This window comes from Bos indicus x Bos taurus, chromosome 7, assembly GCF_003369695.1.
Source record: "Bos indicus x Bos taurus breed Angus x Brahman F1 hybrid chromosome 7, Bos_hybrid_MaternalHap_v2.0, whole genome shotgun sequence".
NCBI lineage: Eukaryota > Metazoa > Chordata > Mammalia > Artiodactyla > Bovidae > Bos > Bos indicus x Bos taurus.
The window spans coordinates 11,842,425-12,130,782 of NC_040082.1; the positions used below are offsets into that span (position 1 = coordinate 11,842,425).

The window sequence follows — 288,358 nt, forward strand, 5'->3', positions numbered from 1 at the left end:
GCCAGAATACTGGAGTGGGTAGCCTTTCCTTTTCTCCAGGGGATCTTCCCAACCCAGGGATCGAACCCAGATCTCCAGCATTGCAGATGGATTCTTTACCAACTGAGCTATCAGGGAAGCCCCAGCCCTAGCTGTTGGCCAAAAGGTTGATCCCAGAGGCACTGGGGGCAAAGAATAACACCTTGGATAATATATGCCTGGTCTTTAGCAGAGAACAACAGAGAAAAAAAATTCTTTAAACCAAATGAAGTTTTTTTAACCCCCCCCCCAAACTGGGGGATAGGAAATGATTTTCTGAAGGAAGAACTTAAGTTTGAGAAAAATATGAAAAATAAAAAGTTATAGATCATCATCATCATAAGAGCAGCTACCACTCACTATTAAGCTACATGGTGGGTGTTCCAAATAGTGTACTTTATACATGTGACTCCGTTTTGTGTAGACAACATCCCTCTACAAAGTATTATTCATACCATTAAACATAAAAAGAAATGATGTCTCAAAAAGTGATAGTAATGTAAAGAAGAAAGCTTGGCAAGCATCACAGTCCACACACAGCCAAGGGCAGGGAGCCCTGCTTCCAAATTTGACGATCTTTTCACCCAGTGTGGTCACTACCTATAAGATATTATCAGCAGAATTTAGATAAATGTAGACAAATGATACCAAAATCAAACTAGACTAACACAAATTGCCACGGATTAGGAGGCGATGAATTTTCACTGGTGTATATTAAGGAGGAATTAAGAATTTATATCAGAATGCCAACACAATATTTACATGTTTTATGGAATTACCATATGTTAATTTTATAAAATTCTCTACATAAAATTCTGTGCATTTTTTTTTCTGTATTCATATGTTTTCTTTCTTAAGCCAAAAGTAGAACACTTGGTGTACTTTTAAGTTCTTAGAACTATATGGTAAATGTCTTTACATGACTATTAATGACAAAATTTCTAAATTAGATTTATATAAACTGGCTCTCTATTCTAGGTCTGTGACTTATCAAGGCTTATGCCTTTTTGAGAGGGCTGCTGCTGCTGCTAAGTTGCTTCAGTTGTGTCTGACTCTGTGCAATCCCATAGACGGCAGCCCACTAAGCTCTTCTGTCCATGGGATTCTCCAGGCAAGAAATATTGGAGTGGGTTGCCATTTCCTCCTCATTTGAGAGGGTTACATATTACCAATGGAGTAGGAAATGGCAACTCACTCCAGTGTTCTTGCTTGGAAAATTACATGGATGGAGGAGCCTGGTGGGTCACAGTCCATGAGGTCACAGAGAATCCGACACAACAGAGTGACTGAGCACATACCTGTATTACCAAAGCAGATATGACGGCATTTAAGCCAGGCAGAGGAGAAGGGGACAGCAGAAGATGAGATGGTTGGATGGTGTCACTGACTCGATGGACATGAGTTTGAGCAAGCTCCAGGAGTTGGTGACGGACTGGGAGGCCTGGCATGCTGCAGTCCATGGGGTTGCAAAGAGTCGGCCATGACTGAGAGACTGAACTGAAGCAAAGGCAACACTGTCAGTAATAACTGTAGAGTCACCAGTTGATTCTCCTCCCTAAAGATTTTTACAAAGGAATGTGATTATTTAGAACTACATAGAAATTAAATTTTCCTCCTAAAAATAAAATCATGAATGCTCATTACATGTAGTAAAAGGACAAAATCCTCAATGGAAAACTTGGCTTAAAATCTCTTAAATCCTGATAAGCATTTGCTTAAGCTACCATTCTCTGACCACAGGAGATGGGAAAAGTTAAGGAAGTTGAAACAGAAAGTTGTGGGAGTCGGTGGTGTAGCATTGTTGCCAAGCAAGGGGTAGTGCATTGCAGAGAAGAGGGTGAGACAACTAGCTCCTTTGTTAAGTAGGAAAGGAGGAGAAGGCATGTAAATAAGGGAAAAAAAGTTTCTATAAACTATGTTCAAAATTTAAAAAGCGTGCCCCTCCTCGAGCATTATCTTCCTGCTGAAACAACGCTGAATTTCTGCATAGCTTGTCATCCCTGTTCAATACTAAGAACAAATTATTTCTGAAGTTCCTATTTGTTGCACATCACATTCCTGTCGCAAGTGTCTCTGATAACACTTTTGCAAAGACAGTTTTGAATCTACAAAACAGTATAGCAGGACTAACAGTCAATTTCACTTCAGAATTATAAAAAAGATAAAAACAAAGCCCAATATCGCAAGTGACTCAGGATTCTCACAGCATAGATAAAGCAGGAAATTTGAAAGCCTCATATTTTAACAAAAATTCCAGTGAAAAGGTAAAATAATATAGAATATGAGTTTCCTTTCTAAAAAAAATAGTAACGTAAATTAATGAGAAATAGGGATAACAATTCTAGCTTCATGGAATCTTTTTTTCACAGACATATAACGGATAAATCAATCTGCTGACATGGGCTAATATAATTTTAAAAATTAAACTTTCAGAAAGCATAGTAAGAAGCTGTCTTAGTCTACTGGAGTTACCAGAATGAAATACCATAGGCTAGGTGGCTTAAATGACAGATATTTATTTTTTCACAATCTGGAAGCTGGAAAACTCAAGATCAAGGTTCTGAAGGTTTCAATCCTATTCCTCCAAAATAAATAAATAAGCAATCTTTCTTTTTAATACAGTATCATCACATTTATTTATGACCTCTTCTCAATATATAGTTTGAGTATCTCATTATCATACTCTTTATTTCAATTATAACTGGTAGCTAACAGAGGAAGTCAAAATTAAATGCTAATTGGACATACAGTATGTTTTATTATATTTTCAGAAAAGTTTAAACAGTCTCTTCTTTCAAAGAGATAGCATAGACATGGAAAACTATAAGATAAATAGACTGGAATAAATTGCTACACAAGAACTGAATTAAATAAAAGATATTCTAGGTAACATAATTTGATGTGAGTACTCTCCATTATTACGGGAGAGATTATGTCATGATAAAAGGAAATCTCATTATCTTGATTGGTCAGGATAATTATAATCTACTAATAATTTGAATAATTTGACAGTCTATGAAGGTTTAGCGGACTTTCAGAAGCTATTTAAATTACCTAAATAATGCTTTGTGTGCTAGAATAGGAGGGTATGCCAAGATAAACTTTGCAAAGGGATGAAACAGGGTGACCATTTAAATGAAAAATAAGCAAGAAGGGGAATTCAAAGCCGACAAAAGCAACTGGGGGAGGTGAAGATAGAAAAAAGGAAAGCATTTTGATCTTTCTGGTGAAAGGCTTTAGGAATAATGAGAATATTGCAGACTTGGTGTTCAATGCAATGGAAAACTGATGAAGGGCTTCAGATAGGGAAAGATGGGTCAGTGTGACAGATGAAGAAGCCAGCTTTGACAATAATAGCCAGACAGATGAAAAGTACTCGATCCTGAAAATGGGAAATCAAGCGAAAATGAGGGACTAGCTGGCAAGCTGAAGATAATCATGTCTATTTTACAGTGAGAAAATAATATGAAGAGGAACAGGGACTAGAACGCAGAAAGCAATTGTGATGCTTCCTTGAGGAACTGGCAAAATGTAAGCTATCAAAAGATAATTCTTGAATGAAACAATTAGTGATTCACTGAATGATAGTATGTTCAGTTCAACAAACATACTTAGTACACACTCTGTATCCGGTGAGTTTGTTGCTAGGGATGGATAGCAAAAGTGGTGTCTGAGCTTCCTTGTTTGCTGCACTAAAGAGATGACGACATTTCCAACAACAAATAGAAATCTATGTTTAATCTTCATGGATGCATTCTGGTTTTGCTGGGACTTAATCCTAATGTCATCGACTACTTGGAAAATATTTATTGTTGACTGGCAAAAAGAAGGCATTTTCAAGTGTAACTTCTAAGCTTTCAAGCTTACTAGCAAATTGAATATTAAAGTCAATATAATTTGCATTTATGAAGATTTATATGCATAGAAGTGAATTTTTCAGAATGTTTCTATCTATCTCAGCCCTTGGAAAATGAGAAAAATGAAACATTAAACTGAGTCTTGCAGCTTACCTCCTCTGTCATTTATGACACCTAATTCTGCATCTTGCAAAATAAGAGTATAATTTCAGAAAGCATTTGGTTGATGGTTGAAGAAAATATTAAATGATGCTGTTATTCACCTACAAATGTCAGCACCAAATAATACAGCAGCGCTTTGCTCCTGGGTTTGTATATTCTCTACCCACAGGTTTAAGAACCAGTGGAAAAGAACAAGGAAAGATTTTCTGCCTTGAGCTTCAGGTATTGTTTAAGGCCTATTTGCAATAATGATGTCTTCTTCATTGGAATATTATAAAGTATTTTTAGATCTAAAATGCCTTTGAAATATTAAAAAGTGTTTTCAAATCTAAAATGAGTTATTCAAGAGAAAGTAAATCCCTTGGAAGCGATTTGAATTATCTACGTAGAAAATAGCTATTTCTAGCCCATAGTATTAGAAAAACAATCATCTTCTCTGACACTGTTTCTTCCACTTTCCTTGCTGAAATAAGCAACTTACAGTGGTGCTTCATATTGAACCCTGCCAAAACTAAAAGATAACAGCTTTCTTTATAATATAAATACACACAATCTTAGCATAGGTTTGGGGCAATAGATACTGAACTTTTAAAAATAACCATATTGCATTGCTCCTTAGATGCTTTGAAATCTCTCAAATCTTGACTGGAAAGATTTTTACTTTCTTGGTCATTCATAGAATTCAGAGTTGTCTTAGGTTTGATGAAATAGAGCAAGATAAATTGTTATGTCCAGAAATAAATTCCCAACGTATCTTTGAATTTGTGGCCTGAAGAAAAATTTTAAAAAGGGTGTGAAAAGATAAAGACCTTCTTGCAAGACCTGTGAAGTTATTATTTGGGATGTGTTAGCCATACGATCCGGAGAAGGCAATGGCACCCCGCTCCAGTACTCTTGCCTGGAAAATCCATGGATGGAGGAGCCTGGTGGGCTGCCGTCCATGGGGTTGCGAGGAGTCAGACACGACAGAGCGACTTCACTTTCACTTTTCACTTTAATGCATTGGAGAAGGAAATGGCAACCCACTCCAGTGTTCTTGCCTGGAGAATCCCAGGGATGGGGGAGCCTGGTGGGATGCCATCTATGGGGTCGAACAGAGTCGGACACAACTGAAGTGACTTAGCAGCAGCAGCAGCAGCCATACAATCAGCAGCACAATTTTTACCCAGCGAACTTTTTGCTTGACCAGGAACTTGTTTAAAATGGCTACTTTCACCTTCACTTGGAGGCAAACTTTAATGCCCAAGAGACAAGTATAGCTGTTTAGGTAATTAAATAGTTTACTTTATTTAGTGTTTGGGGGCAAAAAATAAATGCCTGACAGTGTGAAGGTAGCAAGCTTAATTACCACTTCTGGAGCCGCTGCAAATCACTTGTGTGACCATTCTGTCTTGATTATATAGCAGGATGAAAATGGTACCATTGCCCAAGACAGAATGCTTGCTATAAAACCTGCCACATGGGAAGATGAAATAGTGAAGTTAGAATCACCTTAATGGCTAAAACACGAGCTTGGGAATCCAGAAACTACTTCTGTTTAATCTCTCTCCATCTTTCCCTCACAAGGCCGACACTCCCTTGGTTATATTAATTAAATGGAAATGATTATATTTCCAGTTTCTGTGAGATGATACACAAGTAACACAATCAAGACATGTAGCAATTTTTGCTCCTTGGAAGAAAAAGATCACTTCAATTCAAATAAAAGGAGAAAAAATTATGACAAATAAATCAGAATTACCATTTTTCAGGGTGGATAGAAATTTGATTTGTGATAAAGTTGCAAGGTACACTAAGTGAATTTTTGTTAAACAAGAAATATTTGGAGTTCTCAAGGCTCAATTTCCCACCAATTTGGTGTGACTATGGTTTTTATTGTGTTCCTACTAGAAAAAAAAAAAAAAATCCTATCGTCACTACCTAATGCACTTGGCAAGCTGCTCACGATGCACCACACCTCTAGGAAAAAGAACTGGTGCCTAACACGTTTCTTTAAGCAGGTGATCTGCAAATCCAGATGGTTTCCTAAGCAAGTTTCATTGTATTTCCAATATCAGAAGACAGAGGCAGAAAAATACAGGCAAGATATTCAATATAGCTATATTTCAGAGGAGGTAAAGTAGCATTCTAGAATAAACAACTTAAAATTTCATGAGGAGTGAGAACGTAGCCTGTGTGAGGCTCATTTGAACAGGGATGCAGAGACAGGCATGAGTCCTGGCTTCATGACCCCAGCTTAATTACAGACTCCCTAAGTAAAGGTCCATCTAGTCGAAGCTATGGTTTTTCCAATAGTCTTGTATAGATGTGAGAGTTGGACTATAAAGAAAGCTGAGCACCTGATGCTTTTGAACTGTGGTGTTGGAGAAGACTCTTGGGGGTCCCTTGGTCTGCATAGAGATCAAACCAGTCAGTCCTAAATGAAATCAGTCCTGAATATTCATTGGAAGGACAGGTGCTGAAGCTGAAACTCCAATACTTTAGCCACCTGATGCGAAGAACTGACTCACTGGAAAAGATCCTGATACTGGGAAAGATTGAAGGTGGGAGAAGGGGATGACAGAGGATGAGATGGTTGGATGGCATTGCCAACTCAACGGACCTGGGTTTGAGTAAACTCTGGGAGTTGGTGATGGACAGGGAGGCCTGTCGTGCTGCAGTCCATGGGGTTGCCGAGTCAGACCAGACTGAGCAACTGAACTGAAGCATCTGCTCTCCATTATCTCAGAACTGGGAAGAACCCCAGCAGTTTCTTCATTCACATTTCCATTTTTAAGATGAAGAAACTGATACTCCAAGGGAGTGAGGGACTTGCCAATAGTCCCAAAACCAGAACAGGGGCATACACAGATGAAAACTCAGTCCAGCGTTTTTGCCATTGCAAACATGCCACCCTTCCTCAATGGAAAAAGAAATGAATATGCCGAATTACTATAGACTACTGTATGCTCTCTAGCATTCCCTCCAACTCTAAACTTGCATATTTTTACATCAACATAGTAAAAGCTTGGAAAGTGTTAAATATTTACATAGAAAGCAATTTTAAGCTGGCTAAACCAACAAAACAGAGAAGCTAAATGCAGAACAAAAATGGAAGAGACAGCACCATGTGCTCTTCTCCTCAAACCTCACTGTCAATCTTTAACATTTACTCTCAAGCATTTATATTCAAGATGATGTTTTTCTTTATTTACTATTTCCATTTGCAAAAGCCACTCCGTTTCAAACTTCCAGGAATCTGCAATAAAATCACATTAAGCTAAGTAATAAAATGCCATTATTGGAGTGACAAGAAGCTTCACTACCTGAAGCTTATAATGCTTGCTCCCCGACCAACAGGGATGTTGTGAGGATTAATGAGATATTTAAAAAGCGTTTTATGCATACAGAGAAAAGAGCCTCATAAATGCAAGGGAGAAATAACACTAGTTTATCTCCCCCATCAACGGAGGGAATCTTGTCTAAACAGATGGACCTGGAATGATGTCTTGAAATTGAAAAAACACTACCTGTGTTAGAGGAGGCTTCCTAAGAAAGGGATTCTTGAGAATAAAAATGCCTCTGAAACCAGATAGGTTTTATTCTTTAAGCATTTATCCAGGGTGACCCACCATCTTGGTGTGCCCCTGACTGTGGTGTTTCTTGGGTTGTGGATTTCCAGTACACAAAGCCATACCATTCTAGAACTGTCTGGTTACTCTCTTTGTAGGAGTTTTCTCTTAAATGGTTTTCATTTTTCCTAGCTCATTGACAACCTCACTTTCTAATATTCAGATTCAAACTGTGAACTACTTAATCAGCTGTGATGGTGACATGTTTGGGGAAAACCTTCAAATTATTTAATATGAGACTTCCCTGGTGGTCCAGTGGTTAAGACCCTGTGCTTTCAACATAGGAGGCCTGAGTTTGATACTCACTCAGGGAACTAGGTCCTACATACCTCAGCTAAGAGTTCACAAGTCACAGTGAAGATCCAGTGTGCTGTAACTAAGACTTAGCACAGCCACATCAAAAATAATAATGAAAACGTAATGCATAAAATAACCTTAGTTCCTGTTCACAAAGGCAGCACTAGCTTTGGGGACAGCCAAGCAAAACAAGGGAAATCGCCGTAACAGTTCAGTCCAAACTTCATCGTCTAATTTAACTACTGATACTTCACCATCCCAGCCACTTCTGATCTGTCTCCCACTAATCTATCTTTTCTAATCATTTACTCTTAGTTGAACGAGGTCTTTGCTGCTGTACGTGGGCTGTCTCTAGTTGCAGTGAACTGGGGCTACTCTTTGTTGTGGTGCCTGGACTTCTTATTGTGGTGGCTTCTCTTGTTGAGGAACACAGGCTCTAGGTGCACGGGCTTCGGCAGTTGCAGCAGGCTGGCTCAGTAGTTTGTGGCATGTTGCTCTACAGCCTGTGGGTCTTCCCAGACCAGGGACCAACCTGTGTCCCCTGCACTGGCAGGTGAACCCTTATTCACCACCAGGGATGCCTGCTCACACTAACCTTAACCACAATCTCCTACAGTAGTGCTGTGTGCTTCCTTGGGGTTGACAACAGAGGGGAATTTCCAAAGGGTTATAACTCCTGAAGTCCACTGTGGATTGCCTGATCACTGAAGGAGCTCCACTGTTTGAAGATGTGGCTGCATAGAGCATTTGCCCAGAATGCATCCTGTCTGTTGAGCACCATTCTCAACACGTTTTGGAAATGCTAAGATGCCTTTGCTTCTATTTTGGACCTCTCTTTGAACTCTATTTATCTTCCCTTTCACATCTCACTATTCCTTCTATTTCTTCCAATAAAATTTTAATGTCAAAAATAACAAAAATCTATGAAATGTTAGAAGCAAGTTAAATACTTCATTTAAAAACTTAGTTTAAAATATAGAATATCCCTTCCATTACAGTTTCTAACCCTGGAGGAGTTAGGGAGAACTTTGGGGCAGATAAAATATGGACTTTGCAAAAGCAAATGTTATACAATTTTAAAACTGTTGTTTTAGCCTTTATTAGCAATTTCTTTTTCTTTCTTTTTTTCAATATACTGAAACATCGAAAAATGAAATGGTCCACAGCATTCTTACCCTCTGGCAGATGCTGGGACTGTGATGAGACCAAATAATAGAAGCAATATGTATCTATCTTTTACTCTGTTGTCAACGGTCTTCTTACTATAACTCTATAAAGAAAATGCACTGTATTTTGTCTGTTTTATGCATCTTTACATGGCAGGCCCATTTGATAAACCACATATTATCAGGAAAAGGGGACCTTAACTTCTAACTGTACTCCATGATGACCTCCTTCTGTATCAAATGATTATACACAGAGAAAAGAAGAAAAGGCATTATTCCCCAGCAACCTAATGCTCATTCTAGCTTACTAGTTGTCTAAACAGAGTTACAGCTGCCTTGACTGCTTTCCTGCCTCTAGCTCCTTGTAGATTAATGTATATTTGCCTGGATTGCTACTTTTCATTCTGTAGTACAGCTTGAAAAAACAAGCAGCATCTGAAACCAACAAGCCCGGTCACGTTTGGAAGGTTTTTCCATATACCTGGGCTTCCCTAGTGGCTCAGCTGGTAAAGAATCCGCCTGCAGTGTGGGAGACCTGGGTTCAATCCCTGGATTGGGAAGGTGCCCTGGAGAAGGGAAAGGCTCCCCACTCCAGTATTCTGCCCTGGAGAATTCCATTGACTGTATTAGTCCATGGGGTCACAAAGAGTCGGACACCACTGAGCAACTTTCACTTTTCATATACGTGCTGTGCGCACATGCTCAGTTGCTCCCCCTCCCAATTTTACGTGAGTGTTCTCAGCCCCCCACAAGGTATAATTCTGCATTCTTCCTGATACTACGATTATATGGAAAATGGTTAACATCTTTCTGTAGCTCATAATGGAAGCAAAATATGACAGTTGTAGCTGGATGCCTAAAAATAAGAGCCCTCCCTGAAAACTTACATAGAAACCCCATATTTTAACTGTTAAAGTTGAAGAAAACCATGGAGAATTCTCATTTTCTGTGGAAAACATTCAAATATACTTCTATCCTGTGGACCTCCCCGGTGGTCCAATGGTAGAGAACCTACTTGCCAATGCAGGGTCCCATCCCTGGTCCAGGAAGACCCCACGTGTGGCAGAGCAACAAAGTCTGATTCGCAACAACCAAGCACGTGTTTCGAAACAAGAGAAGTCACTGCAATGAGAAGCCTGAACGCTGCAACGAAGAGTAGCCCCCACACTCACTGAAATCAGAAAAAGCCCATTTACAGCAAAGAAGACCCAGTGGAGCCAAAAAATTACATATAAATAAATACATTATATATATATATATATATATATATATATATATATATATATACTTCCATCCTGTAAAATTGTCTTACAAATAGCAAGTCTTCAATTTTTAGACATCAGATGTAGGTCTGATAAGATAAGCTTAGCTATGACTGTAATTCTGGGTCCATAAAAACTTGAAACCAGCAACAAATATTTTTGAGCTCCTACTTCTTTCAGGGAGCAAAAGGATGCGGAAGACATGAGCTTCAGAAGCTGACACACCAGTAGAAACATAATGCAAGCATATGAGCCACTAGAAGGATCCAAATGCACACCAAGGTAGAGTAGAGTGGATAGGGAAGTAAGAAAAAGGAATTATGGCAGTTTGAAAAGTGTAGGGAGGTGGATTTCCTTTAGGAAGATGGCAGACAAAAATATCTTCCTGGAAGGAGTCCTATTTGATGTGGAAGCTTGAGGGACGAGGAAAATTCTGAAATACAACAGAGGGGAGTTATTTCTTTCTTTTCTGTGTTATCATCAATCAGGTGACACTTTACTATCCATCTTGAATGGTAACCATGATGAAGCAGAGACTATTTTTTCCTTAAATATCTTTATTTAACTAACATACATTTATTCATTAAGTGATGTTCCTGGTGAAGGCTCTCTGGGATTCATTCCTGTCTTTTCACTAGCTCTATAGCCCTGGACATATTACTTACATATTTTGTGTCTCAGTTCCTGTAACTGTAAAATGAATGTGATTTCAGTTTCTACTTCACAGAGCTGCCATGAAGATTATGTGAGAAAAAAGCACATAAAAATCTTAGAGAGATTGCAACACAGTAAGTAACATTTACATGTTAGATGTTGTGAACACTGCCAGAGGTATCAGTATGAACAAAAATTATAGAAGTTGGCAGTGGGGGGTGGGGGGTGGGGAATGATATTTAACCATGTAGGCCGGTCTCAATATAGGAAAGGAAAGTCATAGGAGCTACTGAGGATCATCTCCTGGAAACATAATGGGGGTCTTTCATATTGTGAAAGACGATGCACACCACAACTGGGAGGTCCTTCTCAGGGACCGGAAGTGATAAAGTATCAGTGTTGCATGGAATGAAGTGGGAAAACCAAGTGGTAGTTATCAGATCAGCTCAGCCACTCAGTTGTTTCTGACTCTTTGTGACCCCATGGACTGCAGCCTGCCACATCTCCCTGTCCATCACCAACTCCTGGAGTCGACCCAAACCCATGTCCATTGAGTCAGTGATGCCATCCAGCCATCTTATCCTCTGTCGTCCCCTTCTCCTCCTGCTCTCAATCTTTCCCAGCATAAGGATCTTTTCCTCAGCTCTTCTCATGAGGTGGCCAAAGTATTGGAGTTTCAGCTTCAGCATCAGTCCTTCCAATGAATACCCAGAAATGGTCTCCTTTAGGATGGACTGGTTGGATCTCCTTGCAGTCCAAGGGACTCTCAAGAGTCTTCTCCAACACCACAGTTCAAAAGCATCAATTCTTCAGTGCTCAGCTTTCTTTATAGTCCAACTCTCACATCCATACATGACTACTGGAAAAACCATAGCTTTGACTAGACAGACCTTTGATGGCAAAGTAATGTTTCTGCTTTTTAATATGCTGTCTAGGTTGGTCATAGTTTTTCTTCCAATGAGCAAGTCTCTAATTTCATGACTGCAGTCACCATCTGCAGTGATTTTGGAGCCCAAGAAAACAAAGTCTGTCACTCTTTGCATTGTTTTCCCATCTATTTGCCATGAAACGATAGACCAGATGACATGATCTTAGTTTTCTGAATGTTGAGTTTTAAGCCAGCATTTTCACTTTCCTCTTTCACTTTCCTCAAGAGACTCCTTAGTTCCTCTTCACTTTTTCCCATAGTGTGGTATCATCTGCATATCTGAGGTTACTGCTATTTCTCCCTGCAATCTTAATTCCAGCTTGTGCTTCATCCATCCCTGCACAAGGCCAAAGAATGTTCAAACTAGTGCATAACTGCAATTATCTCACATGCTAGCAAAGTAATGCTCAAAATTCTCCAAGCCAGGCTTCAACAGTACATAAACTGAGAACTTCAAGATGTTCAAGCTGGATTTAGAAAAGGCAGAGGAACTTGAGATCAAATTACCAACATCCATTGGATCATCGAAAAAGAAAGAGAGTTCCAGAAAAATATCTACTTCTGCTTTATTGACTACGTCAAAGCCTTTGACTGTGTGTATCACAACAAAATGTGGAAAATCCTTAAAGAGAGAGGAATACCAGAACACCTTACTGGCCTCCTAAGAAATCTGTGTGCAGGTGAAGAAGCAACAGTTAGAACTGGACATGGAAAAACAGACTGGTTCCAAATCCAGAAAGGAGTATGTCAAGGCTGTATATTGTCACTCTGCTTATTTAACTAAATTGCAGAGTACATCATGAGAATGCTGGACTGGATGAAGCACAAGCTGGAATCAAGATTGTTGGGAGATATATCAATAACTTCAGATATGCAGATGACACCAACCTTATGGCAGAAAGCAAAGAACTAAAAAGCCTCTTGATGAAAGTGAAAGAGGAGAGTGACACAGTTGGCTTAAAACTCAACATTCAGAAAACTAAGTCCATGGCATCTGGTCCCATCACTTCAGGGCAAATAGATGGGGAAATAATGGAAACAGTGAGAGATTTGTTTTTTGGGCTCCAAAATCACTGCAGATGGTGACTGCAGCCATGAAATTAAAAGATGCTTGCTCCTTGGAAGTAAAGCTTTGACCAAGATAGATAGCATGTTAAAAAGCAGAGACATTAATTTGCCAACAAAGGTCTGTGTAGTCAAAGCTATGATTTTTCCAGTAGTCATGTATGGATGTGAGAGTTGGGCTATAAAGAAAGCTGAGCACCGAAGAATTGATGCTTTTGAACTGTGGTGTTGGAGAAGTCCCTTGGACTGCAAGGAGGTCCAACCAGTCAGTCCTAAAGGAAACAGTCCAGAATGTTCATTGGAAGGAATGATGCTAAAGTTAAGACTCCAGTACTTCGGCCACCAGATGCAAAGAACTGATACATTTGAAAAGACCCTAAAGTTGCGAAAGATTGAAGGTGGGAGGAGAAGGGGATGATAAAGGAAGAGATGGTTAGATGCCATCACCGATTTGATGGACATGAGTTTGAGCAAGTTCCAGGAGTTGGCGATGGACAGGCAAGCTTGGCATGCTGCAGTCTATGGGGTTGCAAAGAGTCAGACATGACTGAACAACTGAAGTGAACTGAACTGAACCGAAGCAGGGTAATAATATACAGCCTTGACATACTCCTTTCCCAATTTTTCCCATGGGTAGTGGCAAAGAGTCTCAACCCACTAGGTTATAGCATTGCAAGAATGTTGAAGGTACTAGTGAGGATGGCATTAACAAAGCTAGAGAAATACATTTTCCAGCACAAAGAGATTATGGTATAAAAACGGGAAGATACTGATATAGACAAAATTGCCCTGGCTTCTTTAGAGTAAAAGATTTTATAGTCTTTAACATGGTCATATAAATTATAGACATCCTAAAATAAGATAAAATATCCCATAGTTTCCAAACTTAAGTGAACAATCCTGATGTTCTATTGAACCAACTTTGCAAAAATGTTGCTCTGTACTTTGAAGCTGGAAGTTTGGCAAGTTGCAGTTTCCGAACTCTAACCAATTAGCATGTAAACCTTGATATAAGACATTTCATATTTCAAAATGAGCCATATCAGGATTAAATGAAGATATGAAAAAGAAATGGTGCAAATGTAGATTTAAATACAAGTCTCCATATGATCCATACAGGAGGACAGACACTGCTTTTATGAAGTCCTCTAGGAAAGAAGAACCAAAAGACAGCCCAGAAATAGACCAAACAAGATCCATGTAGAAAATATAGATGACCTCCGTGTGTCTTTGTATGTTAGTGTTTTTTTCCATTTGGTAAACAAAAGTGGATGGTTCTATAGTATGTGTTCAGAGTTTGTTTGTTTGTTTTTTTAATTGAGTTTGACCCACTGCCTTTGACTGACTAGACTATAACTAGATGTATCAACTAAAATTAAAACGTCCATGAAGTTTTGTGTCAGAGAAGAAAAGCCTGATAACGACACCAATTACAGAAGGATGTGTAGACCAACCCTTTCTGTTTAGATAAACGACATGTTATGGCATTATTTAAATGAAAAAAAAAAATCCAAATGAATTTAAGGTAATCATAATGAGAAAACAAAGGTTTGGGGCAAAATTTTTCACATTTTAACAATAGGAAGAGTATTTTTAAACAGAATGTTATTGCTAATTGAACTAAAAATAGTGAAATGTGAAGATGTCTTTTTGTCTGCCATTTTAACACAAAATAGAAATGTTATGGTAGATATGTGTTTGAGCACACTTGGTTGACAGAATAATCCATGAAATACAGAAATACATCTGAATTTCTCTGCTGCATACAGGATATATTTGAATCAAGAAAGTTCAATTAATAAATATTTAAAGATTACAAAAATTGCTCCACCATTAAAAAGTAAAACCACCTTCTTTGATATTTATTTCCTATATAGTTATTCCATGATAAGGGAAGAAAAATTAGTATAGCATTGAAGTTGGGAAAACAAATTTCAAAGAGAAGCAATGTAAAAGGCTTTGCTCAAGAAAGTTCAGTTTAAAATAGTCTAAAGAATTTCACCATAGCAAGAATAAGAAAATGGGGAAAATGCAGCATAGAGAATTATTTTATCAATATTTATTTTAAAAGTTCAATCAGTGACTGAGCCCAAAGGGCTTTTATCTGTAGGAAAGCATGATTTCAAATACAGTCATTTATATCAGCACAGAGGAGGAAAGATGTGAAAGGGAAATTAAATTTTCAATGAAGCAATTGCCAATCACTTTGCCATTTAAAACAGAATGAATTAGCAGGTGCACAAAGTATTTTATTCCATTTTTGACCTTCAGGAGTCACACTATTTGTTGATAAGACACCACGTAGGAAACTGAAAAGCACTGGTAATAACTGCTATGAATCAAACTTTATGAATATACAATGTGGTCAGTCCTTCTGGTTTTGCTGACTGTATCATTAAAATTTTTATTTGTTCTTTGAATGATTCACAATATACATTTTTAAAGAGATAATAAAATTGGAAATATTTATAATAATCTAAGGCATAAAATTAATAAATAATAAAATAACATCAAAATTCCAATTTCATTGTTTTATTGCCCCCCCATCTTAGAAAGTTGAAGGAAATTACTTTGCTCTTAGATGGACCGTCTCTAATCATTAATGTGTACCACACTGTCCCGGCAGAGCATTTTCTAGTTATGTAACACATGCACATAGACATCATTTTCTCTGTGTCAGTGGTTTGATTTGCAATTCATTTGATGTTTACAACCCAATAAAAATATTTTAATTACACCTAATTTATAGGTCAAGAAAATCTGACACAGAAAGTTCAGATAACTTGCCTACAGTCACAGAGCTAGCAGATGGCAATCCCCAAAATTTATCTAGATAACTAAATGCTAGGTTGTTTTTAATAATTAAGGCTGTTGCCTTACAATGCTCAGAGTAAATTCACAAGTTATTCATAATCTTAGGGTTTTGAACTATATTTAATTTTATTTCTAACAATAACTCACTTCCACAAAATGTATCAGTTTTAAATGAAGAAAAAATTTTACTAAATCTTAAAATATGTTTGACAGTAAATATTATATATGTCTGAAGTATCATGATAAAATACGATATGTGAATTGGAAAACTGAATTTACATCAAGTGATTCCTTGGAGGCAGAAAGGAGACTGAACCATATAAATGCTAAGTAACATTAATTAAGTTGTGTGTTACCTTATGACTTATCTACAAATCGGGATTTTAAAAATGCAAGCTATACAGGTAAGATTATACCAATAAAATGATAAAAGCATGTTTGAAATTTTTTCCAAATTAATATATGGATCAGCTAATATCAATACCAGACAAATCATTCAATTTTGGCTCATTCAAGTCAAATACAATTGAATCTATGACTATAAAAAATAGGTATTTGTATTTTACCAGGTTTTATTTTCCTTTAGACAATGATCGGCATCTGTATGGATTACTTTGTAAAGCCCATCCTTTTAAGTAAAAGACCTTCACCCTTCTTCACTCCCATGATGCTCTTGTCCTAAGTTGTCCTCCAGGGTAAGTGCAGAAATGCAGACTAGCCTGAGAGAATGAGAGCTAATCCATAGAGGACTAAGGTGAAGCCAGAGAAATCAGAAGAAGGGCTTACTGTTCAGACCATAACTAAGGAGGATGGAGAAGACCAGCTCTAAACCAGAAAACAAAACCTTGGAGGAAGCCAAATCAATAAGATACAAATATAACAACAGGCTCTTTGAGGAAGACGCGGTCCCGGCTGCAGCGGACTTGTGTGCCGCCCGCTCCTGCTCATGACTCACCGCTGTTCGCTCTCGCCGAGGAACAAGTCGGTCAGGAAAAAAATATATATATAACAACAGAACAGCTATAATATAAGCCATAAAAAACCTGGAAACATTTCATGGAAATGGGAAATGCATGCAAACTGAGATAAATCTAATAATTCATTTTCATAGGGCTTCTTTGGAAGATGTCTGCTGAATTCACAGAAACATAATGGAAGATTTCCTGAAAAATCTGCATTGGATCCTCCTGCCATCCAAGGCAGGTCCTGTGTTCCATCAGGTTTTCCTTATGTTAATTTACCTTTTTCTGAGTCATGGCTGGGAACACAGGAGCAGGGGAGACTTATTGGGTATATGTGTTCCCAAGCTCTGTGACCCTTACTTTTACATACTGTTAAAAAGTTATAACTGGATTGACACATCAGACCAAACCTGAACACATGACTTGCTTTCTCTTCCCCAGGAGTCCAAAGAGGTTATAGGTTGTAGGCATAGATTGAAGTCCTGCAGTTACATTCAGATAAGACCAATAGAACACATGGTGAATGTCCGTGGGTTTAAGGGAAAGTGAAAAAGAGATAGAGAGGGACAAGGGAGAGGGCAGAATACTGTATATGAAGCTGTAATATTTAAATGTTGTGGTTTAGTTGCTAAGTCCTGTCTGACTCTTTGCAACCCCATGGACAGTAACCTGCCAGGCTCCTCTGTCCATGGAATTTTTCAAGGAAGAACACTGGAGTGGGTTGCCATTTCCTTCTCCAGGGAATCTTCCCCATCCAGGGATCAAACCTGGGTCTCCTGCATTGTAGGCAGATTCTTTACCAAATGAGCCACCAAAGAAACCCTAGTATTCATATGAAAATCCATAAACCAGAAAATGTAAACATTTTAATGCAGATAACAGAGAACATAACATTTATATTTTGGGGGCAGAATATTATGAATTACCCAGTCAGATATTAGAAATGCAAGCTTTATATCTTAAATTTATTTTCAGAATCATTAAATCAGTAACAATAATAAAAGTTTTTATTCACTTGAAACCTGTTCCAGGTCGCCTGCCACCTGATCATCTGGCCTTGTTACCACTCTATGTATTTGCGTGAAAGTTTTCTTCACTGCAACTCTCATTGTTTGTTTGTTTGTTTTAATTTTATTTTATTTTTAAACTTCTGTTGCCAAGATGGACACCCATGCAAATCTCTAGCCTAACCTTCATTTTATTCACTGACTCACTTACTTAAAAAATGTTTTTGTCAAGTGCTGACTTTGATGGATATTATGATTGGCACTGGAAATTCATCTTCCCTCCACCCCTATTTCCACAGCTTTAAATTCATTACCTCATAATTTTTCAACTAAATCTTAGCAGGAGCAGCTGTGCTCTGTCTGATTCTGATTATGCCCTTTTCAATCTTGTCTCTTTATTATTCCTAGAATGATCTTTATAATACACAAACCTGATTATGTCAAGTCCCTGACATAACTCAAACTCTTTAGTATAACACAGAAAACCCATCATGATATGTTCTGTGCTTACCTTTGCAGTCTCATCTCTTGCTACTCTTCAATTACCGCCAACTTCATTTTCCTGAATTAATTGTATCCCAAGAACATGAATTTTTCTTTCTCATCACTGAACCTCAGCTTCTAGTGCCTTCTCTCTTTCCTAGATCCCTGTCCATCTCTCTTTGTTTTTTAGGACTCATTTCAGGTGACACCTCCTCTAAGAAGCCTTCCCTAACCAATCACTCCAGGAATGCTGCTTTTGAAAGTTCTTCAGTAACTTTTCATAAACACCTGTGCACATCTTTATCCTCAAGGGTCTGTCACACAGAATAATCAGCATCTGTTTATTGTCTGTCTCCCCTCATACAAATTAGGCTGGAAACTTTTTGTGGCAGGGAATGTATCTTATTTGCACTTACCATATATAAATCTTTCAAAAAATTGGATGAAATAAAACATGGAAGAATATCTCATTTGTATATATATCAAACATCTCAAAAATTTGACAGGATGAAAATTATATCTGACAGAAAATAAATAGAGAAAACAACAAAGAAGATCTTAAATGTTCTCACCACAAAAAAGATATGATAATTATGTAACATGATAGAGGTGTTAGCTAACTCCACACTGGTAATCATACTCCAATATATACATAATTGTATGAAGGCAATACTTTTTATGTCTTGAGCTTACACAAAGTTACATGCCAATTATATCTCAATTAAAAAAAAATAAAACTGCTTCCCTGGGTGTCAGATGAATGTAAATCAAGTTCTAGTTGATAATTACAGGCAACTTGAATAAGAGACTACTTGTTTTCTTAGAGAAAAATTACAGAAAAATGGCTAATGGGGCAAAGTCAGTATTTGGAAGTGGAAGAATGGAAAAACAGCATTAGGAAAGTTTCCAAAACAAAGTCGTTAATGGAAATCATGAGTAATTGCACTTAATAAAACAAGAGAAATGTGTTTAAAGAAATAGATGAGGTGGCACAATAAACTCGATGGAAAAGTCATGTACAAAAAAGACAAGTTCAAAAGACTTTTAACAAAGTATTATGATATCTATAATTTACTGCTCTTTGTGACCCCATGAACTATACAGTCTGTGGAATTCTCCAGGCCAGAATACTGGAGCGGGTAGCCTTTCCCTTCTCCAGGGGATGGTCCCAACCCGGGATCAAACTCAGGTATACCACATTGCAGGCAAATTCTTTACCAGCTGAGCCAGCAGGGAAGCCCAAGAACATTGGAGTGGGTAGCTTATACCTTCTCTAGTGGATCTTCCTGACCCTGGAATAGAACCGAGGTCTCCTGCATTGCAGGCAGATTCTTTACCAACTGAGCTACCAGGGAAGTCCATATAATTTACTGCAGGGATCAACAATCTCTGAGACATAATGTCTGGCGATCTGAGGTAGAGTTGATGTAATAATAAAAGAAATAAACTGCAAGATAAGTGTAGTTGCTTGAATCATTCGGAAACCCTCCCCTACCCTGATTTGCGGAAATATTTTCTTCCACAAAACTGACCCCTGGTGCCAAAATGATTGAGGACTGCTGATTTACTGCAACACTCTTCAGCATGGACAGTGAATACAAATGTGTGTGTGTATGTGTATGTGTGTCTGTCTATCTGGAAATTCTTCCATTTGGCTCCAAAAATCTCTGTGATATTTCCCACTGTTTTATTTTGGGGTATTTTTTAGCTTTAAAAGATGTTCCAGCCTCATCTTGTCTATCTCCTGCCCCAGTCCTAGAAATAGTCATTTCTCTAAGAAGTACTGGTTCTTTTATTGAAAAAGTCACCAAAAACTAAGATATGATCACTGAGTGTGTGTTCATTGGTACTAGACTGCCATTGCTTCTCAACTCCCTAAGCAGACAGGGCTAAGAAATATATGTATATATACCAACCGGTATAGATATGTCTAGAATTACCCGTGTACGTATATATTGATGTTGCTAACATTAGTTGGTGTTGATGTCTTTAATCCTAATCCAGCACCACGTGGGTCATTCTACCCTTCTGCCTTGTTTATTTGAACCTCCACTTCAACACTGAGAAACACAGTTCCCACCATCCATGTACTTCACCCTTGATTTTCAACTGCACTTGTATCTTTTTATTGATTCAGAGGACTGTTTGTTATCTGAGTCTGTACAGAAAATTCCTGCTGCTAAAATAATGTTACATTTATCTTAGGTCTGCAAGCCATATGCTATTTGAACACTAAAAGGATAGAGTACAGAAGCCATCCAGCTCAAAAAGTTCATTCCATTGTTTGTGTCTACTTGCCTGTGAACAGAGAACTGTGTATCAGAGTCTCATTTGGATTATAGGGATGCCAGCAATAGACTCTTCCACTTCTAATTATTAGGTTTTAGCTATATTTTCCCAAAGAGAGAATTGGATAGCTCTGCATGTTTCAACTGTCTTAATCAGTTTATAATAAGATGCATAACCAAGAAGAAATTTTAAAGTTGGCCTAGATTTTTAAGTATATCACTAGTTACAAGGATGGGTTCTAATAAACTGAGACTTGTGGTTAATAATAGTGAAAAGTGAAAGTTGCTCATTCGTATCTGACTCTGTGCGACCCCCTGGACTATACAGCCCATGGAATTCTTCAGGCCAGGATACTGGAGTAGGTAGCCTTTCCCTTCTCCAGGGCATCTTCACAACCCAGGGATCTAACCCAGATCTTCCACATTGCAGGTGGATTCTTTACCAGCTGAGCCACCAGGGAAGTCTGTGGTTAAAAATAAGAAGAGCATAAAGAGAGATTTTAGTTTTACCAGCCACAGAATAAGAACAGTAGCACAGATCTACTTCCTGAGAATGCTGCTGCCTGTCAGACTGGACTTGTTCCTGCATTCCTTTGTCCCAGAGAATAGCCCAGCACTACAGTAGTAAGCAATGATCCTGAGCCGTCTCTTCTCTCTTTCCATTTTATTCCTATCTTCTCTATCAAAGAGAATCATCTCTAGACATGAAAGATGTGGCAAACCCAGACAAAAGCAAACTCAAGTCCAAGATGGTAAAGAGAACATGAAGAGTAAACCTAAGCTTTACCAATGGGAACAAGCTTCTTGATTTGAATTAACTAGATTCTAGAGCACTAAGCCCAACTTCAAAGGAGATCCGTGAGCTACCAACAGCAGCCCTGGGGCAACAGTAAAGATATGCTTTCCGAATGGACAGTGAAGACTCACCAGGTCATCCTCTGTGTGTATCCAAAACAAAAGGTAGGTATGTGTGGAAGTTATACGAAAACTCTCTGGTAGTATTGGATGCCCTAAAATATAAGAACGTACTTGAAAAGGCAGTAAAATATTTCTGAAATATTCAAGTACTTATGAGAGATTACTGTGGAGTGAGTAGTGATCAGACTGGGACAAGACGGCCTCTGAACAGACTTCCAGTCCTAAGATCCTGCAGTCCCTCTGTACCCATTCTCTGAATGTGGATATTATAGTACTATGTTTCTAGTGCTGACTATCGTCTCTTTTGTACTTTTCAAATTAACTCTTCTGACTGCAGCATTGTAAATAATGAATCTGAAAAGTCCTTTATATATAGCTAGAAGATAAAAATGAGCTCAGAATAAGTGTTAACTCATCTTGGTTGAGGTTAAAAAAGCTTTTTAAAAAACATTGCTTGGAATGTTTTAATTTAGATGTCAAGGTATATATCAGTGTTGATAAGTTTTTAAAAAGGTGTAAAAAAGCAAAAACACTAAAAATTGGAAACATGACCATCTTTATTTCACTAAAGTGTCACTAACTTTAATCATTAAAATTGAATATAAATACTTTAACTCAAGTAAAATTGTAGGTAGACAATTGGAATAAATCTTGCATGACCAATATTAGCCTGATATTCAGAATGAAAAACTGAAAGAAGCAGGCAATTTCTAATTTAAGCTTTTAAAAAAGGAGAATACATAAGTGAATCTATAAATTAGAAATGAATTGTTAGGGCCCTATAAGATACTTCAATTAAAAAAAAAAACTTATATATTAAAACTTTAAGATACAATTTTGTTTCATTTTTCCCCTGAAATGAGACTCACTTCCTAAATTCCAACACATGGGCTTATAATTACTTTTCCAATAAGATAAGGAATTAAACTTCATTGTGCTCTTTCAGTCAGAAAATATTTATCAAATGTCTATTAGATGCAAGATGCTGCCACTGTATTAGACGCAGTGAGTTGAGAGAGAAACGAGACAGATTCTCTGCCGGTTTTAGAATTTACAGCCTAGCAGAGAAAATAGACATTAAACAACGGATTACTTGATTGGTCACATTTCACAGTTGAAAGAGATGTATCCAGGATAATGTTGACATTGTGTAGAGGGAAACCTCTTTAGACAAAGGAGAGGGTAGTGTAGGAGAGGTCAGAATAAATTGTTTTTGGTGGAAATGTTGACAGAGGAAAGTTTTAAAGCAGAAGAAAGAATTGGGAGAGTGAAATGTGAAGAGAAGATGATGACCCAAAGAAGAGGGCAAAGCAAGGGGAAAGCCTCTGAAGCAGGAAGCACCACAGTATTTAAGAGACTTGAAACAGTTCCTGCCCCAGGCCGTACAAGTGGTGAGGCATGGGGAGAGGCCAACATAATGGTCCTGCAACCAGGCAGGGACCGCAGACCCAGACCTGAGCTGATGGCTCCTTCCACTCCAGGTTCACCCAGCAGGTTACTCTTCCCCAAAGACTGCTGTGTTATGTTTGGGTAAAAGAGATACAGTTGTGGTTTCTTTACTCCTCTTTTGTCAGGTTTATTATCTGTCTACATTACTGATGGTACGCCCTGTTATGTCTTAAGTAAAGAGTGTGAGTTATTTTCAAAGTAATATACATGAAATCTGAAATAGGAAATGAGGTCTGAAGTGAAAGCCACTCCATCCTGTCCAACTCTGTGATCCCACGGACTACAGGGTCAATGGAATTCTCCAGGCCAGAATACTGGAGTGGGTAGCCTTACCCTTCTCCAGGGGATCTTCTCAATCCAGCAATTCGAATCCAGATCTCCAGCACTGCAGGTGGATTCTTTACCAGCTGAGCCACAAAGGAAATAGAAAATAAATGTAAATAAACTTCTGCTGTATTCTTGTCCATTTCCATTACAATATGGGATTTGCAAATAAATGTAAAACAATCCATTCTTCTTCTAAAACAATGTTAAAAGTTTAAAAATAAAAACTAGCATATACCACCAAATGCAGTTTGAGTGAATACCCTTCAAATATCAAGCTACATCTTGGAAAAGGGAGAAAATGCAGTGCATAGCATGGAGACAAAATGTATTTCTCTATTTTCAAAATCTCATGATTATCTTCCAAGTATAAAAATAAAATGTCTTCCTTTAAAACAGGTATCATACATGAATTTTACACTATTTCAGAATGAAATCACCAGCTGAGTCCAAAAACAGAATGATTTTCTTACAATAAAATCACATTTTCCAATTTAAGATTTATTCATTTTCATTCTTCTCTGTTCTTCCTGCTGTTTACCCATTGGGAAATAAACTATTTATTTATGCCACTATAAAAGAGTAAGTAGGGAAAACAAAACAAACACCTAAAACTAAATGCCATTTGTTTTGTTTCCAATTTCAAGGAAAGTATTGGTTGAAGAGACTTGGAAATGAATAATAAAATAATTAATTTCCACTTGGAAGAATCAAGAGGCCATCAAATAAATTTCTTCCTCTGATAAAGAAGAAAACTAAAACCCAAGGAGATTAAATGATTTATACAAGTTTTACTAACTAGTAAGGCTGGTTTCTGGTTTCCAGCTCTTCCCAATACACCCTACCCATAATTTTACTTTGCCATATTTTGCTTTTTCCACATAACAAAAAAGTGGCTACATCCTGCTGTTCAAACTGCTGTGTGTTCCATGCTTAGTAGCTCAGTCACGTTCAACTCTTTGAAACCCCATGCATTGTAGCCCACCAGGCTCCTCAGTCCATGGAATTCTCCAGGCAAGAATACTGGGTGGGTTGCCAGGCCCTGCTCCAGGGGATCAACCCAACACAGGGATCAAACCCAGGTCTCCCGCACTGCAGGCAGATTCTTTACCCTCTGAGGCACCAAGAAAGCCCAGGAATACTGTTTAAATTGCAATAATGTTAAAAACAAAATTTATCCAAGATCCTGTTTTTAAAGTATCAACTTCAAAAGAATCTATGTTACAAAGTAATAAGATTGTCTCAAAAAAAAAAAAAAAAAAGGCCAGCAAAGCAATAGACCAAGATGCAAAAGAAGGGCTCTAAGCCTGCTGTCATTTAATCTTTATGTACCCCTTCAAAGGGATAACCTTGATGTTGAAAGTAAAGGAATCAATTTTGTTACATTTTATGCCCATCGGTGACAGTAAATTTGTGAAGTGCTTACCAGAAAGAGAGAGCTTGGCTGGTTGTCTAGCAACAAAGTAAATACACATGTTGGTATAAACTAACTACTCTTTAGAAGAAACCACTTTCATTATTCATTTATTTAATCTATCTCTTAACAAAGAGAAAAAAAAATACAAGACCTGGCAGGGGAGAGGGTGGGCATGATAAGAGGAAAAGTGAGTTCCAGAAGTTTAAAAATTAACTTCTAATAATTTATGAGGATGGACTCTTCCACCTCCCCCCGCCCATAAGTCAAATAGACCTGTGAAGAGGTCGACTAGATACTGATGAAATGAAGGACAAAATACTCTAGAATCACAAATTCATAAAATCATCTCTGCATCAGCACTGAGCACCTAACTCCTATAATTCACCTAGATGAGACTGACTGTGGCTAATCAGAAAAAATTCGTTAATGATGTTTATCAAAATCGTTAATATTACAGAGGCCATTTTCAAGAAAAACTTTGGTTTAGCTATACACTGAAAATGAGTGCTGGAAGGAAAAAGAAAATATGACTCACTTACAGTTTATCATATGAAGTATGCCTACTGTTACTGCCAGGCACTTATCCCACCACAAACTGCCCCTCTTATTGTTGTTATTGTTGTGTTACTTTAATCTCTGATAACGGAGCCAAGACCAAGAGTATTTAGCTTTATTCCTGCAGTAATCAATTAAGACGCTTCTGTCTATCTATTTCTTTCTGTTACCCAGGAGCAGCTTTGACTCTTAAATTCCTGTCTGGCTTCTGAATTGATGGCATGGCAACTGACTTCTGTATGTTTTTTTTTTTAATTCCTGACTACTACAACTTGCTTTGGAGTGACCTCTGATATCTGTGTACTTCTTGGATTTGCAGTTTGCTTACCTGACTCCTATCTAGTATTTCAGTTTGTTTCATTTACCCTGGTTTTGTATTCTGCTTCTGCCCCAACACCTATCTCACTCACAGCCCCTGTGCCCATAAATTTCTATTAACACTTTCTATTCTAGAATGTAACATATTAGACAAATTTCAACATTTGGTCACATTTCTTTTCAGACAAAATACTCAACACTGATGTTTCCACACAGTGGTTTTCAAGATCTCTTGGGCTGCTAGTTTAAATGTAATAAATTCTTTATGAGTCAACTCAAACAAAATACACTTTTATATGAACAGCATGAATAATTTAGAAACAAGCAAAGCTCATTTTAAATCTCATTGGTTTCAGAGACTATACTATACTTAAATATTGCAATTGTAGGGTTAAAAAGGAAAGACTACAATAATAATATGATGACAAGAGTGATGACAAGGACTGGCATCATCTTTTGAGTTATACATGTGCCTACTGTGGTACCTGAGTTTTCACTGGAACTTAAAAAACACTATTCAGTGGATATGCTCTTGAGTATTAGCTAACTAATTTATTACAGATGTGAAGAAAAGCAACATAATTCAAATAAGGTACTTATGTTACTTAAGATCACACACAAAGTAGGCCAAAGAGCTCTGATTAGAAATTGTCTTGTATGATTTCAAAACTGAGACTTTCAGCCATTTTCTAAGTTTCTCCTAAGAAACCCAACCTTAACATCCCTGAAATTCTATTAAAAAGAAAACAAATTAAATAGATGACTCTGACTAAAAGCTTCAAAGGCATTATTTTTTTACCTTTAAAGCAGTACTCCCAAAGGGAAGAAAAAGCAGTTATTCTTCTCCACTATTGTAAAATAGTGTGTGTGTGTGTAAACGGGTACAAATACCATGGGAAAGTATTTGGCAGTTTTTCCTAAAGCTAAAGATAGAGGGACACGGTCACCAGTGATTCTATGCTGGGTACAGTATGGACTGTAAAGAAATAAGTGTGTATGTCTACTAAAAGCCATGCATGTGAATGTTCATATAAAAATTATTAATAAGTCTAAAACTCTAAACTGCCTAAAACTCCATAAATAAATTCCTAAAATTTACTAATACAATTAATTCTACAGATTGTGATATATTCATACAGTGGAATAGCAATCAGAAAAGGACAACTATGTACCTCATAGACAGAAAATGGATCTACAGAACCCTGATGCAAAATAGTAAGCTGCTTGGGCTCATGAAGTCCTAAAACATGGAAAACTGAACTCTGGTGACTGGTGAGAAGAGTGTTTTCTTTGAGAGGCCAGTATTGCCTGGAAGAGGCAAGGAGCTCTTCCAGAGCGCTGGAAGTACTCTGCATTGATTTGAAAGTCAGGTGTCTCTCATATTCATGAACGTTCACTGGACAAGTAAGATGTGTGCATGTCTAACTTATGCTTTCGTTTAAAAAAAGAAATGTTCTAGGATGAGATAAAAATAAATTATTATTTATTAAAAGCTTATAACAATTCTAAAAAAAATACATAATTTGAAACACTGAGTTTCAGTTTAACTTTTCTATAAGCCATGTCCAGGGGATCTTCCTGACCCAGGAACCGAACCCGGGTCTCCCGCATTGCAGGCAGACACTTTACTGTCTGAGCCACCAGGGAAGCCCTAACTATAAATTATAACTATGACTTTCCCCAAAAATATAGGCTTAAAAAGAAGAGTTAATAATCAATGCTGAGAAATGGTATCACCTTTTGGAGTAAGAAAAGGTCATATTAGATCATTTTCTCACAGTGTATTAGAAAATATATTCTATATGGAATTAAAAGTTAAATAAGCAAAGATATCTAAAAAGACACCCAAAAAGATTATTTTTCTATTACTCAGTTGCATAAGTCTATCTGTAAAACTCTATTTAAAACGTGAAGGAAAATATTGAAGTATTTTCTTCCATATTTTAAAATGTCATTGAAAACTCAAAAGCAGAATTTGAGAAGCAAACAATAGGATAGGAAATATATTTTCACAGCCTCTGACAAGAAATGGCAACATTATCTGTAGTACATAAAAAATGCTCATAAGCTATAAATGTATTTTTCTAAGAAAAGCAGCACAGCAGAAATAGAGAGAAGATACAGACAACATAAAAAATAAATAAAATATATAGTCTATCCACATGAATACTGTTTGACTTTGTATGTCAAGGACATGCAACTAAAATTACAAATAAAAAAATGTTTTTTTTCTAGCAAATTGATAAAAAGTAAAAATATAATATATAGAGGAGTAAGAAGACTCTTGAGAGTCTCTTGGATTGCAAGATCAAACCAGTCAATCCGAAAGGAAATCAACCCTGAATATTCATTGGAAGGACTAATCCTGAAGCTTCGCCCACCTGATATGAAGAGCCGACTCATTGGAAAAGACCCTGATGCTGGGAAAGAATGATGGCTGGAGGAGAAGGGGAGGAGAAGGAGGATGAGATGATTGGATGGTATCACCAAATCAAAGGACATGGGTTTGAGCAAACTCTGGGATATAGCGAAAGACAGAGAAGCCTGGCGTGCTGCAGTCCATGGGGTCCCAAAGTCAGACATGACTAAGCGACTGAACAACAGCAATTAAGAAGTACAGTATGTCTCCTGCATACAAATAACTTCCATTTCAGGAGCATGTTCGTAAACCCAACAAAGTTAGCCTAAGTGACTAACTATTGACACAATCATTTATATGCTGTATGTACTGTAATAAGTTTCTAATATTTTTCACACAAATGATACACAAAAAACAAAAACAAAGATACCATTTTTAATCTTACAGTACAGTCCCTTGAAAAGTCCAGTAGTACAGTACAAGAGCTGGCATACCAGGGCTGGCATCGAGTGAACAGGCAAGAAGAGTTACTGACTGGAGGAGTGAGAGGAGGTAGGAGATGGCAGAGCTGGAGGAGAAATAGGAGATGGAAGACAAGCTGCAACTTCACAGATGCCTGATGCTGATGGCATAGGTTTTGACTCCTTGCTGGACTCAATTCTATCTGTCCTCTTGAAAAAGATGATCTAGTGACGTCTGCGTAGTATCTCTCTCTTTTTTTTTCCCATCACATCACTGATGATGCCGCAACACTGGGCTGCTTTCTGAACCGCTGCTGCAACCTTCCTGTACAATTCTAGGTTCACGTCCTATGCTTCAAAAACTAACAGTGCCTCTTCAAACAAAGAATGTCAGCTTTCCTGTACTGGGAATCCCTTCAGTTCTTCATTTACTTCTTCTTCCTCTTGTCACTCTTTGCCCTTTCTCTGGGCCTCAATTCCATTCATTAGTAATTTCCTTGTGTTGCCCAGCAAGTTCAATGAAGTCATCCTCTTGCAAATTTAGCTCCAGCTTCTCACTGAGGGTCACTGAGTTGCTGAAGGCCTCTTTGGATTCCTCATCCACCTTCTCAGAGCCACAAAAACTGCAAACAAAATTCAGGCAAAGGTTCTTCCAAACTCCATTCATGGTGATGGCTGTAACCTCACATCAAACAAAGTCAATGTTTTTTATGGCCTTGTAGATGTTATTCAGTTCAGTGCAGTTCAGTTGCTCAGTTGTATACAGCTCTTTGCGACCCCATAGACTGCAGCATGCCAGGCCTCACTGTCCATCACCAACTCCCGGAGTTTACTCAAACTCATGTCCATTGAGTTGGTGATGCCATCCAGCCATCTCATCCTCCGTAATTCCCTTCTCCTCCTGCTTCAATCTTTCCCAGCATCAGGGTCTTTTCCAATGAGTCAGCTCTTTGTATCAGGTGTCTAAAGTATTGGAGTTTCAGTTTCAGCATCAGTCCTTCCAATGAATATTCAGGACTGATTTCCTTTAGGATGTTATAGTCCTTTGAAAATTGTTGTGTGATTATTCCTGACTTGTGACTTGTCTTTACTGCCGGACAAAAAGTGTGGTGTAAATGGCATTTCTTGAAAGTCACTACAACTCTGTGGTCCACAGGTGCATAGTGGGTATTTGGTGGCAGATGCACTATTTTGATGTTGGGATGAAAGACACCCATGAATGGAGGTGGCCTGGAGCATTGTTGAGCAGAAAAAGAATGCTGAAAAGAATGTTTTTCTCTAAGCAATATTTCTCTACTTCTGTGATAAAATGATGGAAAAACCAGTCCTGGAAAATGGCCTGTGTAACCCAGGCTTTGGGGTCACTCTTCCACACAACAGCAAACAGCCCTTGGCTATGTTTTCAAGGGCTCTTGGAGTCTCTGAATGACCTAAGAGAGGCTTCAGCTTCACAGTGCCAGAAGCATTGCCACCAAACAACAGGGTTAGCCTATTTGCTGCTTAGCAGCCTGGCATCAGCTTTTCTTCCTTACTGATGTAACTTCAGTCTGACATCCTATTCCAGTACAGTCCTGTCTCAACCACATTCAAAACTAGCTCAGGTAAATGCTTGCCTTCATCAATAATTTCTTTGAAGCATTTCAGGAAATCCTCAGGCAGCTATGGTATCAGCACTTGTGGCCTCATCACTTACTTTTATGTTGGCTCTAGTCATGACCCAATGAAACTAGCCATGGCTGGCATGAAAAGATACACCCTCTGATTCTTTGCCACGTTTCTTCTGGAAGTCTTCATAAAGGCTTTTAGGCTTCCCTGGTGACTCAGATGGTAATGAATCTGCCTGCAATGTGGGAGACCCGGGTTCGATTCCTGGGTCAGGAAGATCCCCTGGAGAAGGGAATGGCAACCCACTCCAAAACTTCTGCCTGGAAAATTCCATGGACAGAGGAGCCTGGTGGAACTCCATGGGGTCCATGGGGTCAGAAAGAGTTGAACACGACTAAGCGACTAACACTTCACTTTCATTGAATCAACATTAAGCTGAGCAGGACTTGAAGCTGATGCCGATGCTGCATCCACACACACTGAGAAGTTTCTCCATGCTTCTTCGATATTACTATTGACATTTTTTGACATCACAGTTCACATTTCCATGATCCTGAGTATTGTGCTGATGGTTGCATGATTTGTGTTACAAGTGTGAGAGAGATCTACCATCTTTTCACCTCATTCCAACTCAATTATTTTCACTTTTGTATCCACTGTTATCTCTTGGCACTTCTTAGCAGCCCCAGCTACATCTCTGCAGCTTCCAGACATCCTGGGCTTAAAATAAAGATACTGTGCTACTGTACTCTATGCAGTACTGAACAGTAAAGCACACAAAGGCACAACCACCTGCAGAGGATGCATGTGTGGGACAATGCATGCCGGACACGTGAACTTCGTGACTGGACACAGGAAAGCAAGGCCACATTTTTGAAAGTTCAAAACTTGAAGGTTCATATGTAGGGGACTTCCTATACAGTAAAATACACACTACTACGAATGCTTATGGAGAGGGCAATGGCACCCCACTCCAGTACGCTTGCCTGGAAAATCCCATGGACGGAGGAGCCTGGTAGGCTGCAGTCCAAGGGGTCACTAGAGTCGGACACAACTGAGCGACTTCACTTTCACTTTTCACTTTCATGCACTGGAGAAGGAAATGGCAACCCACTCCAGTGTTCTTGCCTGAAGAACCCCAGGGACAAGGGAGCCTGGTGGGCTGCCGTCTATGGGGTCACACAGACTCAGACACGACTGAAGTGACTTAGCAGCAGCAGCAGCATGAATGCTTATTACATGTAAATTGGCTCAAACTTTGAGTGAAATCTAGCAATAGAGCAAGCAGAAACATTTAAATGCCTGTGCCTTCTGACTCAGTAATTCCAATTAGTAGAATCCATTAAAAAAAATAAAACAGCAATGAGAAATGTAAATTAGTAGTTTTATACAAGAAATAAGCATCATTTTCTTCTAGAGAAACTCAGCAGATACTGAGAACCTACATATTCCAGGCAATATAGTGCTAAAGGCACTGTAATAAACAAGATATGAAGTCTGTGTAATAACCGCCAATATAAACTTTAAACAGATAATTATTAGCACAATTGTTACCCTGAACAGGGAATATTACTGGGCTGTGAAAGTATGTAAAATATGCGAGCTATTGGGACAATTATAAAAGCCTCTGAGTAAATGATATTTAAACCAAAACATGATGGTTGATAGGTAGCACTGCCCTTAGACTCAGGCATGAAGGATCCTTGTCTGGGCTTTATTCTTCGAGGAGGTTACATATACTCTATCAAGAACACATGGCTTCAGCTACCACTCAGGGTCTGGCACACAACATCCACACTCATGACCAACATCATTCAAGCCCCAGGAACATATTTATTTTTCTGTCTTTGAAGCAAACAATACCTGTCTCCAAATGCCTTGAATGTTTGTGGATTACACCCTTGTCAATATCAGAAATGGGCATTTTCATAGTATGAGGGTGAACTGATTGACAGAAGTGCTTAAATATGAGAAAAAAATAAACTAAATTACTTAAAAATTCTCTTAGTGGAAATTCCAATCAGATTACTTGAATGCAATCAAATCATGCATAACAAAGAAGCTTTAACTACTCTTGTCAAACATCTGTTTTTATTCTTCTTTGGGGGATATAATTCATGGTCCTGAGGTACACAGAAAAGTACAGTATTTGAAAGATTTGCACTTGGCAACTAAGAAATATTTTTAAAATAAAAAAATTCATATTATTCCTGTTTGTGTATATGTAGTCCTATATTTCAAACGCATGAAACATGAAACTGACTAAATGCAAATGGAAAGCCAGAATTATAAAGTAGTTTTACTCTATTAAAAATGTTTTAAGATTCTACTAAATGCTCTACTTACTAAAGTAGTAAAGTAAGTAAGAATCTACTTACTAGAGAATTAAGTACAAAATTATTCATAAAAAATAACTTTGTTCATATATTGACTTACATGAGTCAATTAATAAATTAAATATTAGTATATTATTAATTCATATATTAATTGAAAGTTATCTTACCATTACATTTAAGTAGATATTAAGATTTTATAGGAAAAATGATTTTTCAAAACATGAAAAATAACTATATTCATGGTTTATATTTATATTAATTTCCATTTGTGAAAATATAAATTTATATGCTCTATAATAATTTTACTTTTTCATATTTTTAAAAAGCGAGTGAGAGTAGAAATCAAAATAAAACTAAATAAAATTATTTATTGATCTTAACACCACATTAACAAAAAGAAGAATAAAAGTCATATGAACATCTCAACAGACACAGAAAAAGCATCTGGTGAAATTCAAAATCCATTCCTGATAAACATTCTCAAAGTTGATACAGAGGAAACATACCTCAACATAATGAAGACTATTTATAACCAATCTACAGTGTTGGAGAAGACTCTTGAGAATCCAAAGGACTCTTAAGAGTTATACAAAGTGAAGTAAGCCAGAAAGAAAAACACCAATACAGTATACTAACACATATATATGGAATTTAGAAAGATGGTAACAATAACCCTGTGTACGAGAAAGCAAAAGAGACACTGATGTATAGATCAGTCTTATGGACTCTGTGGGAGAGGGAGAGGGTGGGGAGATTTGGGAGAATGGCATTGAATCATGTATAATATCATGTATGAAATGAGTCGCCAGTCCAGGTTCGATGCACGATACTGGATGCTTAGGGCTGGTGCACTGGGACGACCCAGAGGGAGGGTATGGGGAGGGAGGAGGGAGGAGGGTTCAGGATGGGGAACACAGGTATACCTGTGGCGGATTCATTTCGATATTTGGCAAAACTAATACAATATTGTAAAGTTTAAAAATAAAATAAAATTTTAAAAAAATAATTAAAAAAAAAAAATAAAGTGGAGATTCTCCTCTGCCCAAGTAAATGTTTAGAGCAACTTGGAAGTTTAGAAAGAATTAAGTTTTTTTTAAAAAGATGAAAACTGTACACGAAGATGTAAATTTTTTAAAATATTAATGTCTTTGTGTTTTGTAAACTAAAAGTTTTCATAAATAAAATGGAAATCATAAAAAAATAAAAAATAAAAGACATGATTAAGTGTAAAAAAAAAAAAAAAAAAGAGTACCGTCCCTTTGACTGCAAGGACAGCAAACCAGTCAATCCTAAGGGAAATCAATCCTGAATATTCATTGGAAGGACTGATCTTGAAGCTGAAACTCCAATAATTTGGCCACCTGATGCGAGGAGCTGACTCATTAGAAAAGACCCTGATCCTGGGAAAGATTGAAGGTGGAAGGAGAAGGGGACAACAGAGGGTGAGATGGTTAGATGGCATCACCAACTCTATGGACATGAGTTTGAGCAAGCTCTGGGAGATGGTGAAGGACAGGGAAGCCTGGTGTGCTGCAGTCCATGGGGTTGCAAAGAGTCAGACACAACTGAGCTACTGAACAGCAACAGCAGCAGCTAACATCAAACTTAAAAGTGAAAAGCTGAAAGACTTTCCTCTAAAATCAGGAACAAAATAAGGATGCCCACACTCACTAGTTTTGTTGAACATATTATTTGAACTCCTAGCCACAACAATCAGAGAAGAAAAGTAAGTGAAAGTAATTCAAACTGGAAAGGAAGATGTAAAACTGTCACTGCAGATGACAAGGTACTACATAGAGAAAATCCTCATGATGCTACAAAAAAAGTTCTAGAGCTCATCAATGAAATCAGTAAAGTTGCAGGATATAAAATTAATATGCAGAAATCTGTTTCTTTTCTATACACTAAGAACAAACTTCTCATACTGTTCATGGGATTATGTGTAAATGCTAGCTTAAAGTTCAAGATTCAAAAAGCTAAAATCATGGCATCCAGTCCCATCACTTCATGGCATATAGATGGAGAAAGCCTGGAAAAAGTGACAGACTTTACTTTCTTGGGGTCCAAAATCACTGCAGATAGTGACTGCAGTCATAAAATGAAAAGATGCTTGCTCCTTGGAAGAAAAGCTATAACCAACCCAGACAGTATATTAAAAAGCAGAGACATTACTTTGCCAACAAAGGTCCACCTAGTCAAAGCTATGGTTTTTCCAGTAGTCATATATGGAAGTGAGAGTTGGACTATAAAGAAAGTTTAGCTCTGAAGAATTGATGTTTTTGAACTGTGATGTTGGAGAAGACTCTTGAGAATCCCCTGGACAGCAAGGAGATCCAACCAGTCAATCCTAAAGGAATTCAGTCCTTACTATTCATTGAAGGGACTGATGCTGAAGCTGAAGCTCCAATACTTTGGCCACCTGATGTGAAGCACTAACTCATTGGAAGAGACACTGATGTTGGGAAATATTGAAGGCAGGAGAAGAAGGGGATGACAGAGGATGAGATGGTTGGATGGCATCACCAACTCGATAGACATGAGTTTGAGCAGGCTCTGGGAGTTGGTGATGGACAGGGAAGTATGGCATGCTGTAGTCCATGGGGTCACAGAGAGTCGGACATGCCTGAGCTACTGAACTGAACTGAAGAACAAATTATCAAAAAGAAGAAAAAACTTCATTTAGTGTATCAAAAAGAATAAAATATCTAGGTATAAGATGAACCAAGGAGGTAAATAACCTATACTCTGAGAACTATAAAACATTCATGAAGGAAATTGAAGATGATTCAAACAAATGGGAAGATATTATATGCTCATTGTTTGCAACAATTAATATTACTAAAGTGCCCATGTTATCCAAAGCAAATCTACAGATTCATTGCAATCCCAACCAAAATACCCATGACATTTATCAGTGTGTGAATGTTCAGCTGCTCAGTCATGTCCAACTCTTTGTGACCCCAGGGATCCTCTGCCCGTGGGGATTTTTCTGGCAAATATATTTGAGAGGGATGCCCTGCCTTCCTCCAGAGGATCTTCCTGACCCAGGGATCAAATCTGTGTCTCCTGCATCGCAGGTGGATTCTTTACTACTGAGCCACCAGAGAAGCCCATTTATCCCAGAACTAAAACAACCCATGTAATAGAAATGTACCCATTATTTTGTACTAGCTTTAATCATGGTAAAATCTAGAAAATTACTGAATCACTATGTTGTACATCTGAAACTAACATAATATTGTAAATCTATTATACTAAAATAAAACTTACTTTAAATAAAGATAACAAGTTTCTGATAATATTGCCAATACAGATGGTGAAAGAAATGTGAATGAACCAGAAATTTAGCTGAAAAATCCCAAGAATTCTTTTTGCCAGTTATTTTATATGTTATTGATAGAAATGGTCTCAAGTGAAGCAAGACTGATCATAGTATTTGGAACAGTTAGATATTATAAATGACATTTTCTTGATCTGTCCAATATCTGAAGAGCATATTAAATATTTTACCCAGCAACCTCTCTCAAACATATTGTAGGAATATAATCTGCTTTAAAGCAACTGGATCTTGTTCAACAAAGTTACAGTATACCATAAGAATTAAAGGAAACAATCAAATATTCTCAGATGAAGAATGAAGTGTGATATAGCAAAATAAAAATTAATTTTGAATTTCAGCACATCTATAGCTCTTTGATAGTAACTTTTTTCTATTACTAATAATGTTAACAAACCTTTAAAAAGCTAAACAAATTTTGAAGTGTTAGTTTTTTTTTAAAGATGAAAATTTTTTCCATTCAAACAAACTACATGTGAAACTGGCAAAAAGTTGGCAATCCGATGAAATACAACACAGAAATAAAAATGTTTCCCTGAAGGAAAAGATTCACATGCAAATATTACAAGCTACTTAATATAGAGTTTATTTTCTATCTCTACAGACCAAGACACAGCTTTGATTAAATAGAGGGATAAACAGATTGAGGAAAACAGTACTATTTTTTAAAGTTGCTGTTTTTATAAACATTCTACCATTAAAATATTTGAAAATAGAAACCCTGTGTAGATCCACATATTGCTATGAGACTATGAGTATTGTAACTATAAATAAAACTGGTTTATATGATGTTAAAATATGTTGAACTACTTTCTCATTATGATAATTTATCATATGCAACCCTCATGATATTTTAACATGATGTATAAAATATTTTTTCCAATCTAGATACTGCTTTAAGAAATGTTCTTCTACTTTGCCAAAGTAACTGTATTCAATTTTAAATCCATAAGATTCAAAAGAAGTTGCTCAGTATGGAATACAAATCATGTGAAAATATTCTTTAGAACATGAGCAGTGACTTTGTTGAAATGAAAACAAATTTATGGATCAGTAATTTGTAAATGATGTGCTTTATACAAATATCTTCAGTATATCAAAACACATCAGATAAGGGAAGTATCAATTAGATGGAGTCATCTTTGATCCTGATATTTTTGCCACTCTTCAATAGTGGAAAAATCATGCTTTGAAAAAGTTTTTATTTATGATGGTATATTTGTGTGGGTAAGTAAAACTAACACGTTTTATACATCATCTGCTAGCTTAATTTATACCTTTAAAATATTTAGACATTATATGTGGCCTCCAATAGCACCTATGTTTCTGGTTGAACAAATGTAAGATATTGGACAAGAGTTCAATCAGTACAAGTTAACTCAGTAATGAGAGGGTGGTACATGGAGGAAGAGAAATATTTAAGAAACTAAAAACAGCATATATAATGGTCTAGAATTATTTTTTAGTCATTATTTTATTATAGAAACTAAAAGCATTTCAATATGCTAGAACATCAGATATGGGATAAAAATGCAGCAGTGGATATTAACAATAGGTGATATTGTTACCTATTGTTATTGTGTCACAATTGTGACTATTGTTATTCAACAATAGTCAAATATTTTATGTTATATCCAAAAAATAAAATGCCCTATAGTCACTGAAAATCAAAATTTTGAAGCCTATGAAATTTATAGGTAAATGTTTACAATCTAAGCTTAAGCACACAATAAGATATAAGCAAGATTTACACTGTGATGTGGATTATCTCTGTTTTTGCTTTCTCTCTCAATCTGATAACAGGTCTGAGTCTGTCTCTCTTCTGTGCACTCTGTGGATTTATTTACACACATAAAAAGTCTAAGTAAATAATCTAAAATAGAGTTGATTTTTAAAACAGTTCCTTTATTCTAAGAGGCTTAAAATACCAACTCCTCCCACACATCTCAGCCAAAATGGGATATATGAAGCATCTTATTAACTGGAGTCTAATTTTGTATCAGTGAAAGATAATCTGTTACATATTTTTGTATCTCCCATAGGGCCTACCCTATCATTTTGATATAATCATGCATCCAAAAAATGCTATTTTAAACATGAGTTCAGTATTTATTCACTGTAAGAACTGAACTTCTCAGTATTAGAATGAAATTAAAACAACAGGCACAGCAAATAAGCTAATGACAAAAAGAGACAAATGGACTGCCTTTACTTAACTGCAGTTACTTTAGCTATGAAAATGACAAACTACACTGTGAAAGGAACTGCAGGTTAATTGAAATTTTCTGTTCAGCTCTTGCTTGGGAATGTCAGAAGAACACCATTAGTATTTTCAAAGCAAGAGTAGACAGGCGGCAGGGGGGCGGTATGGACCTATTTAATATACATGCCTAATGACTTGTCCTTCTCCTCAAGTCATAATAATCAGAAAGAATCCCTGCCACTCATTCCCAGATCATGATACAGGAGGAGAGCAGAAGCATCAATAAATCGGCACTATCACGTCCAGAGCCAATGCAGACTGTTGCACTTCCTGCTTTAAGAATGCTAACAGGAAATTGAGTCCACAACACTTCATAAGCAGTCAGACATAAGGGGTTCTTTGAATGAACACGTGAAGGGTTCAGGCACCCTTTGCTTTCCACCATGTCTTTCTGTATTGCCCTCTGCAATATTTCAGTAAGGAAGCATAGACTTTTCCAAAAGTGAAAGTCTGTAGTGATTGGAGGTTGCACTTAGATGGGTGGACAGCGGTGCTACAGAAAGATGTTAAAAGTTGTTTCAGTTACAAATTGCCATACAACTAACTGCCTCAGAATGTATTGGCTTGGAACCACTACCATTTCTTTGCCATTGGTGCTGGCCATTTTGACATGCTCATCTGGGAGCATGAATCTCAGTTCCATGTGTTGGTTCAGAGACAGCAAGTCCCAGAGGGCTTCCCTTGTTTATGAACTCAACTAGGACTCCTGGCCAGGGTGTTTCCACTCTCCCCATCTAACTTTTCCAACAGAGGATTACTGGACTTCTTGATTTGGTGGCTGACTTTCAAGAGAACAAGCCCCAGTGTGCAAGGACTTATCAAGTCTGGTTGAGTCATGTTTTCTGTGTTCATTTGACCAAGTCAGTCAGTTCAGTTCAGTCACTCAGTCGTGTCCAGCTCTTCTCGACCCCATGGACTGCAGCACGCCAGGCTTCCCTGTCCATTACCAACTCCCAGAGCTTACTCAAACTGAAGTCCATCGAGTCAGTGATGCCATCCAGCCATCTCATCCTCTGTCGCCCCCTTCTCCTCCAGCCTTCAATCTTTCCCAGCATCAGGGTCTTTTATTTGGTCAAAGCAAGCAAGGAAAACAAGGCCAGAGTCAATGTGCAAAGAGTTTAGATCAGGGTATGGGCTTCCCTGGTGGCTCAGAGGATAAAGCATCTGCCTGCAATGCAGGAGACCTGGGTTCGATCCCTGGGTTGGGAAGATCCCCTGGAGAAGGAAATGGCAACCCATTCCAGTATTCTTGCCTGAAGAATCCCATGGATAGAGGAGCCTGGCGGGCTACAGTCCACGGGGTCGCAAAGAGTCAGACAGGACTGAATGACTTCACACACATGGGTACCATTACTACATCAGCAGAAAGGTACATAGAGGGGCTTTTAGCAGTGCAGTCAAATGGCCTCAAAAAAACATGACACAGCTTTTGGAACTAGATAAAGGTTACAGTTGCAAAACATCGAGAATGTACTACTTGCCAGTAATTACACACTTTAAAATGGTTAGTTTTAGAAGAATTTTACCTTAATAAAAAGAAAGGGAGAGATTCTAAAATGTTTCTTCAATTAAGAGAATACATAGCCTACATAGTATACATAAATATGGACTCTTCTCACTATCAATAAATAATCATTTAAATATTAAAATTTACACCTCACAGACTTTGAAGAAACTTTTTTATCAGTGTAAATCCCATAATAGCTTTATGGAAAAATAACAAACTGCATGTTATATGGGACTCTTTTATAACATTTACTTATGGATATTTTTAAACTATCCCTCTTTCATTTGTTGTTTGGCAGAAAAATAAACTCCTCAGAAGAGATAAAATGAGAAATTTACAGAATAAGAAACAGTGTTCTCATTTATTTTACTTCAAATAAATATTTCTACTTCACTTTTTTTTGCAGGAATAATTTCTCTTTCTGTACAATGTAAGTGCTAGGTTCTTAATGAAGTCTTATCAGCCTGATTCTTGTGTGTGCTACATGTTTGGTTGCTCAGTCCTGTCCATCTCTTTTCAGCCCCATGGACTGTAGCCCACCAGCTTCCATTGTCCATGGGATTCTGCAGGCAAGAATACTGGAGTGGGTTGCCATTTCCTTCTCCAGTGGATCTTCCCAAGCCAGGGATCGAACCCAGGTCTCCTACATTGCAGGCAGATTCTTCACCGTCTGAGCTACCTGTAAGTAGGGGCTTCCCAGGTGGCACAATGGTAAAGAATTTGCCTGCCAATGCAGGATACGCAAGAGATATGGATTCAGTCCCTGAGGTGGGAGGATCCCCTGGAGGAGGGCATGGCAATAGTCCATGAAAAGTGAAAGGGAAGTCGCTCAGTTGTGTCCAACTCTTAGCAACCCCATGGATTGCAGCCTACCAGGCTCCTCCATCCATGGGATTTTCCAAGCAAGAGTACTGGAGTGGTGTGCCATTGCCTTCTCTGGAACAGATCCCTAATGTTAAATAATTTGAAAGCAGAATAATATATTGATTGAAAGGAGAAAATATTAAATTAAAATTGTCATTCTCTCTTTAAATTTGAAAATATTTCTAATTAAAGGGAAACCATGCAACTGTCTCTTTGTACTAAAAAGCCATTTGTTGTATTATAAAAATGTCTCAGCTTACACAGAAGAGGAAACAAAAATGACAGGCATTTCGACTAAACAAAGAGCTGATTAATTTTCAATTGATTAATCAAAGTTAAATGAAGTTTCCTAGGAAGATTCTTTTCGACTGTCTTCTGTTCTCTAGTAAAAATGATAGATTTTTATATTATGTGATTTACTACACAATGTAAATAATTAAGGACCCTTGTCAAATTTTGTTTTACATAGTCTATGTCTACACATCTAAATCTTAGACCTTTATATTTGAATGGGAGTTCATGTAACATGTTTCAAATAGCATGCAAAATATTGAAACATGTCTTTGGAAGGAAATACATTTATTTTCCAAGTAATTGTTATGTAAACTTTGAGTTTTTCAAAGTTTATCTGGGTTTACAGTTTCTAAGAATGATATAAGAATAGATTAACTCATAGTTCATGGGATATACATTAAATTTGAAATCTCAAGTCTGAAGACATAACAAGCTTTCATTAAAAAACTCCTTTTTATAATGCTTAAACCTGAAGACACTGTGGAACTCAGTTCATGCATTATTTCAGTATCTGGCCCGTGACATAAGAGAATCATCTACTTCCTTTGGAGTTGTGAAATCTTCCTGTAAATTCTTTATAAACATTCAAACTTTCAAAAAGAATAAGAGTACCCCCAGATCCATCTCATCTTGAATTATGTGCTATGTAGAGGAAACACTTTTCATTTTCATGCATTGGAGAAGGAAATGGCAACCCACTCCAGTGTTCTTACCTGGAGAATCCCAGGGATGGGGGAGCCTGGTGGGCTATCGTCCATGGGGTCGCACAGAGTCAGACACGACTGAAGTGACTCAGCATAGCATAGCATAGGGATCTGTTCAATTATATGGCAATTGTTCCTCATGCCTGAAACTCTATCCTACTCCTTTAAGGCTTTAGAAATGTCATTAGGACTATATAGAACTCTAGAAGATTTGTTACCCCTATGTTCTTGCCTGGAGAATCCCAGGGACGGGGGAGCCTGGTGGGCTGCCATCTATGGGGTTGCACAGAGTTGGACACGACTGAAGTGACTTGGCAGAAGCAATGGGCTTCCTGATAGCTCAGTTGGTGAAGAATCCTCCTGCAATGATGGAGACCCTGGTTTGATCCCTGGGTAGGGAAGATCCACTGGAGAAGGGATAGGCTATCCATTCTAGTATTCTTGGGCTTCCCTTGTGGCTCAGCTGGTAAAGAATCCGCCTGCAATGCGAGAGACCTGGGTTCAATCTCTGGGTTGGGAAGACACCTGGAGAATGGAAAGGCTTCCCACTCCAGTATTCTGGCCTGGAGAATTCCATGGACTGTGTAGTCCATGGGGTTGCAAAGAGTCGGAGATGAATGAGTGACTTTCACTTTCAATAACATCACAATTCAAGAAAATTTCAGAGTATCAAATTCAGCTACTATTTATGAACAGTTTATTTTCTAACAAACTTTTCAACAAATATCTTAAAATACTCGTTGAAAGATACTTTTTCATCAATATAAGTAACGTTCTCCTACATTTAAATTATTAGTGAAAACTGAACTTAAATACAACCTCATACATGCTCTAAAAATTCATATAATTCCAGAATCCTAATTACAACACCTCATCATTTGAGGTTGAAGGCGGATGGAATAATACAACGTTAAAAATTAAATGTAGCTTCAACTAAGAGAAGATTTTAACAAATTATATTTCTCTTTTATAGCCTAACTAGAAAAAAAATAATATAAACAGACTTGGAAAATCAATGCTGATGTAGATTTGTATTTATTTACATAAAATATACCTATAGCATTCTATTGAGTGGAAAAGCAGATGCCATCCATTCATTGGAAAGTCACAATATGAACTAGATTCATTTGTCAGGATCCAGTTAGGAAATCAGAATCCTGTCTATGAGAGGAAGCAGGAAGTGAAGGTTGTTGCAAAGGTGATGGAATGCAGGAGGGAGCACAAAGGAGAAGATGATATCACCTGGAGATGAGGAGTACTACCTAGGCGGGATTCTAGGAGCTCAGATCCACTGTTGATGCTTGTTGAGGTGTCTGTTCAACTAAGCAGCTGCTTTCCTGTTTCCATCACTGGAACCACCAATGCTGCTGACAGGGGCCCACAGTCACCTGTAATTACTACCAATGCTGATATTAGAGCCAGAGATAGAAAGGCACGCCCTCCTATCAGGCATCTTATCTCTCTAAGAACATCTATTGGCAGAACCTGTGAAACATTCAACTGCAAGAGACTGCAAAATGTCATGTTCAACGTCTAGACCCTTGCAGTAATGGCAACACAGAAGCATGGGGCTAGGGGTGGTACTAACAGGTATTCTTCAAATGGCAAGGAAAGGTTTTAAGCCATGCCCTCATGGAAGGCTTACTCTTTGGGGTGGGGGTACAGAGCTGGGTGGAATATAATGATCAGCTTATCTGGAAAAAAATGTAATATTACATCTGTTACAGTGTAGATGTAGAAGTATCAATGCAAGTGTTATAAGACCATATAGTATTGGGAATTGGTCTAGCAAGGGAGAATTGTAAATGTTTCTCTGACAAAATAATGGTTTAGCTGAATTTGCAAATGTCATATGTGTTAACTAGGGGAAGACTAGAAGGGAAAACATCTCAGGCAAAGATATTCTCATAAGATAACAGAGACATACAAGGTACCATTAGAAAATCACTGAGGCCATGGTGACTGCAGCCATGATATTAAAAGATGCTTGCTCCTTGGAAGAAAAGCTATGACCAACCTAGACAGCATATTAAAAAGCAGAGACATTACTTTGCCAACAAAGGTCTGTCTAGTCAAAGCTATGGTCTTTCCAGTAGTTATGTATGGATGTGAGAGTTGGACCATAAAGAAAGCTGAGCACTGAAGATTTGATGCTTTTGAACTGTGGTGTTGGAGAAGACTCTTGAGAGTCTCTTGGACTGCAAGGAGATCCAACCAGTCCATCCTAAAGGAGATCAGTCCTGGGTGTTCATTGGAGGGACTGAGGCTGAAGCTCCAACACTCCAAAGTGTTTACTCCAACACTTTGTCCACCTGACGCAAAGAACCGACTCGTTGGAAAAGACCCTGATGCTGGGAAAGATTGAAGGCAGGAGGAGAGGGGGACGACAGAGACTGAGGTGGTTGGATGGCATCACCGATGTGATGGACATGAGTTTGAGTAAGCTCCAGGAGTTGGTGATGGACAGGGAGGCCTGGCGTGCTGCAGTCCATGGGGTCGCAGAGTCGGACACAAATGAGTGACTGAACTGTGGCCAGATGAGAGAGCTAAGGGAGAGGGGTGGATGAATGGAAGTTGCTGAGGTAGACAGGATCTGAAATAATACGTGGAATAAAATACCCACATATGGGAATTAGTGCAACTGTAATATATGCATTTATATACTACAGATATTTTAAAGCTGTTCACCAAAATTTTAGTAGGAATTATTTCGAGAAAGTATAATTCTAGACAGTTTATAATATCTTCTGAGCTCCTTTTTTTTTTTTTAACCAATGAATGTACATACTTTTTATAACAATACTATTGAAGCACAAGCAAAATCATTGGTCTGAATATATACTCCTAGAAAACTTGCAAAGAGGATCTAATGTAAGTAGTACCATAAATGAGAGAAATTCAGTGAATTAATTTTGAAAAAAATCTTTATTTTTTTTAAACAAGACTAAACTCTTAAGTTCCTTTATTTCTTGCCTCAGATGCTGTTTAAACATAGGTTTATTATCCAGGAACATAAACTGTGTAATTATAAACTGTTTATAAATTATATATACCCCTGAAATTCAAATAAGGAACTATGGTCAGAATTCATGCCTGAATTACTGAACACTTGACCAGGAAAGACATTCCTGTGTAATCAACCTATGCTCTAAAATTAAAAGAGAAATTATATCATGGTAAGCATCTTGAATGGCACAATTACCTATGGTATCATTAACCAAAAAGTGTTTTATAGGTTCCAGAGTACACTGGTTACACAGGATGTTAACAGTTACTTCTTACAATGAGTTTATGGCCAAACAATGAAATACAATTCTTTTAACCATAAGACTTCTTCCTTGAAATATTAATAATGAGCATTTAAATCTGTATGAGGGAGATGTAATATGTAGAATTTCCAAAATTGTTTTATAATAGGGCCTGCTGTTAAATTATCATCTTGCATTGTTGATCTTCTACAGGACACACTGAAAATGTTGTTTTGGAGAGGTATAATTTAAAAAATCCTTCTGGAATAGGTAGTTCATCTCTGTATATGTACATGCACGTAGACTTCAATAAACCTATAGCTTCGGACTTGACACAAATAGGAAGCAGCTTTAAAACAATTCGTATGTCCTAGACATTTCACTCATTCATTCAATCATTCAGCAACTATTTTCTGAGAGCCCACTCTATGCAAGTCCTATTCTACATTCCAGAGACACAGTATTGAATGAATCAAATCCCTAATCTTGGGGAGCTTACACTCAAATTGGAGAGTCAGACTTTAAGTCAATGCTAAGGCTCAAGGCAATGCTTGACAGTTTGTCTAAAATTTGCACCTATAATTCTACCAGGATGGCCATTGTACACCTATTAATTTATATTTTCATTCATGTATGTGTGTGTATTGTTGTTTACTTGCTAAGTTGTGTCCAACTCTTTTGTGACTCCATGGACTGTAGTCCGCCAGGCAACTCTGTCCATGGGATTTTCCAGGTGAGAATACTGGAGTGGGTTGCCATTTCTTTCTCCAAGTGATCATTCCAACCCAGGCATCTAACCCATGTCTCCTTTGTGTGGAAAAGACCTGCATATTTTATACTCCACTTTAAAAATTAATAACAGGTTAACAAAAGTATAGGATCTAACAGTCAAATTATACTGGCTTAAATTCTGTCACCTTCTAAGGCTGTAAGTTCAAGTAGTTCATGCAACATCTTTCTGTCTCAGTGTTACCCACTGTAAAACAGGAATGACAACATTATTCATATTCTGTTAATATGAAAATAAGAAAATTATAAACATAAATTTGGAACAATGTTTTATACACAGTATATGTTTAATATATGCTAATAAATACCAAGATATATTCATTTGATCACAATATTAAAGCTTTTGGTGAATGTTTTAAGTGACCAGTTGCATTATATTACTGTTATATCAGTGGATGATTAGATTATTCCTATGCATTTATTATTATGAAAAGCACCAGAATAAAACTTTTCTCTGTATAAATAGTTATTTTCTTTTTAATTATTGTTAAAGATATACTATTAGAAAGAAAGCTGTGGTTCAAAAATAATGAAGGTTTTTACATATTAAAAAGTATTTATTAATTTTTTTATTTTATTAATTTATTAAAAGTAATTATTAATACTTTTAGGGAAGTATTAATAAAATTGCCTTCTATTAAGGTTGTACAAATTTCTCTTTCCCCAAAACTTCAAGAGCAGATTCTTTTCACAATACTATATTTTAATCTTCAAACTCTTGCTAGATAAAAAATTTTGTTGCTTTCAGTTCAGTTCAGTCGCTCAGTCGTGTCCAACTCTTTGCAACCCCAAGAAACACAGCATGCCAGGCCTCCCTGTCCATCACCAACTCCCTGAGTTTACCCAAACTCATGTCCATTGAGTCGGTGATGCCATCCAACCATCTCATCTTCTGTCGTCCCCTTTTCCTCCTGCCCTCAATGTTTCCCAGCATCAGAGTCTTTTCCAATGAGTCAGCTCTTCACATCAGGTGGCCAAAATATTGGAGTTTCAGCTTCAACATCAGTCCTTCCAATGAACACCCGGGACAGACCTCCTTTAGAATGGACTGGTTGGATCTCCTTGCAGTCAAGGGACTCTCAAGAGTCTTCTCCAACATCACAGCTTAAAAGCATCAATTCTTCAGCACTCAGCATTCTTTATAGTTCAACTCTCACATCCATACATGACTACTGGAAACTACTGTTGTTTTTGCTTGCATTTTTTATTTCAAGCAATATTGAACATTTGTCTGTCATCAGTCACTTGGGTTTCTCTGTTAAACAGCTAATCTATGTCAGGCCTTGGGCAAAAATTGGAACATGAAGCAGACCAAAGATCTAGCATCCCTGGCTCTTAATCTTTTCTTTATTGACTTTTGTGAGCTCTTCACACAGTCTTCAGCATCTAACACATTTGACTTAGAGTTGTGTTCAGTAAACAGTTGCTGAGTGATCATATAAAATATTTTCTGTCATGTTTGCTATAAATTTTTTAATTTGTCTTTTTTCTTTTAAATTTTTGAAAATGATTCTTTGATCACTTTGAAATCCTCTTGTTTAAAAATCATTATTTTATAATATTTGTTATCTTAAGGTAATACTTAATACTGTATAGAATCCTTGAAATTTAGGCAGAAAGGCATAAAAAGACCATTATATGTGAATATACATATTTGTTTAGATACATATGCTCCTGTGTATACATATCTACAGTAAAAAAAAGTAAAGATACTATAATTCAATGGTTTGTGGAAATTAAAATATTAAAAAGAATACTAATAAAAGTAGCAAACTGTTAAAAAGACATTTATTTGTATGAATTTACCCCATTTTCTAGGTTTTTGGTGTAACAAGATGGTTCATTTTTCTCAGGTTTCACCAGGTACTTAAAATCTTTAATCCTGTGTTTATTAATATTTAATGCCAATAACTGATGAGCATGTTAATGTAGGAAAAATATTGAGCTGTCACAGATACACTGGAACAGTTGCGTTTTAATACAGCACTTGTTTTCATATGTTTAAATGATCTAAATTTAGTGGCTTTTTCTATTTCTTTAATTTATTCCACTTTTGAGAAGCTTTTTTTCCTTTAAACTGAGAAACTAAACTTTTGTATTATAATTAGAAAAAATATTAATCTTTATTAACTATTTTGTACATATTTATAGTATTCCAATAAAAAAATGGAAGAAATTTAAAATGATCTGTCATATTAAAATACTTATTAGCTAAGTAGAATAGAATATTCTTTAAAATAACAAGATGATTTTGTTGAAGATGCAGAGAAAGCCTTTGACAAAATTCAACACCCATTTATGATAAAAACTCTCCAGAAAGCAGGAATAGAAGGAACATACCTCAACATAATAAAAGCTATATATGACAAACCCACAGCAAACATTATCCTCAATGGGGAAAAATTGAAAGCATTTCCTCTAAAGTCAGGAACAAGACAAGGGTGCCCACTTTCACCATTACTATTCAACATAGTTTTGGAAGTTTTGGCCACAGCAATCAGAGCAGAAAAAGAAATAAAAGGAATCCAAATTGGAAAAGAAGAAGTAAAACTCTCACTATTTGCAGATGACATGATCCTCTACATAGAAAACCCTAAAGACTCCACCAGAAAATTACTAGAGCTAATCAATGACTATAGTAAAGTTGCAGGATATAAAATCAACACACAGAAATCCCTTGCATTCCTATACACTAATAATGAGAAAACAGAAAGAGAAATTAAGGAAACAATTCCATTCACCATTGCAACGGAAAGAATAAAATACTTAGGAATATATCTACCTAAAGAAACTAAAGACCTATATATAGAAAACTATAAAACACTGGTGAAAGAAATCAAACAGGACACTAATAGATGGAGAAATATACCATGTTCATGGATTGGAAGAATCAATATAGTGAAAATGAGTATACTACTCAAAGCAATTTATAGATTCAATGCAATCCCTATCAAGCTACCAACGGTATTCTTCACAGAGCTAGAACAAATAATTTCACAATTTGTATGGAAATACAAAAAACCTCGAATAGCCAAAGCGATCTTGAGAAAGAAGAATGGAACTGGAGGAATCAACCTACCTGACTTCAGGCTCTACTACAAAGCCACAGTTATCAAGACAGTATGGTACTGGCACAAAGACAGAAATATTGATCAATGGAATAAAATAGAAAGCCCAGAGATAAATCCACACACATATGGACACCTTATCTTTGACAAAGGAGGCAAGAATATACAATGGATTAAAGACAATCTCTTTAACAAGTGGTGCTGGGAAATCTGGTCAACCACTTGTAAAAGAATGAAACTGGACCAGTTTCTAACACCATACACAAAAATAAACTCAAAATGGATTAAAGATCTAAACGTAAGACCAGAAACTATAAAACTCCTAGAGGAGAACATAGGCAAAACACTCTCCGACATACATCACAGCAGGATCCTCTATGACCCACCTCCTAGAATATTGGAAATACAAGCAAAAATAAACAAATGGGACCTAATTAAACTTAAAAGCTTCTGCACATCAAAGGAAACTATTAGCAAAGTGAAAAGACAGCCTTCAGAATGGGAGAAAATAATAGCAAATGAAGCAACTGACAAACAACTAATCTCAAAAATATACAAGCAACTCCTACAGCTCAACTCCAGAAAAATAAATGACCCAATCAAAAAATGGGCCAAAGATCTAAATAGACATTTCTCCAAAGAAGACATACAGATGGCTAACAAACACATGAAAAGATGCTCAACATCACTCATTATCAGAGAAATGCAAATCAAAACCACTATGAGGTACCATTTCACACCAGTCAGAATGGCTGCGATCCAAAAGTCTACAAATAATAAATGCTGGAGAGGGTGTGGTGAAAAGGGAACCCTCTTACACTGTTGGTGGGAATGCAAACTAGTACAGCCACTATGGAGAACAGTGTGGAGATTCCTTAAAAAACTGGAAATAGAACTGCCTTATGACCCAGCAATCCCACTGCTGGGCATACACACTGAGGAAACCAGAAGGGAAACAGACACGTGTACCCCAATGTTCATCGCAGCACTGTTTATAATAGCCAAGACATGGAAGCAACCTAGATGTCCATCAGCAGATGAATGGATAAGAAAGCAGTGGTACATATACACAATGGAGTATTACTCAGCCATTAAAAAGAATACATTTGAATCAGTTCTAATGAGGTGGATGAAACTGGAGCCTATTATACAGACTGAAGTAAGCCAGAAGGACAAACACCAATACAGTATACTAACGCATATATATGGAATTTAGGAAGACAGTAACAATAACCCAGTGTACGAGACAGCAAAAGAGACACTGATGTATAGAGCAGTCTTTTGGACTCTGTGGGAGAGGGAGAGGGTGGGAGGATTTGGGAGAATGGCAATGAAACATGTAAAATATCATGTAGGAAACGAGTTGCCAGTCCAGGTTCGATGCACGATACTGGATGCTTGGGGCTGGTGCACCGGGACGACCCAGAGGGATGGTATGGGGAGGGAGGAGGGAGGAGGGTTCGGGATGGGGAACACATGTATACCTGTGGCGGATTCATTTCGATATTTGGCAAAACTAATACAATTATGTAAAGTTTAAAAATAAAATAAAATTAGAAAAAAAAAAACAAAAAAAAAAGAAAAAGAAAAGGTTTTCTTTCTACATTGTTCCTTCCTTTCTTCCTCCTTCCCTCTCTCTCTCCTTCCCATTTTTTTGTGCTGGTTTATTTCAAATATGTTTTTATGTTGCCTTGATATATGTATTTGAGCAAATAACTCCACTGGATATAACTCTTTTAAAAAAAAGGAAGGAGACTTCATCTCAACAAAAATCAGGCTTTTTATACACTTACACTGCTTCTTACTTGGCTCACTCATTTTCAAAAGAAGAAAATGGTAATAGGATAAGATAACTTAGGGAATTAAATTGGATATAATTCATGCAAAGTAGCCTTTAATCAGGGAAAAATTTATAAGCACTAGAATTAGGTTTCCATAAACAGTCAGGCATATATATTTACTATGAATACTTCATATTTATGTTTATAAAAAACATTAAAAATTATCTAAGAATCATACATAAATGATAAGAAAACCTATCATTACTTTACTACTATCATCACTGTTATTATTCTACTGAGCACCTGACTTTTTACTACGACTTGAAACGATTAACCTGTGAATATATTCATAAATCCTTTATCTTTTTATTTTAGGAAGATGAAGGTTCTATCATCTGTTACCACAAATGGACAAATATCAGAAACAAACTGATGTTTGTGATATCAGCCTTAGGAAGCATTACTATGAACAAAGCTAGTATAAGTAATGGAATTCCAGATGAGCTATTTCAAATCCTAGAAGATGATGATTCTATAGTCGTGCACTCAATATGCCTGCAAATATAGACAACTCAGCAGTGGCCACAGGACCAGAAAAGATCAGTTTTCATTCCAATCCCAAAGAGGGGCAATGACAAAGAATGCTCAAACTACCACACAATTGAACTCATTTCACATGCTAGAAAGGTAATGCTCAAAATCCTTTAAGCTAGGCATCAACAGTATGTGAACAGAGAACTTCCAGATGTACAAACTGGATTTAGAAAAGACAGAACTGAATATCAAATTGCCAACATCTGTTGAATCATAGAAAAAGCAAGGAAATTCCAGAAAAACATCCACTTCTGTTTCACCGACTATGCTAAAGCCTTTGACTGTGTAAGTCAAAGAGATGGGAATACCAGACCATCTAATCCACCTCCTGAGAAACCTTTATGCAGGTCAATAAGCAAGAGAACCAGACATGGAATAATGGAGTGGTTAAAAATTGGGAAAGGAATATGTCAAAGCTGTATACTGTCACTTTGCTTATTTAACTTATATGCAGAGCACAATGTGAAATGCCAGCCTGGATGAAGCACAAAATGGAATTAAGATTGCCGGGAAAAATATAAATAACCTGACATGCAGAAAATACCACTCTAATGGCAGAAAGCGAAGAGGAACTGAAGAGCTTTTTGATGAAGGTGAAAGAGGAGAGAGAAATAGCTGGCCTAAAATTCATTAAAAAAACTAAGATCATGGCATCTGGTCCCATCATTTCATGGCAAAAAGAAGGGGAAAATGTAGAAACAGTGACAGACTTTACATTCTTGGGCTCCAAAATCAATGTGGACAGTGACTGCAGTCACAAAATTAAAAGACGCTTACACCTTCTAAGAAAAGCTATGACAAACCTAGACAGCATATTTAAATCAAAGACATCACTTTGCCAACAAAGGTCTGTATATTAAAAGCTATGGTTTTTCCAGTAGTTATGTACAGATATGAGAGTTAGACCAAGAAGAAGGCTGAGCACCAAAGAACTGATGCTTTCAAACTGTGGTGTTGGAGAAGAATCTTGAGACTCCCTTGGACTGCAAGGAGATCAAACCAATCAAACCTAAAAAAAAAAAAAAAAAAAAAAAAAATCAACCCTGAATATTCTTTGGAAGGACTGATGCTGAAGCTCCAATACTTTAGCCACCTGATGCAAAGAGCTGACTCTTTGGAAAAGACCCTAATACTGGAAAAGAGGCTAAAGACAGGAGGCGAAGGGGTCGACAGAGGATGAGATGGTTACATGACATCACCACTCGATAGGTGTAGTTTGAACTAACTTGGGAAGATACTGAAGGACAGGGGAGCCTAGCATACTGCAGTCCATGGGGTCACAAAGAGTTGAACATGACTTAGCAACTCAGCAACAACATCTTAATTCATATGATGGATGCTTCAGACATCACTATTTGTAAGCTGTGTTCATTTTTTAAGACATATTTTGAGGAAATATATGAAAGTTTCTCCATGCCTATAAAATTTTCAAAAAGGATGGAAAATGTAATTTCATCTTTTACTGTCTTTTTTTATATCCTCCAGTAAAAGTTCATTAAATTTCAGAAGGTAGTAAGTTTGATATTGGTATTCCAAGCCACACATATTCTCCTTTTTTCTCAAAACTTCTAAAAGTATAGCTGAAATTTCCTAAATGAATTCTGATACATCCTCCTTTAAACGTGTATAAATTGACAGCATATAAGAAAGTTTAGAAGAATCCTTGCATCCCTGGGATAAAGCCCACTTGGTCATGGTGTATGATCTTTTTAATATGTTGTTGGATTCTGATTGCTAGAATTTTGTTTAGGATTTTTGCATCTATGTTCATCAGTGATATTGGCCTGTAGTTTTCTTTTTTTGTGGGATCTTTGCAAATCAATCAATGTAATACACCACATTAACAAATTGAAAAACAAAAACCATATGATTATCTCAATAGATGCAGAGAAAGCCTTTGACAAAATTCAACACCCATTTATGATAAAAACTCTCCAGAAAGCAGGAATAGAAGGAACATACCTCAACATAATAAAAGCTATATATGACAAACCCACAGCAAACATTATCCTCAATGGGGAAAAATTGAAAGCATTTCCTCTAAAGTCAGGAACAAGACAAGGGTGCCCACTTTCACCATTACTATTCAACATAGTTTTGGAAGTTTTGGCCACAGCAATCAGAGCAGAAAAAGAAATAAAAGGAATCCAAATTGGAAAAGAAGAAGTAAAACTCTCACTATTTGCAGATGACATGATCCTCTACATAGAAAACCCTAAAGACTCCACCAGAAAATTACTAGAGCTAATCAATGACTATAGTAAAGTTGCAGGATATAAAATCAACACACAGAAATCCCTTGCATTCCTATACACTAATAATGAGAAAACAGAAAGAGAAATTAAGGAAACAATTCCATTCACCATTGCAACGGAAAGAATAAAATACTTAGGAATATATCTACCTAAAGAAACTAAAGACCTATATATAGAAAACTATAAAACACTGGTGAAAGAAATCAAAGAGGATACTAATAGATGGAGAAATATACCATGTTCATGGATTGGAAGAATCAATATAGTGAAAATGAGTATACTACTCAAAGCAATTTATAGATTCAATGCAATCCCTATCAAGCTACCAACGGTATTCTTCACAGAGCTAGAACAAATAATTTCACAATTTGTATGGAAATACAAAAAACCTCGAATAGCCAAAGCGATCTTGAGAAAGAAGAATGGAACTGGAGGAATCAACCTACCTGACTTCAGGCTCTACTACAAAGCCACAGTTATCAAGACAGTATGGTACTGGCACAAAGACAGAAATATAGATCAATGGAACAAAATAGAAAGCCCAGAGATAAATCCACGCACATATGGACACCTTATCTTTGACAAAGGAGGCAAGAATATACAATGGATTAAAGACAATCTCTTTAACAAGTGGTGCTGGGAAATCTGGTCAACCACTTGTAAAAGAATGAAACTAGAACACTTTCTAACACCATATACAAAAATAAACTCAAAATGGATTAAAGATCTAAACGTAAGACCAGAAACTATAAAACTCCTAGAGGAGAATATAGGCAAAACACTCTCTGACATACATCACAGCAGGATCCTTTATGACCCACCTCCTAGAATATTGGAAATAAAAGCAAAAATAAACAAATGGGACCTAATTAAACTTAAAAGCTTCTGCACATCAAAGGAAACTATTAGCAAGGTGAAAAGACAGCCTTCAGAATGGGAGAAAATAATAGCAAATGAAGCAACCGACAAACAACTAATCTCAAAAATATACAAGCAACTCCTACAGCTCAACTCCAGAAAAATAAATGACCCAATCAAAAAATGGGCCAAAGATCTAAATAGACATTTCTCCAAAGAAGACATACAGATGGCTAACAAACACATGAAAAGATGCTCAACATCACTCATTATCAGAGAAATGCAAATCAAAACCACTATGAGGTACCATTTCACGCCAGTCAGAATGGCTGCGATCCAAAAGTCTACAAATAATAAATGCTGGAGAGGGTGTGGAGAAAAGGGAACCCTCTTACACTGTTGGTGAGAATGCAAACTAGTACAGCCACTATGGAGAACAGTGTGGAGATTCCTTAAAAAACTGGAAATAGAACTGCCTTATGATCCAGCAATCCCACTGCTGGGCATACACACTGAGGAAACCAGAAGGGAAACAGACACGTGTACCCCAATGTTCATCGCAGCACTGTTTATAATAGCCAGGACATGGAAGCAACCTAGATGTCCATCAGCAGATGAATGGATAAGAAAGCAGTGGTACATATACACAATGGAGTATTACTCAGCCATTAAAAAGAATACATTTGAATCAGTTCTAATGAGGTGGATGAAACTGGAGCCTATTATACAGACTGAAGTAAGCCAGAAGGACAAACACCAATACAGTATACTAACGCATATATATGGAATTTAGAAAGATGGTAATGATAACCCTCTATACGGGACAGCAAAAGAGACACTGATGTACAGAACAGGCTTATGGACTCTGTGGGAGAGGGAGAGGGTGGCAAGATTTGGGAGAATGGCATTGAAACATGTGAAATGTCATGTATGAAACGAGATGCCAGTCCAGGTTCAATGCACGATGCTGGATGCTTGGGACTGGTGCACTGGGACGATCCAGAGGGATGATATGGGGAGGGAGGAAATAAATTAAAAAAAAAAAAAAGAAAGTTTAGGTTGGAGAATAAATTCTAACAGTGCAATAACAACAAAAAAACACTGGTTAAGAAGTGCAGGGAACTTGTTTTGGAGGAGGTCATCAAGAAGACATGACTCCTGGATGACCCACGAGCTAGACATGGGCCACCGAGGTTCCTCACCCCACTCCTGACCTTGAACTTTGCATTCTGCTCACTGTCTCTGTGCTAGGACACAGCCTAAGATAGTCGTGCATTGTTGAGACCATCGGGATGATGTAAGTGACTGAACCCAGGGAGGCCTCCACATAAACTTTCTTAAGATTCTGGAAAGAAAGGTGCAGGGATCTACTCATCTTGTGATCACCCAAGACAAGTGTCATGTCTAAGTTCCTTGGTTTACCATCCCTGGCACCTCGAGGGATTTGCCTCTCTGTTCGGTTTCTCCTTGCCTGCCAGTGTGTGGGGGCTGGTTTATAATTTCACCCAGGAAGTTCCTGAGGTTGCAAACAAACAGCTTAACATCAGATCTTAATGAGAACTATAGCAAATGCTTCATATCTGATGGGAAAAGAAAATAGGCTGCATAATACAACCTTACCTAGTTCCCGTAAAGACTGTTATTCCCTGAATATGTATGGATCGTAATTCATGGAAGGTATCTCTAAACATAGAAATAAAAACCTAATGATGAGACATAGATAAGAGGAAGATTATTTTTAAATCACTGCTCGTATATTTATGTTATATTTTAAAAGTTAAGAGATATTTAGTTCAAAATGGCACACTTTGAACGTACATTTAATTCTGCTACCTCCCCAAATCTCATCTATATGCCACTGCATCTAAACATCAGAACATCAAAACATAAGCATTCTGGTTGAAAAATGGGCAGAAGACCTGAACACACATTTTTCCAAAGAGGAAATGCAGATGGCCAACAGGCACATGGAAAGATACTCAGCAGCACAAGTTATCTGGGAAATGCAAACCAAAACCACAATGAGACATCACTTCACATGTCAGAATGGCTATCATCAAAAAGGCCACAAATAGAAATGCAAAGGGAACACTTGTATGCGGTTGATGCAGCCACTGTGTAATACAGTATGGAGGTTTCTCAGAAAACTAAAAATAGAACTATCATACGACCCAGCAATTCCACTCCTGCATATATATCTGAAAGAAACTAAAACACTAATTTGGAAATACATATGTATTGCATTGTTCATAGCAGCATTATTTATAATTGCCAAAATATGGATGCAACCTGTCTCTCAACACGTGAAAAACAGATTAAGAAGATGAATGTGTGGGATATATATATATATATATATATGCATACACACACACACTGGAATACTATTCAGTCATAAAATGAATGAAATTTTGTCATTTGCAACAATGTGGATGGATTTCAAGAGCATTATGGTAAATAAGACAGAGAAAAAAGACCACATGAGATCATGTATGTGTGATACCTAAAAAATACCACAAACTAGTTAATAACAACAAGAAACAGACTTACAGATATAGAAAACAAATTACTGGTAACCAGAGGAGAGAGAGAAATGGGGAGGAGCAATATAAAGGTAAACCATTAATATTAAGTATAAAATATGTTGGGGCTTCTCTGGTAGCTCAGCTGGTAAAGAATCCGCCTGCAATGCAGGAGACCCCAGTTCAATTCCTGGGTCGGGACGATCCCCTGGAGAAGGGATAGGCTACCCACTCCAATATTCTTGGGCTTCCCTTGTGGTTCAGACAGTAAAGAATCCATCTGTACTGCTGGAGACATGGGTTCGATCCCTGGATTGGGAAGATCTCCTGAAGGAGGGCATAGCAACCTGCTGCTGTATACTTGCCTAGAGAATATTCATGGACAGAGGAGCCTGGAGTCCTTGGGGTCACAAAGAGCTGGACACAACTGAGAAACTAAGCATAGCACAGCACATAAAATATGCTACGAGGATACATTGTACAACACAGGGAATGTAGCCATTATTTTATAGTAACTGTAAAATGATTATGTCCTTCAAAAATTGTGAATCACTATATTACACACCTGTAACTTATATAATATGCTATAATACATCAACAATACTTCAATAAAAATAAGTAAAAATCAAAACTACCTTGACACACGTTTTCCCTTAACTCAGAGCCCACAGGCAGTTCTGTTCAAATAAGAGACTATTTGACAAATTGCAAAGGTCACAACAATAGTTCATACTCATCACTCTTCAGTTCAGTTCAGTTCAGTCGGTCAGTCGTGTCCAACTCTTTGCAACCCCATGAATTGCAGCATGCCAGGCCTCCCTGTCCATCACCAACTCCCGGAAGTCACTCAAACTCATGTCCATTGAGTCGGTGGTGCCATCCAGCCATCTCATCCTCTGTCGTCCCCTTCTCCTCTTGCCCGCAATCCCCCCCAGCATCAGAGTCTTTTCCAATGAGTCAACTCTTCGCATGAAGTGGCCAAAGTACTGGAGTTTCAGCTTTAGCATCATTCCTTCAAAAGAACACCCAGGACTGATCTCCTTTAGAATGGACTAGTTGGATCTCCTTGCTGTCCAAGGGACTCTCAAGAGTCTTCTCCAGCATCACAGTTCAAAAGCATCAATTCTTCAGCGTTCAGCTTTCTTCACAGTCCAACTCTCACATCCATACATGACCACTGGAAAAACCATAGCCTTGACTAGATGGACCTTTTTTGACAAAGTAATGTCTCTGCTTTTGAATATGCTATCTAGGTTGGTCATAACTTTCCTTCCAAGGAGTAAGCGTCTTTTAATTTCATGGCTGCAGTCACCATCTGCCGTGATTTTGGAGCCCAGAAAAATAAAGTCTGACACTGTTTCATCACTCTTAGTCCTTGTTTAAAAATATAAACAAATAATCAAGAATTATCAAATATTTGGAGTAAAGCTCTAACAGAAAAAAAAAGGAGGGGGAGGACTAAGATAGATTTAAAAGAGATAATGCAAATAAGAGAATTTTAAAATGCAAATCTTTATTCTCAAAAATGCAATCTCCAAAAAGAAATAATTATGTAATTAAATTAGAGATATTAGGCATTTTAAATTTGACTGCTAAAGGAAAAAAAAAAAAAAAACACTAAACTGGGCACAAGTGGAGAGTAAATTAGTAATCTGGAAGTTTAATCAAAAACAAAGCATTGGACAAATGCATGATAGTAATTATATGTTTTATTTGACTTTTTCTCAGAATAACTTATGAAATTGATATTTTCAATACACTTTACTAAATAAGAAACTCGGGTACAGACAGTTTTTTTAGCTTGCCTAAAGTCACCCAGTTAACCAAATGTTAAAATGAGAATTTGAAACTTAATGTTGTTCCTCCGAAGATTACCTTCTTAACTACCTCACTATTCTGCTTTTTCTTAATGAAGCAAAAAATAGATTCAGAGAAATCAAAAATCTATTGTATTATAAGCTCCATAGAATAGAAGGAATGAACTACTTAAACACAACAAAATAAAATTTGTCATTGCTAAAGAGAAATCCCAAAATATCTCATGTATTGAGCCTTTCAAGAACCAATCAAGACTGGGTTTTTTTTTCCCCTGAAAAAGACACATCTAAATCTTACTGATGAAATTTCAAACCTCCAAGAAAATGAGAGAATTTTAAATCACAAAGAGAAGTGAAAAAAATTTGCTGCATTGGAAGTAAAAGTCGTTTAAAACACTAGAAACTGATACCACTTGAATATTATTAGCAAGGGTTACTAATCTAGGATGACTGGGAGGTTGAGCAGAACTCCTGAAAATCTCATAGGACTGCAAGACCAAATCAGTGCACATCCCCCAGGGAGGTGGAGACCATGTCACGTGTCTTGTCTGTTTGCATTTTTGAGGTAGTAGGAATACCAAAGGACTAAACTTTAAGAATAACAGTGAACCAGAAACAGTTAAACTCTATGAAGAATGAAACTTCAATCCTCAGTGAATTCAAGGTGATCTCTTAATCCTAACTACCTGACAGAATCAAAAGTAAATTATTTTCAATGAATAACTTCATTATGAGCTTCAAAATTAACTCTACAATTTTCACCTATAATGTCCAATATTCAATAAAAGAAATAATCGGTAATAAAAAAGCACAAGGATCACTAAAACTGCAAGAGAAAAATGATAATAAAAACATACTCACAGGAGAGCTGGAGATTAGATTTGTTAGACACATAATGAAACCTCCTAACTATAATTAATTTCTTCAGGAATGCAAATAAGGTGTAGAATTAAGATAAATGACTAAAAGCTATATTAAAAAAAATAAGTGGAGATGGAGATATACTTAAGATATACTTAAGGATATCTATACTTAAGATATACTTAAGGATATCTATACTTAAGATATACTTAAGGATATCTATACTTAAGATATACTTAAGGAATCTCCACACTGTTTTCCATAGTGGCTGTACTAGTTTGCATTCTCACCAACAGTGTAAGAGGGTTCCCTTTTCTCCACACCCTCTCCAGCATTTATTATTTGTAGACTTTTGGATCGCAGCCATTCTGACTGGTGTGAAATGGTACCTCATAGTGGTTTTGATTTGCATTTCTCTGATAATGAGTGATGTTGAGCATCTTTTCATGTGTTTGTTAGCCATCTGTATGTCTTCTTTGGAGAAATGTCTATTTAGTTCTTTGGCCCATTTTTTGATTGGGTCATTTATTTTTCTGGAGTTGAGCTGTAGGAGTTGCTTGTATATTTTTGAGATTAGTTGTTTGTCAGTTGCTTCATTTGCTATTATTTTCTCCCATTCTGATGGCTGCCTTTTGACCTTGCTAATAGTTTCCTTTGATGTGCAGAAGCTTTTAAGTTTAATTAGGTCCCATTTGTTTATTTTTGCTTTTATTTCCAATATTCTGGGAGGTGGGTCATAGAGGATCCTGCTGTGATGTATGTCAGAGAGTGTTTTGCCTATATTCTCCTCTAGGAGTTTTATGATTTCTGGTCTTACATTTAGATCTTTAATCCATTTTGAGTTTATTTTTGTGTATGGTGTTAGAAAGTGTTCTAGTTTCATTCTTTTACAAGTGGTTGACCAGATTTCCCAGCACCACTTGTTAAAGAGATTGTCTTTAATCCATTGTATATTCTTGCCTCCTTTGTCAAAGATAAGGTGTCCATATGTGCGTGGATTTATCTCTGGGCTTTCTATTTTGTTCCATTCATCTATATTTCTGTCTTTGTGCCAATACCATACTCTCTTGATAACTGTGGCTTTGTAGTAGAGCCTGAAGTCAGGTAGGTTGATTCCTCCAGTTCCATTCTTCTTTCTCAAGATAGTTTTGGCTATTCGAGGTTTTTTGTATTTCCATACAAATTGTGAAATTATTTGTTCTAGCTCTGTGAAGAATACCGTTGGTAGCTTGATAGGGATTGCATTGAATCTATAAATTGCTTTGGGTAGTATACTCATTTTCACTATATTGATTCTTCCAATCCATGAACATGGTATATTTCTCCATCTATTAGTGTCCTCTTTGATTTCTTTCACCAGTGTTTTATAGTTTTCTATGTATAGGTCTCTAGTTTCTCTAGGTAAATATATTCCTAAGTATTTTATTCTTTGCGTTGCAATGGTGAATGGAATTGTTTCCTTGATCCAGCAATCCCACTGCTGGGCATACACACTGAGGAAACCAGAAGGGAAATAGACACGTGTACCCCAATGTTCATCACAGCACTGTTTATAATAGCCAGGACATGGAAGCAACCTAGATGTCCATCAGCAGATGAATGGATAAGAAAGCTGTGGTACATATACACAATGGAGTATTACTCAGCCATTAAAAAGAATACATTTGATTCAGTTCTAATGAGGTAGATGAAACTGGAGCCTATTATACAGAGTGAAGTAAGCCAGAAAGAAAAACACCAATACAGTATACTAACGCATATATATGGAATTTAGAAAGATGGTAACAATAACCCTGTGTACACCCTGTGTACAAGAGACACTGATGTATAGAACAGTCTTATGGACTCTGTTGGAGGGAGAGGGTGGGAAGATTTGGGAGCATGGCATTGAAACATGTATAATATCATGTATGAAACGAGTCGCCAGTCCAGGTTGGATGCACGATACTGGATGCTTGGGGCTAGTGCACAGGGACGACCCAGAGGGATGGTATGGGGAGGGAGGAGGGAGGAGGGTTCAGGATGGGGAACACATCTATACCTGTGGCGGATTCATTTTGATATTTGGCAAAACTAATACAATTTGTAAAGTTTAAAAATAAAATAAAAAATTTTTTAAATGATATACTTATAGATATACTTAAGTATATCTATACTTATACTTAAGATATACTTAAGTATATCTATACATATCTATACTTAAGATATACTTAAGAACTTAGTTCAGTTCAGTTGCTCAGTCATGTCCGACTCTTTGTGACCCCATGGACTGCAGCATGCCAGGACTCCCTGTCCATCACCAACTCCCAGAGTTTACTCAAACTCATGCCAATTGAGTCAGTGATGCCATCCAACCATCTCATCCTCTGCTGTCCCCTTGTCCTCCTGCCCTCAATCCTTCCCAGCATGAGGGTCTTTTCAAATGAGTCAGCTCTTCTCATCAGGTGGCCAAAGTATTGGAATTTCAGCTTCAACATCAGTCCTTCCAATGAACACCCAGGACTGATCTCCTTTAGGATGGACTGGTTGGATCTCCTTGCAGTCCAAGGGACTCTCAAGAGTCTTCTCCAACACCACAGCTCAAAAGCATCAGTTCTTCAGCGCTCAGCTTTTTTTATGGTCCAACTCTCATATCCATACATGACTATCAAAAAAACACTTGGCTTTGACTAGACAGACTTTTTTGGCAAAGTAATGTCTCTGCTTTTTAATATGCTGTCTAGGTTTGTCATAGCTTTTCTTCCAAGGAGCATGTCTTTTATTTTCATGGCTGCAGTCACCATCTGCAGTGATTTTGGAGTGCAAGAAAATAAAGTTTCCACTGTTTCCCCTTCTATTTGCCATGAAGTGATGGGACCGGATGCCATAATCTTACATTTTTAAATGTTGAGTTCTAAGCCAACTTTTTCACTTTCCTTTTTCAAGTTTCATCAAGAGGCTCTTTAGTTCTTCTTCACTTTCTGCCATAAGGGTGGTGTCATCTGCATATCTGAGGTTATCTGTATTTCTCCCAGGAATCTTGTTTCCAGCTTGTGCTTCATCCAGCCCAACATTTCCCATGATGTATTCTGCATATAAGGTAAATAAGCAGGGTGACAATATACAGCCTTGACATACTCCTTTCCCAATTTGGAACCAGTCCATTGTTCCATGTCCAGCGCTAATTGTTGCTTCCTGACCTGTGTACAGATTTCTCAGGAGGCAGATCAGGTGGTCTGGTGTTCCCATCTCTTTAAGAATTGTCCATAGTTAGAGGCTTATAAGTAACTATATATTAATATTTTCAAAAAATCTCAACCTTAATCTTGCACTCATTAAAGCTTTTTAAGTTATATTATTAAAATTTATCTTCCTTTTTCCTTTCTTTATATTCTTTAAATAGTATTTTCTATTATTTTCATTATTTTCTATTACATTATTTTTCTATATCACTTTCAAATAGTCTATGGCCAGACACTCTTTCTGTACTTTTTTAAACCTTATTTGTATTTATCGTTTGGACTAACAAAAACTTCATTTTGTTTATTTCTATGATAATTTTTCTATGATTATTTTTTGTTTGGTTATTTATTATGATTATTTTTGTTTCTATGATTATTTTTGTTTGGTTGTTTACTTTTCTGTTGAGATGTTTTCAAGGTCACTAAGCACTTTTGTTTATCACATCACATTTTTGGCAGCAGAAACCCTATCCTGACCTTAATTTGAACATGTATGTTATAGATAGAATTTCACTGGTTCTTTTTCTAACTTATTTGGAGCCTATTTGAAAATTTTCTTCAGAGCTACAGTCATAAGGCTTAATTTTGTAGGTCTAGATAGCATTTTTCCTGTTTCGCCTAGGGGTTTAAGCAGTCATGGTTATGGATTTGGTCTGAAACTTGTTTGTGCTTCTCTTATTTTGTTAAGGGAACTGGCCAGAGTGGACTCACGTGGATGCCCTCAGGTTCTGCTTTGTTTCTCGATCAAGGGTTAGCTATTGAGACTTCATTTCAAATAGAAATGATCAATCCAAGGGACTTTGAGAAATTTTCTCTGTCTTTCCTACCATCCAGGGGAGGGAAAATGAATAGGCAAAGCTTATTGGTTTTGACCAATACTGTTATTTTTTTTTAATTAAAAAAAAAAAGACCAATACTGTTATAAATCATCAGAAAAAGAGGCGAATATCATATCAGATTACCTATTACCGCCATAGTTTACATATCTACCCCTGTTCCTTTCTATTTTTATATTTTGTTCTGAATGATCATTATCTAGATCATCTCGTAGGTTCTCACTAGTCAGGTAAAGCAAATGGCTAGTTTTTCTCCCCAGTGTTTGATGAAAGATGATTTCCCTACAGTAGTGATAAAGAGCTCTTAATCTAGAGTGACCGTCTGCACTTCTTCACCCCTGCCAGTTAACACCAAACTCTCTCATTAAGTTCCCCTTCAGTCCCTGTAGTTATAAGGACCCTCTTTTGATGGTGTTAATGGAATCTTATCTGAGATAGCTTGTTCTCCTTCAGGTCAGCTTCTCTCTACAGTGTGTACTCTTCACTCTTTCCCATGGTTAAGTGCTTTACCCTAGCTATATGCCTATAGTTTTTTGTCTACCCTTGATTTTCTTCCCTAATTTGAGGAGCTGGAGGGGGACTGCACAGAACTTTAAAAATGTGGTCAGAATCCCTTATGGTTAAGCCCAGGCACACTTATCAGTGGGATTGGGGAGCTGACTAAGCTACAGTGTCATCACCAGGATGCTGGTGAAGGTAAATAGCAGAGGAAGAGGTGGTCCTTTTGGGAGGAGACCTGGGATAGTAATAGGGAGGCAGTCAGCAGTGGTGGTATTTTTCATGATGGTTGTCATGAGAGCCGTGTTGATATTATGAGCAATAGTAAGTGGCTATAATTGCAATGATGAGGGCAATTATGGTAGCTTGGGGGGTGTTGGTAATGGCAGAGGTGGTAGGTGTGGGGTGATAATGATGGAATGAAACTCCTGAAAAATCTTTCCCTTCACCAGTGAATTTATACCTACCCTGCCTGAAACCTTTTCCCTATTTCTGCCACCACAAGTTATTAGGATTAAGAGACACATCAACTTCTCTTTAAAAGATAAACCTTTACCATCTAACTTGGCTGTTACAACTACAGAGGAAAAGATGTACTCCTGGATTTTATGTGGAACCTGGAAGGTATTCGTTTATGAAAACAAGGATATACATGAGATAAACATATGAAATAATAAATCCATTTTCTCAGCTATAGTATTGGAGTATAAGGAGTCTAATAATGCCTCTCCTCTGAATGTGAGGGCTGCATGAGAAATATCACCTGTCAAACATACAGTAGCACTGCCATGTAACTTTTAACATTTTTTTCCCTCGTTTTCTCTCTTTTCCTTTAACTTTGTGAGCCAACCTGGTACGCAAACTGTTATTTCAGTTTGAAAATCTTACTTCTACAGAAAAATCAGTTCCAGGTTTTAAGGTTTACAAATTAACTTACAAAACACAACATGATCACAGAAAGGAAAGTGAGATGTGGCTTCAACAACTGGGTAGGAGATCTGTCCAAATGTCAAGGGAGTGACTCGAGGACAACTTCCCTCTCCACTCATATTTTGTGGTTTTACAATTGCTCAAGAAGAAGCAGAAGAAAGATCTGTTTTATTTTGTTTTGACCATAGTAGGGAGCATGCTGCTTACTACAACAGTCAACACAGATGCGACTAAGAATGCTCAGGTTAGAAGTCACAGCATCACAAAAACACAAGTTTCCTCTAATGAGTAGCTAGGATCACACATATAGCAGAGAATACTGAGAGAGACAGACATCTTCAAAACAATCTGCAACAACAAAATGTACTAAAGGGGCACTTGTAAGAGTTGCAAATCTAAAAGCTAAGGTATTTCTTGAAATAGAAAAAGACAAGTTTGGTCTCCACTTCCAATCAGTTCTCCACCCTAATACTAGAGAAATTATCCCCAAAGAAACATTTGATCATTTCACCTTTCTGCTTTTGAATTCTTCTGATGGACACTCAATACCCTTAGAATAAAGGTAATATCCTTTAAGGTCCAGAATCATTTTGTCCCAACCTACCATCATGATTCCCACCCTCATTTCACACCATGTTTCCCTGTGCTGACTCCACTTCAACCATCTCAAGTTTATTTCATTCCTTCTCAAACCATTTCCTCACTGCTTGGAATATTATTCTCCTCCAATGATCCTCTTCCATACCCCAGTGAACCAGATCATTTCTTCAGGGAAGCCTTCCCCTAACTTCCTAACCTTGGCCAAATTAGCCTTTTTCATGACTTTTTTTCACATTTATTCACAATGGTAATTTTATATTTGTTTAGAAGATGAGTTGAATGATGTATCATCTTGCAAATTAAAATTTAAGCTCTAAGAGCACAGGGACTGTGGCTCTTTTGTTCCCTTCATTTATGCTTCCAGTACTTTGCCCAGTGCCAATACCTACTAGGTTGATAAACTCTATCATCTGTTAAAACTGATCCTTCCCTATCAAATCAGGTGAGATGAAACCAAAAGTCACATCAGAAGTTATTAAAAGCTAGAGAAAAGAGCAAACAAAATACCTTAGTCATAAGAGCTAAAGTTTCTCACCATGTCCTTATTGAGGAAAGAATTAGTACATTAGTACATTAGTTCATGCTATAAACTTTGAGAGTTCTTCTGGGATAAAGCTTCCATTTGTTTAAAATTTGGAGGACTTGTTGCTAGACCCACTCTATCCAAGTATTTCCATTAAAGTACCTGAAATTGGTAGATCCTGCATATTTCAGTATTACTGTTGAGTTTCTTTTCTAAAAAAGAGAAAAATAAGGTGCATAATACGCCTTTCTCAAGCAATAGTTCTTAACAGATGGTCTATATCTGTGTTTGATTGACAGCATGGCTTTTCTTGGTGCAATACCATGACAGAATTGCTGCTGCATATACCCACTCACAGTGTTGTGTGCTTTTTTCCAAGAGAAACTGTGGTTTGCATTCTCATGGCCTGCTTTCACACCAGCTTGCCCACCCATCTCACCCGACACTATGACCAATACTCTAAAAATCAGAAATAGACCACACAGAATGACTTCACAGCCTATTCCTGGGAAGAATGAAGATCCGAATACATATTGAATCCAGGCTGATAATATATGAATGAGAGACACTTTATAACACCCCGTCTGATATCCATGCATCACTCACTCTAGCTGGTGGAAATCATCAGTCTGATCAGTTTGCATTTCTAATTGTCATTATTCATGTGACTCCACACGGATGTTCATATCTTATTCCTTTCCACTATGCCCAGGCCACTGAGAACTCAACTTCTGCTCTGTTTCTGAGAGGCCTACCCTAGTGTTCTGCATTGGAAGTGGGTTATGGTGCAAGGAAGGTTCAGAACATATAGTATCACTGCTTATATGTCAGGATCAGATGCAGTAGCTGGTTCACTAGGAAGGGTTTGGCAGGAGGAATCAATGGTAATGGGAATCTAACTGCTGGCACTAGAAATATATATTGTGATCTAATAGTTAAAACTATGAAGCCCTAAACTTTTAGGACATGACTGTGGAAACTGGTCCTTATCAGCTCCATCTTCAACCAAAGGCAGATGCACCACTCCCTGTGAAAATCACCTATATCTCAGCTCCTAGGCTTCAGGGGAATCCACCCATTCTCTGCCTCTGGTATCCTATCAATTTGTTGAGTCATTGTGTCTCCAATTTCAGTACCTCATCTTGGAATTTATACCAGTGTCTGTGAATGCGGAAAGATCCATCAGTTGCACTATTCACTGGGATTTCAATCTGAACTCAGCTTCTGATGCTGCCTTCTGAACTACCCTAGATGCCCTGTCCTAGATTTCACTGGCCAGGTTCACAGCCCCCATGTGGCTCTTAGTTGTCTGCCTTGCTGGGTTCCAGGTCTTGAGCTTCACCTTTTTGGAAAGGGGATTTGAAAAAATATTAAGGACAGGTTTACAGTTCTCTTGGCCTGGTAGATGTCAGTGGAGAGAGAAAGCAGTGGGCATCCAAAGGGTTCATGTATCTTGGCTAAGGATGCCAAATTTAAGAATCATGCTGTGTAGCTGCCTTTTTAAGTTTCCTCTGTCAGTACTCAGCTCACAGGAATCAGGTCATATCTAGACCAGTCAAACCTGAGATTATAGTCCCCAGCAGCAGATTATACACAGTTTCACTTCTCTTTCCAATTTATTCCCAATACTCACAGAAGCAACATCTAAAAAGATGCTTACCTTATTATTTACATATATAAGAAAACACCTAAAATTATAATACATTGAGCTAGTAAAAGTGAAAAAGGAGAGTGGTAAGATCACAGTCTTGTGTTTTTTTTCTTTTTAATTTGATCTCAAATGTTTGCTCTCAGAAAGCAATTTCTGACTATTTCAATTCTAGTGCAAGTGTTTTAACAAAAGCTCTGAAAAAGCTTTAAGAAGTTGGGATCAATATTGAGATTATACAGCATGACCTATAAGCAATCCCTGCCTTTTGCAATCAAAAGCTGATGGTAAAAGCCACAGAAAGAGTTTACACTTAACTGATTTTTCTACAAGAGAAAAAACAGAGTGTCTACGATAGAGGTGAACCATAAAAGAGTTGGGAAACATTAGACTAGTTTTTCTTCTTCAAGATGTTGATTTCCAAATTCTCACTTGAAATATATTGGCCACAAAGTCAGCAAGGATTTAGATGGTACCTGGTGAACTGTAAAGTTTTTTACCTAGGAGTTGTTGCTGTTTAGTTGCTAAGTCATGTCTGACTCTTTTGCAACCCCATGGACTGTAGCCCGCCAGGTTTCTATGTCCATGGGATTTCCCAGGCAAGAATACAGTAGTGGGTTGCCATTTCCTTATCCAGGGGATCTTCTCCACCCAGGGATCAAACCTGTGTCTTCTGAAGCCTTTATCTTGGAATAGTTTTCTTTATTCAATATTTATATTAAACTCATGATGGCTATAGATATTGGGTAGAAATGTCCTCTCAATGTGACAACTCATCTTTTGTAATAATATAGAAAGTCTATTGCTATTGCTAAGTCAACTTCAGTCGTGTCCGACTCTGTGTGACCCCATAGACGGCAGCCCACCAGGCTCCCCCATCCCTGGGATTCTCCAGGCAAGAGCACTGGAGTGGGTTGCCATTTCCTTCTCCAATGCATGAAAGTGAAAAGTGAAAGTGAAGTCGCTCAGTCATGTTCGACCCTCAGTGATCCCATGGACTGCAGCCTTCCGGGCTCCTCCATCCATGGGATTTTCCAGGCTAGAGTACTGGAGTAGGGTGCCATTGCCTTCTCCGATAGAAAGTCTAGTTCCTCATAAAGAAAAAAGTATTCCTGTGTACACTTCTAAGAAGCATGTAAGCAAAGATATCATAATGGTTACATGTATTAGGCTCCAGCAGCCAGACATCAAGTCCCACAGCGGCTTGGAACAGCCTTCAGCAAACTTCCACATAAGCTTCTATGTCCTGGACAACCGCTCCTCTGTTCCCATGCATGGCCTCCTCACGTCCCGCACCAGCAAGCTTTCTTCAAATGTCCAGGCCACCATTTATTTTCCAGGGGTAGGAACATTTAAAAACAAGAGGAACTGAAGGAATATGTGTTTAAGAATACAGACTAATTCATGGCATCACAGAAGAGCTGAACTACCAGGCCACAGGAAACAGGAACCAGAGCAAATGCAGTGGCAGACATTCATATCATCCCATTAGCTTGCTGCCTTGGGATGGCTTAGCTGGGGCTACAGCCTCTCCTTGTATCCTTAGAGGGTGTAAAAACTGTGTTTGATAGATGAAAAAACCACCCTGGAGTAGGAAATAAAGAGGGTCTCCCAGTGGAAGAGATGTTGGTGTGGCACACATCGTCTAATACACTGCTCTATGATGCAAAGAGTATTTTTCAAAGGTAAAAACTGGCCAGTACTTACCCTATACATGCTCAGTGTGATACCTGTAACTCCAGTCTGTAAAAGCAAACTTTCTCCTCCAAAGTTGATTCCCAGAAAACGAGATAATTGCAAATATTACCCTACTACATGTAGCACTGTTGTTTAAAAGTGTTTATTCTAGTATTCTGATGATGCTATAGTAAAATTTATAAATAAAAATAGAATATACTTCAATATGTAGTCAAATAAAATACTTAACAAGATGACACACATCCAATTTATCACCTATCAGGGACACTATATTTGGAGGAAAAATATACTTAACCATGGTCTTAAAGTTCTGTTTCTCTACTCTTCTTGTCTTGTGCTTCTTTTACTCTCCATTTAAATTTTTGTTCATTCTTATAAAGTGAATTGAGTACCTAAATCATCCATTTTGATAAATAAAAAATGGGATATATTTGTGATCTTATCTTTTTTATTGTTGCTAGTCATTCTCATAATCTAACAGTTATGTAAATAAAATTATTTTTAGCAAATTATAAATACCAGTGCTTCTCTATGTATTGAAGTTAAAAATGTAAGTTAGTTTAAAACATAAGGATTTTTCTTGTTTCATAAAAATTGTCTTTGTTTTCTTTGCTTTTATGCACATCTGCCAGCAGTCTTTTTCTGACATATTTAAGAGACACAGTCATAATTTAGCAGGCATTCTGGAAATACATTTTTATCATTTCAATTCTATTTAACATAAAAAATACAAATTAAATATAAACTAAATACATTCAAAGCAGCTCCTTCATAAGACATTTTCATTTTCATCAATCTATACTATAACTTGCTAATTACTTAAAAAAAATTTTAAAGATGTACCCTAATGATAATGTCTTTTTCTAGATGTCTAGTTTATTAAGCAACTTTTTTGCTATTACCTTGGTGCAACAATAATTGTGGTTTTGCATTGTTTTAATTTGCTCTTTGATATTGGAATACATTCTTAAATAAATGCAGTTATGTTATACATCACTTTAATACACAATCCTTGCTTTATGTTCTTTTGCTAATGATATTATTTGATGTTTATCTTATATTTATTACAGACTAGGGAAATGATATTAGACAGAAAGCAAATTTGAGCAATTTTTTATTCAAGTTCAAAATGAGTTGCAAAGCAGCAGAGACAACTCAACATCAACAATGCATTTGGTCCAGGAACTTCTAACAAACATATGGTGTGGTGGTGGTTCAAGAAGTTTAGTAAAGGAGACAAGAGCCTTGAAGACGAGAGTGCAGTGGCCAGCCATTGGAAGTTGGACAGCAACCAACTGACAGGATCATCAAAGCTGATCCTCTTACAACTCTAAGAGAAGTTGCCGAAGAATCCATCATCAACCAACCATTCTATGGTCACTCAGCATTTAAAGCAAATTGGAAAGGTGAAAAAGCTTGATAAGTGGGTGCCTGAAGAGTTGACCACAAATCAAGGGAAGTGTCGTTTTGAAGTGCCCTCTTCTCTTTTTCTATACAACAATAACAAAACGTTTCTCAATCTGATTGTGATGTGTGACAAAATGGATTTTATACCATAACTGGTGATGACCAGCTCAGTAGCTGGACTGAGAAGAAGCTCCAAAGCACTTCCAAAAGCCAAATTGGCACCAAAAAAAAAAAAAGGTCATAGTCACTGTTTGGTAGTCTGCTGCCATTCTGATCCATTACAACTTTCTGAATCCTGAAAAAGCCATTACATCTGAGAAGTATGCTCAGCAACTCAATGAGATGCACCAAGACTGCAAGGCTTGCAGCTGGCATTGTCCACAAAAAGGGCCCAATTCTTCTCCACGACAATGCCTGACCACATGTCACACAACAAACACTTCAAAAGTTTAACAAACTGGGCTACAAAGTTTTGCCTCACCACATTCACCTGATCTCCTGCCAACTGACTACTACTTTTCCAAGAATCTTGACAACTTTTTGCAGGGAAAATACTTCCACAAGCAGCAGGAGGCAGAAAATGCTTTCCAAGAGTTCCTCAAATCCTGAAGCAAGGATTTTTACACTACAGGAATAAGCAAACTTATTTCTCAGTGGCAAAACTGTGTTAATTGTAGTGGTTCCTATTTTGATTAATAAAGATATGTTTGAGCCTAGTTATAATGATTTAAAATTCGTGGTCGAAAACCACAAGTATGTTTGCACCAACCTAATAAATACTAAACAGTTCCAAGTAGTTTGTTATTATTATGCCTTGTCCTGGATCAAATTTTTACTTCCATTCTTTGAAACTGGTATGTTCCAATGAGATTTTTTTTTTTTTTTTTTTTTTTAGCACCAGAGTTTTGGAGATAACTTTGGTTGACAAAAAAATAAGCAAAGACAGAAAGATAAAAGACATTTTGTGCATTTTGTGGCAATGGCTTATATTTACATATCATTTCATTGTATTAAAAAAAAATGTCCAAAATGCTATTGAAATGGCAACCCACTCCAGTGTTCTTCCCTGGAGAATCCCAGGGATGGCAGAGCCTGGTGGGCTGCCGTCTATGGGGTCGCAGAGTCGGACACGACTGAAGCGACTTAGAAGCAGCAGCAGCAGACAGCATGAGTTCTAACATGCTGTTCCTAACAACAGCAAACTTAAAGTTGGATATCTATTGTCTCTGTGCATGTTAAGTCGCTTCAGTCTTGTCCAGCTCTTTTCGATCCTATGGACTGTGGCCTGCCAGGCTCCTCTGTCCTTGGAATTCTCCAGGCAAGAATACTGGAATGGGTTGCCATGCCATTTTCCAGGGGATCTTTCTGATTCAGGGATTGAATCCACATCTCTTACATCTCCTGCATTGGCAGGCGGTTTCTTTACCATTATTGCCACCTGTCTGTTGTTTAAATAAGAAACAGTTTGATTTTTAGGGTCTATTTCTATAAAATGACTTGCCAAATAAATGTTGGTTGTAAGATGATCTCATTAGATTTTTTTTTTTTTCAGATAAATAATGGCTCAGCTGAAATAATGGCAAAAGTCTTGACTGTCATTTCAGTGCATCAGTACTATACACACATGTCATATAAAGATTTCAACTGGACACTAGGTCAATGCAGAGAAAGATCTGGAAGAAATTATAGGTTTTTGACAAAAGAAAACGGTTCCAGAAATTGGAAGTGGCAGGGTCCATGCAAACAAGAATAGAAAAAGAGAGAAGAGACCCAGAAAATTTATAGCAGGGAAGGGTTAAAATAAGACTTAGGAATATAAGTAACACCAGATCCATAACAGAGGAGCATAGAGGCCAAGGTGGGAACCATTTAGGCCCTATATGTATATGAAACTGAGGGAGAGGAATACTGAGTGCTCCCTGAAGGACACATTTCTGTGTAGGTTACTACTCTTACTGCCGTGTATATTTCAATGTAGATCTGATTCTCTCTGCCCTAGGGTAGTGGAAGCTAGGACTCCGAAGAAAAACTACTTTGAGAGAATATTCTGCCCAAAGAAAAGAACAGACTACAGAGTGGATTTTCTTTACAGTGGAAACGCTTACCAGTCTCAGACGGACCACCACCATAGCCTTAGTTGGTTGCTTCCTACTCCACTCTTTTACATTCATCTCAAATGATTATTTCATGGGTTCATCTCTGTCCTCATATTTCTGATACCTCCTCTCTCTGGCTTTGCTCCCTTGTCCACACTGAGAAAATAAAAACAATCAGGAAAGAACTCCTAAAAGTTGCCACCACCACACCTCTTCCCCTGTATCTTCCTTTCCTTTTATGGACATCGTCTGTCCTAACTAGAGCCAACAGAAACACCACATTTCTTGTTTTACAGCAAACTCCTTGAAAAAGTCTATTTTCACTGTTGACTTGTTTCACTTCCATTTTTTTTTTTTTTTTCCTGAACCCATTCCAGTCAGATTTTTTAAGTCACCAGTGACCTTTGAGTCATTTTGAGTCAGACTTCAAAGATCATTTACTTGATCTTTCAGCAGCCTTTCACACAGATGTTTAATTTCCACTAAGCAGGGTCTTTAGTTTGCTAGGTTTTTAGCAGACACATTTGCCTGGTTCTTCCTACTTCTCTGGCCCTTTCTCAGTCTCTTCTGCTATTTCTTTGACTCATTAGAGTTTCCCAAGAGGGCTGGGGTGGGGGGTAGGGGGGGCGTCCCTTGATGGTCTTGTTGCTTTCAACACCAACTATGTATTAAATGGGCTTCCCTAGTGGCTAAGTCAGTAAAGAAACAACCAGCAATGAGGGAAACCTGGTTTCGATCCCTGGGCTGAGAAGATTTCCCTCCAGGAGGGAATGGCAACCCACTCCAGTATTCTTGCCTGGAGAATCCCCACGGACACAGGAGCCTGGCAGGCTACAGTCCATGGGGTCGCAAAGAGATGGACATGACTGAGTGATTAAGCACAGCACTGCATTCCTAGAAATCTAATTGTCTCTGGGTCAAACTTAAATTAAAAAATTTACCGTTAACAATTCCTGTTAACTGAAAAAGGTTATTAATTTAGGCACTCATTTATTCACTCATTTATTCAGCAAAGAGATATTTATTGAAGGCATATTATGTGTCAACACTAAAATTCACCGAAAATCACTGTCTTAGAGGGGAAGAAGACAAAATTTGACAATATGATAAATAAAATAAATAAGAAATAAAAGTGGAGCAGAGGGAGGAAATATTAATTCTGCATAAAGTAAAGCATTTAAAGCAGACCATTATTATTGGCATCTAAAATGGCTTGGGTGAAACCGTAGGTGATTACACTGAAAAAGAAGATAAAGGCCACGTCAAGTTCTTTGAAACACAAAGAATTAAAAACTGTTCTAAAAGTTATTAAAGGAGTCAATGTGGTTGATGGTATATCATAGATGCATTTTAGAAAGGTAAAATGCTCTGGGGTATGACGGACACATTGGGGCAAGAGAAAGTGTTAAGGCAGGGGGAACCATTACAGTTAAAAAGAGAATAATGTGGAAGGTATAAATTAAGGCAATGCACTAATTGGCTTAGATATGATCACCAACCCCCATTCATACAGATTTAGGCACTGACTTATTGTCATCCACTCTGTCACTATTTTTTAGGAAATTCAGCATCAGTTAAGTGATTCATATGACACCCAGCACCTCTTGGACTTTTGAACTCTTCATCTCCAAAATTTTATATCCTCAGCTATGCAAGTCCAAGGTCTGTATTTACCTGCTAACTGGGCTTCCTCTGATTTATTTTTTCACTTTTGGAACACCACCACTGGGCTCCTTGATTTCCTCCATGAGCAGTATTTCCATAGTCAATGCTTTAATCTCCTCAAAGCCATCAATCCAATGACTTCATACAGAGAGTTCTGTTCCTATAAACCTCTTTAAAACATCCTTCACTCTTTCATACACAAATTCCAAACTCGCACGAGATCAATTTTCTTACTCTTCCAAGGCTGGTTCTGAGCACTTCCTGAATAAAACATGCATATACACTGATTATTTACCACTTAAATACATCAGTCCATTTAGCAAATATGTTTTGGATGCCTCCTATATGCTGGATTCTGCTCTAGGCTTGGGGGATTCAGAGATGAGCAAGACAAAAGCCTTGTCTCACTAGCTTTTCCATTCTAATGAATGAAATCCATAAACAAAAGAGAGAAAGGAAACATTTACATCAAGCAACTTCAGTTGGCAGTAAACATCAAAAATCCACATCAAGGTAAATGGATAGAGATCAGGTTGGAAAGTCAATTGCATTGGATGTTGGGGGAAGTCTTTCTCAGGTGATGAAATCAGAGCTAACAATTGAAAGGTGGAAAGAAAGAGCAAGCATGATGTAAAACCAAGAAAAGAGTCAGCCTGCACTTGGCTCCTGCTTCGTTCAGGGTTGAGGGTCACAGGCTTCAAGGCCTTCCAATGGCCTTCGAGGCCCTAGAGCAAGGAAGGTCCCTGTCACCTCTCTGGCCTCAGCTTCTTTTACTCACCTGTTGGCTCACTCTGTTCCAGCCACGCAGGCCTGCTGGACGGACAGAGAGCAGGCAGGCTGCCTGGTGAAGGTGTCCACAGGCTCTGAAATGGCTCTTGTCTCTCCCTAGAGCACGGTTCTTCCTGGCTAACACCCTCAGTGAGCCTACACACAACCAGAATCGTGCTGGGCACGTAGTCTCTGTTGACTATTGATTTTTTTTTTTTTTAACTAGCTGAATTTTTATTTTGGTTTCCATCTAGTTTCATGGGGAAGTTTACATAGGCCTTTTAAGGAGTCCCCAGCCCTATTTCCGTGACAACAGAGGCAGGCACAGGGGACTTGCTTTGCCCACATACTTTCTAATTAAAAACTAAAATCAGCAAACACTTTACCAGAAAATATAAAACACACCTCTGGTGTGCTTTTAGTCTGCAGACCTAATTTTGAGGTTTCTGATTTAAGGACTCAGCCTTTGGAAAACCACGGTCAGTCCCAACAATTTCTGCTTTTGTGTTGTATCACATTGCTCTCTTATAGCAGTGAATATAGGATCTATGTACTGTTGGAAGGGAAGTGATGGAAAAGAAGAAAATACAGGAAGAAAAGAGTGGGAAAAAAAAACAAATTGAAATGGTTTTCTCTCTCAAAATATGAGTGTAGATTTTACAAACTGTTTCAAGCACCGAAAGATTTCTCTGAAAGTTGTTTGAAATGTTTGTGTATCAGCAAAAGACTGGTAAAGGGACTTTGTATTTCATCAGGAAAATTTAAACTCTCTGATTCATATTCTTTTTTCTCTAAGAGAAGTGTAGTTAGAGCAGTGCTTCTCCAACTTTATGTACAGTGAATTACCCGGGGATCTTGTTAAAAAGCAGAATTTAAGCAGTTAAGGTGTGGTGCCTGTGGTTTCACATTTCTAACACACTCTCAGGAAATGCTGATGCTGCTGGTGCTAGGACTATAATTCAAATTTGGCTCAGACTATGTTTCACTTAAAAGAGTCTATACAGTTGTTCTATATAACGTATTTTGATGTGTGCAGGTTAAAGCATTTCGCAGAGGTTAAAACTTATTTCACAGAGTAATAAGAAAATTAAAAAGTTCAATAATTTTATTTGGTTTATTGCTTTATTCAGGGAATGAGTTATCAGTACAGCACATCTAGAATCTTAGTTAATGGTCCTTAGTATTACACACTAGATTATTCACTTCTAAATTTTTAACAATACCTAGAATTTGAATTTTTGCTGTATATTTTTAAAAAAAAAATTTCATGTGTATTTTTAAGAGAAAGTGTTTAAATCTTGTATTAATAAAAATTGATTAGTAACATTTCCTCTCTCATACATACAGAGACACAATTTTTAATGGAAGAAAGAACATAAATCGTCTTTAAGTAACTTGAAATCATCTATAGTATTTTAACTTTATACATTTAAATGTTAGTAAAGTATCTGGACTCATCACTTTATGGCAAATAGATGGGGAAACAGTGGAAACAGTGTCAGACTTTATTTTGGGGGGCTCCAAAATCACTGCAGATGGTGACTGCAGCCATGAAATTAAAAGACACTTACTCCTTGGAAGAAAAGCTATGACCAACCTAGACAGCATATTAAAAAGCAAAGATAATACTTTGCCAACAAAAGTCCATCTAGTCAAAGCTATGGTTTTTCCAGTAGTCATGTATGGATGTGAGAGTTGGACTATAAAGAAAGCTGAGTGCTGAAGAATTGATGCTTTTGAACTGTGGTGTTGGAGAAGACTCTTGAGAGTCCCTTGGACTGCAAGGAGGTCCAACCAGTCCATTATGAAGGAGATCAGCCCTGGGTGTTCTTTGGAAGGAATGATGCTGAAGCTGAAACTCCGGTACTTTGGCCACCTCATGCGAAGAGTTGACTCATTGGAAAAGACTCTGATGCTGGGAGGGATTGGGGGCAGGAGGAGAAGGGGACGACAGAGGATGAGATGGCTGGATGGCATCACTGACTCGATGGACGTGAGTTTGAGTGAACTCTGGGAGTTGGTGATAGACAGGGAAGCCTGGCATGCTGCAGTTCATGGGGTTGCAGAGAGTTGGACATGACTGAGCAACTGAACTGAACTGAAAGTAGAATATGAAAATTGAAATGAAAGAAATAGGCCTCTTAAATGAGTTTTTTAAAATTACATTTGTTTCAACATATTGACAAAGTTATCAAAGAGATATTGAAATAAAATTTACCTCAAAGAAATTTCATGAATATGTGATTATATTATATAAACTCATTAATGCAGAAACTTCAGAACACAAATATCTGGTTTAAAGAAAAGTGTTTCAATCAGCCCTTTATTCTGTTTAATTAATTCCATAAGAGAGACTATTTTTTCCCCTTTACTCTCCCCTTCTTACATGACCCTGGAGATACAGAATTTACTTCCATAAGGACTGACCTCCAAGTATACTTGGGGAAAAAAAAAAAACCATTATCACTATGCAAGAAAATATTTTAAAATTAAATGCAACTTGAACAAATCTTTACCATCAAAACACTATGTATCATTAGTAAGTTGCTAGAACAAAGTAGGAAATATGAATTTTTCCAATGTTAAAACCATAGTACTCTTTTCTGTAAACTCCCTTGGCAATCTCAAGTTTCTTACCTTAAATATCACATAAAGAAGATAAAGGCCATCAAGTAAAAAGGGAATGCAAGATTAAGGTATAGAATCCTCAAAGCCCACAGATACAAAGCAATAACAACACAATTAAATATTCCTCAGTTCAGTTCAGTTTAGTTTCTCAGTTGTGTCCAACTCTGCGACCCCATAGACTGCAGCATTCTAACCTCCCAGTTCATCACCAACTCCCAGAGCCTACTTAAACTCATGTCCATTGAGTCAGCAATGCCATCTAACCATCTCATCCTCTGTCGTCCCCTTCTGCTCCCACCTTCAATCTTTCCCAGCATCAGGGTCTTTTCCAATGAGTCATTCTTTGCATCAGGTGGCCAAAGTATTGGAGTTTCAGCCTCGGCATCAGTCCTTCCAGTGAATAGTCAGGACTGATCTCCTTTAGGATTGACTGTTTTGATCTCCTTGCAGTCCAAGGGACTCTCAAGAGTCTGCTCTAGCACCACAGTTCAAAAGCATCAATTCTTTGGTGCTCGGCTTTCTTTATAGTCCAACTCTCACATCCATACGTGACTACTGGAAAAACCTTGGCTTTGACTAGGCCTTTGTTGGTAATTCCTGCTGTGTGTTTATTTAATAACAGGCTCAGTAAAATTATAAGTAGGAGGTACCTTTTTGGCACTTGAAAGAGATATAGCAAAGTACTTATCAATTTATACAGCAATTAATACATTTACTGGACCTATCACCTTTTTGTAGAATATAGGAAACCATTTTTAATTAAAAGTAAGATTTATATAAATACCTTTGTGAAAACTCTATGATAAGTTAAGAAAATTATTTATTTTGTGAAGTTTATGATCACAGATAGAAGCTATGCCTTATGCCAACACACCTTTGATTGCCATGGCCAAAACAGAGTATATTCAGCAAATATTTGCTTACTGGAACACAGTGTCCACTGAGACTGACAAGTATTACACATTTTTCCTTACATCAGTTCAGTTCAGTCGCTCATTCATGTCCGACTCTTTGCGACCCCATGAATCGCAGCACGCTAGTCCTCCCTGTCCTTAATTACAGTTGTTTGCATTATTTTAGAGGACTTCTTCATAGGCAGAAGAAATAAACATTCTCATACCAGCTAAGAGTTGGCCCAGGTTATAAATCTGGGAGAAACTGATTTTCTTTACAGTTTAATGGAAATAACACTAATTGTCCTTTTTTTTTTTTTTTTTTTTTTTAAGTCATACCTATCCAGTAGAGATCTCTTTTGGCCATGGGAAAAACATTTAGCATTCTCCAAGCTCAACAAAATTTTAAGTATCAGTGGCATTTGATAGCTTGTTATTTGTCAAGAATGACCAGGATACTCCAACCCCTTGTTTACCTGATTTATTTCTTGTCAACAGTTTAGACTCAAGAACCATCTTTCCGCGAGAGTTTTCTGAATTGTTTGTTTATACTTCAGCTGACATTTCCTTCTTCCTGGGGCCACACTGGCATTTCATATGGATCTCTCAGCGCCAGGCCCACTGTATTATAACAGGTTGATTTCACTCCCATCTCCTCTATTAACCACCAGCTTCACCAGGGAGGGGACTGGGGCCAGCCCAGATTTCCCTCTCTCATGCCTAATATACTACCTGAGTACAATAGAGACTCTACCAAGAAGCTTGATAGATTAGATAAGGGGCTAGATGAATCATGAGTACATTTTCTCTTCAATGTATGGGCTTATTAAACACTTAAAATATGGCAGCATCCAAGTTTCAAACACCACCTGTATTGTAACATATAATCCCCACTACATTTCCAAGAGGAGGGAACAATTATTAATTCTATGAAAGTAATGAGGAAACCAAGGCTCGAAAGGTTAATATATTCAAATGCCATGTAACTAGCAACTGATAAGGCTAAAATATAAATTCAGGCCTCTTGAGTTGCTTACTGCATGAAACCTTGAAACAGGACAGGAGCAGAGGAGAAAGACTGGAACATTTCAGACAAATCTGAGCCTGTGACATAGCAAAAGCTACTATCCACAGAAATGTTCAATCCTTATATTTTAGCTATGAACTCACCATGAAACATTGCCCTCATGTGGATTTGGGAATTTCCAACCTTGGCCATGCTGTATTACATCATACCCCACAAACAAGGTTTTAAGTTCTTTTTCTGGCTCTTCAGAATTCACAAATCATTAATCTACCTCCACTTTCAAGTCTATAGCACACAGTGAGCCAGGGCAGTCCAGATAAGAGAGCAGAGAGGCCAAGGGAAAACAAGAGAGGGAGGAAACATACAATAATCGAAATACTTTAACTCTGTTCCATGCTTTTTTGTTAAATGTTTATGTCAGAAATGTATTTGTAACCTGGCAAACCACAAGTAGCAGTTGATAAATACATGCCACTTAATAAAAAAGAGATTAAATAAAAATTACAATTAAAACAAGCATCATATATAAATCATATGTTACTATTTCTACTTCATGATATACCATGTTGAAAAAGAAAATTGAACAAAATAAAAAAACATGAATTTGCTATTTTTGTTTGTTTTTATGGGGTCGTAATCTATTAGAAGTTTTGATTAACTAAAAATCTGACTTATACACACTGGGTTTTCAGACAGTGAAAAAATGGTAGAATAGAATTCAGCTTAACATAGATTTAAGTGATGCTAAGAGTGTATGAATAGAGCCCAGAGATCATTCATGTAGAGCTCCAAGTTCCACACAATTAACAAAAGGAGTTACTGATCATCCAGAATAAAGGACATGAGTCAGTAGCACTTTAGCACTTACTTTTTTCAGAAATGGTGATGGGTTTTACTAAGCTTTTCAAACTCATTTATGTGGTGCTTTATTAAAAATACAAGCAAGAATGCTGATGCCATATGTTTTTCTCAGTACTGCTAACCACTGCATCTTCTTTCTCTATGAACTACTGGGTTTATCTTATACTAAAATTTATCGAATAAAAAAAATACATGAAATAAAAAATATGGTTCCCCTTCTCCTTTGCATGACAAGCAAAATTGAAAAAGTTTCTTATGATCAACAACATGCATTTAGTATCCAAAAAAAAGTTATACATGAAGTAAAAAATATGGTCCTGCTTCTCCTTCACATGATAAGGAAAACTGAAAAAGTTTTTAATGATCAACAACATGCATTTAGTATCAAAAAAATTTATACATGAAATTAAAAATATGGTTCCCCTTCTCCTTAGCATGATAAGCAAAACTGAAAAAGCTTCTTATGATCAACAACATGCATTTAGTATATGTATATATCACGAATCCTGAGAGAAACCAGAAGAGATGAAAGGTATGGTGTCTAACCTTGAGCAACCGAGGCTGAGTGAATTGCCATGGACACCATGGGTGAGCAAGACTGAGCTGAAGGAGTTCAGTGGCCAGTGCATGCACATTGTCTAGGTGTGCCTCCTTGAAGCCACTCATTGACCACATTGCTACCTGTGCCTCTGCTTGGTGCTTGCAAGAGCTGTAAGAGTAAGCTTTAAGCATATATTCTTTCAGCATGGAACTTTTCCATGAACTCGGTCATGATCTGGTCTTATTAGTCAAGTATTCTAGGCAACTGGAAAGGAATGCTTTGACTCATTCAGATAATCAGAAAAATGCTTTCTTTCCGAAAACAAGTATGGGAAAGAATAGTCACCAAATCCCTTATTTTTTTTTTTTTGGAAGTTCCATAATACTAAATAGAACTTGACACAGAAAATAAAAAACACAATAACCTGACATTTTAAATTCAATATTTAGTAACAATTTTATGGTAGTGGGCATTGATGAAGACTCCCACTCAGGCTTTATTACTTTAATAAAACAATTTTAGTACACTTACTATTCTACAGTAGCATTTTATTATGAATTACCAATAGCAAACTACCCTTGTCAAAATAAATAAAGCAAGTACATCTCAGGATTCCACATTCCTAATTTTATAATGTTGTCTTTTAACATTCATTGCAACTCATTTGCACAATTTAGTTATCTCTTGGGAATACTCAAGTCTTTAGTGTGAATTACTATAGCATTAAGTATGAAATGACAGATGCTTCAAGAAATTTTAAAAGAAATGCACTCAGGCAAAGATTAATGGCAAATAGTGTATCTCCTTCTACATTTACAGCTCCTACAATGAAAGCAGATGGACCACAAATATGCTTTTTGCCAAGTGGTCATTTTTAGGAGCAGAACTGCTAACACAGCAATATTCTAAGTCCATTTTTCCAACACAATCCCACATAGAAACTCAACATCCTATAGCAGAAAGAACCCTGAAGAGACATCAGATAAGATTCTATCCAGCCCTTGAATGACTCCATGCATCATATGGGTCCTTCATCTGTCCTGGAAGGCTGCCTTCCACACTGCACATACTTCTGAGTCAAGAATATCTGGTGTTGTTCAGGGAGTTGATAAAGTAGTTTGTAATTTATATAGCTCTTTCTTCTCTACATTATTTCATTTTCACCTCTCCATAGTACGGAGTCTAACAGGTAGGGAAACTGCTGCACCTATAAGAAGTAAATTATAAGAGCATTCTGCTACAAAGTGCCAAAATCAGTACCATAACCTACATATTCTAAGTCCTTGTGGGTTTATTATTAGATTAGAAAGCTCTCTCGGTTCATGACCCCGTAAAGATTTCATATACCAAAAAGACTGGTCAGAGAGAGCAAGGCACATGAAAAATTTGCTAATGTGCACTTCCGTCTAAATTAATAAATCCCCACCCAAATTAAATAATCTATGTGCCCAACCTTTGAGGGAATATGGTTATCTTTTATGAGTAACAACTAGAATCACCTTAAGCTAGTGTTTTTTGAGCTCTTGCTAACTCTCAGAAGGAATCATTGATAACATCTCTTTGGAGAAACCATTATCCCCACATTTAACACACCATAGCTATACAAATACTAAGTTCTTAATGCATTCCATACCTGCTTTAGCTTAAATTACAGCAATTGAAATTATGTAAAAACTAAGAAAAATGCCAACGCTGAACATATATGTCATCAAGTACATGGTAAACTATTGTTGTAAGTCTAGTTGGTATGAGAGAGGAAATACAAAATGGAACTTTAAATTAAACCTAGTTATAAATATTAAATACAGAAACGATGACTATCATATTCTTGTTATTATTCTTATACCCCCAAAGAAATCCCTATGCTATTTCTTCTTCGGGGATTCTTTATTCTCAACCCATCCTCCAATCCACTTTTTTGCCTGAAGAGTTCCTGCTTACACTGCTTGGACCCCAGTTCTCAGTCTTTAGGTGTGGCTTTCCTAGACAATTTAAACACATCCTATCTACTCCTCTTCTATGATACCCAATTTAACTGTATTTCTCTTTCAATATTTCTCATTTGCATTAGTTATTACTTGACACAGTTATTACTTTACACATTTATCCTACACTTGAATTATAGAGTCCCTCACATAAAGGACCATATATATTTATTTTTTGGTGGGTAGGGTATACTGAACACCTAGAACAGAGACTCAATAAAGATCTAGAATTACTGTATAAACAAAGTGAGAAGACATAAAGTACTGAACTGTGATGACTAAAAGTCAGTAAACCACATCATAAAATTAAGTGTAATATTTCCTTATAGTCCATATATAACTTACTGCAGTAGCAGGTGTAAAAACAATTTAATAAAAGTCAAGAGGGAAAAGCATTTGTATCTTTCCATAGCACTGGAAAGAGAGGAGGGACAAGTTTAAGATTATCATAGTCCATCAAATTATCTCTTATCTCTTCTGGACATGAGTCAAATGGGTTCACTAATTTGTACTAATGAACAGAAATCCTTAGGTAAATCATCGACTTCCTTTTGAAAGGAGGCCAAATTAATATTAGGATAGGTCAAAGTTAGATTCAGAATCTTTAGAAATGACTATTTGAGTGGATTTAACTTACCTTCCCATGATAACTGATAGCAGAAGCAGTCATTTAATTGGAAAGCTTCATGAAATAAAGCAGGACATACTGAAATCCTATTCCTCAGTTTTCCATGAACCACTTATCTCTAAAGAAAAATGAAGTTACCTTTGTATTTAGCAATTAGTTTTTAGTTAAATGTCACACAATCTCAATCTTTGATCAAAAAATTAGACAACTTTGACATTTTACTTCTAAAATTAACAAACAATGCCAAATGTATGTGATAGTTAAAATATTCACTGTAAATATACAAACTCTTTACCATGAATAATTCTTAATAGTAACACAGAGTTCCCCAAGACAGAATTGCAAAAGAGCATCCTTAGATTTGGGGGTTGTTGTCACAAATGTAGATGTTAAAAAAAAAAAAAAAAAAAAACCTATTTCATCAGTTCAGAAGATCAATGAGCTTTAGTAAAGAGATATAGAAGATAATGAAACACTGTTAAATAAGAAACATAAATTGATCTCAGATCTGCTTTCCTCGTGGCTCAGATGGTAAAGAATCTGCTTGCAAAGCAGGAAACCTAGGTTCTATCCCTGGGTTGGGAAGATCACCTGGAGAAGGGAACGGATATCTACTCTAGTCTTCTTGCTGGAGAATTCCATGGACAGAGGAGCCTGGTGGGCTACAGTCCATGGGGTCGCATGAGTCAGACACACTGAATAACTTTTTTCATACTTCTTTGATCCTTTATTTAAAAGAAAAAAAAAAAAACATAAAAACAGGAGGATAAAAATCTACATACTGATTACCAACACAAGGAATCTTGCAGACAGGGGAATCTGGATGGTGGTAGAAATGAAACTAGTGACCCTGCTCCCAACCATCAGTCCTGAGATTTAAGATGAAAGGCAGCTCCCTTGCTGCAGAATATATAGGTGGAGTCTTCATATGCTGTGAAACCTTCAGGGGCAGAGTAAGGGAGAGAAGCATTTTTATCCTCAGAAAGTAGTAAAAAAGAGATACCCTCAAAATTCAGGACCCAGGGCAGAACCCTAAGAGTAAAAAGGGGGTTCATATTTCAGAGCATCAGTGGCTGACCTGGGTACTGGGAGTCACTGCAGCCACAGAACAGGAGGGGACAAGGGGGTGGCTCTGCTGGAAGTGAGTGCAAGAAGCCTCCAGAAGGTAGTAGAAATAGCTGCACCAAGACAGACTTGTAGGCTAACGCTCTTCCTTCCTTGCTGGCTTTGCGTACTTGTTCAAGTTCATGACTCACTAAACCTGTCCCTTTAATAGAAGAGGAGAATACGAACACCAACATGTTATCAGTGTTTCCCAGGAAAACAGAAGCCACTTTATGTGTTCTAACTGTGAAGGGATTAATACAAGCAGTAGAGAATTACCCAGCCATTGAAAGAGCTGGGCAGTGAAGTCCAGGCAAGTCACAGCTGACCACCTCGGCCTGAAGCACTGCTAAGGTTTTGTTTTGTTTTCAAGAGCTCACTTGAAGCTGCTGCAATCCATGCAAATACACAGAAGCTCCCATCAACTCTGCAATTGACTCTGCTCCCATTGACTCTGTCTGCAGTAATGAAGGGTGTGGTTCTCAGGAGCTGGCCAGGAAGCCAGTGTGCTCACTCATCTGCACAGCATTTGGCTAAACTCTTTTCAGACAACGATGCCCTACCTTCCTTCTGCCTTTCTATCAAACGGAAATGCGTCTGCTTGGCATAGGCCAACTGCAATGTACAGGGAGAGGAATTCTAAAAAGTGAAGGCCTTGGCTTTGGCTTTTCTGCACAGCAGAGAGGACCTTGCAAACAGGTGGTGACTAGGCAATTACCCAGCCTAACTGGAAATAAGGGTTAAAATAAGATTATGCATGATGAGTGTACAGTGAATACTGGCATTACTATTATTAATTTCATCATCACTATCATCACCTCTACAGGGCAGACACAACTGCTGGCAACACCAATTATGTAAAAGAGAATATGTCTCATTTGGTTCCAGGAAGAAGAACTGCACAAGAGAAGCAGAGTTTGATGGACCTTCAGGGAATGAAAACAACCCAGGAGGTTTTTTCCATTGTTGCTGTTGTTGTTGTTTAGTCACTCATTTGTGTCCAACTCTTTGCAATCCCATGGACTGTAGCCCGCAAGGCTCTTCTGTGCATGGAATTTCCCAGGCAAGTATATTGGAGTGGGTTGCCATTTCCTCCTCCAGGGGATCTTCCCGACCCAGGGATTGAACCCGCATCTCTTGCAAGTCTCCTGCATTGCAGGCAGATTCTTCACCGCTGTGCCAAAATTTTATCAGTGGACTCATGTAACTTAAACAAGCAGAAATTAAACAATATTATCTTAGGGGAAAACAAGGAAGAAGAAAAGGAAGAGAAGGAAGGAGGGGGGAAGGAAGACTGGTAGTTGGAAGCAAAGGGTGAAAGAACCTTGAATTTCAAGCCAAAAGCTTTTGCTCTTTACTCTAGGTTAACCGTAACTGATGTGTTCTGTTTCTTAGCCTAATAACTGGAAAAACACCTACTGTATCTTGAATCAGCAGGAGACATGACAATGAGAAGGGCAGTTTTAGTTAGCAGGAGTTTAGAAAATAGAATCAAGCACAAGAAACTGAATAATCTAAATGCTAAAAATTATCACTGACATTTCAGCAAATTCACACAGCACATGCCTTATGTGTGACAAATTATAATACAGAGAAAATCAAATGCACTGACACACCAATACAGCAGAGTATCATCAGCAAAACCAACATGTACTGAGCCTCTCTAATATACACAGCTCTGCACTGAGATGTGTGGAGACCATGACCCACAGGCAGAGGCGGGAGACCAGCCAATGATAGACGACAGCACAAATTAGCTCATGCCAAGTGTCCACTGACTGCCACAGTCAAACCGTCAAGACAAGGAGGTCGCAGCTGAAATCAAGACGCAAGAGCAGCTCTCCATCAAAGTGAAATAAAGTAAGAAAGTGGGTTCAAACTTCTCTCTTTGTAAGAGAGTGAAGAACAAGGGAAACAAAAGGAAAGTCGTTGGCAATGTTCCCAGAGTTCCAGGAGCCACAGAGCTGTTCACCATGCTCTGTGAGGTCGGTCACTGCAAGGGGGGTCATCAGTCAGTCTGGTCACATGGGGACACTCCCTCAGGCCAACTTAAAAGGAAAAAATAAAGACCTAAACAGTGCCACGGTATCAGTCCCAGGAATCTGGGAACAGGATGGTAAAAGTGGCATTTATGGTACAAATTAATCCAAATGACCAAGGAGGGCAAATGTTTCCGACACGAATGCTGTATGTCATAAAGGACCTTGTGACCATGTGTAAAAGAGTGGTGCACTTTGCCAGAAAGGTCATTTTGTTGACTTCAGCCTTTTTCTTAAGCCTTATCTGCCCAAAACATACACGTAGGTCGGCAGCATGCCAATATACTCAAGAATACATGAAGACATTTTACTACTTCTATTCTCATGCCTTTTGATGAACATTAAAGTGTTTTTTACCTGGCACTTTCTCACATTGGATTGAGTTCAACTACATTGGATTGCACTGGATTGTAACGGATGCTTTAGAAAAAAAAAAAAATACTAATTCTAGTCATACATTCAGTGGTCACTCAAGAGGTTCTTGGTTACGAACAATGCAATGGTTTTGTGTTCCTCTAAGCAAATGAGGCCAGCTCCCCTTGTCTTCAGAGTTTAAAATACCACATCCCAGTTATAAAGGTGTTCTACAACATGCCCTCAGTTCATCATTCAGACACATCTTTTATTATAAATCTCAGATAGCACATTCATTTCTCTGTAACTGACTGTGGCCTTTCCCTACCTAAAATATCTTTTCTGCTCTTTTATGGAACATTGCGACTTGTTCCCAGTACGGACTGGCTTGTAACAAACTTCCCTCAAAAATTTAGAGAATAACGATGACCACATTTATTGTTTGTTATGTTTCCAAGTACTGGCGGGGAGGTTCTTACTGATTTTGTCTGTTCTCACTTAAGTGTCTGCACTTGGTTGGAAAGTTCCAAATAGCCCACCCATGTGGCAGGGCAGGCTGCTACCAGCTGGCGTGCCTTTGTTTTCTTCAACACGTCCTTTCCTCCTGCTCTAGCAAGACTGACTCAGGTATATCATGGTCTCAGAGCAGAATTCTAAGAGGGCAAAGAAGGAAGCTGCAAGGTCTCTTGAGCCCTAGACTTTGGAGATCCCACATCATTTCATCTATATTTTTACTAGGGTCAGTGAGTCAAAGCCAGATTTGACTCAAGGTGTGGTACAGGAGACTCTACGTCTTGATGGAAGAAGCTATGAAGAATGTATGGCCATATTAAATCTACCACCATTCATCATCTGGTCATAATTATTTACATCCTCCCATATGTAAAATATAAGTTAAATAAGTAGGGTGACAATATACAGCCTCGACATACTCCTTTTCCTATTTGGAACCAGTCTGTCGGTCCGTGTCCAGTTCTAACTGTTGCTTCCTGGCCTGCATACAGGTTTCTCAAGAGGCAGGTCATGTGGTCTGGTGTTTCCATCTCTTGAAGAATTTTCCACAGTTTATTGTGATCCACACAGTCAAAGGCTTTGGCATAGTCAATAAAGCAGAAATAGATGTTTTTCTGGAACTCTCTTGCTTTATCCATGATCCAGCAGATGTTGGCAATTTGATCTCTGGTTCCTCTGCCTTTTCTAAAACGAGCTTGAACATCAGGAAGTTCACGGTTCACGTACTTCTGAAGCCTGGCTTGGAGACTTTTGAGCATTACTTTACTAGTGTGTGAGATGAGTGCAATTGTGTGGTAGTTGGAGCACTCTTTAGCATTGCCTTTCTTTGGGATTGGAATGAAAACTGATATTTTCCTGTCACAGAGTACATCATGAGAAATGCTAGGCTGGAAGAAGCACAAGCCGGAATCAAGACAGCCAGGAGAAATGTCAATAACCTCACATATGCAGATGAAACCACCCTTATGGCAGAAAGTGAAGAGGAACTAAAAAGCCTCTTGATGAAAGTGAAAGTGGAGAGTGAAAAAGTTGGCTTAAAGCTCAACATTCAGAAGACGAAGATCATGGCATCCGGTCCCATCACATCATGGGAAATAGATGGGGAAACAGTGGAAACAGTGTCAGGCTTTATTTTTTGGGGCTCCAAAATCACTGAAGATGGTGACTGCAACCATGAAATTAAAAAACACTTACTCCTTGGAAGGAAAGTTATGACCAACCTAGATAGCATATTCAAAAGCAGAGACATTACTTTGCCAACAAATGTCCGTCTAGTCAAGGCTATGGTTTTTCCAATGGTCATGTATGGATGTGAGAGTTGGACTGTGAAGAAAGCTGAGCACCGAAGAATTGATGCTTTTGAACTGTGGTGTTGGAGAAGACTCTTGAGAGTTCCTTGGACTGCAAGGAGATCCAACCAGTCCATTCTGAAGGACATCAGCCCTGGGATTTCTTTGGAGGGAATGATGCTAAAGCTGAAATTCCAGTATTTTGGCCACCTCATGCAAAGAGATGACTCATTGGAAAAGACTGATGCTGGGAGGGATTGGGGGCAGGAGGAGAAGGGGACGACAGAGGATGAGATGGCTGGATGGCATCATTGACTCGATGAACGTGAGTCTGAGTGAACTCTGAGAGTTGGTGATGGACAGGGAGGCCTGGCGTGCTGAGATTCATGGGGTCGCAAAGAGTCAGACATGACTGAGCGACTAAACTGAACCGAACTGAACTACTATGTAAAATACATTTACCTTTCCTAAAGGATCCTACAAGTCTTACCCCATAAGTAGCTGCTGCTGCTGCTAAGCCACGTCAGTCATGTTCGACTCTGTGCAGCCCCAGAGATAGCAGCCCTCCAGGCTCCTCCGTCCCTGGGATTCCCCAGGCAAGAACACTGGAGTGTGTTACCATTTCCTTCTCCAATGCATGAAAGTGAAAAGTAAAAGTGAAGTCACTTAGTTGTGTCTGACTCTCCATGACCCAGTGGACTGTAGCCTACCAGGCTCCTCCACCCATGGGATTTTCCAGGCAAGAATACTGGAGTGGGTTGCCATTGCCTTCTCCACCATAAGTAGCACTGGATTCAAAATCCAATATCTGATTATCTGTATCTTGTCCAGAGATTTCTAAGCTAAAAACACTGATGTAACAAAACACACACCCATACCCACACATACACACACCCATTCATATAACATACATTGGTAACATATGGACAAAATATTCTCAATAGAAATAATGTGAATACATAAGCTCAGTAGAAAGAATGGGAACATATAGAATTTACTGGCTCAGGCTAATTCTGATATGCAGCCCATCACTTATGGCCAGTTACCCTAACACTGAAGGTACAGGATAATCCTTGATCATAACCCATATATGCTCCTGAAGAATGGTTCCCTAATCCATTGTTCTCCTAAATTCTTGGTTCTTTCTCTCCATTCATGGGTCTACTCTCAAAGACACTTTTGCCCATGTTTAAGTAGTTCTCATGGTGCACTCTCTGTCCAGAGATCTCTTTTCTGTGAACTTCTGTCCCTAAAGGGCAAGTCCAAGTTGGTACCTTTTTCATCAATTCAATACCAAATATTGAGCATCTTTTCATGTGTTTGTTAGCCATCTGTATGTCTTCTTTGGAGAAATGTCTATTTAGTTCTTTGGCCCATTTTTTGATTGGGTCGTTTATTTTTCTGGAGTTGAGCTGTAGGAGTTGCTTGTATATTTTTGAGATTAGTTGTTTGTCGGTTGCTTCATTTGCTATTATTTTCTCCCATTCTGAAGGCTGTCTTTTCACCTTGCTAATAGTTTCCTTTGATGTGCAGAAGCTTTTAAGGTTAATTAGGTCCCATTTGTTTATTTTTGCTTTTATTTCCAATATTCTGGGAGGTGGGTCATAGAGGATCCTGCTGTGATGTATGTCGGAGAGTGTTTTGCCTATGTTCTCCTCTAGGAGTTTTATAGTTTCTGGTCTTACGTTTAGATCTTTAATCCATTTTGAGTTTATTTTTGTGTATGGTGTTAGAAAGTGGTCCAGTTTCATTCTTTTACAAGTGTTTGACCAGATTTCCCAGCACCACTTGTTAAAGAGATTGTCTTTAATCCATTGTATATTCTTGCCTCCTTTGTCAAAGATAAGGTGTCCATATGTGCGTGGATTTATCTCTGGGCTTTCTATTTTATTCCATTGATCAATATTTCTGTCTTTGTGCCAGTACCATACTGTCTTGATAACTGTGGCTTTGTAGTAGAGCCTGAAGTCAGGTAGGTTGATTCCTCCAGTTCCATTCTTCTTTCTCAAGATCGCTTTGGGTATTCGAGGTTTTTTGTATTTCCATACAAGAGTTGCCAGTCCAGGTTTGATGCACGACGCTGGATGCTTGGGGCTGGTGCACTGGGACGGCCCAGAGGGATGGTATGGGGAGGGAGGAGGGAGGAGGGTTCAGGATGGGGAACACATGTATACCTGTGGCGGATTCATTTTGATATTTGGCAAAACTAATACAATTATGTAAAGTTTAAAAATAAAATAAAATTAGAAAAAAAAATACCAAATATTCTTTAATCTAGAAATCACATGGCCTTCTATTCTTCTAAAATTTGCTTTCTAATCAGACATTTCCTTCTCTAGTGCATCTCTAGTTCCCCATACTAAATCATACACAGTTAGGAAAAGCAGATGGGCACCATCAGTCTCTGTCTAGAGACCTTCTTAGTCAGACCCATATGGGCATTTATTTAGTGCAATACCAATCTTTTGAATTACAGTTCAGTTCATTTCAGTCGCTCAGTCATGTCTGACTCTTTGTGACCCCATGAACTGTAGCACACCAGGCCTCCTTGTCCATCACCAACTCCCAGAGTCCGCCCAAACCCATGTCCATCCAGTCAATGATGCCATCCAACCATCTCATCCTCTGTCATCCCCTTCTCCTCCTGCCCCCAATCCCTCCCAGCATTAGAGTCTTTTCCAGTGAGTCAGCTCTTTGCATCAGGTGGCCAAAGTACTGGAGTTTCAGCTTCAACATCAGTCCCTCCAACGAACACCTAGGACTGATCTCCTTTAGGATGGACTGGTTGGATCTCCTTGCAGTCCAAGGGACTCTCAAGAGTCTTCTCCAACACCATAGTTCAAAAAATCAATTCTTTGGCACTCAGCTTTCTTTATTGTCCAACTCTCACATCCATACATGACCACTGGAAAAACCATAGTCTTGACTAGACGGACCAGTAAATGAATGTTTTAACTACTCTTCAGCCAGACACCATAGCTTCCAACCATGCCTTGTCTACTTTCCTAGCCTTTACCTATGGTCAGTCTCCTTGCCTCTGACTGTCACTCGGTCCCAAATATTAAACCCAAATATTTAGGTACCAAATATTTAGGGTTTTGTTACCGCAGAACATGTTTCCAGCTTATGTCTGGAAGTTTGTTTCCCACCAGCTGGGGCGCCTCAGTTCCTTGCATGGGGCCCCTCATTCTTCAGTCAGTAATAACAGCTTTTTGACATGATGGTCTCGGGGCAGCATTCCAAGCGCACAAGTCAGAAGCTACACAATGTCACTCCCATCTCATTCTATTGCTCAGAGAAACTGATAGGTTTGGTTCCCCTTCAAAGATCAAAGAAACAGACTCCACCTTGAGGCAGAGAATGTGAGGCCACATTTCTACCATGCACCTCTTATTAGATACTCTTATTCTTACCAGTTCTCTAGGTTAGGGACTCTATTACCAGGGTATCTCCAGTATTATTTGGCACAGTTTGTTATTTATCTGTACTTAATATTAATCCTACAAAATTTAAGAGTCACCATGGTATTACGTCTTAGTCATATGTCTTATGTTATATCTATGCAAATGTTTAAGACAACATGTTTTTAAAATTGAGGAAATATCTATTGGTCATTAAGCACTCATGAAAATCACCAGCCTTTCTAATATGCTCAGTCTTCCTTCTGCTAACAGAAATGTGAACTATGTGTCCTTGGGGAAAATAGTAAATTTCTTTTAAAACAATTATTTAGATTTTTTTTTTCCTTTTCTAATTTGGATTTTGTACATCAAATGGAATTGCAGTATAAGAAAACTTATAAAACCACCTTCAGAAAGGATACATATTGTCAAATAAGCTTTCAAAAAGTTAGACAATGACTTAAAATTTCTCATTTGAGAATGGATATATTTTTGATTATCAGTTGAACAATTTTCCAACCATATTGACCTTGCCCTCTATGAGGGAATTCCATGACGAGAATACTGCATAAAGTATGCTTTGTTGCCTTGTTGATATAATTAATTATTTCAACTAAATGTTTACATTCTTATTTTACTTCCACTTAAGCATACTTTAAAATAAAATTGAATGTGCCTCTGTTTTTCCCCAACAAAAGTAAAGTTTTATATATGAGGATGTAAATGCATTTCATTAAAGGTTAGATTTTTAATTAGTAATTTTTTCTCACACTAACTATGTGACATTGAGGAAATTTCCTGATCCCTTTGTATTTCTATCTTTAAGATAGAAAAGAGGAACTTCTTTCAGGTCTTACAGCTCGAAGACAACTTGTTCTCTACATGCCTCTTTGCTAATGCAATTCAAGGACTCATTCAATTTTTTTCACTACTCATCAGTTTCATTAACAAGAGCTTTAATACTTAGAAGGGAGGCTACAGTAGTAGATGATTAATGAGCCACAGCTTCAGCCCAAACATACATTCCCAAGTTGCTCAGCAAAATATAAACCAGTCAGGAAAGAAACACACATTGAGAGTGTGTGTGCTTGTTCAATTCTCATATGGTGGCTATTTTAATTTGTAGTTAATAAAGTTAATACCTAGGAGATCTAACAAGAAAAAGAGATAATGAACAGATGTCTGCAAAATGAGGAGGAATGCCAAATACAAGGAAAAAGTAAAATTAGAATAAAAGTTTAAATTTAATTTACAGATAAACATTATTAAATTATTAAGTTCTCAGTTGTTCCTCTTTTCTTAAAGTATTTACACAAACTACTGTCCTCTGATCATAATGTCCCTTCTTCTCAGTTATTATTTTGACCTCTAAGAAAGGTTAAGATACCACAGAACTTTTAGATTATGGAATTTATAACTATACTTTTCTTACTGAAAGGAACAAAGGCTTCTTAGGCAAATAATTTCAGCTGGATCAGCTAATACATCGTCCACTGTGCTAAATCACTCAGTCTTGTCTGACTCTTTGCAACCCCATAGACTGTATAGCCCGCCAGGCTTCTCTGTCCATGGGATTCTCCAGGCAAGAATACTGGAGTGGGTTACCATTTTCTTCTCCAGAGGATCTTCCCAACATCTCTTATGTCTCTTGCATTGGCAGGTGGGTTCTTCACACTAGTACCACCTGGGAAGACTAGAGATGTCTGAGATATTCTATTTTGACAGAAAACAAAGACCACTGTGTTAAAGATACAGGAGCCAACCAGAAGACAGGCTCTTACTGTCCAAAGATCTCCATCTTTGTTTTAGCAAAATATAATAACGATAATAACAGCAACTGTAATATACATAGCTATGTCAAATAAATGAAGTTTTGTAAGTTCATAATGGTATTTTAAAACATAGAGTTTATCATTGGAAGTAATTAGAATACCCACTCACTGTTCCAAAAACTGGTGGAGGGAATAACTGAGCGTTCGTTTCATGAATTACATTTAGGGTATTCTAAATATAGTATAAGATAGGACAACAATAAATAAAACTACATAGTATGTAAAGATATAAAAATAGAAATGTTCTTGAAATCTCTTAAGCAAAGTTTTCTTAAATTCTCTAAAGATGAAGACTATCCCTAACTTTCCCTAAGTGCTTATGTGTTTTTCCCCATGCTCCTCCCAATAAACAAGAGCTCTGAGCTCCTCTGGTTCTCTGCTCCCTTCCTCCATGTGAGCACACTCTCTAACCTTGATGTTTCTCAAGGAAGAGCATGGAGAGTCCCAATTTGTTGTAGCCTTATCACACGTGTATTCTTCTCACTCTTTGTGAAAGCAATGAACTTGTTCTCAAATATCATTTTGCAATTTTTCAACCCAAAACAAGTCTTTGTTTTAGCTTAATAAATCTTCACTAATTGTCAAAGAGCTTCCATAGAAATGATCTCATTTAGTCATCAATAATGTTATTCTGAACACTATTACTCACTTGGAATGTTATCAGGAAGAGGGTACTTCAGTATTATAGTGTGGCTGTAGGATAGAAAGAAACCGACTGGAGAAGGAAGAGGAGGAAATAAAAAAGAAATAAGAGTAGATTTGAGTGGGGTATAAAAATAACCTGATGGAGTAGAAGAAAAAAGGATTGGGGAACTCAATGTAAAACAAGAGAAAAGATGAGGAAGAAACACAGAGATAATCTGTTGAAAAAAGGTTTAAAAACTTATGCAAAAAGAGGAAATGAAGATCAAAGAGGAAGGAGTGGAAAAGAAAATGATAGATTCAATAGGTTCTGAAATATGTTCATCAAGTTGAATGCTTACACCTCATTTCGCTGTCCATTTAATCTGTGGCTATTAAAGTAAGTTATAACTCAATGTATTATCTGTCCTTTGAGACGCTAATTAGCTGTCCTACAATTAAATGCTATTCAGGACTCCTCAGCTGTTCTTATCAAACCTTCAATTAGCTATAAACATACAGTCAACGCAGTCTTTGGGGAAAGATGATTCAACTGCAAAACTATAATTAAAAAAAAACAAAAAACAAAAAACAAAAAACCTATGAGAGCAGTTTTTCTCAAAGTGTGACCCAAGTCTCTAGCATCAAAATCACCTAGAATCCTTAGTAAATGCAGATTCTTGAGTGCTAGCAGAATACACTAAATCAGAATTTCCAAAGGTGGGACCCAGGAAATTGCAATTTACTAAGAATCTCATCTTTTTTGATATGCAATAATGCTTCTTCTGCTAGGAAAAGAGTTAAGAGGCAGGGCAGGTTAGTCATCTAAAGTGGTGCTTACGTTTATAGCTTACTGGATCAGTATCTTTCAGAAAGAGAAAAACAACAGTTCTCTGCTAGGCTTGATCATCTCAGGGTGAGTTCAAGAAAACACTGGTTGGTTGAGTCGCTATCGCTTTTTAACTTCCACAACTGGTTGACTAAAATAAAAGATGAGTGTCTTTAAGTTAAACAGAAAATTAAACAATACAATTTTAAAGTAACAAACTGCCTATAATTCTGCAGGGTTTGCTTCTTTCTCAAGTATTCATTCCTTATCTTACTTAATGTCTTTATTTCACCCAAACTCAGAGCCTAGGAAGATTAAAATGGGAGCATGAGTTTATTCCAAAAGCCTTAGGAAATTTTGCTTTAGGGTCACAAAGACCAGGGACTTAAGAAAATACGAGCCCATGGTGATAGGGACAGAATAGGGAGTTGTCGATACAGAGGCAACTCTAGGGAGACTGGGGAGGCCACCATAAGACCAATGATCACTCAAGAAAGTAGTGGGAAAATTCTGAAACAATGAGGGCCTACTTGACTCACAAAGCAAAACAAGTCACTTAGCGTCAAAGTTAGATTGACTTGTTTAATGATAAAATCCAGCTAACTTGCTTAGCAACAAAACCATGCAACAGAAACAGGAGACATGACCCCAAACAATAAAACAATGGTGGCAAGAGACCTACACCTTTTCAGTAAGCTCAGTGAGTTAGTAACCTCCAAAATACGTTCTTTGGTCCCTAAGACATGTTCTTTGCACCCAGGTCCCCAAACAATAGTAGAAAATAAGGCCTACAACCTGTTCAGTGGTGTCATCAAGTTAAAGACTCCCAAAATAGGCTCTGTTGCACACCAAAAAAAACAATCATTTATGGGAAGTTGACTTTTCAAAATGAAAGATCCTCATTGTACTGAGACCTGAAAATATTTTTTCCAAAGTGCTAACGACTGTTCTGGCCTGACCGTATAGAGAGGGAAAAATAAACTTCCCGGCCCTATCTGGGGGAGGAACTGATGATGAAAACGTGACGTCTACTCAAGAACTCAAGAAAGACAAAGATCATCTCCCCATCCCCTCTCTTCCTCTGACTATAAAAATGTAAACCACTGAGTACCTGGGCAGCGCAATGCCTGCTTGCCCGCTTGTGAACCTTACAAGCATCCTATTCTAATAAATCACTTCTTGTCTATTACTACCCTTTGCTGAATTCCCTTCCACAATGAGACATAAAGGACTGTGGTGTCAGAGGTCTTTGGAGCCCTGGAAATGATTCCTAATGCTTTCAATGACAGCCCACTTTCAAGGCAGATGGATAGCAGGATTCAGCAGGGACTCATGTTACGCGTGTGCTAGCCTTCCCCTCTGGAAACCTTCAGCTCTATGGAATCAAACACATTTTTGCTGATGTGGGGGTGGGGTGGGCTAAAATTCGTGTGGTTCACTTACTGCTTGTTCTTGGACAGATTCCTGGTGGGAACAACATGAGAGATCAAACAGCTATCCATTTTAGGAAGCCTGGTTGAATAAGATCTCAATAACTGTTTGGAAGCCGTACTTGTCACTGTATCAAGTATCTTTGGACAAATGGCCCAGAAAACACCCAATTTACAGAGTCCAATTTTGCTGAAGCCCAGGGTGATTTCTGTTCTACACAAGCTGAAACATCTCAGAGGTTTCATGTAAGGTCTCATCGATGCAATATTGAAGAGATGTGAATGGATCTAGAAATTCTGAAAGAGACTGAATTTATCCAGTTCCTAACCAGATCAAGAACCCCATGAAATTATAAATGAGCAATGAGCAAAGTATCCACTACAGGGTCATTACAGGCTCATTTATTTGTTAATCCCAATAAAAAATAGGATTGTCAATATTTGTTCGCTACCTCTCATGTGGTTATAAGAATTATTTAAGATTTGTATAAAAGTGCTTTTAAAAAGCATGAAGTATAATATAGAATGGGATCATGTGATTGTATTCTAGAAAATTTGTTCTAAGATATTGTGCTCATAGTAATATTCCATTGAGAAAGTAATTTTAAAAATTAATTTGCAAATATGTTTAGGATCACTTACAAAAGTGATTCTGCACAAGAAGCTGGTTACTCTATTAGATAACTGCCTATTGCTTCCTCTTCCCCTTCACACATCTCTCTTGCATGATGGGTATCCTCAGCCTTCAATGATGTCCCACTGATTTCTGTAACTTACAGACTCTCGCTATTCATATAAGGGGATTAAATACAGCAAAATGAGCGTTTTAAGTTGTGCACGTGGAAATATTTGCTGCAATAATTACTGACATGTATGGAAAACATGAATGTTACTATGTTAATGTGTGACAATGTACGAAAAACTTAAACATTGCTCCTGTGCTCTGCTTTCATTCCTTGACTTCCTTAGATACAGTAATTTTTTTGCAATAAGTATGAATTCAAGAAGTACCTAAAAAAACACTCTGAACAACATCTTTGACAGTTCATACAGGATTTTCTCACCTAGACTTCCATATAGTAAACTGTGTCATGAACATGAGAGCATGATAACAGCCAGCAGGTATTTTTATTTATAATTTTGTTATTCCTTACAACCCCATGTAGTAGATAACCATTACCATTTCTGTATCATGTATGCTAAACTGAAGAACACAGAGGTTAAGTCACTGACCTAGGCCATGCAGCCCATAGATGCCAAGCCCAGGTTTGAACCAGCTTATTTGACTCCACAGCTGAGTTAGTTCAAGTGTTCCCAGAAGCACACAGCAAAATAGGATTAAAAGTGCAAAGATCAGTTTGGGGAGATGCTGATGGGGAATGGAGGAGAAAGCCAGGAAATGATGGGAGAGCTATCAGACCACCACACAGGTCCCTCAGCGTAGAAGAGGAAGAGAGTCAGATGGAAATGACTCAGACACAGGCCGGTCCAAGGAAGGTTTGCCAAGGCTGTCAGAGTCCTCAGGCCAAAGCTGCCATCCAAGGAGCCTCCATCTCCCCGGACCGGGTCCCCCTCTGTCTCCCTGATGTGTTCAGTCATGGACCAGGAGCAGCCATGGGAAGTGTGCCTCAGAGCAACCCACAGCTCTGGGTTTCATATCACAGCATCCGTGGTCATGGTCAGCTATGCTCCCTGTAGCTGCAGAACTGCATGGCGTGTGCTTAGGACCACCAGCACATAGAACAGGGCTCTATATTGTCCCTTAGTCTAAAGCAGGGCAGGGAGAGGTAGGGGGAAAAAAACAGAAAGAGCAGTCCTGTGGCTGTTTAAGATTGAATGTAGCAAAGAGGATGTAGTATGGCAGTAAATCCTGGTAACAGATTCTTTAAATCCTTACACATTTTTGCAAGTAAGAATTGGGATTCTACAAGACTTCTCTTTGTAAGCCTGTATAACTTATGAACAAAGGTAATATCCATTTGCTGGATATATCTCAGATAGATCTGAAACATGGGCTCTCGGGGAGTTTGACACAGCTGAGAAATTCATTCTAGGACCTGCCCCCTAGGCACTCTGGGCAGTGCTTGGGAGCCCACAGTTACTGTGTCTGGTAAGCAGTCAGGCACTGGAGGAGAGGAGGGGGGAGGGGAGGGGGAAAGGAAGAGGGGAGGGGGAGGGGAAGAGGGGAGGGGCGGGGGGAGACGGGAGCAGGGAGGGGAGCCAGAGACAGAGACTCCCAAGCAACTGGGAAAGGCATAAAGGGTCTAAAAATCCCTAAAGGCAAATGGGTGTTGAAAAAAACCTATTTGGATCTTCACCCCATTAGATGGTAAATATCTGTAACAAATGGTCTTTGGGGGTTTTAAAAGTCAAGAGGAGCTTGTTCCTCTAATGGAGATTGTTCTTAAGTCTGCATTTCACAAGCTCTAAACACAGTAAGATGTATTCTTTGGATACATATCCAAGTATCATGTCTTTTAAATGAGTATATTGACATTTTTCAGTCAACTCCTTTCACTACATAACACTTGAACTGTGGGTTTTTATACATGTTTACCAGCTTCACTGGAGAAGGAAATGGTGACCCACTCCAATATTCTTGCCTGGGAAATCCCACGGACAGAGGAGCCTGGCAGGTTACAGTCCATGGGGTCACAAAGAGTCAGACATGACTTAGCGACTGAACAGCAACAACAACCAGCTTAAGTGAGATAAGAAAATTCAAAGTTTACACAAGAAATGTCCATGCAGTTAGATATTTCAGAACCCTCATTTTCTTCTACCTGACTTACTATAATATTTACCAGTTATTCCTATTCCAGCTTCACTCCCACTGCAATCTATCCTAAACACTGTTGCTGGATGAATCTTCTAGAAAAGCAATGTATCACGAAAACTAAAAGCACACGAGTTTGAATTTCAAGCTTTTTTTGATCACTTGTGTGACTGGGCACACCACAAAAATCTAACAATTTCCAAATATGAATTGCAAACATGACCGTTCTTCCAGTTTTCAGTTTCCTATCTTTCAGCTTGAAATTTACTTTACGTTACCTGCTCTGTTGTCGTTTAATCATCCAGTGGTGTCCCGCCCTTTTCCTGCTACCAGGTCCTAACTGTTTCTCCTTTCCCTGTGGGAATGAAGCTAAGCCTTACAGATGGAGGGCATTAGAGGAACACTAGACGTTCAAGTCGTTTCTCTTCCTGGTTCTGCCATGTCTCTTCTGCATGTTCCTGCAGCACTCAAGGCTTGGATGCCCAGTTCCCACTTGTGGAAAGCCCATTTTTGGCAAGCAGCACTCTGCATCTCTCCATGAGCAGCTTCCTTGGGCTGGCACTCCAGCATCTTTGCAGGGGCTGAGATCATCTGCACATCTCCAGGAATCACTTTATTCCTGGCTTTACCTGGAGTTCTGAGGCTCAGTCTTTGCCCAGGCACAGCTTCAGTATTACTCATAAGGAGGGTTCCCAGTGAGCCCTGCTTGCAACACCTCAGCCAACTTCGTCATCCACTGCACCATTGGGTGTGCACTTTCCAACAGCATTTGGACCTCAGTTGCCTGGGAAGAAATTACCCAAATATATCTTTTCCCAGCTAAGAGTAGCAGCTTCTTCCTGTAGTTGCTATTCTAAAATTTCTTTAGTTTTCTTTTCCCCTTCCTGGCCAATCCCATGATATAGTCAGTAACTCTTTATATTTAACTTTCCCTGTTTAAATTACCGTGTGATTTCTGTCTCTTAAGTGGAACTTCACTAATACAAGAGTATATATAATTCATTGCCATAGGAGGGTTAATTGAAATGAAAGATGTAAATCACAAAGCACAGAAACATGCTAACGGCGAAAGTGCTCAGAAGATTGTAAATGTTAATATTATTAATGAAACTTAATCCTGACAATAATTCCTAATTGGCCAAACTGGAGAACCCACTATTCTGCAAATGTACCTGTATTTCTTATCTCTGTCTTGTTTATACTAATACCTTTACTTAGATTGCCTTTCAACCAATCCTTCAAGATTCAGAATCACTGGGAAAATAACAGAATTCCAGCCTCTTGGTTATTCAGCCCAAGTACAAAAGAACCTTGATTTCAAAGCAAATGCTCTTGGTGGAAAAATTTATCTCAATCCAACAAACATTGTTTTAGCATTTTCTCTATGCCAAGCATTATGCTCTTCACAACAGATACCAAAGAGTAAGATAACTCTCTGCCTTCAAGTCACTTACATCCCATTAGTATATATAGAATTGATGACCAAGAACTATAATGTAACCCTAATGGGGTTACAAAGTTATTTACATTGCACTTAAATGTGCACAGAAGATGTATCTTCTTTTATCTATTACTGACCCTACTTTCTAAGCAGTAGGATAGACATAAATATTAAATGTTTGCCCAACATTATGTTGTATGCCCAACAACATGCCCTTTCACTATACCCAAAAATAAACTCAAAATGGCTTAAAGACTTACACATAAGACATAACACCATAAAACTCCTAGAAGAGATCATAGGCAAAACATTCTGACATAAATCATAGCAATGTTCTCTTGGGTCAGTCTCCCAAGGCAATAGAAATTAAAACAAAAATAAACAAACGGGACCTAATCAAACTTACAAGCTTTGGCACAGCGAAGGAAACCATAAACGAAATGAAAAGACAACCTGCAGACTTAGGAGAAAATATTTACAAACGATGCAACCAACAAGGGCTTAATTTCCAAAATATAAAACTCATACAACTCAACAAAAAAAGGCAAACAACCCAATCAAAAAATTGGCAAAAGATCAAAATAAATATTTTTTTCCAAAAAAGAAATATACATGGCAAATATACACATGAAAAGATGCTCAACATCACTAATTATTACAGAAATGTAAAATAAAACTGCAATGAGTACCATCTCACACCAGTCAGAATCATCATCATTAAAAAGTGTACAAATAAATGCTAGAGAAGATGTGGAGAAAAGAAAATCCTCCTACACTGTTGGGTGGGAATATTAAGTTGGTATAGCCCTTGTGGAAAAGCAGTATAGAGGTTCCTCAGAAAACTGAAAATGGAATTACCATATGATCCAGCAATTCCAGTCCTCAGCATATATCCAGACAAAACTATAACTCAAAAGCATACATGCACCCCTTATATTCATAGCAGCACTATTCACAATAGCTAAGACATGGAAACAATGTAAATGATACTATAAATGCTGCAGTTATAAACAACATAAATTACCTTCGACAGATAAATGGATAAAGAAGATGTGATACATACACATAATGGAATACTACTCAACCATAAAAAAGAATGAAGTTGAGCCATTTGCAGCAACATGGATGCAACTAGCAATTATCATACTAAGTGACACCACCCTTATGGCAGAAAGTGAAGAGGAACTAAAAAGCCTCTTGATGAAAGTAAAAGTGGAGAGTGAAAAAGTTGGCTTAAAGCTCAACATTCAGAAAACGATCAGGGCATCTGGTCCCATCACTTCATGGGAAATAGATGGGGAAACAGTGTCAGACTTTATTTTTGGGGGCTCTAAAATCACTGCAGATGGTGATTGCAGCCACGAAATTAAAAGACGCTTACTCCTTGAAAGGAAAGTTATGCTAACCTAGATAGCATATTCAAAAGCAGAGACATTACTTTGCCAACAAAGGTCCGTCTAGTCAAGACTATGGTTTTTCCTATGGTCATGTATGGATGCGAGAGTTGGACTGTGAGGAGGGCTGAGCGCTGAAGAATTGATGCTTTTGAACTGTGGTGTTGGAGAAGACTCTTGAGAGTCCCTTGGACTGCAAGGAGATCCAACCAGTCCATTCCGAAAGAGATCAGCCCTGGGATTTCTTTGGAAGGAATGATGCTAAAGCTGAAACTCCAGTACTTTGGCCACCTCATGCAAAGAGTTGACTCATTGGAAAAGACTCTGATGTTGGGAGGGACTGGGGGCAAGAGGAGAAGGGGACGACAGAGGATGAGATGGCTGGATGGTCACTGACTCAATGGACGTTGAGTCTGGGTGAACTCCGGGAGTTGGTGATGGACAGGGAGGCCTGGCGTGCTGCGATTCATGGGGTCGCAAAGAGTCAGACACGACTGAGAGACTGAACTGAACTGAAGTAAGTCAGAAAAGACAAAGAACAATACCATATGGTGTCACTTATGTGTGTAATCTAAACTATGACACAAATGAGGGGAGTGGGAGTGGGATGCTGGGGCTAGCAGAGTAAGCTTTTATATGTAGAATGGATAATTCCTAGAAATGGATAAGTCCTTTTTTTAATATAAATTTATTTATTTTAATTGGAGGCTAATTACTTTACAATATTGTATTGGTTTTGCCATACATTGACATAATTCCTATTGTACAGCACAGAGAACTATATCCTTTATCCTATGATAAACCAAAATGGAAAAGATAATTTTTAAAAAGAATTTGTGTATGTATATGTATATATATACAGAAAAATAATGTACATATATATATAAACACACACATTCTTGCTGTATGACATAAATTAACACAACATTGTAAATCGACTGTACTTCAACTTTAAAAACTTTATAAACTTGCCAACATAATAAAATGTTTCCAATAATGTCTTTTAATAAGGAGCCTCTTGTCTAAATGACACACCTCATTCTATATTCAGTCCATTCTGAGAAGGCCTCTAGGTTTGTTAAAGACAGTTTATTTGGTGTCACAGCATCCACAGAAAGCAAACAGCCTCACGCTGCACTGGCTGGGGTTTCTGAGGCATCCTTGTCTGAGTTCCCGTCCTTGGGCAATGGGATGGTTCCTGCCGCTCAACTGCTGCCTGGAATAGCTTGGTTTTTGTCTCCATCAAGCCAATTGGGCCTCAGTGAGACCTGCTGTCTGACTGGGGCTCCTGCTGGCATTGTACACAGACTCTGATTTTGCTCCCCGCTTTTCATCACGAGGTCCTAGACTGGGTCCATGAGACAGTCTCCGTGGTGAGCACATCTTGATTCATGACATGCACACAAAGGCTCAGGTACCTTCAACATCCCCCTGAGAGGGAACAAGGAGGAAACACTGGCGCCTCATGACTGAAAGAACCCAGGGTTACTCATGAGTGCGGAGGAGATCATTACTGACTACAGTAGTCTAGTCTCCAGAACTGCCGGGCCCCAGACCACAGCATGCTACCAGTTGTCCTTAAAGAATCCCACACAGGAGGAGGGGAAAAGGTGGCTTCTGCTTCAGTGGCCCCCTCTGACATCGGAAATACCTTCTGTTCTGGGATTTCACTGGGGCTAACCCATCTCAACTGGATATCTCTCTTACATCTGCTCCCTTTTGTTCTCCTAATTCCCTCGAGCCAAAAGAAGCAGATTTTTACTTTACTTCCCCATCTTCCTTAACAGTAATTTCATCTATTGTATTTGTCCTTTCTTAGTTTGTTTTACACAGAAAAGCCAATGGCAGCACAGAAACCGGCTTAACAATAAAGGCATTTTAACCGTTCAACCTATTACACCCCTTTAATTTTCCAAGATAGTTCAATTATGCAATTGCCTTTGCAATATTCCCTGAAAACTATAAAAAGTCTTGAGGCTCCTTGTTTTCTTTACGGAAGGGGATGTCATAAATTGCATCCAAATCCTCTTTTCCTGAGGGCCTACCTCATTAGTTCAACCACAGTCCAGCATCTGACACTTACTCAAGATACTGCTCTGACTCGTGTGTGTGTGTGTGTTTGTGTGTGAAAAATATTTAGCATGACTTTTGAGCCAGAAATTGATTTTGCAACCTGTGTTCCCCTCTTAAGATTCTTCTAGCAACAGCATCTTCATTTCTCTGTTGGGACTACATGTACAGACAGAAAATAATTTGGACACAGGATCTAAAAGCAATGTTTCCAATAGTTAAAAATGCTGTAGCCCCACTTCAGAGATATACAAACAAATAAAGTGGTACTTGACTCCAATACAAGCCTCATGATGAATCTCACCAAACTATAAAAGGGTACGTATGGTCTAAAAGGACTCTGAAAGATCAAAAGGAAGTATTGAATTAGCTTGGGAGGAGGGGAGACTGCCCTGAACTCAGAGACTGTGTCTTGGTTATCTCTGTATTCTGTGTAATACCTCATACAGCTCCTCTTATATTGTAGCAACAGTATTTCTTGAACTGAATTTATGAAATTAATCTGTCATCCTCAGTTTCATACTGAATAGGTGGAAATTAAAATCATTCATGTTTCCTTGATAATATAAAAGCATGTGCCCTGTGTGGTGTACTTAGTGATGTCTGTATCTTTGCAACCCCATGGACTCTAGCCTGCCAGGCTCCTCTGTCCACGGGGAGTCTCCAGACAAGAATACTGGAGTATGTTGCCATGCCTTCCTCCAGGGGATCTTCCCAACCCAGGGATTGAACCCAGGTCTTCTGCATTGCGGGTAGATTCTTTACCATGTGAGCCACCAGGAAAGCCCAAGACTACTGGAGTGGGTAGCCTATTTCTTCTCCAGGGGATCTTTCCAACCCAGGAATCAAACCAGGGTCTCCTGCATTGCAGGCAGATTCTTTACCAGCTGAGCTACCAGGGAAACCCATATAAAAGCATCTTCCTCTGAAAAAAAAAAACAAAAACCCTCATGAAATTTCAGGAAGAACCTAAAGTATTTTGGTTTAAGTTGGGCTTATTTTATTTCTACTAAAAGGCCTAAGTGAGCCAGGACATGGAAGCAACCTAGATGCCCATCAGCAGATGAATGGGTGAGAAAGCTAGGGTACATATACACAGTGGAGTATTACTCAGCCATTAAAAAGAATACATTTGAATCAGCTCTAATAAGGTGGATGAAACTGGAGCCTATTATATAGAGTGAGGTAAGTCAGAAATAAAAATACCAATACATATGTATGGAATTTAGAAAGATAACCCTACATGCAAGACAGCAAAAGAGACACAAAGAATAGACTTTTGGACTCTGCGGGAGAAGGCGAGGGTGGGATGATTTGAGAGAATAGCATTGAAACATGTGTATTATCATATATGAAACGAATTGCCAGTGCAGGTTCGATGCAGGATACAGGATGCTTGGGGATGGTGCACTGGGATGACCCAGAGGGATGGGATGGGGAGGGAGGTGGGAGGGGGGTTCAGGATGCGGAGCACGTGTATACCTGTGGTGGATTCATGTTGATATATGGCAAAACCAATACAATATTGTAAAGTAAAAAAAAAAAAATAGAAAAACCAAATGGACAATGTCAGTATATCTCTCTTAATTCTATGAAACCAAAAGTATGATTGGCTTTTATCAGTGGAATCAATATGTATATGATCTGTGTTTACATCTGTTCAATATGTACCTCCTTGGCCTCGAGCTGTCAGGGGGGAAAGTCTTCAGCAGGCGAGGTAACAAATAAAGCTAATGTAAAAAATAAGTAAACAAATAAAAGGCCTAAGTGGTTGCCACTATATTTGTAGACCCCAGTTGATAAACATTTTCATGAACTATATTGCTTTTGTTTGCCTTCTCTTGAGGGGTGTTTGGGCTATTTCTCTTGACTGGAAAAAGAGGAGAGAAGCTGCTGTTGCATGTACATTTCAAAACAGCCTTCCTCCCTGACTGATTCTGTAGTCAAAACAAGCATATCGCTGCAGGTGCTTGTGAGTCTGAAATTCAGCTTAAGGGAGAGAAATCAATGATTCACTTTAAGGAAAAATAACTAGCTTTAGGCAAAACATTAAAATTCAGGACAATAAATGAAAGCAGTATATATCACGTTCTGAAATTGTTTGTGTCTCAGAGAGCTGAGAAATACAACGCTGTTTCAGCCTTGCCTTTATTTTTTTTTTTTAAGTGTTATGGATGCTTTCTATAAAGTCATCTAAGCTTTCATCTAAGCATTGTCTGATGCAGTATTGTAAACTTAGCAGAAAAGTGAAATACCCTGAAAAAGAAATTTAGTCAAAATTCTATCACACTGATTAGACCATATCGTCTACATGGGAACACAGGATTTAAGTATATCAGTTATACACCACAGAGATAGACTGAGCTGATTAGAGAGACCCCAAAATGGTCTTTGGAATAACTGAACTCACATACTCAGGTACAAGTTTGAAATACATGAAAAGAACTCAGTATCTATGTGCTTACTTTGGCATAGACTGCCGTAGTGTCTGGGAATAAATGTAGATGCACACTGTTTTTCACAGTATTAATAATATGTTATAAACGATATAAATTAGGTGTAAGAGACGACCATGTAGATTGCCATTGGCTCTTCACTTGGACTACCTTGGGTATGGCAATGCTGTAACTGCCAAACAGCCAAAAACTAAGCAGCATTTCTTGAAGAGGCTGAGGACAAAGGAGCGCTTGTGCATTGCTGGAGGGGGTGCAGAATGCTACAACCCTTATGGAAGGGAATTAGCCAGTATCTAGAGAACCCAGAAATGCTCTAACCTTCAGTGTAGCAATCTCTCTCCTAGAAAGCCATCCTAAAATAACATGGGAAAAAGGATAAAGATCTATGCAACTGTCTTTCAGTAAGACCGTTTCAGTTTACAAAATAAAAGACTGGAAATAATCATGAACAGAACTTTAAAAAAGTACATCATACACACACAATGAAATGTACAGTTTTGTAAAAGTAGTAACTAATATGTGGGGCTATGGAGTGATCCCTGGTATATGTTCCTAAGTAAACAGGCAATGAGAGAAAGTATTATCATTTATCTAAAGCTAGTATTGCTATAATTCCACTTGTCTTTCAAATGAAAAACTAACTGATGGATATTTAAATCTATAAATTTAGAAAAATTTTTTAAAGAATCTCATTGATCACATATACAACATGTTATAAAATTAACTCGATTTTTCAAAATAGGATAAAAGAAAAAGGTTAAGCATTAATCTGGATTTTGTATATGAACTGTACCTCAGAGGAACAAAATAGTTCATGAGGAAAATTTTCTCTTCCCAAAAGCATTGTAGTCAATAAGTAAAGAAAGATGAGCAGAATTAGAATATCATGATTTTGCAATCCTTAGGGAAATAATCATTTATAGCTATGAAAGGAGAAAAATCACACCATAGGTCCTTATATACATAAGTATTCAATACAACTTAAGAAGAAATCTTTACAAATATAGACTTGTACCTAAGGAAGCCTCAAGCTTTGAACCACCACTTTTTGTAGAACAGGGGACAGCATAACGCTTTAAACAACACAAGAAGGATGCGCTCAGATTGTGGAAAATTCTACCAAACAATCCTGTTATTTCGAGAGCTGAATTGCAAAAAATAAAATTTTTAAAAGGAGAAGGAAGGGAGCTTTAGGTTAAAGTAGAACAATTACATCAACCAATTATTGGCCTATTTTAATCATAATTCGAAGTGAGAAGAATGAGGCAGAAGAATTTGAAACCTGTATATTTATTAACACTAAAATATAATTTTAAATGTGATGATAGTATTGTTGTCAGTTTCATTAATAATTTTTGAATTTCCTATATGAGTAATATGAGTATTTTCTTTGTAATAAAACAGAGAGAAAGTGGGAATGAGGGTCAATAAATAAGATTAGATGAGAGCTGATAATTATTTAAACTGAGCAATGGGCACAACACAGCTCAATATACCAGTATGTTCTAATTTTGTATATGTTTGAAAATGTACTAAGAGAAAAATGAATGTTGGTACAATGAGCTCTGTAAAGTTATCAGCCCAGAACTTCCCTGAAAAGCATATATAAAAGGAGGTATTGTTTTCATAGAGGGTTTATCTAGCAGGTTACTAGCTGATGCTGGCTCCCTTTACAGCTTAACCAGAGTCCACTAAATCCTTTGGCATCTAACATAAAATGATATACTTCTGCTGGTTAAGTAAAATGTCTATATTACCTGCTACATTAATAGAAAAACAGAAGCATGGAAACTTAAGCACATTTGATACAATCACTTATGACAAGATTCAACATTAAATCTCAAGTCCGAGTATATTTTTATAATAAAAATGTTAAACACTGCAAGTTTACTTTAAAATTACTGAAATTCCAGAGTTTGGCTTTACTTCATGTAAAAATAATCAATAAGCTATATTATTTTTATAAAAAACCTACTTGTATTTCTGAGATTTACCTGTATATGAGGCATGACATTTTTTAAGCTTTACTCTTATAGGAGAAAAGGTACTGAATCCATCTTTAACTACAACATACACTTTAATGCTAATTCACTATACCAGCTCTGGAGAAGAATAACCCTGGAGCCTGTTTAGAGGGACTGGAACTGTCAGGAATAAACTTTTTATGGGCATGGGGTCAACAGCAAGGCAGGTTGGGGTTCACCTCATGACATTTTCACAGTGGCTCATCATAATTATAGATGTAAAAGGTGCTTGGTCAGTTAATTCCACACATTATTGGCAGAAATGCCAAAAACATCTCCCTGTCCCTCCCTCAAATGACCTGAGGCAGCACAATATTCTGCATTTCCCATCTATCACTTTAATAGACAGTCACAAATTTTGTTTTAAACAAGTATCTGTCCAATTTCGTGCAAGCCACACATGTACACATCCCACTCCATCCTCCAAGAACCAAAGAGTCACCCTTCTAAGGTTTCTTTTTTAAATAATTGAAATAATAATAGCAGAAAACATGATGGTGCTTATTCCATCTATACTGCCAAGACACTTGGGAATTGAGCCATGTAGAAGTAATGGTATGTTGGTTTGCTACTTCTAGGAGAATCTGGATTTTTGAGCATTCTTTGTTTTCCACCACTTAACAAGCAGTTGCTGTTAAGTTTCCCAGTAGAGAAATGGGTTAGGCTGCTTTTAGGAATATTTTGTCAGCCTATGGGAAAGAACAGGAGTAAGACATAGAGAAAGATCTGTGCTGGCCCAAAATGTTCTGAGCACAGCAGGTCAGGAGTCAAATTAAAAGTTGGGTTATAACCAACTATACCCCAAAATCAGTTCAGTAGCTCAGTCACATCAAGCTCTTTGCGACCCCATGGACTGCAGCATGTCAGACCTCCCTGTCCATCAACAACTCCTGGAGCTTCCTCAAACTCATGTCCATTGAGTTGGTGATGCCATCTAACCATCTCATCCTCTGTCGTCCCCTTCTCCTCGCACCTTCAATCTTTCCCAGCATCAGGGTCTCTTCCAGTGAGTCACTTCTTCATATCAGGTGTCCAAAGTATTGGAGTTTCAGCTTCAGCATCAGTCTTTCCAATGAAGAGTCGGGACTGATTTCACTTAGGACTGACTGGTTGGATCTCCTTGCAGTCCAAGGGACTCTCAGGAGTCTTCTCCAACACCATAGTTCAAAAGCATCAATTCTTTGGCGCTCAGCTTTCTTTATACTCCAACTCTCACATCCATACATGACTACTGGAAAAAAACAGTTTTGACCAGACAGACATTTGTTGGCAAAGTAATGTCTCTGCTTTTTAATATGCTGTCAAGATTGGTCATAACTTTTCTTCCAAGGAGCAAGTGTCTTTTAATTTCATGGCTGCAGTCACCATCTGCAATGATTTTGGTGCCCAAGAAAATAAAATCTGTCACTGTTTCCATTGTTTATCCATCTATTTGCCATGAAGTGATAGGACCAGATACCATGATCTTCATTTTCTGAATGTTGAGTTTTAAGCCAGCTTGTTCACTCTCCTCTTTCACTTTCAACAAGAGGCTCTTTAGTTCTTCGCTTTCTGCCATAAGCGTGGTGTCATCTGCATACCTAAGGTTATTAATATTTCTCCTGGAAATCCTGATTCCAGCTTGTGCTTCATCCAGCCCAGCATTTCGCATGATGTACTCTGCACATAAGTTAAATAAGCAGGGTGACAATATACAGCCTTGACGTACTCCTTTCCCGATTTAGAACCAGTCTTTTGTTCCATGTCCAGTTAGTTGCTTCCTGACCTGCATATAGATTTCTCAGGAGGCAGGTAAGGTGGTCTGGTATTCCCATCTTTTGAAGAATTTTCCACAGTTTGTTGTGATCCACAAAGTTAAAGGCTTTGGCGTAGTCAATAAAGCAAAAGCAGATGTTTTTCTGGAACTCTCTTGCTTTTTTGATGGTCCAACAGATGTTGGCAATTTGATCTCTGGTTCCTCTGCCTCTCCCAAACCCAGCTTGAACATCTGGAAGTTCATGGTTCATGTACTATTAAAGCCTGACTTGGAGAATTTTGAGAATTACTTTGCTAGAGTGTGAGATGAGTGCAATTGTGCAGTAGTTTGAGCATTCTTTGGCATTGCCTTTCTTTGGGATTGGAATGAAAACTGACCTTTTCCAGTCCTGTGGCCACTGCTGAATTTTCCAGATTTACTGGTATATTGAATACAGCACTTTCACAGCATCATCTTTTATGATTTGAAATAGCTCAATTGGAATTTCATCACCTCCACTAGCTTTGTTCCTAGTGACACTTCCTAAGGCTCACTTGACTTCACATTCGAGGTGTCTGGCTCTAGGTGAGTGATCACTCACACCATCGTGGTTATCTGGGTTGTGAAGATCTTTTTTGTACAGTTCTTCTGTGTATTCTTGCCACCTCTTCTTCTCAAAAGAGAAATACTTAATTCTAGATGAACCTATTAAATTTATAAACACTGGGCTTATAGTATTTACAGATACTATGTTATGTGCTTAATATACATTATATCTTTAATGTTCAATATACATTGTATTTCTAATCTTCCTAATAAATTTATGGATTAGGTCCTAATTTTATTCCCATGTTTTGGGGAACATGCAACAAATTCACACTGATTTCAGAATTTAAAAGAAAGCTGACTCCCAGGCTGAGCATTAAATCACTTTTTTTGAATTTCATGAAGTTAGGCATTAATTCTGGAGAAGGAAATGGCAACCAACTCTGGTATTCTTGCCTAGAAAATCCTATGGACAGAGGAGTCTGGTGGGCTGCTGTCCATAGGGTCGCACAAAGTTGGACATGACTGAAGCGACTTAGCAGCAGCAGCAGCAGGCATTAATTCACGATGTTCAAAAGTGCTAACGACATGACAAAAGTTTCTGTAAAGTCAAGAAAGATACTAAATTTAACATAGAACTACAGAATCAACTATGAAATAACATATAAAAGGAGACATAAATTTGTTAAAATATTAATAGTTGTTGCTGTGGGTGGTGATTTTAAGGCTGCTTTTTTTCTTAGTTTACATTTTCCCTGTTTTAAAAAAAATGTTCTAGGTGTCATACCTTACTTTCATAATTAGGCAAAAAATGTGCAGTAATTGGTCCAGTTCCTTCAAATTATATTTACTCAGACCAATTTTAATTGAGGTAATGTTACTTCTCAAAAACTTAAATTTGTTAAAGCTCACTACTTACTTTATCCAAAGTCTAGTCAATTTTTCTCTTAAGACTTTTGGTTAAAATATCATAAAAATTAATTCCCAAATCTATATCAAATCAAAGAACCTCTTATTCCCTTCTGGAAATTTCCTCTTCTCAAATTCAACATGTCTAAACCCTAAATTAACATTTTGAAAACCAACGTCATCACCTGTCTTGTCCCTATGAATGTGCCTTTTCCTAATATTTTAGGCAAAACTCTTGGGACAACTTTAAAGGAATGACTTTATTCCTTACACTCCTATCAGTCTCTTTGTAATCCTTACAGAGGCTTCCTCTGAAATATTTGCCACAAGTATCCCTGACTTTCTAGTTTAAATGGCACCACTCTGATTCATGTCCTTGTCAAGTTGGCCTCAAGTATGGACTAGACATATTTCATACGCAGTTCTCAAAATTATGTGAAAGCACTTTCTTCACTGTGCCATTCCTATGCTTTCCAACCATCAGTACTCCCAAATGCCTAGCGACCCTTTACCCAAGTTTTATGCCCCACCTCCTGCCTCACCTATTTTAGTCAACTTTTTGGTTTCAAAAGCTACTACCTGGTTCCTTCATTCCACCTGAACACTGGTTATTCACCTTCCACTCCTCTTACACCTCTGTGGTCAGGTAAGTCTTGTCTGTTCCTTATAGCCTAATTCACCCTTCCGCTTCCCTAAGCCCTCACCAGCATGGAACCTTCTTAGACACTATAGAACGTTTCTTCCAGAGAAGACTAAGCAACTGAAGAGGGTATTGCTCCATGTCAAGACATAGAGGAGGATTTTGTTACCCTTTTAACAAATGTTTAGAGGCTGAAAAATGGTTTCAGCAAGCTACAGAAAAGATCAGGGTCTACATGGTAAAAAAGAAATATATTGAAAAGCACCAAACTGGTATGAGTAGACATTTTGTAACAAGAATTAATGAAAATAATGGATACTTTGAGTTTCTTTCTCCACATGTTTAGCTTAAAGAGACCATGGAAGATGAAAGATGACAGACACTCTATCTAAGAAATTCTTGTATCTCTAATCCTTGCTCATTTTAGTCACTGCTTTGATATATACCTCAGGAAAAATACACAATATATTATTTGTTTATAATATATTAGGGACAAATAATTCATATGTTGGCTTTTTGGAAAGCCAGTTCCATCAGAGGTACAGACAGAAAACTAGAACAGTGATCTCTAGTCTCTGCTTCTCTCTGTGTCATGAGCTTAAGAAAGTCAGAGCAAATGTATTTTTATTTTCACTCATGAATAAAACAACAAAACTTAACCCTTGTTTTTCATCATCCATGGGAAAATGCTCACTTTTGTGTTCATAGACAAGTTGTTATCCTTTGCTTCCTTGATTCCAGCAATGAATTTCAATTTAAATAGTTGGTGAGGGATGGTTACAGCTCTAGGTGTTGGGGATTGGGGGAAGTGGAAGGTGAGTGTGTATCTGTGGGTGTGCATGCATGAGTGCACACACTCAGTCATGTCCAACTCTTTGTGACCCCATGAACTACAGTGTGCCAGGCTCCTCTGTCCATGGAATTTTCCAGGCAAGAATACTAGAGTGGGTTGCCATTTCCTTCTCCAGGAGATCTTGACCCAGGAATTGAACCCGAGCCTCTTGGATCTCCTTCACTGGCAGGAGAACTCTTTACCACTGCGTCATCTGGGAAGCCCCAGTCAAAGCTCTAGGAATGCTTAATTTATCAAATACATTTAAGAAAGTAATGAATATTGAATTACTGTAGTGACTTTCATTTTTAAAATACAACACCATGCCATATTTTCCTGCTTTTTGCCTAATACCTGCTTTTATTTGTGTTTCTATTTTCTATTAGATAAATGAATGCAGACAGAGTTAACATGAGTCAAAAATAAAGTATTATGAAATGTTAATATTAAAATTATCTACTTATTATCTCAGCAGGCTTCTACATGATTTCCAAGGAAATATTTAGTCCTTAAGATATTTCAGACTACAAATTTCTAAAAGAATTAAAGAGAAACTGCCTTTCTTTGCCTCAGCTATTAAACCAAGTGTACATAGTTCTCCATAAAGAATTTTTAAAAAGGAGATCTCATCATTAGTATTATAATTGTTCTTATTAAAAATACTGAAAAACAAAGCATTTAGATACTATATAAAATCGTACATATATGTGATATTCTAATTTGAACATATTTTCTAATTTTTAAGCAATGATTTTAACTATAAATGAAATCTAAAACAAGCAAAATATGCTGTCATATCTCTAAATATCCTTCAGAAAATTCCTCAATAAGTTTGTTCAATCTTATTCATTCAAAGCAATTAAAATTTTGCTATTTAGTTAAATAATTAACAATTTCACATGTAATAAGTCTGATGAAATAGTGCACAATGTATTTTAAGAACCTTTACTTTCATGCCCACCATGAATGCACCTTCCAAGAGATTCCAGTATCTGCAGGAATAGAGTGAGGACCATTTGGTGGGCCTGGAGTCTCATCACCACAGTAAATTCCTAGGAAACCCTAATCAGCAGAATGTTGGAAGCTCACAGAAGATGAGCGAGCCACAGAAAGCAGAAGCATTTGGGAGCCAGAAAGGAAGTACTGATGGCAAACAGGCAGGAGGAAACTTTGGCCGAGACATATGCGTGCCCAGCGGCCTCACAAAGTGCACACTTAGGTTATGAGACACACCTTCTGTTTGAGGCTGTGATTATTTGCCCTGGGGCCCTCTTCCTGTTTTCCTCATTTGCTTCATTTTGTCACTTTTCATGTTGAGATACTTGTGCTTTTCTTGAAAGGTATTTGAAAAGTGTAAAGATTATATGTAGAAACCTTGCAGCTCTTCACAGGAAAAGCGCCATAAAATCTAATACATAAATAATAAATCAGCTCAACAGATGTTGACTTTTTCTTGCTATACAGTGACTTTAAACTCCTGATTCAGAATCTGTGACCGAATAAATAAACTAAAATGAAACTCAATTTGTCTACCTTACCCAAGGACAAAAGATAAAAAGCCTAGATTAAACAGAATTATCTATATCCTATCAAACAAGATGGGACAAGAAGCAACATTCATATCTTCAAAGCAGATCTGGTAATAAAAAATAACACTCAGAGAGGACTTTTTCAAGTTAAATATCTTGTTCATTAAATAGACATTAATAAATCCAAACCCCATATGTTCCTAATTAGATTCTGAAAATAATTTAATGTACTTTTTTAAAGACAGCAAACACTATTAGCTGAGAAATATTAAAATATAAGAAGCAATTGAGATCACCTTGATATTTCATTTCTTAAAAAAAAATCACTGTTTTCTGGCATTTCAAGCAGAACATCAGTCAAGAAGTAGACCATCTTTATATCAAGAAATGGAATATAGCCCTCTGGAATTTTAAGTTCAGTATCAACAGTCTTTGGAAATTTATCCTCATTAAGTACCTTTCTACTTTTAGCACTACAGTGCAAATATTTATTATTTATATTTATCTATCAATAAAAATTCCACAACTTCGATTGTTACAACTTTTAAGTATCATCCATGGGAAAACCTCTGAACCTCTGGCAGTCACAGTGTAAGGCATGGGCAAGCAGCACAGGCATGACATTTGGATCCTATTAGACACACGGAATTGAGAACTTCACCCCCTCATCTCGATCTACTGAGTCAAAATATGAATTTTGACAAAAATCCCCACGTGATTTATATTCACACTATAATTTGAGAAGCACTCTGTTTGGCCACTGGCACATAATTAAGCCTCCAATGACTATTAATAATCTTTCGGTGATTTCTGCAAATTAATTTTTACAAATCTAATCCTATCTCCCAAATATACTCAAAAGAGTTACATGATGCCATTGAATGAATGGAAAGGAGTGCTTTTGCAAGTTAAATTTCATGCTAAAATATATATAGAGAGAAAAGAAAAATATCTTAGAGAAACTATGAAATACATCAAGTTTCTTTTCTGTGACCTGACCCTACCCTCACAAATGACAACAATTCCCTCATAAATGTCCATTTGTCTTTCAACAACATTTTCTCCCTTTATTATTCTTGTGCACTGGTATTTCATTTCCTTTGAGAGAATTACTTTTGCCAAAATTTTGTCAAGCCTTTAAATGTTTTGGTTGCTTTTTTTTTTTTTTTTTTGCATACACTTAATTTTTATTTTTTTAACTTAAATTTATTATTTTAATTGGAGGCTAATTACTTTACAATATTGTATTGGTTCTGCCACACATCAACATGAATCCGCCACAGGCTTACATGTGCTCCCCATCCTGAACCCCCCTCCCACCTCCCTCCCCGTACCATCCCTCCGGGTCATCCCAGTGCACTAGCCCCAAGGATCCTGTATCGAACCTGGACTGGCGATTCGTTTCATATATGCTATTATACATGTTTCAAGCCACTCCCCCAAATCGTCCCTCCCTCTCCCACAGAGTCCAAAAGACTGTTCTATACATCTGTGTCTCTTTTGCTGTCTCGCATACAGGGTTATCGTTACCATCTTTCTAAATTCCATATACACTTAATTTTTAAAACATAGTTTCCTTTCTCTTTGGGGGTTTTGTTTTTCTTACATATCTAAGAAACTCATAACAAATGTCAAGTGCTTAAAAATAACATTGGAAACATAAGAATTCAGAGACCAGAAATAAACCCATGTATATACTGTCAACTAATATTTAACAAGGGAGCTAAGAATACTCAACAAAGACACTCTCTTCAATACATTGTGCTGGGGAAATTGGATACTCAATGTAAAAAAAAAAAAAAAATGAAACTAGACTCATATATGACATTACTCATAAAAATTAACTTTAAATGAGTTAAGATTTAAATATAAGACTGGAAACTCTAAAACTCCTAAAAGAAAACAGAAAAAAAAAGCCCTCCTTGACATGGATCCTAGCAATCACTTTTTCGCTACCACACCAAAAGTACAAGCAACAAAGGCAAAGGAAAATAAGTGGGACTACACAGAACAAACAAATTTCTACATGGCAAAAGAAACAATCATCAAAATGAAAAGGCAACCTAAGGAGTGGAAAAAACAGGTACAAACAATATATCTGATTGGGGTTAATATGCAAAATATAGAAAGAACTCTTATACCTCACTAAGCTCCCCTAAAATAAAATCCCAATGTAGGAAAAGCACTTCAATAGACATTTCTCCAAAGAAGAATATAAATGATCAACAGTTACATGAAAAGTTGTTTTTTCCAACACCACTAATGGTTCAGTTCAGTTCAGTCGTTCAGTCTTGTCCGACTCTTTGCGATCCCATGAATCACAGCACGCCAGGCCTTCCTGTCCATTACCAACTCCTGGAGTTCACTCAAACTCATGAGCATCGAGTCAGTGATGCCATCCAGCCATCTCATCCTCTGTTGTCCCCTTCTCCTCCTGCCTCCAATTCCTCCCAGCATCAGGGTCTTTTCCAATGAGTCAACTCTTCACATCAGGTGGTCAAAGTATTGGAGTTTCAGCTTTAGCATCAGTCCTTCCAATGAACACCCAGGACTGGTCTCCTTTAGGATGGACTGGTTGGAACTCCTTGCAGTTCAAGGGACTCTCAAGAGTCTTCTCCAGCACCACAGTTCAAAAGCATCAATTCTTCAGCGCTCAGCTTTCTTCACAGTCCAACTCTCACATCCATACATGACCACTGGAAAAACCATAGCCTTGACTAGACGGACCTTTGATGGCAAAGTAATGTCTCTGCTTTTTAATATGCTATCTAGGTTGGTCATAACTTTCCTTCCAAAGAGTAAGCGTCTTTTAATTTCATGGCTGCAGTCACCATCTGCAGTGATTTTGGAGCCCAGAAAAATAAAGTCTGACACTGTTTCCACTGTTTCCCCATCTATCTCCCATGAAGTGATGGGACCGGATGCCATGATCTTCGTTTTCTGAATGTTGAGCTTTAAGCCAACTTTTTCATTCTCCTGTTTCACTTTCATCAAGAGGCTTTTCAGTTCCTCTTCAATTTCTGCCATAGGGTAGTGTCATCTGCATATCTAATGTTATTGATATTTCTCCTGGCAATCTTGATTCCAGCTTGTGCTTCTTCCAGCCCAGCATTTCTCATGATGTACTCTGCATAGAAGTTAAATAAGCAGGGTGATAATATACAGCCTTGACATACTCCTTTTCCTTTTTGGAACCAGTCTGTTGTTCCATGTCCAGTTCTAACTGTTGCTTCTTGACCTGTATATAGGTTTCTCAGGAGGCAGGTAAGGTGGTCTAGTATTCCCATCTCTTTAAGAATTTTCCACAGTTTATTGTGATCCACATAGTCAAAGGCTTTTGTATAGTCAATAAAGCAGAAATAGATGTTTTTCTGGAACTCTCTTGCTTTTTCCATGATTCAGCGGATGTTGGCAATTTGATCTCTGGTTCCTCCGCCTTTTCTAAAACCAGCTTGAATATTTGGAAGTTCGCGGTTTACATATTGCTGGAGCCTGGCTTGAAGAATTTTGAGTATTACTTTACTAGCATGTGAGATGAGTGCAATTGTGTGGTAGTTTGAGCATTCTTTTGCATTGCCTTTCTTTGGGATTGGAATGAAAACTGACCTTTTCCAGTCCTGTGGCCACTGCTGAGTTTTCCAAATTTGCTGGCATATTGAGTGCAGCACTTTCACAACATAATCTTTCAGGATTTGAAATAGCTCAACTGGAATTCCATCACCTCCACTAGCTTTGTTCATAATGATGCTTTCTAAGGCCCATTTGACTTCACATTCCAGGATGTCTGGCTTTAGGTGAGTGATCACTCCATTGTGATTATCTGGGTCATGAAGCTCTGTGTACGGTTCTGTGTTCTCTTGCCACCTCTTCTTAATATCTTCTGCTTCTGTTAGGTCCATACCATTTCTGTCCTTTATTGAGCCCATCTTGGCATGAAATGTCCCCTTGGTATCTCTAATTTTCTTGAAAAGATGTCTAGTCTTTCCCAGTCAGTTGTTTTCCTCTATTTCTTTGCATTGATTGCTAAGGAAGGCTTTCTTATCTCTTCTTGCTATTCTTTGGAACTCTGCATTCAGATGCTTATATCTTTCCTTTTCTCATTTGCTTTTCCATAGTTTATCAGGCACTTTGTCTATCAGATCTAGTCTAACAAGTGTGAGGTGATACATCATTGTAGTCTTGATTTGTATTTCCCTAACCATTAGTCATAAGGGATTAAAAAAAAAAAAAAAAAACTAAATCAAATCCCTTATGACTAATGGTTAGGGAAATACAAATCAAGACTACAGTGATGTATCACCTCACACTTGTTAGAATGGTTACCGTCAAAAAGACAAGAGGCACCATGTGTCAAAGGTATAGAGAAAAAATAGCCCTTGTGAATTGTTGGTGGGGTTGTAAATTGGTACAGTTGCTACAGAAAACAGCATGGAGGAGCATAAAAAACTGAAAATATGATTCAGCAATTTTATTTCTGGAATATATTCAAAAGAAATGCAAATACTATATTGAAGGAAAATCTATAGCCTCATATCCAGAGAAGCATTATCCATAATAGCTAAAATATACTGCTGCTGTTCTTTAGTCACTAAGTGGTGACTCACTCTTTTGAGACCTCATGGACGATAGCCCACCTGACTCCTCTGTCCATGGAATTTCCGAGGCAAGAGTACTGGAGTGGGTTGCCATTTCCTTTTCCAGGGGATCTTCCCAATCCATTGTTCAAACCCACCTCTCCTGCTTGGCAGGCAGATTCTTTACCACTGAGCCACTGGGGAAGCCCAAGATATGGAGACCACCTAAATGCTCACTGACAAATGAATGGATAAAGAAGTTACCAAATTTCACTGTGGAATATTATTCAGCCTTCAAAAGAAGGAAATCCTATCCTTTGTGACAACAACTATGGACCTTGAGAGTATTATTTTTTTTTTTTTTCATTTAATGATCTTTATTTTATTTTATTTTATTTTATTTTTATACAAAAACAGGAAAGAGTCAAAATGTCCTAGTGGCCCACTGGAAGTAACAATAGTTTTCTAAACCCCAATAAATGCTGTAATTATTGTGGTTCCAAATGTGTGCCATTTTTTTTTTATATTTGATAAATTTAACGCCTTTTATTGCCATACCTCATTTTACTGTGCTTTGATTTAGTGAACTTTATAGATACATGGTTTTTTTTTTTTTCCTTGTTAATTTTCTGTTTAATTGATCTATCCATAGGTGTGAGTGGGGTATTAAAGTCTCCCACTATTATTGTGTTATTGTTAATTTCTCCTTTCATACTTGTTAGCATTTGTCTTACATACTGCGGTGCTCCCATGTTGGGTGGATATATATTTATAATTGTTATATCTTCTTCTTGGATTGATCCTTTGATCATTATGTAGTGACCTTCTTTGTCTCTTTTCACAGCCTTTGTTTTAAAGTCTAATTTATCTGATATGAGTATTGTGACTCCTGCTTTCTTTTGGTCCCTATTTGCATGGAAAATCTTTTTCCAGCCCTTCACTTTCAGTCTGTATGTGTCCCCTGTTTTGAGGTGGGTCTCTTGTAGACAACATATGTAGGGGTCTTGTTTTTGTATCCATTCAGCCAGTCTTTGTCTTTTGGTTGGGGCATTCAACCCATTTACGTTTAAGGTAATTACTGATAAGTATGATCCCGTTGCCATTTACTTTATTGTTTTGGGTTCGAGTTTATACACCATTTTTGTGTTTCCTGTCTAGAGAATATCCTTTAGTATTTGTTGGAGAGCTGGTTTGGTGGTGCAGAATTCTCTCAGCTTTTGCTTGTCTGAAAAGCTTTTGATTTCTCCTTCATACTTGAATGAGATCCTTGCTGGGTACAATAATCTGGGCTGTAGGTTATTTTCTTTCATCATTTTAAGTATGTCTTGCCATTCCCTCCTAGCTTGAAGAGTTTCTATTGAAAGATCAGCTGTTATCCTTATGGGAATTCCCTTGTGTGTTATTTGTTGTTTTTCCCTTGCTGCTTTTAATATTTGTTCTTTGTGTTTGATCTTTGTTAATTTGATTAATATGTGTCTTGGGGTGTTTCTCCTTGGGTTTATCCTGTTTGGGACTCTCTGGGTTTCTTGGACTTGGGTGATTATTTCCTTCCCCATTTTAGGGAAGTTTTCAACTATTATCTCCTCAAGTATTTTCTCATAGTCTTTCTTTTTGTCTTCTTCTTCTGGAACCCCTATGATTCGAATGTTGTAGCGTTTAATATTGTCCTGGAGGTCTCTGAGATTGTCCTCATTTCTTTTAATTCGTTTTTCTTTTATCCTCTCTGATTCATTTATTTCTACCATTCTATCTTCTAATTCACTAATCCTATCTTCTGCCTCTGTTATTCTACTATTTGTTGCCTCCAGAGTGTTTTTAATTTCATTTATTGCATTATTCATTATATATTGACTCTTTTTTATTTCTTCTAGGTCCTTGTTAAACCTTTCTTGCATCTTCTCAATCCTTGTCTCCAGGCTATTTATCTGTGATTCCATTTTAATTTCAAGATTTTGGATCAATTTCACTATCATTATTTGGAATTCTTTATCAGTAGATTCCCTAGCTCTTCCTCTTTTGTTTGGTTTGGTGGGCGTTTATCCTGTTCCTTTATCTGCTGGGTATTCCTCTGTCTCTTCATCTTGTTTAAATTGCTGAGTTTGGGAGTCCTTTCTGTATTCTGGCAGTTTGTGGAGTTCTCTTTATTGTGGCGTTTCCTCGCTGTGTGTGGGTTTGTACAGGTGGCTTGTCAAGGTTTCCTGGTTAGGGAAGCTTGTGTCGGTGTTCTGGTGGGTGGAGCTGTATTTCTTCTCTTTGTTCAGTCGCGCTGTGGGGAGGGAGGGAGGGATGCTGCAAACAAATGACACTGGCGTGCGCTCGCAGTGCCTCAGCCACACTGGGTCTGCCCCCGCTCACAGCGCGTGTAGCCTCCCTGCCCACACTGCTCAGGCTCTAGGTTGTTCCGCCGGGAACAATCCGAGGCTGGTCCTGGGTTGCATGCACCTCCCAAGTCCAAGCCGCTCAGGTTCAGGCACTCAGGTAGTCCTCAGAGGCGCAGACTCAGTTGGGCCTGCGTTTTGTGCTCTTCCCAGGTCCGAGCAGCTCAGGTGATGAGGTGTTTGGCGAGCGCCAGTGTTGCGACTTATCGCCTCCCTGCCACTCGGTTATCTGGGTGTAAAACCGGTGCACCTTCTCAGGCAGATGTTGACCGTCCAGACCCCCAATAAGTTTTAGTTAGCAAAGAAGCCAGTTTTATAGATAATGTCTCTCTGGGGCTGCGATTGCCCCCTTCCGGCTCTGGCTGCCTGTCACCGGAGGGGGAAGGTCTGCAGCCGGCTATCTCTGTTTAGTCCTTTGTTCCGTGCGCAGGCTGGCGGTGTCTTAGGTTAGGGCTGGCTTTTTGCATGGTAGATATCCCACAGTCTGGTTTGCTAGCCCAAATTATTTCGCTCAGATAGTGCTCAGGGTATTCAGGCCAGATTCTTACTCTCAGCGATGCAGCCCGCGCCGCGCCTCCCTGCCCAGCCCCTGCTTGCTAATGGTGGATGCAGGCGTCTGCGCTGCTTCTCCGCTGGGGGAGTTACCGTAGGGCTCACAATCTGCGAGTTTTAATTGTTTGTTTATTTTTTCTCCCTGTTATGTTGCCCTCTGTGCTTCCAAAGCTCGGCACGGATTCGGCAGTGAGAAGGTTTCCTGGTGTTTGGAAACTTCTCTCTTTTTAAGACTCCCTTCCCGGGACGGAACTCCGTCCCTCCCTCTTTTGTCTCTTTTATTGTCTTTAATATTTTTTCCTACCTCCTTTCGAGGAGTTGGGTTGCTTTTCTGGGTGCCTGATGTCCTCTGCCGGCATTCAGAAGTTGTTTTGTGGAATTTACTCGATGTTTAAATGCTCTTTTGATGAATTTGTGGGGGAGAAAGTGTTTTCCCCGTCCTACTCCTCCGCCATCTTGGCTCCTTCCCAAGAGTATTATTTTAAATTAAATGTCAGACAGAAAAAGACAAAAGCTGTATGAGTGCAGCTATATACAGAATCTACAAAACAAACCAACAACAACAAAAAAACTCATACATAAAAGAGATCACATTTGTGGTTATGAGAGCTGGGAGGTACTAGGTAGGAGAATGGGATAAAGGAGATCAAACAGTATAAACTTTCAGGAAAAATAAAGGAACATAAATATACACATCACCCACTTTTAGACAAAGAAGCCTTTGTGTGCTCCTCTCCAGGAAATCATATTTTAAAATTTAGCATGTTGCTGCTTTATAATTGTATAGAGATAACTGTATCACTAAACAGTGTATCATTTAGTCTTGCATGATGTTATATGTCATTCTATAATACTTGAGTTTTTGATTCAGTGTTATGTTCCTGACAGTCATTTTATTTTGACATAAACTGTAGTAGATTGACTTTCATTGCCATATAATGATCCAGTTTTCTTTCAGTGGGCTTGGTGTTATTCCAAGACTTTAGTTAAGATTAACAATACAATCTTTTACAAGTGGTTGACCAGATTTCCCAGCACCACTTGTTAAAGAGATTGTCTTTAATCCATTGTATATTCTTGCCTCCTTTGTCAAAGATAAGGGGTCCATATGTGCGTGGATTTATCTCTGGGCTTTCTATTTTGTTCCATTGATCTATATTTCTGTCTTTGTGCCAGTACCATACTGTCTTGATAACTGTGGCTTTGTAATAGAGCCTGAAGTCAGGTAGGTTGATTCCTCCAGTTCCATTCTTCTTTCTCAAGATAGTTTTGGCTATTCGAGGTTTTTTGTATTTCCATACAAATTGTGAAATTATTTGTTCTAGCTCTGTGAAGAATACTGTTGGTAGCTTGATAGGGATTGCGTTGAATCTATAAATTGCTTTGGGTAGTATACTCATTTTCACTATATTGATTCTTCCAATCCATGAACATGGTATATTTCTCCATCTATTAGTGTCCTCTTTGATTCCTTTCACCAGTGTTTTATAGTTTTCTATATATAGGTCTTTAGTTTCTTTAGGTAGATATATTCCTAAGTATTTTATTCTTTCCGTTGCAATGGTGAATGGAATTGTTTCCTTAATTTCTCTTTCTGTTTTCTCGTTATTAGTGTATAGGAATGCAAGGGATTTCTGTGTGTTGATTTTATATCCTGCAACTTTACTATAATCATTGATTAGTTCTAGTAATTTTCTGGTGGAGTCTTTAGGGTTTTCTATGTAGAGGATCATGTCATCTGCAAATAGTGAGAGTTTTACTTCTTCTTTTCCAATTTGGATTCCTTTTATTTCTTTTTCTGCTCTGATTGCTGTGGCCAAAACTTCCAAAACTATGTTGAATAGTAATGGTGAAAGTGGGCACCCTTGTCTTGTTCCTGACTTTAGAGGAAATGCTTTCAATTTTTCACCATTGAGGATAATGTTTGCTGTGGGTTTGTCATATATAGCTTTTATTATGTTGAGGTATGTTCCTTCTATTCCTGCTTTCTGGAGAGTTCTTATCATAAATGGATGTTCAATTTTGTCAAAGGTTTTCTCTGCATCTATTGAGATAATCATATGGTTTTTATTTTTCAATTTGTTAATGTGGTGTATTACATTGATAGATTTGCGGATATTGAAGAATCCTTGCATCCCTGGGATAAAGCCCACTTGATCATGGTGTATGATCTTTTTAATGTGTTGTTGGATTCTGATTGCTAGAATTTTGTTAAGGATTTTTGCATCTATGTTCATCAGTGATATTGGCCTGTAGTTTTCTTTTTTTTGTGGGATCTTTGTCAGGTTTTGGTATTAGGGTGATGGTGGCCTCATAGAATGAGTTTGGAAGTTTACCTTCCTCTGCAATTTTTTTGGAAGAGTTTGAGCAGGATAGGTGTTAGCTCTTCTCTAAATTTTTGGTAGAATTCAGCTGTGAAGCCGTCTGGACTGGGGCTTTTGTTTGCTGGAAGATTTTTGAAAGAATGAAACTAGACTACTTTCTAACACCATACACAAAAATAAACTCAAAATGGATTAAAGATCTAAACGTAAGACCAGAAACTATAAAACTCCTAGAGGAGAACATAGGCAAAACACTCTCTGACATACATCACAGCAGGATCCTCTATGACCCACCTCCCAGAATATTGGAAATAAAAGCAAAAGTAAACAAATGGGACCTAATTAACCTTAAAAGCTTCTGCACATCAAAGGAAACTATTAGCAAGGTGAAAAGACAGCCTTCAGAATGGGAGAAAATAATAGCAAATGAAGCAACTGACAAACAACTAATCTCAAAAATATACAAGAAACTCCTACAGCTCAACTCCAGAAAAATAAACGACCCAATCAAAAAATGGGCCAAAGAACTAAATAGACATTTCTCCAAAGAAGACATACAGATGGCTAACAAACACATGAAAAGATGCTCAACATCACTCATTATCAGAGAAATGCAAATCAAAACCACTATGAGGTACCATTTCACACCAGTCAGAATGGCTGTGATCAAAAAGTCTACAAATAATAAATGCTGGAGAGGGTGTGGAGAAAAGGGAACCCTCTTACACTCTTGGTGGGAATGCAAACTAGTACAGCCACTATGGAGAACAGTGTGGAGATTCCTTAAAAAACTGGAAATAGAACTGCCTTATGATCCAGCAATCCCACTGCTGGGCATACACACTGAGGAAACCAGAAGGGAAACAGACACGTGTACCCCAATGTTCATCGCAGCACTGTTTACAATAGCCAGGACATGGAAGCAACCTAGATGTCCATCAGCAGATGAATGGATAAGAAAGCAGTGGTACATATGCACAATGGAGTATTACTCAGCCATTAAAAAGAATACATTTGAATCAGTTCTAATGAGGTGGATGAAACTGGAGCCTATTATACAGAGTGAAGTAAGCCAGAAGGAAAAACATAAATACAGTATACTAACGCATATATATGGAATTTAGAAAGATGGTAACAATAACCCGGTGTATGAGACAGCAAAAGAGACACTGATGTATAGAACAGTCTTATGGACTCTGTGGGAGAGGGAGAGGGTGGGAAGATTTGGGAGAATGACATTGAAACATGTAAAATATCATGTAAGAAATGAGTTGCCAGTCCAGGTTCGATGCACGATACTGGATGCTTGGGGCTAGTGCACTGGGACGACCCAGAGGGATGGTATGGGGAGGGAGGAGGGAGGAGGGTTCAGGATGCGGAACACATGTATACCTGTGGCGGATTCATTTCGATATTTGGCAAAACTAATACAATTATGTAAAGTTTAAAAAATAAAATTAAATTTAAAAAAATAAAGAGGATAAAAAAATAAATAAATAAAGTATTTTCTGGAAAAAAAATACAATCATACTTGTGTTGCCTCTTACACATGCAATACTTCTAGGACACATACCTCAGAGGAAAGTTGCAGGGTTGGGGAGAATTCACATGTTAACATTGTTAGACAAATATTCTCTAGGTTGGTTATTCAGATTTCTACCCCTCTAAGAACTACACTGGGATCATCAGAGGAGAAAAAGCTTCAGGACACTCAGGTAAGGACAGAAAGGTAGACATACATTAGCAAGCATTGAAAAGGCCCGCTGAAAGGTGTGCTGATAACATATATTCAAAGACATCATTCTACTGTCCAGGAAAATACTCAGCATCTGCAAGAGAGGTTACATTGGAGATCTATAAAGTGGGACCTGTGTTTTTCCAGAGTAGAAAAACATTCACAGTCTCTTTGTAAATCAGATATTCAATTTTTAGGATGTGTGATATGAATCACTGTGGTTTTATGGAGTGGTAGCTTTCATCACACATTTATATATGTGTGTGTGTGTGTGTGTGTGTGTGTGTGTGTCTGTGTGTGTATTTACACTATGCGCACTCAGTTGCTTCAGTCTTGTCAGACTCTTTGCATCTCTATAAACTGCAGCCCACCAGGATCCTCTGTCCATGGGGATTCTCCAGGCAAGAACACTGGAGTGAGTCACCCTGCCCTCTTCTCCAGGGGATCTTCCTGACCAAGGGATTGAACTCACATCTCTTATATCTCCTGCATTGGCAGGTGGGTTCCTTACCACTAATGACAGCTGGGAAGCCTGATATTTACACAATAGACACACTTTGCCAGTGATGAAAAGGGATCCTTGACAGAGACAGGAAAGAGGGGTGTTCCTGGTGAGCATAGGTTAATGCTACAGCATTTTTTTAGATGGGATATGAAGTATACAGTTGAAGTTGTTTAACACTTCACAAGTATATTATAAAATGTGTATCTCAAAAGAAATGTTGGAATGGCATTTTCTACCCTGCAGGAGAAAATCTAGAGAATAGGTATATTCTATTAACATATTGCAGTACAAAATCGACACAGAATGTTATTTTGTAGGAGGATGAGAGACCCTAAAGTCTTGATGTTGTTCTGATGTATGGGACTCAGATCTTTTCTGCATTATAGACATCACAGAGCAAACAGAGCCCACAGTGAGAAACTGCCAAAGTATGAAACGGAGTATAACTAAACATGTGTTCTATCATCTCCCTTTTGCCTACCTGTGAACGTGGGTGGTTCCTGGATTAGTCCAGGAAAATGGGATTTAGGAGATCCAAGAATCCCTTCTACAAGTGGTTGCAGAGTAAATACAGTGGGGAAGGAGCTTGGTAATGCTGGCCTTTTGCAGATCAAGCATTTAGTAGCCAGGGAATGGAACAGAGATGCCAGCAGTGGTGGTTTAGTTGCTAAATCATGTCCGCCTCTTATGACCCCATGGACTGTAGCCTGCCAAGCTCTTCTGTCCATAGGATTCTCCAGACAAGAATACTGGAGTGGGCTGCCATTTCCCTCTCTAGGGGATCTTCCCAACCCAGGAATCAAACCCGGGTCTCCTGCATTGCAGGCAGATTCTTTACCAACTGAGCTATGAAGGAAGCCTGGAGATACCACTGCTAGTGGTTAATGGTGTGTGTATGAAATGGATTTAGCTGGATCACTTCAAATATTGCCTTTCTTGGTATTAATATTGCATGCTTTAACAGATACAACCTTCCTGATTAGAAAATAATCCCTATAAATCTAATATACTGAACTTACACTTTGAATTTAAAGTTATCTTAGATGTTTCAATACTAAGAAAAAATTTAGTAAGGTTTCACTTCAAAAATCAAAGTCTAAATTGGTCATTTACATCATTGTTGGGATCTTTACGGAGAAGGCAATGGCACCCCACTCCAGTACTCTTGCTTGGAAAATCCCATGGATGGAGGAGCCTGTTAGGCTGCAACCCATGGGGTCGCTAAGAGTCGGACACGACTGAGTGACTTCACTTTCACTTTTCACTTTCCTGCATTGGAGAAGGAAATGGCAACCCACTCCAGTGTTCTTGCCTGGAGAATTCCAGGGACGGAGGAGCCTGGTGGGCTGCCATCTATGGGGTCGCACAGAGTCGGACACGACTGAAGTGACTTAGCATAGCATAGCACGGGATCTTTAGAGCTCTAACAACACCACCTTCTGAATGAATGTATTGTCATTATTTCATGTTCTTAAGATGGTATCACTCTTAAGGATATCTAATATTTTATCAAAGTGAATTCTCTACATTTTGTTTATTTCTGTCTGCCTCCATATAACACATATGGGTGTGGAGAGGGAGGCTGTGTATGCATTTTAACTGTTATTTCTTATGATTTAGAAAATACCATTTAATCGAGTTAATAGTTATAGTTTCTATTTTCTTCATTGATGCATTAAAATAGACCAGATGAATAACTGACTTTGATTTAGAATGCTCTGTGATTCACGGTTTTTAGGATTTAATGTGTTTCAATAGACCACAGATATTTTTCTTCTTTTGATGCTCATTTTCACAACTTTGGCCTGAGAGAGTCCCATTAACATTTGCTTTTGTGACCTTTTGACATGATGTCATTAATATTTAAAAGCCTCTGTGCTTTTAAGCACAACATGATTTCCCGGCCTCATTTATACCTTCCTGCTCCTAACAACCTTATCTTCAAGGAAGCCTGGTTCACTTGAGCAGAAAAATACAATTAACAATGAGAATCTGGACACTAGGGTGAACCATTTCAGTGAACAAAGTCAGAAAAGACATATTCTCTTTTTTACAAAGACATGCATTTGTATTGATGGTTCCAATAGCAAATAGTCTCCATTAAAATTTTCCTACATTGTATTTCCTCCATTAAAATTAATCCTACATTGTATTTCTATCTGCTTAAGTATAAAACTGAAAAATTATTATATCTATTCAATTAAAGGTCATTACCTATGTTTTATCTGCATATTCAAGAAAACCAATTATATGACATTATGGCAAACAGAAAATAACTGAAGCTCAAAATTTTTCTACACTGTTTTCTTTATTCTTGAGCTATGCAGCTCACAAATGATATTCGATCAAATTTCTTTGTTATGGAGCTGCTTTTAATCTCTCATTCTATGTGGTTATGTAAGCATTATTTGATGGACATAATGGTCCCATTTTTTTTTTTCAGTTCACTTTCAATTTTTAAAGTTTTGGCATTCATCTAAGCTCCTAGAATATGAAGGCTTCCAACTACTAGACTGTTCTTAGTAGGAGAAATATTTCCTGGAGAGAAGAGAGTCTTTTCTTCTTTGTCATGATTAAAACTGATCAACTTAGTCTCCAAAATGTTTTTGATGATTTTATTTCATTACCTGGTCCATGCATGACAAATTCCTAGATAGGTATAGCTGCAAGTTTAATATGCATGATATCTACTTGCTTTTTATTTTTATCTGCCTTTTTTCCCAAGGTATTAATTTTATAATCAATACTATCTTACCATGGCAAGTATCTTTTCCTGGCAAATAGATGGGGAAACAGTGGAAACAGTGTCAGGTTTTATTCTGGGGGGCTCCAAAATCACTGCAGATGGTGACTGCAGCCATGAAATTAAAAGATGCTTACTCCTTGGAAGGAAAGTTATGACCAACCTAGAAATAGCATATTAAAAAGCAGAGACATTACTTAGTCAACAAAGGTCTGTCTAGTCAAGGCTATGGTTTTTCCAGTGGTCATGTATGAATGTGAGAGTTGGACTATAAAGAAAGCTGAGTGCCGAAGAATTGATGCTTTTGAACTATGGTGTTGGAGAAGACTCTTGAGAGTCCCTTGGACTGCAAGGAGATCCAACCAGTCCATCCTAAAGGAGATCAGTCCTGGGTGCTCCTTGGAAGGACTGATGCTGAAGCTGAAACTCCAATACTTTGGCCACCTGATGTGAAGAGCTGACTCATTGGAAAAGACCCTGATGCTGGGAAAGATTGAGGCCCGGAAGAAAAGGGGAGGACAGAGGATGAGATGGCTGGATGGCATCACCACGGGATGGATGTGGGTTTGGGTGAACTCTGGGAGTTGGTGATGGACAGGGAGGCCTAGCCTGCTGCAGTTCATGGGATCACAAAGAGTCGGATATGACTGAGTGACTGAACTGAACTACCTTACCAACATAATATAGCATGTTAAATAGTGCTAAATCAAAATTTACCACATATAAATCCAAATATTCTTTCAATAATAGTTGTAGAATTAAATTTCCTGAAGAGTAATAAAAATACATGAACAGTCTTAGATTTCCATTAATTACCAGTAAGTACAGGCATTTGATATTTACATGAAATCTTTTGACTCATCAACAGAATTCAGACTTTATTTCACATTACCAATGTCTCTTTTTTTCTAGATCTTTATATTGTAGTCTGGTTGATGTACAATATTGTGCTAGTTTCAGGTGTGCAGGAAAGTGATTCAGGTATACATATTTTTTTCTGGATTCATTTTCATTATAGGTTATTACAAAATAATAAATATTTTTCCCTGGGCTATAGAATAGGTCCTTGTTGTTTATGTACAATTTGATTTATGTGTTAATTCTATATCCCTAATTTATCCCTTCCCCCTTTCCTATTTGGTACTCATAAGTTTGTTTTCTATATCCCCTCCCTTTTTTTGTCTAAGTTGTTTTGAGTTGGGATTTGTCACCTGTAGCCAAAGGAGTTCTGATTGAAATGTTTCTTAATTACTAACACAGAATAAAACTTCAATTTTTAAGAGGCTTTTGGATATGTTTCTTAATTACTAACATAGAATAAAACTTCAATTTTTAAGAGGCTTTTGGATAAGCACAGACATTTATTATCTTATTTTATATGAATTCAAACTATCAAATGAAACTTAGGAAACAACAAAAAATATATCAAATAAACTATAACAACATTTTTAAAGCAGCCATAAAAATGTGTTAGAAATTTATATTTTTAACATTCTCCAAAAACTTCAGGTAGAAAAATTTTAATAAATTCATATAACTTAAAGATCATTTGTATGACTCCTGCTATAACTGATGTATAAAATATTCCAGTTTTTACAGTCATAGCACTCCACTTTTTTAAGGGAACAAATTATTTCACCTATAAAACCAGTATTGGCAGGGATTTTTGAAAACCTGTGTTAAAACAATGAGATCAAGTACTACCTCTTCTGGGCTGCTGAAATAAACTTGGCTTAAAAAATAAAAATAAACATAATCCAGATATTAACCTACAAGTTAAAATGGAGCTCACTTGTGTTATATATGTTAAATGTAAGCATTTATTCAATGTCTCCTGATAGACAAAGATTGTTATCTCTTCAATAAAGAGGCTTGGTCTTCACTGAACTAGAACTAGACTCTAGAACTTGTTCTGGACTTGAATATAGTACCTGCAGACTCTAAGCTGTGACTTGAAAACTAAGCCCTTAATGACAATAACTTGGGGATAAACTGCTAGTCTAGGCATTTTGATAAACACTTGCATTCATCTTCAGGGAAATCAGGAAGCTTGTGGGACCCTGATACAAGAATCAAATATGTCCAGGGTCAGCAAAAAGAGCTGCTGATGTTTAATTTTGCATTTATTGAACAATTACTATATACATTTTAAAAAATAGTTATATTTCCCACAATGTAAAGATAGATGAAATAAGTTCCATACCTTCTCTAAGGCAGGGGACCTCAACCTCCATGATCTAATGCCTGATGCTCTGAGGTGAAGCTGATATAATAATAATAATAGAAATAAAGTACACAATAAACGCAATGCACTTGAGTTATTCCAAACCAACTGTCCCCTACCACCCAGTCTGTAGAAAAATTGTCTTCCATGAAACCCATCCCTGGTGCCAAGAAGGTTAGGGATCACTGCCCTAAGGTGTGATAATTTGGTCTTTTTGCTCTTGGGAGCTATATGTGGGTATTTGAGAAAATTCTCCAAGACATCCTTGAAGTCCTTAAATAGGTCTGGCACCTCTCTTATGAAAGGTCATGATTTTTTTTTTATTATTTTTACTTTATTGCTAAATCTCATCATCCCACAAATTTCTTGAATACACGTAAACTTGATGAAGTGTTCCAAGCTTTTCCACTAGCTATTTCAGTACAACCTAACAACAGCATCCAAAAAAGAAAAAAAAAAAAAGGTAGTTTTGGTGGTCATATTTTGATATCTTCTAGAAGGAAACTCAACCAAAGATTTAAGTGCAAATAGTTTCTTTGTAGGAGAAGGCAATGGCACCCCACTCCAGTACTCTTGCCTGGAAAATCCCATGGACAGAGGAGCCTGGAAGTCTGCAGTCCATGGGGTCACTGAGGGTCAGACATGACTGAGTGACTTCACTTTCACTTTTCACTTTCATGCATTGGAGAAGGAAATGGCAACCCACTCCAGTGTTCTTGCCTGAAGAATCCCAGGGACAGGGGAGCCTGGTGGGCTGCCATCTATGGGGTCGCACAGAGTCGGACACGACGGAAGTGACTTAGCATCAGTTTCTTTGCAAGGTAATTCCAGAAATAAGCAGCCAGAGAGAATGTGGAAATGAGACAAGAAGAAAATCAGCCAAATATATGACTACAGTGGGTCATTAGAATTCTGTACTACATGAGAACCCTAGGAGACAGTGAAGAAACATTTCTCAGAAATGTCAAAAAGGGGAGCAAGGAAACTACAATATTTATCTCTCAATGTCCTATTAGCAATTGGCTGGTGACAGCATGACTGCCATCGTTTTAAAAAGGCACAGTAGACTGAGACAAAGATCCCACATGGGAGATCTAACAAGGCTGACAGATATAAAAAGTTCAGAAATAAGCAAACACAGGCACTATATATAGCAGAGGGATCAATCAGTTCAGCTCAGCTCAGTCATGTCTGACTCTTTGCGACCCCCATGAATTGCAGCACGCCAGTCCTCCCTGTCCATCACCAACTGACAGAGCTTACTCAAACTCATGTCCATTGAGTCGGTGATGCCATCCAACCATCTCATCCTCTGTCCCCTTTTCCTCCCGCCTTCAGTCTTTTCCAGCATCAGGGTCTTTTCCAGTGAGTCAGTTCCTCGCATCAGGTAGCCAAAGTATTAGAGTTTCAGCTTCAGCATCAGTCCTTCCAATGAATATTCAGCACTGATCTCCTTTAGGATGGACTGGTTGGATCTCCTTGCAGTTCAAGGGACTCTCAAGAGTCTTCTCCAACACCACAGTTCAAAAGCATCAATTCTTCGGCGCTCAGCTTTCTTTATAGTCCAACTCTCACATACATACATGACTACTGGAAAAAAAATACCTTTGAATAGATGTATCTTTGTTAGTAAAGTAACGTCTCTGCTTTTTAATATGCTGTCTAGGTTGTTCATAGCTTTCCTTCCAAGAAACAAGTGTTGTTGTTTTTTTTTAATTTCATGGCTGCAGTCACCATCTAAAGTGATTTTGGAGCCCCCAAAATACAGCCTGTCACTGTTTCCATTGTTTTCCCATCTCTTTACCATGAAGTGATGGGACCAGATGCCAAGATCTTAGCTTTCTGAATGTTGAGTTTTAAGCTAACTTTTTCACTCTCCTCTTTCACTTTCATCAAGAGGCTCTTTAGTTCTTCGATTTCTGCAACAAGGGTGGTGTCATCTGCTTATCTGAGGTTATTGATATTTTTCTCCCGGAAATCTTGATTCCAGCTTGAGCTTCATCCAGCACTGTGTTTTGCATGATGTACTCCATACAAGTTAAATAAGCAGGGTGACAATATACAGCCTTGATGTACTCCTTTCCTGATTTGGAACCAGTCTGTTGTTCCACGTCCAGTTCTAACTGTTGCTTCTTGACCTGAATACAGATTTCTCAGGAGGCAGGTCAGGTGGTCTGGTATTCCCATCTCTTAAAGAATTTTCCACAGTTTCTTGTGATCCACATACTCAAAGGCTTTGGCATAGTTAATAAAGCAGAAGTAGATATTTTTCTGGAACTCTCTTGCTTTTTTGATGATCCAACAGATGTCAATTTGATATCTGGTTCCTCAGCCTGTTCTAAATCCAGCTTGAACATCTGGAAGTTCATGGTTCATGTATTGTTGAAGCCTGGCTTATAGAATTTTGAGCATTACTTTGCTAGTGTGTGAGATCAGTGCAATTGTGCAGTAGTTTGAACTTTGTCTTTCTTTGGGACTTGAATGAAAACTGACCTTTTCCAGTCCTGTGGCCAGTGCCAAGTTTTCAAAATTTGGTGGCATATTGAATGTAGCACTTTCACAGCATCATCTTTTAGGATTTGAAATAGCTCAACTGGAATCCCATCACCTACACTAACTTCACATTCCAGATGTCTGGCTCTAGGTGAGTGATCACACCATCGTGGTTATCTGGGTTGTAAAGATCTTTTTTGTACAATTCCTTTGTGTATTCTTGCCACCTCTGCTTAATATCTCCTGCTTCTGTTAGGTCCATACCATTTCTGTCCTTTATTGTGTTCAGCTTTCCATGAAATATTCCCTTGATATCTTTAATTTTCATGAAGAGATCTCTAGTCTTTCCCATTCTATTGTTTTCCTCTATTTCTTTGCATTGGTAGCTGAGGAAGGCTTTCTTATCTCTCTTTGCTATTCTTTGGAACTCTGCATTCAAATGGTATATCACTCCTTTTCTCCTTTCCTTTCACTTCTGTTCTTTTCATAGCTGTTTTTAAGGCCTCCTCAGACAACCATTTTGCCTTTTTGCATTTTTTTTTTTCCCCTTGGGAAGTCTTGATCACTGCCTCCTATACAATGTCACAAACCACCTGCCATAGTTCTTCAGGCACTCTATCAGATCTAATCCCTTAAATCTATTTGTCACTTCCACTGTATAATTGTAAGGGATTTGATTTAGATCATACCTGAATGGTCTAGTGGTTTTCCCACTTTCTTTAATTTACATTTGAATTTAGCAATATGGAGTTCCTGATCTGAGGCATAGTCAGCTCCCGGTCTTGTTTTTGCTGACTATATAGAGCTTCTCCATCTTTGCTCTAAAGAATATAATCAGTCTGATTTCAGTGTTGACCATCTGGTGATGTCTATGTGTAGTGTCTTCTCTTGTGTTGTTGGAAGAGGGTGTTTGCTATGACCAGTGCATTCTCTTGGAAAAGCTCTGTTAGCTTTTGACCTGCTTAATTCTGTACTCCAAGGCCAAATTTGCCTGTTACTCAAGGTATCTCTAGACTTCCTAATTTTGCATTCCAGTGCCCTATAATTAAAATGACATCTTTTTGGGGTGCTAGTTTTAGAAGGTCTTGTAGGTCTTCATAGAACTGTTCAACTCCGGCTTCTTCAGCATTACTCATTGGGACACAAACTTGGATTACTGTTATATTGAATGGTTTGCTTTGGAAATGAACAGAGATCATTCTGTCATTTTTGAGATTGCATCCAAGTACTGCATTTTGGACTCTTTAATTGACTATGATGGCTACTCCATTTCTTCTAAGGGATTCCTGCCTGCAGTAGTATATATAATGGTCATCTGAATTAAATACACCCTTTCTAGTCCATTTTAGTTCAATGATTCCTAAAATGTCAATGTTCACTTCTTGCCATATCCTGTTTGACCACTTCTGATTTGCCTTGATTCATGGACTTAACATTCCAGGTTCCTATGCAATATTGCTCTTTACAGCATCAGACTTTACTTCCATCACCAGTCACATTCACAATTGGGTGTTGTTTTTGCTTTGGCTCCATCTCTTCATTCTTTCTGGAGTTATTTCTCCACTGATATCCAGTAGCATATTGGGCACCTACTGACCTGAGAAGTTCATCTTTCAGTGTCCTATCTATTTGCCTGTTCATACTGTTCATGGGGTTCTCAAGGCAAGAATACTGCAGTGGTTTGCCATTTCCTTTCAGAACTCTCTGACCCGTCCGACTTGGGTGGCCCTACACGTCATGGCTCATAGTTTCATTGAGCTAGACAAGGCTGTGGTCCATGTGATCAGTTTGGTTACTTTTCTGTGATTGTGGCTTTCATTCTGCTGCTCTCTGATGGAGAAGGATAAGAGGCTTATGGAAGCTTCCTGATGGGAGAGACTGACTGAGGGGGAAAGAAGGTCTTGTTCTGATGGGCAGGGACATTTTTAGTAAATCTTTAATCCAATTTTCTGTTGATGAGAGATCAATAACTTCATCTAAAATCTGGACAAGGTATAAGCTTATAAGGTCTACCTAAATATGGCTATTCTTAGAGCTACACAACTGTAGATAATTAGTCTAACAATGTCACATTAGACCATCTGGAAGTTTACTATACCCTCCATCCCAGCTTTATGTACACAAGAATGCAACAATTCTGCACACAGTCTGGTCTGGATACACACTAGGGACTACCTCAATTTATTTTTACTTTATTGATCTTGGAGTTTTGTAATCACAACAATAGCCTGATTACAGAACACATAAACAAGAGAATTACTTCACCTGAAATAGTCCTGTTGCCCACAGCCCTCCCAGGATAACACATCCTGGTCTAGGTATTCTCTTGAATTGAGACCTCTGGAACTAGAACTAGAGTCAGTTAACCACCTGTCTCTCAGCTGGTGTCATTAGACTCTTAGATACACTGTGGCCCTCTCTTAATTTTCTGCCAATTTTCATCCTTACTGAAAGAAACAAAGATAACTGGGAAATAGCTTTGGATTAAAGTTGCCAAAAATGCTAAAAATTTTAACTTACTATAGTGTCCAGTTCATAAAACCTTTCTCCTTATATGTTCCATTGACTCTTATAGCACACACATTCATCAAATTTATGGCATAATCTCAGACTCAGCATCTCTCAAAGGACCCAATAACTTTCTGTCACCAAGCTTATTCTCCCTCTCTTAGCATTAATTTTATTGCTGGACTTTTCTATTTGTCTAACTCAAAACCTAACATTTCTTTCTCCCTCATATGCCACATCCAATCAATCTTCAAGTGTTCTAAGTTTGCCTTATCAATCTTGAGAATCTATCCCTCAATGGCTATATCCTCAGCTTCTGATTTATTTCTAGCCTTCATGGTTCCTCAGCTAAGCTACTTAGGGAGCTTCCTAATTGGATTTATTGCTATAGTCCCATGCCACCTAAATCCATTCTTCACAATGCAGCTATCAGAATGATTTTGTAAATCCAGACCTTATCATTTTATTTGCCCACTCAAGCTCTTTTCATAACTATCAAACACAAGCATTTTGTTTAAATAGGATAGATGCTAATGCCAATATCTTTTTATTCCTTTTGATCTTTCACAGCAGCATTTCTAGTCATAAGGTCTTAAACTTTATCTACAAGAAATACCAAAGTCTTCCCAAACTTTCCCTGAACTTCAGCCCCATTTGCACATAACATTCTCACTTCCAAGGAAAATCTGTTCTTTGCCTTTCCAACAAATACCACCTTCCACCTCAGTCATACTGACAGAAACTCTAGTTATACAAGTTGAGTGAAGATTTTTAAATTTTACTGAAGAATAGTTGATTTACAATGTGTTAATTTCTGCTGTACAGCAAAGTGACTCAGCTTATATATGTAATATACATATAATTTCATATTCTTTTCCATATGGTTTATCACAAGATATTAAGGAAGGACCTATCGTCGACCCACCCTATATATAAGAGTTTGCATCTGCTAATTACAACCTCCCAGTCCTGCTCTCACTTACCTCATCTTGAGAGCCACAAGTCTGTTTTCTATGCCCATGAGTTGGTTCCTGTCAAGTAGGTAAGTTCATTCATATCACATTTTAGATTTCACATATAAGTGATATAATACAGTATTTGTCTTTCTGAGTTTCTTCACTTAGCATGAAAATCTCTAGTCCCATCCATGCTGCTACAAATGGCATTGTTTCATCCTTTTATATGGATGTATTCCACTGTGTAGTATATCACATCTCTTACTTCATTCATCTGCCAATGGAATTTTATGTTCTTTGCCTGTCTTGGTTATTGTGGACGGGGCTGCTATAAAAATAGAGGTGCATATACCTTTTCAAATTAGAGTTTTGCTTCGGTGAGTGAAAATATTTTTACATCAAAGAGGTTTAGCTGCTCCAGAGGATGATGTCTGTCTACTCCAGTCATGGTTCTCTCATTACCTTTGACCAATGATCTAAGTCATCTCCTTCTCGTTATCATAAGGTTCAACATATACATAAGGTACAGTTCTGGCTGAGACAGGATAAGTGTTCCATAGAAAGGTGACTTTATCAAAATAAAAAGAAATCATCTCAAAAGGAGAAAGCTCTTTATACTCTATTCTTATACTTTTTTTTTTTTTTCAGAGTCGTCTTGTCATCACAAGGCGACAAGCAAACACACTCAGAAGGGTAGAGAAGGAAGAAGAAATTGGGATCAAATTCCCAGTAGACTTTCACTTTATTTCGTAAGATAACAATGTTATTTTAGCATTATGAAGCTCTCATATATCACGGGCTGCAAAATCTGAAGAGAAGATTATCACCAGGCAAAATTTAATCAAGTAGAAGTCCAGTTTAAAAAGATCACTTTGGTTCATGCCATAAACCTTTTTCTCTTATTATTCCATCAGGAAGCTTGATCTAAAATTTGCTATTAATTGTATTGAATAATAGGAACTAATAGCATGGAAAATACAATTGACCCTTGAACAACACAGGGGTTAGAGATGCTGACTGAACATGCAGTCAAAAAACCCAAAAAGCTAGGAATAATTTATAGTCAACCCCCTATACCTCTGTTTCTGCACCCATGAATTCAACCAATGATAAGATTGTATAGTGCATGCATGCATGCTCAACTGCTTTAGTCAGTGTCTGACCCTTTTCGACCCTACAGACTGTAGCCCTCCAGGCTCCTCTGCCCATGGGATTCTCTAGGCATGAATACTGGAGTGGGTTGCTGTGCCCTCCTCAGGATTGTGTAGTACTGTACCTATTTATTGAAAAATGTAAATGGACCCATGCAGTTCAAACCCACATTGTTCATGAGTCTACCATGCATTATGTTTAACAATGAACATTGTCTCAAAAGAAAATATTTATTAAAGATCTCAATTACTGTAAGGAAATATTATTCATATATTAAATGAACAATTCAAAGTCATTTTAATATGACAAATATATTCTAATTATAATTTAAAATCCATTATATTGTCATATTTTGCCTCATATTGAATAAAATAGTTTTTTTATTGACTATACTTTTATTTATTTATTTTTAATATAAATTTATTTATTTTAATTGGAGGCTAATTACTCTCAATATTGTATTGGTTTTGCTATACATCAACATGAATCCACCACGAGTGTACACGGGTTCCCCATCCTGAACCGTCCTCCCACCTGCCTCCCTATACCATCCTTCTGCGTCATCCAGGTGCACCAGCCCCGAGCATCCTGTATCCTGCATCAAACCTGGACTGGCGATTCATTTCACATATGATATTATACATGTTTCAATGCCATTCACCCAAATCATCCCACCCTTGCCCTCTCCCGCAGAGTCCAAAAGACTGTTCTATACATCTGTGTCTCTTACTGTCTCGCATACAGGATTATTATTACCATCTTTCTAAATTCCATGTATATGTGTTAGTATACTGTATTGGTGTTTTTCTTTCTGGCTTTCTTCACTCTGTATAATAGGTTCCAGTTTCATCCACCTCATTAGAACTGACTCAAATGTATACTTTTTAATGGCTGAGTAATACTCCATTGTGTATATGTACCACAGCTTTCTTATCCATTCATCTGCTGATGGACATCTAGGTTGCTTCCATGTCCTGGCTATTATAAACAGTGCTGCGATGAACACTGGGGTACACATGTCTCTTTCAATTCTGGTTTCCTTGGTGTGTATGCCCAGCAGTGGAATTGCTGGGTCATAAGGCAGTTCTGTTTCCAGTTGTTTAAGGAATCTTCACACTGTTCTCCATAGTGGCTGTACTAGTTTGCATTCCCACCAACAGTGTAACAGGGTTCCCTTTTCTCCACACCCTCTCCAGCATTTATTGCTTATAGACTTTTGGATCGCAGCCATTCTGACTGACATGAAACGGTACCTCATTGTGGTTTAGATTTGCATTTCTCTGATAATGAGTGATGTTGAGTATCTTTTCATGTGTTTGTTAGCCATCTGTACACTTTGTTTTAGTTTGCTTTTCCCCCCATTTCACATGTCTTTGCTGTAAAGTTACAACAGGAGAGCCAAAGACTTAATACTGAAATACATAATATGATGAAAATAAGAAATCATTGCAAAGACTAGTCCAGGGTCTATATAAATAATACAGTCATGTCTAGAAAAATAATTCCTACCCTAATCTCTAAAAACTGTTATGTAGCTCAGTCAGTAAAGAATCTGCCTGCAATGCAGGAGACCAGGTTTGATTCCTGGGTTGGGAAGATCCCCTGGAGAAGGAAATGGCAACCCACTCCAGTATTCTTGCCTGGAGAATCCCATGGACAGAGGAGCCTGGAGGGCTATAGTCCATGGGGTCAAAGAGTCGGACACGGTTTATCGACTAAAGCACCACCACCACCAAGAGCAGAGGAATAGGTTTTTATTTGGTAGACACCAATAGAAGAAATAATTCTGAATGTGATCAGGCATTATTTTGCAGTTTTTACTTTAGCTCCAACGCACGAAAGGAAATCCTTCCACTTATCTAAATGTATATCCTTGTTTTAACAGCTTACATTTCAAAAAGACAATCTTTTTTTTTTTCATTTCATTAGACTATGAGCCTATGTCTATGTAGCAAAATTAACTTAGAAAATTCCAAACACAAGAGAGAATCACTTACATACTTATCTGTGATCATCCACCTCACCTTGAGCAACTTCACCTTTCCAAGTGCTATAATCTATGCAAGGGAAACAATATTTAGGTGATTATACAGAATATTTAGTGGGGAGAAAGCCAAATTACTTTCAAGTTCTAGAAAATTAGTTCATAAACACTGTCCTTTGTGTTCAAATTCCAGAATGAAAGATATGTCTAATTTTTTGTTCAGTCTGTCAGTAATTAAAGTTCCAGGCAACATGCTAGTCATTATGGAAATCAAGACTAAGATAAAAGCATTGTCCTAAAATATTGTAGACCAAGTGGAAGAGAGAAAAGTGAATAAAGGGGTACAAAACTGACTATTACATTTGTAACTGTGGTATGAAAAGATAAAGAAATAGGTGAAAAAAATAAAAATAGAGGAAGGCTACAGAGAAAACGTGGTATTTAAGCTGATCCTTGAAGGATGAGCAACAGAGCACAGAAGAGAGATACGAAGAAAGGGATTTTGAGGCCAAAGATTTTGTCACAAGCAGCTTAGCAAATGTAGGACGCAGTGTAAGTACGAGAGAAACACAAAAGACACAGTTGGCCAGATTATGGAACGCTTTTAATTTCAAGGCAAATAGGCATGTAGGAAATAGGGAATCACTGTAGTATTTAAACAAGTCAGAGATATATCTGGATTTTTGGTAGAGTCCCTTGGTAGGTCTGTGAAAGATGAGTTTTAAAGGGACAAGACTGGAGACAGGGGCATGAGTTATGATACAGCACATGGATCAATCAATCAATCTCGGTAGTATCTTAAGAAGATTGACAAGGTAAAGAGAATGGAGTAGGTCTGAAGAAGCTAGAGAAGTAAATTAGACTGAACTTAGAGACACTTGGGATTTGAGTCTTCAAGGTAAAATAAGAAAACCGTTTGGCTTATTGAGGGTGTTTCAATTTACTGAAGGATAAAAGAAGGAAAACCAAAGTGGATTACTTTTGTGGTTCTTACTTATGTTGGTTATTTTTGTTTGTTTGGAGAATGAGAATGGTTGGAAAACAGTAAGTCTACTGATGGCCAACAAGATGTCAGAAATGTATGCTATGGGGACGGTTTTCAATACATTTAACAAATAGCTTAACGGGAGGACCAGGTGAGGCCAGCTGGGAGAAGGCGCCAGTGTCTAGAGCCGCCCTGTTGTGTCAAGTCTTCAGATTCTCAAGTGCAGGAGATGTGAAGCAGGACATTGTGGGAAGGAGTGTGGCAGTAGGGTGCAGGCAGTGACTATTAACTAGTATGGAAGTATTTCAAGATTTTAGCTACCAGTATGTTAAGAGGGTCCATACAACCTAGGCATCGTCCCTCAGTGAAGTTAGGAAACAGCACAATTCAAAAATCTGTAGTTCTTTCCACACTTTAAGATATAGAGGCAGCATGTCTCTTTGGTGGAGAATGTTCTTTTGAATGGAAGCACTTTAATGGTATTATATTTTTGCAAGATGAGTCTCAGGCTCAGGACCTAGGCCAGAAGGTACAAGTGGAGGGAAAAAGGGGGAAAATGCTTTCAATAATAAACCAAAAGAATTTCTCGTATGTTGGAGAGAAGATATTTGCCCTAAAGAGATATTTTGATAGAGGAGACTTTTTTAGCCTTTCCTAAGAGTCAATGACGGAGAAGGCAATGGCACCCCAATCCAGTACTTTTGCCTAGAAAATCCCATGGACGGAGGAGCCTGGTAGGCTGCAGTCCATGGGGTCGCTAGAGTCGGACATGACTAAAGCGACGCAGATGCAGCAGCAGCAGCAGCAAGACTCAATGAAGCAAGAACTTTAACAGGATGAGTGGGTCCCAGCGAGATGGTGGCTGACGAGACCCAAGTAGAGGAGCAGCCAGCAGGATGGTGCCAGGGAAAAGTAGGATAAATGTCAAGTGTGGGGGGAAGGGAACTGATGAACAGAGCTATGAAATGCAGAAGCAGTGATTTGGTAGCCAAAGTTAACAAAGCATAAGTCCCAAACAGGATATAATAAGTACCAATTTAAGGTTCTTTTGAGGATATTTATTAGTCAGTATAGTCTAAGCTATGATTTTTCCAGGAGTCATGCATGGATGTGAGAGCTGGACCATACAGAAGGCAGAGTAACAAGAATTGAAGCTTTCAAACTATGGTGCTAGAGAAGCCTCTTGAGAGAGAGTCTCTTGGACTGCAAGGAGATCAAACCAGTCAACCCTAAAGGAAATTAACTCTGAGTATTCATTGGAATTTTCCACCGTTTATTGTGATGCACACAATCAAAGGCTTTGGCATAGTCAATAAAGCAGAAACAGATGTTTGTCTGGAACTCTCTTGCTTTTTCCATGATCCAGCGGATGTTGGCAATTTGATCTCTGGTTCCTCTGCCTTTTCTAAAACCAGCCTGAACATCAGGAAGTTCACGGTTCACATATTGCTGAAGCCTGGCTTGGAGAATTTTGAGCATTACTTTACTAGCGTGTGAGATGAGTGCAATTGTGTGGTAGTTTGAGCATTCTTTGGCATTGCCTTTCTTTGGGATTGGAATGAAAACTGACTTTTTCCAGTACTGTGGCCACTGCTGAGTTTTCCAAATTTGCTGGCATATTGAGTGCAGCACTTTCACAGCATCATCTTTCAGGATTTGAAATAGCTCCACTGGAATTCCATCACCTCCACTAGCTTTGTTCATAGTGATGCTTTCTAAGGCCCACTTGACTTTACATTCCAGGATGTCTGGCTCTAGGTCAGTGATCACACCATCGTGATTATCTGGGTCATGAAGATCTTTTTTGTACAGTTCTTCTGTGTATTCTTGCCTCCTCTTCTTAATATCTTCTGCTTCTGTTAGGTCCATACCATTTCTGTCCTTTATCGAGCTCATCTTTGCATGAAATATTCCTTTGGTATCTCTGATTTTCTTGAAGAGATCCCTAGTCTTTCCCATTCTGTTGTTTTCCTCTATTTCTTTGCATTGATCGCTGAAGAAGGTTTTCTTATCTCTTCTTGCTATTCTTTGGAACTCTGCATTCAGATGCTTATATCTTTCCTTTTCTCCTTTGTTTTTCACTTCTCTTCTTTTCACAGCTATTTGTAAGGCCTCCCCAGACAGCCATTTTGCCTTTTTGCATTTCTTTTCTATGGGAATGGTCTTGATCCCTGTCTCCTGTACAATGTCACGAACCTCATTCCATAGTTCATCAGGCACTCTATCTGTCAGATCTAGGCCCTTAAATCTATTTCTCACTTCCACTGTATAATCATAAAGGGTATGATTTAGGTCATACCTGAATGGTCTAGTGGTTTTCCCTACTTTCTTCAATTTAAGTCTGAATTTGGCAATAAGGAGTTCATGATCTGAGCCACAGTCAGCTCCTGGTCTTGTTTTTGCTGACTGTATAGAGCTTCTCCATCTTTGGCTGCAAAGAATATAATCAATCTGATTTCGGTGTTGACCATCTGGTGATGTCCATGTATAGAGTCTTCTCTTATGTTGTTGGAAGAGGGTGTTTGTTATGACCAGTGCATTTTCTTGGCAAAACTCTATTAATCCTTGCCCTGCTTCATTCCATATTCCAAGGCCAAATTTGCCTGTTACTCCAGGTGTTTCTTGACTTCATGGGAAATAGATGGGGCAACAGTGGAAACAGTGTCAGACTTTATTTTTCTGGGCTCCAAAATCACTAAGATGGTGACTGTAGCCATGAAATTAAAAGACGCTTACTCCTTGGAAGGAAAGTTATGACCAACCTAGATAGCATATTCAAAAGCAGAGACATTACTTTGCCAACAAAGGTTCATCTAGTCAAGGTTATGGTTTTTCCTGTGGTCATGTATGGATGTGAGAGTTGGACTGTGAAGAAGGCTGAGAACCGAAGAATTGATGCTTTTGAACTGTGGTGTTGGAGAAGACTCTTGAGAGTCCCTTGGACTGCAAGGAGATCCAACCAGTCCATTCTGAAGGAGATCAGCCCAGGGATTTCTTTGGAAGGAATGATGCTAAAGCTGAAACTCCAGTACTTTGGCCACCTCATGCAAAGAGTTGACTCATTGGAAAAGACTCTGATGCTGGGAGGGATTGGGGGCAGGAGGAGAAGGGGACGACAGAGGATGAGATGGCTGGATGGCATCACTGACTCGATGGACGTGAGTCTCAGTGAACTCCAGGAGTTGGTGATGGACAGGGAGGCCTGGGGTGCTGCGATTCATGGGGTCGCAAAGAGTCAGACACGACTGAGCGACTGATCTGATCTGATTCATTGGAAGGACTGATGCTGAAGCTCCAATACTTTGGCCACCTGATGCAAAGAGCCGACTCACTGGAAAAGACTCTGATGCTGGGAGGGATTGAAGGCAAAAGGAGAAGGGCGCAGCAGAGGATGATATGGTTAGACAACATCACCAACTCAATGGACATGAATTTGAGCAACTCTGGGAGATAAGTAAGGACAAGGAAGACTGGTGTGCTGCACTCCATGGTGATGCAGAGTCAGACAGTGATATAGCAACTGAACGGCAACAACAGAACAGCTTGAAGGTATGAGCTTCCTAAAGTCAAACAGGATAAACATGCAGCCTATAGGTAAATGGATATTAAATAGGAGATAAAGGAGAAGATCGGGCTTCCCTTGTAGCTCAGTCGGTAAAGAATCTGCCTGCAGGAGACCGGGGTTCGATTCCTGGGTGGGAAAAGTGGATATTAAATAGGAGGTAAAGGAAAACATGATATTTTAGGTAAAATACAGATACAATATTTAAGTTCTTCCCTAAGTACTTTGTGCAAAAGATAATTCCACTATTCCAGATGGTTTGATGATAACAAGTTTGTAGAATTAGGAGAACCAACAACAAAATTCTGCAGGACAGTAACATCTGTAGAACAAATGGAGAAAGAGGTGACTTTCAGGAAAACTAAGAAGGCACTCTTAAATGTAGAAGAACTAGAAGAATGGATTTTTGAAGACACTAAGATTTTTAAAGTGTATATAATCAGAATAAGTTAATTAAGATAGAACTGAAAAGAATCAGTTTGGTATTTGGTAGTAAAAAAGCAATTAGGAAGCAACAGTGGAGACCTCTCAGTAAAGTAGGGGTAACATAGCCTATTTATAATGAGTTGAGAAAAGAAAAGGTGGAAGGGAAAAAGAAATAGCAAGTACAGGCCAAACTCTTGCTAAAGGATTGTATGGACAAGAAATGATGCAAGGGAAGAGCTAAAGAAATTACTGGGTTGAGGAAGATATTTTTCTTAAGATGAGATCAAGCTAAACATATTTATGTGGTAAAGGAAGCACAAGCAAGGAAGGGAAATAAAGAAAGAGAGGTGGGGACAAATAGATAGTGATAGAGGTCTCCAAAGAACTAGAGAGTGATAACGATCCACATGCAAGGAGGGAGCACTAAGAAGAAGAAAGTTCTCTTCTTCCTGGAATCCTTGTCTCTTTAACTCCTGTTTCAGAGCTGGAAAATTCAGAGCTCTGAAATAAGTGAGAGGATAATTGACAGGTTGCATTAGGATGGTGTTGTTCAGTTGCTAAATCATGTCTGACTCTTTGCAACACCATGGACTGTAGCCCCACGCCCACACCACCACCCCCACACCCCGCCACCTACTGCTGGCTCCTCTGTCCATGGAATTCTCCAGCCAAGAATACTGGAGTGAGTTGCTGTTCCCTTCTCCAGGGGATCCTCCCAAACCAGGGATCAAACCCATGTCTCCTGCATTGCAGGTGGATTCTTTACCACTGAGTAGCCAGGAAAGCCCCTACAACAGCACAGCTCTTAATAATTTGTTGTGTAATAATAACTGAAGTCCCCTTACACAATTTTAAAAAATAGTTTTTATATTTAAGGCAATACTTGGAAGAGTTTGGATATGGAAAAGTTATTCCTTGAGGATGCTGTTTGAATAGTGATCCTGTTTTTTTTTTACCTTATTATTATTATTAGTAATTTTTACTTTACAATATTGTATTGGTTTTGCCAGTATGTAAATCATTCCACACAATACCATCAGCAGCAGAATAATTATGGAAGGTCATTTCATTTGAAAACTCTAAGTCTCTCATAAAGAAAACTGGTTTTAAAAGAAGTGTTTCCATCTCTTTGACTTCTATATGGAGGGAGTATTTTGGGGGAGGGAGGTATTTGGTTTTGTTTATGAATTTAGCGATTATGTGGGTCTCAAAAAAAATAAGGTAAATGATTGAAGTATGTACAAGTGGGTTTATAAATGCTTGATTCATATCACTGACAAGCAGCTTATGAAAGTCATTAAGAAAGTGGATTCTGAAACTGAACTGCCCAGGACTGAATCCCTTTTCTTGAGCAAATTATTTAATCTAAGTCTGAGTGCCTTACTCTGAAACAGAGCAATGAATAACAGCAATAATAATCGTATTACTCACGTCATAAAATAATTAAGAGGTTTGTGTGTATGTATGTTTTTTGTGTGTGTGTAAATGCACTTGGAGTGGCTAAAGATGCATTTGAAGTGGCTAAAACATTTCTTTCTCCCAGAATGTAATGAGTTTCCTCACAAATAAGAATCAGCTAGAAGATAAAGTGATCAAACCACATATTTGCTATAATTTATTAAAACTCTAGGATTTTGACATTTTTATAATCTTCATGTTAAAGACAGAAAAAATGCTGCACTATTTATTTGACCCAAGGAAAAGCATTAAGTAAATTCAAGACCACATACTTAACCAGGATCAGCTTAACCTGGAAAATCAACTTACAGTGTGTGTGTCCTGTATGTATGTATGTGTGTGTGTGTGCGTGTGTGTTGTGGCAAATACTACTTAAAGAAATTGAACAGCAGGTGCCTGTTATTAAAGTCAGTCTCTGCCAGTTTGCAGTGCATCCCACTGACCTCCTCAGAGGGAAACAGCCACTGGAAATATGAAAATCCAGTTACAAATTTCCACAGAGCCCTGTGAGACCTATAGATGGGTGGACACAGAGTAGAGATGCATATTCCAAATAGCTGACATTTTGATAATACATTCTTTTGAAAGAGACATCAGAAAAGGAGACCTTTACTAGTTCTGTCTCAGAATGTCAGTGGGGTGCTTCAGGGATTCACTGAAGTCCTCATCCTGTTGAACTTCCACCTTTTGATCAAAAACGTCAGTTCTAAAACAAAACTAAATAAATAAAAGTTGCCTTTCTCTCATAAATTCCTCAAGGAGAAACAGATATGCAGTCATAAATTATAGATTCTCTGCCTTTTAAAAAATGGCACTTTGTACAATGTCTGCAATCTGATTATTTTTTAATCTTTTCTCCACACAGTATTTCAGAATTATCATACTACAATGACATTAGGAATTCATATTCAGAAAACTAATGGAGATCCAAGGTTGATGGAGAAGAGCTGAACACCTTGGGAATGAATTCACCATTTTAATACATGTCACAGCTATAATCTAATGATAGCTGTTAAATGTACGTTGATCTCAAAGTTCCTGATTGCTGATAATGAAAATGGCTCACTGAAATGTAACAAGGTTTCATAAATAATTCCATTGGTTTGAATGAGGACCAGTGAACCACAATTTCCATTGCATTTTAGGCACTGACATCTAAAAAAATATAAATATGCCTTAATACCATGAAAAAAAAAGGTGGGATATTTAGTATCTTTTCATGTTTATGGAACAAACCCCAAACCCATAGGACACATGAGAGTCTGCATAAATAATGTAGTTATATCTACCCAATACATGCCTATATCTGGAAAACAAAGAATAACGTGGCTTTCAAATAAAAATTTTTTCTAACCCTTTCTTCATCACTCTTCTCACTAAAACAGATAAAGTATGCCTTCTCTATCAAAAGACAAACAGCAGAGAAAATATTTGCAAACCGTGTATCAGATAAGGGTCTAGTATCTAGAAAATAAAACAATTCTTAAAACCTAACAGAAAGAAACAAAAAATAGGAAAAGAGTTCAACAGACACTTCTCCAAAAAACACGTATTAATACTGACCAATAAAGCATAAAAAGATGTTCAGCATCACTATTAATTAGGTAAATGAAAATCAAACCACAATGAAATACTACTTCATATTCATTACAGTGGATATAACTTAGAAAATGAAAAATAATATGTTGGTTAAGAAGTGGAGAAATCCAAACTCGAACTGTTGTTGGGAATGTGGAATGATTCAGCCACATGGGAAAAGTTTGGCAGTTCCTTAAAAAGCTTAAATATTGAATATGCAATCCCACAGTTCCACTCCTAGGTATATACCCAAAAGAACTGAAAGAGGTACTCAAAACAAATGTACACATCTGAGTATTGATAGAAACAAGGTTCAAAATAGCCAAAAGCTGGAAACAGCCCAAATGTTGATCAACAGATGACGGCACAGACAGAAACCAGTCACAAGAGGTCATATATTATATGATTCTCCAAATATTTTTTTGTGGCACACAAAACATATTTTACTTATATCAGTGATCCAGAATAAGTACATCCAGAGAGTCAAAAAGTAGATTAATGGATTTCAGGGCCTTTGTGGGGAGAAAGGAATGGGGAATGACTATATGCTGTGATATATTTCCTTTGTGGGTGAAGAACATTTTTGAAACTAAATAGAGGTGATAGTTGCACAACTCCGTGAATATACAAAAGACCGCTGAAGTGTTCACTATGATTAATTTTATATTGTGAGAATTTCACTTCAAAAGTAAAATGTCAGACAGTATTCCTACATGAGTCATCCCCCTGACTGTCTCAAGATTTATATCTTAACTTTCTGTATCTTCAACCTCTCAGTCTCCCACTTTTTGTTTTATTGAGATATAATTTACATACCATAGCATTTAGCCATTGGAAATACATAATACCATGGTCTTTAGTATATTCACAGAATTGTAACAATCATCAAAATCTGATTGTAGAACACTTCCCCAATCCAATAACAGTCAGTCCTAACCCCAGATAGCTAATAAGCTACTTTTCATGTCTATGAATTTGTCTATTCTGGACATTCTATAAATGGAATCACATAATATGTGGCCTTTTTTGTCTAACTTCTTTACTTTAAAATGGTGTTTTCAAGGTTCATCCACACTTAGAAGCATCGATACCTTCTTCCTTTTATAACTCATATAAATGCTACATTTTGTTTAACCATTCATCTGTTAATGGACATTTGGGTTGTTTCCAGACTTTTGTCTACTATCAGTAGCGGTGCTATGAATATTCATGTGTAAGTTTTTGTGTAGATATGTTTTATTTTTCTTGAAGTTATAACTAGGAGGGGGATTGCTGGACCATAAGGTAATTCTACAGAGAAGGCAATGGCACCCCACTCCAGTATTCTTGCCTGGAAAATCCTATGGATGGAGGAGCCTGGTAGGCTGCAGTCCATGGGGTCCTAAGAGTCAGACACGACTGAGCAACTTCACTTTCACTTTCCACTTTCATGCATTGGAAAAGGAAATGGCAACCCACTCCAGTGTTCTTGCCTGGAGAATACCAGGGATGGGGGAGCCTGGTGGGCTGCCGTCTATGGGGTCGCACAGAGTCGGACATGACTGAAGTGACTTAGCAGCAGCTGCAGCAAGGTAATTTTAACATTCTGGTTTGGTTTAGTCATTCAGTTGTGTCCAACTCTTGAGACCCCTTGGACTGTAGCCCACAAGGCTCCTCTGTCCATGGGATTCTCCAGGCAAGAATACTGAAGCGGATTGCAATTTCCTTCTCCAGGGGATCATCCTGCTCCAGGGGTTGAATCCTGATTTGCCGCAATGCAGGTGGATTCTTTACCAACTGAGCTACCAGGGAAGAGGAACTGCCAAATTTCTTTCTACAATGGCTCTTGACAATACCATTTACATTTCTCAGTTTAATGTAATTTACTTTCTTTGTCTGCCATCTAACATATGCACTTACAATCAGTAGAAGATTGTGTTCTACCCTTTCTTCTTAGGGTGGCTCCTAGAGTTCATGGAATTGGAGGGAAGTGATAGTATGGCACCAAATTTGCCACCCAGTGCTACAAGAATTAAGTCACTAGTCACTGCATTTGTTCACCTTCAATATACACTGAAATGAATTCAGAGCACAATGAAGCACCCTGTCTTCAGGGAAATTTGGCAGAAAAGACTTTTAGATAGTTAGATATTTTCAGGAGAAATTTTTTAAAAATCAAATTCTTGCATTTTTGCATACTTAGAAAAGCACTAAAACTATGAACTAAGATGTTTGTTCCAAATGAATAGCAAATGCAGAGTTCCAAAGAATAGCAAGGAGAGATGAGAAAGTCTTCCTCAGTGATCAATGCGAAGAAATAGAGGAAAATAATAGAATGGGAAAGACTAGAGATCTCTTCAAGAAAATTAGAGATACCAAGGGAACATTTCCTGCAAAGATGGACTCGATAAAGGACAGAAATGGTATGGACCTAACAGAAGCAGAAGATATTAAGAAGAGGAGGCAAGATTACACAGAAGAACTGTAAAAAAAAAAAAAAGATCTTCATGACCCAGATAACCATGATGGTGTGATCACTGACCTAGAGCCAGACATCCCAGAATGAGAAGTCAAGTGGGCCTTAGGAAATGTCACTATGAACAAAGCTAGTGGAGGTAATGGAATTCTAGCTGAGCTATTTCAAATCCTAAAAGATGATGCTGGGAAAGTGCTGCACTCAATATGCCAGCACATTTGGAAAATTCAGCAATGGCCACAGGACTGGAAAAGGTCAGTTTTCATTCCAATCCCAAAGAAAGGCAACACCAAAGAATGTTCAAATTACCAAACAACTGTACTCATCTTACACGCTAGCAAAGTAATACTCAAAATTCTCCAAGCAAGGCTTCAACAGTATATGAACTGAAAACTTCCAGATGTTCAAGCTGGATTTAGAAAAGATGGAGGAACGAGAGATCAAATTGTCAACATCTGCTGGATCACAGAAAAAGCAAGAGAATTCCAGAAAAACACCTACTATCTACTTCTGCTTCACTGACTACACCAAAACCTTTGACTGTGTGGATCACAACAAACTGGAAAATTCTTCAAGAGATAGGGATGCCAGACCACCTGACCTGCCTCCTGAGAAGTCTGTATGCAGGTCAGGAAGCAACAGTTAGAACTGGACATAGAAAAATGGACTGGTTCCAAATCGGGAAAGGAGAACACAAAGGCTGTATGTTGTCACACTGCTAAGTTAACTTATATGCAGAGTGCATAATGAGAAACGCTGGGCTGGATGAAGCACAAGCTGGAATAAAGATTGCAGGGAGAAATGTCAATAACCTCAGATATGCAGTTGATTCCACCTTTATTGCAGAAAGTGAAGAACATCTAAAGAGCCTCATGATGAAAGTAAAAGAGGAGAGTGAAAAAATTGGCTTAAAACTCAACATTCAAAAATCTAAGACCATTGCATCCAGTCCAATCACTTCAAGGCAAATAGATGGGGAAACAATGGAAACATAGTGACAGAATTTATTTTCTTTGGCTCCAAAGTCACTTCAGATGGTGACTGCAGCCATGAAATTAAAAGACACTTGCTCCCTGGAAGCAAAGCTATGAACAACCTAGACAGCATATTAAAAAGCGAAGACATTAGTTTGCTGACAAAGGTCTATCTAGTCAAAGCTATGGTTTTTACAGTAGTCATGTGTGATGTGAGAGTTGGACTATAAAGAAAGCTTAGTGCTGAAGAATTGATGCTTTTGAACTGTGGTGTTGGAGAAGGCTCTTGAGAGTCCCTTGGACCTCAAGGTGATCAAACCAGTTAATCCTAAAGGAAATTGGTCCTGAATATTCATTAGAAAAACTGATGCTGAAGCTGAAACTCCAATACTTTGGCCACCTGATGCAAAGAACCAACTCACTGGAAAATACCCTGATGCTGGGAAAGATTGAAGGCAGGAGTAAAAGGGGATGACAGAGGATGAGATGGTTGAGTGGCATCACTGACTCAATGGGCATGAGCTTGAGTAAACTCCGGGAGTTGGTGATGGACAGGGAGGCCTGGCATGCTGCAGTCCATGGGGTTGCAAAGAGTCAGACATGACTGAGCGACTGAACTGAACTGAAGATGTCTGTCCCTTGTGACTAGCTACAACCTTCTACTGAGATCTATGTTTGATTGTGCATATTCTCTTCACCTAAACCACATGCATACTAACCACCACCCCCTCTTGCTCCTTCAGAGAAGTTTTCAGAGCCCTCTGAGAGGCTGTCTCCTGGGCTCTAGTCTAAGACACTGAATAAATTTGACTCATGGCTTTTATTCTTGTGTGGGTTTTGTTTTTTTTTTAGTTGACAATAGAAAGGTAAAATAGTGCGTAAAGTATAGAAAGAAATAAAGGTACAATACTTGGTTAACTGAATTCACAATCATAGGAATCTGAACCTTATATATGCAAATATAATTAGAATAATGCTTATGATGTGCATACATGTACCCTTGATCAAATCTTGGAAGTTATGTCTCAGGAAATGACTATTATACCTTTAATTGGTTGGAGGAAACTTTCTTCAAACTGGGACCGTAGCTGTTTAAGTGATGGAAGACAGAGAGTTGGCAAGTTTTACAAGCAGTGGTCCTGGAGGAAAGCAAGAAATTTGACTGAGATAATTAAAAGCAAACAACAAAAAGATCAGAAGAATCACAGATTTGTATAAAGAGATTTAGAGTAGAATCTTGGTCCAAATTTGAAGGACGTTTGGAAAGTCACTATATGATGCAAAGGAAGCAGGTGGCAAGGTTAAAGCAGAGGTCAAATTGATTTAACAGCAGTTCTAAGAAATTGCTGGAGTCAGGCAGGACTGAAGTCTGCAAGTGAAAAGATATAAAACCAGGCCAGGTGGACGAAGCTGGCTCTGATGCTTGGCAGCTTATACACTTGGTTAAGAGTATGATTGATAAAAGTCCACATGATACTAAAAGGCTGATTGGAAACTGTTTACAGCAGAAAGAAGTGAATACTTCAAGACCAGTCTCTGATCCTCTTTTGTGTCCATCTTTTATATAGATTGATGAGAAGAGAAAAGAAAGTCAATTTAGATGATTTAAGAAACACTCTCCTTCCAGCCAGCCATGCACACTGAGTCTGCTGTTTCCAAACACACTGGTGATAGGAATTACCTGGCAGCAACAAGAAATATCTTTCATTAAACAGAAGGTTTTTCAAAGACCATTCAGTCAAGCAAATGGCTACCTCATTAACCAAACTGGGAAGGAGTCCAAATATTTACAGAATAACTATATTCAACACCTATGGCCCATCCCAAGCTTCTTTCATGGGCTTTCCATCCTTTCAGCTGAATTAAAGCAGCCTACCATTTTCCCAGGTAGCGTTTCAATGCTTTTTTTTTTTTTTCTTATTCCAGACAAAGCATGACAGACACTGATAAAGGAAACTACGTATTAATTTTCCATCACCCAAAATAAAGAAAAGAAGACATGTTCAGATGCTCCATGCTTCCACTGAGGCTTGGTGTATAAATTCCAAGCCATTCATTTAAGCGAGTTCACGTCATCATTTGTTCAGCTATGCATGAAAGCTTAACCAGTCAGACTGCAGAAAACATATAATTATCATGTCTATTCTAATTCTAAAACTCCCTTTGAGTCCCTTTTGCAAGTAAAATTATCTCAAAAAGCAATATTCTGTTTATTTAGTCTCAGATCCTCTCACTTTAAAAAAGTATTACCTGTAATTTGATTGGGGGAAAAAAAAAAAAAAAAGGTTGTTCAAAATTTTTGCAGCAGTTTAGTGTACTAAAATAAAATCAGGCTTAAGGAGACGGTATTTGCCTAAGATCTCCCTGACCTCTACTTAAAACCTACTTTCTACAGTATTTTCTATATACACCCACCCTTAGGTTCTTAGTGACCTCCAATTTCCTCTTTACTCTCGGGATGCTAATAATCAGAAGCCATGACGTCATGCTTCAGAAGGTTCTTATCCAGCCTCCAATCAAAATACACCTGCCTTTGGCTTTAATTTTTTAGAACTTCTCTCTTGAAAGGCACTTTAGTCCTCAGATTTATTAATTATGATTGGCTGTTTATCTTAGCACCCCTCTAAGAAAATGTATTTAAATCCAAACAGGAACCTTCTGTTCATAAATCTTCATTCAGAGAAATAATCCTGATGGTAGGAACGCCAAGCACTACATAGCAGGCTACTCTGGAGAAATTCTGAACAAAACATAAGCAACTGCCTTTTTCAACTTTGCATCAGACTGATTGCCTCAGTCTAGAAAATAAATGCACATGGATAGAAAATCTTCAAAGAGCAAAGCCTAAAAGCTAAGTCACAGGAGTCGTTCATCATAGCATTAGGTAATTCTTGACCCTTGGGATGATTGATGTGTTTAATTTAAACTGGCCTGGGTACACTCGATGTGTCCCTGACGTGGTAATAGGGTGAGTGGGAGAGATGGAGGAGATTTTAATGGAAAGCAGTTTTCTTTCAAACTTCCTGTGTGTTTTTTTAATGACAATTTCTAAAGTGTTTTAATCACTGCCATATTATTCAATTCTACCCTATTCTCTGGGTTTCTTCTAAAATAACAGTGAGGTATAACATTATCTTAAGTCCCATTGCATAAGTGGAAACCTGCATTATCATATGTAAAATAAATAGCCCACGGGAATTTACTGTATGGCTCAGGAAACTCAAACAGGGGCTCTGTATCAACCTAGAGGGGTGGGATGGGGTGGGAGATGGGAGGGAGGTTCAAAAGGAGGGGATGTATGCATACCTATGGCTGATTCGTATTGAGATTTGACAGAAAACAGCAAAATTCTGTAAAGCAATTATCCTTCAATAAAAAATTAATTAATTTAAAAAATAAAATAATAGTGAGATATAACTTTGTCTTAAGTCCCACTGCATAAACCATTTATTTTTAAATAACTAACGAGTAATAAAGCCTTTCATAGAGAACTCCTTCAGTTTCTTAGGACAGTAGAAACTGGAGTCAGGTGAAATCCCACTTAATATGTAGAAACATGTTAGTAGACATAGTGGAGTTCATATTAGTGGGCTCTGATTTAGTCTTTCTATTTAAGGGAAAATAGAGGAATTAAATACATGTGACAGAAATAAAACTTATTGCATTCTATGACTTTCTGGTCTTCATTGCTAATAAAAAAAAAAGCTTTTCTATTTGTAATTTAGTATTCCCTAAATTGGATAACAGAATATGATTGAGGTAGAGTTGTTAAACTCTGGTATTAAATTTTGATACATATATGAAATGTCTAAGTAGTTTTGATGAAGGAAATGCTTTGACATGGTCTGATTTCCCTGATTATTTTTTCAAGTATTGAATATTTACACTTATGTGGGCCCAATACTGTGCCAGATTCTATGGATAAGACAGTGAGCCCCTTTATTTAGATAAGCAAAATACTTAATAACAAAAAGTTTCATGAATAAAAATATAATCAAATTATACATGTAGTACCATGAATAAAAACTAAATGTGCTTTGAGGGCATGTCACAAGAGACCCTAATGTAGTCTGGAAGATCAGAAAAGATCTCCCTGAGGAGGTTATTACCTGATCAAGTTCTGCAAGATGCTTGGGAGCTACACAGTGGGCACTATAGGAAGAGACCCAGATGGGAAGTGTGGCCGTGAAACATGATGACAGTGATGGGAGAAAACTGTGAAACATGAGGATGAAAATATAGGCAGAAAGCAAATAATGGAGGGCATATTACAACAGGCTAGCAGTTTTGTTTTCCAGCCTAAAGACACTATTTGATGAAAGTGTTTTAATTAGGATATAGCATGAGCATAGCTAGCATGAGGCAAAGCTATTGTTTTTCCAGCAGTCATGTATGGATGTGAGAGTTGGACCATATAGAAAGGTGAGAGCCAAAGAATTGATGCTTTTGAACTGTGGTGTTGGAGAAGACTCTTGAGAGTCCCTTGGACTGCAAGGAGATCCAATCAGTCCATCCTAAAGGAGATCAGTCCTGGGTGTTCCTTGGAAGGACTGATGCTTAAGCTAAAACTCCAATACTTTAGCCACCTGATGCGAAGAACTGAATCCTTAGAAAAGATCCTGATGCTGGGAAAGACTGAAGGCGGGAAGAGAAGGGGACGACAGAGGATGAGATGGTTGGATGCCATCAGCAACTCAAAGGACATAAGTTTGAGTAAGCTCTGGAAGCTGGTGATAGACAGAGAGGCCTGACATCTTGCTGTAAATGGGGTCGTGAAGAGTCAGACACGACTGAGCGACTGAACTGAACTGAGCATGAACACCTATTCACCTTTACACCATTCTGGTGCTAACAAGGAGAATGGATGGAAATTGAATCAAAGTAGAAAAATCAAATTTTCAGTTATCATATCAGTCCAGAAGAATGGATTGTAGCTTAACTTTAATGGAAATTGTAAACTGGAGAGACATAGACAAACTTAAGAAATAGTCAAGAAGTAATGTAGACAGAATCTAGTAAAGGATGAATTACATTTTCAGGAGAAACAGGCCTTTGTCTTGTGCAACTAAACAGATGTGTTGCCATTTGCTGAAATAAAAGAAAAGTGACAGCAGAATCCAGTCTTGTAACATAAAAAGTTCAATTTTTATCATATTGCTCAAACTTTAAGTTCCCTTGAGGCATCAGAGAGGAGATGTATTTAAATACATGAATCTGAAACTTAGGAAATAAATGTGAGCTATAGATATAAAAGATATATATAGATATAAATATGAAAGATGATGCTGTGAAAGTACTGCACTCAATATGCCAGCAAATTTGGAAAATTCAGCAGTGGCCACAGAACTGGAAAAGGTCAGCTTTCATTCAAATCCCAAAGAAAGGCAATGCCAAAGAATGCTCAAACTACCACACAATTGCACTCATCTCACACGCTAGTAAAGTAATACTCAAAATTCTCCAAGCCAGGCTTCAGCAATATGTGAACTGTGAACTTCCTGATGTTCAAGCTGGTTTTAGAAAAGGCAGAGGAACCAGAGATCAAATTGCCAACATCCACTGGATCATGGTAAAAGCAAGAGAGTTCCAGAAAAACATCTATTTCTGCTTTATTGACTATGCCAAAGCCTTTGACTGTGTGGATCACAATGAACTGTGGGAAATTCTGAAAGAGATGGGAATACCAGACCACCTGATCTGCCTCTTGAGAAATCTGTATGCAGGTCAGGAAGCAACAGTTAGAACTGGACATGGAACAACAGACTGGTTCCAAATAGGAAAAGGGTTCGTCAAGGCTGTATATTGTCACCCTGTTTATTTAACTTATATGCAGAGTACCTCATGAGAAACGCTGGACTGGAAGAAACACAAGCTGGAATCAAGATTGCTGGGAGAAATATCAATAACCTCAGATATGCAGATGACACCACCCTTATGGTAGAAAGTGAAGAGGAACTCAAAAGCCTCTTGATGAAAGTGAAAGTGGAGAGTGGAAGAGTTGGCTTATAGCTCAACATTCAGAAAACGAAGATCAGGGCATCTGGTCCCATCACTTCATGGCAAATAGATGGGGAAACAGTGGAAACACTGTCAGACTTTATTTTTATGGGCTCCAAAATCACTACAGATGGTGAGTGCAGCCATGAAATTAAAAGACGCTTACTCCTTGGAAGGAAAGTTACGACCAACCTAGATAGCATATTCAAAAGCAGAGACATTACTTTGCCAACAAAGGTTCATCTAGTCAAGGTTATGGTTTTTCCAGTGGTCATGTATGGATATGAGAGTTGGACTGTGAAGAAGGCTGAGTGCCGAAAAATTGGTGCTTTTGAACTGTGGTATTGGAGAAGACTCTTTAGAGTCCCTTGGACTGCAAGGAGATCCAACCAGTCCATTCTGAAGGAGATCAGTCCTGGGATTTCTTTGGAAGGGATGATGCTAAAGCTGAAACTCCAGTACTTTGGCCACTTCATGTGAAGAGTTGACTCATTGGAAAAGACTCTAATGCTGGGAGGGATTGGGGGCAGGAGGAGAAGGGGACGACAGAGGATGAGATGGCTGGATGGCATCACTGACTCGATGGACGTGAGTCTCAGTGAACTCCGGGAGTTGGTGATGGACAGGGAGGCCTGGCGTGCTGCGATTCATGGGGTCACAAAGAGTCAGACATGACTGAGTGACTTGATCTGATCTGATCTGATCTGATAGATATAAACCAGGATCATTGGCTCATAGATGGCAAACAACATGATGAACATGAAGAGAAAAAGAGTCTAGGATGGAATACTGAGAAATAATTCCAGTTCAGTTCAATCACTCAGTCGTGTCCAACTCTTTGCGACCGCATGGACTGTAGCATGCCAATCCATCAACAACTCCTGGAGTTTACTCAAACTCAAGTTCATTGAGTCAATGACGCCATCCAACCATCTCATCCTCTGTTGTCCCCTTCTCTCACTTTCAATCTTTCCCAGCATCAGGGTCTTTCCAAATGAGTCAGCTCTTCGCATCAGGTAGACAAAGTATTGGAGTTTCAGCTTCAACATCAGTAAATCAGAACTGATTTACTTTAGGATGGACTGGTTGGATCTCCTTGCAGTCCAAGGGACTCTCAAGAGTCTTCTCCAACACCACAGCTCAAAAGAATCAATTCTTCAGTGCTCAGCTTTCTTTATAGTCCAACTCTCACATCCATACATGACTACAGGAAAAACCATAGCTTTGACTAGACGGACCTTTGTTGGCAAAGTAACGTCTCTGCTTTTGAATATGCTATCTAGGTTGGTCGTAACTTTCCTTCCAAGGAGTAAGTGTCTTTTAATTTCATGGCTGCAGTCACCATCTGCAGTGGTTTTGAAGCCCATAAAAATAGTCAGCCACTGTTTCCACTGTTTCCCCATCTATTTGCCATGAAGTGATGGGACCAGATGCCGTGATCTTCGTTTTCTGAATGTTGAGCTTTAAGCCAACTTTTCCACTCTCCTCTTTCACTTTCATCAAGAGGCTTTTGAGTTCCTCTTTACTTTCTGCCATAAAGGTGGTATCACCTGCATATCTGAGGTTATTGATATCTCTCCCAGCAATCTTGATTCCAGCTTGTTTTTCTTCCAGCCCAGCATTTTTCATGATGTACTCTGCATATAAGTTAAATCAACGGGGTGACAATATATAGCTTTGATGTACTTCTTTCCCTATTTGAAACCAGTCTGTTTTTCCGTGTCCAGTTCTAACTGTTGCTTCCTGACCTGCATACAGATCTCTCAAGAGGCAGGTCAGGTGGGCTGGTATTCCCATCTCTTTCAAAATTTTCTAGTTTGGAGAGGGAGAGGGTGGGAAGATTTGGGAGAATGGCAATGAAACATGTAAAATATCATGTAGGAAACGAGTTGCCAGTCCAGGTTCGATGCACGATGCTGGATGCTTGGGGCTGGTGCACTGGGACGGCCCAGAGGGATGGTATGGTGAGGGAGGAGGGAGGAGGGTTTGGGATGGGGAACACATGTATACCTGTGGCGGATTCATTTTGATATTTGGCAAAACTAATACAATTATGTAAAGTTTAAAAATAAAATAAAATTAGAAAAAAAATTTTTCTAGTTTGCTATGAAGATTCCATATATTATTGCTGTGTCTCCTAAAGAACTTTTGGGATGGAGTAAAACTGTAAAACTAGAAGACAGGTGAATTTAAGGCAATAATGTGTGCATTATGAATAAAATGAAAAATTAGGGATAACTGGACATGGAACAACAGACTGGTTCCATATAGGAAAAGGAGTTCATCAAGGCTGTATATTGTCACCCTGTTTATTTAACTTATATGCAGAGTACATCATGAGAAACGCTGGACTGGAAGAAACACAAGCTGGAATCAAGATTGCCGGGAGAAATATCAATAACCTCAGATATGCAGATGACACCACGCTTATGGCAGAAAGTGAAGAGGAACTCAAAAGCCTCTTGATGAAAGTGAAAGTGGAGAGTGAAAAAGTTGGCTTACAGCTCAACATTCAGAAAACGAAGATCACGGCATCCGGTCCCATCACTTCATGGGAAATAGATGGGGAAACAGTGGAAACAGTGTCAGACTTTATTTTTCTGGGCTCCAAAATCACTACAGATGGTGACTGCAGCCATGAAATTAAAAGACGCTTACTCCTTGGAAGGAAAGTTATGACTGACCTAGATAGCATATTGAAAAGCAGAGACATTACTTTGCCAACAAAGGTCCGTCTAGTCAAAGCTATGGTTTTTCCTGTGGTCATGTATGGATGTGAGAGTTGGACTGTGAAGAAGGCTGAGCGCCGAAGAATTGATGCTTTTGAACTGTGGTGTTGGAGAAGACTCTTGAGAGTCCCTTGGACTGCAAGGAGATCCAACCAGTCCATTCTGAAGGAGATCAGCCCTGGGATTTCTTTGGAAGGAATGATGCTAAAGCTGAAACTCCAGTACTTTGGCCACCTCATGCGAAGAGTTGACTCATTGCAAAAGACTCTAATGCTGGGAGGGATTGGGGGCAAGAGGAGAAAGGGGATGATAGAGGATGAGATGTCTTGATGGCATCACTGACTTGATGGACTTGAGTCTGAGTGAACACCGGGAGTTGGTGATGGACAGGGAGGCCTGGCGTGCTGTGATTCATGGGGTCGCAAAGAGTCGGACACGACTGAGCAACTGATCTAATCTGATCTGATTCAACTCAATGAGCGTGCTTATTATATAAGAAGAAAGACCCAAAACTAGTGGAAATTAAGTTTACTCTCTTGCCATGAATTTGAAAATTATACTTATTGAAGCCATAAATTTTGAAAATTCTGTATTTAATGGTTTTTTAGTGTCTTAGAGATAAATATTATAGCATATTCAAACATAGATAGCAAAGATGTTGCTTGAGCTTAAAGAGACCATCAAAATCAGGGCATTCCATGCATGTTCTGTGTCAGTTGAAAATATATGTGTTTGCATCTTTCTTATTCTTTGCTTAATCTTCTATGATCTTAGCATTAATTGCTCCTCAAAATTTCTGGCAGAAGTGAACTCATTTGAGTTCATGCAAAGTCATTAAGCAACCTACATATTATCTTGGGAATAACCACATTTGAGTCCATGGATATCAATCTTCAAAACAGACCAGAGGCTTCCTAATATACTAGACAATAGTGTAACCAGTAAACCATAACTATTTCTGTAGAAATTACTTTAACAGCATCTTGGGAATTTTGTCTCTTTACTGATTTCTATGTTTCTGCACTTTTTCCAGCTTATTGAGATATAATTGACAACATTTTATTGGTTTTAGGTGTAGAACATGATAATTTGATACCTGTATATATTGCAATTTGGTTACAACCAAAATTAGTTAACATTCACTACCTCACCAAGTTATTAATACAATTTTTATGATACCTTTTAGTATGTATCTTCTTAGCAATTGTTAACTACAGTCACCATGTGTAGTGGGAAATTCCTAATAATGTACTTTCACAGCCTTGGAAATTTCACAGAAATAACACCAGGAAAAACAGCATATATTAAGAAAGTATGTTAATTATTATCTTTCAAGTTTTTCTTAAAAACAATCACCCTGTTACAAAGCCCAAGGCCAGACCCAGAAGGGAATATGACTGAGATCATGAAAGCACGGACCTTGGAATACCGGGTGGGCGCCAGGCATGAATGCTGCCTACGCACTTGCTAATTGTTCCTGAGCCCAGAAGGGAAGGGCCTGCGGTAAACACAAGGAGATCTGGACCACGTCAGTGTCCTCCATGACATTTAGGAGTATGTGATTAACACAGCATGTGTCTTGAGAAAGACAAGATCGGAGAAAGTCTTGTAGTCTTTGAAAGTCTTGAAAGTAGCCTTGAAAGTCTTCCTAGCAATTAGGAATTAAAGGTGGACTCAGAGTGGACTCTGCACCTCAGTCCAATAGAGGCTGCAGGTGCCCTGACCATTGCACTGCATTTTGTGTCCTGTCATCATTTTCATCACTCCCTCCCAGACCATTAGGGCAACAATCATGCTTTATATTACATCCCCAAACCCAGAACTTACATATCCTATAACTAAGCTTTGAACGTCTGACCTTTTGCATTTAATCTCTTGATTTACCTCGCTATTTTGGAAGAACACCTCATGTTTTTCTGAAGAAAGAATATATAGTGTGTGTATATATATATATATATATATATTTTTTTTTTTTTTTTTAATTATTACATGTCTGAAAACGTGTTTGTTCTATCCTTGCACTTGACTGACAGGTTACTAAAGCATTCAGTCACATGGAAATCACTTTTCTCGTAAACCATGAAGGCACTGCCCCATTGTCTTTGAGTTTCCCATATTGCTGTTGATATAAATAGTGATTTCTCTTTTCTTTCCTCTGTGATTTTTTTTTTTACCCGTATGGAACATTTAAGAACCTTTTCATCACCAATATTTTGAAATTTTCCTATTAATGAGTCTTGGTGTAAGTGTTCCTTTGTCCATCATGCTGAACAGTCACTTGGCTCCTGCAATATGGAACAATATGCCCTTAATTCTGGTTAATAGTTTTTTATCTTTGTTAATTTTACTCCCTCTCAACTTTGTTTCCTTGAAATTCCTGAAAATTTTGCAGATATTGGAATTTCTGAACCAATTCTCCATCTTTTTTTCCCCACTATTTCTTTCTCTTTTATTCTATTTTCTGGGAGATTTCCATAATTTTATATTCCAAACTTTATAATGATTTTATATGTTATCTATTCTTTTACTTTTCAAGGTAAAAGAATCTTTTACTTTCAATTCAGGTCAGTCGCTCAGTCGTGTCCAACTCTTTGTGACCCCATGGACTGCAGCATGCCAGGCCTCCCTGTCCACCACCAACTCATGTCCATTGAGTCAGTGATGCCATCCAGCCATCTCATCCTCTGTTGTCCCCTTATCCTCCTGCCCTCAATCTTTCCCAATATCAGGGTCTTTTCAAATGAGTCAGCTCTTTGCATCAGGTGGACAAAGTATTGGAGTTTCAGCTTCAACACCAGTCCTTCCAATGAACACCCAGAACTGATTTCCTTTAGGATAGAATGGCTGGATCTCCTTGCAGTCCAAGGGACTCTCAAGAGTCTTCTACAACACTACAGTTCAAAAGCATCAATTCTTCGGCACTCAGCTTTCTTCACAGTCCAATCCTCACATCCATACATGACTACTGGAAAAACCATAGCCTTGACTAGACAGACCTTTGTTGACAAAGTAATGTCTCTGCTTTTTAATATGCTGTCTAGGTTCATCATAACTTTCCTTCCAAGGAGGGTCATTTAATTTCATGGCTTCAGTCACCATCTGCGGTGATTTTGGAGTCCCCAAAAATAGTCAGCCACTGTTTCCACTGTTTCTTTCTTTTACTTTCACTTTTTTTTTTCTTTTACTTACACTGTTTTCTATATGGCTAAATTTTTTTTTGTTGTTTTCTTCTACATTTATATTGACTATTCTTCCAGGATATTCTTCCATTTCTCTCTGCATGTATCTTTCATTGTATAAGCATTTCAATTTTTTGGTGATCCTTGGTTATTCATTAACAGCTAAGCATGAGGTTAAGTGTGAGCCCTCAGTGTCTTAGGCATGGGCTTCAAAGTAGGATGACTGAAGGAGTCAGTTCCCTGTTATATTAGGGCACCACCTGCTCTCAGTCACCCTTTCTCTTTTAACAGTCCATTTCCTCAGAGATAAAACTTATATTCTCCTGCCCAGGAGCTATGAACCTGGCTGCTATAATAGCATTGGGAACAGTCAAAGAAGGCAAATGTCTTTCTCCTTGCTTTGTATGTGGAGTTAATTCCCATATTCCTATGGCACCCATGCCCTCCACTGTACTTGATGTTCAGGAGTCAGAGTCCCTCTGATTCAGCCTCTCTAGTGATGAGTCTTCATTTCTTCTTTGGGGGTAGAGAAGAGGAGGTATCTGACTATGATGGTTGTGGAGAAAATTGGTGAGTCTTCTCATACAGACTTTCTGCTGACTCTTCTGTCTGTAAGACACCCTTTACAGTTGATCTCATTGATAACTTGGTTCTCCCAGTTTATGAGCCTATTGGGTATTCTGATATACAAACTATCTTCGGCCATCTTAATTTTGTCAGTTTGGTTGCCATTTTTATCTTCTTTCCAGTGTCCACACATTATTGATATTGCTCCTCACCAGATCCACATTCTCTATTTTTTTTTAATAAACAGCAGTTAATTTGATCCAGACATTGTTATACGTTCTTTGCAAGTACTGAATTATACTGTACCTGGAACAATCCTATGGGATAGGCATTATACAGATGAAGAAACGGTTACGAAAAGGTTAAGTACATTGCACAATTTACAATGCTGGTAAATGCAAACCCTGAATTAGAACCCTGGCTCTTGGATCCAGGTTTTTTACCCCTTCTCTAACAGACTATTAGTGGGCATGATTTAGCCATGCTGAAAGTGCTAATAGGAACACTTTCCCCACATTTATAAACACCAAAAAAAGAGAAGACTCCTTTTTATTAGTTACTTTAACCTTAAGAGTTTTTACCCATTTATCCCCTTATTTTCCATTTCTATCATGTTAATCAGAAATCTTAATAGTTCTTAAAATAAGAATATTTTAAAGGTAGGCTACATTCATATTTAAAATCTGGTGGTACTGTGTTTAATTATCATCCAACACATCAAATAACATCAAAACTAGTGAGAAATGCTTGACTTCAATCTAATTCATCTGTTTCTGATCTAGAAATTTCTTTGATCTTAAACTCAACATTAACCCAAAGTACTAGCAGCCTATTAAACAAGATAGTACATCACCAACATACATACAATAAAAAAGGGATATTAAACTATAAATAAATTCTGTACTGACCAGATCTATATTTATAGGTGCTAAAATAATAAGAGGTGACAAGAATAGTAAAGCTACTGAAAACAGGTCAAAAGTAGAAATTTGGAATGTTCTAGTCTCAAGGGCAAAGTAGTGGTGGTTGAGGGAGCAGACCTGATGGGGGAAAAGTCCACTGAAACCTGGAGAAAGGCAGAGTGTTGCTGGGCAGCTTCTCCTTTCCCCTATCAGTACTTCAGGACAACCTAGGGAATGGGAGAAAACACTTGCAAATGATGTGACAGACAAGGGCTTAAACTCCAAAATATACAAACAACTCAACAACAACAAAAACACAATCGAAAAATTGGCAGGAGAAATAGAAGTCAGAAGGTACATAAAAAGATGCTCATCATCAATAACTATTAGAGATAAGCAAATGAAAGCTACAATAAGGTACCACCACACATAAACCAGAATGGCCATGATTAAAATTCTACCAATAGCAAATGCTGTAAAGAGTGTAGAAAAAAGAGAAGCCTCCTACACTTTTGTTGGGAATATAAATTGGTACAGCCACTGTGGAAAACAGTATGGAGCTTCCTCAGAAAACTAAAAACAGAACTATGATATGATCCAGCAACCCCCTTCCTGGGCATACACCCAAGACAAAACTAATTCAAAAGATACATGCACCCTTATGTTCATAGCAGCACTATGCACAATAGCCAAGACAAAGAAACAACCTAAATGTCCATCAACAGATGAATGGATAAAAGAAGATGTGTTATGTACACACACACACACACACACACACACACACACACACACACACACATAATGGAATATTACTAGGTCATAAAAAAGAACAAAATGATGTCATTTGCAGCAACATGGATGCAACTAGGGATTATACTACTAAGTGAATTAAGTCAGAAAGATAAATACAATATGATATCACCTATATGTGGAATGTAAAATATGGCACAAATAGAAACAGACTCACAGACTTGGTTTGCCAAGGGGGAGAGGGAGAAGCATAAATTGCAAATGTAGGGTTAGAAGATGCAAACTATTACACTCAGAATAGATAAACAACAAGGTCCAATGTATAGCAGACGGAACTATAGCCTACTCCTGGGATAAATCATAATGGAAAGGGTGATTAAAAAATAATAGATATTATGATCCAGCAATCCCACTGCTGGGCATACACACTGAGGAAACCAGAAGGGAAAGAGACACGTGTACCCCAATGTTCATCACAGTATTGTTTATAATAGCCAGGACATGGAAGCAACCTAGATGCCCATCAGCAGATGAATGGATAAGAAAGCTATGGTACGTATACACAATGGAGTATTACTCAGCCATTAAAAAGAATACATTTGAATCAGTTCTAATGAGGTGGATGAAACTGGAGCCCATTATACAGAGTGAAGTAAGCCAGAAAGAAAAACACCAATACGGTATACTAACGCATATATATGGAATTTAGAAAGATGGTAACAATAACCCGGTGTACGAGACAGCAAAAGAGACACCGATGTATAGATCAGTCTTATGGAGTCTGTGGGAGAGGGAGAGGGTGGGGAGATTTGGGAGAATAGCATTGAAACATGTATAATATCATGTATGAAATGAATCGCCAGTCCAAGTTCAATGCACGGTATTGGATGCTTGGGGCTGGTGCACTGGGATGACCCAGAAGGAGGGTATGGGGAGGGAGGAGGGAGGAGGGTTCAGGATGGGGAACGCGGGTATACCTGTGGTGGATTCATTTCGATATTTGGCAAAACTAATACAATATTGTAAAGTTTAAAAATAAAATAAAATTAAAAAAAAAGAAAAATAAATAATAGATATATGTGTGTATATAACTGAGTCACTATGTTGTACAGCAAAAATTAAATCCCTGTAAATAAATCAACTATACTTCAGTTTTAAAAACTAGAGGAAAAAAGAACTTCGGGGCTCTGCCTTTCCACATGGAGGCTGGGCAGTTCCTCCTCTTAGAGCCCTCCTGAGACAGAGACTCTGATGGAACACAGCTTCCTCCCCAGGATCTTCTGAAAAAGGAATACAGAGGATGTTGCTGTTTTCATAACATACTTGACATTTATGAGTATCAGACCAGAATATATTTGAAAAGCACACAATATGGCTTTGAAGAAAAATCTTGCTGATAATTTTAGCATAAATTATGTAATCCACTGACTTATTCCACATCAAAATCTAAAGATACTTGTATTGTGTCATCACACAAACAGATGCAACTTAAAACATTCCAAAAACAGTCATTTGGAATTTTGTCTGGACCTGCATTAAAGTAATTGAGAGAATGGAAAGGTTCACAATCTTGAGACTTCTCATTCAGGAACTTGAAAACTAAAAGATATGAATTGGCATGACTGGGTTTCTGTTCTTTCTGAAAAATTGTTTCTTCAACCAAAGCCTAACAGATCACAGGAATGGCTTGGAACAATCTGGGAGGAAATAAATTTGGACAGATAGTGAAGAAATAATAGAAATGGTTGTATTAAAGGGAGATGATCCTTTTCTATCCAGCAAATAGAGAATCAAAATCATTTAGATCAGTAAACAGCCATAAACCTCAATTTCTTAAAACTATTTTCAGATTTCTGCCTGAAAAAAGGATTGAGTATTATTTCTAAGGAGCAGATTTCAGATGTCTTGATATAAGTTAAAAGAAAATGATGTTAATAAAAATTGGCATTTATAAAAATATGGAAGCTTTGTTTATGAGAAACTTTTCAGTAATGCCCATAGCTTAGATTACCATGATACTTTTTGAAGATAATACAAACTTCCACTAGAAACTAAACAATATTTTGCAATATTTGCATCAACTTCTTAGAATTATAATGTTATAGGTGGAATTTAAATTAAGTTCATAATATTCCCTAATCCATTTCCCTTTTCTTTTACTATGCCTTTCCCTCCTGTCCTCCCAAGAATTAACCATTAATATAATTCAGTATTTATTTCTTCTATGCATATATATATATTTTTTGTTGTTGTTGTCAAATAATCCTTTATTTTTCTTTTTCCTTTGCTGTTGTAAAGTTGCAGTTCCTTTCCTAGCTGGGCACTCTACCATATCACTGTTGATACCATCTACGATGTCCTAAGGGTGGCAGCCGTCAACATTGCAGCCCACAGACTGGGCAGTCCTCGGGATTTCTTTAATGGTTCTAGAGAGTTCTCTAGCTAGAGATTGATGCCGCATCTGCCAGGCAATGTTGACAGTCTCATCAAAAGTGATATTTTCACTGTGCTTAATGTTTTTCTGCCTCTTTCTGACTCTTCATGGTTCCTTGAGGGCTTTCATAACCAGGGTAGAAGCAGAAAGTACCACCTCAATCTGAGCCTGTCTGTTCTGAATGGTCAGTTTCATTGTCATTCTTGTACCCATCCAATCACCAGTTGCCTTGGCAGTGTCATCACCAACAGTTTATGGAGACAGACCCAGGGGGCCGATCTTGGGGGCCAGAGAAGACCTGGCACCAACTTCCCCACTGGTGCACCTCAGGTACACTAATTTGATCTCGCTGGGGTCGAATTTAGGCGGGATGGTGGAGGCAGCTGGTGTCAGATGAACCTGGATTCGGGATGACCTACGAAAGCTGCACCTTTGCCTCCTCCCAGCTGAAAGCCAATAGAAGCCTTCTATATGTATTTTCGGAGCAGGCAATGGCACCCCACTCCAGCACTCTTGCCTGGAAAATCCCATGGATGGAGGAGCCTGGTGGGCTGCAGTCCATGGGGTCCCACAGAGTCGGATATGACTGAGCGACTTCACTTTCACTTTTCACTTTCCTGCATTGGAGAAGGAAACGGCAACCCACTCCAGTGTTCTTGCCTGGAGAATCTCAGGGAGAGGGGAGCCTGGTGGGCTGCCGTCTATGGGGTTGCACAGAGTCGGACATGACTGAAGGGACTTAGCCGCAGCAGCATACGTATTTCATAACTACATTTCTGTTGAATGCTTTTGTACTTTATGGAAAATATATCACATATATTCCTCCACGTTTTTATTCAATGTGTTTAAATTGCTCTAGTTTAATTATTTTCATTATTATCCAGTTCCATTTTTTGACTATAGCAAAATCTATTGAGGCATGCTCAGATTGATAGATATTTCTATTATCTCAATATATTCATTGCTATAAACATTGCAGGTCAGAAAGCAACAGTTAGAACTGGGCATGGAACAACAGACTGGTTCCAAATAGGAAAAGGAGTTCGTCAAGACTGTATATTGTCACCCTGCTTATATGCAGAGTACATTATGAGAAATGCTGGGCTGGAGGAAGCACAAGCTGGAATCAAGATTGCTGGGAGAAATATCAATAACCTCAGATATGCAGATGACACCACCCTTGTTGCAGAAATTGAAGAACTAAAGAGTCTCTTGATGAAAGTGAAAGAGGAGAGTGGAAAAGTTGGCTTAAAACTCAACATTCAGAAAACAAAGATCATGGCATCTGGTCCCATCACTTCATGGGAAATAGATGGGGAAACAGTGGAAACAGTGTCAGACTTTATTTTTTTGGGCTCCAAAATCACTACAGATGGTGACTGCAGCCATGAAATTAAAAGACGCTTACTCTTGGAAAGAAAGTTATGACCAACCTAGATAGCATATTCAAAAGCAGAGACATTATTTTGCCAACAAAGGTCTGTCTAGTCAAGGCTATGGTTTTTTCAGTGGTCATGTATGGATGTGAAATTTGGACTGTGAATAAAGTTGAGTGCTGAAGAATTGATGTTTTTGAACTGTGGTGTTGGAGAAGACTCTTGAGAGGCCCTTGGACTACAAGGAGATACAATCAGTCCATTCCAAAGGAGATCAGTCCTGGGTATTCTTTGGAAGGACTGATGCTGAAACTGAAACTCCAATACTTTGGCCACCTCATGCGAAGAGTTGACTCATTGGAAAAGACACTGATGCTGGGAGGGATGGGGGGCAGGAGGAGAAGGGGACGACAGAGGATGAGATGGCTGGATGGCATCACTGACTTGGTGGACGTAAGTTTAGGTGAACTCCAGGAGTTAGTAATGGACAGGGAAGCCTGGCGTGCTGCAATTCATGGGGTTGCAAAGAGTCGGACATGACTGAGCGACTGAACTGAACTGATAAACATTGTAATGAGCATTTTTAAATATGCTTTTTTGTATACATGGATGTGCAATTTTCTAGGATAGGGTTTCTCAACCTTGACATCTGGTGCAGGATAATTCTGTTGCTGAAGTCAGAAATGAGGAACTGCCCTGTGCATTGTAGGGTATTTAGTAGTATCCCTGGTCTTTACCCACTACAAGTCAATGGTAATCCCTATTTTATGATCAACAAAAATGTCTCCAGATGTTGTCAAATGTCCCCTGGGAGATAAAATCATCCCTGGATTAAAATAAATACAAAAAGCACTACTCTAAAGTGTACACATTTAAATGTAACTGCTGTTTTACAGACTGCACTTATCTTCAGCTTCACAAAATATTGCTGAATTTCCCTACAAAATAATTGTACCAATTTGCTTTGCAGTCAGTAGATGATCCACTCCTAGATTTATTATGAACTATTTCTAACATAAAAATAATGCAGGTAGAAGAGGTAAAGTTGCTCAGTCATGTCCAACTCTTTGTGATCTCATGGACTGTAGCCCACCAGGCTCCTCCATCCATAGGATTTTCCAGGCAAGAGTACTGGAGTGGGTTGCCATTTCCTTCTCCAGAGGATCTTCCTGACCCAGGGATTGAACTAGGGTCTCCCACATTGTAGGCAGACTCTTTACCATTTAAGTCACCAGGGAATCCCCCATCTGCCAATAGAAGATGTCAATAGCAGTTAACACATGTATTCTGAACTTGGTTTAACAAACAGAACGTCAACATACGTTAGAGACCAATGCGTCCCTATTCTGAAGCCACCCTTCTTTTCCTCGCTTCTATTTCGGAAAAAGTAACCATTATCTTGATTTGCTTATTCATCATTCCTTTTATTCTCATACCACATATAAGCACATGCCTAAATTTTATGTTCTTTTGGATGCTTTCATATACTTTTCAGTTTTATATGTATGAAATCATATTTCTATAACTTGGTTGTTTTGTTTTTGTTCAACCTCATGATTATTGTTCATCATTATAATTTTAGTTCTAGCAGTGCTCGTGCAGATAATTGTAATCCATTCACAGGTAAAACATACAATTACAAATCTTTTGTTTTATGGTTTCCAGAATACTAATAAAATAAAAATTCAACCTGATTTATCATTTAAATATAAACATAAAATTTATAAGCCAAGGCTCCAAATAAGAATAAAATAGACCTAAGAGAACCAAATGGTCTTAAGTAATCCCTTGGTCGAATCCTGACATTTTACAAGTCATTGAAACTCAAATGAAATGACTAGCTATGGTTTATCAGTTCAGTTAAGTTCAGTTCAGTTGCTCAGTCATGTCCGAGTCTTCACAACCCCATGAATCGCAGCACGCCAGGCCTCCCTGTCCATCACCAACTCCCGGAGTTCACTGAGACTCACGTCCATCGAGTCAGTGATGCCATCAAGACATCTCATCCTCTGTCGTCCCCTTCTCCTCCCGCCTTCAATATTTCCCAGCATCAGGGTCTTTTCCAATGAGTCAACTCTTCGCATGAGGTGGCCAAAGTACTGGAGTTTCAGCTTTAGCATCATTCCCTCCAAAGAAATCCCAGGGCTGATTTCCTTCAGAATGGACTGGTTGGATCTCCTTGCAGTTCAAGGGACTCTCAAGAGTCTTCTCCAACACCACAGTTCAAAAGCATCAATTCTTCGGCACTCAGCCTTCTTCACAGTCCAACTCTCGCATCCATACATGACCACAGGAAAAACCATAGCCTTGACTAGACGGACCTTTGTTGCCAAAGTAACGTCTCTGCTTTTGAATATGCTATCTAGGTTGGTCATAACTTTCCTTCCAAGGAGTAAGCGTCTTTTAATTTCATGGCTGCAGTCACAATCTGTGGTGATTTTGGAGCCCAAAAAAATAAAGTCTGACACTGTTACCACTGTTTCCCCATCTATTTCCCATGAAGTGATGGGACCAGATACCATGATCTTTGTTTTCTGAATGTTGAGTTTTAAGCCAACTTTTTCACTCTCCTCTTTCACTTTCATCAAGAGGCTTTTGAGTTCCTCTTCACTTTCTGCCATAAGGGTGGTGTCATCTGCTTTTCTGAGATTATTGATATTTCTCCCGGCAACCTTGATTCCAGCCTCTGCTTCTTCCAGCCCAGCATTTCTCATGATGTACTCTGCATATAAGTTAAATAAGCAGGGTGATAATATACAGCCTTGACGTACTCCTTTTCCTATTTGGAACCAGTCTGTTGTTCCATGTCCAGTTCTAACTGTTGCTTCCTGACCTGCATACAGATTTCTCAAGAGGCAGGTCAGGTGATCTGGTATTCCCATCTCTTTCAGAATTTTCCACAGTTTATTGTGATCCACACAGTCAAAGGCTTTGGCATAGTCAATAAAGCAGAAATTGATGTTTGTCTGGAACTCTCTTGCTTTTTCCATGATCCAGCAGATGTTGGCAATTTGATCTCCAGTTCCTCTGCCTTTTCTAAAACCAGCTTGAACAAACCATATCAATTTAATTGCATAATCCAAGACTAGAATTTCCCAACTCCCAATCATGGTTCTTTCCAATAATCAAACTGGCTCTGCTATAATCACCTCAGGGTAAAAACAGGCTCTTTTACATCTTTCCTCCCTTTCTCTTTGACCCAGTGTACAGGATCATGTCTTATACATAGCAGAGTGAAAATCAAATATTTCAGCATATTTGGAGTTATGCTTCATTAAAGCATGACTAACTTTAGCTGGCAAAACATCTTAATTGTAGCTGATTATTTATTCAAAGAAAATCAAAGGGCAATTTCATTGAAGTCAAGAATGCACTTGGATTCAACTTCTGTGGAAATGTCTGACCTAAATACATGCTCCTCCTTGAATGTCATGAATCTATTCATCACTTAGCAGTGCCTTTATGGATAGCAGATACAAGAGTCCCAGGAGGTAAATGGTTCTCTCAGAAGAGAAGTTATAAAGATATGCTACCTTTAAAAGATAAGATATGAAGGAGGAAAGGAAATTGATATTTTTATCATCTCTCAGAAGTAAATGAAAATAACTTGGGAATGATAGTATAATACGGCATTAAGCCATGCACTTCACTCATTTTGTCCCCACCAACCGAGGAATAGCTATAAAACTGTTAATTATATGCATAACTGATATGGAATGTTATTAAACCTGGCATTTTGAAAGTGTACTTCTCATTCCTCTGAAAAGTGCATGCAAATGAAAAGAGATGTGAGACTTCTCATTGAGCTAAATAAAGTTAGACAAGAGTTAGATGACTCATTTAACACATTTAGGAAAATGACATGATAGAATACATTTCTAATCTGGGTGACATAAAAGGAAATAGAGCTATATTTGGTCATGTTCAGTGGTTTCCGCCTCCATGGCAGAGGAAAATCATCTAATTAATTTGTAGTCTCAAATTAACTTCTCAATCAAGCTATGACCAGGAACAGACAGCCTGGTGTCCCTTCAGTTCTGCTGCACCTGCTACCACTCAAGGGATCTCCAAGGAAAAAGGATGACCCTTGCTGACAGGATAGCAAGCACTTCAAGACTTATTATGTGGAGATAAACCATAATGAAGCATAATGCTGTCTCAACATCTTTGGATTGCTCTACTAGGAATCATTACAAGTTCCAAAGTTGTTCTTTTTTTATATGTGTTTTTAATTTATTTTTATTGAAGGATAATTGCTTTACAGAATTTTGTTGTTTTCTGTCAATCCTCAACAAGAATCAGCCGTAGGTATACATATATCCCCTCCCTTTTGAACCTCCTTCCCATCTCCCTCCCCATCCCATCCCTCTAGGTTGATACAGAGCCCCTGTTGGAGTTTCCTGAGAGGGTGAAATGTATGGAAAAAGTAACACAGCTCTTGTTTTCCTATAAAAAATATATAGTTTTGCATCATTAGATGTACTTATTTTCTTCTATGTGCCAGACACTGTGCTTGACATCAGGGATAAATTGTAAACAAAGCTCATATACTCCTGACATTAAACAGACTTTAAATGAATGTAGCACGGCTTCAGCTGCCCATGGTGGGGAACCAAGCCATATGCCTTTGGAAGGGAATCAATCTAGAAAAGGTAAGATGCAACCAAACTTATGTATTGGTTATTTTCTTCAGAACATGTCTTATTCTCCTGCAGAATCAAGAAGAATAAATGAGTTAGATACCTGTTTTCAGAGTACAAAATAATTTGATTCAATTCTAATGTAAGGACAGGGACTTTGTTTTACCATTGCATCACCAACGTGTAGTGAAGCACTTCAGTTCAGTTCATTTGCTCAGTCGCATCTGACTCTTTGAGACCCCATGAATCGCAGCACGCCAGGCCTCCCTGTCCATCACGAACTCCCAGAGTTTACCCAAACTCATGTCCACTGAGTCAGTGATTGCCATCCAGCCATCTCATCTTCTGTCATCCCCTTCTCCTCCTGCCCCCAATCCCTCCGAGCATCAGGGTCTTTTCCAATGAGTCAACTCTTCGCATGAGGTGGCCAAAGTATTGGAGTTTCAGCCTCAGCCTCAGTCCTTCCAATGAACACCCAGGACTGATCTCCTTTAGGATGGACTGGTTGGATCTCCTTGCAGTCCAAGGGACTCTCAAGAGTCTTCTTCAACACCACAGTTCAAAAGCATCAATTCTTCGGTGCTCAGCTTTCTTTATAGTCCAACTCTCACATCCATACATGACCACTGGCACTTAGTACACAGTAAACATTTAAAGACTATGTTAAAAGGAGCACTTCCAGAATGATGGAGTAAGGACCTCCAAAAATCAGTGATCTATAAAAGCAGTGAGAAAACTGGCAGGAAAAAACAAGTCACAATTGAATTTTTCAGAAGTATGGAAACTAACCAACATCTCCAAGAGTGCTTATTCTAGAAAACTGTCTGAATCTCAGTAAGAACACGTTGTATAGAGTTGTAAATGTCACTGTTCCTTTCCCTCTCTCCCCAGCTCCACAGAACCTCAAAAATCAGCAGCAACCTTGGAATTACAGTAGGTGTGATAAACAGCATTCTAGAAACAAATGAAGGGGACAGAAGGGGCTGAGAGTTCTTGCCCTAAAAATGTTATCCACAGAGAATTAAGCTTTGGGCCTGGCTGAAAACGTTTTGGAAGAGCTCCATTCAGAAGGCTTGTCTTCATTTGACCTGACTCAAGGCTTCCTCAGCAAGGAAGTCCAGCTTCAAGGCATTTTTGGAAAACAATTGATAAATATTATTTCATCCCACAGCTAATGAGGCAGCGGTGGGGCAAACAGGAGGTGGCTGCCCAACTCCTCCCCACCTCCTCCCTCCTCCAAAAAAAAAAAAAAAAAATAAGGCCACATAAATATGCAGGCAGTGCACATACACAGAAAACACCAGCAAAGGCTGCAGTCTCTGACACTGTCTGACACTGGGGGCCTGTGCCAGCTGAAACTGCAAGCAAAGGCAGAGTTGACTAGTGCACCTGGCTTCAAGATTTCTGGATCTTCCATGGCTTTGGCAGAAGGGACTGGTTCAGACTTCACTGGTGATGGCGCAGAGCAGCTGTCTTTTGACTGTGGCAAGAAAGGCAAGTTGAGTTTTGCTGTCTATTCAGCCCCCTATCTACAGCAGTTGTAAAACATTGTGTAACTTTGTCTTGACCATCCACACCATCCTGGAGCACTCGATTATGACTCCATGGTAGGTGAGGAGGCCACCTCTGACATCTGCCACTGCAGCCTGGATGCTGAGCTTCCTACCTACACAAGCTTCAACCGGCTCATTGGCCAGACTATGTGCTCCTTCACTGCCTCCCTTCACTTTGACGGTGTCCTCAGTGTGGACATTAAAAAGTTCCAGACCAATCTGGTACCCGACTTCCACATCTACTTTTACCACGTGACCTATTCATCCAGTGTCTCAGCTGAGAAGCTGCCATAAGCAGCTGTGAGTGGCATTAGAGCTCCTGCCAGAACACCCTCAAGGCCTTTCAGCAAAGAAGGAAACAGCAATTCAATCCATTTAAGTAAAAGCATCTATTTCTGCTTTATTGACTATGCCAAAGCCTTTGACTGTGTGGATCACAATAAACTGTGGGAAATTCTGAAAGAGATGGGAATACCAGACCACCTGATCTGCCTCTTGAGAAATTTGTATGCAGGTCAGGAAGCAACAGTTAGAACTGGACATGGAACAACAGACTGGTTCCAAATAGGAAAAGGAGTTCATCAAGACTGTATATTGTCACCCTGTTTATTTAACTTATATGCAGAGTACATCATGAGAAACGCTGGGCTGGAAGAAACACAAGCTGGAATCAAGATTGCCGGGAAAAATATCAATAACCTCAGAAAAGCAGATGACACCACCCTTATGGCAGAAAGTGAAGAGGAACTCAAAAGCCTCTTGATGAAAGTGAAAGTGGAGAGTGAAAAAGTTGGCTTATAGCTCAACATTCAGAAAACAAAGATCATGGCATCCGGTCCCATCACTTCTTGGGAAATAGATGGGGAAACGTGGAAACAGTGTCAGACTTTATTTTTCTGGGCTCCAAAATCACCACAGATGGTGACTGCAGCCATGAAATTAAAAGACGCTTCCTCCTTGGAAGGAAAGTTATGACCAACCTAGATAGCATATTCAAAAGTAGAGACGTTACTTTGCCAACAAAGGTCCGTCTAGTCAAGGCTATGGTTTTTCCTGTGGTCATGTATAGATGTGAGAGTTGGACTGTGAAGAAGGCTGAGCACCGAAGAATTGATGCTTTTGAACTGTGGTGTTGGAGAAGACTCTTGAGAGTCCCTTGGACTGCAAGGAGATCCAACCAGTCCATTCTGAAGGAAATCAGCCCTGGGATTTCTTTGGAAGGAATGATGCTAAAGCTGAAACTCCAGTACTTTGGCCACCTCATGCGAAGAGTTGACTCATTGGAAAAGACTCTGATGCTGGGAGGGGTTGGGGGCAGGAGGAGAAGGGGACAACAGAGGATGAGATGTCTGGATGGCATCACTGACTTGATGGATGTGAGTCTGAGTGAACTCCAGGAGTTGGTGATGGACAAGGAGGCCTGGCGTGCTGCGATTCATGGGCTCGCAAAGAGTCAGACACGACTGAGCGACTGATCTGACCTGATCTGATCTGCCTAATCATTAGAAAACACAAAGTTAACTTAGCAGAGACAATAGTGTCCACACACATAACAAAAAACAGAAACTTTAGGAAATTAGTCCAAGCAACTCACTAAGCAAGGAGCAAAATAATGAATGGCTGCAATAAGAAAACTCTGGAGTTCTGTCATTTTAAAAGTCCAGTTTCCAACAAATTATAAGACACATACAAAAACAGGGAAGGATGCAATCAATAGAAAGTTTTCCTGAGGAAGCCTAGATGTGGACTAAATAGGCAAAAACTTTAAATCAGCCATGATAAATAGATTCAAAATTAAACATATTTTACATATAGCCAAAACTAAAAGAAAATATATGAACAATTAAAGTGTGAAAAATATTATGAAGTAGTATCAATTAAGACATAGGAAGTATATAAAAACAAAATAAAATTCTGGTGATGAAAAACACAATTAATGTAAGACAGATTTAGTAAAGAAGCTTGAATTGTAGAAAAAAGAAAGAATGAATTTAATAAGTCAGTTGAAATTATCCAGGCCAAAAGAAAATAAATGAAGAAAAATTACCAGAGCCCAAAACACCAGAGGTAAACTGTTAAGCATACTCAGTTCAGTTCAGTTCAGTCGCTCAGTCATGTCTGACTCTTTGCAACCCCATGAACCGCAGCACGCCAGGCCTCCCTGTCCATCACCAAACTAACATATGCATAATGGGAACTCCAGAATGAGAGGGGAGGAAGAAAAGGACAGAAAGAATTTTTTAAGAAGTAATGACCAAAATTTCCCAAATATGATTCACATTAACCTACACACTTAAAAGCTCAATACACTCCAATCAGGATAATGTTAGAGAAATCCAAAACTACACACATGGTAGTTAAACTATTAAAAGACAGGCGAAAAAATAAAAAAAGAGAATCTTGAAACATCAAGAGATATGACTCCACACATACAAGGGGTTCTCAGTAATAGCATCTGTTCAAAGACACAAAATAGGTTGAAACTGAAAGGCTAGAAGACAGAAACTCTCTGCAAACATTAGTCAAAAGAGAGCTGAATACTAATATTATGCTAAAATAGACCTGAAGACAAAAAAGTTTTCTTGCAATAAAAAGAAATTTTTATAAGGAAAGAAGTTTCATCAGGAACAATTATAAAAATTTGCTTTTACATTTTTATAAAATATAGCAGCACCTTTTGATAATCAGATCAGATCAGTCACTCAGTCATGTCCGACTCTTTGCGACCCCATGAATCGCAGCACGCCAGGCCTCCCTGTCCATCACCAACTCCCGGAGTTCATGCAGACTCACATCCATCGAGTCAGCGATGCCATCCAGCCATCTCATCCTCTGTCGTCCCCTTCTCCTCCTGCCCCCAATCCCTCCCAGCATCAGAGTCTTTTCCAATGAGTCAACTCTTCGCATGAGGTGGCCAAAGTACTGGAAATCATTCCTTCCAAAGAAATCCCAGGGCTGATCTCCTTCAGAATGGACTGGTTGGATCTCCTTGCAGTCCAAGGGACTCTCAAGAGTCTTCTCCAACACCACAGTTCAAAAGCATCAATTCTTCGGTGCTCAGCCTTCTTCACAGTCCAACTCTCACATCCATACATGATATCCTGGAATGTGAAGTCAAGTGGGCCTTAGAAAGCATCACTACGAACAAAGCTAGTGGAGGTGATGGAATTCCAGTTGAACTATTCCAAATCCTGAAAGATGATGCTGTGAAAGTGCTGCACTCAATATGCGAACAAATTTGGAAAACTCAGCAGTGGCCACAGGACTGGAAAAGGTCAGTTTTCATTTCAATCCCAAAGAAAGGCAATTCCAAAGAATGCTCAAACTACCCCAAAATTGCACTCATCTCACACGCTAGTAAAGTAATGCTCAAAATTCTCTAAGCCAGGCTTCAGCAATATGTGAACCATGAACTTCCTGATGTTCAAGCTGGTTTTAGAAAAGGCAGAGGAACCAGAGATCAAATTGCCAACATCCGCTGGATCATAGAAAAAGCAAGAGAGTTCCAGACAAACATCTATTTCTGCTTTATTGACTGTGCCAAAGCCTTTGACTGTGTGGATCACAATAAACTGTGGAAAATTCTGAAAGAGATGGGAATACCAGACCACCTGATCTGCCTCTTGAGAAATCTGTATGCAGGTCAGGAAGCAACAGTTAGAACTGGACATGGAACAACAGACTGGTTCCAAATACAAAAAGGAGTTCGTCAAGGCTGTATATTGTCACCCTGTTTATTTAACTTATATGCAGAGTACATCATGAGAAACGCTGGGCTGGAAGAAACACAAGCTGGAATCAAGATTGCCGGGAGAAATATCAATAACCTCAGATATGCAGATGACACCACCCTTATGGCAGAAAGTGAAGAGGAACTCAAAAGCCTCTTGATGAAAGTGAAATTGGAGAGTGAAAAAGCTGGCTTTTGATAATAGAACCCCAAAATACATGAAGCAAAATCTGACAGTTTGAAAGGAGAAATAGAAGATTAATAATGGAGGCTTCAAAATTCTACCTACAATACTAAGAAGAATTAGACAGAAGATCAACATGGAAATGGGGAGGGGGGTTCAGGATTGGGAACACATGTATACCCGTGGCGGATTCATGTTGATGTATGGCAAAACCAATACAATATTGTAAAGTAATTAGGCTCCAATTAAAATAAATAAATTTAAAAAAATTAGATCTAACAGACATCTAGAGAACATACCACCTAACAAAATAGAAAACACACACACACACACACACACACACACACACACACACACAAAACAGAATATACCTTCTTCTCCGTGCACATGGAATGTCCTCCAAATTAGGTCATAAAACAAAAACAAATTTAAAAGACATAAATCATAAAGAGTATATTCTCCAAACCACAACATAATTAAAATCAATAGAAGAATTTGAGAAATTTTGTGAATGTATGGGCTTCCCTGGTGGCTTATATGGTAAAAAGTCTGCCTGCAATACGAGAGATCTGGGTTTGATCCCTGGGTTGGGAAGATCCCCTGGAGAAGGAAATGGCAACCCACTCCAGCTTTCTTGATTGGAAAATCCCATGGTGGAAATTAAGTAATGCATTCCAAAAAAAGAATGAGTCAAAGAATAATCAAAAAAAGAAATTAGAAAATATTTTGAGATTAATTAAAATGAATATATCAAAATCTATTGGATAGAGATAAATCTTACTTACTATTTACTTATTTATTAAAACCTATTCGATATAGCTGTAAATGCTTTATTAAAAAAGATCTTAAATCCCTGATCTTTCATTTTAGAAAACTTAAACACACACACACACACACAAAGAAAAACCAAACCAAAGTAGAAAGAAGGAAATAATTGAGATTAGAACAGAAATAATTAAGATTAAAAAAAAAAAAAAAACAGGAAAATCAAGGGAGATAATCAATGAAACCAAAAGTGAACCACTCCATTTGATATCAAAACTTATTACAAAGTACAGTCATCAAGACAGTATAATGTTGGCTTATAAATATATACACAGACCAATGGGATAGAATTGAGACACCAGAACCCTTACATTTATGATTAATCGATTCTCAAAAAGATGGTCAAATCAGTTTAAAAAAGGATAGAATGGACTTTTTAAAAAAATGGTGTTGAGACAAGGGAATATTCACATATACAAGAATGAAGGTGGACTTCTATTCAAACCATATACAGATTAACTAAGAATGGCTCGTAGACTTAAATATATGATAAAAGTTCAAACTGTAAAAATCTTAAAAGAAAACAGGAGTAAATCTTTGTGAATGTTGGTAATCTTCAGATACACTTATTGTCATCTTGCTAAGTTTTCAGTTGTCTACCAAGATATTCGGAGAAGGCAATGGCAACCCACTCCAGTATTCTTGCCTGGAAAATCCCATGGATGGAGGAGCCTGGTAGGCTGCAGTCCATGGGGTCACTAAGAGTCGGACATGACTGAGCGACTTCACTTTGACTTTTCACTTTCATGCATTGGAGAAGGAAACGGCAACCTACTCCAGTGTTCTTGCCTGGAGAATCCCAGGGACGGGAGAGCCTGGTGGGCTGCCGTCTATGGGGTTGCATAGAGTTGGACATGACTGAAGCGACTTAGCAGCAGCAACCCAAGATATTAGTAATTAGTAATATAATTAGTTAATTATATTAATTAGTAATATAACTAAATTATATTAGTTATATTAGTAAGCTAATTAGTAATATAACTAAAGTAATATAATTAATTAAAAACTCAAAAGCTTAAGGGAGAAGGAAATGGCAACCCACTCCAGTGTTCTTGCCTGGAGAATCCCAGGGACAGGGGAGCCTGGTGGGCTGCCATATATGGGTTCACACAGAGTCAGACACAACTAAAGTGACTTAGCAGCAGCAGCAGCAGCAGCAAAAGCATAAGATCTTTCAATTGCACCACATTGCCTTCAACTGGATTTAAAAAAAGATATCTATTTTTACGGGAGTCAAGCACAGTTAATATTAAAGCATCACTATTTAAATTCAAATAACTGAATAGTGTTTAATATTTTGAGGAAAAATAAATTTTGTCATTGTTTATTGTTATCTTCTGAAAGATATGGGAATACCAGACCACCTGATCTGCCTCTTGAGAAAACTGTATGCAGGTCAGGAAACAACAGTTAGAACTGGACATGGAACAACACACTGGTTCCAAATAGGAAAAAGAGTACATCAAGGCTGTATATTGTCACCCTGTTTATTTAACTTATATGCAGTGTACATCATGAGAAATGGTGGGCTGGAGGAAGCACAGAGTGAAATCAAGATTGCTGGGGGAAATATGATAACCTCACACATGCAGATGACACCACCCTTATGGCAGAAAGTGAAGAAAAATTAAAGAGCCTCTTGATGAAAGTGAAAGAGGAGAGTGAAAATGCTGGCTTAAAGGTCAACATTCAGAAAATGAAGATCATGGCACCTGGTCCCATCACTTCATGGCAAATAGACGGGGAAACAGTGGAAACAGTAGCTGACTTTATTTTTCTGGGCTCCAAAATCACTGTAGACAGTGATTGCAGCCATGAAATTAAAAGATGCTTACTCCTTGGAAGGAAAGTTATGACCAACCTAGACAGCATATTAAAAAACAGAGACATTACTTTGTCAACAAAGGTCCGTCTAGTCAAGGCTATGGTTTTTCCTGTGGTCATGTATGGATGTGAGAGTTGGACTATAAAGAAAGCTGAGCACTGAAGAACTGATGCTTTTGAACTGTGGTGTTGGAGAAGACTCTTGAGAGTCCCTTGGACTGCAAGGAGATCCAACCAGTCCATCCTAAAGGAGTTCGGTCCTGGGTGTTCATTGGAAGAACTGATGCTGAAGCTGAGACTCCAATACATTGGCCACCTAATGGGAAGAGCTGACTCATTGGAAAAGACCCTGATGCTGGGAGGGATTGGAGGCAGGAGGGGAAGTGGATGACAGAGGATGAGACGGCTGGATGCCATCACGGACTCAATGGACATGGGTTTGGGTGGACTCCGGGAGTTGGTGATGGACAGGGAGGCCTGGCGTGCTCGTGTTCATGGGGTCTCAAAGAGTTGGACATGACTGAGCGACTGAATTGAACTGAAATGGTGAGCATGTGGAGAGTATGCCTTGAGCCTTAGAATATTTTTCACCTGTTAGTGCCTAGTATGTAGTAGCAATAGAATAACCTTTTGTTAAAAGGAAAGACAATCCCATTTTCAGTGAATTTAGTAAGGAAACTGCAGCATTTTAGAAAGCTATTACCCAGCATATGGCTGTTTCAGATAGCATGCATTCAAGGTGGAGGAGAACACAAGGAGAGTCTATTTTGCATGAAGCCACATAAGAGGACACTATTTACTAAATCATAAGGATATATAAGTGTCCATCTTAAATTGAATGATGATTGATAGAGTTGAGAGGCAAAGTCTTTACTAATAAAATATTTTTTAGGTATTTTATCCTTCAGTTATTACTGCAGTGTCCGTGAACACATAAGTTTCAAAAATTAAAATATAAAAATATTTTTCTTAGTCATAAAGCAGAATGAAATTTTGATATATGCTATAATATGGACAGACCTTGAGAACGTTATTCTTAGTGAAATAAGCCAAACGCTGAAGGGCAAATATCATATGATTCCATTTATATGAATTACCTAGAATATGTAATTCATAAATACAGTAAGCAGAACAGAAAGCAAGAAGGGAGAGTTATTGTCTGTTAAGTACAGAGTTTTTGTTAGGGACGATGAAAATGGTTTGGATGTAAACAGTGCTGGTGGTTACATAACACTGTGAATGTACTTAATGGCACTGAACTGTATCCTTGCAAATAGCAAAAATGATAAATATTACATTACATATATTTTACCACAATAATAAAAGGAAGAATATGACAAAATGAAACAATTTTGATGAACAAAATGTAGTCAGAAATAAGTTATAATCCCCTCATCTCAAGATACCTACAGTTACATCTTTGACATAAAAAATTTTTTCTGCAACTTTAGAAGTTTAATAAGAAAATATATGCTGTATATAAATTCTTATTAAATAATAAATGTATTCCCAAGTCACTGAAAAAAATAAGATTATTAATGATACGCTCAGATTAGCTGGTGTCCAGAAGACCTGCAATATGGAAAATGTTAAAGGAAGTTCTTCACATAGAAGGAAAACACATGATAAAACTTGGATCCACACAAAGGAATGAAAAGTGTCAGTGAAGGTAGTATGTGGGTAAATATGAAGGATTCATCCTCTCATTTTTTCTTGTTAAACTCAGGAACTCACTTTAAATATATGAAACCAAAAATACACAAAATGATGCTACTCCATCAAAAATGTAACATTTTTTATTATGCATTAGACATATATTATGAAAAACTTATTTTTAAGTTTAAAATAAATTTTACCAAATGTAAATGCAAACATACTCAACAACATACTAACATATCAAATCTAACAATACAATAAAATTATCATATACCATGATCAAGAGGGATTTATTCTAGAGAGGCAAGGATTCTTTTACATTAAAAAATCATTCAGTGTGATTCAACATGTTAACTGAAGAATAAAAATCATGATCATTTCAATAGATGCAGAAAAAACTTTTACAAAATTCAATGCCCATTTATGATTAAAGTTCTCTAGAAAGTGGGAGTAGAAGGAAATTACCTCAATGTGTGTGTGTGTGTGTATGTGTGTGTGTGTGTGCACACACGTGTTAGTTAGTTGTGTCTGACTCTTGCAACCCCATGGACTGTAGCTCACTGTAACTGTACCATGAGCCTCTGTCCATGGTATTCTCTAGGCAAGAATATTGGAGAGGGTTGCAATACCTTTTCTCCAGGGGATCTCCCCAATCCAGGAATTGAACCCAGGTCTCCTGCATTGCAAGCAGAATCTTTACTGTCAGAGCCACCAGGAAAGCTCCTACTTCAACACAATAAAGGCCAAGTATGACAAATCACAGCTAACATAATTCTCAAAAGTGAAAAGCAGAAAGCATTTCATCTAAGATCAGAAACAAGGCATGGGTGTCCATTGTCACCACTTTTATTCACAGTTTTGGAATCCCTAGCCATGACAATCAAAGAAAAAATGAAAAGGAATCCAAATTGGAAGAGAAGTAAAATTGTGACTGTTTGCAGATGACTTGATACTATTCATAGAAAATCCTCAAGATGCTGCTAGAAAACTACTAGAGCTCAGTGAATTCAGTAAAGTTGCTGGACACAAAATTAATACAGAGCAATCCCTTGCATTTCTATACACTAACAACAAAACATCAGAAAGAGAAATTAGGGAAACAATGCCATTTACCATTGTATCAAAAAAAATAAAATATCTAGAAATAAACCTACCTAAGGAGACAAAAGACCTCTACTCTGAAAACATTAAGACACTGATGAAAGAAATTAGAGATGACACAAACAGGTAGGAAGATATACTGAGTTCTTGGACTGGAAAAGTCAACATTGTCAAAATGACTATACTACCCTATTCAATCTACAGATTCCATGAAATCCCTATCAAATTACCAATGGCATTTTTCACAGAACTAGAACAAAAAATTCTAAAATGTATATGGAAACACAAAAGACCCAAACAGCTAAAGCAATCCTGAGAAAGAAAAATGAAGCTGAAGGAATCAGCCTCCCTGATTTCAGACTATACTACAAACCTACAGCCACCAAAACAGAATGGCACTGGCACAAAACCAGAAATATATATCAACAGAGTAAGAATAGAAAGCCCAGAAATAAACCCACATACCTATGGTCAATTAATCTAGGACATAAAAGGCAAGCATATTTATTGGAGAAAAGGCAGTTTCTTCAATAAGTGGTGCTGGGAAAACTGAACAGCTACATGTAAAAGAATGAATTTGGAACATTGTATACGCTAACAAAAAATAAACTCAAAATGGATCAAGGATGTAAACATAAGGCTAGACACTATAAAACTCCTAGAGGAAAATATAGGCAGAACTCTCTTCAACATAAATTACAGAAAGATCTTCTTTTTAATAAAATAACAGCTAACATTTATTGAATGTTTTAGTTGTACTTATGCTGTATCAGAGACAGACTTCTTAGAATAACTTTGTTAAGAGGATGTTAGAATCAGAAAGATCTTTTTAGATCCACTTCATAGAGTCATGAAAATAAAACAAAAACAAATGGAACTGGATTAAACTTTAAAGCTTTTCACAGCAAAAGAAATCATAAGCAAAATGAAAAGACAACCCACAGAATGGGAGAAAATATTTGCAAACGAAGTAACTGGCAAGGGATTAATCTCCAAAATATACAAACAGCTTGTGCAGCTCTATGCTAAAAAAAAAACAAAACTAAAACCAACACCCAATCAAAAACTGGGCAGAAGATCTAAACAGACATTTCTACAAAGAAGACATACAGATAGTCAAAAAGTACATGAAAATATGTTCAACATCACAATTTATCAGAGAAATGCAAATCAAAACTACAATAAGATATCATCTCACACCATTCACACCATTATCAAAAAAAATCTGCAAACAATAAATGCTGGAGAAGGTGTGGAAAAAAGGAACCCTCCTACACTGTTGGTGGGAATGCAAATTGGTACAACCACTATGGAGAACAATATGGAGGTTACTTAAACTAAAAATAGAACTATTGCATGATCCATCAATCCTACTCCTGGGCATGTATCTGGAGAAACTATCAATTAGAAGAGACACATGCCCCTGAATGTTCATGGCAGCGCTATTTACAATAGCCAAGATGTGAAAGCAACCTGTGTCCACTGACAAAGGAACAGACAAAGAAGATGTGGTACATGTATACAGTGGCAGCCATAAAAAAGCCTGAAATAATGCCATTTGCAGCAACATGGATGGACCTATCCAACTAAGTGAAGTAAGCCAGACAGATAAAGATAAATATCACACGATGGCACTCGTGTGAAACCTAAGTTTACAAAAAATGATGATCTTATTTTACAAAACAGAAACAGACTTACAGATATTGAAAACAAAATTATAGTTACCAAAGGGGAAATGTGAGGAGGAGGGATAAACCAGGAGCTTGGGAATGAACACACACATACACTACTGTATACAAGATACAGTATATAAGACAACCAAAAGGACCTACTGTATACCATGATATCTGTATGAAAAAAGAATCTAAAAAAGAATGAGTATATGTATATATACATATATATGTATATACACACACACACACATATATATGAGTCACTTTGCTGTACAGCAGAAACTAACACAACATTATAAATCAGCTATACTCCAATAAAACTAAAATATTTTAAAAATAAATAAGTCATATGTGCAATATCACAAACACAATTACTTTACCAAATTGCTTTTCTTAGGAAAGATCACCCTTAATTTTCAATGTGACCTGCATGACCCGTAACTAACACAGTACTAATTTGGAGTATGAAGTATAAAGACAATTCAGTTAATCATTTGAGGCCCTACTTTTCTAATGATTAGACAGTTCAAGAGCTGTGGTATCTTCCTGCATCTTAAGTTGCCCTTCACAATTTGTCCTAAAACCATTGAGTCAAAACTTCAACTGGCAAAATTTGAAAAAAAGAGTCAAAGTCTTTGATTTTACTCATTTGTAAAATGTAAAATTCTGTAACCAACCTTCAAATTCTGATTCTGAAGGAAAGAAGGATGAAAGTCTAATAAACCAAATGATATAATATGAAAAAAAAACTTTATAGAAATATTTCTCTTTTTGAAACAAGATGGACTTTAAAAGGAAATTAAAGTGTCTGGAACACATTCAGTTAAAAGCAAAATGCACTGAAACACTCTGCACAAATTTCCATTTCTTAAAAAAGATAAGCCCAAGTGCCCTTCAGAAACACACAAAATGGCACATGTGTGTATACACACACACATATACACATTTACACAGCTTGAATTATAAGAGCAGATGTGAGATTTAGGGTAAAAAAAGAAGGGAAAAGGAATTTTGAGTCATCATAGTCCAGGAAGACCTCTGCCTGACAAAAAATGAACCTATTTAAATTGTAGGTAATTTTCTCTTTCCTCTTAGTAAAGACCAGATGGCTATGTGAGGTATTGTGTATTAAACCAACACACATGGGAGAAGTTGCCAAACACATCCAACTGGAACTAAAAGGGATATTTTTTGCACAACAGAATTCAACATCCCTCTTCCGTGTTTCAGCCAAAACACCCCTGTTAATTTACTTCCATAATGGAGACTGGCAATCCGCCCTGATAGTTATTTAGAATAGCACCCATAAATTTCCATGCTTTCAGTGCTACTTGACAATTTATACTTTGATTCCGATGTTGATTCAAGTTATCAATCATGTATTATTTAATTGAAAAATAAAGACATTTTAACTTTACTCCTTTGTTTTACACAGTCTTTATTTAAAAAAAAAAAAATCAACTTCACTGGCTAATATTAAGCCACAAAGAAAACGTGATTAGCATTACCCAAAGTAAACAAAACCCTTTTGCTAATGCCTAATCGTGTAGGAAATATTTGCAGCCACTGCACAATACGTTTTTCAAAATAATGAGTTGATAGATGAATCCCTCAAGCTCCCATTTATTTCCATTATTCTACTATTTTCCCCCACTAAAACCTAAAATCCCTACCTAAAATTCCTCGACCCAAGGAACATATTGCTATCTGTCTTTTACTTCAAAGACTGGGACCCAGTAATACTCTAGAGTCCTTTGGCAAGTGACCAGGCAATCAAGGGCTGTGGCCTTGGTCACCAATATTGAGAAGGAATCATACATCTATTAAAAAAAAAAAAAAAAAGGAAAGCTTTTTTTTTTTTTTTTTTACAAAATCCATTCCTCTCTATAAATATTTGAAGTTTGAAGGCTCAACTCGTTACAGTTTCACTCTTTCAACTATTTCACTCAAAAATAGGAAACACTGTGGATATTCCACTAGGTTTCCATCAGTACCAGAATGAAAGAATGTATGAATCTTCAATATTTTTCTCTCATTCATGCTAGTCAGGAAACAAAATGCTGTCCTCAATAACTTTGAAAGTTACTTTCCTGATGAAACCAAGCACTGACTATTAGAACTGGAAGGGGTAATTTTTCTAGAGAATATGTAATTTAGGATTAGTTCAATACCTCTATTTGTAAAGATCTAACTCATGGGATCCCTGAGATTCAGTGAAGAGGATGAATGACTCAAAGGACAATCAAGAAATAAGCTAAACTCCTTATCAGACTGGGGAACGAGCAGGTGAAAAAAATAGAATGGAAGGACATACCAAACAACATGTCTCATACAAGACAGCTGCTTAGTATTATGTCGCAGTCACTAGATACACTAGCATTCTATTCTGTTTTATCTTTCAAGGATAATGATTCAATATAATACTTGAATCTATTTCTTACTTTATCATAATTATATATCTCGACTTTCTACAAATTCATTTTAAGAAATAAACTCCCTTATATTCCCCTCCAGGTTTTCCTCTGGAGTTGATGATGGACAGGGACGCCTGGCATGCGCAATTCATGGGGTCGCAGAGTCGGACACGACTGAGCGACTGAACTGAACTGAGGCATCATAAACTTATGTTACCTACAACATCTCCGTCATTGAAAAAAACACCATCTTATAATATTTTCATGACATTCATTAAAACATCTGTACTTTCAGTAGATTTACTTCATTTAAAAAATTTCACAGTGATTTTAGTTATGGTTACATAATTTTTTTCTCCACATAGCAGTTTAATATAATTTTAACACAGAGAGAAATAGAAACCTGAGTTAAAACCATCCTGTAGTTTTGTTTTATACTTTTACCGCAATTTCCTTGTAAAGACTTGGATTTTTTTTTTCCTTTTTAAAACTTTTTTTGGTGAAGACTTTACCAAAACACTAAAATTATGTATCCTCTTGATCATATCAAACATTATCTAAAATCTTCCTTCCTGAAGATGATAACCTTCATTCATCCCTCTAATTTGGGTTTAGACCTGGATCAGGCTATTATGAGTTTATTCCCTACCATATTCCTTAATATTTTCAATAGCATTTAGGAAATAAGATATTGTCTTAGGAAATACATGCCAGGTTCTGAAAGATGCATATCTTTTTAATCCCGCTTCACAACTTCTGCCTTTTGCCATGAGAATACCCTTGCTAGCAAACAGTCTTTTTAAGCAAGTCTCAAAATGGCTCAAAATTACTAAGATGGATCAAATTTGGTTCCCTTTTACCTGTGCTATTTTTACACAGAACACTGATACATTACTATGTGTCTGCTCATTTGTGTGTGCATTAGGAATAAAAATCTCACTTCTGGCAATAGCACCTTATTAGAATCTACTCAAGAGAGTTCCTAATGAGGACAACTACACCACAGTGTTAACATATTAGGGGTGTGTAATTTGCATATACATGGAATCTTAGCCAAAAGGGGGTGGGTGATAGAGACAGCATGTGTACTAATAATATCTCTGAGTCTCTGGCTAGAAGCCCTGGACCTTGCTCTTTTTAGAGCTCTCATACTGGACTCAATCCACAGTGATGGCCTAAGCACCTGTCACAGAGAGAAAGCATTAGTTGCCTGTACAGCGACTAATGGACCATTACAAACATCTTTTAAAGGTTAAAGCATTATGGTGTTCTTTCCATATTTCCTCCCTTTCAGTTTTTTTAGAGAGAGGAACAGATAAGGGTTTTATTTTTAGTTGAATGATTGATCTATGTGTAATTGCTGAAAGATGGGGAGCTTTATTTCTTGGTATTTTCTGCCTTGAATAGAGGGTTATTTTTTAATAATTGAAGTCTAGTTAATTTATAAAGTTGTGACAAGCAAAGTGGTCAAATAGGCATTATTTAGAAACATATATATATATGTATATATACACTACATACATATATATAATGTATATATTCTTCTAGATTCTTTTCCATTATAGGTTATTACAAGATATCGAGTATAGTTCCCCATGCTATACAGTATGTCCTTGTTGATTATATATATTCTATATCTATTTTATCTCAATTAATCCCAAACTCCTAATTTTTCCCTCTTCTGCACTTTCCTCTTTGGTAACCTATGTCTGTATAAATAACTTCATTGGTGTCTTTTTTTTAAAGATTATAAGTGATATCATATATTTTTCTCTGACTGATTTATTTAGTGTCATTATTTTAGGTCCATCCCATGCTGCTGCAAATGGCATCGTTTCATTGCATACAGTTTTGATTTCCTCCTTGGCCTAGAGCTATCTTCCCAAGTGTGATTCCTTGGTTTGAGAAAGCCTCAGCCTGGTCAGCCAGGACCTTCTTATGGACTTTTATTGGCCTCAGCTTCTGGACATGTTCAAGAGAACACACTGGGTCAAATACATTTCCATTCACCTCTAAGTACAGACTGACACAGGTGGTAGTAAATCATCTTAGATTCACAGAATCTTCTGCGAAGCAGAGTTGCCATCCTTCTCGTCTGGGGTACCTTCTCAGGCACCCCAGCACTGCCAGGACCCCTTCTCAACTTGTGACCATATGCCTGGTCTCCAGGCAGGCAAGGTGTTCTAGATCAAGCCAGCAGATGTGCAGCCCACCCACAGTCAGCATCCAGATCTGCTGATGGGAGTTGGCTTTGGAGACTGCATTGGTCTTATCGGGATCCAACCAACATTTTTGACAGAACGGAAGACACTGGACGGAGAAGGCAATGGCACCCCACTCCAGCACTCTTGCTTGGAAAATCCCATGGACGGAGGAGCCTGGTTAGGCTGCAGGGGGTCACGAAGAGTCAGACACGACTGAACGACTTCACTTTCAATTTTCACTTTCATGCATTGGAGAAGGAAATGGCAACCCACTCCAGTGTTCTTGCCTGGAGAATCCCAGGGACGGGGGAGCCTGGTGGGCTGCCATCTGTGGGGTCACACAGAGTCGGACACGACTGAAGCGACTTAGCAGCAGCAGCAGCAGCAGCAAGACACTGGAGGCAAACGTCTTCTGAAGAGTGAGTATACTTACGGCTGCAGCAGCAGCAAAAAGAAAACTTCTTTCCCATGTTCTAAAAGATTACAGACAGGTGTGGTACATGTATAAATATGAAGATTTACTTCAGACAAATAGCTGAAGTTTGTCTACTTTTTTATTACTTATTTATAATTCCTCTATCCACAGGATTTTCCAGGCAAGAACACTGGAGTGGTTTGCCATTTCCTTCTCCAGGGTATCTTTCCAATCCAGGGATTGAACCGGGATCTCCTGCACTGCAGGCAGATTCTTTACCAACTGAGATACCAGGGAAGCCCTACGTTTTTATTACTATGGCAACTCACTTCGTACTCTTGCCTAGAATATCCCATGGATGGAGAATCCTGGTACAGGCTACAGTCCATGGGGTCGAAAAGAGTCAGACACGACTGAGAGGCTTCATTTTTACTTTCATAATAATAAACAATGTTTTAAATATTATGTTGATACTATGTTTATACTAGTATGACTAATTTTAAATGTTTACCTCCGGAACTACGTTATTAAGGTCAAAAGTTTCACATTCTTAGACTTAATGTACCATGATCCACATATAGTTCAGTTAAGTTGCTCAATCGTGTCCGACTCTGCAACCCCATGAATCGCAGCACGCCAGGCCTCCCTGTCCATCACCAACTCCTGGAGTTCACTCAGACTCACGTCCCTCGAGTCAGTGATGTCATCCAGCCATCTCATCCTCTGCTGTCCCCTTCTCCTCCTTCCCCCAATCCCTCCCAGCATCAGAGTCTTTTCCAATGAGTCAACTCTTCACATGAGGTAGCCAAAGTACTGGAGTTTCAGCTTTAGCATCATTCCTTCAAAAGAAATCCCAGGGCTGATCTCCTTCAGAATGGACTGGTTGGATCTCCTTGCAGTCCAAGGGACTCTCAAGAGTCTTCTCCAACACCACAGTTCAAAAGCACCAATTCTTCGGTGCTCAGTCTTCTTCACAGTCCAACTCTCACATCCATACATGACCACAGGAAAAACCATAGCCTTGACTAGACAGACCTTTGTTGGCAAAGTAATGTCTCTGTTTTTGAATATGCTATCTAGGTTGGTCATAACTTTCCTTCCAAGGAGGAAGCGTCTTTTAATTTCATGGCTGCAATCACCATCTGCAGTGATTTTGGAGCCCCAAAAAATAAAGTCTTACACTGTTTCCACTGTTTCCGCATCTATTTGCCATGAAGTGATGGGACTGGATGCCATGATCTTCATTTTCTGAATGTTGAGCTTTAAGCCAACTTTTTTACTCTGCTCTTTCACTTTCATCAAGAGGCTTTTGAGTTCCTCTTCACTTTCTGCCATACGGGTGGTGTCATCTGCATATCTGAGGTTATTGATCTTTCTCACAGCAATCTTGATTCCAGCTTGTGCTTCTTCCAGCCCAGCGTTTCTCATGATGTACTCTGCATATAAGTTAAATAAGCAGTGTGACAATATACAGCCTTGACGAACTCCTCTTCCTATTTGGAACCAGTCTGTTGTTTCATGTCCAGTTCTAACTGTTGCTTCCTGACCTGCATACAGGTTTCTCAAGGGGCAGGTCAGGTGGTCTGGTATTCCCATCTCTTTCAGAATTTTCCACAGTTTATTGTGATCCACACAGTCAAAGACTTTGGCATATTCAATAAAGCAGAAATAGATGTTTGTCTGGAACTCTCTTGCTTTTTCCATGATCCAGTGGATGTTGGCAATTTGATCTCTGGTTCCTCTGCCTTTTCTAAAACCAGCTTGAACATCTGGAAGTTCACGGTTCACATATTGCTGAAGCCTGGCTTGGAGAATTTTGAGCATCACTTTACTAGCGTGTGAGATGAGTGCAATTATGTGGTAGTTTGAGCACTCTTTGGCATTGCCTTTCTTAGGGATTAGAATGAAAACTTACCTTTTCCAGTCCTGTGGCCACTGCTGTTTTCAAAATTTGCTGACGTATTGAGTGCAACACTTTCACAGCATCATCTTTCAGGAATTGAAATAGCTCAACTGGAATTCCATCACCTCCACTAGCTTTTTCCACATATAGATCCCTTGTAAAAAGAAAGTATAGTTGCTCAGCCGTGTCTGACTCTTTGTGACCCCGTGGACTGTAACCTACCAGGCTCCTCCATCCATGGGATTTTCCAGGCAAGAACACAGGAGTGGGTTACCATTTCCTTCTCCAGGGGATCTTCCCAACCCAGGGATCAAGCCTGGTTCTCCCACACTGCAGGCAGACTCTTTGCCATATGAGCCACCAGGGAAGTCCAGAACCCTTGTAATGATTAATTTTAAATGTCAACTTGGCTGGGCCATGGTGACCATATATTTTCTTAAAGATCATTCTAGGTATTTCGTAAAGATTTCTTTTGGGTGAGATTAACATTTAAATATTCAGACTTGGAGAAAAGCAGATTATCCTCTGGTGTGGGTGGGCCTCACCTAATCAACTGACACATTCACTAGCATAGCCTTCTCTTCAACAAAATGGAATACTGCCAGCAAGTTTTCTTTGAACTTGAAACTCTTCCTGAGTCTACAGTTTGTTCATGAATCCTAACCAATGTTAAATTTGAAGATCAGATGTTATGTTCATGGATCTTAAATAATTGCATAAAGCTAACTCCTTAAAATCAGTCTTTCCCTGCTCCCCTCTCAATATGTATCTATATATAAGATATAAAATATGCTATACATATAATATATACAAATATAATTTATATAATTATATGCATACACTTATGTAATATATATTACATATAATATATATTATAGCACTAATTAAAATATAATAACATATTATATAAATTACATCCTATTGTATCTGTGTATATGTATATATACACATACACACACACACATATATATATCCTGTTTGTTCTTTTCCTCTGGAGGACCCTGACTAATACTCCCTCCTTTGCTCTGAGGACTACCAAGCTGTAAGAAGAAAAGCTTTTATGGTGAACACCATAATGTGCTATCCAGACCTCAGTTTTCAAATCAACAATTTCATGAAGCCAGAAGAAAGCCCTCAGCTGCCAGCTGTCTTTAGGAATTAACTCACCTGAGAAAAAAAAAATGATCTTGCCCAAATTCTCACCTCTTTCAGAAACAGCCTGCCCAATGATCAGTCAGTTCAGTGCAGGGGTATAAAGGCCCAGCCCATTCATTTCAACTCAGAACAACTTTGATGATCTTTCCAGCTTCAGAGATGAAGCCTTTGTCAGGTTTGCAATGCCCAATCCTGCCTCCTTCCCTCTTTCTCCCATAGGTGTTACTCCCAAAAACAATCCCTACTAAGTGACCAACATACTAATCTGCATCTTAGATTCCTCTTCTGAAAGGCTTCCCTGTGGCTTAGCTGGTAAAGAATTCGCCTGCAATGAGTGAGACCTGGGTTCAATCCCTGGGTTGGGAAGATCTCCTGGAGAAGGGAAAGGCTATCCACTCCAGTATTCTGGCCTGGAGAATTCCATGGACTATACAGTCCATGGGGCTGAAAAGAGTTGGACACAACTGAGCGACTTTCACTTTCACTTTCTGAAAAAATGCAGCATGCAATAGTATTTTTTTTCTGCCCTGGTATCACTTTGCATTACCTTCCTGCCAGCTCATATCAGTACAGAGTATATCAGCAGTCTGATCCATACATTGATATTCAACCCAGAAACAAGATACTGATCTCTTCTTGGAACACTCCTTATTTCTACAGGTGATTTTCCTGATGCTCTCCTAACTTAGTTTGGCAGGGTAGTGCAAAGCCTCCCCTTTCTCCTTGCCATTCCATCTGCTCCATCTGCAGTCCTCTGCATCTGGAGCTGCCATCCTCAATCATGCCTCCAGAATCACAGGTATACAGTTCAAGTTCTCCACAGGGACTTCTCACTTTGCTACACTGCAAGGATGGCAGCAAGAGAACACACGGATTAAAGCTCAGCAATCTAACAGAAGAACAAGATTCTGCTGGCTATCTGTGCCCCTAAGAATGTTTCTCTTGAAGCCCTCCCTCACTTAACTTGATAGGATGAGTCACACTTCCAACCCCCCTTCTCTCATAGCACTTCTCTCCTTCATAAGGACTCACTGAAAGATTCGAGCATAAAATGATTGAGATTATTTGTTAATTTTAGCTATCTGTGGCATCTTTATTTTATGTTCACATATATTCTTCGTGTGACTATTATTCCCATGCTTGACAAGTTTGGGGCTTGTCTTAGTATGATCTGGCTCAGGACTTACTCAGTGAGAAAAATCCAGTCTCAAGGTATTTGTAGAAAACAAAAATTGAGTGTCCTCAAATTTGTGCCCCCTTTGGCATATAAAATTAGTCAATACAGAGTTATACCACATTTGATGATGCTAATTAGAACTGCTAGCTGTCACTGCTTCTGGAGTTGTTTTTACTCAAGGGCCCAACTGTATTTATGACCCAACACTGTAAGATGGCTAGCCAATGTCACGGGTGCATTTCTTTCCATGGACCAGAGTTCTCTATTCAAAGCTAAATGGGTGCTGACATTATTCAGAACATAGAGCAATCATTTAAGCTAATCATCCATCCTATTAAAACATAGATCTTCTGCATCTTCACTGAGTTCTCAGAAGGAAGTGATTGTGTGAATTCTTGTGAGAGGATTTTGCATGGACATAGCAGCCATGAACTGACTTATAAATTTGTACCACGTGTAATTCACGAAACCAGAGTCCTCCTTCTACCCTGTCACCAGGCAAATGAACATCCATTAACTATAGTATGTATGCTTTAATACTTAAAGTAATAGCCTACCTTCTTCTGCCTTCAGACTAGAGATTTTGTCTCCTTCAATAGCGTAGTCTAATTAAATAAATTTTATCTCTCTGCTTTAAAAATATCTTCGGCTTAAATCTTTGATCATGTTGTGTGTTTTTTCTTTTTGAAGTTCATTTCAATGACACTATTCTTTAATCTTAAAATCCTTTGCTAAAAATGCTCCACCTTACTGATTAGAGTCTACAGTCTCTTTCAACCCATCAGTAAAATGTGTCCCAGGAGGAAGAAGTCAAACAGAAAAGATCATTCAAGCATTTCTCAATTAGTTAAGGAACTTCTGATGCATCTCATTTAAGGTTCCAGGTGAATAGAACACCTCAGAAATGTTTTCTTCAGGTCAAAGTGCACACTTAGCATGATACTTAGCCACATTTTTGTATAATTACATCATATGGGGATTTAGGCCTGCTATTACTTTAGTTGCATATGATATGAATAGAATTTGCTAAATCATGACCTACTGAGAAACAAAAATAATTGAGAAAGTGACCTTGGCACTTTAGGAAAGGAAGCATAGAGGCTTTTGACAGCAGAAAATAATACAATTATTAGTAGGCTAAAGTTCAGGGGAAAGAAGCTATAGTCATGTGAAGGGAAAAAAAAATGGCAGCTGACTGTGTCTGACACTTTTTACATTGTTCAGTAAAGACTTAAAGTGTTTCACATACTAGTACCGCATATTCAATGATACATGAAAAATAAAAGAAGAATTGTGTTGGATAAACAAGTGCCTTGAATTAGATATTTGGCAGCTTTACTTTCCATGATTATTAACAACTAAACTTCCAGAAAACATATAGAGTCCTCGGGTGAATAGTAATATCAGTTATGGCTGTGGAACTGAATAAAAGAGAAACATTTTCAAAGGTTAGGTTTAATGTAAATATTAATTGCATAATAATTTTCATACATCTATGTATGACTAGAGTTAGGCATATCAAAGTTAAAATTTCTGTTCTATGATGTACTAGCTGGATAATCTTGGCCAAAACATCAATCTTTGCTGGTTTACTAATGTACAAAATGGTTAATACTGTTGGACCTTTAAAAGGACTGAATGAGAAAATACATGTAAAACAGTTTGACACCTGGCATACACTAAATACTAATACATTTCAAAATATTTAACTAATAAGTTTTTAGAATATGAATGGTAAGAATAAGATTGAATTTTTTTGGAAATAAGATTCAATTTCCAAGAGTGCTTTACCTCCAATAATCCTGTATGAAAGTCTAAATGTATACAGTGAAATTCATGGCAAGAAAACAGCACACTTTTTAATCTTTCCTGCATTTCCCTTCATCTTCCCTTCCCCAACTTCTATGATAACTTCTGTTAGACTTTTTGAAAATTCCTCTCTAAATTTTCATAATGACATGTCCTAAAAATTTCCCTATAACGTTTGTGGGAATTAGATATAATGTCATGTTCAGTTCAGTTGCTTAGTCATGTCTTTGCAACCCAATGGACTGCAGCACACCAGGCCTCCCTGTCCATCACCAACTCCCAGAGCTTACTCAAACTCATGTCCACTGAGTCAGTGATGCCACCCAACCATCTCATCCTCTGTCATCCCCTTCTCCTGCCTTCAATCTTTCCCAGCATCAGGGTCTTTTCCAAGGAGTCAGTTCTTAGCATCAGGTGGCCAAATTATTGGAACTTCAGCTTTAGCATCAGTCCTTCCAATGAACATTCAGGACTGATTTCCTGTAGGATTGACTGATTAGATCTCCTTGCAGTTCAAGGGACTCTCAAGAGTCTTCTCCAACACCACAGTTCAAAAGCATCAATTCTTCAGCACTCAGCTTTCTTCATGGTCCAACTCTCACACCCATACATGACCACAGGAAAAACCATAGCTTTGACTAGATGGACCTTTGTCAGCAAAGTAATGTCTGCTTTTTAGTCTGCTGTCTGCTGCTGCTGCTGCTAAGTCACCTCAGTTGTGTCCGACTCTGTGTGACCCCACAGATGGCAGCCCACCAGGCTCCCCCATTCCTGGGATTCTCCAGGCAAGAACACTGGAGTAGGTTGCCATTGCCTTCTCCAATGCATGAAAGTGAAAAGTGAAAGTGAAATCACTCAGTCGTGTCTGACTCTTAGCAACCCCATGGACTGCAGCCTACCAGGCTCCTCCACCCATGGGATTTTCCAGGCAAGAGTACTGGAGTGGGTTGCCATTGCCTTCTCCGAATGTGCTGTCTAGGTTGGTCCTAACTTTTCTTCCAAGAAGCAAGCATCTTTTAATTTCATGGCTGTAGTCACCATCTGCAGTGATTTTGGAGCCCCCCAAAATAAAGTCTGTCACTGTTTACATTTCCCCATCTATTTACCATGAAGTGATGGGACTGGATGCCATGCATCTGCATCTTAGTTTTCTGAATGTTGAGCTTTAAGCCAACTTTTTCACTCTCCTCTTTCACTTTCATCAAGAGGCTTTTTAGTTCCTCTTCACTTTCTGCCATAAGGGTGGTGTCATCTGCATATCTGAGGTTATTGATGTTTCTCCCAGAAATCTTGATTCCAGCTGTGCTTCATCCAGCCTGGCATTTAACATGATGTACTTTTGGCCACCTCATGCGAAGAGTTGACTCATTGGAAAAGATGCTGGGAGGGATTGGGGGCAGAAGGAGAAGGGGACAACAGAGGGTGAGATGGCTAGATGGCATCACCGACTCAATGGACATGAGTCTGAGTGAACTCTGGGAGTTGGTGATGGACAGGGAGGCCTGGCATGCTGCAATTCATGGGGTCGCAAAGAGTCGGACACAACTGAGCAACTTAACTGACTGACTGACTGACTCTGCATATAAGTTAAATAAGCAGGGTGACAATATACAGTCTTGACATATCTAGAACCAGTCTGTTGTTCCATGTCTGGTTCTAACTGTCACTTCTTGATCTGCATACAGATTTCTCAGGAGGCACGTGACGTGGTCTGGTATATCAAAATTCCTTAGGATGTTGGGCAACTCAGTTTTGTTCTAATTGCCCATTTAGAAATTCACGTGTCCCTGTAGACACACAGTACTTGAGAGATGGTACACCAGACCATGGACACTAACACCAGTCACCAGAGCATCAGTTGCTCCACATACAAGCCACACATGCACAGAACCAAGGACCAGAAGCAGTCCTGACAGATCATTTCATTTCTAATTATTAAATGTTTGTTCATTCTTAAATATCTTTTGTCTGGTTAGTCCCACAGAATACTATGGTCATTTGAAACAAAGGTTCTGATTAAAAACTGCATTCAGCAAATTTGATCAAATCATGAGAAACATCAGATTTCTAGGATTTGTTTCAATTTTTTTCCATTTTTCTTTTATTTAAAAGTCACAGAGCTTAAAGATTTAAACACAAGACACAACAGCATAAAACTTCTAGAAGAGATCATAGGCAAAATACTCTCTGAAATAAACTGTACAACTGTTCTCTTAGGTCAGTATCCCAAGGCAATAGAAATAAAAATAAACAAATGAGACAATCAATCTTACAAGATTTTGCACAGCAAAGGAAACCATAAACAGAAGGACAACATATGGAATGGGAGAAAATATTTGCAAACAATTCAACCAATAAAAGCTTAATTTCCAAAATATACAAACAGCTCATACATCTCAAATAAATAAACAGATAAAAACAAACAAAAAAAAATTAAAAATGAGCAGAAGACCTAAATAGACATGTCTCCAAAGAAGAAATACAGATGGTCAATAGGCACATGAAAAGATGTTCAAATCACTAATTATCAGAGAAATGCAAATCAAAACTACAAAAAGGTATCACCTCACACCAGTCACAATGGCCATCATTAAAAAGGTCTACAAATAAATAACAATGCTGGAGAAGATGAGAAAATGGTGAGAATGTGAGTTGGTACATCCACTGTGGAAAACAGCATGAAAGTTCCTCAGGAAACTAAACATTTAATTATCCTATGATCCAGGAATTCCACTGCTGGCATATATTCAGACAAAACTCTAATCCAAAAAGATACATGCACCCCTATGTTCATAGCAGCACTGTTCACAAGAGCCAAGATGGAAACATAAACATACACTGGCAGATGCATGGCTACAGAAGATATGGTGCATATGTACAATGAAACACCACTCCCTCATAAAAAAAAGAACAAAATAATGCCATCTGCGGCAACATGGATGTAACTAGAGATTATCCTATAAGTGAAGTAAGTCAAAGAGAGAAAGACAAATACCGTATGATATCACTAATACGTAGAGTTTGAAACATGGCAAAATGAACCTATTTACGAAACAGAAATAGACTCATAGAGAACCAAGATGAAATGGGAGGTGAGGGTTAGTAGATATAAGCTATTATATACGAATGGATAAACAACAAGGTCCTACTATATAGTATAGAGAACTATATTCAGTATCCTATGAGAAGCCATAATAGAAATGAATATAAAACACACACACACAGGTATGTATGACTGAATCAATTTCTGTTACTGTACTTCTGAAAAAGAGCAAAGTAATACAACATTGTAAATCAAATCTATTCCAATAAAAAAAAATAAAATTAGAAAAAAAGCTCATAGATCCACAAAGAAAAACATGATTTTTTTCTACTATGTAGGAACTCGTGAAGAAAATTTACACTTTTTAAATCATTAAACAAAAGAACGACCAAATATATATGATGAAAAATATTTGTAAATTACTCAGGAACTAGGAAATGACCACAGAATGGTTAATGTGAATACACAAGAGATCAAAGTAGCATTATCAATCTATATTTTAAATGTGGAAATATTTTATTTATTGAAGCATTACTTACCTTTTATATCATTTTACTCATAACACTTCTGAAGAGATGGAACATGAGCTGTTGTTATGAAGCTATTATACCCAGTAGAATTGGAATTGTTAACCAACACCAAAGCACAGGCAAGAATCTATTCAAGGTTCCCATTTGAATCTAAAAACAGATTTTTCAGGAAGTGAGAGGTAAAAATCCATGTCACCAATTCTTTAGTGATGCTTCTTTATTGAACAGGTACTAAATGAAACTTTACCTAAAGGGCCATTTCTTGACAGACAAATTAAATGACTTCAAGATCAAACATACTCAATTTATATCCAAAGTCAATGCTTAGGGGGCAGAGGAAGCATAATGTAGTGTACTGAGCGCTTAAGTCATCTGCAGTTTTGCTGAGGTTAAGTAGCAGAATGTTAAGCTTTTTGATTTCTAGCATGAAACATCATTTTAGCAAATCCTATATCTACACTAAACATTGATTTTAGCTGACTAAAATCCATTTGGAATTCTATTTCCTACACAGAGTAGTCTTCCTTTCCATGAGTATAGAAGAAATGCTTTAAACTAAAGGCATTTGACAACTACAGAATAACTTGCCTTTTCAACATAGTCTAATCCAATACATCTACAATTCTCAGAGTCCATTTAACAATGCTTTGATTGCATTCTACCATCTCTGCTTAAGAAATTGGTTTTTACTTAAATATGACAAACCACATGTAAATTCTGGAAGTTCAGTTTGGAATTGGGAAAATAACTCAGATTCTAATAATTTTGCAATCATAATTTATTTTTGTAAAAATTGTTGTTATAAAAGTAAGGAGGTTAAAGCATTTCTGCATGAAACATTTAGTTATAGCAGTCTTTCTTGAATATTATCGCTTACAATAGTTTAACACAGGTCATTTGATTGTTCTGCAACTGAATTTTAGCATTTTCAGGGTTAGGATATTAAATTCAAGTAACATTTTGATGAGACATTAAAAAATGTGATATGTATATGAAAGTACAAACTGTATAAACTATAATGTTAGCCAAATTAAAGTTTTTATATTTCATCAATGTAAATCAAACAGCTAATTGAAGGCCCATGAGGAGTTAAAATTGTTGGACTCTAGGCCATTTTACCAACTTAGAGTGAGAATACTGTAATGTCCATTTTACATGTTATTTTAGCAGTAAATATAAAAGAAGGTATGTTGCAAACAGATGGATCTCTGTAGTAGGTATAATCAAAATCGGTTCCATTTATTGATCCAATAGCAGAATTTACATATGGTTTGTATTCACCATTGATCTGACCTTCATACCAAAGAATCTCTTTGTAGAAAATACTAAAGACAAACACAGCAACCAGCACCTGACTTTAAGATAATTGTGTGTTGTGTCTTTTGAAGTTTTTTACTTCTAGATATTTTAGTCACCTGGCTATTAAAATTAAGATATGCTTCTGTAAATCCTATCTCTATTAGAGATTATTTCTGCTAGTGTTTTACAAGAATTACAAATATTTTCTTTGAAGAGTTTTTAATCATTCCCATTTTTTATCAAATACTGAAAATTCAGAGATTTTATCTATGCCTTAGAAAATATTTGAATAGGTTTAGTGTGAAAGATATGATATCAATTCTGATTTTTCACAAATATTACCTGCCTTAGAACCCAGATAAAGCTGATAATTTGATTTTCATATAATTTCTGGCTCAGTTTTTTAAAGTACTTCTATATACTACAATAAAATACTTTTTAAAAGAAATAATTGCAGAGGGGATTAAAGTCACTATTTTCAGATGAAGTGATTTTATACATGACAAATCTAAAAGAAATATCTAAGAAACTGGGAGAGTTCTGAAAAAGGACTACTCAGCTGTCAGAAAATACGTTGATAACAAACTTCATACACCAAAACACACTAAGTACCTCCTAATAAAGTTCAGAAATATGGGAAAACCTTAAATTTTTAAAAATATTGTAATAAGTGGGAAGTTTTTCTGACTAGAAAGACTCAGTGCTGTTTATCATGTTTTATTTCTAGAAAATTATCTCACAGATTACAAGCCCAGTCAAAATATCATTTTTTGTCAAAACACAATAATAAATTTGATACTCAATCTGATAGAAATCCACCTCCCTGGTGGCTCAGATGGTAAAAGCATCTGCCTCCAATGCGAAAGACCCGGATTCTATCCCTGGATCAGGAAGATCCCCTGGAAGAGGAAATGGCAACCCACTCCAGTACTCTTGCCTGGAAAATTCCATGGATGGAGGAGCCTGGTAGGCTATAGTCCATGGGGTTGCAAAGAGTTAGACACGACTGAGCAACTTCACTTTACTTCTTTCTGATAGAAATCAGCAAATTTAGTCAACACAGGCTTAAAGAAAGTACACCATTTAAGAAGCAACAGACTTAAGCAGAAATAAAATGCATCCTTGAGTTCAAGTTAGAATATGACACGACATGGAGCTGATCAATGGGCGAAAGGAGAAGGCCCAAATAGATTTAAGGCATATAGAAATTTAGTATATGATAAAGGTAGCAATTAAACAATGAAAAATAGATACTTTACAAATTAGTATCTAGAGCTCCAAAGGAAAATAAAACTAGATCTCCACTTCATTTCTTATTTTAAAATATTTTAAAGATAAACATAAAAGTGTGATGTTTCTAGTGTAACGTGAAAGCACTAAAGTGAAAAATACATCGTTGTAAAAGATAATTCTGGGTTCAAGTTACCTTCTAAGACAGTACAAATCTCATTCACAGAAGACAGCTCTGATACATTTATTTCAGCAAAATGTCATCTTATACGGATTTAAGTCTCAGAAACATCATTCATTCATTCATTGAATAAGTATGCAAGAAACAACACAGTGTTTCAAGTACTTTTCTAGCATAAGGGCTACGGCAGCGAACAAATTAGACAAAACCTTCTGCCCCAGGTAGATTCTCAATGAGTAGAAATAGATAAATAAGTGAACATAAGATGACAGGTGGTAGTAAGTGCTATGAAAGAAAATAAAGCACAGGGGAAAAAAGGTAATAATAAATATTTGTCGAATAAATGAAGGAGTCTGAGAGTAGACAGTATTATCAAGGGTATGAAGAAAAATGTATTTCCACATGCTATTACTGAGAGTATTTATTGGTACAACATTATGGATAGGAGTCTACCCAAATGTAAAATGTGCAAACACTTTGACTCAGTAATTCTACTCAGAGGTACTTACCCTACAAACATATTTGTGCATAATTCATATATACAAACACAAGATTATTTTTAAGCAGTATTTGTATAAGGGGTGTGGGGTAGAACTGTAAACAACTTTAATGTTTCTTGGAGGCAATTGGTTAAATAAAATAAGAACATTCATAAAAAGGGTGACTACATACATCTGTTAAAGATAAAGTAGATTTGCTATGATAATCTGGAAAAGTCCACCAGATATAAAGCAAATAACAGAACAGTTTGTACATATTATCCCACTGGTATAAAACAAGGTGGATCCATATGGTTGTGTATATGCCTGAAAACATTCTGGAAGGATGCACAGAATTACTTTGAGGGAGGAGGATGGATGTTTTGAGAATTAAACAGACTCATCTTTGTTTGTGCTACTTAAAATTTTTTACTATGTTCACTGTTATTTTCATAGAAATAATTTAAAAATTTAAGCACTGAGGAAACATTGTTCATTTTGTGCAAAAAGCTGAAATGCCCTCATGACAATATTGCATTAGATTAGTAATCAAAATAAATATTGAATTTATCCTACGAGGATGGCCAGAACAAATAAATTATGCCAACAAATCCTCTACGGGTTCTAATTATATTGGCTGGATGACTATAGCAATCACATTAAAAGCCTAATTAGCAAATTGCATCTCAAACTGTGATTAAAAAAAAAGATGATGACAGACTACAACACAAACTGTCTTAGTCTATTTGGGTGGTTGTAACAAACTACTGTCAACGGCCAGGCTTATAAACAACAGGAATTTATTTCTCACAGGTCTGGTAGGAAGGCCAAGGGAGCTCTCTGGGGCTGTATCTTACAAGGGTACTGACCCCATTCACCAGAGCTCTACCTCATGACCTAATCATCTCCCAAAGATCCCACCTCTAATGACCATCTCATCTGACACATGAATATTCCTACTTGATAAAAAAGTAAAATGAGTATTATGGGAATTTACCACCGCACCTTCTAAATAATTAAAACTCAGAGAGATACACAGGATAGGCTCACATATGTCAGAAAACCTGTCACACAATGCAAACTATATCTCACAAAAACTGCTGAACTCCCTTTTGATAATTCTAACTTGCATATTATATTTTAAAAATGATTTCTTACCGGGATAAATAAATGCTATAGAAAGCTGTGTATGACTTGCTGCAATTGACAATTTTCAGGTGCTACTCATTGCCCAGAACCATCCCTTTCTCTCAGGTTTGTGTTTCCTTTCCTTATTTATATATGTGTATCTTTGCAGTTTATAAATACTTAAAATTTCTCAATAAAGTAAATTAAATGTTGCTCAGTTGTATCCGACTCTTTGCGACCCCATGGACTGTAGCCTACCAGGTTCCTCCATCCATGGGCTTTTCCAGGCAAGAATGCTGGAGTGGGTTGCCATTTCCTTCTCTAGGAGATCTTCCTAACCCAGGGATCAAATCCAGGTCTCCTGCATTGTAGGCAGACGCTTTACCGTCTGAACCACCAGGGAATTCTCAATAGTAGTCTTTAAAAAAATTCTCACTTAAAATCATGTACAGATACCATGGCACCATCAGGTATACAGACGGGGAGTGCCCACCATCTTCAGCATGGTGCATGTTGGGGCCACAGGACCTAGGAGAGCACAGAGGCTGAACTTGGGAAGGGCAGTTCCAGGAACTGCCTGAAGGCTAGGTATCCAGGAAGGACCTGGTAGAATGGCAGAGTGTGGCCATCTCTAGCAAGGTTTAGGCAGATGTAAGAGGCTGGGGTGGATGGCAATATAATCTGACTGGAGGAGAATGAAGTGACAATGTAGATACAGATCCTAGCAATCTGTGCTTTTACAGCAGGTCTCCAGCCTGTTACTAGAAGTTCAGCTGACAGTAACACACCCTTCTGAAGGAGGGGACTTTTCAGCAGTCAGGAGGGCTTGAGGACACCAGAAAAGTTCAATGTAATACAAAAAGAGAAAGTCAGCACTGACGGAAAAGTGAAGTATTTGCCAGATAGTTGAAAAGACTTCCAGATGAGGCTTAAGGCTTTGTCCTACATCTCTGTCTTCTTATTTTGACAAGACCAGCAGAGAAAGATAGCCAGATCTGGTTGGCAACAGGGTATGATCCAAGTCCTATCACACCATGGGTGGAGTCTGGATCAGAATTAGGCCCACTCACTGATACTGTCAAGGGGATTCAGCTCGTAAAGAATCTGGCTGCATTGTGGGAGACCTAAGTTAGATCCCTGGGTTGGGAAGATCCCCTGGAGAAGGGAAATGCTACCCACTCCAGTATTCTGGCCTGGAGAATTCCATGGACTGCATAGTCCATGGGGTCGCAAAGAGTTGGACACAACTGAGCAACATTAAGTGATGACACATGGCCCATCTGGTTATACCTATAAGAATAGAGATTCAATACAAATGAAAATGTCTTGAAGAGCTCATCAGGGACCTAGAAAAGCTCCATATTAATTTCTAGAAGCTCTCTATTATCCTCCTCCTAATTTCTTAAGTAAGAAATTAAAGAGCTGGTATGATAAAAGGTTACTTGTTTGCTAACATCAAGAGTTTCTGGAATGACCTATGACTTTATTATCACTAGACTTGTTGATGCTCTGAAGAGAACAATACCATCATCATCACTCAATGTTCATCTTGTCTTACCACTGCAGGATACATGACAGCCGTCACCTGCTTGGGGTTTTGCCATCATTACACCACCATTTGCTGTTGATCTGAAATATCCTATAATAAGTGCTTTCACTGCTAGGATTGTAGTTTGTAGCTTTTGTGTTATAACCACTTTCCCACTTGGTCAAACACAACCCTGAAAAAAAATGTATTTTTAGTTGACAAACAACAACAGGACATGATTTATACTTCATAGACAAATCAGTTCTTTTAAATAATAATATTTCACCTGACCTGCCTCTTGAGAAATCTGTATGCAGGTCAGGAAGCAACAGTTAGAACTGGACATGGAACAACAGACTGGTTCCAAATCGGGAAAGGAGTACGAAAAGGCTGTGTATTGTCCAACCTGCTTATTTAACTTATATGCAGAGTACATCATGAGAAACGCTGGGCTGGAGGAAGCACAAGCTGGATCAAGATTTCTGGGAGAAATATCAATAACCTCAGATATGCAGATGATACCACCCTTATGGCAGAAAGTGAAGAGGAACTCAAAAGCCTCTTGATGAAAGTGAAAGTAGAGAGTGGAAAAGTTGGCTTAAAGTTCAACATTCAGAAAACGAAGATCATGGCATCCAATCCCATCACTTCATCGGAAATATATAGGGAAACAGTGGAAACAGTGTCAGACTTTATTTTTTGGGGCTACAAAATCACTGAAGAAGGTGACTGCAGCCATGAAATTAAAAGATGCTTACTCCTTGGAAGGAAAGTTATGTCCAACCTAGATAGCACACTAAAAAGCAGAGACATTACTTTGCCAACAAAGGTTCGTCTAGTCAAGGCTATGGTTTTTCCAGTGGTCATATATGGATGTGAGAGTTGGACTGTGAAGAAGGCTGAGCACCGAAGAATTGATGCTTTTGAACTGTAGTTCAAAAGGGACTCTTGAGAGTCCCTTGGACTGCAAGGAGATCCAACCAGTCCATTCTGAAGGAGATCAGCCCTGGGATTTCTTTGGAAGGAATGATGCTAAAGCTGAAATTCCAGTACTTGGCCACCTCATGTGAAGAGTTGACTCATTGGAAAAGACTCTAATTCTGGGAGGGATTGGGGGCAAAAGGAGAAGGGGACGACAGAGGATGAGATCGCTGGATGGCATAACTGACTCGATGGACATGAGTCTGAGTGAACTCCGGGAGTTGGTGATGGACAGGGAGGCCTGGCGTGCTGCTATTCATGGGGTTGCAAAGAGTTGGACATGACTGAGCAACTGAACTGAACTGAACTGAATGACGTTTACAAGTATTAATATAAAGAAATATTTTCCTTGCAAAATATTTTAACACTTTCATGTTAAAGCATCCTTAAGAGAAAGGAGATCAGTCCTGGGTGTTCTTTGGAAGGAATGATGCTGAAGCTGAAACTCCAATACTTTGGCCACCTCATGCAAAGAGTTGACTCATTGGAAAAGACTCTGATGCTGGGAGGGATTGGAGGCGGGAGGAGAAGGGGATGACAGAGGATGAGATGGCATCACCAAATCGATGGGCGTGAATTTGAGTGAACTCTGGGAGATGGTGATGGACAGGGAGGCCTGGCATGCTGCGATTCATGGGGTTGCAAAGAGTCGGACATGACTGAGCGACTGAACTGAACTGAGCAACTTTCACTTTCACTAATACTGTCTTGGGAAGTTGGGGAAGAAGTTGGGAAAGGCAAGGGTATCAGAGTTGAAGGTATTATTATGTGTTACCAAGGTGGCTGAGACGGTAAATCGTCTGCCTGCAATGCGGGAGACCCAAGTTTGATCCCTGGGTGGGGAAGATCCCTGGAGAAGGAAATGGCAACCCTCTCCAGTATCCTTGCCTGGAGAATCCCATGGACGGAGGAGTCTGGTAGGCTACAGTCCACAGGGGTCGCAAAGAGTCGGACATGACTGAGCTACTTCACTTTCACCAAGGACTCATGCTTAAACACTGAAACCTAAGCCATGGTCTAGCATTCCAGGCCTGGCCACATGTAGCTTCAGTTCATCTTTTCAAAATTATCTTCTATGAATCAGTTTTTCTCACCTTACAGTCTAACTGGATAAATATTGCAACACACCTTCTTTATATCCTAGTATCTCCTATGCTTTATCTCTGATATTTCTCATGTCTGAAATGTCTTTCCACACCTCCCCATCTTCCTATCCACACGTTCAAAAGAAATCTAGCTCTGCTCAGAATTATCTACTCTTCTCCTTAGAACCTGAACTGAGAGCCACTTTAGGAAATAGCCTTTTCTATGCAGTAAGACACATCATTTCCTACCTGGTGTAAGTTTTAAAAAATCAATTTACATTTCCCATCAGCTTTTCAAGTCTGTACCATTTTGAGGAAAGACCCATGATGATTATTTGTGTATGCCCCTTGGTGCTTCACATACATCTTCACCAAAATACAACTTTTTAACAAATGTCTATTAAGTCAATATTTTTCAACCTTACCCTGTTAAAAAACTAGTCATGTTAAACCAGTCTGATGCAGATAACACAGACAATTCATTTCTGACCATCATAATTATGGAATGCCCTATTGTTTTAATACTGTGGAACACAAATATCAGAAGGAAAAACACATTAACTCCCTTTTCTTAAAAAGACTCAAATTAATCCTACTGAACACTTAATTGGAATCTTAACCAAAGTATTAACTACACAAGATTTTAATTCAGCCCTGTCTCAGCCATTTTTTTGTGGTTCTAGAATTAATGTTTCCATTGGCAAATACTAAAAGTGACTGGCCATTAAGTAATCAAATAATGGATATAAAAGGCAGTTGAGTTAGAAGCCATAGCTGAGCAGATCAATATTCTCAAAAAGCACCAGGACAAGCACACTCATCTGGAGTCATTGTACAGTAAACAAATCCTCATGTTTTAGGAATTCCATTGAAAACAAAAAATATTCTTTCAAGGTGTGGACAGTGATCCAGAGTGATTAGTTGCAGAGACATTGTAAAGGGCAGTAAATTCTACATTTTTTACTGCCTTTTTTTTAATATCTACTTGCCATGTTTCGTGCATTTTGATTTTCCTTCAAGTGTGTATCTCTCTCTGTGGAGAACAGATTCTCCTGAGCCTTTAAAAATGATTTAACTCTTAATACCGAAAGCTCAGCAGTCTAGAGCAGTTCTGCAACACAAACCATAGCATATGGGTCAAAACTGAAAGTGCTGCAGTGGGGAATCAGAATTCTGGAGAGATATTATTTGGCATGGGAGAATGCTATACAGTGGGGATCATTGTGAATGATGAGTTAGTAACATGCCTTTTCACTTGTCCATTTCACTCAGGCATGTTTTGAAGTAAGGGATATTTTGGCAAGTTAAACAGTAAGAACTCTGTAATTTTTTAGTGGGTAACAAATCAAAAGTTATATTGTTAATATCCAGATTTAGAAGCTAGGACAGTAATGGCAATTGCCTTTGTTGCTTCAGAACCCTGTTTAAATGACAATATTTAAGGTCATTTGGGGCATATAAATTCCAGGCGGTTAAGGAGGTTATACGTATTGACTAAATAGCATCAGTCTGACCCATAGAACGAATGCTTTGGTCTTGTGAGGACTGAAACCATCTGAACATCTTCAATGACACCCCACTCCAGTACTCTTGCCTGGAAAATCCCATGGACGGAGGAGCCTGGTGAGCTGCAGTCCATGGGGTCACTAAGAGTCGAACAAGACTGAAGCAACTTCACTTTCACTTTTCACTTTCATGCATTGGAGAAGGAAATGGCAACCCACTCTAGTGTTCTTGCCTGGACAATCCCAAGGATGGGGGAGCCTGGTGGGCTGCCATCTATGGGGTCGCACAGAGTTGGTCACAACTGAAGCGACTTAGCAGCAGCAGCAGAACATCTTCAAAACATAGCAGACCAGTCCCCAGTCTCAAATAACCTCCGGGTGATCCCTGGTAAATACAACATGAAAAAGAACAGGCTGTAGATACTTTATGTATGAGTTATTCAGCATCACGGATAAGAGAGTTTTCTTTAAGAATGAATGTATTCATCACTTCAGGGTAGAAAGGGGTCTTTTTCACAACTCATTTCAGCTCAAATTTTTTAATCTTTTCTGGAAATAAGACAATAAGGAAATTTTCAAAGAGGAAATTGTCATTACATCATAGGATACCATCACTGCATTTACCAGTAGGCAGGGTTGCTTGCTACCCAAAGAATATTCTGTCACTGGTAAATAAAAAATGTTCCAGTTCAGGAACTAAACTGTTCTACAGAAGGGATAACCACTGAGGGAAGATTTTATATCTCTTGGCCACCTCATGCGAAGAGATGACTCATTGGAAAAGACTCTGATGCTGGGAGGGATTGGGGGCAGGAGGAAAAGGGGACGACAGAGGATGAGATGGCTGGATGGCATCACTGACTCGATGGATGAGAGTCTCAGTGAACTCTGGGAGTTGGTGATGGACAGGGAGGCCTGGTGTGCTGCAATTCATGGGGTCGGACATGACTGAGTGACTGATCTGATCTGATCTGAATCCCTTGATTATTTACTTCAAAATTATTTACCCTGCCCATATCAATCTGCTTTTTCTATACTGTATAAAGAATTATAACAATTTCTGCTATTAAGGATACCAAGAGGAGAAAATTCCTAGTGCAGTACAAGTATTGTAGTAGGTACAGGAAGAGATGGATTGGGATAAAGAATAGAAACACATTTTTCAAATTAATGTTCAAGTAGGGAAGCACAGAAATGGGGCAGGAGTTATAAAGGGTTGTGAAATCAAGAGAGTTTTGAAGACAGAAATTACATAATGATGTGAAATCCAACTGAGAAAGAAAATTTGATGATGCAGAAAAAAGAGGGGAGAATTTTTGGAGCAATATCCTTGACTATGCAAAACACTTTAGGCTCTGGAACACAAGTAGGGAGGCTGTCCTTAGGCTAGGTGTGGAAGGACACCTTGTCCACAGTGACAGGAAGAAAGAAAATAGGACATAACGGTAGGTAGATCAAGAGGTGGCAACCTATGGGGGTCTTGAAGGTCATCAGACTAAGAGAGAGTGGAAAAAGGAAAGTTTCAAAATTTGAGGAGAAAAGGAAGGGTGTGGGAGACAGCCTCTAAGGTAACTGCCAAAGACCTCTGCTTCCTATTATTCCTGTATTTGGGTAATCCCATTCTAAATTAATGAGGTGTGCTTGACCTAGTCAACGTTAATGAAGAATACATGCTTCCCAGGTGGCACTAGTGATAAATAACCCACCTGCCAATGCAGGAGACATGGGTTCAATCATGGGTCATAAAGATCCCCTGGAGAAAGAAATAGCAACTCGCTCCTGTATTCTTGCCTGGAAAATTCCATAGACAGAGGAGCCAGAGGGACTACAGTCCATGGGGCCACAAAGAGACACGACTGAGGGAGCACACGTGATGAAAGTGAAAGGCTGGCACTTGTGAAATTAGGTTCTATGACTATGATATCTAGACTATGATATTAATCGCTGTCTCTCAGCCCTCACTCTGGGAGAAACAGCTGCCATGTTTTGAGCTGCCTTTGAAGGGTCCACACAGCAAGTTACCACTGTCTCATCAGCAGCCAGCGGAGAGTGGGGCCTACTGAAAATCATGAGTGGGCTTAGAAACAGACCCTTTCCTATGAAAACCTCAGGAGACTGGAGCCCTTGCCAACACCTTGTCTGCAGCTTTGTGAGATCCCTCTAGCCAGAGGCATCCAGCCTAACGGGATCCCAGATTTCTGACCATCACAGTCTACAGAATCACTGATGTTTATTGCTTTACACAGTATGAGGCCTGGCATGCTACAGCCCATGGGGTCACAAAGAGTTGGACATGCCTGGGCAACTGAACAACAACAGGATGAGACTATTTAGGGCTTGCATGGGTAATGACCAGAGAAGGCAATGGCACCCCACTCCAGTACTCTTGCCTGGAAAATCCCATGAGTGGAGGAGCCTGGTAGGCTGCAGTCCATGGGGTCGCTAAGAGTCGGACACGACTGAGCGACTTCACTTTGACTTTTCACTTTCATGCATTGGAGAAGGAAATGGCAACCCACTCCAGTGCTCTTGCCTGGAGAATCCCAGGAATGGGGGAGCCTGGTAGGCTGCCATCTTTGAGGTCGCACAGAGTCGGACACGACTGAAGCGACTTAGCAGCAGCAGCCACATGGGTAATGACAAGACATATTTTTTGACCATGGAAGGTAGTTGCTGGAATATGGTGAAAGACAAGATCATTAAAGGAGAGCACACCCAGGGACTGAGAGACCAGGATGAAAGTGAATGTGAAAGTCGCTCAGTTGTGTCCGACCCCATGTACTAGACAGCCCATGGAATTCTCAAGGCCAGAATACTGGAGTGGGCAGCCTTTCCCTTCTCCTGGGGATCTTCCCAACCCAGGGGTAGAAACCAGGTTTCCCACATTGCAGGTAGATTCTTTACCAGCTGAGCCACAAGGGAAGCCCAGGATAGAATATGGTAATATTAAAATCAATTAGACATAACAGAAATAAAATTAAATATATTAATACAAAGAGTGAATTATGAATCACAATCTTCTAGAAATTAGAGCGTGCCCCAGGTGTTGGCAGATAACTGTATAAATAATGGGTTGGAGGCCATTTAATCTGATGACCTAAGAATAAAAACTGCATTTTCCAGGAATCTGGATGATTTTTGTCACCCAAAAAATGTGATGAAAAATGTTAATGAATATATTAATAGTTTTTCAAAACTATTATCACTGGATCATTTGGAACAAAAATATTGAGGAATTCTCAACTGTCCCATTCTCTCCCACCAACACTTCAGTCTCCCTGCTCAGAAGACCTACCACACTGCTGGGTGGTCATTGTACCATTTGCCCTCTCAATAGACTCTAAATATTAATATTGCCAAGGCCATGTATGATGCATCCCAGTTGCATTCTCAGCTCTAGCCACTGCTTGTGAAGCACTCATATTTGGTGCTTCATAAATGCTGTTGAATAAAGGAAAAGAAAGCTGGTCTTGGTAAATCATTTTAAAGCCGTATGTCATGAGAGCTATGTCAGGCACTACTCTAAGAGCTTTGAATATAATAATCCATTTAATTCTCACAATCCCACTTTGAGATTACTATCACTAGTGTTCCCATTAATCTACATTACATAATTTGAAAAAATACATGCACCCCAATGTTCATAACAGCTTTATTTACAATAGCCAATACATAGAAGCAACGTAAATGTCCATCAATAGTTGAAAGGATAAAGAAGATGTGGCATTATATATACAATGGACTATACTCAGCCATAGGAATGAAATAATGCCATTTGTAGTTACATGGATGGACCTAGAGATTATCGTACTAAGGAAAGTAAGCCAGAGAAGACAAATATCATATAACCTTGCTTATATGTGGAGTCTAAAGAAGAAATGATACAAATGAACTTATATACAAAACAGTAGACCCACAGACATAGAAAACAAATCTGTGATTACCAAAGGGAATAACAGGGAGAGGGAAGATAAATTAGGAGTTTGGGATTAAAATATACATACTACTATATGTAAAACAGATAACTAACAAGGACCTACTGTGTAGCACAGGGAACTATACTCAATACCCTATAGTAACCTATAAGGGAAAAAAATGTAAAAAAAGGATATTTTATATATATAATATATATAAAAGGATATTTTATATATATATAATATATATGTGAATCACTTTGTGTATACCAGAAACTAACACAATATTATAAATCAACTATATTTCAATGAAAATTTCATAAGTATATATATAAATAATGAGTTAGAAACGCCCATCCACCTCACAGAAATCAACTGGGAGAACCAGGATCAAATCCAGGCAGATTGTACTCACTTTACAAGACCATATATTAAGGTAAAAACACAAGACAGTGAAAAAGACTTCCTGGACATGATCCATCACACACTGTTTTGAGCCCATTAGACAACAAAGCTGTTATTAATAGTAAGAGAATGGAAAAGAGATAGTAGAAACACATCATTGATTTCAGGGTTTCAGCTACCAGTGATAAGGTTTTACACAGTGACGCACAAAGAACTGAAAGAGTGAATAAAAACAGCAACAATTCCAGCATCATCCATCACTGAGAAGGGAGTCAGAAAGTTGGAAGCAACCTCTGACAGTATTTCTAGAAGTGCTCATTTAAACTAGATAGGGAACAGAAGTGAGTTGGAGATGCCTAATGATGTTTGACTATCCTTGAACAGAGTTCTGAGACAGAGAAGTGGAGATCAAATAAAAGCTGTCTGTACTCATTATCAAGTAAAAAGGGTATCACCCAAAAATATTATTCACATTGTATCATTTCAGCAAAATGATTTAAGCTTTTTAATACTACTTTAAAATGCAACATTTTGTTCATCCTTTAACACTGTTGGATATGTCTTTGAACTCATCTGAAAGATGCAATATAAATTCAAGTTCATTTTATATTCTGTAAATACCACATAATTGTCTTCCTCCCATTCTAGCATTATCATCCAAGATTTCATGGAGGCTCCAAGTTGTTTAATGATATGAAAATAGGGTGGTTTTTATTATTCAAAGTTCTTTTGGGAATCCAAGAGGAATATAAGAGACAAAGGTTATTCAGCAAAGAGACACAGATGTAAAGAACAGACTTTTGGACTCTGTGGGAGAAGGCAAGGATGGGACAATATGAAAGAATAGCATTGAAACATGTATATTACCATTTGTAAAATAGATAATCAGTGTAAATTCGACTCATGAAGCAGGGCACCCAAAGCTGGTGCTCTGGGACAACCCAGAGGGATGGTGTGAGGAGGGTTCAGGATGGTGGGACACATGTACACCCATGGCCGTTTCATGTCGATATACGGCAAAAACCACCACAATATTGTAAAGTAATTAGCCTCCAACTAAAATAAATAAATTAATAAAAAAGGTTATTAGTGATGGTGGTGTCATTAAGATGTCTAATAAAATTGCATTATACCTTACTATTCTATAAGATCTTTATTTAAGAGGTTGGAGGAAAATTGTATAAGATAATTGTTTGAAGCCATTTAGCATTGCTGGAGGTATACGAACATAAACAAGGAAGAAGGTGAAAAATGTAGACTTACCTTCAGGATCCCAAGTGCTTTGTATGAGAAACATCCAGTTATGCCATTATAAATTTGCTTTACTACAGCACTAAAATAATAGATTTGCATTTAAATTTGTGGGTAAAGAACTAAACTACCAACAGTAAATTATAGAATTAAAGGAGTATGCTTTTGGAATATTATTCAGTTCAGTTCAGTTCAGTCGTTCAGTCATGTCTGACTCTTTGCGACCCCATGAATCACAGCACGCCAGGCCTCCCTGTCCATCACCATCTCCCAGAGTTCACTCACACTCACGTACATTGAGTCAGTGATACCATCGAGTCATCTCATCCTCTGTCATCCCCTTTTCCTCCTGCCCCCAGTCCCTTTCAGCATCAGAGTCTTTTCCAGTGAGTCAACTCTTCACATGAGGTGGCCAAAGTACTGGAGTTTCAGCTTTAGCATCATTCCTTCCAAAGAAATCCCAGGGCTGATCTCCTTTAGGATGGACTGGTTGGATCTCCTTTAGGATGGACTGGTTGGATCTCCTTGCAGTCCAAGGGACTCTCAAGAGTCTTCTCCAACACCACAGTTCAAAAGCATCAATTCTTCGGTGCTCAGCCTTCTTCACAGTCCAACTCTCATATCCATACATAACCACAGGAAAAACCATAGGTTTTTTTCTTGACTAGACGAACCTTTGTTGGCAAAGTAATGTCTCTGCTTTTCAATATGCTATCTAGGTTGGTCATAACTTTCCTTCCAAGGAGTAAGCATCTTTTAATTTCATGGCTGCAGTCACCATCTGCAGTGATTTTGGAGCCCAAAAAAATAAAGTCTGACACTATTTCCACTGTTTCCCCATCTATTTCCCATGAAATTATGGGACCAGATGCCATGATCTTCGTTTTCTGAATGTTGAGCTTTAAGCCAACTTTTTCACTCTCCTTCACTTTCATCAGGAGACTTTTTAGTTCCTCTTCATTTTCTACCATAAGGGCAGTGTCATCCGCATTTCTGAGGTTATTGATATTTCTCGTGACAATCTTGGTTCCAGCTTGTGCTTAATTCTAGATTATTCTAATAATATTAGAATATTGATGCAATGCCTAACTCAAAGAGCACATCAATGATAGAGCAAATATTAAAAACTGGTGATGTAAAAGGAATTTTTACAATACATTCTTAAAATAAGAAATAGCTATATTATTATGTGTGGCAGTTGAAAAAAATTTTAATAATGATGCTAATAAAGATGGTATATTTCAATTCAGGTGCACGCTATTAAGCCTCGACATTGATAACATTTTCAGTTTGGAATGTGTGATTAAAAGTGTATGTTTACCCAACTGGTAACCTGGAATACTTTGGTATATTCCACAGCAGTCTTACCATAACATACAAGCATTTCCCCTTGCTATTTTTGTCTGAAAGTGCAAAAATAAGTGATATAATAATGTGGATGATCAAAGCAAGGTTTCTTTTACAGATATGTATGTGTGTGTACATGTGTGTATACATGTGTGTATTATACACATATTGATATATACATGTGGATATATACACATACTTGTTATGAAACCTCAAATATGTGTGCATGGCTATAAATAAATGATTCAATTAGAAACAGAAGTATTTAGGTAAATAGATGAAAACATTGGAGGACACATAAGGAAGTAAGAATAGGTTTGAAGATATGTTACCAACAGAAAAAGATGAGCAGTTGTACGACTGTTATCTTCTGAAATGGTCTGAAAATGAGAGAATTACAGTACTATAGTGATAATGAATTTTTGGAATCATCTTGTCTTCACATCTGCAATCATCTTGCATTCACAACTGCAAACAGATCAGAGTGAATTTTTTTCCATGTACAACAGCTTGCACCCTACCCGAAACCTACCCAATCGGCATTCCCACGGTGGGATTGCCACGGTGGGTTGAGATGTGCAGTATTGATTAAAGTTCTGATTAAATCTGCAACTTCCTGATTTAATACCTAGGAACAGAATTCACTTTCTTAAGTATTGCCAAAAAGTTTATTTAATAAAAAGAGAAAAAAATCAAAACTATATTTATTGTTGCTTGAAAGATTATTGTAATTTAAATGTTACTAACTTACTGGTTCAACATAATGCTGCATATTAATTATATTCCTATTCAATTGATAAAACTCATAAGCAACTCAGAAAATGTCAAAGTAGTAGATAATATCTATTGTTTTAAAAATGTATGAAAGGGAATATAAGTGATGGATTGGAAGGAAAGTTGTATCATCACTTTTCTTCCTATAGCAGGACCTGAAAGAAGGCTCCTCTTTGGCTTATCTATGTTATCTACCTATTGTATCTATCCTTACAATCCCAGGCTGGATGCAGACCTCATCCTACAGCTTTACAAACTTTTTAAAAAATTATGTACCTCTATTTTTTCCAAAATTAAATTCTGACATCTCTGGCAAGACGACATTTATCCTCTTGCTCCATTTTCATTTGTTTCATTGCTATTACACCAATGCACAGTGGTTAAGGATAACGGCTCTGAGGTTTGGCAAATCAGACATCATCTGCCAGTTCATTAACTCCTATAAACACCTTGCCCTTTGGCTGTATTCCTTCAAATGGGAAAGTAGCCACACTCTTGCTCCTTACTCCTCCACAAACAGATTGAATGCACACCCACTTGAGGATTATTCATACACCCAAATTTCACTATCTGTTTTCAAAATCAGTCACCAGCAGGAGACATGTTGTGAATGACACCTATTCTACCATGTATGGCTTTTAGAAGACATGTAGCCCCATTTTGAAGCCAGAACTATACACCTTAACAAGTGCCTTCTGGCGCACTCCCTGACCCCAAACTTTGATGCAGACTCTAAAATACAAGTAAGGTGAGAGAGAAGAGTCATGGTATTCTTTTATCTCTGGGTGAATACAAACTGGCTTACAAACAGTGTTCATGAAGTACATTATTTTGATCACATCAATTTTCTGTATTTTATAATAGTGGAGAAATAATGGAAGTTTGTGAGAAACGGTGGGCTTCCCAGGTGGCTCAGTGGGTAAAGAATCTGCCTACAATGCAGAAGACGCAGGACATGCAGGTTTGATCCCTGGGTCAGGAGTATCTCCTGGAGGAGGGCCTGGCAACTGTATTCTGAGGGCCTCCAGTGTTATGGCCTGGAGAATCCCATGGACAGAGCCTGGCGGAGAGAGTCAGACATGACCAAAACGACCGAGCACACATGCACACACATGAGAAAAGACATTCAGACGTTTGAATTACCAAAGTTGACCATGTCTATTTGTCAGGTTGGTGGGTGGAAATACATTCTCCAAAATTAGCTATAGCCCTCATGCCTCGTGACTATAAAGTAAAAGTATTATTTGGCGACCTGATGTTTGTAGCATTATACTTTCCTACTATGTAGCTGGACTGCATTAAGACTAATCTCAATAGTATTTCTTCAAGCCTACTCAAAATTCATTGTACTCTTTTCTTTTAATATGAAAAGAGCACTTAGTAGGGTCACAAGCTCTTTTTCATTAGATACTAAGAACAAAATCACATACTGTACACTACCAATTGTGTTCAACTTAAATGTGAAATATCTAACTAGGAGACATGTGATAGTTACATAAATACATGCTGTCTTATTAACCAGAACATTCTGCTTAGTCTCCGAACAAAATGTTTGTCATTATTGGCAGCTATGTTTACAAGCTTCTTGAAAATAGTATACCTTGTGACTGTATTTACACAGAGTGAAATTTTGATGGACACTTTAGTGCTAAAGCAGGAAAGCTATATTTTGTACTTGTTTAAGATGACAAATTAATGGGTTTATCATAAAACTTACTGTGCTTTTTATTATGCAAAATTTTAATGAGTCATAAGACTTTTTAAAAAACAATATTTTATACAGTGTTCTCAGGACTTAGGACAAGTAGAGCAAGCTAATAAAACCTAATATCCAAAAAATGTATTATTTGATTAACTACTTGATACTTTCCTTTTTGGCTATTTGTATAGAAAACACCAACAAATTCACACTGCATTTGAATCCCCAAAAAGAAATACATCTTTACATTCAAAGGACTCTATTCATTATTTTCACTGTAACTGGTATTCTGAGTTGTAGTGTTTTTTTTCCTGAGTTGTAGTATTTACAATATTTTTGTCATCAGTTCTTTTGTGATTCAATGATTCCTTATGAGCTATTTTGTAACTTCTGTGCAACGTCACAGCTATGGTGTTTGTACAATAGTACAAGAAAACAATAAAGCTACAGTAATTAAAACAGCACAAAACAGGCAAAAACACCAGCGTAAAGACCAGTGGAACCGAAAATAGTGCCCAGAAAACAATCCACCCATATTTGGTAAATTCGTCTTTGACAATGATGCCAAGAACACACAATGAGGGAAGGACAGTCTTTTCAACAACCAATGCTGGGAACACTGGATATCTATACTCAGAAGAACGAATTAAACCCTTTTCTTATATCAGACACAAAAATCAACTCAAAATGGATTAAAGATTAATACACAAGACCTGAGGGGAATTTGGTTCCTTATCAGCTGAAGATTTTTATCTATTAAATCCAAATGACCCAGCACCCACCTACAAAGATTGGTTTATTTCTAGCCTTAAACCACAGATTTATTCATGATTCACAGTTTACTAAGAAATAAGGACACAATGTCTTCTAATGTCTAATTAATGCTTACTTTCAGGACAATTTTATCAAAATAATATTTTCACTCACAAACAGAGATAGAAGCAGAAGAAAGAATTACCACTGTCTGCAGCATTAGTAAAGTGATAGCAGGAGCTATTGCTTGATATCTCAGACAATTAAAGTAATAACTGTAACAACTAAAGAAGCAGAGAAGAGCAAAAACTTTACTGTCTCCATTTCCCACGAACCCCTTCAACAACTTGAGCAGTTGGGCTGTGTATTCTGTGGTTTAGGAATTTTAAATAATATGAATTGACCTAGAAATGTGTTTAAATGGTAGTGTCTCCTCAGGCAAGAGGCACACTGTGTAACTGCTACATGGGAAATAAGTATAAAGTAAAATGTGATGACCTTTGAAAATAAAACACTAAAGGAAAATGCATTCTAATAACAAGTAATTTATTCTTCAACCCCAAGTGACTCCATTTAAAGCAGTTTAGAGTTGGACACGACTGAAGTGACTTAGCAATAGCGTGGCCTAGAGAATTCAATCCATTTATGGTAAAATAAAATAAAATAAAATAAAGCTCTGAGAGTTTTATGTGAGTGAAGAATTTTAAAATACAGAAGATAGCAATGCCAAAGCACAGGTCAGCAAGGAATCATGAATAGTCCTTGGTTTTGAACACAAGCCTACATAATAGCAAGGCAAAGACTCATTTTTGTGCCCTGTATGTATTTGAATTTTGGTATCTCCTCCCCTCTCAACCCCAACTCAGGGCCGAGAAATATGACGGGCAGCGTCAGTGGAGATGAATCATTCATCACGAAGCGCCCTCTTCCCGGACGTCTGCGTGGGCCGCTGCCCACATCACCTTTTCTGAGCACTTCTGAAGGGGATGTGTCCTGCGAGCCTGCTTGGTATTCAGAACAGAGCAGCCTTTGAAGAACTTTATGTACTCCCTGAAGGCCATTTTTCATCTGCAATCCAGAGGACCTCAACTTTCTGACAGACTCTTCCTTTTATCTTTTCAGTCTACTGTGAACTGCAGTAATTACCACAAGCACACAGGGCCTTAGAAAAGTCGTGTTTCGCTTCTTTCCCCTATATTTATTTACTTCCATTTCAACTTTCTGCCTGACTAGGCATTTCTTTTTCATTCGGCTGACACACTCTTTCTTCCATTGTTTCTCTCTTTCCCTCCCTCCCTCTTCTCACTCTCTCCTCCAAGTTTCCCCACCTCTCCCTATTTCTTTCTCCCTCTTCTCCTTTTTTGCCAGCAGAGTTTTTACACTTTGATTAACAGCCCTGACATACATAAAAATCACCTTGCTGATAGCAGAGGGGACAAGACTACTGCAGAAGTCAAGATGAGTAAAGAGCCTTCTGTTTTCTTTCCCAGGTAAAAGAGCCAACAGGAGACCAACTTCCTATCAACACCCACCAGTTTTTTGCCATACAAAAGACAAAGTGAAGCACAACTATTTATTCAGCTTTTGGTGGATATATGGATGTCTCTGAGAACACCGAGGTCAAGCTCCCAAGTTCTCATGGCCACAATACTGAACAATCTTGTTGGGAGTTGCTTTTTTTTTACCTCCCAAGCTTCAGCCAGTATTGCAATTTATTTTGTAAATAAAATGACCTTGCTTTAGGCAGTCCTGTTCTACACTGAGGAAGAGAATTAATCTGTCCTGAGAACTGGTGTGTACTATAGCCATAGGAACAGGGGAGAAGCCAGGAGCCATGGTCACAAAGTGGAAATGGAGATGCATCTCCAGTCTTACAGGGAAGGAGGGCTTCCTTGTTAAAGACAAGCATGTCAAATAGGCTCATTAGTGATGACAACGCATGCAGGTCCCTGACCAGGGCTGCACATGTGTACAATCCAGGTCTCTTAATGAGAATCTAATGTATTTTCTAGTTTTGTCACCTGGAGAAGGAAGTGGTAACCCACTCCAGTATGCTTGCCTGGAAAATTCCATGGACAGAGGAGCCTGGTAGGCTACAGTTCACGGGGTTGCAAAGCGTCAGACACAACTGAGTGACTGAGGATAAAATGTGGTCACAGTTTATTCCTCTTAAATAATATCCAGCATCATCATTTTCATAATATAAACTAGGAAAAGAATACAAAGGGTATGCTCTGACTGAGCAGAGGGACACAAGTCACAAATGGAAGGCATCTTACTGTTAATAAGAAAATGCCAACCTCCCATGGTTGGGTAACAGCTGCTACTTAGATTATTTGCAATCTTTACACAGGTATAAGAAAAATGAGTCTTTTCCATTCCTGGAAATTTTGCATTTCTTTCCAAGCTATGATGGTGACCTGTAGGCCCAACAAGATAAAGAAAGAAAGTGCAGTCACTCAGTCATGTCTCTCCGTGACCCCATGGACTGTAACCAGGCTCCTCAATCCATGGAATTTTTCAGGCAAGAATACTGGAGTGGGTTGCCATATCCTTCTCCAGGGGATCTTCCCGACCTAGGGACTGAATCCAGATCTCCTGCATTGCAGGCAGACGCTTTACCTTCTGAGCCACCAGGAAAGCCCAAACAAAATAACAGAGATGTAATTATTTAAGTTATCTCACACACATATTTACTCAATATATTGATGACACTGGCTGCACGCAAGTCAGCAGGAGAAACAAGCAGCCAAGTAAACCTTAGACTCTCAAGTGTGTAAGTGCAAGTTCCTCCCTTTTATGCATTTTCCTCCACTCAAAACTTCTCAAATTCCATCCCAGATCTCCCCCACAGCCTCATGGAAGCAAATTATCAATCAGATGATTGAAGACCTACTTTTTAACTACATTTGCTTCATTTGAAGATGGTTTTATTACTTATATTATTATTACCATAGGTAGGATTTTTTTGACAAGACAACTGTAGTGAGTCAAGCTTTAAGACTAATTTTTTTTTCATTATCTTATTTCGGGATTCTCCACTGCCTTCACTCCTCACTCAACAGAATGGAAATCATACTTTTCTGATTTGCTTTGCCTAGTTTTCTCCTTGTCTCACACTCCATGTTTCTCTCCATAAATTCTCACTCTAGCTCCTTACATCCTGGCTGACCTGCAGAGCTTGAGTTGCATAGTTTTCCTTCATTTTTATAAGCAAGTTCTTTGATGAGTTTTCTTCTCACTGTATAACAGATATTCCTCTCTAACCAATATTTTGCAATTAAAATTTGTCAATATATTTCACAATCAAAACATCATATAGTTATAGTATTATTGCCTTGACAAAACTAAAATATTTTTAGTATATTTGGAAAGCCTTGCAAAGGAAGATAGTGGACTAAGACAGACTGAGGAAAAGATTTATTTGTTGAAGCCCTTTGACCTAGTTTCTCTAAAAGGCTGGCCAATGCCATAATCCCCATCCCAGGAGCCAGTTGACAAGGCCTTTTGCACCAGAAATCACACCAACCCCCACCCTTGTATCCCAGGAACAATTGCTGACCAGCTAGGTTTCCCATCACATTCTATAATTCACCTTTAAGAGCCAAAATGCTTCATCAACAAAGAGAATAGTGTTATGCTTATGAATAATTGCCTTTTGTACAAGAATGACTTTCGTATACTAAGCAGAATAATAAGGAGACTGAAAATTACAATGGTTAAGATCAGAGACTTCACTGTAGGAAGACTTTGAATTTAAATATAGGATAGAGGTTCGTGACATTGTACAGGAGACAGAGAGCAAGATCATCCCCAAGAAAAAGAAATGCAGAAAAGCAAAATGACTGTTTGAGGAGGCCTTACAAATAGCTGTGAAAAGAAGAGAAGCCAAAAGCAAAGGAGAAAAGGAAAGGTATACCCATTTGAATGCAGAGTTGCAAGGAAAGATAAGAAAGCCTTTCTCAGTGATCACTGCAAAGAAATAGAGGAAAACAATAGAATGGGAAAGACTAGAGCTCTCTTCAAGAAAATTAGAGATATCAAGGGAATATAATTTCATGAAAATATGAGCACAATAAAGGACAGAAATGGTATGGACCTAACAGAAGCAGAAGATATTAAGAAGAGGTGCCAAGAATACATAGAAGAACTGTACAAAAAAGATCTTTACAACCCAGATAACCACAATAGTGTGATCACTCACCTAGAGCCAGACATCCTGTAATGCAAAGTCAAGTGGGCCTTAGGAAACATCACTATGAACAAAGCTAGTGGAAGTGATGGAATTCCAGTTAAGCTATTTCAAATCCTAAAAGATGATGCTGTGAAAGTGCTGCACTTAATATGTGAACAAATTTGGAAAACTCAGCAGTGGCCACAGGACTGGAAAAGGTCAGTTTTCATTCCAATCCCAAAGAAAGGCAATACCAAAGAATGCTCAAACTACTGCACAGTTGCACTCATCTCACATGCTAGCAAAGTAATGCTCAAAATTCTCCAAGCCAGGCTTCAGCAAACCAGAGGTCAAATTACCATCATCTCTTGGATCATCGCAAAAGCAAGAGAGTTCCAGAAAAACATCTATTACTGCTTTATTGACTATGCCAAAGCCTTTGATTGTGTGGATCACAATAAACTGTGGAAAATTCTGAAAGAGATGGGAATACCACCTGACCTGCCTCTTGAGAAATCTGTATGCAGGTCAGAAAACAACAGTTAGAACTGGACATGGAACAACAGACTGGTTCCAAATAGGAAAAGAAGTACGTCAAGGCTATATATTGTCACCCTGCTTATTTAACTTACATGCAGAGGACATCATGAGAAATGCTAGGCTGGATGAAGCACAAGCTGGAATAAAGATTACTGGGAGAAATATCAATAACCTCAGATATGCATATGCTGCTGCTGCTAAGTCACTTTAGTTGAGTCTGATTCTGTGCGACCCTAGCCTCCCCTGTCCCTGGGATTCTCCAGGCAAGAACACTGGAGTGGGTTGCCATTTCCTTCTCCAGATATGCATATGATACAACCCTTAAGGGCAGAAAGTGAAGAACTAAAGAGCCTCTTGATGAAAGTGAAAGAGGAGAGTGGAAAAGTTGGCTTAAAGCTCAACATTCAGAAAACTAAGATCATGGTACCTTGTCCCATCATTTCATGGGAAATAGATGGAGAAACAGTGGAAAAAGTGGCAGACTTTATTTTCTTGGGCTCCAAAATCACTGCAGATGGTGACTGCAGCCATGAAATTAAAAGATGCTTGCTTCCTGGAAGAAAAGTTATGACCAACCTAGACAGCATGTTAAACAATAGAGACGTTACTTTGTCAACAAAGGTCTGTCTAGTCAAGGCTATGGTTTTTCCCGTAGTCATGTATGGATGTGAGAGTTGGACCATAAAGAAAGCTGAGCGCTGAAGAACTGATGCTTTTGAACTGTGATGTTGGAGAAGACTCTGGAGAGTCCCTTGGACAGTGAGGAGAACAAACCAGTCAATCCTGAAGGGAATCAGTCCTGAATATTCATTGGAAGGACTGATGTTGAAGCTGAAACTCCAGTACTTTGGCCACCTGATGTAAAGAACTAACTCACTGGAAAAGACCCTTTGCTGAGTAAGATCAAAGGTGGGAGGAGAAGCGGATGACAGAGGATGAGATAGTTAGATGGCATCACTGACTCAATGGACATGAGTTTGAATAAACTCTTGGAATTGATGATGGACAGGAAGGCCTGGTATGCTGCAGTCCATGGAGTCACAAAGAGTCGGACATGACTGAGTGACTGAACTGAACTGAACTGATAATTCTAACATGTACTCAGTAGAAAACCTTAGGCACACCCCTTAATCTGAGTCTCGGTATTGTCATCTGTAAAGTAAGGATGATAATCTACCTACCATACAGGACTGTTTTGAAGGTAAATAAAATAAACTTTTATTTTAGGTACATCAACTTACATCACCTACTTAAAGCTCAAATAATTTTATTTTTTCAAGATAGATATGTAAAAACAATCTGTAAAAAAAAAAAAAACTAGTAGCATAATAACTAGCTGAGAGTCAAAGAAAAATTACCTAATAAACCAGAACTCATATTAGCCTTTGTAATGATATCAGCCTTGTATCACACTAATTCCTGGGACTCCAGAAGCAAGTTTAAGTGGCTTTTTGACTACTTCAGGGACAGCAGCCACTGTAGGACATGTGCTCTGAGGTCCTGAACAGGACACAGTAAATGAACTAAGCAGTACTACCCAAGGTCAGGAGCAGGGCTTTCCCCAGGCAGCTCAGTGGGTAATGACTCCATCTACAAAGCAGGAGATGTCGGCTCAATCTCTGGAACAGGAAGATCACCTGGAAAAGAAAATGGCAACCCACTCCAGTGTTCTTGCCTGGAGAATCCCATGGACAGAGGAGTCTGGCAGGCTACAGTCCCTGGGGTCGCAAGAGTTGGACACGACTTAGCACCCTCAAAGATGAGTTATTGATAAAATGATCATTTTGAGACAAATGAGAGTGAACTACTTAACTGCCTTCTTTGTGAATCACCATAAGTAGTACCCTTTCACAGGACCCAAAATAAATTAGAGATTTTCTACTCAAAAACATTTATTTACATGAGTATTAGTACAAGTCATTGTACCTGACTCTCTGAAAATATTAGGAATCATCCTCGAGAGCTAGTGAAAATATTACTACCAAGAAGATAAATAGATTCATGAGGTAGATTCTGAATGCAAAGATATTATCAAGTACAGTATGATAAGCAGCGAACAAAATTGGAACTGGCTGTCCAATGATAATGCCAATCAGTTTCCATAGTAACATTATTTTAACTTTTGATTTTGATAACTTTCTGTCTAACTCATACATTCTCATGGTGTATAAGTACTTCCCAACAAAATCTTCTGTTTATATTGTTTATAGTTTGTACCACATTAACTTTGGCTTCCTTACTATCCTTTGTACTGATACTAGAGATTGTTCACATCTTAAGTTTTATAAAATATCAGACTTATCTTTTATATTGAATTAATATTCCAAAAATATCACAACTTCTTATGATGGAAACAGATTTCATGCCTCAGAAAGGCAAAGTAGATTAAATCCAGTTTTTGAAAAATGAAATAGAAGATCTTCAACAATTTGAAATGTAAAATATTTATACAGCTGATTCAACAGTTATAAAACAAATTACATTAAGTAAAAATATAAAGGTATCCACTATTTTTCCCTGATAAACAGGATTTTTCATTAATCCTTTTCAGATGAAATAAGTAATGTTGTATGCAGATGTGCTCCATAAATATTTTGATTTAAATTTTTATTCTTAAATATGCAATAATAATAAAATGTAATAATGTAGCAACAACCTAAATCTTCTTTGTGTGCATCTCCCCAAGCTCATTGACTAGCTACCAATGGAAGACACCAGAAGAGAGAAAAAATGCTAAAAACTGACATGGTAAAACAAGCTCCACAACTCCACATCTTCTGTAGCTACTAACCTTATTAACAAAGGAAGTAAAAGGAAAAGCTTTATTCTTTGTCCTGATCTATGTCATGAATAAGCCAACCAATTGAATCTAACATAATTTTAGTGCATTCTTCTTAAAAAATAAAGGCCTATTTTTAAATTATTTTACTTTATATAGAAGGGGAAGTTTAACACATAAGAACATTTTCCAGACTGAATTCTGGTAACTTATACAAAAAAATTTTTTTTTATTTAAAGTGAATTTTGAGTCAATATAAATTCTCTATCTCAACACTAGCTAATACCCATGTCCATAGTAAAATATCTTCTTTCAACTGAAACTCAGGAAATAAAAGCCAATTAAAGGTATGATTTCCAACAATTTTTGAAGAGAAGACTCCCAGTGATGGTCTTATGATAGATAAATGAAGTCACAGGGAAGGGAGAAGTAAAGAAACAAAATAGTATCAGAGCCTTTAACTTGGACAATTAGACTTAAATTCATCCTTCCAGGTTGATGAGCTCATGAGAATGACGACTCCTACTTCTTTAGCCCTGTTGAGATGTGGAGAATAGGGATTATAGTGTTCTAAAAATCATCAGGATTAGATTTCCCTTAACACCCATACATTCAAAGGGGGAAAACATCTTAAGATGAATTTTTCATAATGAGGCTAAGATGAGAAACTAAAGATTAAGTCACTGAGAACATTTATAATTAGAAGAGCCATTTTTAATTTTTTTGTTTTTATTTTTCAGTACCAGATTTGGGTAATATATTCAATATTTGACCAAGTAGAAAAATTATAAATGTTCTTATGATTTAATCATACAACTATGAGAGGGTCAATTGGTGTAATTTTTCTAGTAAGAATATTTGGTAAAAAAAAAAAAAAACACTCTAGAAATGGGCATAGAAGGAACCTACCTCAACCTAACAAAGGCCATATATGACAAACCCACAGCAAACATTATTCTCAATGGTGAACGACTGAAAACATTTCCTCTGAGATCAGAAACAAAACAAGGGTGCCCGCTCTCACCATCCCCCCTCCACTCTCAATACTTACACAGAGACACACACATAGAAAAGGCTCAGTGCTTTTCAACACATGGAGGGATTTTTTAGAAGAACCGTGATGCAGCGTGAAGTAAGTCAGAAAGAGGAAAACAAATATAGTAACAAATATCGTATGTATATATATGAAGATGCTAAATACAGAGTTCAGCAACATTTGTAGTAGCATATAAATATTACCCATTTTGTGTGTTGTAATTAAACAAAAGTACAATATGATATCAGTAAGAGTTTTAGTGCTTCGTGACGCTTTTCCTCCCTTTCAGATCCAAAAATACTCTGCTGCTCATCATATAATATTTCCCAGTTCTCCCTTGTCTCTAACTCTTAATTCCTTAACTCTGTCTTAACAAATCTACTGTCATTCCCTTGATTTGCTCAGTTGTTTCTTATCCAATTCTCCTTCTGTTTTTTCCAAAGAGATGGTATTCAAAGGTTGGCTTAAGAAATTATTCCTAATGGCAACTGTGACCCCAGTGACACACCTACAGTTTGGGAGCAAGTCACTTAGATTTTCTGTGCCCCTTGTTTCGCACTTTCTAAAACTTGTCATAATGACACTGACCTCCTGGCCTTCCCCAACCAGACTGTGAAGCTCATTATTGTTCATATGACATAGAAATTTTAGTTTGACTGGTCACCTAGCTATTCCCCATCTACAGCTTTGCTTTCTGTCAGAGAATTTCCCTGTACCCCGAAAGAGTTTCCCTCTACCCCTAAGAAACAAAGTTCTTATTCCCTGACAATTTTCAATATGTTACCTTACTTTAGGGAAAAGCTTTCCCACCAAAAAAAAAAAAAAAAAAAACCAACAAAGAAAATAAGAAAAAATCTTACATCCAAGAAGATCGCTGCTGCTGCTGCTAAGTCGCTTCAGTCGTGTCCGACTCTGTGCGACCCCAGAGATGGCAGCCAACCAGGCTTCCCCTCCCTGGGATTCTCCAGGCAAGAACACTGGAGTGGGTTGCCATTTCCTTCTCCAATGCAGGAAAAGTGAAAAGTGAAAGTGAAGTCGTTCAGTCGTGTCTATCGACCCCATGAACTGCAGCCTACCAGGCTCCTCCATCCATGGGATTTTCTAGGCAAAAGTACTGGAGTGGGGTGCCATTGCCTTCTCCGTCCAAGAAGATTAGGGGTGATTATTAGAGAAAACAGTCTTGTGAAAGCATAGATTTTTAGGCTCAGAAATCAATTAAGTCTGCTGTATAGGATGAAGGCAATGGCACCCCACTCCAGTACTCTTGCCTGGAAAATCCCATGGATGGAGGAGCCTGGAAGGCTGCAGTCCATGGGGTCGCTGAGGGTCGCAAAAAACTGAGCGACTTCACTTTCACTCTTCACTTTCATGCATTGGAGAAGGAAATGGCAACCCACTCCAGTGTTATTGCCTGGAGAATCCCAGGGACGGGGGAGCTTGGTGGGCTGCCGTCTGTGGGGTCTCACAGAGTCGGACACGACTGAAGTGACTTAGCAGCAGCAGCATAGGACAAATGCTGTTTGAGGATATGTTGCTGCTATTATAATTGGGAGAAGGGAGGTTGAAGATTATACTCAATGTTGGATGTGAGACTTGATGGATTGGAAGAATTTAAACAATACAAGGTAACTTGTTTGGGGTTTAAGATTTGCAATTGGAGGTCAAGCCTTATTGGATTCATCATAAACAAGGTAAGTTTCTTCCCTGATATTCAGGCTGGTAGAGAGCTCTGTCTGCTTTATCTCCAAGGAGCTTTTTCACTGCTATATTCCCACTTAAAAAAATACCTGAGAAATAACTGTTGATTCATTTGGTAATTCTTGTTCAACTTAACAGCATGGCCAGTAGCACGAGATGTCCATCATAATCTATGTTCATTTCAGGGAAAAAGAGTAAGATTTAGAGATGTCACACATAGCAATGAAATCCTTTACCTTGTTATACAAATATTAGAAATTTTCTGAAAACAATTACAAACCAAAATAAAATTGGGAAATTAGGTTTGGCACAGCACTAGGATGATTGCCTTATTTAAAGGTGAAAGAAGCAGTTCCCTAATGCATATACTAGGGTTCATTTTTCCCTTGTATCAGATACTTTAGGGTGTTCAATATCTATTCATGAGAAAATCTCTTACCTAATTCATCAGGATGGAAACTGAATATCTCAAGGGCAATAAAACTGCGTAAGTCAAACTCTATCATAGTAAACATTTTCTCCTTGGGGTATAAATAAAGCTATCAATTTAAAAACTCTCATTTTGAGAACAAAGCAAAGTAAGAAAATAACAAAAACTCCTAACAAAATTACTACAATTCAACAAAAAATTTCTATATACATTGCTATGGCCCCAAGGTAATTAGCCCAATATAACATAAAACTTGAGATTGGCTTTGGTGAGAAATTTAGCTCAAATAAATATATGACATGATTGTCTTACATAGTTCACACTTTGAGCTCAAATATCTCATCACTCCAAAATAAAAGTATATAAATTTATGTTCTGTGGCTTAAAATTATTTGCATTATACATTTGCTCATTTCATCCATATTACTCAGACTCCTCTACACTATCAATACATTACCTTTTGATATGCTTTATTTCAACCATCTTCATGGCAGAGACAAATTATTTAGCCACTGCATGCTAAACAAACCTGTTTCATTTTGTTACAGAAAACGCTTCTCAGCTTCTGAGTGTTTTCCTTCCAGTTAAAAATGTCTAAGTCTAATAAATTTTAAAGGTAATCTTACATTTCTTCAAGATCTAGTCTCAATAGATGAGAAAATATTTATCTAGGTAGAATCTTTAGACAATTTAAAGAATAAAGGAAAGCTTTCAACTACCTAGTCATTTTAGATGCTCCAAGCAAATAATTTTAGCAAAATTAGCAATTCAAAAATGATTTATTCCACTGGGTCATTGGATACAAACATAGCTCCAAGAATGACATCATGTTGATTTGAGGGAATATAACCTTACGTTTGGGGACTTGACTAAATTTTGTCTGAGGCACAAAATACCCAAGAATTTTAGCAAGGAAGAAAGAGGAGAATTAGTTAAAAGATTTCCAGGTAAAACATACATACATACTGCAAGAATACATTAAATTGTTGCATAAAACATTTTAAGCCCTTCTTTGAAATTATAGCAGTCAGCCTTACTTCTGCAGGGACACAAGCAGCTTAAGTGATGATGACAGTATCCTTGAGGAAGCAGATAAGACACAGCAGCCCTGGAGACCCACGGGCTGAAGATGTGGAGTTTGAGATGGAGCAATCTGAGTGCCTGAATCAGAGCTTTGAATAGAGCCACCCTCTCATCAAAACATCTCTTCTGCACTTTACCTGCATGAAGAGTAAACACTCACATTTGACCCATTCCTCATTTGGGGATTTGTCTGCTATAGCAGCTAACGTAACCTTCATTTAATCTGCTAAAGAAAAAGCTATCTTCCCCAACTCTGGGCATGAAAGAAACACTGATTGCTTTAAATTTCAAGTTTGAAAGAGTTTCATCTTTAATGTGACTGTAGAGGTTCAGAAAGCTTTTCACTGTTGACATCTTTGAGTTGCTTTTGATCTAGCCACATGCTTCTTAGTGCAGCACCTTAAAAATTAAGGCAGGGGGTGGGTACTTTTGACTTGTACTTGTTTATCTCTTTCCAAGGTTTCAAAGATTTGAATTTTTTCTCACCCTGGCACATCAAAAATCTGATTAATGCAAAATTACTCTATGGTTTTAGTCAGGACTGAATTGTGGCACTTAATTCACTGTCTATCAGACAAAGCTATTATAGAGCACTAGGGTCTAAGTAGCTCAGGTGGTAAATAATCTGCCTGCAATGCAGGAGACCCCAGTTTGATTCCTGGGTCAGGAAGTTCCCTGGAGAAGGGATATGCTACCCATTCTAGTATTCTTGGGCTTCCCTGGTGGCTCAGATGGTAAGGAATCTGCCTGTAATGTGGGAGACCTGGGTTTGATCCTTGGGTTGGGAAGATACCCTGAAGGAGGGCATGGCAAACCACCATAGTGTTCTTGCCTGGAGAATCCCATGGACAGAGGAGCCTGGTGGGCTACAGTCCATGGGGTCTCAAAGTCGGACATGACTGAGTAATTAACCACACAGGGTCAAAGTTGAAAACTGTGTTGCCAACCTTGTAACTGTCCCACCACTTAAAACACAGTATCTCATAAAGTGGATTCCTATAGTGTATTAGCAATGAAGATGAGAAATAAGTTGTTAATACTAGTCTCAGTGGTGCCAGAAAATAGGAAAAAATAAAAATGAATAACAGAAACATGATATTATACAGGTCCCATTAAATCATAATTGGTTAATATGGTAGACCCACTGCTATGCCAACCATGAACAACCCCTTTGTGTGCCAAACGCTTTAATATATTACTTACAATTCTATGACTTAGGTGCTATTATTATTTACATCTTTCAGATAAAGATAAAGGCTTAGAGAAGCTAAGTTATTGTGTGTTAGCCGCTCAGTTAACACAGTCTGTGTGTTATCCTGGAATTCTCCAGGCAAGAATACACTCCCTTCTCTGGGGGATCTTCCCAACCCAGGGATTGACCCAGGTCTCCTGCACTGTAGGCAGATTTTTACCATCTGAGCTACAAGGGAAGCCTGATTAAGCCGTTAATACTTGCTCAAAGTTTGACAATTAACCTGTGAAACCTCAAGCCAAAACTAAAGCCAATTTGCTAATACATTCAATGACCCTTAAGACTTTTTTTTTTTTAAATCTTCACTGAATTTGTTACAATATTGCTTCTGTCATTTCTGTTCTGATTTTTTGGCCAGGAGGCATGTGGGATCTTAGCCCCTCAACCAGGGATAGAACCCACACGCCCTGCATCAGAAGGCAAAGCCTTAACCTCTGGACTGCCAGGGAAGTTCTGCAGTGCTTTATTGATGCTATTGTTGGTGTTCCTTTAGTCATCAAGTTAAGTCTGACTCTTTTGTGAGCCCATGGACTGAAGTCCGCCAGGCTCATCTATCCATGGAATTTCCCAGGCAGGAACACTGGAGTGAGTTTCCATTTCCTTCTCCCAGGGGAGTCTTCCTGACCCAGGGGTTGAACCCAAGTCTCCCGCATTGACAGGCAATTCTTTAGTTCTAAGCCACCAAGGAGTAGCCATATAATATTACAAAGTATTAGTCAATGTGCTTTATTCTTTTTTTCTGTTATACTGTTATCCTATAATTCTACCCTATTTTGGCCACTTGACATAAGATTACCATTATGACAAGTATTAGCAGAACCAGATCACATAACCTAAATTCTTGATGTTAAAAATAAGTTAATAAATGAGCTCCAGGTGCATATGAGGATCTAAAACTATCCCGAAGCTCTACTTGTGTGTTTCTCAGTTGTCTTATAGAGAACTCCCTATCTTCTACAGCAGGGCAGATAATCAACCAGTGGTTGGATGAGTTGCATAGGCAGGTGGGACTATATCAGGCTCAGTCAGCACCCACTGGTCCAAACTCAGCTTGGGAAGCAGCAGTGCCTTCTCCTTTGCCCAGAATCGGGCATAATATTCGAGAAGCAGAAAGCTTGGAAGAATATCATCAGCATGAGGAGGACTCCACCCTAAAGCATGGCACAAACTGTGGCCCCAGGGAAAAATACAAAAACTGGAGCAGAAGCAAAAAGAGAAGCCTCAACCCAGGGACAGGCTACTTCCCTGAACCCAAAGCTGTGACTACCTCTAATCCCTCAGCTTTTCAGGCCAGCCCCTGGAAGATGGCAAGGAAAAACCCTGTTTACTGCATTTTAAATGGATCTAATTTGGAGAATCCAAAATTGAGTGACAGGACATTTTTGCCATCAGGCAGCATGACAACTTGACTTCAAGATTAGGTTGAGACAGAAAAATGTGGTTTCAATGTTTGCATATGAAACTACATGATTTTATATACCTCTGTATAAGTAATGTATTGTTGCCTTTTTCTGCAATGATAACTCTTAGCAAATGTACTCTCTTAGCAAATTTCAAGGATACAATAGAGTACTGTCAACTAAAATGACCATGCTGTACATTAGAGTCCCAAAAATGTATACATACAGTAAATCATCACATTCAGTTCAGTTCAATCACTCAGGCATGTCCAACTCTTTGTGACCCCATGGACTGCCACACCTCAGACCTCCCTGTCCATCACCAACTCCCAGAGCTTACTCAGACTCCTATCCATAGTGTCGGTGACACCATCCAACCATCTCATCCTCTGTCTTCCCCTTCTCCCCCTGCCTTCAATCTTTCCCAGCATCAGGGTCTTTTCCAATGAGTCGGTTCTTTGCATCAGGTGGCCAAAGGATTGGAATTTCAGCTTCAGTATCAGTACTTCCAATGAATAGTCAGAACTAATTTTCTTTAGGATGGACTGGTTGGTTTTCCTTGAAGCCCAAGGGACTTCCAAGAGTCTTCTCCAACACCACAGTTCAAAAGCATCAATTCTTCAGTGCTCAGCTTTCTCTATAGTCCAACTCTCACATCCATACATAACTACTGGAAAAACCATAGCTTTGACCAGATGGACCTTTGTCTCTGCTTTTTAATATGCTGTCTAGGTTGGTCATAGCTGTTCTTCCAAGGAGCAAGTGTCTTTTAATTTCATGGCTACAGTCACCAGCTGCAGTGATTTGGGAGCCCCCCTCCCCCCAAAAAAATAAGTCTCTGACTGTTTCCATTGTTTCCCCATCTATTTGACATGAAATGATGGGACCAGATGCCATGATCTTAGTTTTCTGAATGTTGAGCTTTAAGCCAAATTTTTCACTCTCCTCTTTTATATTTATTAAGAGGCTCTTTAGTTCATCTTTGCTTTCTGCCTTATGGGTGGTTTCATCTGCATATCTGAGGTTATTGATATTTCTCAAAGTAGTCTTGATTCCAGCTTGTGCTTCATCCAGCCTGGCATTTTGATTGATGTCCTCTGCATGTAAGTTAAATAAGCAGGGTGACCATATACAGCCTTGATGTACTGCTTTCCCGATTTGGAACCAGTCTGTTGTTCCGTGTCCAGTTCTAACTGTTGTTTCTTGACCTCCATACAGATTTTCAGGAGGCAGGTCAGATGGTCTTGTATTCTCATCTCTTGAAGAACTTTCCACGTTTTTTTGTGATTCACACAGTCACAGGCTTTGGCACAGTCAATAAAGCAGAAATAGATGTTTTTCTGGTATTCTCTTGCTTTTTCGATGATCCAGCAGATGTTGGCAATTTGATCTCTGGTTTCCCTGCCTTTTCTAAATCCAGAAAGAACATCTGGAAGTTCATCGTTTATGTACTGTTGAAGCCTGGCTTGGAGAATTTTGAGTATTACTTTGCTAGCGTGTGAGATGAGTGCAATTGTGTGATAGTTTGAACATTTTTTGGCATTGCCTTTCTTTGAGATTGTAATGAACACTGACCTTTTCCAGTCCTGTGGCCACTGCTAAGTTTTCCAAATTTGTTCACATATTGAGTGCAGCACTTTCACAGCATCATCTTTTAGGATTTGAAATAGCTCAACTGGAATTCCATCACCTCCACTTTGTTTGAAGTGATGCCTCACATTCCAGGATGTCTGGCTGTAGGTGAGTGATCACACTATCGTGATTACCTGTGTCATGAAGGCCATTTTTGTACAGTTCTTCTGTGAATCCTTTTCACCTCTTCTTAATATCTTCTCATTCTGTTACACAATCATCACATTGTGCACTTTAAAAAAGGAAAATCACATTATACAATCTAAATATGTACAATTTTTATTTGTCAGGCATACTTCAAGAAATTTACTGATAAGAAAAATATGCTGTTTATACTTGTGTGTTTCTAGGATACCTTTTGCTTCTTTTTGCATGCTTTCTCCATAAGTTCATGCTTACTGAACCATGAAGAATCATAGTGACCTATTTATAAAAGTTTTGAACATAACATACAAAGGAAGAGTACAATGCTTAGCGTTTGGTAGGTGCTTAAAAATCATTTGTTGAATTTAAAATTTTGGTAGAGGACCCCATATTATCATCTACATTTTTCTTACAGAGTCTCACTAAGAAAGAGAGTAGAAAATAGATGCTAGATCTAGTAAGTAAAATGCCTTTTTTCTGCATGATTAGTTATCCAGTGGATGCTGTATCTGAGACTTCAGCACTTATGGATTCTTTGGGTGGTATCAATACTACCACATGGCTAGCCACAAAATTAAAGAAAATGTTATTCAAATACAGTACATGTGCATGCATTTTAGTGCCCCTATGAATCTCTCTGAAAATGAAAGATATTGATAGTTAACTGTATTCTCAGAAGGAAGAAGGGTGACTCATTTCTCAAACAGTCATATTCACTTTTCACTTCCTTCTGAAATTTTGGATCATAATAAGAACAAACATTTTTAACCTTCCTAGAGCTTTATTTAATTGATGTTATTATTAAAATCAGTTGTCAAATATCCATAAATGCACTGCAATCTTCTTAGTACTATAAAGAGTATGTAAAACTAAGAAAGTGTACAAATGAATTTACTATGTAATTTCTTTTCTATCTAATATAGATTTCTTTGCTAAATTCTGTGGGCAATTTTGGAGGTTTAATAATGAGCAGAGATTATGAGCCTTTATAGTTATTGCATATCCACCTACGTATAACCAGTCTCTTAACAGGAGAAAATCAAGATTATGCAAATGGTTAAGAAGATACCAGGTCTAAGGAGCAAGTACACATTACCTAGCCCAGCATTGTGAGTGACAGAGTGCTGTCTCCCAGGAAGGTCCTAAGCATCTACTTAGAGCAACACTGGGTGAATAATAAATGCTGATCATAGGAGGAAACAACTTTGCTTTCTGCTAATGAAATTAAGAAGTTGAAACTAAGCTACTTTATAAACTTGAAGAACTGTCTTTTAATAAGCAAATTAACTACATTAATGCTTTTAGCAGCTTTACCAAGTCTGTTTTAACAAATGAAAACAAGATTCAGGCTGAGGTCAACTTTAATCTGCAGGAGAACTTTCAAAAAATATTAAAAGATGTTTACTCATCTCATCACTTCACAGGAATGGGAACTGAATACTTTCTTATGTAATCCCTAGTGAGTATAAGGCTTACTATCTTGGTTTTGAAACTTTTTAAAAGCCTAATATATTGGTAATGAAGCAAATCGCTAATGACTCAAGCATCAGCTTGAGGGATGAGCTTCTATATAATCCACTGATGCACAGGAATAAAAAAGTTATATATTTATCTCTGAGGATAACCATTGATAAATCTGTGCATAAAGTTTAATATATCCTGAATTATTACATTTTAGCTTAAGAATATACAAATATTTTACACTTTAAAACAACAGATAGAAGATGGTGGAGGAATAGGACAGGGAGACCACTTTCTCCCCCACAAATTCATCAAAAAAACATTGAAATGCTGAGTAAATTCCACACAACAACTTCTGAATGCTGGCGGAGGACATCAGGCACCCAGAAAAGCAGCCCATTGTCTTCGAAAGGAGGTAGGAAAAATATAAAAGACAAAAAAAGAAACAAAAGAGGTAGGGACGGAGCTCCGTCCCAAGAAGGGAGTCTTAAAAAGAAAGAAGTTTCCAAACACCAGGAAACACTCTCACTGCTGAGTCTGTGGAGAGCCTTGGAAGCACAGAAGGCAACATAACAGGGAGGAAAAATAAATAAGTAATTAAAACCCACAGACTAAGAGCCCAACGGTAACTCCCCCAGTGGAAAAGCAACACAGATGCCTGCACCCGCCACTAGCAAGCAGTGGCTGGGAAGGGAGGCACGGGCTGCATTACTTAGAGTAAGGGCCAGGCCTGAATGCCCCGAGGGCAATCTGAGCCAACTAATTTGGGCTAGCAAACCAGACTGAGGAATAGCTACCATGCAAAAAGCCAGCCCTAACCTAAGACACCGCCAGGCCTGCACACAGAACAAAGGACTGAACAGAACTAGCCGGCTGCAGATCATCCCCCTCCAGTGACAGGCAGCCAGAGCTGGAAGGGGGCAATCACAGCCCCAGACAGACTTTATCGACCAAACTGCAAGCAGGCTTCTTTGCTAACTAAGACTTCTTGGGGTTCTGGACAGTCAACATCCACCTGAGAAGGTGCACCGGTTGTACACCCAGAAAACCGAGCGGCAGGGACGGGGGAGGCGATAAGTCACAGAGACCGCACTCACCAAACACCTCATCACCTGAGCTGCTTGGACCTGGGAAGGGCACAAAATGCAAGCCCAACTGTTGGGGGCCAGAGTGAGGCACTCCACCCTGGCAAAGGTCATGAGGAAGGAGGCTCCACATACGCAAAGGCGGGATCGAGCCTCAGGAGTCCCCCTGAAAATCCTCGAGCATCTATCCCCATAACCAGAGCCTGCCTGCTTTACTACTTTGTGCTCCCACCTACACCTCTGACTTTACGGGGGGCTGTCCCCCACCACCTCTTTCGGAGAAGGAGTTAACCTAGAGCTCCAGTTAATAAAAACTCCTGGGCGTGACAAGAGTGTTTTAACCTACAAACTCCTCTGAAGGTTCTCTAGCCTGTGTGACAGGCTTGTCTGGCCACATGTGATTGTTCACAGCCTCCCAACCGTGAGAGGCACGAGATGCTTTAAACCTAAAAACAGGTTCTTTAGAAAAGTTAGAAAACTATTAGTATAAGTATAATGGGGCTGATTAGAAATTGTATTGGTGAAGGGTTTTTCATTTGTTGAGCCAATGTTTGTTGCTAAGTATCCACATCCCCTGCCCTTACACACATTAATGAATATATAGAAGAAATAAGTATTAACCTTTGATATAAATCACATTAGACCTTAAGCTAAGTAAATTCTTTCCTTAACTAAAACCCACTATACCCGCACCCTATAGGAATGTAACTTTATTTGGGTGGTGTCTGTTTTAAGAATCATCACCCCTGGAGAAATAAGTGTCATGGTTGACTGACCGCTGTCACAAGGAGAGGGTCATAAATTGTCAGCAGGCCCCCTGGCCAGAAGATGATGTAACACCCCTAAGACCTCTGTATACATTTGTATGAAGCATCTGACTTTGATAAGTCAGGACTGCTGACCCCGGGTGACTTTTGCATAACATCTCAGTGTATAAAAGTAGACCATGGAAAATAAAGAATTGGGATCAGTTTCTCGAAATACTGGTCTCCCCATGTCACTCTCTCACTCTGGCTGAGTCTCCATCTGGAGCGCGGAACCCGCCATGCTTACTAATTATGCCTGGGCTTCTAAGATCCGACCGGGGAGGCCTCAGGGTCTCCTCTCATTTGGGAGAACGGAAGGACGCCTGCAGCCTACGTAAGTGGTGCAAACTTCTTGTCTTGAAGTTTTATTGGTCTCCCGCGTAAACCAAGCTACTCAGCCTCTTTTCTCCACTGAATTTTCCTACTGAGCTATCCTCATTCTATTACTCTTTACATCTCTAATTAATATCTAATTGAAGCTATTGTATCCTGATCCTCGCCGATGCCATCCCCGCCTCGAACTCCCTGGATCAGCCAGGGCTGGACCCCGGCACCCAACTGAGTCTGCACCTCTGAGGCCTACCCAAGTTCCTGAACCTGAACGGTTTAGACCTGGGAGGTGCATGCAGCCCAGGGCCAGCCTCAGGCGGTTCCCGGCGGAGCAACCTACAGCCTGAGCAGTGCGGGCAGGCAAGGCACACGTGCCGTGAGCTGGGGCAGGCCCAGTGTGGCTGAGACACTGTGAGCACACACCAGTGTTATTTGTTTGCAGCGTCCCTCCCTCCCCACAGAATGACTGAACAAGTAAACCTAAAAAAGTGTCCACCACCGTCCCCTTGTGTCAGGGTGGAAATCAGACACTGAAGAGACCAGCAAACAGAAGAAGCTAAAACAGAGGGAACTGCCTTGGAAGTGACAGGTGCAATAGATTAAAACCCTTTAGTTAGTACCAACTACATAGGAAGGGGCTTATAGATCTTGAGAAATATAAGTCGGACCAAGGAACTATCCGAAAATGAACTGACCCCACAATACCCACAACACCACTAGAGAAAGTCCTAGATATATTTTTACTATTTTTATGATCATTCTTTTTTTTATTTTTTTTTAATTTTTAAGTCCTCTATTAGTCCTTTAATTTTCATTTTCATAACCTACCATTACTTTGTAAAAAAAAAAGAAGACCCTATTTTTTAAAGCAAACTTCACATATATATATATTTTTATAATTTTTATGTTTTTTTTCCTTCTTTTCTTTAATATTGTATGTTTGAAGATCCAACCTATACTCTAGAATTTTAATCTTTGCTTTTTCGTATTTGTTATCAATTCTGTACCTTTAAGAACCCAATCTTCAGCACTCATTTTTACTTGGGAGTGAGATTACTGGCTTGACTGCTCTCTCCCCGTTTGGACTCTCCTTTTTCTCCAATAGGTCGCCTCTGTTTCCTCCCTCCCCCTTCTCTTCTCTACGCAACTCTGTGAATCTCTGTGTGATCCAAATGGTAGAGAACACTTAGGGAACTGATTACTGGCTGGATCTGTCTCTCTCCTTTTGATTCCCCACTTTTATCCTCCTGGCCACCTCTGTCTGCTTCCTCCCTCTTCTCTTCTTTGTATAACTCCATGAACTCTTGAGCAGTCTAGACTGTGGAGTGCACATAAGGAAGTGATTACTGGCTAGCTTGCTCTCTCCTCTTTTGATTCCACCTCATCTCATTTGGGTCACCTCTAACTCCCTCCTCCCTCTTCTCTTCTCCATGTAACTCTGTGAACCTCTCTGGGTGTACCTAACTGTGGAGAAACTTTTCATCTTTAACCTAGATGTTTTATCAACGGTGCTGTATAGAAGGAGAAGTCTTGAGACTACTGTAAAAATAAGACTGAAAACCAGAAGCAGAAGGCTTAAGTCCAAATCCTGAGAACACCAGAGAACTCCTGACTCCAGGGAACATTAATTGACAGGAGCTCATCAAACGCCAACATACCTACACTGAAACCAAGCACCACCCAAGGGCCAACAAGTTCCAGAGCAAGACATACCATGCAAATTCTCCAGCAACACAGGAACACAGCCCTGAGTTTCAATATACAGGCTGCCCAAAGTTACTGCAAACCCACTGACATCTCATAACTCATTACTGGACACTTCATTGCACTCCAGAGAGAAGAAATCCAGCTCCACCCACCAGAACACCAACACAAGCTTCCCTAACCAAGAAACCTTGACAAGCCACTGATACAACCCCACCCACAGCAAGGGAACTCCACAATAAAGAGAACTCCACCAACTGCCAGAATATAGAAAGGCCACCTCAATCACAGCAATATAAACAAGATGAAGAGACAGAGGAATATCCAGCAGGTAAAGGAACAGGATAAATGCCCACCAAACCAAACAAAAGAGGAAGAGATAGGGAATCTACCTAATAAATAATTCTGAATAATGATAGTGAAAATGATCCAAAATCTTGAAATAAAAATGGAATCACAGATAAATAGCCTGGAGACAAGGATTGAGAAGATGCAAGAAATGTTTAACAAGGACCTAAAAGAAATTAAAAAAGAGTCAATATATAATGAATAATGCAATAAATGAGATCAAAAACACTCTGGAGGCAACAAATAATGGAGGCAGAAGATAGGATTGGTGAAGTAGAAGATAGAATGGTAGAAATAAATGAATCAGAGAGGAAAAAAGAAAAACTAATTAAAAGAAATGAGGACAATCTCAGAGACCTCCAGGACAATATTAAACACCCCAACATTCGAATCATAGTAGTCCTTGAAGAAGCCAAAAAGAGAGACCCTGAGAAAATACTTGAGAAGATAATAGTTGAAAACTTCCCTAAAATGGGGAAGGAAATAATCACCCAAGTGCAAGAAACCCAGAGAGTCTACAACAGGATAAACCCAAGGCAAAACACCCCAAGACACATGTTAATCAAATTAACAAAGATCAAACATAAAGAACAAATATTAAAACCAGCAAGGGAAAAACAACAAATAACACACAAGGGGATTCCCATAAGGATAAAAGCTGATCTTTCAATAGAAACTCTTCAGGCCAGGAGGGAATGGCAAGACATACTTAAAGTGATGAAAGAAAATAACCTACAGCCCAGACTACTGTACCCAGCAAGGATCTCATTCAAATATGAAGGAGAAATCAAAAGCTTTACAGACAAGCAAAAACTGAGAGAATTCAGCAACACCAAAATAACCTCCAACAAATGCTAAAGGAGATTCTCTAGACAGGAAACACAAAAAGGGTGTATAAACTTGAACCCAAAACAATAAAGTAAATGGCAATGGGGTCATATTTATCAATAATTACCTTAAACATAAATGGGTTGAATGGCTCAACCAAGAGACAAAGACTGGCTGAATGGATAAAAAAACAAGACCCCTATATATGTTGTCTACAAGAGACCCACCTCAAAACAGGGGACACATACAGACTGAAAGTGAAGGGCTGGAAAAAGATTTTCCATGCAAATAGAGACCAAAAGAAAGCAGGAGTAGCAATACTCATATCAGATAAAATAGACTTTAAAACAAAGGCTGTGAAAAGAGACAAAGAAGGTCACTACATAATGATCAAAGGATCAATCCAAGAAGAAGATATAACAATTATAAATATATATGCACCCAACATAGGAGCACCACAATATGTAAGACAAATGCTAACAAGTAAGAAAGGGGAAATTAACAATAACACAATAATAGTGGGAGACTTTAATACCCCACTCACACCTATGGATAGATCAACTAAACAGAAAATTAACAAGGAAACACAAACTTTAAATGATACAATACACCAGGTAGACCTAATTGATATCTATAGGACATTTCACCCCCAAACAATGAATTTCACCTTTTTCTCAAGTGCACACGGAACCTTCTCCAGGATAGATCACATCCTGGGCCATAAATCTAGCCTTGGTAAATTAAAAAAAAAAAAAAACAAATCATTCCAAGCATCTTTTCTGACCACAATACAGTAAGATTAGACTTCAATTACAAGAGAAAAAAAACATTAAAAAATTCCAACATATCGAGGCTGAACAACACACTGCTGAATAACCAAATCACAGAAGAAATCAAAAAATAAATCAAAATATGCACAGAAACGAATGAAAATGAAAACACAACAACCCAAAACCTGTGGGACACTGTAAAAGCAGTGCTAAGGGAAAAGTTCATAGCAATTTAGGCATACTTCAAGAAACAAGAAAAAAGTCAAAAAAATAACCTAACTCTATACCTAAAGCAACTAGAAAAGGAAGAAATGAAGAACCCCAGGGTTAGTAGAAGGAAAGGAATCTTAAAAATTAGGGCAGAAATAAACGTAAAAGAAACAAAAGAGACCATAGCAAAAATCAACAAAGCCAAAAGCTGGTTCTTTGAAAGGATAAATAAAATTGACAAACCGTTAGCCAGACTCATCAAGAAACAAAGGGAGAAAAATCAAATCAATAAAATTAGAAATGAAAATGGAGAGATCTCAACTGACAACACAGAAATACAAAGGATATTAAGAGACTACTATCAGCAATTATATGCCAATAAATTGGACAATGTGGAAGAAATGGACAAATTCTTAGAAAAGTACAACCTTCCAAAACTGAACCAGGAAGAAATAGAAAATCTTAATAGACCCATCACAAGCACAGAAATTGAAACTGTAATCAGAAATCTTCCAGCAAACAAAAGCCCAGGTCCAGATGGCTTCACAGCTGAATTCTACCAAAAATTTAGAGAAGAGCTAACACCTATCCTGCTCAAACTCTTCCAGAAAATTGCAGAGGAAGGTAAACTTCCAAACTCATTCTATGAGGCCACCATCACCCTAATACCAAAACCTGACAAAGATCCCACAAAAAAAGAAAACTACAGGCCAATATCACTGATGAACATAGATGCAAAAATCCTTAACAAAATTCCAGCAATCAGAATCCAACAACACATTAAAAAGATCATACACCATCTCCAAGTGGGCTTTAAACCAGGGATGCAAGGATTCTTCAATATCCACAAATCAATCAACGTAATACATCACATTAACAAATGGAAAAATAAAAGCCATATGATTATCTCAATAGATGCAGAGAAAGCCTTTGACAAAATTCAACATCCATTTATGATAAAAACTCTCGTGAAAGCAGGAATAGAAGGAACATACCTCAACATAATAAAAGCTATATATGACAAACCCACAGCAAACATTATCCTCAATGGTGAAAAATTGAAAGCATTTCCCCTAAAGTCAGGAACAAGACAAGGGTGCCCACTTTCACCACTACTATTCAACATAGTTTTGGAAGTTTTGGCCACAGCAATCAGAGCAGAAAAAGAAATAAAAGGAATCCAAATTGGAAAAGAAGTAAAACTCTGTTTGCAGTTGACATGATCCTCTACATAGAAAACCCGAAAGACTCCACCAGAAAATTACTAGAGCTAATCAATAAATATGGTAAAGATGCAGGTTATAAAATCAACACACAGAAATCCCTTGCATTGCTATACACTAATAATGAGAAAATAGAGAAATTAAGGAAACGATTCCATTCACCATTGCAACGAAAAGAATAAAATACTTAGGAATATATCTATCTAAAGAAACTAAAGACCTACATATAGAAAACTATAAAACACTGGTGAAAGAAATCAAAGAGGACACTAATAGATGGAGAAATATACCATGTTCATGGATTGGAAGAATCAATACAGTGAAAATGAGTATACTACCCAAAGCAATCTATAGATTCAATGCAACCCTATCAAGCTACCAATGGTATTTTTCAAAGAGCTAGAACAAATAATTTCACAATTTGTATGGAAATACAAAAAACCTCGAATAGCCAAAGCAATCTTGAGAAAGAAGAATGGAACTTGAGGAATCAACCTGCCTGACTTCAGGCTTTATTACAAAGCCACAGTCATCAAGACAGTATAGTACTGCCACAAAGACAGAAATATAGATCAATGGAACAAAATAGAAAGCCCAGAGATAAATCCATGGACCTATGGACATCTTATCTTTGACAAAGGAGGCAAGAATATGCAATGGAGAAAAGACAATCTCTTTAACAAGTGGTGTTGGGAAAACTGCTCAACCAGTTGCAAAAGAATGAAACTAGAACACTTTTAACACCATACACAAAAATTAACTCAAAATGGATTAAAGATCTAAATGTAAGACCGAAACTATAAAACTCCTAGAGGAGAACATAGGCAAAACACTCTCCGACATAAATCACAGCAGGATCCTCTATTACCCACCTCCCAGAATACTGGAAATAAAAGCAAAAATAAACAAATGGGACCTAATTAAAATTAAAAGCTTCTGCACAACAAAGGAAACTATAAGCAAGGTGAAAAGACAGCCATCAGAATGGGAGAAAATAATTGCAAATGAAGCAACTTACAAACAACTAATCTCAAAAATATACAAGCAACTCCTACAGCTCAATTCCAGAAGAATAAACAACCCAATCAAAAAAAGGACCAAAGAAGTAAATAGACATTTCTCCAAAGAAGACATACAGATGGCTAACAAACACATGAAAAGATGCTCAACATCACTCATTATCAGAGAAATGCAAATCAAGACCACAATGAGGTACCATTTCACGCCAGTCAGAATGGCTGCCATCCAAAAGTCTACAAGCAATAAATGCTGGAGAGGGTGTGGAGAAAAGGGAACCCTCTTACACTCTTGGTGGGAATGCAAACTAGTACAGCCACTATGGAGAACAGTGTGGAGATTCCTTAAACAACTGGAAATAGAACTGCCATATGGCCTAGCAATCCCACTGCTGGGCATACACACTGAGGAAACCAGAATTGAAAGAGACATGTGTACTCCAATGTTCATCGCAGCACTGTTTATAATAGCCAGGACATGGAAGCAACCTAGATGTCCATCAGCAGATGAGTGGATAAGAAAGCTGTGGTACATATACACAATGGAGTATTACTCAGCCATTAAAAAGAATACATTTGAATCAGTTCTAATGAGGTGGATGAAACTGAAGCCTATTATACAGAGTGAAGTAAGCCAGAAAGAAAAACACCAATACAGTATACTAATGCATATATATGGAATTTAGAAAGATGGTAATGATAACCCTGTATGTGAGACAGCAAAAGAGACACAGATGTATAGAACAGTCTTTTGGACTCTGTGGCAGAGGAAATGGGTGGGATGATTTAGGAGAATGGCACTGAAACATGTATAATATCATATAAGAAATGAATCACCAGTCCAGGTTTGATGCAGGATACAGGATGCTTGGGGCTGGTGCACTGGGATGACCCAGAGGGATGGTACAGGGAGGGAGCTGGGAGGGGGTGTTCAGGATGGGGAACATGTGTACACCCGTGGCAGATTCATATTGATGTATGGCAAAACCAATACAATATTGTAAAGTAATTAGCCTCCAATTAAAATAAATAAATTTAAATTAAAAAAAAAACAGATAAAAGAAAATCCATTGTTAATGGAAACAGTCATCTTAGATTCAGGAGAGGCATGTGATCAAACTTCAGTATGATCATAATTCATAGACCACAGGAAACAAAAATCTACTTCCTCGACCTATTAAAAATGTAAATCTAAAATAACTTGCAGGAATTCACCCTTAAAATATTGGCAGCATCTTCTTATAAGTCATGGTTCAAGTAAGAGTGTTAAGCATAATTGTTTCATTCACCATTATAGGTGTCTTATCCAATTTAGAACAAAAAAGTGCCATGTAGATATGATTAATAGTATTAAGCCTAGACAGAGAGCAATATAATTTACAGATAAATTATTAGAACTCATAAGGGATTCAAAACCTAGGTCCCAGCTGACTGCTGGCTAGCAGTCGCCCTCAGCTTCTCACTACATTGGGATTAAGCAGAACAACAGTGTTAGAAAGTCAGAGTGCAAGTAAAGACATGACAAATACCCAGGCTTTTTTTTCTGAAAATGAAAATCAACACTTATTTGTCATTTCTAAAACTACTATTCATTAACATAATAAAATAATCTTTAGAAACAACACTCAGTATCATTTGTATCTAATCGTGCCACAGTCTTTTATAACCTAATCTCGGAAGTCACTGGTGATCACTTTTGTCATAATTTATTTCTTAGAAGCAACTCCTAGGTCCAGCCCTACTCAAGAGGAAGGAGGTTCTACAGGGGCACAAAGAGTAGGAGAGGGAAACCACTGAGAGTCACTTTAGAAGCAGCCAACTATAGCTATAGAGAGGAAGAGGCAGTCCTTTGAATTTCTTGATGCTTCCTGGAATCAGGAGTCAGCTTATGGCTGGACATGAGGTTCTCTTTGTTTTGTCAAGCTTTACCATGTAGTTATGTTTACCCAGGAAATGCCTGGTTTACACGTGCTATAGCAGTATTTCATCTCTTCACTGCCTCCTTACGTTCTGAAAGGGTCCCAGTTTAGACAACAAATTAAATTGTCACCAAAATCTTAGACTCTAACTGGGTTCCTCACCCCAGTTGATTCTATCAGAGTTTTGAAGTACAGATGGCTCCATAACAGACAAGGGATACATTTCAAAAGCCAGCAGAATCTTCATAAAAGAGCATGAAATTCACATAAGTAATTAATGTTCCTTCAGTGCAAATAGACAGTCATCATACAAGGAGCAGAGTGACTTCTGGCTCTCTTAATTGATCAAACAATTAAAAACTATTACCTTGAGAAACTATAGGAGTTTCCATTTTGGAAGTTAATGGAGTTAACTTTCCATTTTCAGAGAAAATTTTCTGAATTTTCCCATAAGATCTGTATCTCAGTCATTTATCTCACACAGTAAGGAACATCTACACAAGTCATCAGTATCATCAATTCATTTACGGTAGCACTGAAGAAAATCAGAAATTAAAGACCTGATCTCTGGCCTGAGTATGTTTATGGTATCTTTGGTGAGACAGAACGCAGAAGTTAACCAACAAAACCATGAATTAAATGATCCACAGCAAATCACTGTTAGAGAAAAGACATCCAAAGATTGAAAATATCATAAGTAACTGAACTACTTAGGGATGAAAGTTTTACAGAAGCAATGTTTTTTGTGTCTAACAAAATAGTTCACAGTTGAATAAGAACAGAGAGGAAGGAGGCTTCAAACAAGGTGAAGGGCATATGGTGAGCACTGAGGTGAGACACTTTAAAAAAAACAAAGGACTGTTCTATACATCTGTGTCTCTTTTGCTGTATTGTAATTAGCCTATAATTAAAATAAATAAATAAATAACAAAGAATTCCATGGGGAAATAAAGTGATTCCAATCTTCTAGTGGGTAAGTGAGATCAGGCTGGAAAGGCAGAGAAGACCTATAATAGGAAGGGTTTCAAGTATGGTACAAGAAAGTTACTGGATCAGAGTGGCAATGCTTAAGGTTAATCTGACTAAACTACGTAGGATAAATTATGAGAGAAAACTAGAGAGAGAGGAGTCAACCAGTTTAGGTATTTTAAAAAGAGAGTTAACGATGAGATTAGAAAAGAGAGGCAAATGCAGTTAACTTTGCGTGAGTCCTGGCAGAATATGGAAACCAATTGGTCTTGAGGATTAAAGATGAAAGGACTAAAGGCAGCTTCGGAATCAATCCTAGGTAGCAACCAAATTGAACAGTGGTCTGGTAGGTAATGTAAGTAATCAAACCGAGGCATATGTAAGTAAGTAAATACGTTACTCCTTATTTTTCATGGGACACTTTGTCTTCCCAGTTTAGTTCTATAACTTTGACTGAGATGTAAGTCTGCAGAAAAGTGTGCTCTATCAGAAGAAAACATTTACTCTACTATAAGGATGCTTTTGAACTGTGGTATTGAAGAAGACTCTTGAGAGTCCCTTGGACTGCAAGGAGACCCAACCAGTCCATCCTAAGGGAAATCAGTCCTGAATATTCATTGGAAGGACTGATGTTGAAGCTGAAACCCCAATACTTTGGCCACCTGATGTGAAGAATTGATTCCTTGGGAAAGACCCTGATGCTGGGAAAGATTGAAGGCGGGAGGAGAAGGGGATGACAGAGGATGAGATGGTTGGCTGGATGGCATCACCGACTCAATGGACATGAGTTTCAGTAAACTCCGGGAGCTGGTGATGGACAGGGAGGCCTGACATGCTGCAGTCTATGGAGTCGCAAAGAGTTGGACATGACTGAAGGACTGAACTGAAGCAAAAAAAAAAAAAAAAAAAATTCCACCCCAATTCAGAGGCAAAAAGATTAGTGGGAAGACCCAGGTGATAATATAGAGGACACGCCCCACCTTAAGGGCTTGTTCTCATTTCACTCAGCTCTTACCCTGAAGGAATTCATGCCAAATACTGACCTGCTGGTCTTTCAAGAGAAGGCAGAAATGTGTCTGCTATCATACAATAGTATGTAAATGTATGCCCTAAGGCTCTAAAACAGTCCTACCAAAAAATTATGTATTCATCTAGGCGTGATCTATGGACTGAGAGTTGAGTTTAAAGATGCTAATATTTAATGCTGTTTTATCTTTTACTTACCTTACTGAATGAACCCAAAAACACCTTCCCAGTATAAAATGTACATATTTTATATACTCATACATATCTTGTCTACACATGTGGAAAGCTGGCCACTTGTTTCATTTTTCTTTCTCAGACTAAGTGAATCAATAAACTCACAGCAGATGATATAACTTAGATCACAAAAGCCAGGACTCCCCAAAATGTGGATTTGACTCTTAGTTTTTATATAACAGAAACAATATGTACTATTTATGTAGCTATTTAATATTCTGTATTATCTTTATGTTTACTTATGTCAGTTTATTTAAGGGTCTCCCCCAGAAGCAGCAGCAATGATTAAACAACTACCAAACCTCTTATGTAAATAAGGGGTCTCTCCTAACAATCCATTCTGCTGCTGCTGCTGCTAAGTGGCTTCAGTCGTGTCTGACTCTGTGCGACCCCCTAGACAACAGCCCACCAGGCTCCCCCGTCCCTGGGATTCTCCAGGCAAGAACACTGGAGTGGGTTGCCATTTCCTTCTCCAATGCATGAAAGTGAAAAGTGAAAGGGAAGTCGCTCAGTCGTGTTGGACTCTTAGCGACCCCATGGACTACAGCCTACCAGGCTCCTCCATCCATGGGATTTTCCAGGCAAGAGTACTGGAGTGGGGTGCCATCGCCTTCTCCGACAATCCATTCTGTGTAATTCAAAACATGCAATAATCTAATATATAATTTCCTATCAATAGGTTTTCTAACAGTATGAAAGTTTCTACACCCAGAAATGTTATAGTTTCTATATAAAATAATTATAAAATTATCATTCACCACTTTGCCACCATTTTACTGTAAATATCCAGAATTTCACACTTTTAAATATTTGTTTGCTTTGGTTTTTATTTAGATGGAGTATAATTGAAGCTGAAATTTCTTTAATATTTGGTATTATTAATAATGTCCATCTATGCCTCAGTTACATCAACTTATGAAACTTAGTTTTTTATTATTAGTTACTTTATTTAACATATACATAAGTTAAAAAACACAACAGAAGCTAAGTAACTATAGAAATGACTTGTTAGATGTGTAAGGTATAACTAGAAAGCAAATTATGGGGAATAAGCAATCAATAGCTTGGGTTTTCTTTATAGCTTGGTCTTATTTTCTGAAAAATTTGCTGCAGTATAAGTGGCATTACAATATCAATAATCATTTATAAAAATACATTTTTAAGTTATATATCATTTAGATAATATGCTTTGCTAATTCTCTGAACTAGAACTGATATTCAAATTCTGTATATTAGACTATTTGTAATTTTATTCTGCCAACTATTTTTTATTCTAGTCAAGTCACAATATGAGACTAAAAGTGAAAAACAATCCTGTCTCTGGCCCTGGAATTCCAATATTATTTGTATAGAGAAATTAAGCCAACAATTTTGATTGTGTTATGAAACTCTCTTTTATAATGAGAACAGCCTTAGGGAATTTTAACAGTTAAAATGTTACAACTTATTTGTTACACTGAAATCCTATATATTATTGTGTAAATACTATTGCATAAAATAGTATACTCTATATTAAAGTCAAGGTTTTTTTTTAATTTTTTAATGTTTCTTATTTTATGGATAGCAATTAATATCCAGCAGCTATTTGTGAGCATTGCCAGGAGTTTTTATAAGGAATTTCATCTTTTAAAATATTTTTATTTAAATCGAAGGTAAAGTAGTTTCACTGGGATAGTGCTAATTTTGGATTTGTGATACCATTAGACAAGGACTACCCAGTGTGTCGGATATATATTTGCAAAATAAATTAACCCTGCAAACCACATGTGATCTAATTAGTAAAATAGTCTGAATAAACATTTAACAGCATAAACCCTCTGTCACTCCTGAATACGTGATGGATCCATGTATCTCCATGCCTTTTGCTGTGAACACAGTAGACCTTATTACATTATTACACTTTCTAGGGTAATAGTGTTTATCCCAGTAGTGGAGGCAGTGATGAGCATCTTCCAGCTCTTTGAGAATGGTGATGTCAGGAAGAGCTGGTATGTTTCTTAAGTTATGCCCTACTTTTCAAAAGAAAACTGAAAATAATATCTGAGTACCTATTTTGTGCTACTATTTTATATGCGTTATTGAAATCCTACTTTACAACAATCCTACAAGGTACTTATTTACTATTCCTAATTGATACATGAACAAACTAAAGCTCACACAGTTTACAGTAGTCTTGGGTTATTTAGCTATGAAGTACTAGAGTCAAGTTCCCATGTTCCACACATATTTTTATTTATAGACTTAGTTACAGCTTTAGATTCACCTCAAGATTATTTTCTGGACGAATTTCCATTGTGGATTTGTGACATTTTCCTTTGTTGAATATTTATTCCTTTATTTTTTCAGATAACACTTTATTGAATGAACCTGAAATAAATTTCTCTACTGGGCTCTAGAAAGAAAAGAAAAAATAATGCATATTTACTGCTCTTGCAGTAACTAATCCTCAGAATCAAGATTGCTGGGAGAAATATCAATAACCTCAGATACGCAGATGACACCACCCTAATGGCAGAAAGTGAAGAGAAACTAAAGAGCCTCTTGATGAAAGTGAAAGAGGAGAGTGAAAAAGTTGGCTTAAAGCTCAACATTCAAAAAACTAAGTTCATGGCATCCAGTCCCATCACTTCATGGCAAATAGATGGGGAAACAGTGGAAACAGTGGCTGACTTTATTTTTCTGGGCTCCAAAATCACTGCAGATAGTGATTGCAGCCATGAAATTAAAAGACGCTTACTCCTTGGAAGGAAAGTTATGACCAACCTAGATAGCATATTCAAAAGCAGAGACGTTACTTTGCCAACAAAGGTCCGTCTAGTCAAGGCTATGGTTTTTCCAGTGGTCATGTATGGATGTGAGAGTTGGACTGTGAAGAAAGCTGAGTGCCAAAGAACTGATGCTTTTGAACTGTGGTGTTGGAGAAGACTTTTGAGAGTCACTTGGACAGCAGGGAGATCCAACCAGTCCATTCTAAAGGAGATCAGTCCTGGGTGTTCACTGGAAGGACTGATGTTGAAGCTGAAACTCCAATACTTTGGCCACCTAATGCAAAGAACTGACTCATGTGAAAAGACCCTGATGCTGGGGAAGATTGAGGGCCGGAGGAGAATGGGACAACTGAGGATGAGATGGTTAGATGGCATCACCGACTCAATGGACATGAGTTTGAGTAAACTCCAGAAGTTGGTGATGGATAGGGAGGCCTGGCATGCTGTGGTCCATGGGGTCACAAAGAGTCATTCATGACTGAGCAACTGAACTGAACTGCCCTTGCAAAGCTTGGAGTCTAGTACAAAGAGAGGATGGGGCGCATGTATGCTTGTGGGTTTGTGCGTAAAAGTTTCAGTGCTAACACAGAATTACTCAGAGACAAACAGTGTGATCACAAAAGAGAGAAACATTAATTATTACTGTGCAGTGAGACTCCAGAGAGGAAGTGTTGTGTTGAGTCTCCAGTAATGACTTAGTAGATAAAATGAAAAGAGAGGCAAGTGCACAGGCATTAGAGAATTTTAGAACATGGGGCCTTAGGGAATTGCAATCACTTGGCACATTTGGTATTAAGGGTGGTTTTAAAAGGTGAATAGGGACCAGGTCATGAAAGCTTGTTTATACTATGGTCAATAATTAGGCCTCTGCGGTGGTCTTTGAAGTGTTTCAGAGAAAGGAGCAATACAGTGTGACTTATGTTTAGAAGGATCATTCTGTGACAATGTAGAGAAGGGTACGTGGATTCCTGAAGGCACAGAACCAGTTAGATGGGTATTTCAACAATCCAGGAACAAATGAAGGGTCAGAAATAAGGCAGAATCAGTAGAGCTAGAGAGGAGAGGTCAGATACAAGAAGTTAATGAGGTAGCATTGCCAGTTCCCGACCACCAAGCATATTTTTGGATTGACAGAGAGGCAGACTGAGGATGACTCCAGCTTCTAGTTTAGGCTGGACTATTTCAGCAGGAACTAGAGATCAAATTTCCAGCCTTCTTTGGATCATAGAGAAAGCAAGGGAATTCCAGAAAAACATCTACTTCTGCTTCATTGGAGAAGGCAATGGCAAGCCACTCCAGTACTCTTGCCTGGAAAATCCCATGGATGGAGGAGCCTGGTAGGCTGCAGTCCATGGGGTCGCTACAAGTCGGATGCGACTGAGCGACTTCACTTTCATGCATTGGAGAAGGAAATGGCAACCCACTCCAGTGTTCTTGCCTGGAGAATCCCAGGGAAGGGGGAGCCTGGTGGGCTGCCGTCTATAGGGTCTCACAGAGTCGGACATGACTGACGTGACTTAGCAGCAGCAGCAGCTGCTTCGTTGACTACACTAAAGCCTTTGACTGTGTGGATCAAAAGAAACTGTGGATTCATTTGGCAAAACTAATACAATTATGTAAAGTTTAAAAATAAAATAAAATTAGAGAAAAAAAAAAAAAAAAAGAAACTGTGGAAAATTCTTAAAGACATGGGAATACCAGACCTGTCTCCTGAGAAACCTGCATGTGGGTCAGGAAGCAACAGTTAGAACAAGACATGGAAAAAATGGATCGGTTCAAAAGTGGGAAAGGACTACAACAAGACTGTATATTGTCACCCTGCTTATTTAACTTATAAGCAGAGTACATCCTGTAAAATGCCAGGCTGGATGAAGCACAAGCTGAAATCAAGATAGCCAGGAAAAATATCAATAATCTCAGATATGCAGATGACACCACCCTTATGGCAGAAAGCAAAGAGGAAATAAAGAGCCTCTTGATGAAAGTGAAAGAGAAGAGTGAAAAAGTTGGCTTAAAGCTCAACGTTTAAAAAATGAAGATCATGTCATCTGGTCCCACCACTTCATGGCAAACATAAAGGGAAAAATTGGAAACAGTGACAGATTTTATATTCTTGGGCTCCAAAATCACTGCAGATGGTGACTGCAGCCATGAAATTAAAAGATGCCTGTTCCTTGGAAAGAAAACTATGACAAACCTAGACAGCCTATCAAAAAGCAGAGACATCACTTTGCTGACAAAGGTCCATATAGTTAAAGCTATGGTTTTTCCAGGATTCCTGTACAGATGTTAGAGTTGGACTATAAAGAAGGCTGAGCACGAAAGAACTGATACTTCTGAACTGTAGTACTGGAGAAGGCTCTTGAGAATTCCTTGGACAACAAATCAAGGGACAATAGTCCATCCTAAAGGAAATCAGTCCTGAATATTCATTGGAAGGACTGATGCTGAAGCTGAATCTCCAATACTTTGGCCACCTGATACGAAGAACTGACTCATTGGAAAAGACCCTGATGCTGGGAAAGAGAAGGGGGTAGCAGAGGATGAGATGGTTAGATAGCATGACTAAGTCAATGGACATAAGTTGAGCAAACTCCAGGAGATTGTGAAGGACAGGGAAGCCTGGCATGCTGCAGTCCATGGGGTCACAACGAGTTGGACATGACTTAGCAACTGAACAACAGCAACAATTTCAGCAGTAGTTAATTTGTATGCGGAACACAGGAGAAAGGTCAGGTTTAAAGGCCAAGTTATAACTTTGACATGTTGATTTCAGGAGACCTGTTTTTATATACAACTGGTGATATCTAGCAGGCTGGTGGGAATATGAATCTGAAGCCCAGAAGAAAGATGTAACACCAAATCCTTGCCCAGACTATGCTGACCCGGTGTTTCTGAAATGTGGTTATACTTTTTTCATCTTAGGCTCTCTGGCTATTTGTTTAAAATTAGCTTCTAAATTTTCCAGAAATTTGATAAGCTCACCTTCCTCCCAGTAATGACAAGTTTGGGCTAGTTGATTTGAAGATATTGTGCCCAGTAAACCAATCCTAAAATACAATTAGTGCTAATCTGAACTCTGTCATTAATTTTCAGTGTCACCTTAGGCCACTTATTTAACCTTTCTATGTGTTAATGTTCCCAGCTGTGAAATGCAAATACTGTAATACAAGCTAATACACCAAGCTAAGGGAAAGAAAACTAATATAAACTTTACTAAAGTGCTTAGTAAATAGAAAATCTTATATAAATGCTAATCCAAATATATTTCCCATTTTATCACTGTGCTGTTAATAACTTAGAGAGGGAAGGGGTGACAAGCACAAAGTACCACTCCACAATTGGTTGCAAAGCAAAAGAAAAAATGGGATAAAATGCACACACAACAGCCTCTAATACAGCATCTATTTACTGGCAATTCTGACCAGTGGCTAAAAATTCTTATGAATTTCTATGAGCTACCATGATTGAATTGTGGAGTCATCAGCCCCAAACCCATGGAAAACTACACCCTGTCTGGGACACTCTGGTTTCTGGTGAACATAGGAAGCAGACTCATTATCCAGCATTTTCAATAATTTGCCTAAGCTGTTCACTGAGCTGAGATGCCAAGATAAGTTGTGCTTTAAGAATGGATTGCTTAGAGGGCTTCCCTGGGGGCTCCATGGTTAAGCATCTGACTGCCGCCTCAGGAGACACAGGTTCTATCCCTGGTCTGGGAAAATCCCACAGGTTGTGGAGCAGCTAAGCCTATGTGCTACAACTACTGAGCTTGCACTCGAGAGCCCTTGAGTTGCCTCTGCTGAAGCCTGTGTGCCTAGAGACTGCTCTACAACAAGAGAAGCACTGTAGTGAGAAGGCCACACACCGCAATGAAGAGTAGCCCCAGCTGATAGAAACTAGAGAGAAAGCTGTGTGCAGCAACAAAGACCCACCACAGCCAAAAAATAAAATAAATCTAAAAAATAAAAAAGAATGGATGCTTAGAGAAGTAGACATTGGAGCACTCCTGGGAAGACAGGGATGAGTCTATCTGGGAAATATCTATGCACAGAGCCCTGAATGATTCGGTCCTCAAGGCCGAAGCCCAGTGCACTGCTTTGAAAGGTGACTTTCCTACATGTTGTTCTTGACACATTCTTCCCCATCCTCCATTTCTCTCCTTTTCTATTCCTTGCTGCCCACTCCCTGACTTTCCATGGTATTGAGAGGGATGTGGAGATAAAGAGGTGCCAGAGACCCACACCTCAGCAGAAACCACTTCTGGGAGGCTCCCAGGAAAACGAGCTGCTTCCAGGTAGAGTTCCCATGGCACCATGGCATTTTTAGGAGACTATCCTGCCTTTCAATTTCAGGATCCTCTGAAGGCTGCATCTCTAGTCTTTCACCTGCACCCCAGAAGTCAGTGTTTCTAAGTCATTTATTTATTTTTTATTTAATTCATTTTTTATTGAAGGATAATTGCTTTACATAATTTTTCTGTTTTCTATCAAACCTCAACATGAATCAGACATAGGTATACATATATCCCCCCTCCCTCTTAAATCTCCCTCCCCTCTCCCTCCCCATCCCTCCCTCTAGGTTGATACCAATACCCTGTTGGAATTTCCTGAGCCATTTATTTATTTTTAACACATGTATTAAAAATCTTTGTTTCAGGCACCATGCTGGGTACTGGAGTGATGACGAGGGTTAGACATTTTTAAGTGTTCACAGTAGAATGCTAGCCACAGTCATCATAATGATGTTTGTTGAGGAGTTTTCCATGCCAGGAACTCTATACGCTAATGATATGCTCTTTTATACTCATATAAATTCAGCTTCATGGCAAATAGATGCAGAAACAGTGGAAACAGTGGCAGGCTTTATTTGAGGGGGCTCCAAAATTACTGCAGATAGTGACTGCAGCCATGAAATAAAAAGATACTTACTCCTTGGAAGGAAAGTTATGACCAACCTAGATAGCATATTGAAAAGCAGAGACAGTGTTTTGCCAACAAAGGTCCGTCTAGTCAAGGCTATGGTTTTTCCAGTGGTCATGTATGTATGTGAGAGTTGGACTATAAAGAAAGCTGAGCACCGAAGAATTGATGCTTTTGAACTATGGTGTTGTAGAAGACTCTTGAGAGTCCCTTGGACAGAAAGGAGATCCAACCAGTCCATCCTACAGGAAATCAGTCCTGAATGTTCATTGGAAGGACTGATTTGAAGCTAAAACTCCAATATTTTGGCCACCTCATGCGAAGAGCTGACTCATTTGAAAAGACCCTGATGCTGAGAAAGATTGAGGGCAGGAGGAGAAGGGGATGACAGAGGATGAGATGGTTGGATGGCATCACCGACTCAATGGACATGAATTTGGGTAAATTCTGGGAGTTGGTGATGGACAGGGAGGCCTGGTGTGCTGCAGTCCATGGGGTCGCAAAAAGTCAAACACAACTGAGTGACTGAGCTGAACTTCAGTAGGGTATATATTACTTTCCTAGGGCTGCCATAACAAATGGCCACAAAGGTGATGGCTTATAAGAGCAGTGTGTTATCTCACAGTTTCCAGGGACCAGAAAGTCTGAAATCCAGGTACTGACAGGTTTGATTGCCTGGGGAGGCTCTGAGAAACAATCAGCTCCATGTCTCTTTCCTTGTCTCTGGTGGTTGACCTGCAATCCTTGGCATTCCTGGGCTTGTAGGTACATCAGTCGTATCTATGCCTCCGTCTTAACCCCTTAACCCTCTGTCTCTTTACGTCCCTTTTTTTTTTTTTTTTTTTTTTGTCTAATAGGAGAAACTCATTGGATTTAGATCTAATCTAAATACCCTAATCTAGTATAATTTCATCTCAATTCTTCACCTCAATTCTGCAAAGACTATTTTTAAATAAGATTACATTCTGAGGATCTGGGTAGGTAAGAATTTAGGTGGTAGGGTGGTAGAGTGGGGCTCAATTCACAATAAGGTATACAAGATCATTACTGCAGAGAAAGTTGAGGCTCAGGTAACTTCTCTAGTATCAGTAATTGCTGCATAACAAACTCCCTCAAAACTCAGTGACTTAAAAATAAAACACAGATAATTATTCATCAGTTCAGTTCAGTCGCTCAGTCGTGTCTGACTCTTTGTGACTCCATGGACTGCAGCACGCCAGGCTGCCCTATCCATCACCAACTGCCGGAGTCTACCCAAATCCATGTCCATTGAGTCGGCAATGCCATTCAACCATCTCATCCTCCGTCGTCCCCTTCTCCTCCTGCCTTCGATCTTTCCCAGCATCAGGGTCTTTTCAAATGAGTCAGCTCTTCACATCAGGTGGCCAAAGTATTGGAGTTTCAGCTTCAACATCAGTTCCTCCAAGGAACACACAGGACTGATTTCCTGTAGGATGGACTGGTTGGATCTCTTTGCAGTCCAAGGGACTCTCAAGAGTCTTTCTTCGGCGCTCAGCTTTCTTTATAGTCCAACTCTCACATACATACATAACCACTGGAAAAACCATAGTCTTGACCAGATGGACCTTTGTTGACAAAGTAACGTCTCTGCTTTTAAATGTGCTATCTAGGTTGGTCATAACTTTCCTTCCAAGGAGTAAGCATCTTTTAATTTCATGGCTGCAGTCACCATCAGTAGTGATTTTGGAGTCCAAAAAATAAAGCCTGCCACTGTTTCCAATGTTTCCCCATCTATTTGCCAGGAAGTGATGGGACCAGATGCCATGATCTTCATTTTCTGTATGTTGAGCTTTAAGCCAACTTTTTCACTCTCCTCTTTCACTTTCATCAAGAGGCTCTTTAGTTCTTCCTCACTTTCTGCCACAAGGATGGTGTAATCTGCATATCTGAGGTTATTGATATTTCTCCCAGCAATTATTATTCATACATTGTAATCATCTGAGTAGTTCTTTAGGACTAGCTTGGTTGGGGTTGCACAGTGTAGTCTATAACCTTACTTATATGTCTGGAGCTAACAGGATGACTTCGCCAGCAGTCTCTCTCTATTCAGCAAAGTAGCCTGGGCTTATTATTCACACAGTCCCAGGAGCAGCAAAAGAAAAATCCCTGTGCAAGTGCTTCTCAAGACTCTGCTGGTCTTTTATTTGGCAATTTCCCATTGGCTAAAGCAAGTCATAGTGCCAAATCTATAATCAAGGTAAAAAGAGATTACCCAGTGGTATTATACAAGGAAGGGAATTATTCCAGGAGCTTTATGGATTTTTTTTTCTTTTTGGCAAATAATCAATGAGAGTAGGTAAGTTAGGGATTTGATCAAGACTCCTGTACCCCTTAAAGCTACTTTTCTCCACTCAATTCACAGTATAGTCTCCCAAAGAAAGAGCTTATTAGAAATAAATGTGAAAAAGAATATATATACATATATATATATGTATAACTGACTCACTTTGCTGTACAGCTTAAATTGACAGCATGTAGATCAGCTACACTTCAATAAAATATATTTTTAAAAATAAAGAGCTTATTGAATTTTCACTTTTGAATAATCTCACATACTGTATAATTGAATGGAGAGGATTTAGATTCTATAGCTATTTCTCTTATGTATGCCTTATGGCCCCACAAATCCACTCATCTTCCACAAGAAAATATAACTTGTAATGGTATCCATCACACATGATTATATCTTAGTCTTTTTTTTAATAGGAAAGAATGCTAGAGAAGAAATGGTATTGGCGGGAGATTCCTTGGTTGATTACTACAGTTTGGGTTCTTTTGGTAAGAAGACTATACCTTCTGGCATTACAGATAGTTTTATGACTTGGTGAAGCAACTATACAAGGCACTTCTTTGAATCTCAATTTCCCAAACAGAAGAATTATAAAACTGGGCTGAGCCACAATTTACCTTTACATTTATGGGAAACACATGACTAACACATCCCAGGTTTGATAAGAGATATGGATAGGAATTTTAACAAGCAAAGCATATAACTGGGGTCACAAAGCCAAATTGTCATTTTTCACTAGATGCGAAAAAAAAATCTTTACAAGACTAGCTTTCTCTCAAAATTCCATGCACAATTCTGACATTGAGTAATAAATATAATGAGCATTTATTGGACATTTACTGCTTGCCAGGGACTGAGATAAAGATACCATATGTACAATTTCTTTCAATTCTATATTAGGAAGTAAGCCATTTTATAGATGAGGAAATTGAGGCAAGAAAGTTTAAGGTACCTATAATTGCCTATCTTCTAACACACTGAACCCCTACTGATAACAAAGTTTTCATTCTTTCTCTGTAAATTATCTTTTTCTAACCTAATCTCTAGCTCGGTGAAGTAGAAGAAAGGACAATGTGCTGAATCCTGTATGCTAGCCCAGGTGCTCCAACTCTGTGAAGTAAATTACATTTTATATATAAAATAAAATTGGAAAAAAATTTTCTTGCTTCATTTACCATGATTCCATATAAACCTAATTCATGCTTAATTTTTTAGTTCAAAAAAGGGAGAAAAAGCTGGTCACTTACTTCAACTTATACCTTAATGCCTTACCTATCAAAAGGCTGAAAATGACTTTTTAAAAATCTCTACTCCCACCCACCAATTCCTTTTCAGAGGAAGGCAAAAGGGATAGCAGTATCTTTGATTCTCAATTTTTTGAAAGGACAATTTTTCATAGAGTTTGCATAATAAAGAGGGCAATTTTTTGTAAACATTATTTCATATGTGCCCTTTATAGCCACGCCTGCTCACAAGTAATACTACTTTTGCTCCAGATCTCAACATGCAAAATAAGCACAACATTTTATTTGTTAGGTTGACCATTTTTAATATATTTTTAATGAGATTTTTATCGAGCTTTTGTATCTAAGTCTTTGCCAGTGCGATTCTATTCTGCAGAACACCAGATGGCTAAAACACAGAAATGACACCTGCAGAAGGAATTAAATAAAGAAGGAATATTCACTAGGCTTTGCCATCTCATGGCTGCCAGCTGTATGCATAGTTGCATGCAAAACAAGTATAATCTACCTTGCTGGTTTCCTTAAAGAGACCATGGGAAGTTGTTAGCACCGTGCCCAGAGACTCAAATACGAAATCAGAAAGAATGTAAGTGGAAAACCATATTTGGTCTTCACTGGCAGCATTGGCAGTGCTGGGGAATTAGACTAGGACTCTGCCATCTGCGGGCTTGTTTGAAGTAGAAGTGCCACCATTGACCTGTAATGATTTAACATCCCTCCTGGGAGCACAGAGATTGCAGACACATATGGGGTGAGTTTGTACAGAAAAATAAAGGAACAAAGGAAATATGGAGCTTGCTACTTGAGCACTTTTAAGGTCAAGTGCTGTGACTCTAGATGGCCTGATTAAATGAACAGATTCCAGAGGATAATAAATGTTTCCTTGCCTCACGGGTCTGCGTTGTAGATCATCAGGTTTCTTGCAGGTCTCTCACTGATATGCTTGTTTGTGGTTATTACGTATACTTCCCATTAAAATCCACTGTCATATTTCTTGAAGAGCTGTACGTATTGGTTTGCTATCATTTGTCATCATGGAAACTTCCTAATAAAACCAACTATCATCCGAATTGCCTTGCCTAACTTCACTCACAGGACTAAGGATGGAGCCGTAGGCTCATTTTTACACCAGATCTTAAAGGAGAATACTTCAACTAAACTACTTAAAACTTAACTGAAGTGTAATTAAATGCATTTGGTTGTAGAAACCTCTTATTAAAAAAAAGGCTATGATAACAGCTGTAAAACTCCCTAAATATACTAAACACCATGGAGCTGTACACTTTGAGTGTGCTAACTCTAAGGTAAGAAAATGCTATATAAATGAAGCTGTGAAGAAAATTAGTCCATCGAAGTTTGACTAATGCAGCACTGGTTCTTCTTTTAGAGATTTCTAACCTCTCTCTTTCTCTTGGAGGTTCTTTTCTATCCCCCAAGGACCCCTAGCAACGCACTTCAGTAGCCCAGACTCCAAGCAAGTTCTTTCACAGGCATGTATCCCCTACAAACACATTTCAGTAAAGGCTTTTCTTAAGAACCCAGCTGAATTTCTGCTTGTTTCACAAACACATTTGCACATCATTTTTCTCATATCCTGCCCACATATTTCATATATATGAGAAGGGTCTCCTAGAGGCACAATAAATACAATTTCAGGCTACATTGCTATTGAGCAATAGGAGAACTGAGGACCCTCATTTTACAGGAAAAGCCTTGCCTTCAAGTATTAACCCGGACATACGGCCAGTCTATGTTCCCCTCCTTTCTTTTTCTACAGTTCCTTTGCTAGCACTTTACATGCATGCTTTCTCTCAGCTGAACTCATTCAGTTCTTATCTAACAAAAGCAGGAAGAAATCAAAGACTGGCTGACGTTCAAGCACATCACTGAGTTTTCTCTCTGTTTTCATAAGTGGATTCCTGACAGGCAAGTTTCTCTATTGCAAATTTTACCATGAAACAATAAAGCCTAACATGGAAGCCTAGGCCATCATTCCTCTGGACTAAACATTATATAACAAGTTTTGAAATTTTGTAAGGCTTCATTTATCTTATTAGTCCTTAGAGGTTCTTCATTTGTTAAGACTTTTGGCTGGTGAAGCTCACAACCAAATCTCCTTCAGAGGCACTCAAAGCTCATGTTATAAGTAGAAAGAAATGGTCTCTTGGATAGAAGTTGATGCTCTTTAGGTTCATTTCCTTAAGTATAAAGACTTTTATAAGTACAGTACTTGAAAACAATCAAACAACAAAAAAAGCTAATTTATGCCTATTGTAGAAATATGAGAAAATGCAAATTAAGCAAAAAATAAAAAAATTAAAACTGCTGAAACTCTTACCATACATAAAAAAATAGCTATTATCTTTTCAAGTGTTGTTTGAGTGTGTGTATGTGTCTGTGTGTGTGTGTGTGTATTATATTGCAGTGGTCCCTAATCTTTTTGGCACCAGGGACTTGTTTCAACACAGACAATTTTTCCATGGATCATGGAGGTGCGGGTGCAGGTGATATTGTGAGTCATGGGGAGCAATAGCAGCAGCAAATGAAGCTTCACTCTCTTGCCCATCACTCAACCCCTGCTGTGCAGCCTGGTTCCTAACAGGCTGGTACTGGCCAAAGGCCAGGGGTTGGGGACCCCCTGATACAAAGCATTTCTCAATGTTTATACTTCATATTACACCTTGCTTTCATTCAGCAAATATGTTTTTAATAACAACTGTGCTTTAGGTTCCATGCTGGGCACTTTGAATAAATAAGAATGATATGGCTTGGCCTTGAGAGCCTTTTCTAGTGGAAGGCAAAACAAAATAACATCAAAGCAAACCAACAAAATAAAATAAAAACCCAAACCACGCAATGCATTACAGAAAATGTCATAAAGAAAATATCAAAGGGCTGAGATACAGAATTACGTCTGGGGCACTATGTTTTGTAGTTTAGCAGTCCTGAAAGAGCAGAATTTAAGCCAAGATTCAAGGATGGGAAGAAATGTCTCTTTGAAAGACTGATACATGGAGCATCCTCAGGCAGAAAGGCTAACAAGTTCCAGGTCCCTGTGACGGACAGTGCGATGTGTCAACTTAGTGAGGCTATTCAATCAAACACTAATGGAGGTGACGATTTGAAGGTTTTCTGACTAAGATTTATCATCAGTTGACTTTAAGCAAATGGCAGTCTTGGGGGATCTGATTCAATCATCTGAAAGGCCTTCGGAGCAGAACTGAAGTCTTCTGGAAAAGAACAAATCCTATCTCTGGATTACAGCTTCAGCTTCCCTGCTCCTCATGACTGCCTGCTTCACAGATTTCAAACTTGCCTAGATAGCCCCCAAATCACATAAGCCAATTCCGTACAATAAATCTCCTCATGTACATTTTCTCCTGCTTGTTTTTCTGGTTACATGAAGACTGATAAGAGTCCCTAAGAGAGAAAAATAACAATAACAAACAGCAAGTTGCCACCTAAACATATATGCACACCAGGTGCATATCCACATGCTGTTACTATTTCCACTCTGTTGATGAGGAAACCAAGACACAGGCAGGTGATGCCCAAGGCCACAAAGTTAGCCAGTATTGGAGCTATAGCTCAAATTTAGGCCTTCTGCGTATGATTATCAAGCTGAAAAAGTACTTCCGGTCCAAAGATCAAGAAGGAAAGTGGCACAAGATGACATAAAACATAGCCAGAGACCAAATGAAGCAAGACCTAGTATGGAAAGGGTAGATCATTATTAGATGAGTAAACAAAAGTACTGACTTTTATTTTTATATCATCAGAGAGGGACATTACGTGCTTTAGGCTTTGAGAAAAGTGCACTAGTTGCTGAGGGAGGGAAGGGAGGAGAAAAAGAGCAAGAGTACAAAGAGGGAGACCAGTTAGGAGGATGCTATGCCATTCAGGACAAAAATCATGCCTGCTATGCCCCCAAAAAGTAGGCAGATTTGGGTTTATCTTTCAGATAGAGTTGTCAGAACTTAGTTATAAAGAGGATCCCTACATATTTGGCTCGAAGGACAGGGTATGGGGGGTTCTACTTGATATGGGAGACAGGTTCAGGTTTTGATGTATTAAATTTGAGACGTCCCTGGGGTATCCAAATTGGGTATCCAGATGGGTACCCACATCTGGAGCTCAGAGTTTTGGGTTGGAGATACCAATTAAGAATTGGCAGTTTATGACCATACAGTCAGTATGTCAATTTGTATAAATGAATAAGGTCTTTAAAAGCAAGTGTAGGGACTTCCCTGGTGGTCCAGTGGCTAAGACTCTGCACCCCCAAAGCAGAGGGCCCAGGTTTGACCCCTGGTCAGAGAACTGGATCCCACACGCCACAAGTAAGGCCCAGTGCAGTCAAATAAATAAATCAATATTTTTTAAAAAGCAAGTGCAGAAAGAGGAGGAGAAAGAGGCAAACGTCTCAATCATGAGACGCTCCAAAGTTCAGAGATCAAGCAGAGACTCCAAAAAAATGTACTAAGAAGTTGCTAGAGATAGAAGGAAAACCACAAGATTGCAACACTGTGTGAGCAGAATGAGGAAAACCTCAAGAAGGAAGGCATGTCAGTCGTTTCAAATATTGTTGAAAAGTAAAATACAATGAAGATAGTAAACTCCCCAAGTGAGATGTAGAACACGGCAGCCAAGAGAATACTGATGACTTTGACAAGAATGGGGTGGATCAGTCATTAATTTAATTTATAGTAAAGATTAATTGCAGACCCAAATTGTAATCAGCAAAAGTATGGATAGGAAATTAAAATATGAGCACAGGACATCAGTCACACTTTTGTGAAATGGCAATAAAGTAAACAGATTTTTACATAATTGAAGCTACAATAACATAATATATTAGAGTGGGCTACTGCTGCTGCTAAGTCACTTCAGTTGTGTCCGACTCTGTGCGACCCCATAGACAGCAGCCCACCAGGTTCCCCCGTCCCTGGGATTCTCCAGGCAAGAACACTGGAATGGGTTGCCATTTCCTTTTCCAATGCATGAATGTGAAAAGTGAAAGTGAAGTCGCTCAGTCCTGTCTGACTCTTAGCGACCCCATGGACTGCAGCCCACCAGGCTCCTCAACCCATGGGACTTTCCAGGCAAGAGTACTGGAGTGGGGTGCCATCGCCTTCTCCGATTAGAGTGGGAGTGGTTGCTTATTCAGGAGCAAGATGATATAAGCAAAGGAACAATGATTCTCTAGAAAAACCAGACAAACATGGAGAGGTTAACCTTTGGGAAAAAAGAAAGAATACATTTCTCACTATAATAAGAAAGAATAGGAAGAATGGGTGGAAATGTAGGTGGTCAGGGATAAAATGGGGGATTTCACATCTGATGACTCTTTTTTTCCTTTAAGAATAAAGCCTAATTATCATCTGAAAGAATAGTGACAAAGGACTATGACACATTTGAGAGAATGTGGAAGATGTTGAATCTTAACATGTAAAAAAGCAGGGCTACCAGAGAAATATGTTTGATCCAGAATTTCTAGTAAGTGGCAGAGAACTACAGAAACAAACAAGTCAAGTCTTCAAATCTCCTCTAAATCAGCACTCAAGAATAGACAGAGCAACTTAGGATAGCAAAATAAAAACAAAACGCACGAAAAATCATACCAACAAAACTAGTGGAAAGATATTCCCTTAAACCTCAAAAACTGAGGTGAATGAATGCAAACCAAACGACTGATGGCACCACAACCACGTGGTGAGAGCCCCTGTGAGCAAAGGAGAGGAACCAAGCCAGGAGGCTGCAGGGGGCAGGTTTCTGATAGAGCTAGGATTTCCTGAGTGGTATACTTGCTGCTGCTGCTGCTGCTAAGTCGCTTCAGTCGTGTCCAACTCTGTTCGACCCCATAGACGGCAGCCCACCAGGCTCCCCCGTCCCTGGGATTCTCCAGGCAAGAACACTGGAGTGGGTTGCCATTTCCTTCTCCAATGCATGAAAGTGAAGAGTGAAAGTGAAGTCGGTCAGTCATGTCTGACTCTTCTCGACTCCGTGGACTGCAGCCCACCAGGCTCCTCCGTCCATGGGATTTTCCAGGCAAGAGTACTGGAGTGGGGTGCCATTGCCTTCTCTGGAGTGGTATACTTAGAGAAGGGTTAAATACACAAGACAGACCAGAAAACAGAGGGCACAGTGGGGGCGGGGGGCATATTACTGGAGCCCGCGAATGCACTATGCATACATTTTCATGTCTGAATTTAGGTCCATACTTATCATCTTGAACAGTTCGGCAGAATTCAATTATAGATATACGGCGGATTCTTCAATCACCTATCGGTGGACAATCTGTTCTTAGGGGAGAAAACTCATAAACACTGTAAAAATAACTGCATAAAACCATACTTGTGCAATCTACTTTACACACTCATTTGATTATCTCCTGAGACTTTGTAAAGAGAAATGACTAGGTTAAAGTGTGCATTTATCTACCAGTTTTGCTGTTTATTTCTAAGCTGCTTCCAAACATGAATATCCCCACTACTGGTTTGAAAACAGCAAATGTTAAGTGCTAATAATTTAGATGTATTCATTCTTTTTATTGTCTGTCATTATTTAATTTCTGTTATATTCATTTAAGACACTTAATACAGAAAACTGAATTCATCTTTAAGGTTTTTCAAAGAAATTAATTGACATATTGATTTGAATTTTTATCTCTGCAATTGATTTTTTTTCAAGTTTACATTGTTAATGCTAGACAGGTATATACCTTCTATTTTAATTGGTCTTGCTAGATAGTGATGTATCTGTTTTAGGTTTTTCCCCCAAAAAACTACTACTTTTTATTTATAGATTCTTGGGTTCTACTTTTTACTTTATTAATTTCTAGTTTTCTGTTTTAATCCCCTCTTCCTACTTTATTATGTTCATTAGCGTTAATAGTTTTAAAAATGATTGTAAGTAGCATTCAATTGTAGTTTGAGGTTTTCTCACAAGTTAAAGAAAATTGTTCCTTTACAGTTCTTCAGTTCAGTTCAGTCTCTCAGTCGTGTCTGACTCTGCAACCCCAAGAATCACAGCACGCCAGGCCTCCCTGTCCATCACCAACTCCCAGAATTTACTCAAACTCATGTCCATTGAGTTGGTGATGCCATCCAACCATCTCATCCTTTGTCGTTCCCCTTCTTCTCCTGCCTTCAATCTTTCCCAGCATCAGGATCTTTTCCAGTGAATCAGTTCTTCGCATCAGGTGGCCATAGTATTGGAGTTTCAGGTTCAACATCAGTCCTTCCAATGAACAACCAGGACTGATCTCCTTTAGGATGGACTGGATGGATCTCTTTACTGTCCAAGGGACTCTCAGGAGTCTTCTCCAACACCACAGTTTGGAAGTATCAACACAGTCCAATTCTCACATCCACACATGACTACTGGAAAAACCATAACCTTAACGAGACAGACCTTTGTTGACAAAGTAATGTCTCTGCTTTTTAATATGCTTTACAGTTCTGGTTTTATAGCATTTCAAAGATTTTCAATTTGGGGCTACTTTTAGGTTTTTCCATGTTGTCAAATAATGATCTCTTTTTATATATATTCCATAGACATTACATAAACTAACATTATATGAAATATTTTGGTATTTATTTTTATTACATTTATTTTAAATTATTCAACTCCTTTATTTCCTTATTTTATTTCCAATATTTAATGAAGAGAGAGGGAAACAATGAGAAAGCAAAAGTAGTAAAAATTAAATTTGAGGAAAGTGAATAAAGGATATCTGGGATTCTCTGTATTACACTTCCAAATTTTGTGCCAATCTGAAATTAGGACAAAATGACATTCAGCTACCAAAGAGTTAGAAAGAGATGCTGACAATCCAGTGCAAGCCAATTCCAGGGCACCTCACTGCTTTCTTCCTGTGAGTTGTGTTTAAGTGCCTGTCACCAAAACTTGGGGGAAAGCATGCAACTATCCATGTCGATGCCTGTTGAGATGTCATCCTCTATTATTAATCCATCAAGGACCCTGCTCTGTTTACTTGTGCCCTAACTCAAGGACTCTCCGTCTGTCTCTTGGCTAGCAGTAGTCCACCTGGACCCACGAGAAATGCGCCTTTACTCCATACAGGGAACTCTAGGCACCTCTAGCAGACCTACTCACCTACACACATCCTGCAGCCATTTCTGTGGTAGCCCCTTTGGCACACTGTGCTGCAAGGCACATTGCAAAGTGATGTGAGGATTAACCATGACCTCAGATTCCATGTGGGACATGAAGCATGGGGAACTTTGCACCTGATTCATCCAGCCTACCTGAGGCTTCTCTCACCTCTTCACCCAAGGAGTGTTCCTTCAGCACACATGCAAGGATGCCTAGAAAGAAGGTTCTTCCCTCAGGGACACTCAGACACCTAACAGTGATTTTCCTACCAATTATTGTCTCACCAGACCAGGGATCTATACCCTTTATAGGAGTCATAGAACTATTTTACAGGTCATGCTTTCTTTCACAAGTTTTGCTTACACCCAAACCTGGGCTTTTACTATTGCCAGGCTCTGGCACAATAAATTCTTTTCCTGTCTCCTTAGCATCTTTTTTCATGGGGAAAGATATATCCCACTGAACAATGGGATAAAAGACAAAAAAAAATGCAAAGCAATTTAAGGGAAATCTTTAGTTAATATAAAAATACTATCCTACTACTTAGAAGTTTGTTGCAGAGGAATATTTGCCTTTGTCAAGAGCATTATTTATATGCATATGCTTTCTCCAGCAATTCAATTCCTAAACTTTTATCATGAAAGATAATTATGATGAAAACTTAGTAATGTACACAATGGTATAGATAGACCAATGAAATATTATATAACTATTAAGTGAGGTTTATTGAAGGATATATTACCACAAAAAGTTTCCTAATTCATGGTTTTGTGAAAAAAATAAAACATCTCTCTGATGTTTTATAAAACATCTCACCATGTGTGTGTGTGTGTGTATATATATATATATATATTTATGTTTCTATAGTATTTGTCATCCAAGTGATAATATGGTCATTGATTTTTATTTCCTGCTTATTGCTTAACAACTTTCTAATTTTTTTCTTAGCAATAACATTAGCAAACTGGTAAAAGATCCTGTTACCAAATATCATTTGAATAGCATTTCAGTCAAGAAAATGTTTTTCAAGAATAAAGTATCATATTTTTTGGTTATGAGGAAGAGATTGTCTAATATTCATTTTCATTACATTATATTTGTTCTATGGCTTTGAGATTAACAAAAAAGTTCCACACACATTTCTTAATCCTCAAAAGTATCCCTGCATGATGTAGTGAGGTGAAAGTGAAAGTCATTCAGTTGTGTCCAACTCTTTGCAACCCCAGGGACTATATAGTCCTTGGAACTCTCCAGGCCAGAATACTGGAGTGGGTAGCCTTTCCCTTCTCCAGGGGATCTTCCCAACCCAGGGATGGAACCCAGGTCTCCTGCATTGCAGGCGGATTCTTTACCAGCTAAGCCACAAAGGAAGCCCTGCGTGACATAAAGCAGGTGTTTTATCCTTGTTTCCGTACAGAAAAATTGGGCCTATGTGATGTGTCGTGATTTTTCCTCTGTACCTCAGCATGTAGGTTATGAAGAAAAGTATCTACCTCCAAATTCAGCGCTCTTCCTAACATGTCACTGTGTTTCGCAGGAAAGTTGTTCACACAATATTTCAGCAAAAACAGCACAAAATAAATCTTATTATTCAGGGATGCTAGAAAAATTGCACAAAGGCATTTTAATTAAAGGAATTACAACTACATCTTTAAATAGATGTTCAAGCTCATTAGTTTAAATAATAGTTTATAATAGAAATATATATATAAATACTTCTAAAAATAAGAAAAGACAAAGAAGACTATTAAGAAAGTTGTGTGTATTCTATTATCAAATTTACTTTATAAAATATGTACTCTCAAGCTTATGACAGATATATCTTCTCCTATGATAAAATTGAAGCTTAAAAATAATCTATCCCAGGTTGTACAAATAGCAAATGGAAGAATCATATCTGTGGGTCAAAAACCAAAGTCAACACTCTTTACCAGTGCCTCACATCTACAGGGACAAGTAGTCATCTACAGAGCTCTGCAAGGGACATGGATTGAACAGCTACCCCAAACACCAGACAGAACATTTAAAGGAGATGCGGTTGTTAGTGACATTTCTCAGTCCCTCAGATTTCTCTCAACAGATATACCAACCTTGGAAGAAATTTGCTGAGTAGGATGCAAAACTGTGACCTCACTATCCTATTTATGTTTTATAATAGTCTTTATGATAATCAAAACCCCTTCTGATTATGACTAACAGCGCAATATGAAAAAAAGGAAATAGAACAGCTACATAGATTAACTAAGTGTGCTGCTTTTGATTGAATTATATGGCAGTTTTATGTAGAGCTGCTTTCAGGCACCTAAATTATGTAAGGAATTGTGGGCTGTTTTCCCCTTTGCCTCACTGCACGTTGTTAAGTGGCTGCATAACCTCTGTTATACTATTACCCTAAAGACTGCTGCTGCTTCTGCTAAGTCGCTTCAGTCGTGTCCGACTCTGTGCGACCCCATAGACAGCAGCCCACCAGGCTCCTCCGTCCATGGGATTTTCCAGGCAAGAGTACTGGAGTGGGGTGCAATTGCCTTCTCTGTACCCTAAAGACAGTCACTATTATATCCCTTATATGTATGAGTGTATGAGAAGCCTGAGTTCTAACTGTTCTAAAGATATTATCTATAAGTCTGACATAGAAAAAGAGTTTTTATCCAAAACTTATTACTTTGTTTTCTAAAAGACCTCATTTACTTCTAATTCACATGAAAGACCAATAAATATGAGTTAAGGAGACTTAACAGAAAGAAAAGCAGCAAGATTTTTAAATTTATTATAAAAGCACAATCGATATAGCACGGTTTTCATTCATGCATTCACTCAGTAGAATATATACAATTCCCTGCTTTATGCCAGGCATTGGGTACAAGAGGACAAATAACCCCTGCCTTCATGAGCCTTTTGTTCTACTGATATTCTTATCAGTAGCACCATAATCGATTTCCCCTCTAGTGGAAAGGAACTTTCCCATCCTAGTACATATAAAAGGACTTTAAAGATGGCTCTCTGTGCTGCTGGTGTGACTAACTAGAGTAGTTTGGCAGAAAATCACCTCCAAGATCAGTTCTGTGTCTTCTCTTATCCTCTTCACATAAGTCTATTTACTAACACAGCTTCAAAATGTGTCACATCCGCAGCTTGCACTTGAAAGGAAACACATGAAAGCCTGGGGAAATCCAGCAGAGGAAGACGGATCAAATCAAGGACATGCACACTGCAGAGGACAGGATCAAGCCAGCGGGTCCAGCTCATCTCACACATTTTCACGTCTCCAGAGGCTGTTGATCAGAGTCCTGCTTCGAAGATGTCTGTGCTTCTGGGGAACACCACGATTAAATCATTTTTCACTTCTCCTATTTTCTTCTCTATCAGCCTGTATATCTGTTCTAAAGCTACAAGACCGCATTTGTCAAAGAGATAAGCAACACAGTTGTTCAGAGGGAGAATGAGATTTCTTTTAAGAATAAAAAGTGAATTGAAGAAAATTATTGTCTTTTTTCAAAAGAAAGAACGGATGAAGAGCGCCTGTAATCAGATCATTATTGGATCATATATACACGTCCTCGTGATGGGGAGGAAGAAATTTAAGTTAGTTTTCTGCTGATCTAGCAATAATTTTTTATTTTAACACATTAGTTTATCTTTTGACATATGAACAGCCTAAGTGTGCACCTACATGCTTAATTTTGAATTCTTCTGAACTTCTCAAACAGACTTGTTTTCTCCACAATTTAGCTACTAGAAGCAAAAGGAGATGTCTGCACGTCAAAGCAAGGTACGGGTCATACACGTCATGAGTCATGAAAGTTTGCTTCATTTGTTTCAAGGACTCATTTACATAAATGTTACAGCCACTTAGATGCTACTTAAGAAACTTGTAATGAAAGTTAAACCAGCAGTTAGACTTGACAGTTGACCACTAATGCACCATGCCTCTAAAACTACCATTTTAAATGAACATTTTCTTAATTTCACAAAGATGTGAGGAAGAACATGGCTTTCAAAAGTCACATTTTACTTCCCGGCCCATGAGAAGTAAATACACACGAAAACATTTTCTGTTCCAACTCTCTTCCTTAAGAGTACTTTGCACAGTCTTAAGTGAAAGTGAAAGTGAAGTCTCTCAGTCGTGTCCAGCTCTTAGCGACCTCATGGACTGCAGCCTACCAGGCTCCTCCGTCCATGGGATTTTCCAGGCAAGAGTACTGGAGTGGGTTGCCATTGCCTTCTCCGAATTAGATGTAAGGTGATCGCAAATAACAAAAGTATTTATACACTGAACACAAAATAAATATAAAATCTTTGTTCCTGCTAAATAAGTCCAGTCAGATCTGCTCAGAATAGAGTTATAGACTGCTTTTATTTCTCAGTGATAAATAATTTGATGAGCCCTCTAACATATTATGATAAGCAACAAATTGTCCAAGATTTTAAAATTTCATTCCAACACTTTAAATACTAACTTGAAAAAAAGTTTTTCATTCATCATTCTTTCCCCTAAAAATTTCTAGTCTCTGCTTTATTTGGCTTCCATGGTGGCTCAGCAGTAAAGAATCTGCCTGCAATGCAGGAGACATACAAGACATGGGTTCAACTCCTGGGTTGGCAAGATCCCCTGGAGAGGGCATGATAACCTATTCCAGTATTCTTGCCTGGAGAATCCCAAGGACGGAGAAGCCTGGTCAGCTACAGTCCATAGGGTGGCAAAGAGTCTGACATGACTGAAGCGACTGAGCATACGTTGCTTTTTCCTCCCAGTATCTTTTATTGTAGTAAAGTTTCTATACTTCCTTGAGGAAAAAAAACAAAACAAAACAAAACAACAACAACAACATTATTTGGAATGCATTAGGATTAATTTAAACACCAAAAGAATATCATTTGGCAAGGAGACATGGCTTAATTTCATATTTTCCTATACCTCAGCAGTGTTCACTCAACCAGCTTACAATTATCCACAATCATGGAGGCTACAGAATGCATGGACCTGGAAATCCATGTGTAAATCCCAAACCTTATTTTATCCAACACATTCAGTCTTCTTATAATCTAACCTTCCACTGGAGAACTTGGTAATTTGCTCAACTGGCTAAAGTTTCACCTCATCTCACTTCTGGCAGAAAATGGACAAAAGTAAGTAGGGGTCAGGGTGTAAGCCAGAACTAGGAGTCGTAGCAAAGTGAACTGAGGCACAGAATTCAGCAATTAAGTAAACGTGCCAGGAATTCTAAGCACTGTAAGACCAAAAGGGATAGAACAAGAGAAGGATAGGATGTGGTACCATCCATGGCTAGAAGTCCACAGGAAGTGTCTTATCTCAGGCCCTGATAACCTGTGATGTCAGTCCAGAGCTGCAGTCTCAGATCCTAAGTACACAGGATAAAGTACATCTGTGGTTAAGGAACAGAGTAAGAAATAGGGAGAGGGATCGGGGAAGTGTCTGCAGTCCCAAAACCTGAAATTAAGTATTGCTCAGCAAGGTCTGCCTGAATCCTGCCTGGGGAAAAGACAAAAAGCAGGAGGGCCACACATTCAGAATCTTCAAAAAAAAAAAACACCAATGAATCTTTACTGCCTTTTAAGCAGGAGCAGATTGGGTGAAACTAAGATCATGGCATCTGGTCGCATCACTTCATGGCAAACAGATGGGGAAACAATGGAAACAGTGACAGGCTTCATTTTGGGGGCTCCAAAATCACTGCAGATGGTGACCGCAGCCATGAAATTAAAAGATGCTTGCTCCTTGGATGAAAAGTTATGAGAAACCTAGATAGCATATTCAAAAGCAGAGACAGTACTTTGCCAACAAAGGTCCATCTAGTTAGAGTTATGGTTTTTACAGTGGTCATGTATGGTTGTGAGAGTTGGACTATAAAGAAAGCTCAACGCCAAAGTACTGACACTTTCGAACTGTGGTATTGAAGAAGACACTTGAGAGTCCCTTGGACAGCAAGGAGATCCAACCTGTCAATCCTAAAGGAAACCAGTCCTGAATATTCATTGGAAGGGCTGATGCTGAAGCTGAAACTCCAATACTTTGGCCACCTGATGCGAAGAGCTGACTCACTGGAAAAGACCCTGATGCTGGGAAAGAATGAAGACAGGAGGATAAGGGGACAACAGAGGATGAGATGGTTGGATGGTATCACCGATGCAATGGACATGAGTTTGAGTAAACTCTGGGAGTTGGTGATGGACAGGGAAGCCTGGTATGCTGCAGTCCATGGGATTGCAAAGAGGTGGACGTGACTGAGCCACTGAACTAAACTGACTGAGGTTGGGTCTGTTCCATCTTCCCTTCCATCTGGGCCCTTGCTACTTTCAGAAAAGTTTCCCTTTGAGTCCCAAAGATACAGAGAGGGGGAATGTTCTAGGTCTGGACTCTTGGCACTCTGGACTCATTCATGTCCAAGCCATAGGTACATCCTCACGTGGGGATCATTCCCATGGTCTGAGTTCCAGAACTGTGTCTTCTGTGATCTATTCCAGACACAGTGACAAGTAAACAGTAATTATGGTTACAATTTGTCTCCTAAAAGTAACTGAGGTCCTTACCATTTTTAAAACCCTTTTAAAAAATCACATATGATAAATGAAAAACATGTGTCAGTAATAAAAGATTGAGGGTAATGAAACCAGCAGATCTCATCTGAAACTATGACAAATGAATCGTAAGCTGTGTTTGAGCTCCCTGAGAGTGAAGCCAAAGGGGGAAATACATTAAGAGGAGATTCCCATAGGTTAACTAAGTAGTTTTATAACATGCCAATTTGTCCTCCTATTGAGGCATGATTTAACCATGAGCTCAATAAATAAAAAGACTGACTCAAAGTTATGTTGAATACAAAAAAGAAGTAGGTAAACAAAATTAATTATGTAACTAAAAGCAGAGTAATCAAGTCTAGCAAGTAAACTGGGTGGTGAGGCATATGCTATTAGTCCACTCTGAGAAAGTGAAAGTGAAGTCACTCAGTCATGTCCAGCTCTTTGGGACCCCATAGACTGTAGCCTACCAGGCTCCTCAGTCCATGGAATTTCTCAGGCAAGAGTACTGGAGCGGCTTGCCATTTCCTTCTCCAGGGGGTCTTGCCCACCCAGGGACTGAACCCAGGTCTCACGCATTGCAGGCAGACACTTTACCATCTGAGCCACCAGGGAAGCTGGTGTCCACTCTGTAGTTAGTTGTTAATTTTTGAGAACTCATGTGGGGAACCTCCACTAAAGAAGATGTCACACAGGCTTCTTCAGGTAGAGGTAGAGACAGGAGCCAGATAGAAAGCTAAGGATGCTTCTGATAATCACAGCAAAGTTTTAAAAGGAGCAGGAAAGATAAAATCCTACATTTAAAACATTAGCAAATGCCATGTATCCAGTAGTATTTCAAGGATCACAGAAAGTAAATTCCATATCACGAGCCTTTTAATTTTGAGGCAGTTTAAAGATATTCACAGAATGACAAATATTACCTTTGCTCTCAGGAGGTAAAAAAACTCAGCACACAGGCTGTGCTCAGAATATTAGAAGATCTATGAGTAGCTCTGAATGCAGATATATTTGGATCTATTCATTAACTTTGAATTTTAATACCCAACCAGAAGAGTTGGATGGCTTCCAAGAGTTGCGATGAGAAGCATGACAACGAAAATGCAGTATGCTTTACAGGGAGGAGTATTTCTTCCTTCAGATACATTCTTAAATCAGCAGTTGTTCACTGTAACAAGTATTTCTGTATCAAGGGGAATATTTTTTACTTCCATTTTTTCAACAAGATAAATATTGGCCCAGAAATACTAATAACTTCATTCAAATGGTATATGATCAGTTAATTTCAATTTTAAGAGTAATTGTCCAACTCAGAATAATTACATATATCTTCACTGAAATCATCTGATGAAAAGTTAAAACACATACAAATGCATACATATATAAATATATATATTTATAGTATACACACACACACACACACATAAAACGGGCTTTGCTGATGGCTCAGATGGTAAAGAATCTGCCTGCAATGCAGGAGACCTGGGTTCGATCCCTGGATCAGGAATATCTCCTAGAGAAGGGAATAGCTATCCACTCCAGTATTCTAGCCTGGAGAATTCCATGGACAGAAAAGTCAGGGTGTCAAAGACTCAGACATGACTGAGCGACTAACGCTTTCACTTTTCATATCTAGTCTCTCCTACTTAACCTGCCTAAAACTGAGTATATGATGGGCCTTCTAAATCAGCTCCCCATCAACTTTCCAGACCACTGTCAAAGGCAGGGACATTCTTCCAGTTGTTCTAACCAAAATCTTAGAGTCGTCTTCTCCTCTCCTCTCTCTCACACCCCATATTCGATCTATCAGCAAATCTTCCATCTGTACCTTTAAAACATGTACAGATTCCCTTTGGTTCTCTCTGTCTGTGTACAGATTCCCATGGGTTCTCACGGTGTGTGTGTGTGTGTTAGTCACGCAGTCGTGGCCGATTCTTTGTGACACCATGGTCTGCACCCCACCAAGTTTCTCTGTCCATGAGATTTTCCAGACAAGGATACCGGAGTGGGTTGCCATTTCCTTCTCCAGGGGATCTTCCCGACCCAGGGATCGAATCCAGGTCTCCTGCACTGCAGGCTGATTCTTTACCAACTGAGCTACAAGGGAAGCCCCGTTGTAAGTTGGTTCTCAGTAACTTCCTTATTATCACCAGGGTCCAGGCCAGTGGACCTGCTGCTGCTGCTGCTGCTAAGTCACTTCATCATGTCCGACTCTGTGCGACCCCATAAACAGCAGCCCACCAGGCTCCCTCATCCCTGGGATTCTCCAGGGAAGAACGCTGGAGTGGGTTGCCAGTTCCTTCTCCAATGCATGGAAGTGAAAAGTGAAAATGAAGTCGCTCAGTCGTGTCTGACTCTTCACGACCCCATGGGCTGCAGCCTACCAGGCTCCTCCATCCATGGGGTTTCCCAGGCAAGAGTACTGGAGTGGGGTGCCATCACCTTCTCCGAGTGGACCTAAGTCATCTCTAAACTCTTATTTTCCAATTGTTCCCTATAGTCCACTTTTAACATGGCAACCAGAGAGATTCTGACAAAACATAAGTCAGATTCTATCACTCCTGTGCTCAAAATCCTCCAGCGGCTTCCCGCCCCACTCAGCATGCAGACCAGCCTTCACCGTGATCTGTCTGGCCCATTACCTCCCTGCCCCATCTCCCACTCCATCATCATAGCTCCATTCCATCCCCTCTGGCCTCTTTGACGTTCTTCCCCCTTGGTAACGTGGTATTTCTTATCCTCCCACTTCCAGGGTTCGGGCATGCCCTTGGCACCCTTCTCACCTCAAGGTATTTGCGGTTGTTCTTTCTACCTGGAATACACCAGCCACAGACAGACTTTCGCAGACACAGTCCCTCTCCAGCCTCTGGCCTTCACTCAGATGCCACATACTCAGTGAACCCTTCCCCACCCAGTCTTCTTAAATTCATTCTCCCAGGCATCTCTAGTCCCTTGCCTGATTTTTATTCCCCTCTAAATTCATTGACAAATAAAAGATTATATTGCATGCTGACTTTTTTCTTGATTTTTCCCATAGTAGAATATAAGCTTCATGAAGGCAGAATTTTTTTTTTTTTCGGTTGATTCTCTACTTACTATTCGGAGAAGGCAATGGCACCCGACTCCAGTACTCTTGCCTGGAAAACCCCATGGATGGAGGAGCCTGGTGGGCTGCAGTCCAAGGGGTTGCTGCGAGTCGGACACGACTGAGACTTCACTTTCACTTTTCACTTTCATGCATTGGAGAAGGAAATGGCAACCCACTCCAGTGTTCTTGCTTGGAGAATCCCAGGGATGGGGGAGCCTGGTGGGCTGCCGTCTATGGGGTCGCACAGAGTCAGACACGACTGAAGCAACTTAGCAGCAGCAGCAGCTACTTCCTATTCAGTGATTAGAAAATCCCCTTTCAGCTAATAAACATTTTTTGGATGAATGAGTTGTTTTATCAACCTTTGAGTGTACTCAAGGCTGTGCAAGCAGCACTGTACAGTGGAAATTAACATGATATTTGGATCCAGAGGATATGGCTTTAAGTCTCTAAATTTGACTATAGCCTTGGACAAATTATCTCAATTCTGAGCTTCAACTTTCTAACCTATAAAATAGAAATTTAAAAAAAAATCTTTTCTCAAGCAGATACTATAAGAATTAAATTGAGACGTTGTGTCATCACATTTGACCACATGTACCTGAAGTGAAAGTGTTAGTTGCTCAGCAGTGTCTGACTCTTTGAGACTCGATGAACTATAGCCTGCCAGGCTTTTCTGTCCATGGAATTCTCCAGGCAACAATGCTGGAGAGGGTAGCCATTCCCTTCTCCAGGGGCTATTCCTGAGTCAGGGATCAAAACTGGGTCTCCCACACTGCAGGCAGATTCTTTATCAACTGAACCACCAGGGAAGCCCTTTACTTATATAAATTTACAGAAGTCATACACCATTCTGTTAGACAAACCTCCACACATCCTTATTTTTGTCTATGTTCCTGCCTTTCCACTTCACAAAGGTGTTACCTGTCTGATCCATGGAGGCATTTGAGCTTGATCCCTGAGAAATGTTCAACACAGATTAGTTTCCTATGTGAAAGTTCCTTGGAAACCAAAGTAAGTTTGCAAAGGATCAATTTGTTTTCATATACAGAGAAAGCTTTGAAGCATTCATCAGAACTTAATAAGTTCTATGAAAAAAGGAAAAGAAGGAAAAAAGACAGGACTGATGAAGTAGCAGCTACCTCACCATAGTCCATCTACAGACAAGAGAAATCAAGAACAACAAGAAATAATCTCCTGTTGCAGAATGAAGGCCGCAGGATGTGGACAGGAGCTCGTGAGTCAGCCTGAAACCTGTCACCAAAAAGCATTAGTGGTCACAAAGAAAATGCAAACAATAACACATAATAACCAGCAGGGGAAAAAGAAAAACCTCTCGCTGAACGACCAAGATAGTCAATTAGGGACTGAAATAATTTGAAAGTTTTCCTTTTGTGGGTTTAAAATGAGTTTGAAAGAGGGAGTTACACTGTCTTTTCTCCCCAAACTATGTGTAGGCATAAAACATCTGGCTTTATTTTCTTGACAGGTTTTATTGGTGGGTCCAACCAAGTGACAATCTCTAGCCATCGGGGAACGCTGCTGTGAATACTTTCTATTTGCAGGTTTGTTTTTGTAGCCAGTGGGAGGTTATTTTTTCCCCCTTCTAATCCCCTAAGATGCATTTTATTCTCCTGGCAACCCTTCTATTCATTTCTCACAAAAGGACATTGAAATTACTGTACATTTATGATTTTTAAAAAAATCACTATATTGCTCATCTTTTTATGTATGAAACTTCAAGCAGAACAAATCTCAAAACTAACAGTGTCCAGTTTTCACTTTAAATAGACCATAAAGGTCAGCTTGTTGTAAGCTAAAAGTGATTACTTCGTTAAGATGACTAAACATGGAATTAGCTGTCATGCAACTTCAAAGAAGCAAACGAGAGCGTTCATAAATGTGGCACTGCCATCAGATGACAGCCTTGCTCCTAAATGAAACAGGTAGTTATACTACATTAGAGCAGCCACAGTGACTACCTCCCCAGCTGATACCCCTACGGAGGAAGGAAACGGAGGCATTAAAAATGGCTGTCTTAATACAACATCAGACAAGCCAAAAGCAAGGTGCACTCTAAAGGGTATAACTATCTATACTCAAGGTTTCAACAGACAAAAGAGAAACAGAAATGATGTTTTTTTCCTCAAACAAAAGGAAAAGAAAGTAGGGAAATTTCAACTTGAGAAGAAATTCAATGCAATGTCATATGTTGACCTTGACAGCATTCACATGCTGTCAATCTTTCTAGTGAAATAGCGAGTGATCGCTGTATAGCTGGAACTTCACAAAAAGTGTCTTTAACTCTTAAAACAGTGCTGTAGGACGTATACGTTTCAGATAAACTGAGACTCGGAATATTTAAGTAACTTGTCTAAGGTCACAAGCAGGTAACGGGCAGAGCCAGGATTTCCATTCAAGTCCACCTAAAGCCATGGCCAACCTTACTGTTCAGTCTCACAGCCCAAGCACTCCCCTTCCACAAACAACCTATATTTTGTTGGTAAAAGTTTAGGTCTCACTCATACCTGTGAACCTTAGCCCCAAATGCAACATCACCCAAATGCAGCATACACACTTGCAGTCCCAGGCTGGGAAACTCTCAAAAATAACCCTAATAAAATTGATGATGAGAAGAAACCACACCCCAAATGCCACTGCATCTTCCATTTTAATTTAAAAAAACTAATCTAGAGCCTCATTCAGTGTTGACAAACTGCAAAGCAATGCAGCTCTCCATTAGAAAATACTCAAAGTTCCACAGAAATAAGTTTTCCAGCAGGAAGAAAACGGCACATTTGGAGACAGGCCAAATGAGCAGAGTCAATAAATATTATTTTTTTGTTCCTAGAAAGTACTGTCACAGGGTATAATGATCGGGCATAATGTAACACTATTGTAAGATAAGAGTAATACACCCAGGTTCAAATATGTGAAATAAAAGCTTTGTTCTATCCAATGTGGATGTTGCTTTTAGACTCAAATTGTGTTCCCTTATGCAACAGAAAATGGGCTAGGGACTGCTGAGTTACACCAACCTTTATGACAGATAGTACATGTAGACACAAGGTGTAAATGTTCTCTTTATTGGAAGGATTGTATTTATGTCCAAGATTAATTTAAAACTTAAGAAAATGTTCTCAGTCTCTAGAGAATACAGCCTTTATCTGTGAAGAGACTGCAGAGAACTGACTACTAAAAGACAAAATCAGAAGTATTACTTTAATAGTCTTGTGTATTAAGCAGCTCAGTCATATCTGACTCTGCGATCCCATGGACTGTAGCCAACTAGGCTCTTCTATCCATGGAATTCTCCAAACAAGAATACTGGAGTAGGTTGCCATGCCCTCCTCCAGGGGATCTTCCCAACTCAAAGATCAAACCCAGGTCTCTTGCATTGCAGGCAGATTCTTTACCATTTAAGCTACCAGGGAAATCCCTTAATTGTTTTAACCCTTAATTGCTTTATCTGGTTTAGTTATAGCATTCATTATAGTCTTTTTCAATTATATATGTACAAGTTATACTTGAACATACACTCTCACTACCAAGTTACCTAAGGAAATAGTTTTATTTGTCTTTGTCTTTCAAGCTTCGGCAGCTCTTTGATGACCCTGTCTTTCCAGTCAAATCACGGAGCTGAAAATAGGAAAATGGACACTGTCCTCTTTTTAAATTGCTCTTCTATATTTCAGGTTTTCAAAGTTAGCTCAAAAATGATTTACGACATAGACATGCATTATCACTGCTGTATAAATCAGGTATCATCATTTATTTTAAAAGAGAAGTCAAAAATGTTTAAGGAAGAAAGGGTAGATAAAGATCAGAGTTACACCTTAGCCTACCCACAGCTAAGAGGCTCAAAGCTCAGCTCACTCATGCAAGGTCACCTTCCACCCAGAGGTCAACAGTGAATGGACTAAAATCCTCTCCTGAGACCGTGATGCTCTCTACTCCAGGTCTGCTGCCTCTACCATCAGTCAGGGAATCAGTTCAAGAATCAAACCCAGCTCTTCCAGATTTCCTCAGCTCTGTTGAAAGGCATCAAAGAAAAGCCCAAATAACAACCCTTCCCTAACCTCTAACACTCAGTCTCATGGCCACTAACTTTCTTGAATCCACCAGGATCAATCTTATGATGCCATTTATCCATACTGACATTAGTCGACACCAGCATCCTCAGATTTTCAAATCCTTTCTCATTTTCCATGCTCTGAGAAGAGGCTCTAACATGATCCATGTTCTTCATTTCCTGTTCCACCTCCCTACCCCATACCCGTATCTTCAAAACCTGACCCTGTTCCTTCTAGAATTAAAGTCCACTATCAGCGAAAGTCTCCATGCTCTAAATTCTCTTAGCATTCCCTTCATTTTCTGGCTGCATCTAGCAGAAGCCTGACTTTCCCTAAGTACTCTGCTTCCCATGAGCTGGGCTTAGGGGGTGGTGGATTGTTCTGCTCGCTTCTCTCCTCACCACTTTATTCTTCCACCCACCTCCTTGAATCTCGAGCTTATCACAGACATCCCATCATGAGACAAATCTCACATCATCAGACTGCAAGCCTTACAAAAATCTGCTTCCAAATCTGGCCTCTGGCTGGCATCTGAGAATGTGAATTTTAGGAGAGTTCCTGCCATTCCCTGATAAGAATGGCTTGCTGAGCCTCTAGTGCTTGTGCAAACAATATGGTTTATCCTGAACACCTGCTTTCCTTCTGGAACTCTGCAATTTTAATATGTGCCAGGCAGACGATGCTCTGAAGACCAGCCCCCAATAAAACTCTGGGCAACGAGTCTCTAATGAGCTTGTTTAATTGACAGTGTTTCACATGTGTTGTCAAAGTGGTAGCTGAAGAAATGGAGCATGTCCTGTGACTGCACTGGGAAAGTACTCTTGGAAGTAGGTACCTGGTTTCCTAAGGCTTTGCCTTGAATGTCTTTGCCCTTTGCTGATTTTGGTTCATATCCTTTTGCTGTAACAAATCATACTGGTGAACCCAATTATATACTGAGCCCCGTCAGGCTTCCTAGAGAATCGTGGATCTAACAGTGGTCTTGGATACCTTCTACTCTTTTCTTAAGCATCCAACATCTCCTCCTCACTCTTAATGTAAGCTTGTGACCCTGCTTCCTAATTCTTTGCTAAAATTCAGCTATCAGTCAACAGGATTATAATTGAGCTCTACTTTCACATCTGCTCACATACCAGCGCCTGTATCTCTATCCCTTTTCTGTTCCTCTTTCCTTCCTGTTACTACAGATAAATTCTGTATTCATATTTAAACCAATCCCTTGAACATGATATACCCAATATCCTGCAATAAACCATAATGGAAAGACATGAAAAACATGAATATATGTATCACTGAATCAGTGTTCTATATGCCAGAAACTAACACAGCATTACAAGTCAACTATACTTCAGCTGAAATATTTTTAAATATGAAAAATAAAAAATAAAACCAACCCTTTGACTTCTCATCTTCTAACCTACTCAGGCACATTGCTTAGCTGATTGTTCTTCTATTTCCTGCTTTAAATAACCCCTCTCATTGAATCTTTGTCAACAACATGTACGTAAGCTGTTATTTCTTTGAAGTTTTATCTTGGGTCCCTTCCCCCAACTAGCTTCCTATCTACCTTTTTTTGCCCCTTGTTGCAGTAGAATACTTTAAAAAGGGTTGTCTGCATTTGTTTCATACTCTTCTTCTCCCTGGCATCCAGTTCCCCATCACTAAAGAGAACCTTCTCCTACCAAGGTTACCAACTTTATTGTTAAATATAATGATCAGTTCTTAGTCCACCTCATATTTGCCTTTGACAACATTTGAAATCGTCAGTCACTTCTGCCTCATAGATATACTTTTCTTCACATAGCTTTTAGAATAAAATTTCTTAGTTTTTATCCTACCTCAACAAATCGTTCTTCTCAGTACCGTTAGCTGATTTCTTCTATTTTTCCAGACCTTTAATGAGCAACAGCAGTACTCTCACTTCACTCTCTCCTCTAGTTATTTTTTTTTCATGTGTGTGTCAATGATTCCCAAACTTAGATATCTAATGCTGCCTCTCTTCTGAAATCCCAATTCATAATTCCAGATGCTTGCTTGACATTTCTAGTTAATTATCAGCCTCTCAAACTACCAAACTGAACACCTATTCTTTCTTTTCCAAACTGCTCTATCCAGTCTTCACCATCTCAAAGTGATAAATTCTCTTTCCAGTTGCTCAAGCTAAAAACCTTAAAATAAATTTTGACCTCTCTCTTTTGTTTTCCAAACCAGCAGAAACTCTTACTGGCCTTACCTCCAAAATACATGTAGAATCTGATGGAGTTTAACCACCTTCTCTCAATGCCCCTGGTCAGGCCACCATCATCTCTTATCTATTAATAGATTCCTGCTCTAGGCTTTCTACCAGATTTCACTACCTTCACACTTTTCCCCTGTTGTTGTCCATACAGCAGCAGGAGGGGTCCTTTTTAAAATGAAGTGGACATGTTACACCTAAGTTCAAAACCCTGTATTGGTTTCCTAATCCCCTTGGGGTAAAGGCCAAAATACCGTGACAAATTCCTCATTAACTGCCTCAAAGCTACCAGTGTGTTACTATTTAGAAATACATCTTTTGACAGCCCTTGATTTAGTGAAAGGATTCTTTCATATACAGGGTCTTTTTTCCCCACTTATTACTTTCCTAAGTTTTTCTTCCTTGCAGAAACTACCTCTCTGCCTTTCTTCTTAGTTTTCTTCATTTCCTACTCAACTTTGTGGTGAAAGTTTCCCTCACATACTAAGTATATATGAAGGTCATATACTAAGATCCAGGAAGCTTTTCCAAATAAATTTGTAGGTAGAAAGGGATTACTGCAATGATGATTGTCAGATCACAGGAAGAAAATGTAGTAGTGGATGGGAAATAAATTTACATTTTTATAGCAAAAAACTTTTCTTATGGTAAAACTCCAAAAGAGAATTATTATAATGGGGCTCATGGAGAGTCATTATATACAGGAAAAATAATCTTAGAATTCTACAGGGAGAAAGAAGATTTTATATACTTCAAGTTTCTAAATTTTAATTCAAATTT

The 288,358-nt window shown here is 38.4% G+C and overlaps 1 pseudogene; it reads right to left on the minus strand.

Moving 5' to 3' along the window:
• Positions 1–28,847: 28,847 nt before the first annotated feature.
• On the minus strand, positions 28,848–215,358 carry LOC113894926 (annotated as a pseudogene).
• Positions 215,359–288,358: the final 73,000 nt, after the last annotated feature.